Source organism: Topomyia yanbarensis, chromosome 1 (assembly GCF_030247195.1).
Source record: "Topomyia yanbarensis strain Yona2022 chromosome 1, ASM3024719v1, whole genome shotgun sequence".
Lineage (NCBI taxonomy): Eukaryota > Metazoa > Arthropoda > Insecta > Diptera > Culicidae > Topomyia > Topomyia yanbarensis.
In genome coordinates, this window is record NC_080670.1 from 9,487,565 (window position 1) to 9,735,530 (window position 247,966).

A 247,966-nucleotide genomic window follows, 5' to 3' on the forward strand; every position below is an offset into this window, starting at 1 on the left:
TACGTTTCTAGTGTTTATAGTAGAACCGAGCACGGGAGGAATCGGATTAGCTGGGCTGAGAGGTCCACCGTAACTCAGCAATCCGGTGGATGGAAGTGCTTGTGCCACATGATGTGCGTTCAGAGGCGCAGTTGGTGGATTTTGGATTATTTTGTCTGCTTGCGATGGTTCGGAGTACCAATTGGCTGCGAATTTTTTGTCTGGTTGATTGTTCTTGGGCTGATCGTTTCGAGGTTGTTTCGCGATCGGTTCCAGGATGTCCATATTTTTTACTTCCTCGTATGGGTATTCTTTCTGAAGATTTTTCGTTATGTCCAGTAGCTTTTCTTGTTCCTTTACATTTAAGCCCACAAAATATTCTTTCTGTGTAAACTTTTCATATTCTGTTTTGAGTGCCACGATCTGTTCCGGTTTAGTGAGGTTGCTAAAATTGGGGATGGTGTTCCGCGCCAGGAAAATCTCATTAATGAGCACTGATTTAACTTTTTCTGGCAGTACTTCGAACACCTGCCGTTCCAGGTTAGATTGATGATATTCCGGCCGTACGCGAGGTTTCAGTGTGGTTCTTATTTCTTCTATGGAAATAAATTCTTCTTGGGTCGTGAAATTGTTGAAGAATCGAGAATCGTAATCTAGAAATATTGTTTGCGTAGAACAGATTAAAATAATCTCAAATATTTATAATTGAACATACCTTTATAACACTGGCTGATAACGAATCTTACGGAGCTGCCCTTCTGTTGTGCATTGATAGCATCCTCCATGCTATCCCGGTCTTTGAAACACACGATGGCCGTAAAGGGAGACTGCTTGTGAACAAACTTGATCATTCCAAATCGACTGAAGGCGTAATATATTTGTTCGGCAGTAGTTTGCGGATTGAGCTGTTCAACGAAAATCGTTCGATCCTTTTCTACGTGCACGGTTTCCTTCGCCAAATGTATTAGAATCCGGCTCCCGTTTAGCAGACGTTGATTGTACGTGCATGCCAAATCAGCCGCAAGATCCGTTTCAAATTTTACATAACAAATTTTGCTGTTGTCTTCTTCGAGGATCAGCGCCTGATAGTCGGATATATTTCCACATTTGAGGAATAAATCGCGAATGTTCTCCAACGTTGTATCCAGTGAAACGTTGTTGATTTGTACTGCAAGAAAACATGAATGTTACTGGGATCGTTATATGACATCGTTCATTGATTGGGACAGAAATACTCACTTGCATTGTCATTGTAAAACATCTTAAATGGAATGTCCTGCTCACTGCTCGGCTTCGTTCTGATTTCCATATCCTCTTTAACATTTTCTTTGTATACTACATAGCTGAGATATTTTTCCTTCTGTTGTCGGTTCAAAGAATTGGAAATTTGTTTACTTTCCCGTGCCTCGTCCACTTTAGGTGGGGTCAGATCTAATCCATCTGCATCGAATGAAGATTTAATTAGAAAAAAGGCACATGTAGAGTAAAATCAGGATCATCGTTTTTTTCAATTACCTATAACTAGAATTGCCTCATCGTTGATATATTGATAAGCGAACACTTTCTCGAGTGTAGATCCCTTCCCACCAATGTGCTTTACTATGAAGTTTGCACGATCGTCGTACGCATCGAAACGCATAATGCGCATTCCTCTCAAATGTGGGCTGAGTGCGTGCTGCACTTCGTCGCAAGTCAGAACTGAAGGAAGGAAAGTTTTTATTTAAGTTTATGGTATGCGTAATTCGTTGAAAAATTTACATGGACTATGTGATTTGACAGTCACTATTTGCGTTTCGGGTCTGTACTGATATGGAGGGTATTCCATTGAATGTATTTTTAGTTTACTGCCTTCGAAGTAGTGATTGCTGCGACAGTGCACATTTTGAGCGTGTTTTGAATTCAAAAAACTGATGATTGCCGATTTGCGCAAATAGCAGCTTTTCTTCTCAATGGGGCTGTAGTCAATAACATTGCCATAGTTGCTGAAATAGTCGATAACATCTTCAGCCGACGTATCACGCGGAATGTTACCAACGAATACTGAAAATATTGGAATATTAGAACCTGCACATTTGATGTTTAGACTATCTCTGTTCAGACTGACCTTTATGGGCGTTATGTACGCCAAAGTTTTTGTCGCTGTTTTCCATCTCGGATGGGTTTTTCAGACCCTCAAGTTTTCGCATTGATTCCGCTGTCTGCGGATTAATTGAAAAATATATCATCTGCTTTGGTATACTGGTATACAATTGGTACACATCGATTTTAAAACGCGTGAAAGCTTCCCGTAGTTGATCGATGGCATTACTTGTTACAACATGCTGCTCCAGACTGACGTATGCGTAGTGATATGCTGGTCTGATTACATCTCCGACTGTATCTGGACCTAACACTTTTTCGATTTCATTCAATAAACCTTCTTCGGTGATACCTACAACAAGATAAACGCACTATTATTTATTGTTTACATGTAGCCAATGCAATGATAGTACCTGATGTCAAGTTTTTCACCATGAAGCTTTTGTCCTTAGCGAAGAAGGGGTTCGTCCTACGTCCACGCACGATCATGACACGTTTGCCTCGATAGCGGTCATGATTATGTTGAATGACCGATGCGATGTCAGACCGATTGACGAATTCTACGTAGCTTACAGCCGTGGGGTGGTACGAATCTTTGCTGCAATATACGGTCACATTCTGGAGTTTTTTGTTTTTGAATAACTCGCATATATCTTTTTCGTCTAGTCCTTTCGCGAGGTTTCCGATGTAGATATTGCTATTAGTAGAGAAATTTTTGCGTTCCGCGGTATTATCGTCTGGGAAAAAAGAAGGCATATTTCAATTCTGTAGCATAGGAAAGAAAAAAATTTAAATAATTTCTATTATAGGTTAATTTTCAAAGATCTTTCCAATGATTTTTGAAAATCATCTCGTGGAGGGTAGAGCTCGCAGTAGAAATTGTTGGGCTACTCTGGAACTCAACTGAAATCAGCTTCTGGAGGAACTGCTCTCAAGCATTATTCGTTTCGAACATACAATCTGCCATAGTCTATTGCACTACAACTCTCCAACGCTTAGATCTTCAAGCTCGCATTCGAGCGTAATAGTTCTCTCCTGCGACTATCTTTCAGAAAAGAACCAACAACGATCACCACAGCGCTGTTACCAGACTTCAACGAGTTGCTATTACATTCGATTTCCACGTGACGAGGAATACGATTGAAGCAATGTTTTTATCTATCCTTAAACAGATCTAGTCGAAATAATCACCGTTGGGACCAAGGCCTTATTGGTGTATATACCAACAAACAAACAGCGTATCAGATAACGTAGATAACGTGCGTATCAGATGACAGCATCAAGACAAACATGTGAAAAGGTCCTAAGTGCAAATGACAATCTCTCCTTGTTGACTTTCTCTTCCGTTAATAACTCTGGCACTATAACGTTTGCTCCTTAACTCTTAGCATATATAGCCTTTTAGTTTTTTCAACATCGGTGAAGTGCGAAGAACTGACTGATTACACCCAAGTTTGAATGAGTGTAGTAGCGATTACACCGGTGTAAGGCCCAGTAAAACACCGGTGTAATGCCCAGTCAAACGAAATCAGAATCTTTCGATATGTACGGAAACAACATTGGAAAGTTTTACGATGAGGCCCTAATCATCTAGAGAGTATACAAGAAGAGAGCCTCATTTGCACTTAGGACCATTTGACATGTTTGATTAGAACCATTTGAACTACATCTGGCGCGATCACTTACCATCATCGGATGCTTCTGCAGCGGAAGTATTACTAGCGTCAGCCTTAGCCCGTCCGATCGAAGTATTAATCTTTGTTACCGGTTCAGCAGGCCGTTTCAGCGTTTCTATCGGTACCGTTTTAATGACGATATTATTTGGCCTCTCTGTAATTTTGGGCTTTGTCGCTACGGATGTGTCAGCGGTTGCGCTTGCCTGCTGCTGTAGTATACTGTTGTTCCTTTTTATTTGCTGATCCATTGATTGCATCGCTTTGAGCAAAAAATCATCCGCACGGTTTGGACGTGGTGGAACTTTCGCAACCGGCTCTGCGAGAAAAAAAGCAAACTTAGTTTAGCTAAAATTCTGAGTTCAAAATTTACCTTTCTTGTCTTTAGGTTCTTCATCTGAAAGAAAAGTGTGAAAATGTTAAATATGCATAAAAATTTTCATTGTCGTAAACTTACAATCGTGCAATTTGACCAACGTTTTTCCTGGCAGAGTGTCTGAAAAAATGCTCATTTGAGAATCGTATTTTTTAATATAACCAATAATGTTTGTGTTACTATTATAAAGCATAAATACCTGGTGTAAGGTTTCGAATTACTAGTCGTTGTTTGTTAATCGAGAAGTGGAAAAAATGCGCCAATGAAACCGCAGACTGATTTTCGAAGGCTATCAACCATATGCCGTCGAAGCATTCCAAAAAATTGATTTCTCCGCATTTTTTGAACAACATACAAACGTCGTAGTCTTTGTAATCTGTAAAAAACATATTCATTCGACCAGGACTACCAGGCCTAACCATATTGAGAATTGGGACTTACAAGGAGGGATACCAGAAACCACAACCGATGACTTAGCAGACGCGAACGTTGCGGCATGATGGATAGTCATAACTGCCCTACCCGGTACCATGTAAAGTTTTAGCACTTTGTTATCTTGGATCGTATTGTTAAATTTACCAATCACCATATCTCGTTCATCGGCTTTGGCCATCGCCAATGCCAGTGTAACCGTTCCGTTCGAGGTCGGAGCGATTTTGAAATGTTGAACAAGTCCTACCGTTTCAAAGCAACTCTTGTATCGATTCAGCGGTACTTCCTGTTCGTATCGGGGAAAGTTTTCCACCATCACAAATGGTTTGCGATGCTTGATCTGCTTCATATTTTCAATCGATTTTTCATGATCCACTATAATAGGAAGTAAATTTGTTAGTTTCACCCGATTGTCTAAGTTTGAATCTCATCGGCTAACCTCGATCATCACTAAAAATTCTAGTAATGGTATAAGGATCTCCGTTGAGAATCATTTCGAGCGACAACGCATTGGTGGCCGACTGAGTGGAGTTAAATTGAATATACGCAGAAAATCCAATTTTTACAACAAACCGAATCTCTCCACATGGTGCAAAGTGCTCGTAGATATCCTCTTCTGTGCATCCTTTACAAAGAAACAAATGTGTAAATAACGTAAGGCTTCAATAAGGAAAAAAGTTTCGGTTCCGAGTCTGTAGTTTCTACCAACCTGCACAAAGATCATCGATACGAATTGCTGCTGGATAACTCAGTGGAACTTTATCCTTCACGAGCGTCACTCGCAATCGCTTCCCATTATAAAACTTTCCATTTTGTTCTGTGACTGCTTTTTGAGCAGCGGGTCCTCGCTTGTAGGTGATCCGAGCGTGATACAAGTGGTTGTGGGTGCGCCAAATGAACATGTTCGTGATGAAACCGTACATTTTGAACAAATTGAAGAACTTGCTTGCAGAAACCTTGCCGGTGTTGCCGATGTAAATTTCAGCCGGATCTTCGATTTCAGGGACATCTTTTTCGTACTCATCGTAGTCATCATCCTGCTCCGACGAGTATCCAACCGGAACATCGTCTTCAGTAATAACTGTGGATAAAATGCCTCTATTAATGTCATTTTTTCTACTAGTAGAACTTAAAGAAAGAACACAAACATTTCGACATTTGTTTTAACATTAATTGCAACTAATATTCCTTATTATCTAGAAATAAACTAGTTTGGGACGCAACGCCGACTCGTTTGCTGATAAATTTTTATGCTTATAGTTCTGTCAGATGACCATGATATGTCAATCGACTTCAGGGGTGCCAATCATTCATATTTTCACGTGTCGTCTAAACATATAGATATTTTGATTTGGTTAAAATCTCAGAGTATTTGTTCAATACGATCCGCTATTGGGTCATTAAGCTATATATCAACTCTTTTTTGTGAAAAGGGCGATACTTACAAATGTAAACATAAGGCTTTTTTCATACATGCGAATGAGGGCTTTGAAACGCAACAAATTAACCTAAAAAATTGGATTCTACGATATTGCTTTCTTAAGGCTCAAGTTACCTCAAGGCTTAGTAGTATGCGTAAGAAAAATTGTGTTCAGCTTTGCCACCAGATTATCCATTTAAACCTTTTCAAAACTCTAAAAGAAGAATATCAGTCGATTTATTAGATCATCACGATTCAATTCATGCAAAATACCTGCTGGAAAAACCATCGGCTTAGCTGGATGGTGCTTTTGAAAAAGTGACTGTGATTTTTTATCACACTACCACACCGAGCTGGGGTACGCAACACAACTGCGCAATGAAAAAACCACAGCCACTTTTTCAAAAGCACCATTTAGCTAAGCCGATGGTTTTTCCAGCAGGTATTTTGCATGAATTGAATCGTGATGATCTAATAAATCGACTGATATTCTTCTTTTAGAGTTTTAAAAAGGTTTAAATGAATAATTCGGTGACAAAGCTGAACACAAATTTTCCTACGCACACTACCAAGCGTTCAATTCTAACACATGCTTAAAAAAAGGTAACTTGAACCTTAAACTACAGCAAAAAATACAACGGGCGAAACTGTATTTTGTTTGTTTATTTAAAGTTTCGCCCTCCACGCTCCATGCAAACAAACAGGGCGATACTTTTTTTGCTAGCAGTTTAGAGGCAAAACTGTTATTTTTTAGGATTATTAAGCTGATACCAGCTGTAAATAGTAACAATGATCGCTATTAAAAAAGCAGGACGAAATCGGGGGTGTAAAACGTTAGTTATTGTAAAAAAACGTAAGGGCGATACTTCAATGCTGATAGGTGGGACCGAAAAAGTAAACAATCGCCAAAGGGGCGATACTATCATTTTGTCAATTTAAATAGCAAAAACAAATTTTAATTTAATAATTTCAAATACTTTATAAAGTTTTGGGTTTCGATCACTGAATCATGCAATCTAGGATGTAAAAAAACACAATAGCTCCTAAATAGGAAATAAAACCAAGTCTGGAAATATTCACTGTAGATTTTTTTTGAATGGTATTACTGCTAGTATCGCCCTTTTCAAGAAAAAGCGTAGATATAGTTTTCCGTTCCATTCGATAAATTTTAGGTCCAATATACATGACATTATCTCAAAAAAAAAAAATCGTTGTAATACGTAAAAATATGTATGTCAAATTCTTCTGTTTATTTTAAATTTAAATTTTATTTTCACGTTTCCTGAGTTGGAAAAAAACATTGTTGTAATAACGAAAATCAGATTTATCGATGTATGTAGCAAAAAAAAAAGATTTTTTTTTCTCATTTAATGACCCACTTTAATAAATATCAAAATAACATACAAGAGTGCTTCGTTGATTCATAAAGCAGTTTTAAAGAATAGCTAAAAACTCTATGATGTGTACACACCAATTTTCTTCGCAAGAAATTAGCAATATTTTGTCGAATTTTCATCAACTGGAAGTTTCAGCAATTCAAAATACTGATAGCTCAAAAATTTAAATTGTATCCATTAAGTTAAGTAATTTTACAATAAATTGCAGTGAAGTCCAATGTTATTCTACACTACAGAAACTAACTTCAACGTTTTACAGTAAATTTAGATATAAAAGTATACTTTGCAGTAAAAAAGAAGGGTGGTAATGTACCATAACTGAGGAGAACATGACTTCAGAATAATTGTTACATTCCGTTTAATTTTGTATGAATTCGTATTGTTTCGGTAATTTAAAAAAGTATTAAACAATTTTCTATCAAATTGAGTATTACTGAAAAATTCGAAAAAAAATTACGACTAATTCTCGACAAACATATGATTACGGCCTAAAAGCCAACTGTCAAAATCCACTTTGAATGGAAATTCCAGACAAACCGTTACTAGTTGAACACAGTTCACAACAGTTTATGAAAGAGAAAACTTTTCTCTTTAGTTTACTACCAACATCTGTGATTGGCGTGTAACGGTTTGTCCGGAATTTCCATTCAAAGTGGATTTTGACAGTTGGCTTTTAGGCCGTAATCATATGTTTGTCGAGAATTTATCCAATCTCAATGCTATTTTTCTAAAATTCCGACCAATTTGATGTAACTGGCAACTCCGCATTCCCTATTTCCGAATCTTTCAATAATACTGGCAACAAAATTTATGTTTTTGATTTGATTTGTTCCTGAAGTTATGCTAAGACAAGACGTGACAATCGGCTTCTTATTTTTCCTACGGTATCAACCAGAGTAAGCTGTGCTACAAGCGTTACATTCCGAGCCCCAGCTCGACCGGAATGACATTTGGTGCGCTCTTTGTTTACTTGGCTAATCAGCTGTTCTTTACACGGTTAAATAAAACAACCTGCAGAAAAGTTCTTTTAACTTACTTTTGAGTAAGTTTTGCGTCGCTTTCGCACTTATTAGTGTTGTCAAAAACAAAAAAGAGAGATTCGACTCAGTCGAGGTCTTCCGTGGAGGAAGGTACTTTTGAGTTGTTTGGGGTGAACTCAAAATTAGGTAAATTCAACTTAAATTTGAGTATAAAAAACCTATCAATGAGTTGTAATTTTTGCCGTGGTTAAATGGAAACTACCTTCAACACGGTTTACCTAATTTTAAGTTCCCCCACGATACCACGAGATTGAGTCAAAGGAACTCAATTTTAGGTAGTTTTTCGTTTCCGTGTAGAAAACCTGTGAAGCCAAGTAAACAAAGAGCACTCCAAATGTCATTCCGGTCGAGCAGGGCTCGGAAAGTACCGCTATGTAACGCAACGTGTACTGGTTCATTCTTTTTTTCGCACATTTTCACCCTGCCGAAATCTTCCAAACAGTGTTGCTATTTTTATTAATGAAAATGGAGTTTTGTTAATTTATTTTATGCCGACAATGTTTTTTATCTTGAATCCACTATATTGATGTAGGGCACCTTTTTTCCATGTCATGGGTGTTTAGTAAGCTTTGATGAAGCCATTTTCTGAATAATTTTAGATTATAGTGTTGTTTCTGTCTTATTTTTCTTACAGTTAATCAACTACGTATACGGTAAGTGCATGGTAAAAACTTGTTTCACTTTGCCGCACAATTTCAGTTCAATTTAGTAACTTTTACTTTTTAACGATACTAATTTTATTTGTCAAAAGTAATGAGAATCTTTTACCATAAATATAGCAACACTGCCAAACATAATTTCGATATCCCTGCAGTAACATTGCGTACGGTGCAAAAAGTCAGAATCAACCAATCAGGAGCTGGGCCATTCTGACGTAAAATTGGAACAAAAACGGCCCCTCTATTGTCACGTCTTGTCTTAGAAGTTATGCTGCTTCCAATCAAGATGAAGAGAAAGAAAGGTGCACGGATACGAAAAACTACCAAAAGTTGAGCTCCTTTGACTCAATCTCGGGGTATCGTGCAATAAGGTAAAAATTAGGTAAACCGTGTTGAAGGTAGTTTTCCTTTAACCACGGCAAAAATCACAGCTCATTGACAGGCTTTTTATACTCAACTTTAAATTGAATATGCCTAAATTTAAGTTGAACCTGGCTTATTTTGAGTATACCTCAAAAAACTCAAAAGTACCTTATTCCATGGAAGCGACCTCGACTGAGTCGAATCTCACAAAACTCAAAACTGCCAAAATATAAGTTAAAAGAACTAATTCTGTGGGTTGTTTTATTTTTCCGCATAGTAGCATTTCCATATCAACTTTTGAATAGGGCTAATTAGATTTGTAAACAAAGTTTTGTTTTGCTGATGTCTTTTAATTTGTTATAACATTCGAAAGCATTTGAAATTGATTCTACCAAGGGTAAAGATGTGGGTTCATGTGTATTTTTAATGAAATTCAACTCGGCAGCGGAATAATGGGCGAAATAAGTTTGTTTAGAAATATGTCATTAACCCTTTTGAAGAATTAATATTGATATCGATGACATTTTCGGCCCCCTATTCTTGGCTCGAATCAAACCTCCTCGAAATGTCAATTGGCAATAGGTTGATCCGGAGTGTTCATTAATTTGTGTTTACATTTTGCTAGGGTTGCCAATTTTATTGTGATTTCACGCCACTTCGCTTTGGCGCGTGCTTAAACTATAGGGATAGCCTCTATGTTTTGAGTAAAGGACGATTCAGACGATACATCAGCTTCCGTCAACGTCAACGGAACGTCACCGTTCCGTCAGGATAAGTTTAATACCTTTCTCTAGTGCCCGTTTACACGTGCCGTACGTCAAAAGGGCCCATATTATTGGCTCGAATCAAAACTCGTCGAAATGTCAATTGATGATAGGTTCATCCGGAGTGTTCATTTGTGGTTACCTCTTGCTAGCGTTGCCAATTTTATTTTAATTCCACAACCCAATGTGGCTACGCCACATCGCTTTTACTCGTGCTGTGATCTAGGGATAGCGTCAAACAGTCGCGCTTCACAGGATGCCTTACACAAGACGAAATAATTGCTGCGGAAAACTCTATTTTGCGTTTATGCCAACTAGAAAGCTATCCTGATGAATGTGCCATCCTGAAGACAACGCGAGGACAGGGTACTCTTAGTAAGAGCAGTCAGCTATACGGTCAAAATCCTATATTGGATGAACATGGTGTTATCCGGCGAAATGGGCGAATTCCAATGGAAGTGAATGTTGGGTTCGGTGTGAAATATCCCATCCTTCTTCCCAAGCAACACCGAGTCACCCAATTGTTGCTGGACGATTATCACCGAAGATATCACCACGCCAACAACGAAACAGTTGTGAACGAGGTAAGGCAAAATTTCTATATTCCTCATCTTCGAACCACTATAAGAAAAATAGCCCGACAATGTCAGAGATGCAAAATACAAAAATCCCAACCAATAACCCCAATGATGGCACCATTACCAACTGCGCGATTATCCGCATTCGTTCGGCCATTCTCCTACATTGGCTTGGACTTTTTTGGACCTATATTGGTTAAGTCAGGGAGAAGTGACGTGAAGAGGTGGGTGGCACTGTTCACTTGCCTTACAATAAGAGCAGTGCATTTAGAAGTCGCACACAGCCTGAGCGCAGAAAGCTGCATTATGTGTTTCCGAAGATTCGTCGCACGACGTGGAGCACCTTTGCAGGTGTACTCAGACAATGGAACCAACTTCGTGGGTGCTGAGCGAATATTGCAGGAGCAAATTCATCGCGGGCTGGCTGAAACATTCACCAACGAGCATACCAAATGGGTTTTCAATCCACCATCAGCTCCCCACATGGGTGGTGCATGGGAGCGAATGGTATACTCAATCAAGACGGCAATGTTCAGTATAGACAGTGGAAGAAAGTTACACGATGAGGCGTTCCTAACGCTGTTGGCAGAAGCCGAGAGTATCGTGAACTGCAGACCTTTAACATACCTCCCCTTGGAGTCAGCGGAGCAGGAGGCTTTAACTCCTAACCATTTCTTACTGGGAAGCTCAATTGGAGTTAAACAACCGGCCGCAATCCCAACGGATTCCCGATTGGCCCTTCGATCTAGCTGGAACCAGATTCGCCACCAGTCAGATCTGTTCTGGAATCGGTGGCTTCGCGAATACCTTCCAACTATATGTAGACGAACAAAATGGTTTGAGGACACGCGAGCAGTCGAAGTGGGAGATCTGGTATTCATCGCAGATGGGAAAAAACGGAATAATTGGATACGTGGAAAGGTGGTAGAACTTAGGCGAAGTACAGATGAGAGAGTTCGTAAGGCACTGATCCAGACTACGACAGGCATTCTAGTGCGTCCTGTGTGCAAGCTGGCGATCTTAGATGTTCAAGAAAATGGTAAAACTGCTTCCAATACGCAGAGTTACGGGGGCCGGGATGTTACCATCACCGATTCGCCATGAAAGTGTACAGGCCCTTTGAAAGCGCCAACCAAAGCGACGCTTTAAATAGTTGTCATCAGTACGGTTTGGCATGAGGATATCAGGTCGATCGTAGTGTCAAACAACAGGAAACAATATTGCGAGATTGCGAATTATTTACGTGTTGCTAGTGAACCGAAACCTAAAACTAGTGAACTATACTAAAACTAAACCTATACTACATTATATCTTAATTGCTAAAAGCTAAGCTAAACCTATAAGTAAATGAAAAAATGAAATCTTAGTATCTAGAAACCTTAAACTAATAGTTACCTAACTAGGTGGGCGAACCACGTTGGATTGAAGACCAAGTGTCGATTGCCAAGAAGGCCACTATACATTGTATTTGCGTGAGTTGAAAACAGACAGTAGTATCGATTATATCAAGAATGAATTTATTATAATCTGATTGATTGTAATTACAGTTAATTTCACACACTCCGAGTTGGATTGCTGATCCTTAAAATTACTTGGGAGAAGAACACTAAATTGTAAGGTACACACATTAAAATCATAACCTTAAACTAAATTTGATGATTTCAGCTTGAGCTGACAAATAAATTGCTGCTAACAGAAAGTGATACTTCTTGTTTATCTCAACACCATATGTTTGAGTAAGCCGAGCAAACGAGTGAATCACAAGTTCGCTTGCTTCCGACAGCGGCCACCTCGCCCGGCGGATCCTCAGCGGCTTTGCGCCGCTTCGGTTTCTAGGCCTCGTTTGTACGGCTAAGCCGCATCGTACTGATACGCCTTCAGCTGAGGTTTCACCAACAAACCACGCTCATTTCACCAACAAACCACGGAGTGTCGTCCCCCTCGTGAAAATAACTATTGTTTGTCATCACGTTTGTCCTGTTGCGAGTAGAGCACTCTAGTTAGAATGTGGCCATGCGGAAGAAGAAGACACATGACGTATCTAAACTAGCATGAAATTTTACGTACATAATATTGGACGTGTAAGGGTCGCTTTGTTCACATTCAAAATTTATAGCAACATTAAATCAAAGAGCCCCCAGTCATTTTTTTTTCAATTTTATTTCAGTGTACGCGTGACGTGTGACGCGTATTTTGGCAGTTGAATCATCACTCGAGCGTTACTGTTGGATTTTTCAGTGACAGAATATGCGTCGTCGTCGTATCTTTCCAAATCGCGAAGCAGGCCACACAGTTCCCGTCGTTCGTTTCGTCCGCCAGTAACAAGACAACATATTGTTCGAAAGAGCAAGTTGGGAGTGTGCATTATTTTTTCATCGCGATCATAATCGGAAGTGCGCTGCCCCGTTAATATCGTTTGCCCATTTGTGGCAATTTCATAAACATTGTGCTACTGAACTTATCAACACTAGGCAGCAAATGAAGGGAGGATTACTAGCGTGATAATTCGGTGAGCAAAATCGTGCTAAGAAGCTTAAGGTTGTGAAAAAGGTGGATTTTTTTGGTCTCTTGGTTTGGATTGCAACACATCAAAGCAAATCGTTGAACGTAGTGAGCGAGGAATATAGTGATGTTAGTGCAGTATTTTTCATTTTAGTCAGTGAACTACCTTTTGGAGTCGAGTTGAGGTGATTGCGTTGTGGCAAAAGCAGAGCAGGTTTTTATTGCTGTGGCAGAAGGCATTATTACTGTGGCGGTCAACCATTATTAACAACGACAACAGCTTCTTCGTTTTGTTCGTGGGAAACGGACAGCGTTCCGGATCCAAAGGTTGAATCGCTGATAACAAATTGTTCTTTTGTTACCCGAAGTGAAATAGATTGAACTGTCGCGAGTGGCTCGGTGGAAATATTGACCCACAAGAACACGGTTCTCTTTGTGCTGACGCGTCAACGTGAAGGCTTAGCTAGTTAGTTCATTTGTACTAGTTGTCATATTTTGATTGAAAAAGTTAGGAATCTAAATCCAGGACCAAGCATAAAGGAATCGGGTTCATACAATTTTTTGTTATGGTCGCTGTGCGCAAACTCCACTTGTCTGAATTTGATATCTTGTGATATGTTTAGTCTTCGGATAAGAGCTGGTCAGTGTCTATAGAAAACATACTGTTATTTGGTGTTTTGGTTTCCGTGCATCCTGGATTTTTTTTTGTATTCTCCCCTATTTTGTATCTTGGATTACGATCTTCAGTAGGTAACTATGAATCACATTTTAATTTCTATAATATATTCAGGAAGCTGCTAAGACATGCCTGTTGCTGCATTCAAATTTGCATTATTCTACTACTTATAAGAAACATGTTAGTTATGGATTATTAAAAAGTGGTATTCTTCCCATGATCGCAAATCAGTCTCATAAAGATAGGAAACCCCATAGAAAATGGGACAAATATGCGATCATGGGCAGTATTGGTAAGCAAAATAATTGCTCACAGCGACGGATTGGTTGAACTCAGTAGTTTCTACGCTAAGTCTGCCAGTTCTTTGAATAGCGGAAACCACAATGGAATCCGGTGAAACGCCCGGTAACTTCGTTAAAGATATTGTCCTCTTAGGCTAAACTATTATTGGAATCCCATTCCTCCAAAAAAAACTTGGGCCATTAAAAAACTCGAGTTACTCTGAACCGACAGTTGATCAGAGGATCAGTATCGTTTTGAACATTCAAAGGACTGAAATGTTTCTGGGTCTCATATAATCAATAATACATTTTATTATCAAAGATGAATTTTCGATCCGAATGGAGATTCTTACAAGATTGTGAAACACGAAGTCTGTATAACATCGGCCTATATGCAGTTGGATTTGTTGATTTGATCGAGATCGAATTTACCAGTGTACTGCCGTTATACGCATAATTGTCCCATGTATATAGAAAATTCCATAAAACATGGGACAAAAAATATACAGTAACCATTGAGCCAGGTCAAGGAACAATAAAGGATGGTATGTGATACGTGTTTTAGTTTTTACGCTTTGTAGTGGGACGTTTGTATTTTAGATGTAGAACATTTTTGTGTGATCCTGGAGAATTTCCTACAGAACTGGATCTAGCCTAACGTTCCCTATCATTCCCCGCCTCGTTTAGATGTATACATAGAAAGTATAGAAGAAGAAAGGTTAAACAATTTGCTCTTTGCTTTCGAATACGCAAGTTGCGCATGTGCAAGTATGGCGCACTGGCGCAGCTTCTAGTCGCGTTGCGTTTTCGATTGCCAGTAGGTACAACGGGCAGCAACAGGTTCAGACCCTGTTTGCTCAGCTAGTCAAGGTTGTACTCTCTCTCCACTCGGATCGGTGGTGGGCTCCCGAGTCAGATACGCGCGGTCGGAGTGGTGGTGACGTTTCTTGTACGAAAATAGTTTCTTTCACGGGCTCACCGATCGTGATTTTTCAATTCCGGGTTAGTGTGATACTTGTCAAATGCGAAAAGGTCAGCTTGTGTACTGACATTTCCGTTTCGTTGAACTGTGAACGATTGATAGAGAATGATTGCAATCTGAAACATTTTAAAAGTATGGTGGCATAAAATGTTTGCTTGTCATTTGCTCGAATGACCTGAAATGAAATAATTACTGCCCTTAACAACTAGTGTTAAAATTAAATAGAAATGAAAAGGGTTTTTCAGAATAGAATTGTATGTAAAATACTGGTAGTACATTTAATGAAGTGACTAAATTTTGCATAATTTATCAAACCGATGTAAAACGCTTCAACATCAAAAATTTTAAATCGCGCCAACACTGCATCCAAGTTGACGCAAAGTGGCCACGAAGCACATCGTGTGATGCGACCAAAATGTGAATTCCCAACACACGCGGCTGGTTGCTAAAGCTGTTGCATCGACAAACAGCCCGTGACGGGTCTTTATCGAACGAAAGTGATAAGCGGTGGTGGGATGTCTCGTACCACCAACATTTTCGGGTGCTTATCTGTTGTAACAGGGATTTATGTGTGAATTGGAAGTTTCATTGGCCGCCAGCGGGTATTAAAAGTGATTGAATGATTACGTACAGTAGCGCAGGTTAATTAGTCGTTCCCGGCAACCGGTAGCTTGTTCCGAAAAAAGACTTTCGAAGCGCTCATTAAATAGCACGACAAGGTGTAAAGGTGCTCGAAGGTAATGGTAGTATTAGTGTTTCGGTATGTGATCGTATGTATGAAACTCGATGAACGGCAATTTACTGACATTGAGAATTGCGAGAAATAGCAGTACCATGGTATTTACATTTCTAGCCGGAACTTGACCTTTTTCTTTTACATACGTTTATAGAGCACTTATACTGGTATTTTACTAATCTTTTGTGATCATGTACGAATGACTACCAGTTGGTGAAACTAACACCTTACCATGACACGATTAACTACATTCTGCTAAAATGAGTACTTCAACCTTGCGTTGCGAATCGATAAGAAACTGTAAAACGTGAGCAAAGGTCGTGTTTGTGATCGTGTTTTTGCTGTGCATGCCGTAAGCACTGTCGTCATGGCTTTGTTATAGACGCTGGCAGCATGAGTTGGCGCAAAATTCAATACAAACGGTCCGATAAATGGTGATGTATTTCAAATGCGAGAATTATTCTATGACCTTATCCGTGAAGTAAAAGAAAATTTGTCAGTGTGAATTAGTTAAACAATATCTAACAGATTTGGGAAGGACTGGATGTTTTTCTTGACGGAACAGGACGATCTTGTCCGGCTCTCTGTAGCCCGTACTTTCGGGGATATGTGAGTTTTATTCAAAATCCTAGTAATATGGTATGGTAGTCAATATTCTAGGCTTATTATCGTTACGAGATCATTTGATGAGAGTGAGCGTAAACCAACACACTATAAAAATGGAGGGCGGGCATAAGTCGATTTTCTTATACGGAGCTCATCTGGGTTCGATTGTAAACACCGCAAAAATGGCTTAGACATTTTTCTAAACGCAAAAAAGGTGGGCCCAAATATACCATCGAAGACACTAGTTTTTGACTACATCATCTCTGGAAGGATAGTTAGGTAATTTCATTAAATGACAGATATGACGGCTTTTCAGTTGAAAACGTTCCTCGTTTGCGACAGCTGAAAGAACGGTAATTCTTTTTCATTAAGCAGTCCAGCATTACAGACTGGTTTCGGACCGGGTTATTTAAGAATAAAATTTTCGGGTTCAGGTTTTTTAAATTTTACACTTTCAACTACGCAGAAGAAGTGAAACTCCTAGGTGTTATCCTAGAAAAAACTTAAAGGGTTGTGTACAGGACACGACCACGGTGACATTAAAAATGTATCTTTTTTCAAGAGCGTGCAAATGAATTTTATCTATCACACATATCGACTCACGTTCTTGTTCACTCGCCTGTTTTCATATGTTACAATTTGCTGTATACCCTCCCCATCAAAACATAATTTATTGAATGTCTTTTAACGGTAATCTATTAATTAATCAAGTATCTCACTAGGTGATTGGCATTATTTGGCTGATCCATCTAGTAAAAATAGGCTGGTCTGTCCAGAAAATATATTCAAAAGAAAAGTTCCATATTGAGAGCTGTGATGAGGAAGCCCACGCCCGCCAACGGAAATATACAGATTCTCCATGAAATATGAAATTTCATTTTCCATTTAAATTTTCAATAATATACTAATGAACTTAAGTAAACAATCTTAAGTTTAAATATTTCTTGATCGATTAGTGGTGAAAAAAATGAAATTATTTGATAAATTACATTGTTATGCAACGTTCGCACTACCAGTTAAAACGGGTTTTTATGCTATCTTGGTGACATTTTTCTTGTTGCTAATTATTAAAACGTGTTATAACTCTGTAGTGTAAACATTGTATTATTAAACCAATTCTGCAGCGTTTTATGTTATATAGGTGTTTTATATGTGTTCCATCCGTCACAGCATATACTGTTTCCCCTTTGCGCAACGATAATTGAGCGGTGTCGCACTGCACTGTTCGTGTATCAGCGTAGCTGTATTAATGTTGATGTATTATTAATGATGTGACTTATCCTTCCTCTAGCATATAAATTTGCGCTGCAAAGCAGCAACAGTTTCAGTTCAGTTTCAACCACGAAGCAGCAGCAACCTAATAAAGGAGTAAAATTAGTGTCATCGAAACAAGGTTTTTCATTTAGTTTTTATACGCCACCAGTCAGCGTCATTCGTTTGAGCATCGCCGGAACGGTCCTCAAGTGGCCATTGCGATTGCTCTCAACCATACAGTCCACCCGGAAGGAAAAAGAACCCCAGCTGAAGTCCGCGAAGAATCCAGAGAATTTCTTTGTAGTGACTCAGCCCTCCACGTTACACTAACGTTCCTCCAGTCGGAACAATATGGTTATAGGACTGACATAATTATATCTTCAGTACAGCGGTTTGTTTCATAATTTAAAACAGATTTATTTTAAAATTTAAATTAGTATACCCAACCGTTCTATTTGTTGTATACTTTAAAACGCAATTAGAACTGTGTTTTAAATACATAGGGTAGGACAGATATTCTGACTGGATAACTTGGGAAAACAATTTTAAGTCCAGTAACGCTTAAGACATGGCTTGAATTTGAATCGAAAAAGAACATCCGCTTCAACTGCTGCTGGGACGGTAAGTTCTGTTTTGAAATTATAAAACAAAAAGTTCTGCTGGGAATGTGATTGTTTCCGATGCAATTACACTCAGATTTTTCACGCAGGGGATACAGGCCGTGTAAATGAAAACCGCGTAAATTTAAAAAAAAACGCGTTAATGAAAACCGCGTAAATTTCAAAATCCGCGTAAAAAAACTTGAGTGTACTCTCCTATATGAAATACTACGCTGCTGAACAGTGCAATAACTACAGAAGCACGTTGTCAGATGCCTTACTTATAAAAAACATATAACCGAAATATGAAACATGAAATCCAATAGGCTCTTTACCCTACGCAGCTACAAAGCGTCGTAAACATGGATTAACAAGTTACAACGCACACGCATGCATAAAAATAAATATATTTTTTTCAAACGCAACACTCTTAAGCAGCACACACCGTATTGAATTAAATCCAAACCACCCCACCCACCCACTTTGCAAATCATTCTATGACACCGTGCTGGTACCCGAAAAATCCGCACACGGCCACCGCTGCCGAAAATGCATAGCGTCTACCGCTTAGTGTAGTGCCCAGACGCTGCAGCCATGATCTTACCCGTTCGACATAAGAACAAAAACTGATTCAAACGGGTACGCGTCACCTCTATTTATAAACTAACCGTATATGGTTTAGTCACTTAGGTGCGAGTGTGTGCAAATGCCAACGTTACCGAAAATCGATAGCGCTTATTGCATCGCCCGGAGACGATGTTGCTCGTATGGGATAAGAGCAACAACTGATTTAAACGGACATGCGTTGCTTCTATTTATGACTTTTCGTGTTTCATTGAGCAACTAAGCTGCCCTCTCTTGACGGCTGTGTCTGAGAAATCTGCCTCACGAATGGTAATTTTCCCGTTTTTCGTGAACTTTTTAATTTTACCAATTTTTAAAAGTCAACTTTTATTGGGGAGATATTAAATTATTACCAATATTTAAGTTTGGTGTTTCTGAATCGGTTGGTGTATGAATGATTAAAATCCATCTAGTAATATCGGAATTATAAGCGTGCAAACCTTACATTGTTTCGTTACATGGGTGATAGTTTAGATTTTAGAATGACACCTAGCCCCAGATAGTGGAGTAAGACATTTTTAATGTCAAAAACTGAATTGGAACTCGCACCTGACATACGCCGTTAATAAAGCAACAACAGCACTGTGGGCGTGCAGTAAACTCTTCGGGAAAACTTGGGGTCTCAAACCGAGATTGGCTTACTGGTCCTACACGACCCTCGCCAGACCACGATTAACTTATTCCTCCATTGTGTGGTGGCCCGTGATGTACCAAATCGGGTTTTTATAATTATGGGGAAATAACCCAAGGTTTTTTCCCGGTTAAAACGGTTTTTTCGCGTGAAGATTGGGTTTTTTGCAATTTTGTGATATATTAGTAATTGAACATTAATGTATTGTTATCCAAACACTTTTATTTTATTTATGAGCATTGTTGTCATAAAGTTTTGCATGTATATGAATTCTGAATGGTTTTCCTCAATTGAATCATTGCTATAGCGGTGATCCAACATTTCTTTCCAAATATTGTGGTTGAATAAGTGATAAAACTTTTCAACATGTTTTGGGCTAAGTCGATTGCGTTTCTTACTGTGAATTCACCTAAACGTACTAAACATTTTTTCTACTATTGCTGATGTAGTTGATGCCGAAAGAATTCGGATTACGATTTGTGAGAGTTCTGATTACGGTTCATACTAATGACGAATGTCAAGGCCACTCGCTTTCTGCATATTACTCACTTTTACTTTACACCGAACTAAATAGGTATTATCTAAATTTTGTATGAATACCTACCTCATTTCGCTAAAAGTATAGCAACCCCTAAAATGAGTAACAAGCAGAATAAAAGTAGTTTGGGCATCACATGATTATTCTAATTTTCACTAGTTTGAGTTACAATGACTATTGTTTCCAGTATTATATGAAACAACTTGAAATATGGAATGGACCGAAATTAAAGCAGCAGGAATAGAAAATACTTTGTAAAACCTGTTATAAATATATTAGAATTTGAAAATTGGATTTAAACTTCAAGTTTAAAAATTGGCCAGGAGCTTTTCGATTATGTCCCACAGAATTAAAAACGAAAAAAAGTATATCCGGTTCTTAAAAAGGACTTCTTTATACAACTTTTAATCTTGAATGTAACGTTGTACGGAATTTCCCGTGAGCGAATTATACTGGATGTTCATCCTTGCCGACTTTTTCGGGTGACAATATTCTAAGCGATTCTCATGCTCAAGGCTTTCTGTCCGATTTTTACGCTTGATGTTTATATTCGATTTTTATATGCTAAGATATCTGGAGTGGGTTTTACAAAGTATGTTTTATCCTTGCGACTTTTATTTTCGGTCTCTCAAATGTAAATGCAAGATTCTTTAACCTTCCGGAAGTCGCGCAAATGGCCCACTGAACGAGCAGTCGCTAGATTTTCAGAGCAGCGTGTACTCAGTGCACTAACGCGACTGCCGAAAGGTTAAAACATTAAATGAACATCATATATTCGATAAAGCGAAAAAACCCATATTTCGTCCGGGTTAAAATGATTTGGGAAAAAACCCGGTTAAAACCCAAAGATAAAAACCCGGGAAGATGGAATTTTTCCCATCGGTACATCACTGGTGGTGGCCCAAAGTTAAGCAAAAGACCGCCCAAGCTAAACTAACTAAAGTTCAGAGGCTAGCCTGCCTCTCTATCACAGGCGCTATGAAATCAACACCCACTACAGCTATGGAAGCCATGCTTCATCTACCTTCATTGCACAAACATGTTATGAGGCGAGATGGGCCAACCCCTGGCCTTAGCCTGTCATGGTGATGTCAATACAAAGGAAAAAAAACATGTTATGAGGGAGGCAAGACTTGGCTCTCTGAGAGTGCTAAAGGGTAAACCACCATTTGATGGGGATTTAAATGGTCTCCTGAGTATAATAAAGGAACTCAAACTAAACCCTGTCTTGACAACAGTTCAGGATGAAATGGAGGCTAAACCGAACTTCGATATCTCATATGTGGTCCACATAGTGGATCGTCAGATGTGGGATGTAGGGGGTCCTATACTGCCTCAAGGTACAATATCATTCTGTACGGATGGTTCTAAAATGGGTGAGCTGACTGGCTCGAGAGTCTACGGACCAAGAATTAAAGAAGCGATATCAATGGGATAGTGGCCTACAGTTTTCCAGGCAGAGGTATATGCAATATACACCTGCTCGGAGGTCTGTAGGAAACGAAACTACAGACATGCAAAAATCGCAATCTTCTCAGAAGCCAAGCAGCACTGTTGGCATTAAGGTTGTCGAAATGTTAGTCCAAACTGGTTTGGGAGTCCATCACATCTTTACAACAACTGGCAACTTGGAATAAAGTAGTGATATTCTGGGTACCTAGCCACCAAGGAATCGATGGTAACGAAGTGACAGACGAATTAGCCAGGCGTGGTTCATCAAACATGCTTGTTGGACCAGAACCATTTCTAGATAGGGTGATGAGCCTATTTGCGCCATGTTTCTATTATCACCCAACCCATTTGAAGCCGTTGGTTAGAGCAGTGTCTGCCATCTTTGTTCAACGCATTGAGTCAAATGGTAGCGCAACAATAGGGGCACTCGATTCGAGTTTTCATTGTGCTCAAACACGAGAATTTTACTGTTTTCAACGCATTTGTGTTATTATATTGGTTCTTAGCAACGAAGCAAAGCGGTTGATGTCAATTTTTACGCATTCTATTGATTATAAGGCAAGAAATTATCGAATTAGTGAGGCACCTTGCTTAGTATGGTGAAAATAGGCTCATCACCCTATATCTACCTGTCCCATTAAACAAGAACTTTCGGCTTGGGCAAGAGACCAACTACTAAAGTACTAAGAAATTCATGCATCCAGATATAACGAGAACCAAAAAACTAATGGATCTAAAACGTAAAGGCTTACGTATAATCACAGGTTTATTTACAGGACATTGTCCTGCTAAGTATCATCTGAAAAAAAATGGCGCCTCACGAGATATGACATACCTGTCCCAAACGGATCCTCAGCTACATTCATAATGTACTACCCGGTTGGGACGACACACGTGGACAAACAAACAACTCGCTTCCAACTACATTGGATTCGGGCAATTTGTAACATGTAGAGCAAACAGGGGCAGCCACAAAAGATAACCCGAATGGTGGTCGCAGTGGCAAAGTTTCCCAAAAAAAAAAAAAAGTTTGGAGTTTTCGGGTTTCGAACGAATATGTATAACTTAACCATTTATTGCTGGTTGACAAAGGTACGTAGGGGAGTATCTCCAGCTATTAGCCGGATTTTGCTTTTTGTCCATAAAATTCGATATTTAATGCGACCAGTATTTAGATTCTTTAATGGACAATCCCAAGTTGTTTATTGATCAATAATAGCGCAAGCCAGGGCCTGACGTAGATCGCAGCAATGTTAGTCCAAGACTTGTTACTGTTGGAGATCGTATATACGACTGCGCAATCCACAAGGGTCATTGGAGAAGGGCAATTGTTAGAAGCAGATTCGTGCGCAAAAGGGGAGGAAGGGATGGTTGAGGGATCAAGTGAAATGAATAACTTTTCAAAATTTCTTAACTTCCAGGATCAGGAAAAAAGTATATTGTAAACCGTTTTGACTTGACACATTATACATCCTTTGATTTTGGTAGTTGCTGAAGAACCCCGGCGAGGGATGTACGTCAAGTCGGTCGGTATTTCCAGATCCGTTCACTTTCCTACATGTTTTAATATTAATAACAGTTATGAGTAAACCAGTAACACAGCAAAGGTTGGTCAGCGAACCAGCTATGGCAACTAAAGGGAAAAAACGAATAACACAAAAATCGGTTTAATTATGATTTGAGGCGTAGAACTAGTGTTTTAAGATTTTAATGGTACACGGTATACCTATTTATCGCATTGTATTACCGACCGGTTTGCTGTTCCTAACCTCAGCAATTAAAACCTTGGGTTGGATGTTGAATCAATCCATTTTTTTCATTACACTATCAATAATCTCAAGTACTGTCAATAGTAATGATCGTGTATGGGTAACTATTAGATTTTCAGCCTAGAGTGTAGTTACGACGCACCGGTTATCCAGTTTCATCCCAAATTTTCTAGCGCTATTTTCAAATTTAAATTATACTATGTTGGAAAAATGTGTTCTCAGGCAAAAGAGTAAACTATGGATTTTATTTACTACTTCATCTTCTTACGCACTTTTAGGCATTTTGAGGTCGCGCAAGAAAGTTTTAATAAATGATAAGCGGGGTAAATTGTTTTGGTTTCGGCTATTTTTTTAATATTAGTGGTTATATACATAGGACAATTAACAAATGGGGCGCAAAGAGTCATAAAAAATGTTTTGCTTGCGGTTGCCATTATCGCAACCTTGACCATATGTAAGAATTGAGAAGTTCAAATCCATACAAAAATATTCTAGAGCAACTTTTATGAACGGTTAATTTTAATGAGGCTCGCGATAGAAGTGCTTGGAATGTATTTTAGAATAAATGTAATGGAATATAAATCTTAAAATAAAAAAAAATCTTGTTGCGGTTTCTTGATAAGGTCGAACAGTCTCTGCTCATATTCGCTATATTCCCGAGTGATTTTTGTTTAAATCTCGCAGAGCTGAAATTTTAGATTTTGCAACCGCAACGGTAGGTCAGTACCTACAAACAAATTCTATTTTCAGCGGTGTTGAACTTGAGTTCGCCAAAATGTCTGTATGTTCTGACGATGATAGTCTACGGTTATTCTGTTGTTTTTTCGGTGTTATGTCATTTGGCTCAGGTCCCGAAAATGTGTTCCGTTTTTAAATGTGATACGCTTAAGTGGAGGGAAGGTTGATTATATCTGATAATTTAATCCAGATAATACTGGGAACCAGACGCATTGATCCGGTCCATTTTTCCAATCCAAAACAACCAAATGTGTCTGAATTTAGTAAAAAATGCCGTTATTATAAGCTTTTCAATTGATGGGTGCACGGGTTTCTTTGTCGGCCTGTTAAGGTGTTTTTTGTTGGACTCACAACGGTTTAAAAGACCCTAAATATGGTCCGTGCCAAATTTCGCAATCATGCAAAAAACAAAAACATGTTTCAATAGACCATAAATATCCCAAAATACGTTTTGGTATGGGATCCATCGGACCAAGATTATGGCGTTTTTGTGGGTTGATCCTACTTCAAACGACGATGATAATGTAAAAACAGCGGTTTAGGCGTACAGTGCACTTTTCAAGAAAACTTGGGGTTTCAAACCCAGAAAATTCACCTTCCCTGATATAAGATACCTAAAAACAGAAAGCTCTCATATCCACCAGAGAATAACGGTCCGCGTGGCTATGCAAGAACACACGCGAATATGTGAATGGCCACAGGGTTATAAAATCGAATTTATATACGCGAAGTCACATATACACGAGCACACGCGACAAGCACGTTAACATACGTAGGCTTAAACCCTTCGCGATCATCTACGCCCGCGATCGCATAAACTTGATAACACTCCGGTAATAATAGTACTTACGAAGTTACGCACGCGATCATGAATCGGTCACGTCCGGAAATTTTTACCCTCCATTCTAGCAACTTAGGTCCATACATTCAGTTATACCAAGCAAAAAATATGGCTCATATCCACTAGACAACATATTCCATGGCGACATGACTGGCAACTCTAGTGATATGGAAGAACCAACTTTCTTCTAGAATCTGAATCGTACAAGATAAATATCAGATTCACGGTCCGCGCGTGATCATTCTAGAACACACGCGAATATGCGAAAGGTACACGGTTTTAATATAGAACTTATACACGCGTAGTTACATACACGTTTTAACGTACAAATGCTCGAGTCCTTCGCGATGATACACGAGATCGCGAAATACCTACGCCCGCACATACCTGAACCGTACAATGAATATCACATTCAGAATCCGCTCGGTCCGCTACAATTGGTCTAAAGCAGTGTTTTAGTGGGCGCCATTGCCTGTCTCGTCTGCAAATTGTAGTATGTGATTCTGATGGGGAGCCCTTCCGAGAACCTAGCTCTACAGCTCCAGTAGGACAAATCTCGAAATAAAAAAATTACTTCTAGCAATCTTCGACAAAGTTGATTATCTTTCTTATTTTCAAATACAACTAGCTAGCCAACTAGCGGTGAAAATGCGAGTTAGTGGGTTTTTCTCCGTACAAATTATCGAAAATCCCATGCAAACTTCAGCGCCGTTGGGCCGGTAGCTAGACTTGTCAGATTTGCTTTAAATTTAGAGCAAGTACTCCTGGTGGGACTAGAAATCGACTCAGGAGTGGGCCTTTTGAGTTTTCAAAAATTCGTTCTTCTCCAAGGCTGTCTAGTGTATACAAACATGCTGACATCGAAACTCCTGGATGTCTCAAAAGCTGTATGCATTCGAGGAATTTCGTGCGAAGTGCGTACAAGGAATATTGGTGGCCCAATATCGAGCGATTTAAGAGTGTGGAATACTTTCGGGCCTTAATCAGAACACCGGACAGGCTACTGGCATGTCGTTTAGAAGCACCAGGTGAAGAGTTCTGTTAGAAAATCGCATCGCGTGTGAGAATTTCCGCATTTTTTCTATTTTACCGATTGTTCTATATATAATCGTTATAAATTTTTTTCTCAGTCAGTTTGAGCGTTCAATGACGAGAATTTACGGTGCAGAACAGAATTATAAGCGTTCAAAGTACAATGAATGACACCAAATCTGTTGAAGCTGCCCAATACAATAGTTTTTACTCCGGCTTGCGTCGTATAATAACATTGTCCACTGCACCTGTGTCTGTTTTACATTGAAGGGGTAGATAGAGAACTAGATTTCCCGGTTTCGCAAGTTCTGCAATTAAACATTTTGCCCAGCAAAATTATGTCCATCGCTAGCATGAGGTGTATTTATAAATGCATCTCATTGTATAACTATCGCCTGTTGATATACGGTTGCTCGATTTACGCCTGTTGTGTGTGTGTGTAAGTAGTGGTGCAAAAATTTAACTTGAGCTTTCGACCCATCGTGTGCAAAACATACCCTGTTTTCAAGACTACTTGGCGCGTATCGGACAAGCTCTATAATCTGATATGATCCATTCGAAAAGCAGAACCATGTAAGATGAACCATATAGACGATTAGTCAGCACCCCAGAACAACTCACCCGTGAAAACAGATTGCATTAGCTCAGAGACGTTGATGCATCATTCCTGCAAAGAAGAATGTGTGAACGCATCAGATGGGCCTCTCTACCACTAAGGCTAGATATATCTGTTTGCGAATCTTTTGATCTGCGAAGTGCCAGAAACAGTTAATAATTTTTATTTATAGCTTTCCGCATCTATGAACTAAACTTTTTGTTGTTTCAGTGTGATCATCAGCCTTCGGTTGATGAAACGTGATGCCAAATGGTTCTGCTTCTAATCGACGGTTTGTGTGCTCAATATGGGGAACGACGCACGAGATTGCAATGAATGTTGTGGTGCTAGAGCTGGGTTTCAAGATGATATTTCAAGTGCTCTATTTTTGGTTAATAACACGATGAAAAGAAATGAGCAACATTCATCGAAAAAAAAAAACTAGATATTGTGACGTAACATATCAAATTTGCCTGTAATACAATTAATGGATTGATCTTCAGTTAAGGCGTCGAATTTCAGTATCAGACAGGGATAGATTGAAACACGACTTCACTGAAGGACAAACTGTTGCACGAATTGGTTCGAATCCAATAAAAATTAAAGAGTGTATTATATTGAACACATTTGTCGAATTATTTATTCCAGTAGAATAAAAAATAAATCTGAGCTTATGCTACCATCCTGCAGGATGGTTTACTAATCCCTATTGCCACTGTCGACTAGCGATCAATGCTCGGTGAATTTGTATTTCAGCTAGTATCATTTTAAATCTTCTGTTGGCTTTTATCACGTGTACCGATCCAGTTCAGCTGGCGTGTAGGCCCTCTGAAAACCTCCGGCGCGCCAGCACCAAGACCACGCACATCAACACAGTTTACACGTTTAAAATTGAATAACTAATAACCAAAACGACCTTGGTACGCCATTTTCCAACCACTGACTGCCACTGCAATCATCGAGCCACTTCACCCAGTCTCCTATGTGATCATGCGTCTCTCCAACCGGAAAAGTGAAGAAATGTTACTCATGATCATCATATGTGTAATGTTATGTTGGCCATTAAGGCAAGAAAAAAAAAATCCACCAGCGCATACCTCCAACAACCAACCATAATAAGACGTTTTCGGTTTCGTTCGAAATATTTTAACATTATTTTCCTACATCTTTTTCCTCCACCAATTTGGCAGGTTGCAAATCAACAGAAGCAAGAGCAAAGAAATACACCAAGTAATAAATATTAATAACATTAGCTACCCATACAAGGCACGGGTGTGCCCAATCATTTGGACCACAGGCATAACGCCAGACGGGGGAGGTGTGAGCGATTCGAACCGGACTGGCACGAATACGACAATATGGAGGCAAAACCGGTGCAGGTGATCGAAACACAGGCTGATCACTCATTCGTACTGAACGAGGATGCACTGAACGAGATTCTGCTGCAGGAAAATGTACGGGATCGGACGGTGGTCGTTGTGTCGGTGGCCGGTGCTTTCAGGAAGGGAAAAAGCTTTCTGTTGGATTTTTTCCTGCGGTACATGTACTCGAAGGTTAGTATTCTGATGGCGCGGTGTGATACAAGTACTTTAATTTTTTCCTTCTTCTTGTAGTACGTACATCATCAGAGCGCGTCGGAATGGCTTGGGGCTGACAACGAACCGTTGACAGGATTTTCCTGGCGGGGTGGCAGTGAACGTGACACGACCGGTATTCTGATGTGGTCGGAAATCTTTCTGCACGACAAACCTAATGGCGAAAAGGTAATTTATTTTTGTTGGGTGACCGTTACCAGAACTGAAGAAGAATTATTCCGAACACATTTGAAACTTGTGATGAATAATTTGAAAGGATGTAAATAATATTTCTAATTATTGATAAATTCTCTGAAATGAACGTTCAATATGCTGGAGACAAGCCGGCTTATTTTTTTGAACACCCGTTATTTGATTTGTTTAATAAGCCCCTAGTCAAGCGAGATGTCTCGCAAGGAGGAAAGGAGTTCATTTTTAATGTGATGAAAACTAGTGAAATCACAACATTGGCACGGCTTAGCAAAAAGTTTGGGTTCAAACTATTTTTCTCCACTATGGAGAAAATGGGCTAAAAGCGCTTTTCCGCGTGATGGGTACAAAACCTATAACTACAATAAGATGCGCTCGTGCAAACATGGCTTCAACAATGATTCACATCCCGTTCTATCGGATCAAAGATATTTTTTTTAAATCTGTTGCATATTTCTCGAGTTCTGCTGGAACGATATTCGGCTGGGACAGAAATATCGAAAATTCGTCCTGATAAGCTTCGGGTGGTGGTAAATAGCTTGAAGCGTATATGTACCAGTTAATCGGGTTGAATGTGAAGGAGTCGACACCGATTCGACTTTGGATTGCGTGGATCTGCTGACACATGGGGTTGGCTGTTTTAAAGACTCCATGCTTCAACCAGTGAAGTTAGTGAACTACAAACGTTTGCATTTAGCATCAATCGCAGTTGACAAGAAGAGGACACACGTCAACTCAGACTCTTATCGGGTGACCTTCGCCGGGTTTGCTCTACCCAAGTACCTCCTGTTTAACCAGGTTCGTCTATCCGCTCGTCATTTTGTCCTGCGGGACATAAACTGCACTAATTGCAAATAACTGGAACATACAGCCTGCCATTGTACCAATAAGGTTCGTTTTTCGAAATGCTATGGGAATCATGTGGATGATTCCTGTGGATGTTGAAAAGTATTTCTATCGTGGGGAAATCCCTTCAGGGACGCTGGAAGCAATTTTTTACAGAAATGCTAAAGGCACCGGCCACTACGAACATCTACACTAACTTGTCTACTGACGAAGGCGACTGTAATGAACCCGAAGGGGAACATCTTATACTGTACCTAGAAGCAATGGAAAAAGGAGGAACATTTCCTCTCCTAAGCTTCGGTGTAAAAGTCTGAAGGGATCTCTTCAAGGTCCTCCAGACATAACTACTCGAGGAAGTATTTGTGCCAAACCGAAACATGTAACTCCCGGTCTCAAAATCCTGAGCTCAGAAAAAAAGTTCCCAGCACTTCTTGGGACATCAAAAACCCCCAAGTGTTCCCATGTCTCTGTCGGAAAAAGAAATCAGCGCTGGATTAATAAAATTCTCTGACATTTTGGACCGCATTTTTACAGCTTTAAATATTTCTGACCCTCTCAAAAGCATCTTCGCATATAAAAACACTCTTAATGCAGTTGACTGCAAAATAGCCCCTTCCATCAGCGATGATAGCCTTCGATGGTTTGATGAAAGCCAAGAAACGGAGTTACTGGCGCTGAGTCGTTGGCGGACTAACGAGAGAAACATCAATGAGTTCTCTTGGGGACACGTTTCGGCGTATACGGAACCGAAACAGTACTAACGATAGCGTGGAATATTCAAACCGTGGGATATTCGATTTCTCTAAGAAAATTGTCTAGAACGAAACACCTTTTTCGATGGTTGAGTTCTCACTTCATCTCTTATTATGTAACAACAAAGCCGCAGGACCAGACAGAATCAAATTCAGTTTGTTGAATAATTTGCCAGACTCTGCCAAGAGACGCTTGTTGTATTCATTCAAACCAGGAAAACCAGCCTCCGACCACAACCCGTTTCGACCGATTGAAATGCTGTCCTGTACCCGAAAGTTGTTTGAGAAAATTATGCTATCCCACCTCGAAATTGGACCGAAGCAAATCGGTTACTGTCAGATACACAATTGGGCTTCCGCAAGGGCAAAGAAACGAGCGATTGCCTTGCGTTGCTCTCAACAAAAATTAAGAGCGGATGCCGTAAGTTTTCTTGGATATTAAGGGGGCTTTTGATTCAGTTTCTATCAACAATTCTTACTCAGAAGCTGCACCAGCATGGTGTTTCACTGATTTTAAAAAACTTTTTGCTAAACCTGTTGTCTAAATGGCGTATACAAACAAATATATAAACTCCTCACTTCCAGCTGGCCATCATTTTAATGGACACTCAAGGAGCCTTCGACAGTCAGAGTACCGTACGAGATTGTGCCACAGTGTTTGCCCTAAGCACGATGCTCTCTTCTGTGCAGATCTACAACCTGTCCCAGAACATTCAGGAAGACGATTTACAACATCTGCAGGTGATATACCGTCGTTGATTTAAATTGGCCTGTCACATGACTAAACTTACAAAAAAATAATCCCTACAGCTCTTCACCGAATACGGGCGCCTAGCGCTAGCGGATAGTGGCAAAAAGCCCTTTCAGCGATTGCAGTTTTTGGTGCGTGACTGGAGCTTCCCATACGAAGCAGAGTACGGTGCCTTAGGAGGGGAACTCATTTTGAAGCGAAGACTGGAGGTGCAAGACAAGCAACATCCGGAGCTGCAGTCACTTCGAAGGCACATCACTTCCTGCTTTACGGAAATCGCCTGCTTCCTGATGCCACATCCGGGTCTCACCGTTGCCACACACCAAACGTTCGATGGTCGATTGGCGGACATTACGTCCGAGTTCAAGAACAGTTTGAAGGAACTCGTGCCGATGCTGCTGGCTCCGCAGAACATCATCGCGAAGGAAATCAATGGACAGAAGGTGAAAGCGCGTGATCTGGTGCAGTACTTCAAATCGTACATGGCTATCTACAAGGGAAATGAGTTGCCCGAACCTAAAAGTATGCTGGTCGCTACAGCAGAAGCTAACAATCTGACGGCGGTGGCCGCTGCGAAGGAGATTTACTCACAGCTGATGGAAGATGTTTGTGGTGGAGCGAAACCATATCTAAGCTCGGCACATCTGGACTCGGAACACAATCGAATAAAGGAGAAAGCATTGCATCAGGTGAGGTATGAAAGCTTAATTTTCTGCAGCTAACTAATGTATCGTTCCCTATAGTTTTCCTCCAAACGTAAAATGGGTGGCGAGGAGTTTTCGGAAAAGTACCGTGAGAAGCTAGAGACGGACCTGGACGAATCGTTTGCGACCTTCAGAGCGCACAACGAGAGCAAGAACATCTTCAAGGCAGCGCGGACGCCGGCCGTCTACTTTGCGATTGCCGTGGTTATGTACATTTTTAGCGGAATCTTCGGGTTGGTCGGCCTGTACACCTTTGCCAATTTCGCTAATCTGATCATGGGAGTAGCGCTGTTGACGCTGGCTACGTGGGCGTACATTAGGTATGTGTCGACTGGCTACTTGGTAAGGGATGCGTTCACTCATTGTCCCTTTTTGTATTTTCAGGTACAGCGGAGAGCTTAGTGACTTCGGGGTGCGGTTAGACGAAATCGCAAATCTGCTGTGGGAAAATGTAAGTTGTTTTTCTTATTGTTTCTGTTTGACCGGTTTCGGGATAGTAATATATGTGCACCAGAACGAGCTCGTGTATTATCTTAAGCTGTTAAATTTACTGTAAACGTAACGAACAAAAAATAGTTTAATAATGAACCAAACCTGTTTTGGAAAACCGATACCCACAGTGTATGTGATTTCGTCCTAAGTTTGTATGTTTTATTTGGTTTTGTCGGTTTGGTTTCATTTTTTTTTACTAATTTCTCTTCACTTGTGACTCTATCTGAGACAATGAAGCCTGTGAAGAACTTTTTACTTGTTGGATGCGTATTTTTTTGTTCGCGAAGATAATCTGTGTTTGCCAGATGCTCGAAAAGGTCGTTTTGAACTACCAGTCGGTGTTCAGGGTAAGTATAGTAATGATGCATCAGGTCCATGTCTAATTTGTCTAATGTAGTAGAAAAAATTTTTGCAATCCGCTTTATTTCTTAAACATTAACTATAAGATTTCACTTTCACAGCTTTCAATATATAATCGATATGTGTAAACCAAACATTTCCACTATAGATAGGAACTATATTAGCGACATCGTTACATGTTATATCAATCTTTTGATTAACTCGTTGGATTATTTTGCAATTCACTGAAAAGATGCTTAGATACTATATCTCTCGAAGGCCAAATGTCGACTTGATGGCAGTTGTTGACCGGTAAGCATCAAATTTTTCGACTCTCAGAAATTAGTTACTAAAACTTTTTTTGTTGGGATTGGTACTACTGCGACCGTTGAGTTGATCTATTGTGGTAGTGCAGGAGTTAAATAAGCTGCTACATTAATTGGAATGAGACAAAAAATTCGTGCTACCCAATTCCAACGGAGTAGTCCAAATTAGGATGAAATGCAGAATACTCTCTACCAGTGTACGAGAAGCGCTAATAGGATCGAATGCAGAATTCCACACCCACGCCATATGCGAAGATACACCAATAAAAATAGTACTATCGGGTCTGCCCTTTCTTCACACTAACGAGGTTATAACAGAATTGTCAAATATGAACATTTATCCCCGGGAGATGAAACTGCTGTCCAAATCAAGGGATCATGCATTTCCCTAAGAATATTCTATTCTATTCTATTCTAATCCTTACACAGCCAGTATTGAAAAGCATCCTGCAAAACACCACAGTTAGTCTGCAGTGTTTTTCTTGTCAACATTAATATTTGAAGCATATTTTCATATGTCGCAAATATTAAAACGGCCAGGCCTACTGTGCAGAGTTGGGTTTGAAGATGTTTTAAAATTAGACGGCAATTATTCATTTAGTGAATAATTTAATTAACGAATTGTTTTGAATCGTAAAGGAGGAAGAAACGAGGGCAACCGTACCGACCGTTTCAGTTTAAAGGGAATATAATAAATTGTTGGGAGTGACTTGGCTAAGAAGGTTAATGTCACTCCTTTGGTCCTTTGGGATGGGACAGAGGTATTTACACCTTGCCCTGGCTAATAAGCCTAGGTTAAAGAGCCTTCACACGCTCTTAAACTTATCGTGCCGTGTCAGATAATAATATTAACAGTAACTACATAATTCCAAAGAATTAGGAAGTAAGTGGAGACATTATTATCTTTTGACTAGAGACAGACGATTTATGTACCTTAATCCATGCACCCACCCTGCCCAAATATTGAAATAAATAAACATCATGGATTAAATGCATATAACGAACCTTGCAGATAGACAGTGCAAATAAAAAGTAATGAAATACTTAGAAGGAATAAAATCACCTACCACTATCAAAAAAATGACATAACAATTTGAAAGTAGAAACAATATAATCAGAACGATCTCACCGGTAATTGCAGATACATCACACTGCGTTGTGGCCCTGTCGGCGTAGGTTGTGGAATGATGTTTTGCTTCTAATGACGATGATGAAGACATCGCAATATATTCGGACGTCGGCAGTATCAGTTTTGCTGCTGGAACTTGTTAGCCGCGATGCATATTGCAGCCACAGCTGAGGTCTATTGGTGGCGTTGATTTTGCTCTCATTGTACGACGACCAATGAAGCAAACAGCTCACCGCCATCCAGCAGTGTCTCCTGTACGATGACCGCTGATGTCACTCTCGAATACAGCCAGCAGCGGTAGGCCCGGAAAACGTTCCGCTTGCACGAGCAGCACAATACCGCCATAATCGTTTCAGGAACGCTGAATTAGCTATTCAATGTATAGCACTCCGTGTTTCACCACCGAGAATTCGTGAAAAAAACAGAACTTTGCATTTCCCTAAGAATAGCATAAAACTCAACAAACTAAGAGAAGTGATGTATATATTCACTCGCAACCTTGTCAACATTTTGGTCACGAAAGCCATATAAAGATACGATGTGCAAAGTGCGGTAAGCAACATACATCCAAGAAATGTACAATCCCGAGAAAATCTTAGAATGATGCTGAAACTGAAATCTCTTTGCACATCACATGTCCCTCTCGGTTGGACCTCGTCAAACGACAAGCAAAAAGTACTCTTTGTCCAAAATTGAAGTGTTGCTCAGTCGCTAATCCTCCTCGCAAATTTACATCCAACTTAGTGACCCACAATCGTTCAATTGCTGAAATTGTTTCGGGCCCTTTCTCCGCGGAGATGAGATCAGAAAATGTTCACAAATCAACTAGCTGCAGCAAAGAAAATCTCTCCACTCTTTTCGAGTTTCTCAACCTAGGGAGGGACATGTTCAATCGTTTCATTCGGTGCACCTCCAGGGAAGAAGAATTCATCGCTCTACAGGAGCTGATGGCGAAATATTTGTACATACGCTAACCGGTAGATAGTCAAAGTAATGAATTGGAATTTCGATCGTAACAAATCTCTAGAATTACTAAATTTGTATCCAAACACATTACATCGACATCGCAATTCTGACGGAGATCTGGTTGCAGCCAAATTCATCGTTCTTCATCCCCAACTTCTCGTGCATTCGAGTAGACCGCCCGCATCGAAGCGGCGGAATCGTGATTCTGGTGAGACGTGGAATTAAGTATTTAGTTCTGGAAAACGTGAAAACTAAGGTGATTGAAACTTCTGGTGTCCATAATTAAACAGCCAATGGTTTTATAAACATAGTAGCTGCACACTTTGCAGGCAGCCGATCTAAGGAGGATCTAACGAAATTCAAAAATGACATCAGATCACTCACTAAGCGACCCGAAGCATACATCATTGTTAGAGATTTCAACGCGAGGCATTGTTTGTGGTATTGCAACAGAGCAAACGCGGCCGGTGATGCACTGGCAGATCTTTTTTATTTATTTTTTGTTTATTTCAAATCTTCGATATACACTGTATACACACCTTGGAAATGTTAAATCAAACAATAAAGAAGTTTTGTTAAATCTGCGGCAAAATCTTTCCTGTGGATTATTTTGTCCATATGCAGTACGGTGTCTAAGGGTCCACAACAGAGTAGGGTTGCGAAGAACACGGGGAGGCGCATACAAATTAACGCCCGAGAGAAGATCTGGACTGTCGATATTACCTGACAGCAAGCCGAAAACAAAAACTCGTTGCAGGAAGATACGACGAGCCGCCAGAGTCTGCAGACCGAGTAGCATACATCTATCGGCGTAAGGAAAACTGGATCATTCCACTGAAGTTTTCTGAGAGCGAAAGGCACAAAACATCTTTGTATACGTTCTAGTCGGTCGCTCTAAACGGCATGGTATGTTGCCCACACTTGCACAGCGTCCTCCAGAACACTTCTGATCAGCGCACAGTAAAGTGCATTTAGTGCGTAGAAATCCTCGGTGTTCCGCTTTAAGAAGCCCAGCATTCCGAAAGCATTAGCAGTTGTCGCGGTGATATGGTTGGAAAAGCTCAACTTCCTATCGAAGAGCACTCCCAAGTCACGGATCGAGTCGACGCTTTCAATTGGTCTTTCTTGTAGGCTGTATTCATAACGTCCTGGAGTAAGCATGCGTCCGAAAGTAATTACTTTGCATTTATTAACGTTGACTTCCATTCCGTTAAACGTGCGCCATTCTTGAATAATACAGATACCTTCTAGAAGCACTACGGCGTCAAGTTCCAAAGCGATAGTTCGGAAGATTTTAAGATCGTCCGCGCATAGAAATTTCCTAGACTTGATCCGATTACAGATATCGTCAATAAACAAAATCAAAATAAGCGGTCCCAGATGACTGCCCTGCGGGGCACCTGGGGGTGTTTTGCAAGTGCTTGAGCGCGTGTTTTTTTATACTCACGAATGTCAATCGGAAAGATAAGACTACAACCAGTTAGTCAGCCAGGTGGGAAATCCTAAACGTCTTAATTTCGGGTGTGCAGTACTTTGTCGAAAGCTTTTGAACAATCGATATAAATTGCGTCCACCTGATGACGCTTCTCAACGGTTGGAAAAAACATAGAAGTTTAAGCTATCAGCTTAGAAGTTATTGATCGTTTTGTGACAAACCTGTGTTGATACTCCGAGATTATGTGGGATCAGTTGGAGATTGCGCATTTGCGTTGTCAAGAAAAACGTCAGTGGGAATATTACCGGATCGTTTTCTACCACTAACGAAGTTCCACAATGTTGCAGGGTGATCACGAAGGCTATTTGCACACGATTCAAATACTCACGAAAAGCGCCCGGGGAGTTTCGTATTGCAGCTCTGTCCGTCGAAGATTGACTTTGTTTTCCTCTGATTGTTGGCGAAAATCACGCTTGTGTTATTTTTTCAGGGCATCGTTCCACCATGGATATTTGAAATCCATCTTCCTGTTCACTCGTTTCAGAGGAAACTTTTGGCGAGTATATCATATATTTTGCTATAGAACAACGCGACTGCACCTTCAAGCTCATTACAACACATTAAGTCGGTCCAATCGACAGTACAGACAGTTGGAACAGTAAAGTCGAAATCCAGGTCGACAATCGAGTGAAATTAATCATGTCCAGTATTGGTACATGGTACTTACATACAGCCGCAGGACAAACTCGACTTTGAGAATAGCAGTCGGAGGTTCAAGCAGCTTTGCGATATCCGTGTTGTTTACGAATGCAAGATCGAGGATCCTCCCGCTAACATTCGTCAGTGAGCAGATCTGGTACAGACCGCCTGCAACCATAGACCCCGTCACATCTATTTCTTGTTCCGAAGAGGCATCAATAGGCAGGTAACATTTTAGATCATTTTCGAGCGACCACTGAAGGCGTGGAAGATTGTAGTCCCTAAAAACGAGAACAGTGTCTATGCTACCAGCATTGTCTAGAATTGTTTGAACGGCATTAGCGTGCGCGTTATACCAATCAGGATCACTATTTGGACTTAGATAGACACAGCTAGTATATACAGATTGATTCGGGAGGGAAATGCAAGGCGATTTGCTCCAAGCGTTTAATTCCTGACAATCTTAGCTGCGAACCTGCGAGTTTGTTCTTTACCGCTCTTAGGAGAGTTGCGGTCGCAGCGGAATATTACGTAGTTCGACTAAAGTTAAGCGTTTAATATGTCTTCGCACAACCAGGAAAGAAACGATCACACTAGAAGCTTCACTCACAGAACATCCAGGCGCAGCAATCCCATTCACGAAGATGAGATCAAGAAAACGAGAATGGTGGTTGGAGATTGTACTTACTTGATTTAGTCCGTAGTAAGTAGTAAGCGGCTGGTAGAATTAGCTGTCAAGGATGACGGGCTAGGGTAAGCGTATCCACGCCCAGAAGCTACCCACATCAATCCTGGTTGGTTGAAATCACCAAGGATTATTACGTCATTTGCATTTCCCTGAGAAGAAATGCGTTCTATATAGTATATAGTCTAGGAAGAAACAGCGATCAAAATTCCTTCGTGAAAGCTGTAGCAATCCCCGAAGAGCTACATCGATGTAATACGATCATCAAGCCTAGTTTTTGTCAGAACGTATAAACATCGTAGTCGCCTTCAGCTGCAGCCAAGTACACATCCTCGTTTTTTGTCTTTAGCCCTCTGACGTTTTGGTAGTACAACCGCAAACCGTTAACACGAGTCAGGTGTCTCGGTATATTGTTCGAACGTAATGTACTCGATGGCAAGCTACAAGCCAAAAGGTTTTCAGGAAACGAATTGTCATTTACAGGAAAATACCCGCCTGAGAAGGGAGTTCAGAAGACCCGCTAACGACCTCCTAATGCAGGGCCGAGACGATTAAACTGGTCGTTGGCTGGTAGCACGACTACTTCGGGACGCTCGAGGGCTTCCGTAGTACTATATAACGGGCGTCCCGGTGATGGCAGCGCAGCGTGAATTTGTTGGAGCAATCTTGGCGATGTAGTTGATTGAAACGATGACATGTTCTGCGAGAAAGCAGCTTGGAAGTCGGCGATGCAACGTACACAGTTATTTTCCATCAGCTACTTTGTCACAATTGGAAAATAAAAATCAATCCAACTAATACGCAGGCTGTTTTCTTCGCGCGGAATCCATCTCCACGACTGCTTCCGGACGTCGAGATCGGAGTAAACGATCATCGTGTACCTTGGGCTACTGAAGCCAAACACTTGGGACTGATCCAAGACCGCAAGCTGAAATTTGACAAACACATTAATCACTCGCTTACTGAAGGTGGCAATCTCACCCACTCGCTTTGCGCATTAGTGAAGCGGCGATCCATACTCCTGCTTCACAGTAAACTGTTATTTTACAGGGGAGTCTTCAGGGCAGCTCTCACCTATACATCGATGGACTGCACGAAAACGCATCATAATCTCCTTCAGGTGACCATAGCCCGTGGTATTCAACAGAAGATCTCTTCCATGTTAAAGCAAAGTTAAAAGTCATCGACGAAGTCATCAATCGTGCTGGAGAAACATTTCACATCAGTTGCCAACTGTCGACTAATCCTCTAACCAAAGGCATCCTCAACTACTAAAACATAAAACTGTATGTTATCATATAAGTTGAGAAATAATTTGGTTTTTTGGACTGAAAAAAGCTAAATTTTCCAAGATGTCGTAGATGATTTAATCAGTTTTTGACGCTTCTTGTACTGGCTATTGTAACAAGAGTGTAGCTGTAAAGAAATTATATGTATGTCTACCGTGAAAAAATGTTCGACCATCTATTCGATTAAAGTAATCATTTAATCGAATAGATGGTCATTCATTGATTTTTTTTTGTTAACGGTTTTGAGCACACCATAAAAATAAGTTTTAGATAAAAGTCCGGTCAGAGAATCATTGAGCCCTTGTGTGACCTCAGAAATGGAGGGAGTAGTTTTTTCAGATATATTTTTTCATGTACACTCAGGTTTTTTTTTACGCGGGGGATACGAGCCGCGTAAATGAAAACCGCGTAAATTTCAAAATCCGCGTAAATGAAAACCGCGTAAATTTCAAAATCCGCGTAAATGAAAACCGCGTAAATTTCAAAATCCGCGTAAATGAAAACCGCGTAAATTTCAAAATCCGCGTAAATGAAGACCACTTAAATTTAAGAATCCGCGATAAAGGGAACCTCATTGATGGATACCGCGTAAATTCCAAAATCCGCGTAAATGAAAACCGCGTAAATTTCAAAAACCGCGTAAATGAAAACCGCGTAAATTTCAAAATCCGCGTAAATGAAAACCGCGTAAATTTCAAAATCCGCGTAAATGAAAACCGCGTAAATTTCAAAATCCGCGTAAAAAAAACCGCGTAAAAAAATACCGCGCAAAAAAAAACCGCGTAAAAAAAAACTTGAGTGTATACCTACCTCTAGGTAAAGAAGAAGGTAAACATTTGCAGATTGGACCATTTTAATTGTTTGTCTATTGAATTGTCCATCGCATTCGTTTTTTGCCATTTTTGAGCTCCGTTGGTTTGTACTGGATCTATGAACTATAAAGTTGAGTTGACAACCAAGGAAACTTTTTTGTATTGGAGGTGTGTTACAATGCCTTTTTGTAATCAATGTTGGAAGTTGGAACTTCTGCTACGACAATTTATAAGATCTGGTCGAAACATTCGCATACATCCGTTATCTTAGTCGGCTTGTAAATCACCAAGCTCCTGTTTTGAAAATTGATGTGTTTATATTCCGTCTGCAGGTGTAGAAACCTTGCCAAATATTTGTTGTGCAAATAAATCAAACATACTTTTAATTGAGGTGAGATAAAAGAAGTCGACAAGATATCTAGATCCCGACCAAGGAAGTATTGTAATTTGTTCTGCTAGAAAGACTGATTCCACTGTTTGCTAGCTTTATATTTTTTTTCTATGCAAAAATAAGTTAACATGTCCATCACTAACCTTAAGTGCGTGTGTGTGTGTGTCCCAAAAAGTAAATTCATAGGGACGATTCCGAAATGTGTGCTTAGAGTTGCGCCCCGCATCTTTTCTATCGCCTTCCCGCTTTCTCTTTGTTATGGTTCTTTCGTTTGCTATCTCTTTCCGTCCGCAGATCATGAAACCAGTCTATCAGTCCTGCATGGAGAAAGGCATTCAGCATGTGGCAAACCATGCGACCGAGTATGCTATAGGCGGTAATGTTTCGACGTCTCGATCGCCCGGAGCGCGCCAGGTAAATGGCAAGGTAAAACACTCTTGAGAGTACGCCACGGGTGGCCCAAACGATCAACCGAGTGGGTGGTGGCCGTGGTATTTCGGCAGTAGAACGGCAGCTAAATCATCCGCCACTGGCAAATTCAGCTGGTGGTCATCGTCGTCAACATCAGCAACTACGGTCCGAAACGTAAACAGTAACCACACTCACAGTAATGGTAATAATACTAGGTTTAGTGTTCTATTCGATAGCGTTAGAGATAGTGCTAACAACAGTAGCGTTAAGCGAAATAACGACACCGACTACAATAACAGTAGAACAAGCCGGGTGATAAAAGCAAGCACAAGCACGGTCACGTGTAGCGATGGAGGTGGCAAAGGAAGTCGAAGAAGAGCTAAAAATGGTACCTAAACAGCGCTTGTGAACGACCGCCACACAAACACGCACGCTAGCTACTAAAATATCAACTTGAGTCCCATTTATGTTGCATTTTTTGTTTAAAATTTCCGTTCCGTTCCAATATCTGGTTTAATTCGTCATGTTATAGAGAATATTTTAATATTTCAGATTCTATATTGTCCCGCATGCTGTTCTCTCGCTGTGTTGAAAGGCTAATATCAAGAGAAAGTTTACCAACTTTGCGAATACAGACCAATACAGAATGTTACATTTTTACTATTATTAGGTGTTTTGGGTTGTTTCAACTGAAACTGGGAACGAGATTAGAATAGTTTAAATTACAGAGAGAGAAGATATGTGCCAAATCAATTCTGAAGCATGAAATAAACAATTCGTTTGTGGCATAACGATATATTTCTGTTTGAATGTAATAAATCATGTTGTCAAAAGATTGCTGGATCAACGCTTTTTCTTGCCAATGCGGAGCTGACTATTAAAAGTTATAGCAAAAATAAAAACATTTAACCTGAAACATTCATTAAGAATGACGCGCGTTTTTGAGTTCTTATGATTTCAAAATCGTACTGATAGCAATACGTACATAAACACATGCAAAGGGTAAATGATACTGTAAATACTATCTTAAAATGTACACGCTGCTGATTATGGAACATTGTCTAATTCATTCGATTTAAGGGAAAATTAGGCTTCAGAAGAATAAAAAAAACACAAGGTAGGAAGGAGGAATGTTTTGTAAAGATCACCAAGTGGAAGGGTGTAAATGCAATATATTTATTAACAACTTTAGTATAACTAAATAAATATTTCGAAAAAAAATGTTAGCAGTAAAGGCCTGTTGAACACTTTTGCACTCTGGCAGATTATATTTTGAACCCCTTTTCAGCAGCTGATTTTCATTGAGCCGTACTAGATCTGTCTAAAAAAACATACGAAAATGTGACGCAAGAATGGGTGTGTATTTTGCTCAATAGATGTGATTGATACCTTGCTGTTCCGTGTTTTTATTTTCATTTATGCTGCGAGCAGTTCTACATACAATTAGGTAAGGATAAATTAAGCAATGTGTAACCGCGTGTTGTTTGTTCGTGATTAACAGAATAAATAATTAACAACGTTGAAAATGACAACAAAACAGTTGGGCAAACAAACAAACAAACAAACAGATCGTAATATGTAGTTTATGTTGTACACAACGAAACAATGGCGCGCGGAAAACGAAATTAAAGTAATTGACATCTGCCTTAGCAGAGGGTGTAAAATTACGAAAAAGAGTTGACATGTGAATTATTTTTATATTAAAGTTACAAAAAAAAACAATATCTACCGCAGGTCTTTTTATTTACATCCGAAATATTTCCGAATTTTTTTACGGTCATATTTGCAGAGACAGTAGATATTTGGAGAAAAACACCAATGAATTGTACCGGGCATTTACATCTATTATAGAACATGTTCATTTACATTCACACCGTGAATAACGAGCTTAATCCCTAATAATAAATCGTACAGTTCACATGATCTTGCAAAAAATTGTTTTGGCGTAAAGTGATAAATCAATCAGTTTGCATGGGGGCGACCAAAGTGCTTAGAGTTCTAAGGTGATTCGTCATTGGCAGTAACTAGGTGAGGAGTGAGGTAAGCATACAGCAGACTGCGGGGAAGAAAAATGACAGCGAACAACTTTGTTTACCCACTGAAATCAAAGCAAACATATGGAGAGAACTAGTAAACAATGTTTTAGCTGTCGTTTCTAAAACCAACATGGCTGATCGGCGCTTTTGAGGATCGTATCACCTAAGAATAAAAACTCCTTGGGGGCGACTTTACTGTTATTTTAGTTCTTTATATCTCATGCTCAACCTTGACTTTCCAAAAGTTCTTTTCATTGTCTTTGTAGGCACTTCTACGTAAAACATCCTGTTTCAAATTTGAAATTGCGATAACGTAGTAATTAAGTGTAATGTAAAAAAGTATTTTTGGCATAAAATAACCTCCGATGATGGTGTTTTATACATTTTTAGGTCGTGAGCATACAGTACTTTGTCGTAGTTCAAATGAAGACAGATTTGTCACAAACAATATGAAGGTGAGCGGTCCCAGTACATCGCCTTGCAGGACTCCAGAAGATATTTGTCATATATACACCAACACGCATTTCAAAGCCCCATTGATGTCTTAATGCTAAACTTATTGCTAACAGTCAAATCGTTAAAAATTTTGGTAAAAATAATAATGCAGTGAAAAAAAACAACAATGAAGGAATCAGCCGAAATTAGCGGGTCCGTTGAAGGTTCTGGAAAAACGTAGCCGTAGAGTTGGGCGAGACAAATTAAAGTCGAAAGCTGATGCGATTCGGTTGAAAATCCTTTGTAGGCCAGTAAGGGACCATGCATAAATGACGTAGCATTTTGGAGGGTAGGGAGGGTATACCAAATTTGTGACGAAGTGTGACGAGGGGGAGGGTAGGGTCAGAAGTTGTGCGACGTAGCATTAAGTTTAAAGCCCATTGTTTAGTGAAAACAATTTATTGATCCTCCATTCCCAAGAGAAATGAATTTAAATTCAAACAAGTTTCTTTTGATGTGGTTATTCATGAGGTAAATTTTTCGATTCACGAAATTACAAGTTCGCAAAAATACGAAAAGATTTTGTATGCGGATTTAACTTGCTACATTAGTTAGCTAATGTTGCTAACTAGTAGACTTAGTTTCGAAGTTGAATTAAATTTTCACTTCGGATTCAACCAAACAAAATTTACTAATTTAGATCAACGTATGGTTCTTAGAATCATTGGCAGCTGCACGATTGTGAACTGAAAGAACTTGTCTTCATGCTCCCCTTAACATATAAAATTCAAAACAAAACTATCAACACTATATTTGTCATGAAATGGGCTTATTTTGCACGCAATTTACTGTTATAATGAAAATGTTGATAAAAGTCGTCAAACATTTTGAAAGGACATGTATTTAAAATAATTGAAAAACATATGTAATTTTTTTCATCACCCGGGCGCGTTGCATGGGACGAGGGGGAGGGGGTAGGTAAATGCTACGTTATTTACGAGGGGGAGGTTAGAATTTTGTGACCAAATGCTACGAGAGGGGAGGGAGGGGTCAAAAATCGCCGAAAAAAGCTACGTCATTTGTGTACGGCCCCTAATGGCGCCGTTCATGCTATAATAAGTGCGTCGAAATGGCAATCGGAGCATGAGGTTGTTACGCGTTGTTCGAGGTGCGACATGTATGTTAATTTGCTCCAAGATTGCTGGGCAATCCAGATGACCTCGCAAACTATCAGCAACGAACAAAGCCCTTGCTGTATTCCTTTGAACAAGCAGGGGCTCCAAATTAATCAGCTGGCACCGGCTTTTTTAATTTGGCAGACGGACGGGATCTCTCCACGGCAACCTACGAAGCGCAAAACGTAAAAAGCGTCGTCGCACGGACTCGATTCTCTCAACACCGTTGTTATAGTCTGGGCTCCAAACTTCGCAGCAGTACTCCAGAATTGACCGCGACAAAGAGCAGTACAGCGCTTTGAGACAATAAATGTTCGTAAAATTTTTCGCTATCCTGAAGATGCATCCCAGCATTCGAGATGCTTTGCTAACTGTATAGGAGACGTGCAGTATCCAGTAGACGGTAGTTAAAACAAACCGGTTCTTTTTTTCCGTGAGAACGATATCACCGAGCACTTCTTTGGTTTTACACACATACGGTTCGTGTTTCACAAGTCAGCGAAGTTTTCAAACTGTCGTTGGAGTACATAATCTACAATCTTCAGTAGAGCGGATGAGAAGAAACATCTTGAGATCGACTGCGAAGGACAGGCGTGGAATCTTCAGAACTAGATGAACATCGTTGAAGTAAAGCAGAAACATCAGCGGTCCCAAATGACTTCCCTGGGATAATCGTGACGTAGAAGTAAATGTGGGTGCCCGACAATCTCCTATGACAACCACTATTTCTCGACCTGAAAGGGAGGATCGAAACAACTGCAACAGACTACCGTTAATTCCAAATCTCTCCACTGTAGCGATTGTTATGTCATGGTTCACTTTGTCAAAAGCGGCAGATAGGTGTGTATATATAACATCGGTTTGAACGCGATGCTCTATACTCTCTGTAATGTAGGATGTTAGGCAAAGCAGGTTAGTCGTTGTCGAACGCCCAGACGTGAAACCATGTTGATTGTCACCTAGGTACTGCTTGCAGTGAGCCTGAAGAGGTTCCATAATCATCAGCACGAACAACTTCGAGACAGCACTCAATGAAGTAATTCCCAGGTAATTATTGACGTCTCGCTTATTACCTTCTTTATGGATTGGGTACATATTCGCGGACTACCAGCAGTATCGATGCGATCGATCGTGGCGATCAATGGTGGGTGATGTGCTACTGGTTTCACTAGAGGAGAGGGAGAGAGCCATCACTACTGATGTAGCAGAAATCTGATCGCTGATAAAACGAAGGTCAAGGTGGCGGTTCTCGTTGGTAATAGGATTAATTTGTAATAACATGACTGAGCTGTAACTGTCCAGAAGCCTCGCCGTCCCTGAGTGAAGAACGGAGTGATCGGAATCCGGGTAAAGGAATACATTGCGGCTAGATTTCCACGAAATGATAAGGAGGTTGAAAACTCCTAGTATGATGATCTCATCAACCGATTTAGCATTTTCGAGGATGGTAAAAACTGAGCTGCAGTATGCGTCAACATATTAGATGTAATGGAATCGGTCGGGTGGGACGTACAGCTCACACAAGCACAACTTACGGTCACCAAGTTCGATTCGCATCCAGACTTGTTTAAGGTAATCCCACCAAGTCTTCTCAACAACACGTGCTTCCAAGCTGTGATTAACCGCTACTAATACACAGTCTCCAGTAGATTTTCGACAATTTCTAAGGTTCCGGTCGCAACGAAAAACCTCATATCCAGTTGCGAGCACCTGACTGGAAAGCGTGTCATCGTTTAACTACGTTTCGACGAAGACGATGATATCAAAACTATAGCGGAGACTGCAAGGCGATATTCCTCAACGGTTGAATTGATATCACCAACGTTTTGGTAGTACAGTAACAGCTTGTCCCGTCATTGACCAAGGCTGGAAATCGAAGAGTTGTGAGGCAAGGAAAAGTTCACATAAGGTTTATACTTGCCTGCTGTAGGTTTACGGAAGACCCCTTGTCCCAACTCCACCATATGACAAGGACGGCTGCTGGTCACTGGTAGGAAGGGCTCGACTGTGATGGAGGGACTAAGGGCTATCTCATAATTGCTGGCAAGTGTGCGCCCTGGTTACCATGAATGCGGGAAATCGACGGTCGTACTCAATGTAGTTGCGCTAGGTATCTCTCGTGAACGGCTGCGGGTCACTGGTAGGAAAGGCGGCGTATGATACCGATAGGAACTTTGCGCAATTGACGGTGAGCTGGGATCGAAGAACATTTCGGTGCTGGAAGGTTTCGAAATAGATGGATACTTTCCGAAGTTGGAAGTTTGGAAAACCCTTTTTCCTCTCCCGCACACAGGACCGGGACGACTGGTGAACACTGGCTGCAGTAGCTGGACTGTTGGGGGGGGGGGGGGATCTAGGGCTCCCGTAGTACAAGCGGCGGCGCATCTCCGAGGACGATGTAACCTATTGACGAAATCTATTCTATCTCTGCTGGTCGAAGTTGAATTCGCAAATCAGCACTCCAGTTGGCACGGTGTCGGGCTTACATAGTGACAGAGATAGAGTGGTATGCTCTACAATTCTCGAACGCCTGGATCGGAAAGCCCGCATTCGAGAAAAACGTAATAACTCTCCTGCGACCACCTTTCAGGAGAATCAACTTTGGTCATCACAGCGCTTTCAATGGACTTCAACGGGTTTTTGAGTTCCACTTGTTATGAGGTACGATTAAGGTTCAAGTTACCTTTATTGAGCATGTGTTAGATTTGAATCCTGGGTAGTATGGGTAGGAAAAATTGTGTTCAGCTTTGCCACCGGATTATCCATTTAAACCTTTTAAACACTAAAAGAAGAATATCAGCCGATTTATTAGATCACAACGATTCAAATCATGCAAAATAGCTGCTAGAAAAACTATCGGTTTCGCTAAATGGTGCTTTTGAAAAAGTGCTGTGATTTTTTGTCACACTACCACACCGTGCTGGGGTACGCAACACAACAGGGCAATGAAAAAATCACAGCCACTTTTTCAAAAGCACCATTTAGCTAAGCCGATGGTTTTTCCAGCAGGTATTTTGTATGAATTGAATCGTGATGATCTAATAAATCGACTGATATTCTTCTTTTAGAGTTTTGAAAAGGTTTAAATGGATAATCTGGTGGCAAAGCTGAACACAATTTTTCTTACGCACACTACCAAGCCTTGAGGTAACTTGAGCCTTAAAGCAAAGTTTTTCGGCCCTATTCTGCGCGGCGTGTGACGTGAGATGACTAATCTCACCTCACTCTACGTGACTTTTCTCACCCGATTCTGAAGAGTCACTTCGGGTGACGTGAGACGCCCATTTAACCGCAATGGGGAATCTCACCTCACCCGAGTCGACTCTCAGAATCGGGTTAGAAATGTCACATGAAGTGAGGTGAGTTTAGTCGTCTCACGTCACACGCCGCGCAGAATAAGGCAGTTTGTCTATCCTTTTGTGTAAAAGCCAAACGAAGCTTCGATTTCATTATTTCTCATGAGCTTAATCAGAACTCTTCTTCTTGCGAGACATCGCGCAGGATTAGGGTTTGCTCAGAAACTCAAAAAGTGTCCGTTTTTTGTTTGGATCTTAGTGAATCCGACGCTAGCTTAGTCCTGTCACTAAGTTAGTGTAGGATTCTGATGAGACGAAGTTGAAACGCAATTTGCATAATTAAATCATCGGTTCGTACTTCTACGGAGGACCTGCGAGTAACAACACCCCAAGCAATTCTTAGGAGACCTTGAATCCTAGCAGAGACTAGTTGAGACGGCGGACTGACGATTTACCCGTGGCTCAAGAGGTACTAGCTCATGTAGTAATAGAGGGTCCCTCGAAATGTCAAACAGAAAACGCGTGGATAATCGAGGATGCTTTGCTTTTCTATTGTAGTTTTTTCTGTCTAGTTACAGGTTGTTTATTTTGTATAACCGAAAAATATTTATCTGTTGTAAAACAACTAGTGTATCAGTTCCTAGATTTTCCGGATGCCGCTTTCAACTTGGGAGATTCATCATTATCATGATCTAATGAGCCAAGTCTCACTCCTAACAACAATCAGTTTTTCTGACCCTGACCGCAAATCGCCTATAACAACAATGTACCGTTGACTTACCCAGAATCATCCTCAATTTAAGGTTTTTGGGATATTTTTGTTTTCCGAAATTTTTTGAAACATATTTTGCAAACCTTTCGTAGTTAACGAGCAACGGATGTCATGTCTTACCCATTCCCTATGCGACTATAGAAGTCAGTACCATATTCAAATCTCCCAGATCATTCCGTTCCGAACCTAGGTTATCAGGCAACACAACGGACGGAACATTAAGGCCCAAGGTGTTTGTCATAGGATCCGAAAAAGCTGTATGTTCTGTGCATCGTAATATCCCGGTTATTATTATGCATTATTATTATTAACTGCATGTTATTCTCTCCACAGGGTCTAATATCTCAAGGAATGATAAGATGCCCTATTTTCCTACGCTCTCGGTGGCGTTGCGTAAAAAAATTGCAACACACTTCTGTAGAGAGTACACGTAAACAACGTGTATAACATGGTGATCCTAGCAACGAAAAACAAACAAGTGCTACCAACTTTATAAGCTTGAAAGAAAATGACACCAAATTAGTTGGTTAAGATTGGCAGAACTGAAGGGACCGCGCTAGTCCTACTACTTCAAAAGATCTAGTACACCGCGTACCGTAGAATTTCGAGTGTTTCTTCGTGAGTTGGTAGTCTCGATTAGTCTCTGATCCTACGGTTCATTTCATCGTTATCTATATTTTCACACGACGACAAATTGGCAGTGGTCAACTTCCTGATTAGACCCACCCGTCGAGTTAGCCCATGATCTTTGAAAGCCGTTTCTCTTATGGCATATTCGTTTTTGACAGTGCACTACACCGGTGTAGTCGGTGCTACACTCATTCAAACTTGGGTGTAATAAGTCTATCTCTTTCTTTGCACTACACCGGTGTAGCACCAAGAAAAAACGAAAACGCCATTAAACTCTTAAACATAAGCTGTTTTCGTATTTTCATAAGCACAAAATTTTCAGGTTCCAGAAACAGCAAGAGCTGATCTGCATTTTCGCTGGTGATTGATTTGGTAGGGTTCCACCTACAGTCGATATGGGGTTCGCGGCTTCTCATAGCTCCAAATTAATCGCGACATATGCGACATGACTGAAAGTGAACGACCATTCAATAGGGATTTTGTTTTTGGTCAGACCGCACTCAACGAGATATTTCGGATCAGAAGCAACCATTAGAAGTATAATTTTATTGTTTATATTTTCTCTTTCTTAAGTATCTACAACTTAAACGATACAGCTGATATACATTCAATTCTGAAAAAATTTGGGTTGATCGGATTGAAAATTACCTGCGACCGACATTATGCCGAAAATTATCCAACAAAGAGAAGTAAAATGAAACGATTAAATTAAAGAAAACATAATTATAACATATAAACAAAGGCTCCATGTGAACCAAAAAAACAAACGATAATTTTGCTGCCCCAAACACAAATATCATTCCGTCTAGTGTTCAACACACTCCAACAGACCTAGCTCACCGTGTTACACCGTCTAATACCTAATTTGGTTAATTTAGTTATATCTACTACTTTCACTTACTAAGCAATGTACAACTATCGACTTCATTTTAGAACTATGTTTCTTTCGCACACAAACAATGTAATATGAACAAACATCTTAGATGTGTATGTTTTTATGCGATCTGTCCTTTTCATTATTGCTGGGCCGCTTTCTTCAGAGCTGCTGATGCTGGATTTAACACTTTTGCATGGGCTCCGCTGGATCCGTTCATATTTACATCTGGCACTTCTGAAAGACAAAAAAACATACTGATGTTAGAACAAAACGAGAACAACACGTGTACGTAAATAAAAAAAATAGTTCGCTAACAAAGTGATAGTGGTTAAAAAGCTTTATTTTTATCAAAGGTAAAACGTGCTACAAGGCTTAAAAATTGTGCTTTCGAAAATAAGGAATTGCAATTACCTTATTGCGAACCAAAAATGAAAAGAAAAAACATCACATGTACAACAGCAACCATCACTGGTCAATAGGTAGATATGGCAAAATAAAGGTAGTGGGCTGACCGTCTCGCATGCACGCGCAGTCTTGTAGCTCTGGTTTTTTTTGTATCTTTCACAGCTTTCACTGATCTGACTATGGATTGGTTCCTTTTTTGGCACTGTCGTAAAAGTAATTTGCCAACAGGAAATCCTCATCAAAGACGTTTGGATTGAGTGCGCTGGTCGAGGAACCTGGGGATTGATGGCAATTTGTGTAATTTTGAAAACGCTACTTTACTCACAATTCAATCGTTCATTTCGCGAGCTGTCTTGACAAAATGTAGGAATGGTTAAATTAAAGCCAATTTCATTACTAAAACTTTCGAGCGAATGATCGAATAGAAGAAAAAGATCGCTAGAAAATATAATCATATCGACGGACAACTATCACTGTGATATAAGTTTGCAGAAAATTTGGAGAATAAGTTGAAAGGTTTGTTCCTGTACCTAGAGAAACTAGTAACACTTCGAAATAAACAGGGAGACAGTCGTTTCTGTATGCAATAGTACTCTTTGTTTTTCTGCTAGTAAACCATGGTAAACAGTTGCTACATTATTTCTGTTTGCCCCTGAGAATTTGAAAACAAGAAGGTAAGTACTGGAACAAATCAAATAATTTCAGCTGTACCTTCTAAGACACATTGTCTAGGAACGCAAGGTTAATGAAAACTGGCATGAGACAGTAAACCCTTGCAAGATATAAAACAAAACCAAAAATTCACCTATACATGAATCAAATTTGGTCACAAAGTATTCATGCAATCATGTGACACGTACATATAACAAACTGAACTGAAAACAGTCAAAACTAGGTGGAAGGAGAAACCATTTACGTTAATTAATCGACCGTAGATTTCACTGTGGACACTGATGACAGTATGGTCCGTTGCCGCGGTGTATCGGTGGTGGCAGTGTGTTATCTGTGGAAGTGCGCCGTGAGGTTTGTAATCTCACGCATTGTTCTTCTACGATCTCGGAAGATATTGAGCGAGCTGCGGGAGTTGAACTACAGCGAAAGGTATTATCAATAAAATCGTAGGTAAGGATGCCGAAGGATACACATTCAGTACTTACTGTGATGAGATTGCTGTGGGTGCTGTGATGCAGTCGGTCTGGACTGATTTTGATGGTTGGACGTCTCTGGCTTCTTTGTTGTCGAAGTGGAGAAAGAGTGCGCCGGTTTGGGGCTTTCGGTTCTCCCAGCGGTTTTGTTCATGGAATTCATTTGAATGGCCTATGTAAAAGCAAAGAAATATAGAAATGTAGGTCTGTCATCGACTTGCCGGGTACGAACCTGTAATTCTTGCAGTTCTTTCATAATCCGAATAACATCCAAGTCGCCTGGTATGGACACCATTTTAGGTGGGATACTGGTACTGGACTTTAAATCCTGCATCAATCCAGCCATGGATGGTAGAACGAATCCTCCTACGGTGGTGGTAGCAGTAGGTGCACCGTATTTTTTCTTATCCAGGTTGTTGTTGATATTCATTGTGGATGTTCCCATTCCGGGCGAACTTCCACTACCGCTCCCTTGCCGACTGTTAGTTTTACTCGAGTTACCACTTTTCTTATACTTGTCCTTATTGAGAGCAGGCATCGCTAAGTTCAGAGGATCAACTTTCTTCTCCATGGAGGGAGTGTACTTATCTGCTACGTTATATTCTCCAATGATTTCGATGCTACTATCGCTGTCCTCATCTCGACTTTTGCGATTCGAGCTAGTAGGCGCGAGGACCGGGGTTGTGTGTGCGTTTGGTGGATCTTGGTAGGATGATTGTCGGCGGGAAGAAGAGGCGGAAGAGGCTGAGGACAGGGCCGGCGAATTTACCCTGAGATCCTTCGGAACGAAATCCATGGCTGCCGTGGAGGTATGTGGTGAGTTTTTTACTGCATTGTGACCTGTTTCAAGGTTGATCACATGAGTCTGTATAAGATCCTCGTCGAAATTGGAAGTTGGTCGAGGTGGCTGTGATTGAGGTCGTGGCGGTTGTTGCTGTTGCTGCTGCTGATGTGGCAACAAATGACTGGAATGCGAGGAACTTTTGCTTGGTGGCGAGCTAATGATGTTTATTATACTATGATCGGAAGTTCTCTTCAGACCAGCAGGAGAAGTACTAGGTGACGGTTGAGACATACTGGTACTTGCCACGGGCGAACACAGTGGAGGCCGTACAATCTTTTTCTCCTCGGATTTGCTAGGTTTGGCAGTGAATGATAATACTGTTTCCGGTTTGCTACTGGGGCCATTGACAATGACTGTTTGCGTAGGAACCGGTGTCGTTGAAGTAGGCAGACTAACAGTCTTCTTGACTTCCTTGCTGGTTGCTTTTATCTCGGTCTTTTTTCGTCGATCGAGTTCTTTTTGAAGATCCTCATACCTTATCCATCCGCTGGGCCAGAGTGAAACCACTTGTTTTGCCAGGTAGCTTTGAACATATCCCTCTTCCGTTTCTTTCCTTGGTCGCAGAATATGGAAGGATTTCTTTCTTATGGTGACTACATCGTTTAACAAACTTCGAAGATGATCATTCCATGGAAACTTTTTCTTTGGATGTTTGATCTCAGGCTTTTCTCCAGTATCGCTAGATGCCGAATGTGCGGTACGAAGGTCATGTGCTTTTTGTTTTTCTGCTTCATAGTTTGCTATTAACTTGGGCATCATTTCCGTTACGGCATCTTCCAGGATTCCGATAGCTTTTTTGACTTTATTATCTTCCTTTCGTATGCGAATCTTTTTTATCTTAACCATAAGCGTCTGCCTGCTGACGCGTAGATGGCTTTCGAGATGTTTATATACAGAATTTCGAGCGCTTCCTCCGCACATCCGAGAGCTAACATCGATTTGCAGCAGTAGATCAGCAACCGTGGCGTCAAAGAAATTCAACCTGCCCTTTGTGTTTTTTGCAATATCCTTCAAACTGTTCAAATCTTGCAACAGATGATCCGGCAGGTTATCCGGAAGCTTAATTTCATCCCGTTTTTTGGCTTCTTCCTCGCTAATCAGTTTCGCTCCCTGGTCAGTTTCGGATGTAGTGTCGCTATCAGAATCATCCGATCCACTACCGCTGGAATCGCTATCACTCGCATCACTACTTTGGTCCGTATCATCGCCATCATCCTCTCCATCGTCGCCTTCGCCAACTTCTTCCGCTTCGGAACTTGAAACCGACCCGCTACTTTTACCTTTCTTCTCCTGTTCCATTTTCCGCAAGCTGTCCCTCTTCGCCCGCAGCATATCCTTCACTGTCGTTGTTTTAACTACTTTCAAATCTGTTCCCGCTCCTGGCCCCACGGTAGTAGATTCTTTCGTGTCCTTCTTTTTCTTACCTTCCTTGTGCGTAGCCACTTTTCGGTTCGGCTTTTCACCAGCAACCTTTGCTTTTTTCGTGACATGGCCGTTCAACCGTTTGCGACCTACTTTACCACTTTTGCTTGCACTCTCGGCTCCACTCGTCCCGCTCCCCCGTTCGTCCTTCTTTTTCGTTTTCGGAGCCACTTTGACCTCTGGGCCGCTACTGTCACTGGATGACGATAGAAGTCGCTTTTTCGGTTTCGGCATTCGTATCGCATCTTCCGGCCGTTCGAAGTTCGACAGCGTTTTGAATTCTAGTTGTCCTGAGTTTATGTAGAAACCTCCGCCCACCGTTTCTACCTCCTGCGGGATCAGTTCATCGTACGCTTCGGTGTTGTCGATGAAAGAATCCTCTTCGTCGTAACCTGCTCCCCGATCGCAGTAATCCAACTTCGAGGGACGGGCAAATTTGCCGGAACTGCTGTACGCCGTACCGGATCCGTATTTTTTCTCCAACTCCCGGGCGATTCGCGCTACATCGTCGTTATCGTCCTGTTCCGACAGAAATCCGTTCGTTGTGGCCTTTTTCTCAAGCTTGCGCTGCCGTTTCTGCGAAAAGAAGAAAAATACATCCGTATGAGATTGGAATCTAGATATATAGGTAGCTATAGTGCCCATAATCGCAAGTCAGTCCCATGTTCTATGGGATCTCCCCCGGTTGGTGGGGGAATGAAAATCAGTCCAAGGCCCATGATAGGAGTGGTAATGGCGTAATGGTCAAAGCAGACCACAAAAACGCCATGGAAGAGGGCGCGGGTTGAGGCTGGTTTAAGGAATCGATGTATCCTTGACGAATAATTGCGCTGCAGAATGTGATGAAAATGTGATTTGAACAATATTACTGTTGGCTGTTCAGAAATACCAATAATATGTTTCTCCATATGGTTTGATATCAAATATTTGTATTTTGTGATTAAGTGATGTCAATTTATAAGTGCTAAAAATTTCACACTTGAATAAGGGCTCAAGCGTTTGTATGTTCACGTGATTGTTGCGTATGCCAGCACGTATGTGACTTCGCGTGTATAAATTCGATTTCATAACCGTGTGCGCGTTATTTTTGATGGGTTCTAGGACCGCTGGAAGAGACTTCAGGACGTGAGCGATAGACGACCGCGCGAATACGGGCTTTTGAGACCACGTTTGTAAATTTAAAAATGCGAGTGTAGATATGTGTGGATGATTGCTAAGGGTTGCCAAAGATCATCTGGTATATTGTCATCTTCGGGAGTCTTGGTATGGTAGTTTAGAATAGCCCCAAAACCAGAGCTCATCGTCAAGCCAGAGCACATTGTACATTTTATTAGGTTAGTAATAAAAATCTCCAAGTTAAGTACTAAGATTGATCAAAACCCAAAAATAAAGTAATCATATTCAAAATTTCTATGTGATACAATCACTGTAATACTGCTTTAGTGGTAAAGCCCCCGGTACCGTCAAGGTACAGACGAAGGGCTTTGGGATTCCCTAAACACAGTGAACCGATATTGAAAAATATGTTACATTAATAGAACGGCGATTCGAACGAGCTACAAAAAGGCGGCCACCTTCACGGTACATTAATCTTATAGAATGATTATCCATTAACACAACGAGCCACGTACATACAATGGGGTAACCGGCGATCCTGAATCCTGATGAAAGAGCCGAGTAAAAGAAAGCTGGGCATGAAGAGCTAGAATTATATTGAGAGAAAATTCAACTTGCGAAATTCTTCAGCCCCCAAACCGAACATTCATTGTATCATTGAAAGTTCTAGAGGAAGTTTATTTTTTTCTAAAGTTTTATTGGCCAATGCGTTAGCTTAACTGAGCCGTGAATCTTTTAAGTTTTAACAAAAGATAAAAATAAAAAATACTAAGAATATCTGTCTGCCAGATCTTGTTGACGCAGTTTGCTGCTGCGCGTTGAGCTACTTTTCCTTGGTGGAAAAGCATTTATTGCTATTAGTTATCCGTCGCAACTTGTGGGTCATTCAGTAATTCCTTCTCTCACGTTTTCGTTCACGTCCATGTCATCGTCGGTACTGCTTTCTTGCTGTTCACGATCGGGAGTTCTTATGTGTGTCTTGTTCTTGCCGGTCGGTGTTGTAAATTGTTGAACTGGCATGTTGCGGTCTGCCCGGAATACGTGATTAGCGCTGTTTACTTATAGGTTACGCCATCCTTCAGTGATTTGCATTCGATAGCCATGTAAGAAGGTATTGGTTTAATCACTCGCATCCTCATAATACGAATACCGTTTTCCAAGTGTCATTCGTAATAGCTTCCACTTCACCGTATTGAGACATAACTCGTTTGATGTAATCTTTCTTAGTGCGTGGTGCCAAATCATGGATACGAACGTCCACCATGTCGTTTTCCATATACACGGGGATCTTGATTCTGATGTTATTGAATTTGACCTCGTGTTGCATGTTGTTTTTTGCGATTAAGTTTTCTGCCTGGGCTAAACTTCTAAACGTAATCGTAAACGTAAACACAGTTTTTGACGTGGTGTAGCTGAATGTACATAGCTTCCGCGAGGTTAAGCTCCATTTTAACTTTAACTAGTTGTTCCGCCCTCTGAACTGTGGGTCTAACACGAGTCGATCAAAACGGTGTTATCCTGAAGCACGGGCGTTTTTGTTTCCTTTGGCAGATTCATTTTACTGCGCAGTCGGGGCAACGATGCACTGTTTGTGCACTGAATATAGAACAAAGGGCTGGCTTGCTTCACTGGCCTAGAGCGAAGCGATTTTTTTGCTTCTGCTTTGTGCGAGGCCAGAAGATAGACTGAGAGGAAATTAAGGCATCGGTGTTTCGAAATTGCCCAACGTAGGTTCGATGCTGCCGTGTCGACGCACGGCTGCTCGAATTGGTGAGGAGGGGAGGGGGTACCGTACACAATTTTCTACTTCCACTTTACAATTTTCTCAACAGTCAAGTGTAACAGATTACAAGGTTGTACTTCGCTTGCGCTATATGAAGTGCGCTATTGTTGCGGTCCGCAGCACAAACTGCTTGATCCTGTATCGTTGGTCGTATCACAAGAGATTTGACAAATGCACATAAAGCGGACTAAGTTTAAAAGAGAAGCAGAAGTTTGGCCACTGTTTATCAACAGCTCCGAGTACACGACTGCTGCCTGTGGGTTCTTAAACCTAGCGAATTTGAAGCGTTTGTAGGACTGTCAACAGGGTGACGCTTTGACTAAGCTGACATTCCGACGAGATTGAATGTAGCGGATCTGGTAACCAAAAAAAGTAAAGGTCTGGAGATACACCCCAACAGCACTAAAAACGGACTAATTCGAATGGAGGGTAAAGTTGAGAAGGTAAAGTTGCTGTCATTCGATCTACGTTTTCCAACGATACTACAACGTTAACACAGAATTACGCAGCTGATTGTTCAGCATTACTAAGAGAAGAGCGGACACGGATGTCTACAGGCGGTGAAAAATGAGCTGAAGCAGCTGTTCTTCATTCCGCAGCTTGACGTAGTGGTCCGAAAAGTGTCATCTTGTGTCAGGTGTAAGATTCATGCACAGATAACAGACGTTTAGGCTCGATTCGAAACGTGTGCTACTAAAATTCCGAAAAAAAAATCAGACTCTGAAATACATTTGGCAATTTCATTGACTAGGGACTAGTAAGGAACTGGTGGGAGTTGCCCGAGAAATAGAAGATTGTGCGGATCAGTTGACTAGTACGAGAACGAAGTGGACGCTCAATCCTTCCTTGGCTTCTCACATGGAAGCGTCTCTTTCGGTCAGTTAAGGAGTCATTCCTGGCGATTTATGGAAGGCGGTTGACGGACGAAGTTCTGCAGACGGTAGTTGTTGAGGCGGAAGCCACGATAAACTCTCGCCCGCTAACGTACGTGTCTCAACAGTCTAACGAAGCGGAGGCGCTCACTCCAAAACACTTCTTGCGAGGGCTCTCCCCGGATCAGCCTAATGTGAATCTTCCCCCACCTCATCCAGCAGAGGCGATTTGAGACACGTTCCAGCGTTTAGCAGCAGTTGGCCAGTGTTATGTGGGAACTTTGAATCAAGGAGTTCGTTCCTTTGCTGAACCAGAGTACAACGTGGTTCGGTGAATCGAGATCGTGCTGGATCGGAAGTGCTGGATCCGCTGAATGAAAGTCTGGGTACATACCAAAAGTGAAAACTCTGAACCGGATGAGAACTCCGGGACAGGGTTACGGGCCTGGGAATGTTCTGGCATCATCTGGCCGATGCATAGATGCACCCATGTCGGATTTGACGGATGCAGCAAAGCAGCTGTCATGCTGACAAGTGATTAGGTGCATTGCGAATGTAGGAAGTACGTAACAATAGAACTGTCAGAGGACAGAAACATAGTGAACCAATGTGGTATATACGAGTGGGGCTAAGATGGCACTTTGGTATTCGTAAGATGAATCTTACATGGGTGGTGTGATATCAGATTAAATCGACTTGCTCATGTTATACCATTCTTTCAGCTCCCATTGAATCGTTTGAATGCTATGACGTCGTCGTTCAGCTTCTGGATTGTTTACATATTATTGGTTTCCAACATTAGCAAACCGAGTGTTCTCCCACATCTATTTAAACCACATTGATAGTGAACAGCATAAGAAGGAAAGCAGAATAAAAAAAACATTTTGAATGTGAAGTAGATAGTAAAGTAGTTAAACTTAAAATAAAGTGGAACCAACTTTAGAACAGCTAAGATGAAAATGTGTAAACCAATTTCTAGAACAATTGCAACGACAGCGGTAGAGGTAGGCAAATAGGAAGCAACAATGTAAAGAAAACAAACAATTGTGAGTAAAATCGTTTTGATTGATCTACACAGTAAATAAAAAGGCGGATTTTCAAAAAATATTATTTTCGCCTGCCGTCCGAATAGTTGGCGTACGCGACAAGCACGTTAACATACAATCGCTTGAGCTCTTCGTGATCATCCACGCACATCTACGCCTGCAATCTCGAAAACGTGAGTTCATCAGTTAGTTTGAAAAAATCAAATATTTATTTAAAGTTTCAGTATATAGCTGATTCGCATCTCATGCCTGCAAGTTTTCATTGATTTGATTTTTTCCTTCAAAAAACTTCAAAGCCCGTTTCATGAAAACCATGTTCCTCAAAATTCCGCGCACGACTACAAAAAACTAGAAAAGATTCAAGCTATATATAGGGTGTTTTCATTAGGAACCTCTCGAGAGGTAAAAGGGCATTATATTTGGGAAAAAAATCGTTCAACATATACACCCAAATCTTAACCGTTACAGAGTTATAGAACCTGTTTTGTAAATAACTTGTTTGTTCAATACCTATAACTTAAAAAGTATACTTTGTAGTGTAAATCGTTTAGTTCCATTGGAAAGGCGAGATTTTTTTTTTAAATGTTCTCGCATGCTTCAGTTCACGAGTTGAAGTATCCTTTTAGAAGTAATTCAAAATTTAGTGCTGTTTTATCGATTTTTCGTTCATTTCTCGAAAGGCTAAATAGTTAATATCACCATTTTAATAATTCAGATTGTTCATCTGGAAAAGTTTCATTATTTGTTCTTTGACATGATGTGCTTATCTTTTTTTGTTTAAATGTGTTATTGAACATCAATATTTTTATCTTATTTTCTCTCTTCTCAAAGTAGAGCTACTACTTGAAAAATTATGTCATAGGGTGATGAGCCTATTTGCGCCATGTTTCTATTATCACCCTACCCATTTGAAGCCGTTGGTTAGAGCAGTGTCTGCCATCTTTGTTCACCGCATTGAGTCAAATGGTAGCGCAACAATTGGGGCACTCGATTCGAGTTTTCATTGTGCTCAAACACGAGAATTTTATTGTTTTCAACACATTTGTGATTATATATTGGTTCTTAACAACGAAGCAAAGCGGTTGATGTCAATTTTTACGCATTCCATTGATTGTAAGGCAAGAAATTACCGAATTAGTGAGGCACCTTGCTTAGTATGGTGAAAATAGGCTCATCACCCTATATCTTTTTTTTCATTAGAAAGCCAAGAAAATTTAACACAGAAAAATGCACTAATGCATTTCAGTTAAGTAGATTTAGTATACTTTTGGAAGTCAATTAGTTTACCGTTACTGTTATTATTATCACAGATTTATTGCACCTCGGTAAGTTCAACAAATCTTTCTTTGACCTATTATTCGGTAGAAAATTTTCCCACCTTTCCAATGAAACTGAAAGATTTTAAATACGAAGATTACTTTTTGAGTTAGTAGAATTATAAGACAAACAAATTATTTACAGAAAAATGTTTAATAGCTGGTTGAAATTTGAGGGTATGTGAAGAACAATTTTTTCCCGAAATATCTATCACTCTTCGAGATATTCTTAACCATGAACCAAGTACCCTGCATATGAAAGTAAAACACTTTTTAGAAAATTTAATTGCACCCATACTGAAAGAATTGTAATTTAAAATCTCATTTTACAATGTTATTAACGCAATTACTGCTAAAAAAGGTCGAAAAAGCAAGTACTTTGTTTAAAGAATTTCTAAAACACCAAAAATTTCCACTTGCAATCAGCATAATACAGTGAAGACCCGATTTTATCAGCATCCGATTTTGTATGCCTCTGATATTGTCCACCCTCGAATTTATCAGCTTTTTGACACGATTTTGTCAGCCTTATTTTAAAAATTGATAGTTGGTCGTTTGATGGGCTCTTGCAGACGAACCAAGTTGATTTCGAGAAAATCCTTTCTATGTTTCTTATCTTAGAGATCCGAAATATGCAAAAATATTTTTTTTTAAATTTTATTTAAATTTGGTACTGTCAGACCCCCTTAAGGGAAATTTAAAATAAATAATCAGAAAAGATTATGAGGCTATATCTATGGTCTAAATGAGAATATTTTAAGAGCTGCGGTTTATTAAAAAGAAAGGAAAATATATGTCAATGTCCCCGCCTAAAATTCACCAAGGGGCTGATAAAACGAGTCTTTACTGTAGTCTATCCTGTGAGGCAAAGCCTTCCGGATAAGAAAGTATTCAACTTTTTGATTTAGGGTGAAACTTACGGGCTAAATCTTGCACGGAGTTTGAGTTGTCCGCGGCAAGCTGCTGCGCGAGATTTTTTATACATACATCCGCCATTTTTATTTATTTTGACATTTGAAAAACTTTTTATTCTTGAGTAAATATATGTTGAACAATACGCAAAGGATATTTCTCTTGTTGTTTTCATGTTGAAGAAAAATCCCAAAACACCACCTTTTCAATGAGCCACTGATCCCCTAAGCGAAAGCTTAAGCACATATTTACTTATAAACGCGATCTTAATCGCGGGTGTAGGTGCCTTGTTTTGAATAAGTCACCTCCAGGAGTTCTTATCCCAACCTAGGTCCATGCTTTCAGTTGGATGAATCATAAAAAAGCGCATCTAGGACTAATCATAGCATCTGAACTGCACACTGAAATAAAGTTTCAGATTCACGGTCCGCGCGATAATTTAAAAACACACGCAAATATGCGAATGGCCACACGTTTATACAATCAAGTTTATACACGCTAGCAAATGCGAAATTCTCACGCTCACGCGATCGAACACGTCAACATACAAACGCTCGTGCCATTCCCGTCGATACACAAAGGCGAATACAATCGCGATCATTCACGCAAATCTGTGCCTCAGTTTTCTTATGGCGTTTTTGGTTGAACCCGAAGCTGAGTCAGGTTCTAACCCCAACCGCTGTCAGTTCAACTGACTCAGTTTCACTTCAAGCAAAAAATGGCATTAAACACAAAAACGCCCCGTTGACATGAAGAACGCTATGGCAACTATAATCTCATTAACGCGATCTCAAGCGTGAACAAATAAACACTCATCTAAACCGTACACTCGTCATCACAACCGGAATAACGGCCCGCTGCAATTGGTCTTAAGCGGTGTTTTAGTGCGTGACATTCTCCGTCTCGTCTGCAATTGCAGTGAGTGATTCTGACAGGGAACACTTTCCGAGAATCCTGTTCTACAACTTCAGTAGGGCGACGCTAAAAAAAAAAATAATAATAAATTGATTCTCGCCCACTTTCACGTATTCTCGTATCATAATGGGACTCCGCGATTTCACCATGTCACCAACTCGAATATCGATCACAAAAACGGTACTTTCGTACAGCAATTTACACCCGACGTTATTAAACTTGGCACTTTTGATGTCAATTTGATTATTAAAATGATGTTGGAACGTAGAAAATACTGTACAACATAAACTTAACAAATTGCCTTTTATCATCAACACAATCAATCAAACATTGTCTCATTAACACCGGTGTTAATAAACCGCGAACCAATGAACTCCGACTGATTAAACTATATCTATGAATTAAGTTTAGATTATGTCTCGGGATTAAGGAAGAGAATTTCAACAGTTTTGTTTTTATTTGTATAAAGTAAATTAAACCTCCGGATTCAATTTACTTAAAATACACCATAGATGAATAGAACCGATACAAGCGGATCATAACTGTATAGCATTTTTAATAAAAGTTCGCTCATTAAAAATGTTTATTGTTCTTTTTAAAATCTATATATCAGATATGTATTTATGATTAAAAATCTTTTTAAAACAGACAAACTTGTTCAAATTTTATTCCTGCTTATAAATCATACTAATGTCAGAAATAATAATACCCCTAATAAATACAACCAAAAAGATGCCGTGACATTCATTGTTGTATTACATATGTTGCACATCAATCCCTAAACTGACGCTTGCATGCAAAACCATTTAGCGAGCAATCAAAAGATAGCCAGTCAACCATTCAGTTTATCACCCACCACGGCACACGGCGAGCGAGCGCGAAAAAAGGGGTAGTGGGTGGAACAGAATGAAGCGATACGAGGAAAACGAGAACATAATCACCAACTTCATTCACCTTTTACGCACGTACCACAAATTATGCGATGTTGTGTCCATCGCACACGTCTGCTACCTACATAACAGCGATGTAACATAAAACAGAGCGAGACGAAAGAGGCAATAGAAAGGATATAGGTAAACAAAAAACTTCCATGAGAGAATCGAGAAGATATCGACGCACAACTTAGCTAGACAATCAGCATCGATAATGCATCTGCCGCGAAATCCACCCTCATATTCGAAATTGCACCTACTCTAAGACAGAACATGCATTCGCAGCGAATGTGCACCGCGAAAAACATAAAAATCGCAGAAGGCAGAAAAAAAAACAAATCCAACAAAACGTTGGAGATTGATTTCAAAAATGGCTTCAGCAAAATCAGGACCCATAACACGGAATATTTGCCTTATTCACGAGAAAATGCTCCTGCAAGATACCGCTCACTAGCGAACGCGTGGCTGAAGCCGCGCCGCGAATTTTGGAAGCATGCCTACTATAACCTCACGTCAAGCGAAATAAAGTGCCTTTGGACGAATATTGTTTGGAACCATACAAGTGGAGGCATAATACTGGCGTTCTGCCCCAGTAGGGCAGAGTGTTCCGGTGCAGCGTTGAACGATTTCTTCTGATATTTTTTGTACGTTTGAAAATTTGCAATTAAGGCGAGGGGTCTCGTCTTTGGCGAACGATATTGGAGACTAGCAATTCTTACATACAGTTATAGACGAATTTTATCCAAGTCGACCAATGAAACTTGAATACAATATTAAATATTTTCATAAGTGTTAAGACTGTTGAGGTAGTCAAATTCTCTTATTAATATATTTCTTGTATATTCTAATTCTAAAGTCGACAAATATGATTTTTTCGTAATATTTTTATGTTCTTTCACTAATTAAAAGGAACAAAACGATATACTTCATTCCATTTAGAAAATAATTTAATTATTGTATTATCAATATTAAAATATAAATGTGCCCTGACTTTTTTATGTTCGTAGAAACTTTTTTTAAATATGAACATAAGCCTCGAATTTTCTACTACGTACGTCAAAGCTTTCTTGACTATAACAGAAAGTTTTGCAAAATATTTTTTGTATATTTTTTTAATTTAAATTTGATTGACAAAACCCAAAATAAATACCCTAAATACCAGTAACGTAAAATTATTACTCATTTGTTTAGGTTGAAATAACTTAATAACTTTAGGTTCAAAAACAGTCCATTTGGTCACCCCTCGATGTCACTCCCCACCCCCTTTCCAACCAGCACTGCAGAACTCACCTGCTCTTCACGCGCGAGGTTCGAATAGTTGAACTCGGGGAAACTCTTTGCCGTTGGTTCGAACAGTTCCAGCTCAAGGCGGATCGTTTTCCGTGGCTTAGTTCCACTACCGTTTTTCGAACTAGGGCCAGCCCCGACGCCTCCTGCCAAGGCACCGGAAAAGAAATCGTCCGTGTTTTGGTCGAACCCGCTGCCGCCAAAAGGACTCTTCTTCACCACATCACCAATCGTTGTCAGTGTCACACGTTTCATTTCCGACATGTTCGTTCTTCTTGCTTTCTGCTCTGCGGCAGGGAAGCCTACTTTTTAGCAAAAGCAGTCAAAAGTACACGATTCAATCGTCATCCGAATTCTTGAAATCGAACTCTCACTTTCAACGGGTACTGGGCAATTTGGGCTCAATTACACACCTTTTACTCGATTGTAAATTTAACCCTGCGCTTGAAAAGAACACACGCGTACGGAATAGACCGGATAAAGACACAAAAGTTTGCACATTGCAAATTAAAAATAATATGCTTGCAGAATGTAAAAATGTTGCGTTTTGTGGGATGAAAATTTATACACACTCGTTTTGACGTATGCGGAGCCTCTCCTTGCTCGCACAGCATAAAATTTTGACCGCTCACTTTGACAGCTTAAAGAAATGACAGTTCGGCAGACGACACATCGAAAGGGCGCAAGAAAAGTTCGATATGCAGCGAGCAAACAAGCTCCCAGTTAAGCTCAGCCGGAAATGAACCGGAATTCCGGCTGGGTCCAGTTCGTATTCCGGCTCCAGTGACACAACCGATTCTAGTTAGAATCGGTTGTGTCACTGGAGCCGGTATACAAACTGGAACCAGCCAGAATTCCAATTCAGTTCCGGCTGAACTTTACTGGGCTTCTATAGAGTACACTCAGGTTTTTTTTTACGCGGGGGATACGAGCCGCGTAAATGAAAACCGCGTAAATGAAAACCGCGTAAATTTCAAAATCCGCGTAAATGAAAACCGCGTAAATTTCAAAATCCGCGTAAATGAAAACCGCGTAAATTTCAAAATCCGCGTAAATGAAAACCGCGTAAATTTCAAAATCCGCGTAAATGAAAACCGCGTAAATTTCAAAATCCGCGTAAATGAAGACCACTTAAATTTAAGAATCCGCGATAAAGGGAACCTCATTGATGGATACCGCGTAAATTCCAAAATCCGCGTAAATGAAAACCGCGTAAATTTCAAAAACCGCGTAAATGAAAACCGCGTAAATTTCAAAATCCGCGTAAATGAAAACCGCGTAAATTTCAAAATCCGCGTAAATGAAAACCGCGTAAATTTCAAAATCCGCGTAAAAAAATACCGCGTAAAAAAATACCGCGCAAAAAAAAACCGCGTAAAAAAAAACTTGAGTGTACTTGAAAATCTGTATCTGTATTAGTGTGTTCAACGGTTTGTTTTCCTCCACCTGTCAAAGATGGAGGAAAACAAATCAAAAATAACTTTTCGGTCGGATTATTTTCATGATGGAATATGACCAACCGGAATTGTACGTCTCCCGAATAAGTTTTACATCGGCATAGAGCATTGCAACACCATTATAAATACTTTACGAGAGCTAATTCAAATGTTTAAATTGGCTGACATTTTCATATATGACAGCTGGAGGAAAACAAACCCCCAAGTTGTGTGAGTGAAATAATTTGCATAGAACTCTATACCCATAGATACAAAAGAAATTATAACTATATAGTATACTATAGTATACTAGAGAGAGCAAAGCGCTACCCGCATAAACGAGAACAATAAATAGATTATTTATATTATTGTTTTTCCACAATTTGTCATATTGTGATTCGACAATAAACACCATACTGTATATTGTTTCTGTCATTTGGAGTATTGTTTTCAGCCGGATAACCATTTGGGGAATATGGTGTTAGCACAGACAAACAGACGTAACACGAGATGAATTTTCATCGCCCACAGAAAAAAGGTAGATTTAAATTATGAAAAATGCGCCATCTCACCGAGCGTGGCGCTAGTGAAGCGATTTTGACACATAGCCATAATGCGTCACTTCGCACCACCCGAAAATCAAGATGAAGGGAAAGAAAGGTGGGAACATTCGTCACTTTTAAGTGTATTACTTTTATACATGTAAATTTAAACATGACGTCCGCGACCCTGGAAATAAGCATAAAGAGCAGAATGGGAAAAGGTCGAGCTTCACCTCGGATATTCTGATTCGAACACTTAGGGACAGATAAAAATCTCTAATCTACCGATAAAAATAATTGTATCGTCATTTGCTTGTTTTTCTTCATATCCTTTTGTTTAATCGTTTTTTTCGAAGAAAAATGACAACTTTACTTATACATAGAAAAATTGGGTACCGCCATTTTCATCTTATGCAAACTATCGACACTGAATCCCTCTAAATAACAACTCGCCATCTCTATCGATTCCAATCGAACACGAGACCTGTCAATGGCACTCGTTCAAGAAGGATTCGAAGTGATTTTTTAGGATTTGGTGCTTCTGACAGGTCTCTTGCTCGATTGGAATGGCACTGACAGATAAACAAACGATAGAGATGGCGAGTCTTTCTCTAAAGGCGTTTAGCATCTTTAATGCAAACCAAACCCTAATAAAAAATATTATACACGAACCTTAACCCATATAGTCAAAAGATTCCATATATTGTTTGGATGATACCCTGAGCAGGTCGTTAGGCACTTGAATCATACGATGTTTATTAGGGAAACTAACAAAATAATCCGCAAACGTAAAATGTGTTCCTGACGGCATGAATTGTTAAAAATCATTGCATACCGGTCGGTGACGGTAAAAAAGCGACGAAAAAGAGTAAACAGAGACAAGAAGCAGCCAAAGAAGGACTAGAATTGATTACTTCGCACGAAAAGAAAAATAATGTTGGTGTTGCTTAATTTTCCGTAACAATAAATGTTTATGTTGAGTTTTAAAAATGCAGTCGTTACTCTACATTTTTTAAATCTGCCAATTACAATCATTATCCCATGGCGAATTGAAGTACATAACATAGCCGATTTTTCTATTTCGCTCTTCAAATTTAACAACTGCAACAATGCTTACCTTTCATTTATCATCTTGCATTTGACAAGTGGTGTGGGCATTGTTGCCAGGATTTCGGTTGAAAAAAATTTATTTGCTATGGTTGCCAGAAACCCATTTTGTGCAATGTGTTCAACAGATGTCGCTAGTATACCGTGGGCGATGATTTTTTTAGAATTTTTTTCAAGCTGTTACATCTGTTTGTCTGTGGTGTTAGGTTATGTTACAATACAAAAACGATTTTTTCGAACATTTTTTTTCGTGGACTATACATGTACAATACCACAAATAGTCGCTTAGTTCCGAGTTTCTACTCTCTCTCGTATAGTTCAAATATAGTTTTCTGGCAAAATACTATGCAAATAAACAATAAAAACGTATAAATCTACGGTGGAATTTTGACGAATAATATTGGAAATAGATATAGTGTGTTTTTATTATCAAACATTAGGAGCTGAACTATAAGACTACTTGCTGATTAAAAGCAGATTAAAGGCTATTTAAGCTGAATAATACTTTCGCTGAACTATTTAAACATTAACAGTTTATTCAGCCAATTTAATCTCCAGTATTCGCCACTTCAAACTAGGCTGAACTGTACTACTAACAAATGTTGCAGCGACAGCATTAATGCTTTTATTCAACGATCTTAATTATACTGAATTATGAGTTGAATAAATGATGCTGTTACCAATACTATTACCTTTAATCATTAAGCTGCACTACATGTCTTCAAAAGGTTGATTCTACCTATACATTTGCTCTTATACCACCTTTGACTTTTAGCTGAATTATCTCGTGACGAATGAATTTTACAATTTAAAGTCACGTAAATAAAACTAAACAAAAGCTGAATTATCTGTTTAACAAAGGTAATTGTACCTACTCCAAAATTTGACACGATTAGCGAACCATGACGAATGGTAACCGACCTGGGGTGACATTGCGCATCTCGAAACGAAAGGTTTATTGTATGCAAGCTTGTATAAAAAAGTCGATTCGAAATGGTTCCATAATGTCACCCCTGGTTTCGAGTCCCGATACACGCACATTATTTTTTTTTACTTTTAAGTGAAATACTTCTCACTTAGAACCCTTTTCTTATCCTATTTGTTGCTTCAACGGTTTGCTCTAGTAACATTTATACAGTGTTTTTTTACAATTTAAATTTCGGCCTGAAAAAATGTCTGCTAACAAAAAGAAGCTATCTAGTTGGTTCGATGCATTAGTAAACCTAAAAAAATAATTCATACCAAGGACTTGCATATACATACACACTTAGTTGACCCCTGCCATATCCCCGCACAGTCCAGTAATAAATAATGTTTTATACCGATATCTCGTAAAATTGTCGATTTTTCGAGACAAAAGATCGATTGTAAGAAACAAAAAAATCAAAAAAATCTCGATTCAATGACAATTTTGAAACAAAAATCGATTTTACCAGATCAATTTTTTTAAGTTAACAACATCGATTTTGAAAAATTCGTTTCTACATCGCCCATTTCTATTTTAAAGTAAGTGCCTATCTGTGGACTATAAAGTCCCTGGAATAACATATGATTATTACATTGGCGACAACTGTACTCGTAAATCTTTCAAGCATGAAAACAGTATATTTTCTAAGTGTTTCGGTATATTCCAATCGAGATGTTTTCATATATTATAGTTAAGAAGCAATAACAACAGCAAATTTATTTTGTTGTTTTATATCTACTGAGTTTTCAGCATGTGAAACGAACGATTTACAGTTTTTCAATGTTATAGCTTGCCAAATCATACGCGCCCTTGTTTACGTAAATTTACCTTTTAATTTAAAATGGTCTGTTTACTTATTGAACACAAGAGAAAATTTTTGTTCGAACGATGCTGTAAATTTTTGACACCCACAATTGTTTCCATGGACCATTTGCCAAATGGTATGGCATATAAATCAAGGAGATTGCCACCTTAGAATTATAAATGGCTTCAATCCATCATTCAGTTACCACCACTTTCATATGACACTCATTTTTACTTGTCTAAAAGTTTTGTGACATCCGTAAGTCCTCATCTTGGATACAAAAACGTCTACAATCATTATCTCGTATCTTAAAATACGTTTATTTAGGCCCAAATGCTGTAGCTTAACGAGGCCGATAATTCATTTTTTTTTATATTACATGTCACATGTTAGTGGGGGAAGGGAAAGCCGTATTTAGGGGCGGCTTGCTCCCCTCTTATGTAAGTAAAGGACAAAGGTAGGAAGTGGGATACATATTGTGTAATTGACATCGTCGTTTGCTGATTGATCATTGTGGCGGATATGCACACTTTGTTGTAGTGTTGTAGTTTCCAGCCTGTAATCGCAGGGGCGAGGGGAGGGTCGATATTTCGGATAATTATTGGCACTCTATATCATCTGCATGTGCGGTATGTCATGATGTTCTGGATAGACGGTTATCAAGAAGAGTGTGCACCGAAGACTCGTGAAGCAATGCCATATTGTAGATACAGGGATAGGTTGGTGAGATTCTACTGTGAATGAGAGAGGGTAAAATGTATTAAACTTGGACATCAATGGTTTTCAAAAAGATATAGATAAGAAAAATATAGGGGTGGTCACGGCTTGCCAGGACGTCCCGGACTGGCACATAGGGTGATCTACCTCGGGCCCGAAGGGAATCTATTAGTTGGGACCTGGCAACACAGTACTCTGCGCACAGCCAAACAACATGCTCGATGTCGTGATAGCCGTTCTCACAAACACAATGATTATTTTCAGCAAGCCCTATACGACGGAGATGCGCGTCAAACGAGTAATGGTTGGACATGATCCTTGACATCGTACGAATAAAGTCCCGGTTCACATCCAACCCCTTAAACCAAGCATTCGTTGATACCTTCGGGATAATGGAATGTAGCCACCGTCCCAGATGCCCATTGCTCCATGAGGTTTGCCAACTATCGAGCGTCCTCTGACGAGAGATACTGAAAAATTCGTTGAAGCAAATTGGTCTTTCGTAAGTGTCGCCTTCTAATGCGCCCACCTTGGCTAAAGAGTCCGCCTTCTCATTGCCCGCAATAGAACAATGTGACGGGACCCAAACCAAGGTAATCTGGTAAGATTTTTCAGATAAAGCACTCAGATATTCCCGTATTTTCCCCAGGAAATACGGTGAGTGCTTTCCAGGCTTCGCCGCACGGATGGCCTCAATGGAGCTGAGACTATCCGAAACGATGAAGTAATGGTCTGAGGGCAGGGTGTCAATGATCCCGAGAGTATACTGAATGGCAGCTAATTCTGCGACGTAAATTGAAGCAGGATCATTGAGTTTGAATGAGGCAGCAAGATTTTCGTTGAAGATACCGAAGCCTGTGGACCCGTCGAGAATTGATCCGTCAGTGTAGAACATTTTGGCGCAGTCGACTTGATGGTATTTGTTATAGAAAATATTTGGGACCACTTGTGGGCGAATATGATCCGGAATTCCACAAATCTCTTCCTTCATGGATGTATCGAAAAATACAGTTGGATCAGAAGTATCTAAGAGATGAGCACGGTTGACGTTATATGTAGATGAATTGATGTTCTGTGCCATGTAATCGAAGTACAAGGACATGAATCGGGTCTGAGAATTAAGCTCGACAAGCCTTTCGCAATTTGCAATCACCAATGGGTTCAGAATATCGCATCGAATGAGCAATCGATATGAGAGGTCCCAGAATCGATTTTTCAGCGGAAGAACGCCCGCCAGCACTTCGAGACTCATCGTATGGGTCGAGTGCATGCAACCCAAGGCAATACGCAAGCAACGATACTGGATTCGCTCCAGTTTGATGAAGTGTATGTTCGCAGCGGAGCGAAAGCAGAAACATCCGTACTCCAACACTGATAATATCGTTGTTTGGTACAACCTGATTAGGTCTCCTGGATGGGCACCCCACCATGTTCCAGTTATTGTACGGAAAAAGTTGATCCTTTGTTGGCACTTCTGTTTCAGATACCTAATGTGACATCCCCAGGTACCTTTAGAGTCGAACCATACCCCGAGATATTTGAATGTTGAAGCCTGAGCAATAGTTTGATCCATTAATTGAAGCTGTAGTTGCGCTGGTTCACGCTTTCTAGAAAATACGACTAGCTCAGTTTTCTCCGTGGAGAACTCGATACCCAGTTGGAGAGCCCATGCAGACAAATTGTCCAAGGTATCTTGCAGTGGTCCTTGCAAGTCGACGGCTTTAGGACCTGTAATAGAGACCACACCGTCATCTGCAAGCTGCCTTAGCGTGCAGGAATTGACAAGACATTCGTCAATGTCATTCACGTAAAAATTGTAGAGGAGAGGGCTTAGACATGAGCCCTGGGGAAGGCCCATGTAGCTAAATCGTGATGTCGATAAATCGCCATGCGAGAAATGCATTTGTTTTTCAGACAACAGGTTTAGCAAAAAGTTATTTAAAATTGGCGAAAGACCATGCTGGTGCAACTTCTCATAAAGAATGTTGATCGAAACTGAATCGAAAGCCCCCTTAATATCCAAGAATACTGATGCCATCTGCTCTTTGTTAGCATATGCCATTTGAATTTCTGTTGAGAGCAACGCAAGGCAATCGTTCGTCCCTTTGCCTTTGCGGAAGCCAAATTGTGTATCTGACAGTAAGCCATTTGTTTCGACCCAATTGTCGAGCCGAAACAGGATCATTTTCTCGAACAACTTCCGGATACAGGACAGCATTGCGATCGGACGATACGAATTGTGGTCGGAGGCTGGTTTTCCTGGTTTTTGGATGGCGATGACCCTCACCTGTCTCCAGTCATGTGGGACAATGTTACCCTCAAGAAACCTATTAAATAAATTCAACAAGCGTCTTTTGGCAGAGTCTGGCAGATTCTTCAATAAGTTGAATTTAATTCTATCTGGCCCCGGGGCTTTATTGTTACATGATAAGAGAGCAAGTGAGAACTCCACCATCGTAAACGGTGTTTCGTTCGCGGTATTGTAAGGCGACGCGGCGCGGTAGATTTTCTGTGCCGGGGCGGAATCCGGACAAACCTTCTTGGCGAAATCGAATATCCAACGGTTTGAATATTCCACGCTCTCGTTAGTACTGTTTCGGTTTCGCATACGTCGGGCCGTGTCCCAAAGAGTGCTCATCGATGTTTCTCTTGTTAACCCGTCGACAAACCGGCGCCAGTAACTGCGTTTCTTAGCTTTCATTAAATTTTTCATTCGCTTTTCTAATATCGCGTACACTCGATAACTAGCAACTAACCCGTCGTTCCGGAAAGTTTTATACGCGGCAGCTTTCTCCGCGTACACGTCTGAGCACTCTTTGTCCCACCACGGGTTGGGAGAACGTTTTTGGGTGTTCACGTCGGGTACTCGTTTCGTCTGAGTTTGAATCGCGCTATCGAGAATCGAGTTGGACAAAAACTTATATTCTTCCTCCGGGGGAAGTATCTGTGTTGAATCGATAGTTTTGGATATCTCAGCAGCGTAGCTCTTCCAATCAATGTTTCGTGTGAGGTCATAGGGAACATTGATTGGTGTCGATGGTCTTGAACCAGTGGTGATTGCAATTACAATTGGTAAGTGGTCACTACCGTGGGGATCAGATATTACCTTCCACTTGCAATCTAACCGTAGTGATGTCGAGCATAAAGATATGTCCAGTGCACTTGCTTGCGCAGGTGGTCTAGGAATTCGTGTCATTTCCCCTGTGTTCAGAATTGTCATATTGAAGTTGTCACAAAGGTCTTGAATTGTCGAAGATCGATTATCGTCGTATAGACAGCCCCACCCCGTACCGTGAGAGTTAAAGTCTCCAAGAAGCAGGCGGGGCGAGGGAAGGTGTTCAATCACGTTGGAGAATCTTCGATATCCCATCATGGCCCTAGGAGGAATGTAAATAGAAGCAATGCAAAGATCTTTGCCTTTGATTGTTGTTTGACAAGCGACAACTTCAATGCCTGGCGTCGAAGGGAGGTTGATTCGATTGAAGGAGTAGCACTTTTTGATCCCTAAAAGTACCCCCCCATATGAGTCTTCTCGATCCAAGCGGATAATGTTAAAATCGTGGAAGTTGAGGTTTATATTAGAAGTTAGCCATGTTTCACATAGGGAAAATGCATCACAATGATTGTAATTTAGCAAGTGTTTTAATGAATCAATTTTGGGGATAATACTTCTGCAGTTCCACTGTAAAACAGTGATCAGATCCCTGATTCCGTCTAATAAGTTAGCCATCGAAGGATACGATCGCTGTAAGGAGGGGCCATTGTTCAGTCAACTGTTTTAAAAATGTTCTTACTGTTGGTAGAATAGCAACCAGCAAGCTTTTCATAGGATCGGTAATGTTGAAAGCTGTGAATATCCAGTCCACAATGTCAGAAAATTTAAGGAATCCCGTTTTAGGTTGAGTTTCTGACTGTAAAATTGGAGCACTTGGGATTTTTGGTGCCCCGGGGAGTGCTGGGAACTCCTGGTTGTATCTCAATTTCCCAAAACCAGGAGGTATTATCTTCGGATTTGTACCAGCCCTTCCAGTTGATGAATTATTTTTATTTTGTACCCTTGTTTGGGACAACCTAGGACCCTTACGAGGAAGTTCAGGTGAGTTTTGATTAGGTCTTTTCCTAGAGTTTCCAAGCGGAGCCAAAGAATGCCCCTCGCAAGGGTCGTTAGAGGCGTTATCGTCAGTTGGCAAGAGAGCGAATGGGTTTTCGGAGATAAGTGGAACAGCTCTTTTAAGCATTTCTGCGTAAGAGCGTCTGGAGCGATCTTTGGCGGATCGCTTCAGTTTATCCGCGCGAAGTTTGTACGTTGGGCATGTCAAAAGTGCATGCGGATTCTCCCCACAGTAAACACACTTCTCAGCAGGGCTACTGCAAGTATCATCCGCATGGCGTTCCCCACATTTACCGCACCGTTGCTTGTTGCTACAGTAGGTGGCCGTGTGACCTAGCTGCTTGCAATTGGAACAATTCATGACCCGCGGTACAAACAGGCGTACAGGTAGACGAGCTCCTCCCACTTCAACGTAGCTCGGAAGTGCAGATCCGGCGAAGGTTACGCGAAACGAGTCTGATGGATAGTAATTACCATCTTCGATGGACTTTGAGTGCAATTGCTTGCACTCCAAAATCTGAACTGATTGAAGGTTAGGGTCCTTAAAGCGGCCAGCCCCATCATTCATCAGATCATCGACAGTTAGACCCGCATCACTTACCACACCGTCGATCTCCACATCACGAGAAGGGATGTAGACGCGATACTCCAGCGTAAAGAGGCTATTTCTAACGATATCATTGGCCTGTTTCAAGTCAGTAACGACTACGCGCAGTTTGTCTGACTGAACCTTTTTAATCTCGGTTACGGCCGAGTAACGTTTTGTCAGCTCCCGTGCAACAGTTATGCTGTTTAACGGTTTATTTTTGGGCCGAAAGTATACCACCCAAGGACCAGCGGATCCATCCTGGTAAACCTTGACTCGGGGGGGCTGTGAGACATTGGGGGAAAGTGGGGGAAGTGGATCAACCATAACATTATCTGTCTCAGTATCAGATATACGTTCTTCTTCTTCATAATATTCCTCTTCGGAGGGTGATCCTTCTGTTTGTTCCATTTTGTTGCGGGAGCAACACGCTCGACCGCACTGTTTAACTTAAATCAAAATAAAAAATCAAAAGCAATAAAAAGAAAAAAATCGATAAGAAAAGTAAAAAACGAAACACTTCACCAGTTGGTTCCTGACGAGCTGGTAGGTGAATTGATCCTTCGTTTGTTTTATCCGTCACCCGCGTGACCTTCACACAGTAGAGCTGATATAGCTCGTCTAAACAAAGCCGTCTTTCAGGCAAGAAAAATGTTTAGTAACGCACTTCACTGCACTACTTTAACTGATATCGCAGGTAACAATTATCACTCGCGTGACTGTTTATTAGTAATGCTTTACTGCAGCCTCTGCCACAGCAAGCACCTTCGTACCACCGAAAAAACTAAACCACACCGGAGAGAACAAAAAGCACTTGTTTCCCGGTACAAAGTTGGGTTACGAATGTCTACAATCATTAGTTTTTGAAATTAGTAAATTGTCTAATTCAAAATTTCCGAATGTTCTAAAAATTATCGCATAAAAAATTATCGTATATTGGGATTCGAACCCAAGCCAACTAGATTCACTCAAATCTATAAAAGGCTAGTGTAGTCTTTGTACAGACCCTATTCAGCAGCCTAGACTTTTCGGTACATCGGTGAAATCTTAAGCATTCGATGTGTGCAAGATTGGTGCAGACAGTAAGGTAAGTGCTTAGTATTCAACAGGTTGCTGGTTCGGATCCTGGTACGTGATATGACTTCCAACAAGGTAATACAATTTTTCTCTAATTGTAACGTAACACTAATAAAAGTATATGGCTTCCAAAGAGATTGATAGCGTGTTTAACTTGAAATAAATGCATTTTGAAATAATTTTTCTATGATAATTTTCTCAGCTGAATAGCGGTAACGAAAAGGTTTATTGATGAAGCTGAACTGTGGCTTTCTTCAGGCTGTATACATGCTGAAGAATTATTCTTTATTGTGTCTTAATCAGACAAGCTGAATAAATTCCCCAAATCCCGGATGTTTAAGGGTGGAATAAACCATATATGATTACACGTATACCTCCAATGTTCAGCTAGAGCTGAATAAAGCAACTGTTAAAACGTTTCAAAAACCACGAAATGTTTGTTGGAAACGATAACATTCGTGCAGTGTATCTGTAAAATTTACGAACGCTTTCGTCCACCAAGCGGCCATGAAATGAACGAAACCTACTATTTACAATACACGAAAATACTTCGATGCAGAAAACGACGAATGAACTCGTGCATTGTATGATCAATTTCATTATATTTACGAATTTAAATTATCAGTAGACAATCAGTTAGTGTCGGTTTCTGACGAGGCGAAGTCGAAACGCATGGGTCTTTATTAAACTCGAACCAAGTTTTTTATACTAGGTGGAATCAAAAACAAGTCCTAGCAAACAAGCTCTCGTAACTGTCTAAAAAGTGAGGCTTACATTTTCATGTAACGTTCTATTTTGCTTGATGGCATTCAGATGAACAATGCACAGGAGCACAACCCACACAAACGTACAGAAAAGTAACCAACACAGATACAAAACACACACAGGAACACAACGCACACAATCATACCCACAAAAACACCAACACACGCACACACTTGCGCAGACCCACACATGTAACAGGAGCACGTATGAAAGAAGGTTTTGTTAGCAATAATTGTGAAATACCTAGTTTCGTTTACTAATGCACTATAAATTATAAATAGGGGAACATGGGGAGACTTGACCAGGTTTTCAGCTAAAACTGCATAAATCTCTAAAAAAGCCTTCAATCCCCCAAAAATCATTCAGATATAATGCACAAAGTTATTGCGCGTCTTCATGATTTTTTGCAGAATTTTTAATTTAATTTTTGAAAAGTTACAAAAGTTTTTCTGTGATCGTTTTTTCTGGTCAATTCTCCCCATTGCGGGGAGACTTGACCAAGGCGTGGGGAGACTTGACCAAGAGAATTTTGAAAAATCATAACAAAAAATAATGACATAAAACATACTGTAATTATTTTTTTCCCTATTGTCGAGATCCTTAGGTAGCAGTAAAAAATATAAAAGGGTTGCATTTGATAAATTTTGATTTTTTTAAATGCATTTCTTTTTAAGGATTAACTGTACTGCTTGCATTGCATGTTCACACGTCACGAAATCAGTCCTACTATTGCTAACTGTGTTTACTAATACTAAAATATAACGACTTATGTTTTAGGTGGGATTTTTTATGGCGTGATTAACATTAACAGTAGATGCCAAAACATAATAAATATTAAGAATTTTGTATCTTTCTTCAGCTGATCGCCACTTGGTCAAGTCTAAATAAAATCGTGGTCAAGTCTCCCCAACATTACTTATTGCGTTCAATTTCATGCGAATTCTAGTAATAAATATTCCAATGTTCCAGTTTATGTAAAATCATTTCACTGCTTCACAAGGATTAAGATGGTATATTAGTCCTTTAATAGTAATTAGTAGTCGAGTAGATATGTCCATACAAAGTTTGATAACAAATTACATCATTTAATGCAAGTTTATTAATCACGTAATATTTTCTGCAAGGAAAGGATTTTTTACACCAAACTTTCAAAATTACCTTAAGGGATCGAAACAAGTACAAAAATATTTTTGAAAAAAAATTAAGAATCGAATAGAAGACGTCATAGCCAAAAATAGAATTTTGCGCTTGGTCAAGCCTCCCCATGTTCCCCTACACTGTTATTTCGTGTTAGACGATCCGTTCAAAAACCGCCGAACGCGGTTCCATTCCTCGGCCCATTCTGGTCGATTTGCGTACCTGAAATAAAATTTCAAGAAAATAACCATCATCAGTTCACACTTTTATCGATCCAGTCAAGTAAATTCTCTTTGATATACTCAGTACATTCGGACAGCTGTCCCTGCAGCACAGGCACGTAATCGTCATACTGTGCCTGAAAAAAGTTTCCAGCCCAAAGGTTCGTGAGACCATATATGCGCGCAAAATTCCGGGTGGAGAAATATCGCCTCGGATTCCGACAACGGCTCGAAAGTTTAATCTCGTTGGTGAAATTCAGTCGGCCCGGATGCTCGTACAGCAGAAACACATACCGATGAAGACCAGTTCCTTTCGAAGGTGCAGCTCCAATGTAATCCACAAGCGTTTCTGCCCGATCCATATCGTTCCCCTGGATATTGCCAACGATCCAATGAACAAACTCGCGGTGCCTAGGGTCATCTCGGCTAGGTGCGTCCGGATCGGTCATTATCAGGGTGTAAAAAGAGCGATCGTTCGTGTTGAAAGTCAAGGCCGGAATGCTCTTTGTTTGGGTGGGAGTTAATCTGTTTCCACCTTCAACTTCGCGCCCACTCTTGAATGCGATCCGTAACCAACAGTCCGGAGCCTCATCAACTAGATCCGGTACGACCTCATTCGATGCAAACGATCGGTAAATGTGTGCATCATTTAGAATATCCGAACCGTTAATTTCGAGCAGCAGCACTAGCAGCCACAGTGAGGTATGCTTTAACATTGTCACTGTCACTCGCGTGGTAATGCACTTTGGCGCGTAAAAATTAGCACAAGAAATAGGCACTGTGAAACGTTTGACCGACTACGAAGAACTAACGCAAGATCTCGGCTCGATGGCTTTCTTTTAAAGACTTTCGAGTTGAAATACCAATTGGATGCTACTTTGAGAGGAGGAATTGCAAAAAACTTGTATTAACCAAAAGGAGAATCTAATTCTGTTTGATACTTGCACGTGTAAAATTTATGGCTGGGGACAGAAAGAGGAATAGCACACCGAGTACTAGACAGTGCTGGTAGTGTACCTTCACCATACTTTAAGCTTGCAGATGAAAATGTGCATGGCTAACCGGTTAGAACTATTAACCTGTTTATGCTGCAAGTTGAATATATTACATAACCAATGTTTGGTTGGGTTTGGAAGTCAAGGCAGTGGCAAAACTGAACTAGCACCAGCTGGAAAATTAAGTAATTTAAGTAATAGAGGAAAATGGTATGAAAGTAACATTTTAGTCAACAAAATATTCCCGCATCGGATACTTTTTGACGGTCAGGAAAGCAATGGAATGAAATTACTAAAATTGATATAGGCAGGTATGCAAAACAAGTTTTGGCCAGTATACCGTCCCTTTGCGGATTATTCGCCTTCTGTTTCAACACTGGCTTAGGAGGCCAGTCGTAGCTACAAACAATGAATATTTTTTGCAACGATATTTAGGCGCACCCAGCAGCAGAGCTGATTGAACCGATATTTTGCATTGCTTTACGTTGTGGCGTGATTTTGTCGGACTAACTTCATGTTTCACTACTGATTATCTAATAAGAGTTGCTTAGTAAATGGTAAGTAGGAGTACCAAACCAACCCATATTAAAACGTCAATAGCATGAAAGGTACCGTTACCGGCCGCCTCTTCAATTTCCAACTCGATGAAAAGAGTTGGAAGTTTCCAAGTAAGCGATGCGATCTATAAGGCATAGTTTCTTATCTAGTTGTTTAGTTAGTTTTCATGTATGCAGGTACTCGAGAAAGAAAAGGTTTTGTTTAGTTTTTGAGTTTTTTAAACTCTGGGCAGCCGACTACCGAGAGTAACCTGTTTTCTAAACAAAACCAATTTGAACTCCAAAATCCGGCGTGTGGATATTGCCTAGAAAAGCCAATCCTATCTGCGTAACTGACTGTACATTACAAGGTATTGATAGCCTAATGCACAAACATATTATCCATTACGAAACATGCAATTGTATTCAAAATGAACACGCAGCGAAGCTCTAGTACCTATTGACCCACGATCATCGAAACTAATCGTATTGGAACTGAACTTCGATCACCTTTTAATTTTTACGGTAGAGTTTTCACGCCAAGATTTTACGTTTAAAGTGGGTAAAGGGTAATCATAAGTGCAATAATGAGGTGTTAGACGGGAGAATGTAGCACGCAGTCGAAAAAAGACAGGAGGGCGTGAACGCACCCCACCCGTGATGGGTTATCAGTCGCGGGATGACGGCAGCACTGGAGCTGTTAAACCAAAACCGCATGGGTCAGAAGTTTTTAGAGCCGGCTGAGCGTGGACGTGAACGGGGACAGCAGCTAAAAGAAAATGAAAACTCCGCTGCTCAACCATAAGTGAAGTGAAAAAACGTTCAGTGTAGTTGATATTGAAAATTCTCGCCACTTTCACGTTTCCATCAAACGGAGCCGTGTGCGTTAAGTGCGTGGAAGCCCGAGCGTTGCATGAACCGATTCCGTCGGTGAATAGGAAGTACAACGCTTTCCTACGAGACCTCGAAGTACGGTGGCAAAAGTGCGGTTCCATCCGTATCGGATCGCGAATCCCAAGTATCAAGGGCGTACCGCGAGTGAGTGTTCGCGTAAAATTCTACTTCGGGATTTCGACAAAGCACAGCGGGTGGCTCTATTTCTGAATCTCGGAAAAATCAGCAAGCACTTTTGGCAGACATGCGTGGAAGGGACTGGTGCAAGGAGTCCTGGATCGAACCAGCTCGCGAAGGGAACACGAGGAAAAAAGTACAAAGGAGCACCTTCGCCCGTGGCGGTGGGAAAAGAAAAAGCGAAGCATTGTCTGTAGATACTTGGAACTACCGGAAAAGTCAGGGGTGGGCGTAGCGTAGTTGGTAAATCGATTGCCTTGTACGCAGCGCACCTGGGTTCAAGTCCCGACCCCGCACATAGGGTTAGAAATTTTTCATAAGAGATTTTTCCAACCCGAAGAGGCGAATGACCTTAAGGTTAAAACCTCTATAATCGAAATAAAAAAAAATACCGGAAGAGTCCCATTCGGCCATGATGAAGCTGCAGATGTGTGTTCTGGCCAAGCACTAGAATCCGTATGCCCAGGACCGGAACGCGAGGAAGTGACGACGGTTAAGCGGTAAGTCTGCACAAATATCTGCCTTTCTTCATGCATTTTACTTCACTTTTCGTGTTTGGGTCAGCTAGCCTAAAAACTAAACTAACAATCGCGCAGGGATGCCAAATAATATTTAAAAAAATCTGTGTGCAGTCTATATAAAAATCTGGGCCATTCTGTGTTAAGGAAAACCTACAAATTTCTCGCAAAACAAGAAGTGGCGACATTTTTTAGCTTTTGCACGAGGCAAAAATTGGGCGCGAGGTCGAAAATTGAGAAATCTGGTAATCGGTGAATTATAACAAAAAACTGTGAATCTGTGATATAAAACAGAAAACTGGAAATCTGCGCAGTTTTATAAATCTGTGCAGCATATTGATAATCTGTGAAACACAGATTAATCTGTGCGCCTGTCCCAGTAATTGCGTGCCTACTTTTTTGCCACATTCAACACACGCACACTTTCTCACGAAATCGAAGGATTTACTATTCCAATCTCTCATTCTAGTTCTAACAACTAAAACCCACACCGTCGCAATCGAGATGCATTATAGTATAGGTGTTCACATTCGTCAAGTTTGAGTGTGTTGGTTTGTTGCTAGTGAAATTAATCATGGCGGCTCAGGACAGTGAAGCACATAATCAACAAACCGACCAATCGAAACGAAGCTTCGTAAGCACGTGGTAAAAATAAGTATGGCGTCCGGGATCGCAAAAGAGCAAATGTTTACATCACTAACCAATCAGAATGAAGTATGGGACCACGTGCTTCTGTTTTCTTCTTCATTTCTTCTTGTTTGCCCGAAAAAAGTGACAGCTGATGCACACATAGAAAAAATGTGTACACCTGTATACACCCCGGCTCGCAATGTACTGGATACTCAATGTGGTTGATACTAAGGTGTGGCAATGCTATTGCTCTCTCTCGCTAACAGTAAACCGGCCAGCGCAAGGTAAGCAAGACAGAAAAATAGAAACCAGCTTGCAATTTTGGACTTTCATGTCACAGCAAATCAGCAAGCACGGTGGAGCAAAGTCGGAAAACCATGTGGATACTACACGGTTAAATAAAACAACCTGCAGCATAAGTTCTTTTAACTTACTTTTGAGTTGTGCATCGCTTTCGCGCTTATTAGTGTTGTCAAAAACAAAACGAGAGATTCGACTCAGTCGAGGTCTTCCGTGGAGGAAGGTACTTTTGAGTTATTTGGGGTATAGTCAAAATTAGGTAAATTCAACTTAAATTTGAGTATAAAAAACCTATCAATGAGTTGTAATTTTTGCCGTGGTTAAATGGAAACTACCTTCAACACGGTTTACCTAATTTTAAGTTCCCCCACGATACCACGAGATTGAGTCAAAGGAACTCAATTTTACCTAGTTTTTCGTTTCCGTGTACACAAACAGTACGCCGTCAGAGCGAGCACAGAACCGGAACATGAACTAGTTAACGGTCCGGGAAGTCCAGTAGGGATCACAAGCAAACAGACTCAATCGAAAACCTTCATTGAGGAAGCGAGTATTGTCCGGATGTATCTCCGTAGGGTTTTGTTCCGGTACTAGAAAGTTTTGTTGCTCAGGCAGTTGGTAAAGAGGTGCCGTGCACGAGTTACTCCGTTGACGGACATGTTTGGCGAGCGTTCGTTCGTTACCGCATTAACCAACTAAAACGGTGATCTTCCGATCGGTTTTCCTAAACGACCTAGGAACAGACGAAGCTCTTTAATTCGAGTGGACGATTAGACGGCGTGGTGGTTGGACAGAAAGGTGGTGAAAATCTGTACTTGAGACGAAGAACTTTCGCGATCCGGCACGGCATGTACACGAACTACTCGGGGCCGTCTGCGAAGCGCGGTACAGGGGCCGTTGAGCATTGAGACGGAGGTGCAACTGCAGGAAGACTGCTGAATATATGTTCAAACTGAAGCTTCGGGGATTTTGGGTTTGATGATTTGGGAAAACCTCTTAAACATATTTAACAACGGTTTGCAAAATTATCGCTAGAAATTGAAGTTTTTTGTATAAATTTTGCTCAATTTGTGATATTATTTACATCGCCGCGGCGTGTGAGTAATTCCCCACTTGGCCATCTGCATGCGAATTGGCGATTTGCGGCAAAACCAAAATTAGTCATGCGACACCTATGATTCAGCTCATGAACTGGTAAAGTGATACAGTTTGCTTTTTTTCACCCGCAAATGAGTCGTAGCTTACAACAAAAACTTCATTTTCTTCTCGGAAAAAGCTTACCACTGCCAAAATATGAATGAAACGAATAAGAAATTTAGTTTTATTTGCAATTATTCTGAAATTACAGTCATTTGCAACTATTTGGCTCATACATTTCTTCGAAATGTATTCGGGGTATTATTGTGGTTATCAAAAATCGTTCCATAAATAAAATTCCAACTTGAAACCGAGACCCAATCAGTACCAATGTCAAACTCCTTCATATTTTGGACTACGTAGGAGATTCAGTGAAGACTATCAGAGAGAAGGATCGGCTGTGTATGATACAAAGCTGACACTTTCCTATTAACCAGATATATTCTTTCCTCGCGTGATCCGGAGAGTTGCATGAATTTACACCATCTCATGAAGGTTTAGCTTAACTTAAGAGGAACTGGAAATGATGTTGCGGCGGCTACGATGCTCAACCAATTACATTTTGGAACAGCACACATATAGCTCTGCGAATAATATTAGAAACCACTATGTTTTACAACCTTTTCGCAAGATGTTTACTCATCATCTTATAAAATGATGGTTTTCCATCATTTTCATAAACAATTATCAACAAATTGATCGGTGATTTGGTGTTTAAAAGTTATTTTTTACCAATGTTTACAGAAAATATATGCACTATGACAGAACAGAATCAAATCAGCAACACTTTGCTTCCAGCGCTATCTGTGAGCGGTTTCAACGTAGAATCGCCAATAGCGAAAAGTTTTTTCACATTGCAAATTGGCGCACAGCGAGGCGTAATCAAAAGCTCCCATCCCACCCCACCAACTGTGAGGTTGTAGATAATCTAAACGCGGGCTGTTTGTCAAGCGACTGCCGGGGAACTTCAAAACAAAGTCGCGAGAAAAATGTAAAAATTCGCGCCACAGCCGCCGATGTCGGTGGTACTAAAGCCATTCAGCGAGAAATCAGAACTGCTGCTGATGAATGGGATAAATTCTGGGTCTATCTAAGTCGCCCCAACCATACAGTGAAGATTGTTGCTATGGCTAAAAATGCCTCAGAACAAGCGACACTCCCAAAGATATTTTTTTGGTTAAGAAATATATAGTCCTCACAGACAATTACCGCCTCATATCTTGTTATTCCATCTTAAATATAATAAAAATTTATTTTATCTGGAAAATCCTTTTATGATTAATTCGCCATAAAAGCACGCTAGGATAGGCCAAGTAGTATAATACATGCACAGTTTATAAAGAACAGTTGCGCAAAGACTGAAGCAAATCTACCTATTGAACACTCAAAACGTCTACCTATCGGACACGAAGAATAACAATGCTCGAATGCGTGGGGAGTATCGTTATTATGTGATTACAATTATGAGAAAAAATTCAATGATGTAATATTAACATTATTTAAAACCAGGAATACTTCGCTTAATGACAATTATTAAAAAATATATGTTCAATGATATTCAAATTTGGCACTATTTCAAACACCGGAACAGCTCTGGGTAATGTTAATAATCTTCTACCGACAGTGAAAATATGAAGGTATTTCTCATAGTTAAAGTGCAGCTAAAATTTTGACAAATTTGTGTATGCATTCCACTTATACATATGTACTTATTCAAATTGATCTTACGCTGCAAATTCGATTGTTTTTGTCACACCCCAATCAGACGACAAGCTGCAAAAATCAATGCATTTCGTTCTTAGTTGCGGATCAGTTGAGAACCGGAAAAAGCTTAAATTCTTTATACGATGTTATTTATCGTACTGATTTTTACAAAATAAAACTAAACACTTAATTTTAAATTTTTAAATGCGCAAAGTTGTTCTAACTAAAGCGTTCGGGTGAAGTCATTTGAAATTTAACTAAAAATAAAAGGTTGCCAAAATTTAAAAAAGACCAATGATTGGTCCAATGTTGCCAATCCTCTTTACGCAACTCTACTATTAAAAACTCTGAATACATGTTTCAGAAATACGGTGGTTCACATTATCGCTATATTTTTACAGATACATTCCCCCATCAAAACAATGTTTGATATCCAGCCAGGCCCCTGCTAGGCAGCCATTTTGTCCTAGCCAACATCTGCCTTTGTTATAATCAAAACAACCCAATGCTATTGCACGGGCGACATGGGCCTAGAGCCGGCTAGGCCCACATATGTTGACTACTGTCAAAGTCTGTATATCTCCATAGTGGATGACAGGAGTGACACCCCCCTGTATCCAGCATATTGGAAATTATCAGCAGTGCAGCTAAACCAAAAAATAAACTTGAAGATATATTGTAATCAACTTCAGGTATAAGTAATTAATTATTTCAAGTTATTGAATCGATTACTAAGATTTTATTTTCATCTGCGCCTATAATTCGGTTCGTGACAATGCAATTTCAAAAAAAAAAGTTTCTTATTTGCCGTATTCCCCCCCCCCCCCCCCCTGCTTTCCCTTAAGGAATGCGAAAGGCTTGTTCAATTATGTAATAAAACGAGGTTAATGTAAAAGGTGAAGATATTTGACGTTGTAGTATACTGGAATGTGAAGATTTCGCAAATGTTAAAATTCTCAGAACTTTATTCTGAACCTGACGAAAGCTGAGCATGTAGCGTCGGAACGTACTGATCAAACTGAGCTTGATAGAAATTCCCCGCAACTAATTCACCCAGTTCGTACTTGCCAACGAAATCCTTATGCTGGAAGTTCAGGCGATTATTTCTGCTTCGATTCGATGTTTGTGGCGCATCGGATAGATCGATTTTCCCGTTCTGCTTGTAGATCAGAAACACATACCGATGGAGTCCACTTCCTTCGGGCGGTCCAGAACCGACGAATGCAATCCGATGATCTCCGTCCTCGATCTTACTGCCGGGAATATTCCCTACGAACCAGTGGCAAACTGATCGGAACTTTGGCGTTGCTCTGCTGGGAGCATCCGGGTCCACCATGAACAGTGTGTAGTAGGAGTCGGCATCGGATGACCATTCGATTTTAGGTTGATCCTTTACCTGTGTGGGAGTTAGTTCGTTTCCGACGAGTACGGATACCCCGCTGGGATATGTGATCTGCAGTCAGTACAAAATTCATTTAATTTTATACATCAAAAATGGTTTAACTACTACTTACATTAGCTATTTCTGTCGGGGCATCGTTGACGACGTCTGGAACAACTCCGAACTCGGTAAATGCTTTTTGCAAGTCAGCCATTGCAGGACAGGTCACCTCTTCAGCAGTAACACGATTTTGCAACTGTACTAGAATACACATCACCGTTGAGAGAAGCATTATTCGAGTCATTGTTAAAATTTCTTATCAAATTTACGTGCACTGATAGCGCGGCAGACAAAAACACAGATATATTCAACAAAAACCAAAACTTTAAAAATAGCAACGCAAGATGTGATGATATTTTGTGTGCTTAATACTTGATTATACCAGATCTATTATCAATGAGAACTGTTCGAAATGAAACATGAAATATTATTCGTGGCATTTAAAACTGGACTCCATGAAAGTGCGATTTTTCTTATAAAAGTGCGCTTTTACATTGAATCGTTTTCATGTATGAGGCGCACTTATTTCTCGTTGGATAATACATAAGTGCGTAATAGACACCAAGACGATTCAATGTAAAGGCGCAGTTCTATTGACGTTTCCGCACTTTCAGTCGCACTTATTATGTGCGCAATGCGCTATACTAATGCGGACATGGTGAAATTTCATTCGTCATCGTGTTTATATAGCAGCTTTTGAATAGGGTAACGTGAACGTATTTTGAACATCTTACTTCGCGTCGGTTTATTTATATACACCGTTAATTATGAAGAAGTTTGAAAAACGTTTTTTTTGTTTCAATATGTAACAGTTTTTTCATTATGCCCATCACCGGTACCTAACAAAAATGTATACTTTGTACACATTACCCTATAGCCTAAACTTTTTGATTTAGACTCACCTGTACAATAGTTGCAATCTGATAGCTGTTGTTTGACCGACAGCTTTATGTATTCGTGCTCTCAAAACCGGCGCACAAAACCCACTCGAATGTAGATTTTACAGTCATGTTTTTCTTTTTCATCACTTTTTTTTTCTTACGAGGATTTAGCAGTCAAGAAATTATCTAACGTAATATGCATTCTTTCAATTTGTTGCCTATATGGTTGAAGTAAGCATGAATGTTGATTAGCATGATATTCCATAATATTGACTTTGAGATTTTTCGTTAGAGAATTTTAATTCTACCCTAGCTGGAATGAAAACCTTGTTATAGGCAGTTTGACTGTTAATGAGGCATGGTTCTTGATTTTATGTGGCAAGGACGGCAAGTTATACATGCACTCATAGTAACTTTGTATTTTTTTTTATTCGGAAAACCACCTGTACCAGAGCGAGGGAGATCTCGAATCTGTCCAATGTACAATATCGGTACAATTAAAGTTCAGAATGATAAACCGAATGATGATTTTCGTATATGCTAATTTTTGGAAAGCTGTTATACCGGTGTCTTTGACTGTTTGCGCAGGCAAAAGACATTTTATATCCACTGGCGGCTCTTTAAGAATAAGTCTTGTTGGTTTGTAATGAAAACTGAGATTTCCTCGTTGTATATACATGATCCATGACGAGATTCGGCGTCGGAGCACAGGGAGGAAATACGCTTGAACAAGTCAGTGGTAAAGCGTGGTGATGAGTTTTGTTTGCTTATTGACCATGCTGTTAGACTCGAGTGAAATGCTCGATTCGTAGCAAACAGAAAGTAAGATATTCTTCACATTTTCTTTTGATCATGGTCGTATAAGGCTTCTAGTTTTCAGTCCTTAGTTTATAATTGTTTCGCTGTAGAATATCTATTTTTTTCTTCCGTTTCTCTTAGACATCAACTTCTCGAAAATAGCCATCAAGGTTGATAAAGAAGAACTTTACGGCATTCAAGGTTTCTGGGAACCGAAAGGCACCCATCCCCGGCCGTTTCTGAGATACTAAGCGCGGCGCACCACGATGGCGCTTGTCTATGGAAAAATCATTGTTTAAAGAATTCGCCGGTTCATTATTGACGGTTTACGTATATGTGAGCGTCTGTCAAGGGTTTCTTGTTTTTTTTGGGAGCGAGATTGTCGTACGGAAGAAAGAATACGTCGGACTTGTTGAGAAAACTGAAAAAAGATAGGTATCGGTGGGAAAGGAAAGGGAAAATTGACGGACAAATCAATCACCCAGCCAACAACATTTTATAGGCTGGCGATTCGGAGAAACTCAAATTCTGTAGAACATATGCGAAATGCAATCTGGGCTTCCCTCGAACACTGTTCGTTATTGAACGAAAATCCCCAACACTCAAAGTGTTCACCCGGCGAGGACAGTTGGTGCAAGTGGCGTCAGGCTGAAGTAAAAGGAACTTTAGAAACTTTCGCTCATGTCAGCATCTACGAAAGCCTATCATCTAATGATTTATTAGAAAGATGCTTAGAAGCTCAAATCCAAAACATCAATGAGTCTCTGAATAGCGGAATCTGTTCCTTAGCGCCAAAACACATGCACAAATTCTGGCAGGCAGGTGGTCATTGTTGTGACTTATTTGGCAGTCAGTATCTTCAACCAATGTTTTTTTAACTGTCACTCGTACGTAACAAACTTGACAAGAATTATAAAAGCGGTACCAACAAAAGAGGCATAACGTATAGGGTTGCCACGTTAAATAGTACAGGGCGTATTCAATTTCGTTCACTTGTAACACAAGGATTTCCCTCGATCTTACAAGCTATGGAGGTGATGGGAATTACCTTGCGGACTACAGCTGAAAGATGTACTACTCGACTAGACAGTGAACGTAAAACTCGTTCTGAACGCAAAGTGGGTGTCGCGGCAAAACAGGCCCGAATTCAACAGAGAGAGCAACATGTGCAAAGCCAAGAACATTTTTGTGATGAGGAAGGTGAGCTCTGCGGACCTCTATGTCATCATCGCTGTAGCTCGATTGGATATTCTTGTTTTCCTTAAGCGCTAACGAATTACGATTGTGTATCAGTTTTCTTAATTGTATGCCTTTTCGCTGGGCTGGTGGTTCTGGCTGTTGGTTAGGAGGCACTAGGTGCAGTCTTCATTAAATAAGCACAGTAAATTTAGTAAAAAAATCTTACTGTTGTCAATTCATTGGAACGAGAACCGTAACTCAATAAGCATTGCTTACTATTTGGACTGCTAACCGTGTCATTCTCTTTTGTCTAGTTGGTTTGTCATCAGTACCGTAGTGGAGCTCAGCGCTGATTTCAGTTAGCAGTGTTCCGAAAAAATAGTTCAAAATTGTTGCGGGTGTACTTGTCATAGACTGGCCAACCGCTGTAGGCATACGAAAAATCGTAAGAAAATTTAATAACTCCAATGGTCGTTGAACAAATGAAGCCAAATAAAATGATGTTTATTGGAAAAAGCTCGGAAATGAAATACGTTCTGTTATTTCGTGTGTAGAATAGAGAGTGGGCTATTGGGGTATTTTGATTTCAAAATCCGCTAGCTTGTAAAATTATTGATATAACTTTTCTCAACATCAGACGTGTTTCAGGCACTAAGATGAACACACGCGCGTGATGTGTAGCAAACATATGGGAGGTTTTGTAAATGTCAGGGGCATAACCGGAGTGAAGTTGAATACACTTTAGTCTGTTAATTTGAATGCAGCAATTTTTTTTTTCGAGAGTTGTCCTACTGGAGCTGTAGAGCTAGGTTCTCGGAAGGGCTCCCCGTCAGAATCACATACTACAATTTGCAGACGAGACAGGCAATGTCGCCCAAAAAAACACTGCATTAGGCCAATTGTAGCGGGCCGTGATTCTGAATGTGATATTCATTGTACGGTTCAGGTATGTGCGGGCGTAGGGACTCGCGATCGCGTGTATCATCGCGAAGGGCTCGAACATTTGTACGTTAACGTGCTCGATCGCGTGTGCGTTTGTATGTCGCGTGCGCGTTTGTATGTCGCGTGTGCTAACGTGTATGAACTTCGCGTGTATAAATTCTATTTTATAACCGTGTGCCTTTCGCATATTCGCGTGTGTTCTAGAATGATCGCGCGCGGACCGTGAATCTGATACTTAATTTTTGATTTTTGGTGTACGGTTCAGATTCCAGAAGAAAGTGGGTTCTTACATATCATTAGGATTCCCATTCATGTCGCCGTAGAACGCGTGGTGTAGTGGATATGAGCTTTATTTTTTTTTTTTGGTTGGTCCAACTGAATGTATGGACCTAAATTGCTAGAATAAAGGTTAAAGATTTCCGGACGTGACCGATTCATGATCGCGCGCGTTTGCGGGTTCGCGTTTGAGACCGCGTTTGTAACGTCGTAAGTACTAAAACGTTCACACAATTGCCGGAGTGTTATCAAGTTTACGCGATCTCGGGCATAGGTGTGCGTAGATGATCGCGAAGGGCTTAAGCGTTCGTATGTTGACGTGTTTGTCGCGTGTGCTCGCGTGTATGTGACTTCGCGTGTATAAATTCGATTTTGAAACCCTGCGGCGCTTCATATATTCGCGGACCGTCATTCTAATCTTTAGTTTTCGGTGTACGGATCACATTCTGACAGAGAGAGAGAGAGAGAGAGAGAGAGAGAGAGAGAGAGAGTTACCCCATATCACTAGAGTTTCCGGTCATGTCGCCATGGAACGTTTTGTCTAGTGGATATGGGAGTTATTTTTCAATTTTATTATTTTTTTTATTAATTAATAAGGACCTAGATTGTTTGTACCGAGGATAGACTTCCGGACGATCCCGATTCATGATGGCGCGAGCGCGGGAGTTTGTAGGTTGACACTTGAGATCGTGTTGGTAAGTTTATGAGTGCTGAGATTTTCACCTTATCACCGGAGTGTAATCATGTTTGCGAGTTCGTAGGTTGCTTGGAAAATCGCGAGGGGCTCTAACGTTTGTGCGCTGACGTGATTTTGTAACGTGTGTTCTTGAATGGTCTCGCGAACCGTGAGTCTGATATTAAATTTTCAGTGCGTGGTTAGAATTCTGGCAGAGAGTGGGATCGTTTATATCGATAGGGTTCCCGGTCATGTTGCCATGAGACGTGTTGTCTAATAGGTATAGGCGTATTTTCTTAATTGGTCCAGCTGAAGGCATGGACCTAGGCTTCTAGGATCAAGGATAGACTTTCGGACGTGACCGAGTCGTAATCGCGTGCACGATGGCATTTTTGTAGGTTCCCGCTGAGACCGCGTTTGAGAATGTGTGAGTGTTAAGACGTTCACTATCACCATCTTTGTTGACCCAGCTGAAGACGGGTGTAGAATGGCAGTATAGGACTCGAAAAGAAGAAATAAAAGACAATATATGAGAGACGTAATAGATTAGATAGGTACAAGATACAGCTGAGATAATGATCATCACATGAGACATACATTAGTACTTCAAACACTACTAATACTTGAATAGCCAATCACCACACATAGCACATCCTTTCTCAATTATCTATTTGTTACTGGTTGATTGTTGGTTATGAGCTGGTAAATAGAGGAAAGGTATAGAACAGATAAAAGGCTCATATCAGCCCTCCCGGCCTCCTCGACACACCACTATCGAGGCGTATTGTAATCAACATCTTGAAGCGGGCTTCTTATATGAATCAAATCCTCAGTAGTCATAATGTTTGGTGGATTATTAACATGAGAACTAATTAACCTCTAGGAGTAGAACTTTGTGCGAATAAAAACTAAAAAGAGCGAAGGTCCTTATATTTAGATAACTCTATTGAATCTATTGTGGCTTGATGATGTTTACAATACCGTCAATCCCATCAACCTGCGAGAGGGAATTTGAATGCAGCAATTTTTTATGCACAAAAATCAATTCTTAGGGTTGGTATCCATGAGCCTCAATTTTGTCTTGTTCGTAATATTACAATAGTTAATATTTGACAAGAGCCGTTTACGCTAACTTGGGAGCAACAATCCACTAAAAATGTTGGACGTTTGTCGAACGAAAATTTTCAACGCAGTGGTCTGATTAATTTCTCTTACTGGGCGAATAGCGCTAACTACTATTGTCAAAATAAGAACGCAGCATTATATTTTGATGCCGATTTTTTTCTTTTACTAGCATCAAGAAGCCCGGTTAGAGCTATCATACAAATATCTGAAAAAAAAATTTGAAACCAAAAAGTTATATGCTTTATTGCTAAAATGTTTATGGACATGCAATAAATACCAGAATAACTGATTCTAAAAGATAGTTTCAATTGCTGCATTCGAATTAACAAGCTAAATTGTATTCTACTTCACACAGGTTATGTCTCCGACATTGCTGACCCATCTTTACTTGTTGAAAAGTAGTCAGAGACAAGAATAATTTTTTTCACGATAACGCCATTAGAGAAGCCCTATTTTTGTAATTAATCGATTTTCCGTTACTCGAATAATTTTCGAGAGCTTAATAAATAGAATTATTTGCGTTAATCGAGTAAAAAATACATAACTAAATGCAATCCTGAAGTGATTATTCTCGGTTTTTTGCCAATTCGCGTTTAACAAAATCATCAAATCATCTTATATTATGCTATATTTCTTCCTAAGAAGAAATGCTTGGGTAAACACCAAAATTATTCCCAATGACAAAAATTTGAATGAAACCACTCTTTGTAAGTGAAAAGCACTAATCCTAACTTAATAAAGTCATGTAAGCGTTTCGTCTGCATCTCATCTATGACTGTATTAAGCTAGGATTTGGGCTCTTCACGTACAAAAAGCGGTTTTACAAAAAAATTCGCTATTGGGAGAAATTTTGGTGTTTACCCAATTATGCAGAAATATAGTATAGTGCTTTCGCATTGACTAAACTTTCTTTTTGCCTCACAGAGTTTAAATTAACTGGTTGAATTTGACGTTCGATTTTTGCTATTTGTGTCTCTTCTCAGGTCCAATGCATTTGTTCAATTGGATCTCTCTTTTTTCATCAATGAAACCTTGGAACTACATTCCGTTATGTAGCTTGATCTTTCGCTGACTTCGCAGATGATTCTTGATATACACAGGAGGACTAGTGACACATAACAAACCCTTCCTGGCTCGGGCTCGAACATACGACATGTGGTTTATGAGACCAGTGTTTTATCCTAGGAACCGCCAGCCCGGCAGTGAATTTACATCAGTTGTTATTTAGAAACAAAACTGTTCTACATTCTAAACGCAATTCTGGGGTTACTATTGTACAGTCTACTTCGAAACTATAATTTACATTTAAAATATGTTTTGATATTTTCAAAAGCACTGAACACAACAAATCACGTGTTGTGAACATATAGTTCGTTAACTAATTTTCTTTTTATTCTACCGATTTCACATCTCAACAGTAGCTTGTCATCATTGCCACGCAGTTGCCACTAAAGTAATTTGACAATCTTGATTTAATAACGAATCAACAACTACACAACATAGAAATTACTCCCTCCACGTTCTGCCGAAATTAAAATGCATTCTGAAATTGTCCTAGCTGGCGGTACAGTTTAGGTACGTAGTCATCAAACTGGGCTTGAAAAAAGTTGCCCGCCACTGGAACACCGAGTTGGTACTTTTCCGAAAATTTCTGTATCGAAAACTTCCCGCGACCCTGGGAGCTCCTGTAAAGAATAATTTCAAATACAAAACAGTAAAAAAAAACTCATTCCAACTCGTACCGATTGGATAGCCGCGGTTCGTTAAAGCTCAACCTGCCATCCTGTTGATAAACCAAAAATACATAACGGTGAAGTCCGGTTTTCTTCGGTGGCGCTGCTCCAATATATTCGGAGAGAATTTCGCCTCGTTCCAAGTCCGTTCCGGGAATGTTAACCACCAACCAATGGTGCCACTCGCGAAATTTCGGGGTAGTTCTGCTGGGTGCATCGGGATCCGTCATGCATAGGACGTAGTACGTATTGGGTTCTGCTGTCCACTGAACTTCTGGGATGTCTTTGACCTGTTTGGGCATCAGTATGTTTCCAAGGTTTACTGTCTGATCACCCGGGTAGTTTACTTGAAGGAGCGAACTTGGTGGAACCGGAATTACATCCGGTACGATTTTGTGACTCTTGAAGTCACGTACAAATTCCGACGTCATCGAACGTACTGGTTGGAGTGTCGAGTGTGACTAAACGATAAGACTAGACAGTTCCTGTAAACTGCAGACACGGACGCAAAGAGAAACATCTGGGTCATCATCGGCTAGTCGCATGGGTTTCCATGCAACGGGTGCGGTAACGAGCTAAGAGAACTAGATTTCCCACCCGTGGCGGCACAAGGAGAACGAAAATAAAAACGATTGCTCGATATGAATTATGTGCTGTTCTGTTTTATTTGTGTTTATTCGGTGATTTTTATTGCCAAGTAGTGTCAAAATATGGTGAATGGTAGATTTTAGAAGAATGTGAATTCGTGCCGCTAGGTAGTGAATGTTGGTGTGTCTACGGAATCAGGCCAGAGCGTGCATCGTCACTTTGTGTCCGTGAGCGTGGCATACACCTGTGGAACGTATTCATCGTACTGCGCCTCGTAGTAGTTGCCTGCGACCGGGGTACCAAGATTGTACTTTCTGGCAAATTCAGCAGCTTGGAATTTCCCACGGTTTGGATTGCTGGAACGGGAAATGTGCAAAGGGTTGAACAATTCTTTAAAATGTGCTTGAAACTGGATTGGCCAGTTTCGAACCAAACCGAAATGAGCGTGTTATACAAAATGTGCTTTGTCAAGGGGAATAAATTGGATTGAACTGATTTGGGTATAAAGAGCAAAACACCTAGCTGGATAATGTCGGATATAGCGTTTCGAATTCATCTCATCAGTGCTTAGCACTAACGTGGAGCATTACGCTAAACCTATAATGTGATTGTTTCAATTTAATATCTAACTGGTGCCAATTTGTTGATAATTACTGATGAGATGAATTTGAAACACCAATACTGAATTCCCAATGCCAATTTGTTGATAATTACTGATGAGATGAATTTGAAACACCAATACTGAATTCCCAATGCCAATTTGTTGATAATTACTGATGAGATGAATTTGAAACACCAATACTGAATTTTTCATTCCAAAATTCATTTACTGTCAATTTACTGTTAGCATAAATGTGAAGCGTTATTTATTTTTATTCGCTCCCAAAAATGGTTGGATTTGTGGGTTATCGGACAGGCTTCTTCTCGCTTGAGTCAATGAGTATTACAATGCCTTGTTGTGTGTCTTGTGTCCTAATAGCCCTTGCAGATCCTCAAGCATATTATCTCCCCATAGGGTAATTTGTGGAGAGAAGCCGCACATTTCTTAAAATCGATCCTGCACCAAAGTAAACCATTCAATATTTGATGAAATCATTTTTATGAATTGCGACAAGTTTTTAAAATACGGCAAAATTGTTCTTGTCATGAAAAAAAAATCATCAAACTTCCATGAACTTTTTTTTTAAAAAAGGTGATTGCGGGTTAGACGCCGCACCGTGGTCACAAACTGAAAAATGGTGAACAAAAGTATTTTTTAGCTATCGTTGATGTTTTTGTGATTAGGGGTCTTCAGCTGAGTTTCATAAAGTTGGATTACAGCTATAAATCGGCTAGCACCCTTATTTTTCTTAAGGGGGTAATACCATTCCTAGAAACATTTTTATTCAACATTTTAAAAATATTTTTCGTTTGGCAAACTTGTGTAACGACTAAGTTGGAGTAACTGAATTAAGGGTACTATTTATTTATAACGATATATATCTATGTGTTGGTAGGGGTTTCTTAAAAGCAGTATTTGGTTTTTGTCTCACAACAATGAATTTTTATAACTTAGGTTTTTTCTTGAAAGATTCTTATTACCGCTTATTGTACTGTTCGGAAGATATAGTCATGATGTAGCTAATTGGAAATGCATGCAACGACTGACTGAAACAGATACACAGCATATCTATTTAAAATCTTGCGGTATTTGATTGAGTCGCTAGGTGCTCCCTATTGACGGCTCTGCCCGGAGTAGACTAACTCAATGAATGAGAGTTTTCACGTTTTCTGATATCTATTCATTTTTACGTGTTTTTCGATAGTGAAATATTGGATACTTAAACTATATAACAAGCAGTTAATCAGTGTTGCAAATCGAGCGAGAAGCACATCAAGCCCGTTCGTTCGCGGGCGTGTACGAATAGTATGCCTAGCGTTCTTCATCGTTCACAATCGAGTGAAGCAAAACCGCGAGCGGGAATGCTCCCGAGAAACCCAAGCTTTCTTGCAAGCTTTCATCTAGTAGGTAGCGCATTTATAGGAAGCTTTGCTCGCGAATGCTCGTCTGCTGTGTTACCTCGCAAGCAAGAAATACATTGAAGAGTATAGGCGAGTATGAATGCTCGAAGAGCATGGACTACTAAGAGTGTTCTCGGTATTTCGGGTGAAAGAGAACGGCTTTTAACGCGCGAACGAACGAGAATAGCATCACTGCAGTTAAATCCGAATTGTTTGGTAGTGCAAAGACGGAAAATCATCCATAAATAACAGAGATATTCAAAATAGATTTTCATGGGAATGTATAACTAGTACTCTAAGAATGTACCGAATACGTGCATTGCTATTCACGAAGATTAGGTAAAGGATAGCGAAAAAACTGCTATTCAAAGACACACGCCTTTCGAAGCTGTCTCAGTTAAACCTTAAAAGAATGCGTAAATTTAAATGATTGCTTTTCCTATTTCCTACACCAGTCGTTTTCAACCCATGATGCACTTCTTTTTAAGAATTACTTACCATCCTGTCAGAAAAAAGAGATTTTCAATTGGATGAAAACCATAATAATCTTAAACACATTTTTTTCAGTAAGCATCACAATTTTTGATATACTGAAACCCTACAGGGTGCGCCATCTGAATGTATCCTATTTCAACGTTTAACAACTCCGCCATTTTCCAACCCTTTTTTTGCAGACAAATGCAATTCTGAAACGTCATTTAGTGCCATATTAGCTATGAGTCGATTTACACAAAAAACGCGCTGAAATCGTAGCGCTTTACATTGAAAACGATCGTTCAATAGTGAAAACTGTGCGTGCCTATCGTAAAAAATATGGCAGGCATTCGGCACCTACAAACAAGACAATCCGTAATTTGGTGAAGAATTTCTTTGAGTACGGGTCTGTAGGAACTCCCCAGATTCCTATTCGACAGCGCACGCAACGTTCCAATGAAGTTGTTGTAGCGGTAAAAAAGTGTTTCCGATAACCCGGCCCCGGGAGAGACCATCGACGGCTCACGCTACCGTTGTATTTTGGCGCACTTTGTATGTCCACAAATACCGAAAAATTGTCTAAAAAACAGAAATTCACACCGCAGCCGCTACAATCAAGTTCTTGCAGAGCAAATTCCCAGGACGCGTCGTCTAAAAAAATGGTGATTTGAAATGGTCTCCTCGTTCTCCGGATTTAACGATACCAGACTTTTTTTCTGTGGGGTTACTTGAAAAGTAAAGTTTATTCTAGCAAACTTAAGAACCTTGACGAACTCATAGCTACTATACGAGCTGAAATTGCTGCGATTAAGCCCGAACTGCTGTCCAATATCATGCAAAATGCCCGCAAAAGAGCTGCTTTTTGTGTATCAAATAGGGGTGGTCATTTAATCGACGTTGTATTCTAAACCTAGTTTATAATAAATGGCATTAAATATCCTAAAAAAACTTGTTTACTTGTGAAAATCGGCTGAAAAATAGCGGAGTTGTTCAATGTTGACAAAGGATACATCCAGCTGGCGCACCCTGTATAAAGACAAATATCCAACCTGAATGTTAGGATAACAAGTTAAAATTTACCCCGCATAATTCACCCCCTCAACAGTTTAATTTACCCCTGCGGGTGAATTCGTCTCTGGTTGAAAACCACTGGCCTACACGAACCGAAACGTTGGCAATAAACCAATTATTGATAAATATATCAATGGCACAAGGGCATCTGAAAAATATTGACAGCCTTGCAAAAAAATTTATTGACAACATTCCGTGTCCCTCTCGTGTCCGCTTTAAGATTTAATGCAGCTCTGATGAACCGGAACACGTGTCACTCTGCAAACAATAAGAACAAGGACTCACCGATTGCTCTGCTTGGGTTCATCGAACTGTATTTTTCCAGCGGGTTGTTTGTAAACGAGGAAAATGTACCGATGTGATCCCGAATCTTCCGGTGGGGCGGAGCTGATATACTCGGCAATGGTTTCCCCGGAGGCTACATCGGAGCCGGGAATGTTAGTGATCAGCCAGTGCTTCCATTCACGCATCTTCGGTTTAGCTCGCGAGGGTGCATCCGGGTCGGTCATGATCAGCGTGTACAGTGCATTCGGATCGGCATCCCAGCTGACGGACGGTTGATCTTTGACCTGCGTTGGAGTTAGTTCGTTGCCGAGGTTGACCTCGTGTCCGGAGGGGAATGAAACTTTGACGATTGCAGGGGGAGCTACGGCGATGACATCAGGAATTATTCCGTTTCCTACGAAGGCTGACGACGGACCTTCTTGGGCTACGGATTGACACGCGAGAACGGTTACGATCAAGGCGAAAAGAAGTCGCTTCATGGTGCTGTCAGGTGCACACCACGTATGGAACTGGTGAGATTTTGGATGAGAGAACGAAGATTCGATAGAGCAAACCGGTTTCGAGTTTTTCATTCATATACTTAGTCGTTGCTCAGTTGGCACAGAAAGTAATTTGCATGCACATTTATATGTGAGAAAGAGCTCCAGCTAAATTGCACACACAATTGAGCGATGCATCGAATGAATTGATTTAAATGAATATGACATGCTAGTGAGCAAAATAGAAATAACATGTGTTCATTCTTAAAATCTCGTTGCTAACAATTTTCGCTAACTTTCGTTCATATACCTGAGGAAAAGTGCAGCTGTTTTATATGGTCAAATGTATTGTTTCACGTACCTATACCAACACTTTTCCGTGAACTACAGTCAAACGTACTGGAATACAGTATAAGGCCTAAGAGAATTGCGCGTTTCATGAAATGTGCTAAAAGCAACAATGTAATTTGTGATAGGTCTAATTGGTATTAGAGAGGGAGTTCGTAGTTACGGAAAATCTAATTTGGTTTTGTTCTAATTCAAAATAAATAAAAAGATCAGGTGGGCTAATATCTATTATCAAAATAATTTGACTGTACAGTCCAAGCAGCCAATTATTTGCGCAAAAATATATTTATTAAGCACATAACATACGTTTTAGGTGTAAACTGTAAAATTGAACAAGTTCACACATAAATAATATGTCTGTGTCGCTATAGAAGGTGCCGAAACTATTAAATGTCAATGTCGCTAATCGCGAAAATCTATGTGTAAAATCAATAGATACTACAGTGATATTTTTATCTCTGTAGCGTCAAGATTGCGAAGCCGCCTTTCTGCGGTCCGCTCAGTGATAGGCACTGAGTGAAAAGAGAACAGGGGTCTAGAGAAAATTTAGAATAGGACGTAAGTAACAATGAGAGATTCTCTTTGGGGTCTTTCTCTTCTGTTCATTACTCGGTAATTTCTACATTTTCAAGTAAAAACCATCGGCTTTCGATATGTACTACTGGAAATTTAGTGTAAAGTGTAATAGTGACGTCGTAATAGTCGAAAGAGAAAGTAAACAAAGAGAGGCTCTCAATGTTACTTACGTCCTATTCTATGAATAAATGAAAAAAGTTGTAGGATTACTGAAGATCAATTTTCCGCAGTTTGTTGACCAACCCGCAGTAGGTACTACCGGCATATTAACTGTATACTAAACGTAAATAAACCAGAAATCAAACGACGTAGAAGGGATATACAGCAGACGTAGGAGGTGAGTCTTGATCGTTCTGTAATCATATGTTTGAATTTTTTCCCCTGTTTGAGTGTGCATTAAACGAGAACAAAGAAATGGCTCGAAGTTGAACCACCTGTGGGACTTGATTTTTTTTTCGTAAACCATGAGCAGAAGAGTAACCTCTGTGCCGGTTTCATAACATAGTTCTAACGACCTGAATTATGACAATTTGATTTGCCCTATTCCTTTGTGCATATCTATTAGAAATGTTAACCTACTTTTGATCATGAAAAAGTACAAAATTTGCTGCATCATCGTGTGATGCAGTCAAGTTCAGCTGTTGCATGTTTTGAATGCAGTTCACGATGTCCTTTGACGCTAATCGTTTTTTGATGGTTTATTGTTGTGCTATTTACAGATGTATTGTGTTCTAGCATGGATCTATCTCAATTATCAAATTGTCATATGAACTACCATCGACTTTGATAATGATGATCTATGGTAATTTCGCTACAATCAGCTGATGGGAGATTCTATTATTGCACTTTTCCATCATAGTTTGGGTACATGCTGTTGTTGACGATTTATTGCTTTAATAGTCCTCAGATAAATAGTACATTTCGGTCGTATGTATAAACAGCCTATTACTTTAAAATGAGTCATCAACATTTCAATATATCATCGACACAACATTTATCGGATTTTTGCAACTGAAGCACCAAACATTTCACATACAGTGTAAGACAAAATAATAAGACCACCCTATAAAATAAAAAAAATCGTATTATTTTTGCTTTCGGTAGATATCGAGAGATTTCTTTGTCAATTATTTTTATGGATTACTTTGTATAAGTACCCTGCAGTGGCGTAGCCAGGAGGGGGTTTTGGGGGTTAAAACCCCCCCAAACCAAAATTAATAAATAAAATTTGACGAATTTAATTTAATATTCCACAAAATATTTTTGGAAAAATATTCTCTGATCACTACATTGAGAGCTGCGTTTAAAGCGTCATGAGAACTTTTGGAAAATTGTGGGAAGGGGATCTTGTAACTTATCTCTTAGCCAAAATCCCATAGTTATCAAATTACTTCAATGTAAAATAAAATAACTGTCTGAATTATTATGAGCTCATTTTTGGAAAGATGCTTCAAAATATGGATTAGAGACAATTTTTCGAATGGGAATCTAAATTTGAATAGGTTGATTGCATATAAAACATAAGCTTGTTTACCGAAAACTTACATACATTTCAACATTTGCTGAAAATGTATTTTTTTAGATTGTGTAGAGTTTAGACAACAATTCAATATGGTTAACAACAAGAATAACATTTCAGAAACTAGTTGAAAGCTGATGTAATTTTGTCTCTAGCAGGTCAGGATCGGTTTTATGAGCATTGGATTTTTGTTGTATTATCAATTATATGAATAGCCTCTTAGCAGGATGCAATGAATGGCGTACTAAAATTTTGTGTGCTACGTACTAGTACTGCAAGTTGTGAGGTTGACTAATGAAGAAAAGTAAAATTAATGCTCGATAAATTTTTAACGGTCACGATCACATTCATTCGAAACTGCCAAATTTCGGTGTTAAGTAACATTGAAGAATTTCAAAACGTAAAACTGTTCATCTGCTGATAGAATAATGTTGACGGTTAATCCTCCTAGAAGTAATTATAGACAAGAATTACTCTTCAACCAAATTTGGGTCGAGACTTAATGTCTCCAGCAAAGTTTTCGAAAGTGCTATTTCAAACAACTTTGTCAAAGACATAAATATCCCACATATTCAGAGTATCGAAATATAGTAGTAGAAAACCTTTACAACAAGCTATTCTGAAATTACTGTATTTGATAAATCTCTTCTGCGGTAATTAAATAATAAATATTGCCAAAAACACAAAGAGTGATTCCATTTTCAGGAGCTAGCATCAATTCGGCGCTAGCTTAGTCCGCCCAGCAAGTTAGTGTCAGATTCTGATGAGATGAAGTCGAAACGCAAGTTTCAGTTCCATCCATCCATAATTTAGTTATAGGTTTTGTGTTCTCAACTCGCAATGATTGTTTCAAACAATTTTATCCGTAGCGTAGAAAAAAATAGTTTTCACCTAAATTTTTCTTCACTAAGGAGAAATATAGCAGGCCCAGTCCATTTAAATCCCTATATGTTGAATTCATGTAGCCTTCATATTTTCAACAAAATTGTTTGAAATGACATTATCAAAAACTTTGCTGAAGGCACCATGTCTCTTAATATTTTTGAAAAATTAATTCACCATAATTACCTTTATGAGAGTTAATCACTAAAATGTCTATATCAAGGCAGGCGCTGTTTTATGTTGATAACTTCCCGAAGTTGTCAAACCTTCAAAGTCAAGGATTATTATATTAGGTGATCTTGAACGTTGAACATTTTTTAGATCATTTATCCCACATCCCAAAGATCGCAATTTTTGACTTCATTGACATATTATACAAGAAAATAATCTATAGAGGTTTAAAAACTGTTCCATGTTGATCCTTCTTGTTTGTAGACTGGAATAACATCTGTTAGACTACTTATGTTTTTGTGTTTTCAATAATTTATCAAACTCATATTATTAATTTTAGCATTTTTTCAAAAAAATTGCGATTTTCATCAAAACCCCCTCCAAACCAAATTTCTGGCTACGCCAAATCCCTGTGGAATAAAAATTTGTAATTGTGTTGAATTTGTATTATAAAGTTCAACTGAAAGTTGAATACGGCTGATCAAAATTAGTAATTCTTATCTAAAAAGCCCAGAAAACCGGTTGAAGCTAATAAGATCAAACTCTCGAAACGTATACATCCATTTTACCTCAATTCTTCGCACAACTAAAGTTTGAAGTTAATCCTAGCTTTATATTTCGGTAAAAGTCTAAATGTGGCTGAACAAAGGTGGAAATTATTATGTATAGAAGTCCAGATTATCGTTTGACTATAGTTAGACTGACCACCCGAAACGTGTGTGCTCATCTTACCACAATTCCTCTCAGAACTCAAGTATAAAGTTAGACCTGGCTCTACATTTCAGAAAGAGGCTGAATGTGGCTGATCAAAAGTAGTATTTTTTATGAAAAAAATTCTGGGGAATCGATTGAAGATAGTTAGAATGACCGCACAAAACATTTGTATCCGTTTTACCTAAATTCTTCACATAATAAAAATGCGGACTAGACTTACTCGACTGATCAGAAAAAGGCTGAAAACGGCTGATCAAAAGTGATTATTTTATGTTAAACTCGCTAATACCCATCGCGCGTTACTGCGACTTTCAACGAAATAGGAGTGAAACACAATTTGTTCCGAAGCGCCATCTGGCGGACAGATAATCTCCAATCAATAGAACACAAACAAATGTCTACAATGTATAAATATTTACGGCAATCGGTTAAGCCGTTTGGGAGCCGGTAAATCATATACATACAAACATACCAAATTCCGAGGAATCGATTGGAGATAGTTGAATTGACCGCACGAAACGTGTATACTCGTTTTACCTCAATTCCTACCTGTGCTTCGCGGAAAGAGGCTGCATACGGATGATGAAAAGTTGAAATTCTTCTGTAAAATAGACTGAGGAATCGATAAAAGTTAGTAAGAATGACCGCACGCAATGTTTGTATACATTTTACCTCTATTCATCCCATAATTCAAACGTGGAGTTATATTTTACTTAACATTTCAAAAAGAGGCGGAAGGCGGCTGATCAAAAGTAGTAATTCTCATGTAAAAAAATCATGGAAGTCCATTGAAGATAGAATAACTGCACGAAACGTGTATAACCGTTTTACCCTAATTCTTCACATAATGTATGTGTGAAGTTATACCTTACTCAAGAGGCTGAGGCGGTTGCTTCACGGCGGCCTTCTCGTCGCCAGCACTGCTTTGTTGGTCCCTTCGTCACTCCTGCTGCGACTAGGAGAGTATACTCGACACATTCTGTTGTCTGCAACCAACATGCTCATCGTAGCACATTTCATCGACGATATTGTCGACTGTCACGCAGGGGATACCCCATCGAATTTCTTCGAACCTACACTGATAAAAATGTAAACGTTATGCCTATTGATTTAACACATAAATTTTTGCAATTAGCGGTGCCATATAGACACTATTTGCTAACTCATAAACCTAATGCGTGTATTTACAAGAAATATTAATCTTACATTCACATTTCATAACTATAAGGCACATAAAACCCGATTCTATAACAATACGCACATATAACTTATGTGTGCGCGTACATAGTTTATACAGTTGACACATAGAAGGTATGTGTGCGCTGTATAATATTAGCATTTCTTCTTCATGTGAATTTTAAGTGGTTCGAAGCAAATAGAATTAACGTTTGGATTTTTTTGAGTGCAGGGCATTCGAAGACCACGTGTTCTGGCGTCCCTTGCACGTTCACACTCCACGTAACGGGGTGACAAAGCATACCCAAAGCGATGCAGGTACTCTTGGAAGCATCGGTGCCCGGACAAACTGCGTTAAATGGAAGTTCAGATCGCCCTGCTTCCTATGCACCCACACCGACACATTTGGGATGTGTCGGTGGGTCCACCTTCCTTTCTCCGCGTTGTCACACTCTTGCTGTCACTTAGCCAACGAGTGCGCTCTGACCAGCCCCCTTGTATTCAATGTATTCCTCTGCTGGTAGCATTCCACGTTCTCAGTTAGAGTGATGTAGATGACAATGGCGCATATCGCTTCTGACGATATCTGTCTGTACGCGTTCACGGCATGAACAGCCATTAGGTGAAATGTGCTTGTCTACATCGTCTTTGAGTTCAGCGTAGCAGCTCAGGCCGGTACGCCATACCTCAAAGTATAGAATGAGAAGACGTTTCGTGCTGCATCTTGCTCCTCAAATGTTCGGTATGATCCCTGTCAATACGTTAGTTGTCCTCGCAGCCTTCTCGCATACATAGTCGACATGGCCGACCGATCGTCGATTATTATACTCAGATGCTTCTGCGCACCATCGATGGAATTAGGTGTCGATGCTGACTATGACGAGGTGTATTCTTTCGGTTGCTGATCGGGACTATCTCCGTCTACTGGTGAGCCAGCTGTAACTTGACATCAGTCACTAAGGTTTCCACGATGCCTATTGTCTCTGCCGTCAACAACTCCACTTCCTCAAGGGTCTCGCTGGTTGTCGTCAGGACAACGTCATCTGTAAAACCGACGATCTCGACTCTCCGGAGCAGTTGCAGTGTTAACACTCCGTTGTACATTATGTTCTCCACGCTCACGATGACTGTGGATGTGGTCCACCGTCGAGATACCTTTTCGGAATCTCAATTGCCATTGCGATAGTCCCGTCTCACTTTCTGCGTAGTTCGTCAGCCTGTTGTGGATGACCCTTTCCAGAAGTTTACCAACAATATCCAGCAGACATAATATAGGCGGCTGTATCTCCTGGTGGTTTTCCTGGCTTTGGCAGCAACACCAGCTTCTGGATCTTCCATCTATCTGGAAAGTAGTCTTCGTTCAGGCATTTCTGTAGATCTATCCTGAACATGTTCGGAAAGGTCAGGATCGTGGTCTTCAGTGTCATGTTGTTTCAGCCCTTTTGCCACCATAAGAAGCTCGTCCTCAAAGACTCCATTGTCACCAGCATTTCCATCGTTTGCATCAATGTACGGTGTAGGCGGCCATGCTATTGGGCCATGCTTCGGGAAAAGTTCCTCTAAGATAATCTTCAGAACCTTAATCTTGGCCATCACGACACGGTAAATGTGGCCCCAGGGGTTAGCGTGTACTTCTCTGCACAGCTTCTTATAACAGGTAGACTTAACAAGCATGCGTTTAAAAGCGGCCCTAGCCGCCCGGAAAGTTACCTTATACTCTTCTCTGACTGCCTCAGATCTTACTCTCTGAACACGTCTTCTGGATTTTGGCCATGCAGCACGGAGGATGGTGAGCCTTTCGTTCCATCAGTACGCCAGACACCGGTAGTTCCTCGGTTCCATTTTCCTCGGTATTGTTATTGTACACGCCCTCGCTAATGTTTCCGATAGCTCGTCGGGATTCGAAATTGGAGCGAGGCTGTCAGCATGAAGAGCGTCCACAAAAAGATCCTTGTCCACACTTTCGATCGCCAGTCCTCATTCTCCGCGTTATAATTTTATTCCTTCGACCAATGGTGTAGTGGATCGCCTGGTGATCGCTATGTGTGTACTGCTCACTAACTCACCAATTCATGTTATCCACAAGCGACGCGCTGCAGAATGTTACGACGATGATAGACTCCAGGCCATCTTTACGGAATGTGCTAGCGGAACCTTCGTTGCACTGCTTTACATCCAGCTTCGTCAGGGCTTCCAGCAGGCTTGTAAACTCTTGAGTTTACCACGGCCCAAGCGTTGAGTCCACGGCCCAAGCGTTGAAATCTCCTCATATAACAACCGGCATTGGTCCGACTAACGAGTCGTCTAGCGCGTCCAGCATCCGATTGTACTGCTCAGGTGTCCACAGTGGAGGAGCGTAGCAGCTATTTACGAATACGCCGTTGATTCTGGCGATCACGAAGCCTTCGTGTGTGCTATTCACCATCTCTTGGATAGGGAAACTTGGATTGCCGCCATCCCTGTACTATGTACCACCCATTTACCGTTATCGGGAGGAACACGATACGGCTTTGCAATAATTGCAACGTGGCGCTTCGTTGCTGTTGTTGACTGCTATAACAGTTGCCGTGCAATATCGCAATGATAGCGATTACTCCATCTTGTACCCTAGTCATAAGAAGCCTCCCGTCATGTGGTCCTTTCCGCCCTCATTTGTGCAGAGAAAGCACTTTGGTTGATTTGCGAAGTCTCTAGCAACGTGTCCCTTCTCCCCACATTTTCTGGACAGATCAGATCTGTCCGGGCCTCAACAGTCTCTTGCCTGATAGCTGAAACCCAGGCACCTGAAACACCTCTCCGTTTGTTTAGTGGCTCTAGGGATCTATCGTAACGAGCACACCGACCATCCGACATTGATCTTATCGGTCGACACAAGCTGGTTGGCAGCGATAAGCAGATCGCTACTTCCTCAACCTGATTGGCATCTGCTCTTTCTTCCGTTGTGATTCCTGAACTCGACCACTGCTTCCTGATCCAAAGCTTGTAAGTAACCCGTCAGGGTAACAATTAAGCACTGGGTGGAAATATACCCTTTTTTGTGTATACACTCCGTAGAGTTTATTTGTTTACTTAAAGTTATGCTCACCGCTGTTCGATACCGTTCACATTTAGTTTGTATTTTTTTTTGTATATTTTCGCGTTTGTGAACGGTTTTGTGCGTGCAGATAGGTGTAGAAAATTTTGTTAAACATTTGTGTATACGTAACATAGGGTTTAGTTAGGTTACCGCTCTCCTTTCGCTGAAAAAGTGGTCTGATTATGCTGTACCATAACGATGACAGCTATGCGGTGGTGCGGTTTTTTTGGTGTTAAACGTTTTGTTTTGTTCGTGAGGAAGGCGGCCATCGAGTTTTTTGAAAGAAAGTGACGAACCACGATTGAAGACAGACGTCGATTATTTCAGAAAGTTTACCACCACAATAGCTTATGAGCGAAGTGCGCGTGTGTGACGGAAGAGATTCCCGTCTAGTTTGGGCACTCATAGTATTTCTGGTGGGAGATCGCCGTCGGGGGAAGCTAATCAACACAGAGTTTTCGCTTCCCCCGCTAACCGTAAAGGATCCGGACGCACCAAACCACCCTCGCTGGGAAGAATAAGCCGAACGAGCCTTGCTCTCCTTCCCAGCTAATAGCCAAGGAGGGCGAAGCAAGGTGGACATCGGCTCCCCCTGGGAAGAACACGGCGGTGTCTTCCGGGATTCTTTGCGGGGAGCAATTTAGCACATTTTTTGAGGATCGCAGCACCGTTATTTGCTTCGACGACTAGAGCGTCTCCCCTATACCTCTCCTGGCGCAGAATTGCCCAGATTGCTCTCGCAGGAAAGAGCACTAATGCTCGACCCACAGTTAGTTATTTTACTGTCGTACAGAAATGGCCTACTTTGTGGGGATGGTCGAAGATTGGTGATGTGTCGAAGATTGGTGCTCTAACCATATTGAAGGAACTAACTACTGTGTAGTCAGACTAGCACGGGTGCTATGCATATGAAATAATACCTCCCCGAAGTAATGCCTGAAGGTGGTGCCAGTACGGATTGTGTCTGGGTGCTAAATTATGTCACATGGAACCAGGTGTATTCGACTTGCCCTCAGGAATCTTTCGTGGTGTAATCCATTGAATCTTCTTTCGTATCAAGATAGATGTCAACTGATGAATCTCGAAACTTTTGAAGCTTAAGACTCAACAAGCAACATTCGCCGTTATACTGCAAAAGTACGGTATGAGGTTGTCGGTGAGTTTATATACTAGTTATTTGTAAAAACGATGTTAGCCGCTAGGTAAAAAATCATGTTACACAGCTGCGAATTGGACATATCGTTTGCAGATAATGTTCCGTAGCCTACAGATGCTCACAAAACTTCTATACAAATCGCTGATACCCGCTGAAACTGGAAAATGGTGGTCCAAGATCGAGTAACCTGTAAATATAAAATACATTTAATGATGATCTGGTGCATCTAGATTGTTCGGCTACAATGACGATAATTAGTGAAGATATTTCCGAGACAGTTGTAAACATGGCTGAATACATTTAACCAATAAATAATGGCAATTCATCACCATGCTAATACTTAAGGTATAAAATTTAGCTCAGGAGCTAAGAAATATTGCAATTTTTATGCATCTGTTTGTTAAAAAATGAACTTTATTAAACTGTATTTATCTAAGCGCTTTCAGCATAACATTGAAATGTATGTATGCATCTATTTCGTTCGCATTTAGGGACCATTATCGCTAACAATTTTTCGTAAAATATATTTCCAACTTATTTTTATCTGTTTTGTGTTTTGTAGATTGATCCTTCATGTTCGCTACTAACCATTCTCAGTGATGTATTTATTTGCTTCTCTAAAACATTCGATTAAAAACCTTAAATAGATTGCTATCGATCTCATTCTTCCATACTTATACTTACAAAATAGTACCATCTAATAATTTCAATTAAATAAAAAATCAACTAAAACCTCTATCTCTCGTTCGAATCGGATTGCCCTACGAATATATTAGTACAGTTGTCCCGGTGCGTTGCGAAGTCCTATCTGCGGCATCGGTATTCTAGACGCGCTTCTGCCGACGATCGGTTCGTGTCCGGAACAGATTCTGACAGTTGATCAGAAAGACAAACATGGTGAGCGCGAAAAACACGATACTGGTAAGCAGCAATCCCAGTACCGTTGAGGAGTACATATCGGTCGGATCGAGTACGTGATCCCGGGCCAGCAGTTGGTGATCGACCAGCACGGCGGTTCCGTTCGGCGGTGGACAGGGTTGCTGAACGATGATCTCCTGATGCTGTACCTGTGACGATAGATAAAAGGGGAAAGTGGATTCAGAATCAGTGCCCAAAGTATAAAAGGTTTCTTGACAAATTTATGATCAGGGCTAGGCCAGGATGTTGTTGAGATTGCAACATCGGTTACAGAATAGTCTAGATGTCACGAAGAGGCAGTGAAAGAAACGGATCAGGTTTTGTGGGTAGCAACCATGACTGAAGATAATAAAGAAAGGAACGTTGTCGTTGATGGAGTACACAGTCGGGCATGCAGCAGTGGGTGTATAAGAGAAAAGAATGTAGTTCCGATTGTCACGCAGCTCACTCTTCGGATTCTATTGACGATTGTTGGACAGAATAAGGTGGTCGTCTAATCTATCTCCATGGCCAACTACAAGGAGATCTGTATCTGCAGCCACCGAAGGGATTCGTTCAGCCGGGAAAGGTGAAGTTGGAGTGTAGATTACAGCACAGTCTGTACGGTCTAAAGCATAATGTCGAAGTCCGGAACTGTACGAATAACGAATTGTTGATGACGTTAGGTGCCGAACAGTCAAGGTCAGATTTCTGTTCATACGTCACGTGATCGAAATCGTGAAGATCGAGAGTGAGTTGAAGAAGAGTGAAGTTTCCTTGGCATATGATTCACCAAAGGGATGAGTTTTGTTCATGTGAATTATTGAAAAATCCCACACAATCTTCAACCACGTTGATCTGGTAGCTAGACTTATCAGATTTTGTTAAAATTTGAAAAAGACACTACTGGTGGTACATAGAAGTTGCTCAGGATTACTCTTTTTCTGGGCACTCTAATACCCACACTACTTACTTGCTTGTTCCGGCACATCTGCTGACTGATGAGGGCGGTGAGAGTTTCCGGGCTGTACTCCTGTTCGGTGAACAATGGCAAGATCCATTTTTCAGGTGATACCACTTCACCCCACAACAGGTAGTCGGGAACGTTTCGGGAATGGATGGAATAGCCCCCAACGGCGGACAGAAACAGCAGCACCAGAGAGGTTATGATAGTTGCAGTAATTCCACACGACACCAGGTGGGCAATGAATAACACTATCGTTTGTATGGCCATAAGGTAAAGTAACATGTAACCTGGAAGAAATTGAGCTTGTGAGCAGTTTTCTACGCAGTGTTTACTCTATGAGTTCTCACCCATGTATAAGTATATTGCAGTGTCATTGTTGCTCGATGACGAGTAGAGGCCAGCCATGCTGTGGGCCGGCAACAAATATGCTAACCATATGCAAAGGCTTGGCAATACGCTGAGTGTCGTTTGGATTATGATGTAGAGAAATCTTCCGTACAAACTCAGACGAAGGTCTTTTTCCGCATGTCGTCGATCTTCCTGAATGTCGCGGATTTGTAGTATCAACAATGGCCAAAGGGCAAGCATTATTATACAGTGAAGGAAGCTAGAAAATCACGAAATACAATATTAGTTCACGTAAATCTAGTTGAATAAATAGCAGGTATGTACCCTAATCGATCGTTTAGATTTAACTGTGGATCGGACGCTGGCACATCCCAGAAGATACATCCTACAAAGAGGGACAACACGGCGGCCAGAATAAGTCTGCTTATCCAGTTCAGCAGCGATCCGGGTTGTTTGTAAGACATGTACCTGAAAATATTGTAAAATATAGCTTGTAAAGTCCATGTATGCTCCATTGAGCGTCATACCTTTTAGCAAGAGCATTAATCTGCCCGAAAAATCCAGCACTTTTAGTTGGTTCCGGCAAATTGGCAACAGGAGCAGCGAGCGGTGGCTCTGAATTAACGTGATCCCATGAGTTGGCCAGCGATTCGATGCGGGCAGACGATTCCAGCAAAGCCGCCGCAGAAAGATCGTCCAGTGTTACCAAATCCAAATAGTAGTCTGCAGGATTTTTAAACGGAGGACAAGGATACCCAAGAGTACCCATATGTCTTGGCAAATCAGCTCTACTTCCGGAGTATACTGTTCTACCACCAGACAGCAGCAGTACTCCGGAGCACATCGAGAGAATTTCAAAGGTCGGTGGCTGCAGTGTCATGACGACCATCCTGCCCGCGCTACACCACTGCCGTAAGTATTCTACCAGGAAGAACGTATCAAAGATATCCATATTCACAGTGGTCTGATCAAGTAGCAGTATAGATGTTTGCGTTAGTAGTTGGCATGCTACATTCAGTCTTTGTTTTTCCGAATGAGTCAAACGGGAGACATTAGCAGACCGTACAGCGGTCAGACCAAGGTCTTCCACGAGGATATCAATACGTTCCTTGAGGTCGCTGCGGTCGTACGGGCCACGGAGTGCAGCATGAAATGACAGAGTGCTTTGGACACTCATTCGCGGGTCGAGGGGTGCAGTTTGTAGATCGGGCACGTACCCGCACAGTTGCCTAAGTATACGTCTGTTCACCTGCTGTCCATTGACCAGGATTTCTCCGTTCATGCGTTTCCTAAAAAAAAGATCGATTTTGAACCATATCAAGGACATAACGTTGATAATCTTACCGCACACCAGCCAACGCTTCAACAAGTGCTGTTCCTTCACGCTGGGATGTGGCCATAATGGCGAACAAATCACCGGCCTTGGCTTGCAGCGAAACACCCCTAAGCCCGGGCAATACGTCCAAGCAATGCACTTGAATGTTTGGATAAACAAGCCCCGCTATCGAGTGCCTTCGACTTTGTGTGTTATAGATTTCCTCCGGATACAGTCTCGTTTCGCCGTATGCTGCCGAATCGTCGTAATCCCACTCTGCCAGAAGGTCTGCTTCGCTTTGTGATCGAAGGTTGTGATGCCGCAAGTTGGTTGCATACGGGTTATACACGTGGGTTCCAGCTATGCTGGCACGGCTGTTTGCCTGCTTCAGAGCTGCCAGGGGGATACCTTGGGCTCGAGAATTTGGTCGCGAATTCGTCGCTCCGATTGCACGAAAATCCGATTCGCTACGGTATTTCCTAAAAAATCGAATTTTATCTATCAAATTTATTCAATTACTCCAAAGTAACAAACCTTAAATTAGCTGGCACTCTACCCCGATGAGTTTCGTTATCGCTGCTGTCGTACCCGGAAGACCCAGGCCCAGGCCCGGTACTGTCTCGGTAACCTCGGTTAACCCTACCGCGGCCGTTCGCCTTGGACGAGTTTCGATTCCGACTCGGCTGTCCACCGTTCGGTGGGAATACCCGTGGCAAACCAAATTTGAGGTAGGTGTACATATTGGAGTTGAGTGGATTCGATTTGGAACCTCCGTAGCGGGGGTGATTCGAAATAGCTGGATCATCCCGGTAGCCGTTGCTACGATGCTGGGGACTGTACGGTTGGGGCGATTTATCCGATGACCCAAGGGCTGAGTCGGCAAAGTCTGAGTTAAGATTTTGTCTGTAAGTGGACGGAGGCAAACAGCTGTTTGATTAGTTGGAGGAAACTGTAGTGGATAAGAGATTCAAAAGAGAAATTAATCAAAATATCTTTTCATTAAACAAAGGTAAAAAATTGTGTACAGGACATGACCACGGCAACATTAAAAATGTAGCATTTTCCAAGAGCCTGCAATACAATTCGCCAATGAATCAGAATCTATCAAAACTATCGACTCATCCTAGTTATAGAGACAATATAGTTATCAGTAAAAACATTTAAAACGCGTTTAGAATTGTGTTTAAATAAATAGAGTAGTGCTGTTACTTAGACTGGATAAACTGATTTTCGCCATCACTTCTCGGCACAGCTCCTTGTGGCAAACTGACTTGCTAAGCCTGATCTGTCGTTTTAAAGCCCCAGCTTCCTGATACGTTGCCTTGCGCTCTTTTCTATCTGGCTCCGATATTGCTGCACCAGTAAGCCGGACACCGTCTGTTGCATGATTCCAGCTTTCGTGGCATTACGTTTGACATATTCTCAATTCATGTTCGTCGTCAATGAATGACTAACTAAGTCTAACTTCGCTAGAGGAGAACACCTCCTTTGTGTTGGTTACTATACTACCCCAGGCGTTGAAGTCACCACCAATGACTACCCGCTTTCGACCGATCAACTGCTCGGTTAATTGCTCCAGCAATAGGCTAAACTGCTCCACTGTCCACCCTGGAGAAGCGTAACAGCTGCACACGAAGACGCCTTTGATTTTGGCGAACACGAAGCCTTTGTATGAGTGTTTCACCACTTTTTGATTGGGGCACCTGCCCATAACTTGTATCACAGCCGTTCCCGTACTATCCGCCACCCAGTTACCGTTATCAGAGGGGATTTGATGCGACTCTGCAATCAAAGCGACGTCACACAGTTTCTGTCGTAGACATCCACAACAGTTGCTGTGTGGAGTCACAGTGATTTTTCTGGGTTATCTCCATTACTGTTGGCCTGAAGTCGCCCTTTTGTACGAAGGGCATATAAAGCCACCCGTCTGATGGCTGTTTCCGTCCGCTGGAGTGCAAAGCATGCACGTCGACTTCTGCGTGTAGTTTCTTGCAAGATGTCCCGTATCGCTGCGTTTTCAGCACATTTCGGATCATCCGGGCCTTTGCAAGCCCCTGCCAAATGTCCAAAATCAAAACACTTGAAGCATTTCTTCGCTTGCTTATATACTCGTGGGGCGGCTAGCAATGGGCATTTTGACCATCCAACTGTAACTTTGTCTACCTGCAGCTCCTTGTCGGCAGCAGTTACCGGTAAACGAATCATCGCTGTCTGAGATCCCCCGTATCCCTTACTTAAACGGATCGTCATGTGAATCTCGCCCGGGTTACACTGTTGCTTCAGTGCACCTCTCAGCTCGTCTTCCGTCGTGACTTCATGAAGGTCATTGCACACAATCATCATCTCCGGGCTTAAGACTTTGACTTCTGCTTTTTCACACATTGATTTGGTAGTTGTCTCCTGCAATGTCGAGCTGTTAATCATGGGATCCTTCTTCAACTCTAAGAACATCCCATCTTTTTGGGTACATCCGATTCTTACCACATTTTCCTTCGAATCCGCCAGCTCCTCCGTATGTGTGAGTTTCTTTTTTTCTTCATTTTATTGGGTGCCAACTCCGGACCACTACCTCCACTCGTTGTACGTAGTCGCCTCTTATGATCTCATGGTTATCTATGCAAGTAGAGAGGTCATGCTAGGGTTGACACTATCCTTCATGGGGAGTAGTGTTCAGAGTCGGATCCGCGTAAAATCTGGAATGGTCCATCTGAACCTAGTACCACCAACTAAATGGAGGAACGTATCCGAAGACCTGCCGAGGTTTTGGCGGGACGGAGGCAGCCGTGCTGTTAGTCCACTCGCCATTTCAAGTCGGTGTCATCCTTTCTTAATCAGCCCAAAGTCGCCGTGCAATTCGTAATCCGTGTCCTGTCCGTCGACGTTCGTATGACATAAGTAGGATGTTGATGGCGTCGATCCTGATGTGCTGGTTGGTACTCCGGTTGGGATAGGGTGCTCTTATTGTTAAGACCTTAGATTACTGAAATCTGGATTTTAACAGAAGCGGCATAGACTCGTTTCGTCGGAGGTGCTTTCGGGGTTATGGCTTTTTTGGAGGTTTAGCGGAACCCAATTTAAATCCCACCATATCCTAGCACGACTCTTCTTTGTGTATGTTTTTTTGTTTCTTTTTTAGGTTTTACGCCTACCCAGCACACGTTCAGTAGTTGGACCATATTACCGATTTCGTCCATCGTATGCCAGAGTGAGAGACTCTGAACAGAAAAAAATAACTCTGAACCCTACTCCTCTAAACTCCACCAAGAAGTCCGATATTTACCTGATCCCCCGGGTTTAATTTGAAATGACTCTTTCGGGGGGAGGCTGTGCTCATGCACTTCGCTAGATTCCAGGGGGAAGCTGAAGATCGGCTGGTCGGTATGCCCTATTAGTATACCCCAGCCGCCTTCAGTGGATAGGTGCTATCGGTGCCTCGAATCCGGCCACAAAGCATACGAATGCAAAGGCATAGATAGGAGCAAGCTATGTCGTCGCTGCAGCGAGGAGGGACATAAAGAGCGGGGGTGCACTAAGGCATATAAGTGCCTTATCTGCACCGCTAAGAAGCAAGCCCATAAACATGCTATGGGCGGACCTTCGTGTCCCTTCGGCGAGTTAAATAAGAAGAAGCCGTGAGAGTCACACAGCTAAATCTTAACCATTGTGCAGCAGCCCAACAGCTGCTGTGGCAGTCGGTCTCGGAGTCGAGGACAGATGTCGCCCTCTTATCAGACCCGTACAGCATCCCTGCCGGCAACGGCAATTGGATGTCGGACGGGTCTGGAATGGTGGCAATCTGTACAACGGGAAGGTTCCCGGGTAATACACCCCTCCGCCGAGGGTGTGGCGATTGCCAAGATCAATGGTGTGTTCTATTGCAGCTGCTACGCCCCACCAAGGTGGCCAATAGAACAGTTCTACCAGATGATCGACAGGCTCTCGTCGGACCTCGTGGGCCGGAAACCGGTAGTAATAGCGGGAGACTTTAACGCTTGGGCAGTGGAGTGGGGCAGCCGCTGTACAAATAGCAGGGGTCAAGCGCTAATGGAAGCGCTTGCGAAACTCGATACTGTGCTAGCTAATGATGGCTCCGCTAGTACATTCCGTAGAAACGGAGTGGAGGCGTGGATTGATTTGACCTTTGCCAGCCCGAGTCTGGCTCCAGGCATGGAATGGAGGGTAGACGAAGGCTACACCCATAGCGATCATTTAGCAATCCGCTTTAAGATCAACTATGGTGTGCAGCATCCGAGGGCGGGAGATCCCTGTCAGGTACGCGGGTGGAAGTCCAATCACTTCGACAGCGAAGCTTTCACCGCGGCCCTGGGACTGGAGGCCAACACCGACAGTCTAAGCGGGGATGCGCTGGTAGCTGTTCTATCACGCGCGTGCGACGCCACTATGCCGAGAAAAACACTGCCAAGAAACGGTAGATGCCCGGTATACTGGTGGAGTGCCGAGATTGCAGCTCTACGGTCAGCCTGTCTCAGAGCTAGACGTAGGATGCAAAGAGCTCGCACCGAGGATGCAAGAGAGAACCGCCGTGAAGTGTTTCGAGCTGCGAAATTAGCCCTTAACAAGGCTATTAAAAGCAGCAAGAGAGCGTGTTTCGACAACCTGTGTGAGAGTGCCAACGCGAATCCGTGGGGTGACGCCTACCGGATTGTGATGGCCAAGACCAAAGGGGGCTCCTCACCCCCAGAACGGTCTCCGGACCGGTTGGCAACGATTATCGAAGTACTCTTCCCGTCTCGAGCCACAAGCCCCTGGCCACCTGCACTACGAGACAGTGCGGGCACGGTTGAAATGGTGGCTCCAGTGACGAATGAAGAACTACTCGCAGTGGCTAAATCCCTAGCAATGAACAAAGCTCCAGGGCCGGATGGAGTTCCAAACAACGCTCTCAAGGCAGCGATCATAGCGAACCCGAACATGTTCAGGCTAGCTATGCAGAGATGCCTTGACGAGTGCAGTTTCCCCGATGGATGGAAAAGGCAGAAACTGGTGCTGTTGCCGAAGCCCGGGAAGCCGCCAGGCGACCCATCGGCGTACAGACCAATCTGTCTGATAGACACGACTGGCAAACTGCTTGAGAGGATCATCCTCAACAGGCTCACCCCGTACGCGGAAGGTACGGACGGTCTGTCAAGCAACCAGTTTGGCTTTCGGAAGGGTAAGTCCACAGTGGACGCTCTCAACTCAGTGATAAATACTGCCGAGATAGCGATCCAACGAAAAAGGCGAGGTATTCGATACTGTGCGTTAGTGACACTTGACGTGAAGAACGCATTCAACAGCGCAAGCTGGGATGCCATCGCGCTCTCGTTACACCGGCTTAGCCTACCGGTGGGTCTGTACCGGATCCTGGAAAGTTACTTCCAAAACCGCGTACTGCTATACGAGACCGATGCCGGTCAGAAAAGGGTTCCGATTACCGCCGGAGTCCCGCAGGGCTCGATCCTAGGCCCGGTGCTATGGAACCTCATGTATGACGGGGTTCTGAGACTGAAGTTCCCTCCTGGGGTCAAGATCGTCGGCTTTGCCGACGACGTAACCTTGGAGGTCTACGGGGAGTCAATTCCTGAGGTAGAACTAACCGCAGAACACGCGATTAGCACGGTGGAGGAATGGATGAGCGCGAGAGGCCTGGAGCTCGCTCATCATAAGACGGAGGTAGTTATCGTCAACAACCGCAAGTCGGCACCACATGCAGTTCTCCATGTGGAAGAAGTCGCGATCACTTCACAGCGAAGTCTGAAGTCTCTCGGAGTCATTATAGACGACAAGCTGACCTTCGGCAGCCATGTCGACTATACGTGCAAGAGAGCGTCGACTGCTGTTGCGGCACTATCGAGAATGATGTCCAACAGCTCAAAGGTGTGCGCCAGTAGACGTAGGTTACTGGCAGGCGTTGCCGTATCTATCCTCAGGTACGGCGGCCCGTCATGGTCAAGAGCACTGAGGGTAACCAGTTACCTACAGAAACTGGAGAGCACCTACCGCGTGATGTGCCTCAGAGTGATATCTGCCTACCGCACGGTATCACACGATGCATCCTGCGTGATAGCGAGCATGATGCCAGTCGGGCTGGTCATTCGGGAAGATGAGGAGTGCTTTGAGCTACGTGGAAATAGGGGAGCCCGCGAGCGCACCAGGGCGACCTCGGTCGCCAGATGGCAGCGTGAGTGGGACAACTCCTCGAAAGGTAGGTGGACTCACCGGCTGATACCTAGCATATCGAGCTGGGTGGGAAGACCCCATGGGGAAGTTCACTTCCACCTGACACAATTCCTGTCAGGCCATGGCTGTTTCCGTCAGTACCTCCACAGGTTCGGGCACGCGGAGGTCCCAGTCTGCCCGGACTGCCCAGGTGTAGATGAAACTGCCGAACACATACTGTTCGTATGTCATCGGTTCGACGTCGAAAGAAGAGCAATGCTTGACGTCTGTGGCTGGGACACAACCCCGGATACCCTTATTCAGCGGATGTGTCAAACGGTGGAGAAGTGGAACGCAGTCTCGGCTGCTACCATCCAGATTGCCAGTAGGCTACAGGTAATCTGGCGAACCGAGCAACAGACGGCGGGCACGGCTAACTAGTGATTGGTTAGCTGGAGCGAAAAAGGCCAAGCGCAAAATAAGAGAGTGAATGGTCTGTTCATGTCGAGGTAGGTTGGCGCAGCGAATGGCAACCGCGTAAGGGGTAAACCCAGCCACCCCGAAGCAAGACCGAAGAGTGAGTGTATAGGCGTATAAGTGGACTGCCTCATGCCAAGACGGGAGGGTCGTAGCGTAGTATGTTGGAACTAAGCTATCGATGCCTCATGGCGTGGCAGAGGAGTGAAAGGGTGAGCATCCAAGTCAGTCTCACACTGCATGTTAAGGGTGAGCATAAAAGTCAGCCTCACAGGTTAGTAGAGGCTAGCACAAAAGTCAGCCTAGCAAGGAATGAAAAAGGTGAGCACAAAAGTCAGCCTCGCATGGTATGTCAGAAGTGGGGCCTAAGAAAAATGTCCCACATGGGATGCCAGAGGGAGTGACAAAGGTACAATAGAGTGGCACGATTCAGAGTGAATCAGGTGATAGGGTGAGCACCCAAGTCAGCCTCACATGGATGGGTAGGGCGAGCACAAAAGTAAGCCTAGCAAGGAATGAGTAAGGTGAGCACACAAGTCAGCCTCATGTGGGAGCGTTTGAGAGTGAATCAAAGTGCGATTGAGAGAGCACCCAAGTAAGCCTCATACAGGATGTATGAACGCGTGAGTGAGAGTGAATGAGTACATTTAGTACAGCCATCCCCCCAGAAGTAATACCGAGAGGTAGTTCCTGGGAGGAATGATGGCGGAGCCCAATGGAGTTTAGTCGGTATTAATGGCTGGTCACCATTCGAGTCCGACACGCCCCCAGTGCACCCCGTGCGGTAGATTGGACCCTACCAATAGCACGTGTACTGGGCTAGGACATAAAGGTCTTCTCCATTGTAAAAAAAAAAAAAAAAAAAGATGCCAGGTCTAGCTGGTCGTGCTAGACCTCTATATCAGACCTGCTCGGTATGATATTCTATATGTGCTCCTCTCTGCGTTCACCAGTTGGATGCCGTATTCGATCCAGCGATTCCGGTTGAAGGGTTGCTTCTGGTTCACTGGTGCCCCGACAACCCTATACGGGTAGTTCATCGTGTTCGGTGCTACTCGGTGCAGTCCCCGACGGTGGAGCTTGCTTACCTCGTCGAAGAGTTCCCTTACAAAAGAATATCTTCCGCTACCGTTGCCGTTGACGGACGCGTTAGTCTTGCTTCGATGCATTCCGGCAGAATGCTAAGGTCTGTCCAGTGATTCCGGGTGGAGGATTGCTATGGACTACTCGGAATAGTTTCCGACAGTAGATCTTTCCTACTCCGACGAAGAATTGCCCGGCACCGGAAGATCCCGAAACCGATGCTACCCGGACAGATGCCGAGATCGATCCTGTGGTTCTGGGTGGAGGGTGACGTCCAGTTCACAGGCGCCCCGACGTCCATTTGCCGGTGCTACTTCACGATCTACTCGAACTAGTCTACTGCAGTGGTCCTAGCTTACTCCGACGGAGAAATTTCCCGACGTCGAAAGTTATCTCGAAACCGTTATCTCGATGCTGGTCGGTTAGGTTGATCTAGCCTACTTCGGTCGCGCCCGGTGGTCTACTTTATCTCTCTTGTGCAGGTTGACTTGTCGAGTGCCAGGATAGGACAACGCTGACATGATCTGAACGACTGTCCTGTTCACCGCCTCCCATTTTTCTTTGTCCGCGCACATCCTTTGGACAATTTTCTTTATGTTAACGTTCTCATCGACAGTGGCTCTCATTTTGTTTAACTCGTGCTCGAATCGCGAGCATTCGAAGACAACGTGTTCAGGCATTTCCTCTGCATCACTGTACGCGATGCAGAACGGCGATCTCGCGTGGACGAACCTATTCAGATACTTCTTGAAGCAGCCATTGGCCAGACAAGAACTGCGTCATGTAGAAGTTCACTTTACGGTGCGCTCTATTCACCCACGCGTGCAGTCATGGAATCAGTTGATGGGTCCATCTACCGTTTACAGCGTTATCCCACTGATGTTGCAATTTGCTTAGAGTATCAGTACGGGTTCGTTTACGGGCTACTCTCGTTCCCAGATTTCGAAATGGATCGCGTTTGATTTTCGTGCCTACTGCTATAATCGTATTGATTACCAAGAAATACCTAATTTCCCTTTCCTACTAACACAGTTCCTTTCTTGTGATGCTCGTGGAGATGCAGAGACAATCCCGGTCTCTCTCTATCAACAGCGGGTGTCGTACTAACATTTCTTCCCTTCCTCGGTAGAACAGCATTGGTTGTAGCCGGCATCGTTATTGACCATCGTATAGAAATGTTGAGTCAGTGAAACATGCACAGTCAGAATGATTTGCTCCTCCTAAGTATAAGTTCATTGTGCATTTTCACAAATTCGGTCAGTGACAGAGGGCAACTACGACCAGTCTACCTAAGTTAAGCTATAAAGAGTTTTAACTTAGGATGGCTTTTATATTGACAACGTTAAATCTCCGCGGAGTGTTACAGATACTACGAATTCTAAACGAAGGAACGCAAGTTATTCCAGATATATGCCTACAAATGCAAACTTGTTAGCCCAGTTTCATACAATTCGCTATAATCGGTAATTCATCATGCCCCTATCCCTACTAACGTATAGTTACCGTTTCTATAGCTACTCATACAAACTCTGAATTTAATCATTTCCAGCCTACTTTTTAACCATGAAGCATATCTCATTGCTCACGAAATTTTGGGAGCTCCCAGTAGCTATAGCACTGGGACGCTAAAATGCCTAACTAAGATCGGAACCCGCTATATCTCCCAAATGATTCACTCTACTCGTACGAGCACCAAATGCCGATTGTTATTATAGCCGATCATAGTATGTACATACACATTCCTACGTGCAAGCCCGAGCCAGTACCATGTGGACTGATAACTGACCCGCACATGCATCCATGCTGCTTTCTCTGTTCGTCTCTTTCTCTATCTCCCGGGTAACCCAGTTTCAGTTCAAGACATTTCCGCTGCGGGTCCAATCTCTATTACCGCGATCCCGCTTCACCACCCTCTGCCTAAATCAGCCGGTGCGGTGAGTATGGTGGAACCAGCCGCTAATTATCCGTTTTTCACCTTGATTAGCACCAAAGCCAGTAGCGGCAGGTAGACAGGAAAGAGAAAAAAGGTAAGCATACCGCGCCAATGAGTTCGCACCTGAACTGAGATGTTGTGGTGGTACCTTTTGGTTTGCTTGCTACCAGCCATGAACACTTGAGCGGCTGACGAACTCGGATGATTGATTTCGCACCGATCCGCAAACACCCGTCCGGGAGAAAACTATCGAAAATTTGCCTACCTACCTACATCCTATACCGCGTGCAGACAGGATCCAATGAACATCGGAAGAGAAATTTGTTCACTCTCGCCCGCTGATACCGGTGGTGGCGAGGTTGTTTTTTCTGGCCATGTTCAATACAAAATGATGCTGGTAAAAACTTTGATAACAATTTCCGATAATTATATTTGTGGTTGTTTTGTTTTCGCCGTATCTCGAAACTGTGTATTTAACTCTCTCTCTCTTTGTAGGTGGACACTGTTTGTGGTTACTGCGATGAGATGCCAACGTTTTGGTGTATTCATCTTTACGGAACATGGCGGAGAGAAGCGTTCCAACGCAGGTGTCTTTAATGGTTATCATGTAACCATCAAGGTTATGTCTAGATTCGTTTGATGCATTAGCACAACGTCTGGCATGATAGCACAGCTATTCCTAATTGTCACTTTAAAAAAGCACTGTTTTTGAGCGACTTACTGAAATGTTATATTAAACACTTTTTCTGAAGTCTTCCTTTTTAATTCCACTATGTTATAACATAGTGGAATTAAAAATGAAGACATTAGAAAAAAGTTTTCAATATTCATAATTGTTCTAATTGTGGAAACACGCCAATCTCAAAAAAAAAACTAGGGGCACGCACCCGGCGGCGCCAGATCCAATTTGAAGTTTTAAAACTAACGCGCCACCATGTCGCCTCGCTTGCTTCGACAGTGACGAAGCATTCTGTTTGACTATTTATACTACGTTCACCCTACGAGTTGAACCGTGTTTTAACGCTATCTTGATGACATTTTCCTTGTTGCTAATTATTATAACATTATAACAACATTGCTCAAAAAACCAGCGCTAATATTTTTCTACTACAACTTCGATAATTATCAAGTTCGCCGAACCTGGGCAAAATTACGCAAGGTCAGCAAAAACTCACCTATAGATGGACCACGCGTGCAGATCGTCTGCCACACCGGGAGGTAGCGATCCGTGCATTCCGTGCGGCATCGAGTACCGCCGGTCCTCGCGTTGCTGCTTCGGGGTGGTCATCGAACGCAATTCCATACCATTCGTGCCGATTTCTGTAAGCAAATAAGAAACAATAACAAGAAAATATTAATTTCTAGGGGTCATCGTCAGCGAATGTTTTGACAGTGTTACGACGAACTACCACCGGAAGAAAACAAGTACACATCTCTCGACGTCATACGTTTGTTTACATGATGTTTGTTTTCGGAGATAGCTTGTTGAGGGACTATATTTATGAGCCGTTGTTTGGGAAGTGAAAGTGAGAGTTGGCTTCGTCTCGGGGTGGCATACAGACCCGAGACAACAGTTCTCCGTGTATTTGCGTGTCGCTGAAGGCGCAATCGAGAGCTGTTGTGTCGAGTATATGTTTATTTCTTTCCTCTTGGCTTAACATCTATGATCGAACGCGCTGTTGGTTGGATACAAAAAGAAAGAACTGTAGCAACCATTGTTGACGCTTACGGACCGTGAGTGGCCGCCTGGTCGGGAAAAGGGGGTCCACGTCAAGAGCTATTGCATAACTGTATGTAGCGGGGAGCCTAGTCGACAATGAGAGGGAATGAGTAACTTAAATCATAGACGATTCAGGCGGACTTTGAGATGTCCACAGCCTGGCACCGTTATGCGATTACTATGATTGCTAATGTAAAATTATGCATGTCATTAGCGGCTGTCTTGACGACAGCCAACGTGTTGAACCGATTCGCCAGGATTGAAATAACTTATTAGGTGCCGAACAAGATTAAGTACGCTTGCCCACCAACTGGAGAAGGCAGAGTCATGCAATTTTACCCAAGTTAGAGATGTGGAGATTATGCGCCATGGACGTAATTAACAGTATAAGGGAGACTGGGGATAGTTGGCAGTGTTTTAGGTTCCTGCTTTTTTATTTTCTTTTATTTAGACAGATTGTTCAAAATAAAATTAGTTGCAGTACAAACCAGACGGTTGGTTACATCTCAGAGCTGTATCAAGAAAATTGATGAATAGAAGTTTAGCACTATAAATGCGTGGCGAGAAAATCTTATCAATTTATTCCAACTCTGGGGCAAGTGGTACAATGCAAAAGCAAGTTAAAAAAATAGTCGAGAACCCGAAGCAAATGTTCTCTTGTTTTGGATAGCGCGATCGAAGATGCTCTTACACGGCGGGAATTAATATCAGAATTGAAAATAATGATTGATTTTCAGAAGGATTTATCAAATGGTGTGGAAAACACCATTTTTTTCGTTTTCAGTTTTCCGATTTTCATAGTTTTCTTTCTTGCCCCTTAAGTAACCAACGAGGAGCTGCGCAATATATCTAATATAAACGAAATAAATAAGGGTTGCGACAACTAGCCCCGCTCTCCCCTAAGGCTGCTAGTGATGTGCTTACAAACTGTGAACGAAGTAAACAGATTGTTGCGGTAAGCCGATATTATGCAACGCTCTCTATTGTCTACTGGAAGAAAAGGATTTAGAATAGGTTTTAAGATGCACAACTTTGTATTGCGAAATAAGTGACCGATCCGATTGTATAGTATATTCATAGACAAATAATTATTTTATTTGCCTATGGTATATTCGCGATTTGACGTTGGGCTTAACTCAAAGCCGTCTTAAGACCACTCGGAGCCCCTATAATTGCAGCATGTGTAAACAGATGTGAAGTTATATTCGTTGAAAATCAAATCTAAGTACAAAGATGCCTTATTTCAGGACACCGTGTTTAACCCATAGTTCCTAAAATAAGCAATTTAAAGCAATTGAGAAGATAAAAGTTTATGAAAACTATGTTGGTAAAGATGATGTTTGACCAAGGAATCGGGGGAAGTTTTTGGTGCTCTAAAGAAGTAGAACTGCTACTGTCACTGGTTGTACAACGAATGAAACACATTCCGTCGATCATCTCTCTATTCGCGATCTAACGCTGTATGTCGACCACCAGACGGCACGAGAGTGCAATGATGATGTTTTTATTTTCATCTGTCACATCACATTGAAAAGTAAAGGAAAAAGAAATTGGATTCAGCAATTTGCGCATAAGGGCACAAGACTTAACTTTGAGAAGCTGGATTTTAATATTTTGTGTTCCACTCGTCAGTAACTGACATCAACTAAAATAAATCAACATCAAACAATAAAAAAATCGATTTTTTGAAAATAAAAAGGCATGTAACCCGTGCAGCTTCAAAAAATCGTTTTTTTTTGTTTTGCTTCAATCGTTTGAATTATTATTTGAGAATAAGTATTCTTGCAAAGTTTCAGGGTATAGCTAAATAACATCTCAAGCCTGTAAGTTTCCTTTAATTTGATTTTATTCTTTAGAGCCCAGTTTATAAAAACATGTTTTTCCATATTCCGTGCACAAATACACAAGAGCTATAAAAACTATGCATACAAGTAAACATTGTTTTAGACGATTTAATTCTGCACAGACTGAGCTAAGAATGTATTTAAAAATCTTATTTTACTATGTTATTAACGCATTTACTGCCGAAAAATTTAATATATTTTAAAACTCTAAGATATTTGAAATTTCAATTTTCAAACACTATAATGGTCTATACTGTGCAGAAGAGCCTTCCGAATAAGAAAATATTCCAATTTATTATTTCAGGTAAAAATTGAGGTCTGAAACTTGACCGGAATTTGAGTTGTCCGCGGTAAACTGCTGCGCAAGATTGTATCTAAATCCACCATTTTTATTTAATTTGACATACTAATTTTTTTTGTTCAATAATGTTCAAAAATACGCAAAAGATCTTTTGTTCATCACCGATAATCACCGGGCCGTTTTCATGTTTGCGAGTTCGCGGGGATGATCGCGAAGGACACGAGCGTTTGTATATTTACGTGTTTGGTCGCTTAGACGTTTGTATGTCGCGTGTGCTAGTGTGTATCTAAATCAATACGTCTGCTAGTGTGTATGTAACTTCGCGTGCATAAACTAGATTGTAAAACCATGTGGTCTTGTGCATATTCGCATGGGTTCTTGAATGGTTGCATAGACCGTGAGTCTAATGTTTAATTTTAAATGTACGGTTCAGATGCTAGAAGAAAGTGAGTTCCCCCATATCACGAGAGCTCAGCTAGGACCGAGGGTAGGGGCTTCCTGAAGCTACTGATGCATGATCACGTGGGAACGCGCGTTTGTATAAATGCATTTGATACCGAATTATCGTTCGTAGGTGTTAAAACGTTCACTTAATCACAGAAGCGTTTTTATGTTTGCGAGATCACGGACGTAGATTTGCGTGGGTGATGTCAATTGCGCGTTTGTGTTTGTGACCAGGGTTGTATTGTCGAACACTGCTCGAGCGGTTGTATATCGGCGGATTTGATCGGGAGGCGTATGTGTCACAAGCATGCATGCATCGTTTTTATAACCATGTAATCGCGTTTTCGAGCGTACCGCGATTTTATAATTCAGTGTATAGTTCCGATCTAGAAAATAGTATTCGGCGATGGCACCCTGGAGCTTCTAGTGTATATGAGTTTGCTTTTTAGTCGAAGCCTAAAAGCATGGGCCTACCCGAGCAAACAAAAAGTCCATAATAGTCCCATGGCCATGGCCCGATTTCACCCCTACGGCATGGTGTTTTGATAGTGTTTACACCCTTTCATACCAAACATTCTCATAGTGCATGTATGGTTTCATAACTATTTTTTCTTGAAAACGGTAGGATCAAGAAACACGAAAAGCCTTTTTTCATAAAGATAGGCGCTTTCCTCGCAGAGGTAGAAGCAGCTCAATTTATACATTCCAATGCTCAATACAATTCTCCTAAAACATTTACAATCGTCCAATTGCGTGGAAAACGTAGTCGAAGACAGTCTAAATTGATAAGAATTATCAGTTTTCAATAATATTACAAAATTACGAATATATATATGAATATTTCTTTTTTTGTTGTCAACGTAAACCCTGGTAGCACTGCTCTATTCGAATCAAATCAGACTAATTGCAATAACTTCGGTTCTAGAGATTATCCTTGTAGCTGTTAGTACTCAAATTAAAGGTTATAGTCTCATTTATTACTCTTATTTGTTTTTGTGAGCAAATCTTGTCTAAATCAAAAGTCTAAATAGCTACTTAAAAACGTTGTTGTTTATAAACAACATGGGCATGACTGGGTTAAATGAGACCAGCTCATGAAAAAACTCTCGCCATGGTCCGGTAGATCTCATATATTTTGGTGTATTTATGGGTTATCAAGACCATTGTATGGTGTTTTGATGGTTGGACCATATTTCTGGTCTTTTTAATGGATTGTATGGTATCTGATCGATTCATGACCGTGTGGAAACGGACATTGGTATAATCGCATTTGAATTCGTATTGCGGTTGATCGTGATTTCATGTTCGCATGCGTGACCAGATTTATATTATCTCGAAGGGCACAAGCGTTTCTATGTTACATGTTTGATTGCGTTGGCGTTCTTATGATGCGTATGCTAACGTGTGTATCTCTAACTATGGCGCCCTGAGACTCGTTGTCTGCTATATGTATATGTTCCGTATTTTAGAGTGGAAGCTCCTAGACTAGAATAATTCATGATCGCGCGAAAAGAGCTACTTGCTTAACCCTAGAACGTTGCACTTGCGTTTTCCACCCTAGAACGTTGCACTGTGGTACAAACGTACCCCACGCGTTTGATCGCAATCTTCGCAGGTAAAAATGCAAACAAAAGCAATGTATAATACATCGTTTTCTTCGTTTTGTAATTGCGAAAACAGCTGCGTGAGTGAAAGTATGGAATTTATTGAATCAATGATACATAAATTGGTTTGAAGAAAAAAAGTGAAAAAATCGCGGTTTTGACTTTTTTCACAAAAATTACTATAACTTTGTGAATTTTCAACCGATTTGATAAAATCAAATGATTCTAAAAGTTGAAAGAATGGTCTAGAAACGGTTTAAAACGGAATTTCGATATTTTAGTGATATTTAAGTGTAATTTTTTGGAAGAGTGAAAGTTTAAAAATCGTGTTTTGGAAAATACCACGAACAGTGGTGGAAATACGAAGACCAGTAATACATTGGTAACACGCAACGTTACTGTTGCAGTAGTCACTGTGTGCAAATTATACTTCCGAGCCATTGTTTTGATAAACTATAAAAAATAAGCAACAAAACAATAAAAATCAGCAAAAATGAGACCGATTTTTTTTCTACTTTAAAATTAAATTAAATTAATTGAATAAATGATTAAAAGCGAGTATATAATACTAATTGTTACTTACGTAGTAAAACAACCAGTATTTAAACTGGTATTGTTACGAGTCACATTTCCACTGACAGCATGAAACCTGACGAAACGCTAACGGCAACCGCACACTGGGGTACAAATGTACCCCACGCCAACTTTGACACCTGCTTTCACGAACAAACTGGCTATACCACCTTACTAGGAACTCTAAATTGAATTAGGGTAAGGGTCCCAGGTCGGTAAATGCTGAATTCTCGTCTTCACATGGCTCACTGGCGAGGGGTACATTTGTGATAAATGGAACTCAACAGATTGAAGAGTGTAGGCGTTTGAAGAACAGTGTTAACATGGCGGGTATTACATATTATCCAAAAGCGGATCGGTCTCAATAAAGAAAATCTTTCAGTTTAGTTCGAATTCGAAAATGTAAAGAAAACTGTTGCCGTTTCATTACCTCTAACCTCTTATATAAATGATTTCGATATTTTCATATATTCGTTCTCAGCGACATCCAAAACTCAAAAAAAAAATTTCTTATATAAATTTGTCAGTAAAATATTGTTGTCTCAAAGGCTTAACCTCAACTCATGAAAAATATATTATACCCAAAGGGCGACAAAGTTATGCGTTTGACATTTCGATAGATTCGATAACCAACTGATTACGGTTAACAGTCTTTTGAGGCAAAAACATCAAAACGCAACAATAACTGATTGAGTTACTACTTTGAGAACCACCTTCTTTTGGACAAATCTACATAGAGAATTTAATTCAGCGATCGAAGTCATATTTTTCAGCTTGCCTCTCGTTTTTTTCAGTGTAAATTTTTCGCATTGCAAAACCAGTCGTGAATCGCTGGTTGGGCCACACCCTCTGTCCGACTAACATATTTGATTCGCTAGTTGGACCGACTTACTAATGCCAAAAAGGAGACGTTAGTGGTTTAAATGCATCTGTTCACATCTCTAATTTTTGGTTCCGATTGATTGTTAAAGTAAATTTTGCATGAGATTTTGGCATTCAGATGTCTTTTAGTTGGATAATGGTCCAACTAGTAGAGGTCCAAAAAAAAAAAAATGCGGTCCTGGTAAAAAGTGATCAACCAATGAACCACGACTGTATTTGGTTTATCCTCTATTGAATGCTTAATAGAAGTATATGCTAGAAAATGTATTGAAATCAGAGCAGAATCAAAGAGACGCTGCAAACTCAGCATATTTTTGTTTCTTCCATTTCAATTACTGCATTTGCAGTACAATACATTTGAAAACAATTCAAATGTATTGTACTTAAAAGTTCCAAACTCTGTCCGAGTTTCTCTACCGTTCGACAGACGGGGGGTTCCAACTCCATTCACAAATCATACCCAAATTAGACCTCTCCAATTTGGCTTTCTTTTTGGCTGTGCTGCTAAAAGTTCGTTCCTCTTGTTGCTCAGTATTTACCATCATCATCATCATCATGATCATGATCATTATCATCGCGACTGTCAGGTGTGGTGCTGGCGTGGCTCTGCGCGATGCTGATGATGACACGCGCACGAGGGAGAAAGTGACCGTTTTCGGCTGGGATCGCGGTTCGGCGGAGAAAACTTTCTTCTGAAAAATTTATGCGACTCGCGTCTGCGACACGGCGACATTCGGGAGGAAACCTGTCGCGCGATCGGAATTCGTTATGCGTAAATGTAAAATCTTTCTACTCTACCCTACTGATTGAAGGGGAAAGGTCCGATCCGGCGGTGGTTCCGGTCGGTGCCGCAATACTTTTGAAGATTTGTGTGTTTAGAGATTCGCCGCTCGGAGCATGCAGATGCAAATTAGAGTGGGTTCCGATTGTGTAAGCCGAATATCCGTGTGACATTTCGAGTGAAAAATGGATTTAGGAGGCATTTCTTTTTGGATTAATATATGGGAAGTTTTCGAAAAAAATGTTCCGGTCTCTGATCATCGCTGCTAATCGAAGTGCGCGAACTAATATTAATAAAACGGTTTAATCGTTTTCGTAACATTTGTTTATCCATAAAAAGCAAGGTAAAATTAGCTCGAGTGGAGTAATAAAGAGTAGGCTTCTTTGCTCCGGGGCAACCAGGTGCAAAGAGCGTGCACGTCCATGGACTGAAACAAATCTAAAATCTTAATATTAATATGCTAAACTATAGACACGCATAGTAATAGACCAGCGAAGGTACTTTTATCGAGCCAAACGAACTGTCAAAATCCGTAGCCAAACGAGCATGACGTCATACAATGCAAACAAGCAGAAAAAGTATTGCGATTTTATTTAAAAAAATGTATTTTGTTATTCACTATAGGCTTCACTTTTCATGTTCGTATTAGTACTTTACAATGATATTTAGAAAGATATTTATTGTGTTCACTATAACTGCACAAAAAGCTCTTTCTTTTTTTTTGCTCTTTTTCATCAACTTTGTGTTTTTGAAGAAATTGTTTTTTTTCTTAATTTCTTGTTGCTCAGTATCAAACGTATAACTTATCTTTTGATTCATATATTGAACCACTTGAAAAATTATTTTGATAAAAATAGATGTTCGAATAAAGTCGAGCACGTTCGAGCTAGCACATTTTCGGGCGATGCCAGTTTAACACGTTTGTTTTTCTAGTTGCCAGTTTTGCGGTTTTTACATCCGCGAGTCTATTACTATGAGTGTTTACAGGCTAAACTAGTTATCCTCCAGGGAGAGATATGCGGATAGAAATGCGGACAAAATTGCAACAGTCAATTTCATTGTCAAATTCTAACAGTGTTCCCAAAAATACATAGATTGGCTCGGCTGGCTCAAGAATTTGACTATTTCGTTGGCTAAAGACGGCGTCTCCGCATAGCTCTAGCGGATAACTCGACTAGATTCTTACCAGATCGACAATCAATGCGTATATGAATTTTCGTAGATAATGCACAAAATGTTTATATTGATCTTGTATTAAAATAGTGTATTTGTAACCTTCAATAATGAAATAATTTTTTTGGGATCGCCCATAAGCGACGTTCCGATTAGTTCTCATTATTCGCTGTGCGCCGACATAATAAGTGTGTGTCCCAAGTCACACCTGTATTCATTTCGCTGTTAAATATTAATGTGCGAAAGAACGAAAGCCGATTTACTGCCTATCCTTGAATCGAATAGGGCACGTAGGGATCTGGCCAGAGTTGGAGGTCGGCGCTGTTTGATAATGAGTAATTTGCATTGAAAGTTAAGTACACCGCAACTTGCTCCTCTAGTTGTTGTGCAACATATGTTGGAAATGAAATGTACAGTTTTCTAATCAACAATGGTTAGAATTGTACAAATCAATCTTCAGCGTACACGTAAAGCTACTATGAATTTATCTCGACTTATGTAGGAAGGTAAAGCTTCCATAGCATTGGTTGAAGAATCTTACTTCCATAAAGGAAACTTATATATTGGAAAGTTACTTAGCACTACCTTCTTTGCTTACAACAAGACAAGTATGACTAATCCACGTGAAATGCCTCGTGCATGCATTATTGCAAATAAAGCTAACAACGCCTCATATCGGAGCTCACAACTCACGATATCTGTGCTATCATAGTTATACATATATACACATATACCTTAAATAAGAAACACTATCGGGCATAGAGGCTGCAGTTTACTGGTCAATGGAACAGTGCCAGGTTGATCTTGCTACCAGTCAAATAGGACTGTGGTCACAAATGGTTACATAGGTTGAAGAAATTCTTGCTATATTACACTCACATGTACTTTTCCTTACAGGACATTTTCTCTACAGACGAGTGAATGTCTGGCTTTGTGGAAAGACAACAATAAACGCAAGTGGTCTGTTTCACTGATGACTCTGCGATGGAGGGGAGTGCTGGTGCTGGTGTCTACTGTCATGAAATGAGATTGGAACAGTCTCACTCGTTAGGTGGATGTACTGTATTACAGGCAGAAACCTTCGCAATTATGTGCGGGATACGATCGGCCCTCCAAAAAAGCATGTCCGACAAAGTTATAAGCTTCTGTTCCGATAGTCAGGCTGCAATCAAGGCCTTTAATTCAAACAAATCAAGCTAGTGATCGCTTGCCGAACCCAAATCGAAGAACTAAGCCTTGTCAACACTATGTACCATGTCGGGGTGCCCGGACGTTCCCGAATAGCTGGTAATGAATGGGCTATTAAGTTGGCCATTGCAGGTGTAGCGGTTGACTTCGTTGGTCCTGACAAGTTGGATAAGAGAAAAAATCCGGTTCTAGACTTCGTCCGAGCACCACAATTATTGGAAAAATCTACAAAGGTGTCTCCAAACAAAGGCGTTTCTAGAATGTTTGGCTGACTGAAACTCATAGTCATACTAAAGTTTCTTTTGCAATGCGGTAATGAGCTTTAGCTGTTCTCGCAGGCGATTTGAACTACTTGCGAGTTCGGCTTACCTGCTGTTTGTTTTTGTGCTGTAATTTTTGCCACCCTTCCAATTCTACTTCCTCCTCCTTCTCCTTTTCTTCCGATCAGGGAAATGATGAGAAGACACTGCAAGGCACAATTCCCCTACTACACACGGGGAACGTGCCATTTGAGCGAATATATTCAGATTCCTGAAGCAGTATTGCGTTTGGTCATCTGCATTCTTACAACACCAACGCTGTTGGAAATACATGCGAAGAAATCTGTTGAAATTTAGTCTGTAATCGATTAATCATCCGTATTTCTACATGATTCATTTAAGGAACTCCGAGTAAGTGTGCGGTGAAAAATCGTGTGGACGTACCTCTATTTCATCATCATCAATTTATACGAGAATCTTGGCTTAAACCTCTTTATATTCGTTGTTGTGTTGCATGGTTTTCTTCAAAATGATACTTCTCGCCTCGGCTGGATTTCTGATTGTTATTGTACCACATTGCGCATCTGATGCGGTCACTACCGTTTCACCTTTAGCAACTGTTCTACCTAGCGCACTATTGGTCCAACACAAGTTTGTTTAAAGTCAATCGCAATGGTACTCGTACTGGATCCACTTTTTACTTTTGTAGTTCTCTCATTTCACTGCACCACCACCACTGTTTGTGCAGTGAATAAGCAACAAAGTAGTAGGAATTGTTTGCTTGCTATAACAGAGCAATTTTTTGCTCATGCTATAGGCGAAATTAAAAGATAGGCGGAAGCCTATGAAAGCTTATCAATAAAAGCATATTTTTGAACGTTTTATTTCACTCTGAAGTGTTTTTAAGTTTTTTTGCTTGGCCGAATTGTTCCAGGACCGGTACCTGTTGGTACGGCCCCGCTTCAGTACCGCAGAACCGGTAGTCGCCAAAAAGGGTCAGTACTAAGAACCCTAGCCCAACCCAACTCAATTCAATTCATATATGGTGTTTTATATTACAAAATAAAAATAAGCGTCATTTTTAAGTTCATTGTAATGTAAAGAGATCTACCATGATTTAAAAATCAACATAATCATTAGTGACTAATATGTCACAAATCGAAAAGGCAAATCGAAACAATATAAACTTCTGACATAAACCCGGATGCATGAAATAATTCTGAATTATTTTGTGCTCTTCCCATGCACCCGAAGACAACAGTACCACCACTCGAAGGTGAAGAAAATACAAAGACATGATTCATCGCCTCTTTGTCACCTTCGGTGTATTTGAATGACAGCTGGGAACCGCCCCCGGTAGCGCCACTGTAAAGTGTTTGTTTTTCCACGCTTGCTTCACCACCAGAGACTGCCCGCGCTGCCATCGACCGGGGGCTGACGGCTCGACGGGCCCCGAAGTCTACCCGACCGGAAGAAGGCACTTCACTTTGCTGGCAGGAAACAACCGCTATATGAAGCAACACACCAACGCTGCCACTGCACCAACCATCTTCGGTTGGCATAACCTTGAATTTCCACCACACCTCTATCGAAAAGGAACGGTTTCTCACGTAGGAAGGTAGGTATGCCTACATATGTATGCAAAACATTCGCTACGCCTCAACGTCTCGGTGGTACTTAGCTTAAGTATGGTTCAAAGTAATTGATTACATCTTATTATACACATATCGGTGATCCCATGCTAATGAGCTCGATCGCGCGTTTTGCCCACGAAAAGGTACTACTATTTAAGATGATCTAGTTTGGTGACCCCGATGGAATTCGGCACGGTTGGCTCTCGACGATGTGAGGGCCTCTGTTTTAGAAAGCGGTAAACGCTGGTAGAAAAATGAAAAATTATTTTTACAACGCGGTGAAGTTTATTATTTTTGAAAAATAACATGCTTAAGTCATTGTAGTTACGTCAACTGAAAAGTAATTTAACCGAACAGACTACACATGAATTCCTGTGCCCAAATTGTTATATGTACCGTTAAACAACCTCCGTTAGAGTATAGACAGACATTTTATGCTCAAGAACACGTTCTGTTTTCAAATAATTTCTTGACGCATATTTATTTCGTTCATGAAAGGCTTGTCACATTCTAAGACCTACATTATGCTGCTATGGCAAGGCGCGTCTAACTACCAGGGTAAATGAAACACTTTTCCAAACCTACAACTTAGCGCACCTGGGTACTAACTATAGCTGTCACACATAATGCGCAAGTTCTTTTTTCGACACAAGGTTGGTGCAATTTATTCAACTATTAAACCTTTAACCGGCCCACCATACAGACAGTACCAGAACTGGATTTCTGTTGAAAGATCTCACATGGCGGCTTCTACGCTGGCTCGTTCACTTCAATTACAATCGGCTCAGTTTTTTTTTGCGTTTATTTTACCTACCTACTTACTTTCTTTTCGACACAAAACAAGCTCTTTCGTGAGCCGCTGCCGATGGATTTGTACAATTATGATATGGTCAAAATATTTCACCCAGATTGCTGACCGAATTTTGCGATTCACCAAACAGCAATGGCTAAGAAACGCGCAAAAAATACGCATATCACGTATGGTATGGGAGGTCTAAGATACATAGCGCATTTGTATTTGTCCGTAGCTATTTACCTCTTGGTAGTTTATTGATGCAGTATATACTCAATTCTGATTGCACAATGTTAGGATCAAATGAGAGCTGCTATAAACTACCATCGAATTATATTCAAATCGAATTTCTGGTTCCGGAGTTACGGGTCACACATGAAATTCCTACATTAACTTGCGTCATCACTTTATCTAAAAGATGAAAAATTTAATCAAATGTGTTCGGAATTGCTATGATTCATAGCTTCATTTCACTGATACCCAATCAAGACCACTTTGCTTGAATGTGTTGGTCCGGATCATTAATGGCAAATCAATTGACTATATTGATCTCCTTAGAGTGTTTCGGAAAATCGAACACCCAAAACGTACCCGGTAAGATTCACTTACATTAATGCAATAAATACGAGCAAAAATTGCAAGCGTTCTGGTAATGTGCGAAAATTGCAAGAAGCTTCCTTGCATGCAATGCAAGAAACAGAAAAAACGAATTTTGCGTATGTATTAGCGATGTATGTGTATTGGTGACCAATATGCGTTATAAAAAAAGACTGTTGGCATTGAAACATGAACCCCGCACAAACAGATCACTAAGCAATACTTAATCCACCCAACCATACTACCAGATAGTAATAAGTGGATAAAAATCATATATAAACACTTGGATGATTTCACGATTATTGAAAAAAGTAAAACACCCACCCAGATTTGAACTCAGGCTCTTGCGCATCATAGCTCTAACTATAAGCACTGATCTGTCCTTACACGTAAGAATAGGACGTTAAAACTCGTACAATCGTCACATCCGCCATTTGATGCCGTCTCGTGTGTAATGAATAAACCACAAAACTGCGTTTGATGATGTTGGTGAGGAATGAATAAAAAGTAGACGGAAAATAAAAACTCGCCCTGCGTTGCTATACCAACCAGCATAGGCACGTGAATGTGGTGGTAATCCTTTGACAGTGTGTTGAAGAAAAGTATGTACGTATAGAGAGAGATGAAGTGGTTTTATCTGCTTGCAACAATTGCCAGCGGCTTTCACTGCAAAATTGCAAGCGATGCTAACATTATTTGCAAGTGATTGTCGCTTGCAATTATTGCAAGAGATTTTTGTTTTGGGTGAAGGAAATGGCGAAGGTCCGATGTTCGGGAGAGTAGGTTGTAATCGGACGAATTTGATAGCAGTTCTTTTAACAGTTTAACACGGTGAAATGTTTCTTATCAATCAGCTAAAGCTACAAATATAAATTTATTCACTGTTGTATTAATATTCCAGAATCATTTCATGACTTATAATTTGTCTATCCTTGGTTATAATAAGTCCTATTGCCTGTTCTTCCAAACTCAAAATGTCACCTATCGTATTGACACTCGCCTATATGATCATCCCTTAAACCGCCATCATCAGCGTAAGAAGTTGAGATAATTTCGTCGCAACATTCGAAATTAAATTAGCTGTTGTTTGTTAGATACGAATGACTTGATTCTCACAAACTTAGTCTCGAGTGAAATATATACCCGATCAGAAACACACAGCGATTTCAAAGTGGTATCTCGTGTTGTTACTTGTATAATTTTCTGTTATTTTAACTACTTATCCATACACAAAAGCAATTTTTTACATAATTTTTAAAAGATGTGCGGTTGGGGTAAGTTGGCGGTACAATGCAAAATAACCATCAAATATATCCATTCCTGGAATTTACTCCAAAGTAAGAGAAACTTTTTCATGTGTCTCTCGTCAATGCAGGGGACAATAATTTCGGCCAATTGTCTGACGAATTTCGCAAATTTGCTTTCGAATATGGAGTACGTGTCGAAGTCAAAATGACGGGGTATTGAGACAGAAATATAATGAAAAGCGTCGAAAAATAAAATCGGCGCATTTCATAAGGATCACTGATGTAATCGAATTTCCATTTGATTACTTATTTTCTGGCATTCCGCCAACTTACCCCACACATACCGCCAACTTACCCCGGGGCTGGGGTAACTTGGCGGCTTTTCCGCGTCACATTTTTGTCTCTAGAAATGAAGACAACGTATCAAACATTTTCATAAAATTCAGAGATGTTGCCAACAGTCTGCCCTTTCATGCAACGTGTTCTAGTTGACAAGATCTACCAAAATGAAAGCGGTAAAAAATGAAAACTGAAAACACCGCCAACTAGCCCCGGTCTCCCCTAAGAATGCCACGATTGAACATTATTTATTTAAAATTTCATTGCAAAATATCGCAAATTGAGCGAGTGACTCCGGAGGTGCCTTGTCGAAAAATTGTTTTGCGGTGTACGTCACAACTCAAAATGTGCTAGAAAAATTGGTTTTGAAATTTTGCAGTTGGTTTGGACAAAATTATTCAGATAATTACGGGAGCATTTATTTTTAGTTCACTTTTTAAATTTGCCGTAGTACTTTGAAACCAATTGTACGGTTTTTTGCTAAAATGTTATTTGTTACTATTTGTTGATTACCGCAAAGTTTTACTGTATCGATTTTGTTGGCTATTTTCGGCAAATTTCAGATTTAATAAAAGCTATGAAATTGATGAACGGAGACGGCATTGGTGGTAAAACCTGAGTATGAGTTATGCTCTATCACCGACCATGCGGAAGGCTGGGGAGGAACGGCCAACTCCTACCAGCAGATGTCAAAAGAATTTTCACAGAGCCCCTATTCATCTTTCAATTTCAAAACGTTCAATTTTGTTTCTTCTTTACAACATGAACTGCTTCATAAGTCATAGCAACTGCAAAGAAATATCCAATTCTAGGACGATTTGCTCTTTGCTGTACAGTGTGGACGATTGTGTAAGAAATAACTGTGCTCGAATTTCGAAACACTATTATCGCTCCTGCTAATATCAGTTATTCGATGTAAAATGTACGTATTTGCTTCCATCCGATAGCGATAGAGAGTTTCAAGCCCACCGATATAACACGAAACAATTCAACTTATGTATTCATATAACGAAAACATTTATATTCGATTAAATTGAATTCGGTCAAATAACGTTAGGTTAAATGACATTTGGTCAATTGAGATTCGGTCAAATGATACTTTCGACGTAATAGCTTTCAGTCAAACGAGCCCTCGACCAAATATCATTCGGTCCAACGACATTCAGCTATACGACCCATTCGGGCAAACGACATTCAGCCAAACTGTATTTGGTCAAATGGCTTTTGAGCAATTGGCGTGGAACCGGTTAAAATAGGTTATAAAATTCAATGATAACCTTTCTTTCAATATATTCCATTGGTACCTTAATGGACACTCATCACACCCAAAGTCTTACTCATCTTAATACTATGAGTAATGATGAGTATGTATTGCATATATAAACTTCCCCAAAATCATTGGTTACGTCATTTTAGCTCAGAGGTTACGCTTGAAAATATTATGTCCCATATTGTATGGAGTTTCGGAAAGTCCTAGAATATTTGAATTTATATAGCGGATAGTATATAACTTTGTACTCAAAATTTCTTATGAAGATGATCCATAGAAAATTATTGTTATTTTGAATGCACTTCGTTTAAAAATTTACTGAATTGAAAATGGAGGGATCAGTTACCACACTATAGTCTTGAATAAAAGGTATAACAATAAAATCAAAAATCAAAATAATCAGAAGACTACCTATATATTATTTAAATGCGCTCTACAAACTGATGAGGAACAACATTTGTTACATATGTTTAGGATGAATAATAGAAACTCCATCATGAAACATACCATTGATGAAGAAAATAGTTCTCATCGGATCCATTCACTACACCATCACTCAAAGTACCCAGAGACGGTTGATACACATTCATTTCTACTCCGATTAATGTGAACATAAACAGTTGGAAAATCGAAAAAACCTATTAAACGTTGGGTGAAAAGAAATCAAAACAAAAGACTTGTCGAGAAAAGTCTTTCAATTTTCACGCGCCGCCGCTTCATCTGTAATCAATGAGCGATTCCAACGAGAGTGAGAGTACGAAACTGCTTGAAGCGGTTCGGTTTTATTGGTGATGAGAAGAAAAGTCACATTCGTGGGAAACTGCGCGATTGCCGATTGCGTGCCGCTCGTGACCCCTTGCCATACTGCGGATGGAGGAGAGGTCATTACCATCACCATCGCTGGCGTCGTCGTAGCCGAAGATCACCATCATCATCATCATCATCCGCCGTCATATTTACCCGGTCGGGCTTTGCCGCTATGTAAACGAACGTCACCATTGTTCCAAAGTGATGGGACCATCGACGAGGCACTAGGCTGATCTTGTTTCAAAACGAAAATTAAATTCTTCGTTGCGGAGATTGAATAAACTGAGCAAGGCAGGAACGAAGCGTGTCGGTGGCTCTTCCGTCGCTTCGTAGAAGATGGTCACCAACAGGTCTGATTAATGATGGCATCCAGTAATTGACCGGGGCATTTCACCTGTAATTAGACGTTCGCACCGTTGTTGTGCGATTTTGTATGTACCATTAACCAGGTTCATAAGAGGAGGGAACGGTCGGTATAACTGTGTCTGGCTGCTTGACTCGGGACGGGTTGAACAACTTTTTCACCCCTGCAAAGCGTGAAATGGGTTCATTTGTTTCATTTTTCGGCGTTTTCGTCGTAGTTCAAAAGCAGGGAAATTATTTTTTATGCGCTTCGAGACTTTACGACGTTTTTGGGTTCAATTGAAGATTGTAGCCGTATGCAGCAGTTGTGCGCTCCTCGGGACTGACCAATCGTTTGGTGGCTTTCGAGGCCACACTCGGCGCGTATTGTGCAATCTGTCACAGCTGGTGGTCGGTGGTCAGTTGGTCACTACCAACAAAAAAAATGTTATGCGTCCGTTTGCGGTCCAGTGGACACACCTAACCTCGAAATTGACGCCTTTTTGTGACTTGTTCAATAAATGTACCACCGGACGTGGTATGATATTTAAGATTCCGAAAGGTTGTTAGACAAGGTGTTACACTAACTGATTCGTTTTATTGTTTGACGACTGGGAAGTAGGCAACGGATGATGTTTTTGCGTTTATGGACATGTTGCGAGAATGAATGATTGATGTGATGGTTTCATTTTGGCTTCTGTGAACATTCCATGGTACCAATGTTGTGCCTTCTAGAATATTCGGAATTCAGCTCCCAAATTTGGCATACACACTCCTTAAAAAAGCAGGCATCGATCAACTTTTTGCTCTAGACGCTACTGATTTATACCAAACCAAAGCCAAAGCAGTGTAACGTCATCTGCCGGAGATTGTAGTCACGAAGCAAAACAATAACAAAATATCCTCTCCTCCGCGCCGCGCTTTGGTAAGAAGAAAACCACACACAGTAGACACCGTATAATGAAAGAAATTTCTTTTCACTTGACGAGTACAGACACTACGCTGCCATTTAGTGCCATTTTGAACCTTACTGCGATTTTTCTGCCACGATCATTAATGAGGCATCCATTCAAGATTCGCATTTACGAGTACAGCATGCACGGGGTTAAATGCCTCCAACGTGAAGGAAAGTTTGCAGTATCTTTAATGAAACAGACTAAAAATGAAAGCAAGAAGATGTGGAGAAGATCTAACCACCCGCCCCTTTCCCGAGGTGGAGTCGTTCGGCCATGCGTACAGATACAATTAAGCATCGCGTTAACGCTCCGTGCTTTTTCATAGAAAGATGTGGCGGTTTCCTCATTCTTCTCACCAGCACATTTTTTAGATCACTCTGTCAAAGGCTACTTTCATAGAAGAATAAATAAAGATGTAAAATGAATTAATCTTCTGGGTTGGTTAGGTTTCGCCAAGAACTTTCAAGAAGGGTCATAACTGTACGTGTTGAAATTACCTCGCCGTAACATGGTTTCTTCGTAGGAGGTTGCCGATAGTGTTTGTTGAAATGAAGAACTAATGTCATTGATAGCTGGGAAGTCAGCGCGTGACTACGGAACGTTCTAGAGCAATAATCAAACTACACCTTGTTTGTTTTTACATGGTACTAGTTTTTGATATTGTATACATGATTTAGATGAAAACATTTTATTTCCGCGTATAGAACAAGTTGTTCCCTAGAAATTGACAGATACATTTGAAATATGTCAATTGTCCTATAACAATGTTCACTTTAGTAGTATTTTTTGGGGAAAAATGTCCATAACTTCAGTGCAAGATTGAGTATTGTTTCGTTGAAATATACGGCAATGTTCGTGGAGAGATGAAAGTTCGAATTTGTCTGCCGGATAGATATTCAATTCGACAGCAAACCTGTCGACATATTTAAAACAATTTGTTTACTCTTCGATATTAGTACGTATCAGTCGAAGATACATGATTTTTTCGAAGAGTTTAATCAATCATACAATTAACAGTGCTATCAAAAGGCAAACCCATGAAATGATTGGTATTTCACTTTGTCTATGAATTTTTCCGTATTCAAATTAGCATAACATTTTCAATTATCCAACTAATCGCTGCAACTGGGCGAGTCACAATTTCACCTGTGGTCTGTAATGGACCGAAAGAGTTTCGGTACAATGCACATATAGGTGCAGTGTTCAAAGCCACGGTGGTTGTTCGATTGAAGAAAAAAAATCATAAACCAAACCACCGCAAGCTGGGCATGGGAATGGAAATGTTTGTCATGAATGAAAATCTACTCACCCAGTGTGGAATAAAAGGTTGTACTAAAAGAAATGGGCAAGTGCAGGGAAATTGATCGGTTGATTGATTTGGAAAATGTGAATCACAATTTGTGACAAACCCTCCTTCCATTGAGCTATGCTAATGTGTATCTAACAAAGCAGCTTTGATACAATTCCTATTACTGAATTTGAAGTAATTATTAGTTGAAGAACAGCCGGATGACTTTTAATAATAACACATCGATCACATCAAGGCATGGAGGTATGCTTCGCGTGTTCGAGTTTCTCCCCTTACTATATATGTAGTCAATTTCATTCCTCGACAATCTATACCTGATCTAAGATGTCACTAAATATCCAACACAAGAACGAATATTGCAATCCATGAAGGATTGGTTGTTGCATTTCAGATTGAATCCATGCTGAAATCGTTCCGAATTCTGTATCCATTTCCGAATGTTTTCTCTTGGTCGACCTCTCGAACAGTAGGGTGCCATACTGTGGAAAACTGCCTCCTATTTTCAAATTATCATAACATCTTGATTAATCATACTTTATGATTTGGAAGTTCCACAAATTACCTACAATTTTGAATTATTAGAAATCATATCAATGAGACGGCGGTTGTTAGCTCACCCAGACATCTTCGGATCGGGCTGGTTAAATTAGCAGGAAGTACTTTTAAATTTTGTTTCATCACAAATCCGTTGTTACGCCAAACACTCTGAAATTCAGGACAGTGAAAAACAACTGTTGGCGCTCCGATTTTCACGTCGCACGTTAACCCGCCTATGCAATATCCCGGCATGTAAATTAGATTTGGTACACGCGTACCCACTCGCATACTCGCCTCACCTAAGAGGGTTGCATAAATCCTGCTACGTACGTTGTCAACCAGTTTTTGCGTCTTGTCCAAGTTTACTGAACCGTTTCGCGAAATTAGGTAGCGCTACGGACGGATGGCAAGTGCATGGCATGGCATGGTTGGCTCACATTCGGTCTGGGTTTCGCGGGGGGCTTGTCAATGATGGTATAGCCGGCAAAATATGCGTAGTCCCATCCGGCTCAGTACACACATGCTCACGAGAGCGCCTAACTGTGTCTTCACGCGATTAGAGCGACGACGACCGGTTGGTTTACTTTGATAGCTGCTTCTTCAAAACTTGTACCCAAACTAACTCACTGACTGACTGACTTACTGACATAAAAAAGGTAGCACGCCATGATGTAATTTCACCAGACCTCAGACCACAGGGTGATGTTTTTGGCAATGTACCGGTAGAAAGGCGGATTCCACCAGACTGCTAACATGGACTAGATAAAATTTATTAGTTCTCCTTGACCAAACAGATCGATTATGAATCTACTTTTACTTCCCAGCGTTGTGTTACCATACTTGTGTAGTTTTTGTTTACACTCCACGGTCCGAAAATGGGTAGTGTGCCAGGCGCAAGAAAGTAGTTTCGTTTTCCTTGCAATGATTACACCGCTCGTTAGTTCAAAACCCGTTAATCATGTCTATGTACATAGTGTTGTTTCTGAAACACGATCGTTTTCTCTTCGTGCGAAGATGGTTGATTTGTTAATTGTGGCTCAGAACAACCAAACATCGGACATTACATGCGGAAATCCTAGTGATTGCTTACTAGGCCATGAAGATCGATCACGATAGGCGCAGGTTTATAACTGGCAAGTATTGTTTAACTCTTTCTAAAACACGATAGCGGATGAAATGAAAGAAAAGAAACTACAGTAATTCATAACTAAACTCATCAACTGCCTGAACTAAAAATGAGATTTCGTTATTTTCGATTAGGATAGGTCAGGCTCGTGCGCAAGTGGGGGGGGGGGGGGGGTTGGGGGTTCAACCCCCCCCCCCCCCATGACGGTTTTGCATTACTTTTAAAAATTTATTAACTTCCTGTTCATGAAAAAAATAAACTGCATTTGAGCTCGGTCACTCTAGAAATAAGTTAATGAAGAAACCAAGGACGAAACATTGCGAGGGTGTCTGGAAAGGGATGTATGTCAAGTTGGACAGCTTCTCTGACGGATCGGTTCACGCTTCGACAAGCTTCTATATTAGCAACAGTAGGGAGTAGACAGCAGATGTCGGACAGCGGCCTAGCAACGACAGCTAAGCAGGAAAAACACGAAGTTGGAGAAAATTGGGATATCCTTGCCTAGAGAAATTTCATCGCCGATGATTATTACAATCGGTATAGGGTGAAATACCGCCGCCAAGAAGTTCTCAGCACTAGCTAGCAGATAAATAGGAACGACTAGCACCAAGAAGGATAAAAAGCCAGGTAAAGGTGGTTGCAAACAGATGTAAAACCTTATGGTCGACACCTCCGGATCAATTGATGTCTCTACAGGTGACGATATTTGCGAAGGTTGGACAGCAAATAAAGAAAAGTAGCTATGGATAAAAAACACGACTATTAACACAAAACAAAATAAGCAAGAACACAATCCCTACTAAAGCAGTACAGTAACGGTTGCCCCGGATGGATGAGGATTACAAGATACAAGAGTCGGTTGGCACAACTACTACAAACCAATCCGATTCCACCACGAGCCAGCAGGCAGCGCACAGTGGTCGGAAATCCCAAAAAACGTGAACTTAATTCACTAGAGGCCAAACCATCGAATAAATTCACAGGGTGTCTTTGGAGAATTGTTCGACTGAACATTCCTCACAATCTGATAAAAAATTAAATTGAGGCATGGCTTACTATGATTGAACTAGAAAAATTCAGTTTTTATACTGACGAGGTAGAAAGTTGGTGTTTTCGGCAAAGTTTTCGAAATGCTGACAATAAAGAATTTTGTTGAACAACTTGAACTTGTAGGATTAAGGGTTATCGATTTACAAAGTGTTATCTAAGGCAACTCCTTTAAATTTGGTTTTTTAATATAACTTTTTTCACTGTGACTTTTCGTGCAAACGATGTTCCAGACAAATGTTGTAGTATAAAAACCACATAATATTTTTGAAGACTACATGTATAAATTAAATTATCGTTGAAGACTGCATGTAAAAATATTGTTGAAGGCTGCATGTAAAAAATTTACCTGAAATCGGCGGCATGGCGCACGCCTTTTGTAAAAATACTCATTCGTTTTAGAGTTATTGAAGAATTTTATTTTTTTTTACTCCGACTTCAACTGCGTATAAGAGAGAAGTGCAAGTGCAAACCAAAGTGGACGAACAGGCACTATTTTCAATGTCCCGACTGCGCATAATAAAGGTAAGAAAGTTTGATGCGTGGTACTCTAGAACCCTATGAGTAGGGTAAGCTCAATTTCCATATCAACTTTTGAATAGGGCTAATAAGATTTGTAAACAAACTTTTGTTTTGCTGATTTCTCTTAATTTGTTATAAATTCAGCACAGAAAACATTTGAAATTGATTCTACCAAGGGTAAAGATATTGATTCATGTGTACTTTTCACGAAATTCAACTCGGCAGTGGAATAATGAGCGAAATAAGTTTGTTGACAAAAATCTCATTAGCCCTTTTGAAGAATTAACATTGATTTGTAATGTTTTAGCCTTTCTCATATAGAAAGGTTATGCAATTACTCTAAAAATCGTCAACCTAATCCCGGCCCGGAAGGCCATATGCCATTCGATTCAGTTTGTCGTGATCGGAAAATGTTTGTGTGGGTATGTATGTATGTGTGTGTATGTGGAAAAAATAGCACCTCTGTTTCTCAGCGATGGCAGGACCGATTTGCATAAACTCAGTAAACAAATTAGCAAACAAATAAAAGATACAACCTTCCCATCGGTTGCTATTGATTTTTTTATTGATTGGACTTTCGGTTCCGGAGTTACGGGTTGACGAGTGCGACCACACAGCAAAATCCCATATAAAAATTAAATGAAAAGTTCTCAAAGGGGGGAGTTGGGGAAAATTTCAAAATCGAATTTACATGTTTGATGCCAAATGACTTTAAAATGTATGAAACGTTGAGATTTGATGAAATCTCGAAAAAAAATTTTTGGCAAAAATTTACTTTTTTGGACTTTGACATATTTTTGCCTTTCTCATATAGAAAGGTTATGCAATCACTCTAAAAATCGTCTATCTAATCCCGGCCAAATTTATTTTGACCTATAAAGGCTTAGGTAGGAGTATGCAATGAGAGGTTGCTACTTTAAAATTAAAACTAGTTTAAAAATTCTTAAAAAGTTGAAAATTTTCGGCATGGTCCGGGCTCCCCGGATCTTCCTCCTGGATATGTCGCTGGTTTCAAGCGATGTTTCAGTGTCGACACATAGTATCCCAAAATCTTGGCTGTCGATATGTATGTGCAAATCGTACTGAATATGTAATAGGGTAAGGTGGGGCAAATCCGACCTAGTAAATGGTTTTGGCTGTAAAATGCTCATTTTACAACGGATCAAGTCGTTTTATATACCAAATTAAAGGTTAGACTACTGGGCAACTTTCTGTATATAGTTTTTTTTTAGATATTCGGAATATCTTGAGATACAAGCGTTTTACAAAAATGTTCATTTTTGCTGTTTTCAAAAATGGTGGGGTAAACCCGACCCCCTATGTTTTTGGTTGATGTAGTGCAGATATTACTCAAATTTTATGGTTTTTCAATGATAAATCAATGAATGTTGTGTTATTGAATTGTAACATAAAGAAAATGGAGTTCAATATCAATCTTGGAATGCTAAAATCACGAGCAGTAGCACGTAATGATATTCCCATTTTCATCGGAGCAATTGCTCGACGAATACTATAACCATCTAGTTTTTGTGTCTTTCGTTTGTAATTATGAACCATTTTGCATAAAAATAATAAATAATAACAATAAAAATATATTTCAATTTGATAAATAAAAATTTCCTTAGCAAAAAAGCGGTCGGATTTACCCCAATATTTAGAGGTCGGATTTGCCCCATTGCGTCATTTTTCATTACGATACAATTAAAAAATATATGAAAAAGGTTGAACTGAATTCATCTATGCACTTTGTAGGACTTAAATCAAAGAATTTAAATCCACTTACAATTATTATGTAATCACTTTAATAATCAGAAATATCCTGTAGTCAATGATGCACAAAAGTCAAATCAAAAGTTGTAAAAACACACTTTTTGTCGTATGAGCATCTCAATGTAGACTAATAAAATGCTGTCATACCACCATTATGATTATTTTCGATGCTCTACACGACAACATTGATATTAGTTCGCGTAGTGCTTCTGATTTTCGGTAACAAAGGGGGGTCGGGTTTACCCAACGGTCGGATTTGCCCACCTATACATTTACATCATTGTATAGAACATAACCAGCCATGGAATCGTAGTTTGGACAAATACACAATTGCACCACTAGGTGGATTAAAACAGGTTGTTTTTACTTTTTCCATGTAAAAATCAACGATTTCGATTTTTTTGGTAAAATTTTGTAATTAATGGAAAAAATGTCAAAACTTCAATAACTTTGAAACGAATGAGTATTTTTACTTACAGTCTTCAACAATATTATGTGGTTTTAATGCCTACACATTTGTTTCGAACATGATTTGCACGAAAAGTCACAGTGGAAAAAGTTATATTAAAAAAACTAAATTTAAGGATGTTGCCATATTAAACGCTTTATAAATCGATAATTTTAAGTGCTTAAAGTCAAGGTGTTCAACAAAATTCTTCATTACGAGCATTTCTAAAACTTTGCCGAAGATATCAACTTTCTACCTCGTCAGCATAAAAAGTTAATTTTTTAGTTTGATCGTAGTAAGCCATGCCTAATTTGAATTTTTATCAGGTTGTGGGGAACAATTGGTCGGTGTTAAGTCAGACCGAACTAAGTCACAAAACATCAAAAAATGAATTAATGATAGCACTGGATAAATAATTTCTTCATCTACATTCCACTTTTACCAGATTTGAAATATGAAACAGTAAACAAGAATTATGTCTAAAATTATTTTCCAATTATAATGTAAAGGATGCTGCGATTCAAACTTTAAACGCGTTTTTCTCGAAATCAATGCACTGTCACTTGGTCCGGTCTGACCTAACACCGACCAATTCGTCCAAAGATACCCTGTGAATATATTCGATAGTTTGGCCTCTAGTGAATTATTTTTGGGGTTTCCGACCACTATGCAGCGGTGTCTTTTGATGACTCCTTCTCGGTAACAAACATTTACCCAATTTGTTGAGCTGAGTCGTTTGGTTCACAAGACTAGGTCCAGGCCTCTGAAAAACTCTGCAAGGTTTGAGGGTTTCTGTACGTTTCTTTTAAAATAAACATTCAAAAAAATCAAAACGTCTAGGACTCCAACACAGTTGCAATGTGTATAGACAGACATATGTGTATACGCGAGGTGTACGATTCTCCATCTGACTTAAGGTTCAAGTTACCTTTTTTAAGCATGTGTTAGAATTGAACGCTTGGTAGTGTGCGTAGGAAAATTTGTGTTCAGCTTTGCCACCGGATTATTCATTTAAACCTTTTTAAAACTCTAAAACAAGAATATCAGTCGATTTATTAGATCATCACGATTCAATTCATGCAAAATACCTGTTGGAAAAACCATTGGCTTAGCTAAATGGTGCTTTTGAAAATGTGGCTGTGGTTTTTTCATTGCGCAGTTGTGTTGCGTACCCCAGCTCGGTGTGGTAGTGTGATAAAAAATCACAGCCACTTTTTCAAAAGCACCATCCAGCTAAGCTGATGGTTTTTCCAGCAGGTATTTTGCATGAATTGAATCGTGATGATCTAATAAATCGACTGATATTCTTCTTTTAGAGTTTTGAAAAGGTTTAAATGGATAATCTGGTGGCAAAGCTGAACACAATTTTTCTTACGCATACTACCAAGCCTTGAGGTAACTTGAGCCTTAACCTCATTTGGCAAAAAATCCACCGGATTTAACATCAATTTCGCACTAACACAACTGCATATGGATTAGTCAATAAAGCGAATAATTGGAATTTGCCTAAAATAGCCAACAAAATCGATACAGTAGAACCTTGCAGCAATTAAAACATAGCAACAAAGCGAATAAGTTTCGCGGCAGAAAGAAGATAAATGACTGCCGATTAAAAAATAGAAGACACTATGAATCGACAAACTGCAAAAGAACCTTGCAAAAAAGTGGTCGACCACTAAATGCCGCAGGTTTCTGCCTTTGGTTCAAATGCCTATAAAACTATCAAATTCTAAGCCAGCATTAAGTTAACGAGGAAACTCATTTCCTGGCTTGCAATTGGAGAATGAAGCCTCTGCTTCTTCGAGCTATATGCCATTTGCAGTACCCTTGACAGGTTCCGTTTACGTTCCGCTATAGATTGATGGCCGAATAGAGGAGTTGCATACAGCTTCAACGTCACTGCCGCCGGGCCACACCGTTGCTTTAAAGCAGCCAAACAATAGGCAATAAATTTTGCGCTTTTAATCGGTTTGCGGAAAACAGTCTGGGTATTGTTTTTGACAAAGTAGGTAACTGAAATGTTTTTTTTTCATTGGAAGTAATCTAATTGCAAGAAGGAAGTTTCAATTCGACAGCAATTGAGTGATGTTTTGATTTTTTAGTCCCGATTCGGCCAAACAATAAATTGAATACAAATTACCTTGTAGCTTAGCGAAAATTTGAAAAAAAAAACTTATTTTAAAGAGACTTGATCGGCTACTACATAAATTAAATCCAAGGCAATCGCCGACCAGAAAACGTATAAAATGTTCCAACTGAAGTTGATTGTTGTTTTGTTGACGAAAAAAGAAATCAAGTGGGCTTTGTGCAGACCTTGGAAGCAAACTAAAGCTTTGCAACATTTGCGTGTTGATACACCAAAATAAAAAAGGCATGTTTTTGAACTTGAACTTGCCGCCCGGTTGAAACGTGCCATATGAGAATGCGCGGTGCACGAAAACCGGTCGCTTCGTACACGCCAGCACTGCACTAAACGACCGCCGTTGAAAGTCGAAAGAATTGCGAAGATTCTTCAACAGCTCGGGCGAGATGCTTGATCATCATCATCATCATCATCAGCGTCGTCGTCGAAGCCTCTAATGTGTGGCTCTTATATGGGTATGGCATACGATGGTTTGGCTACAGTTGCGACTCGGGTCGGGTGGTTTATTTTGCTGCTGCCTCCACATCGAGCGAGAGTTCAGCGACTTTTTCGCGTTTTTCTTTGACCGTCGTCGTTTGTAAATTTGCTCGATCTCTTGCGAGTCCACAACATCAATGCAATAACAGCAGAAAGGGTTGGGAAGGGGGTCCTAAGGTGACGTGGCACGTCCGAGTAGTAGGAGATGCGAGGTGGAACACTGCTGTTGTGCTGAAACGATTCGAATGCACCAGGAAGACGCTGCCGCAGGCTGAATGATGCGCTTTTCAGCTGATACAAACACGATGAATACAAATGACTGCCCGACCATCCGGTGAGTGAAGGAATGAATAATTCTAGAGAAAATTTTCAATAGGACGTAAGTAACTTTGAGGTCTTTCTCTTCTGTTCATTACTCGGCCATTTCAACATTTACTACTCTACTCATTGCATAATATTGTAGTAAAAACCGTCGGCTTTCGATGTGTACTGGAAAATTAGCACAAAGTGTTGTAATGACGTCGTAATAAACGAAAGAGAAAATAAACAAAGAGAGGCTCTCAATGTTACGTCCTATTGAAAATTTTCTCTAGAATTATTCACTCTTCGCTTTTTGCGACGAAGGTTTAGCTTCTTCCATCAGGGAGTGCCCAATGGAGCGAGTTGTTATTACTGGTCAGCATACAATTTTGGACTGCAACGAGTCATAGTGAAGCTAACCAAAAGTAAATCACGACCTGAAGAATTTCTAAGGCAAGGGTTCCAAAAATGTAGACTCATTTTGTGTAAAAAATTGGTTTTGAATATCTCACTCGAATATATCTTTAAGATCACTATTATTATCATTTCAATGTTTAAGAATAAATAATAACGTTTATCAAAAGGCATACTAATACTGGGTATTTCACAATTTCAAGGATAGTTTGGATTTATTATCACCTATAATCGGTAGTGATGCAATTATTTAACTCATTATAAAAATTTGTTTGCGGTTGCGTATATTACTAATACGGCCACGGAAAGTTCTTTTCGCGCGCTATCGAAAAATCTAGTCATTTGTGAAATAGCTTTCAACTCGCCCTAAATAACAAAAATACTGAAATTTAAAAACTTCCCCTAGGTGGTAGGTAATGAGCCCATTTTCGCTCTAACCATGTGAAGCCGTTGGTTAGAGCTGCGTTAGCTATCTTCGTTCAACGCGTTGGTTCAAATGGCAAGGCGATTTTTGTGATCATAAAGGTTCATAAGAAGAAAGCAAAGATATTGGAGCAAATTCATGCGTATTGCATCAATTGTATTTGTTTTATTTGTTTTATTTGGGAGCAGGGAAAAGCCCGCTGGAGCTGAAATCCTTTCAATCTCGCTCTCCAGCAGGCATAAAACCTCCTCATCTTTTGTACCAACAGATTACAAACATCCAAATGATACATATAAACGATTCACTATAACTAATACTACGAGTACAATATTTACGCTTACAAACTAACACTGAGATTATTATCGATATGACAGGGTATTATGGAACAATCGCTTTACAACATCTCGGGACAAGTGAAAATCAAAGACATTAGAACAACGATTGAATAGACGACACATACTAGCAAATGGCTCATTATACCCGTAATTGGTCCTGGCATAAGGTATTCTTAAAAAGGGATGAAATCGAAGACTACGAGGTTGAATATTGAAATCCACATATTGTAGGAGATTAGAGCAATCAATTCGTGATTGTAGCAGATCAGCAATGAAAACAGCTTTAGAGACATCTCGTCGAACGGACAGCAGGTCGAGATTAATAAGTTGACAGCGGTCCTGGTAACTCGGGAGGTTTAGTGGATCTCTCCATGGAAGTCGACGAAGAGCGAAACGAATAAATTTGCGTTGAATAGCTTCTATGCGCTGGATATCGATTTGGTAATATGGTGCCCAAATAACAGCACCATATTCAAGCGTTGAGCGAACCAGAGCACAGTAAAGTGCCTTTAAGCAGTATATATCGTCGAAGTTCTTCGAAACACGAAAAATAAACCCCAGTAACTTAGAAGCCTTGGAAATTGTATATTCTATGTGATCCTTAAAATTCATTTTAGAGTCGAGTAGAATCCCCAAGTCTTTTACGGATGACTCTCGCTTAAGAATGGTTTGCGAAATCTTGTAGTCATATTTAATTATCGTGCGTTTGCGGGAGAAAGAGATAACGGAACATTTTGAAGGATTCAATACCATCCTATTTACGCTGCACCAATTTGAAAAAATATCCAACTGTGTCTGCAGAAAATCGGTATCTTCAGAATCTTTGATTAGATGAAATAGTTTGAAGTCGTCGGCGAATGACAACTTAAAGCATTCCAATGAAAAGTTTAAATCATTTAGATAGAGTAAAAATATGAAGGGTCCAAGATGACTTCCCTGTGGGACCCCAGAGGTCACTTCGAATGGCATGGTTGAGCAGTCTCCAATTTTCACAGTCATGTCACGACCAGTCAGATATGACTGGATCCAAGCCAGAAAGGAACCATTGAACCCAAGCCTATCGAACTTGGCCATTGCTATCTGGTGATTTATCTTATCGAAAGCAGCAGAGAAATCGGTATATATGGTGTCAACCTGAAGTCGTGCTTGTAAGGACTTGATGATGAAAGATGTATAGCAAACAAGGTTTGTTGAAGTTGACCGTTTGGGCATAAAACCATGCTGGGTATCAGATATGTATCTAGAGCAGTTGTGAGTGATGAATTGGAGCACAATAATTTCAAATAGCTTAGATACTGCACATAAGGCAGCTATCCCGCGATAGTTTGATATAAGGCATTTGTTCCCTTTTTTAAACACGGGAAAAATGTAAGAATGTTTCCATGAATCAGGGAAAATTCCCGAATGCAAAGAGGTATTGAATAGTATTGATAATGGTACGAGGAGACTGCTTATGCATTTCTTTAGCACTATAGATGGAATTCCATCGGGTCCGGCGCTTGACGATGACTTCAATTCAGAACATGCCGTGTTGACAATGGCAGTTGTGATGAGGGGGTGGGGCCCAATGGGAGAATGGGGAGGAATATTTCTGGTTGCAGCTAAAATTTGATGGCTAGTTAAAGTTTCTTTGGTAAACACACTACTGAAATGTTCACGGAATAAGCTGCATATTCCAGACAAGGTTGATGCATATGAATCGTCAAGTGACATCTGAGCGGGTAATCCGGATTCTTTCCTCTGCTCGTTAACGTGGTTCCAAAACAATTTTGGATTTGTTTTGAGACTATTCTGAATGCGATGTTGGTAAGCATAGTGAAGTGTCTTGTTCAGTCGCTTGTAACGATTGTTGAGCTGTATATAATATGATCTCAGATGAAGGGTGGGATGCTTCGACAGTTTTCTGAGTGCTGTCCGTTTGGTGCATTTATATCGTTTTAAAGTTGGGTTGGACCAAGGTGGATGCATGGGTTCACGGCGTGTCTTTTTAGGAATAAACTGATCAATTGCATAAGATACAATATGCGTCCATAGCGTGGCAGCAGAATTACAATTCCCATTGGATAGAAGAGAGTGCCAGTCCAACCCTAACAGAAACCTGTTCATTGCTTCGAAATTTCCATTTTTATAATCGTAGTAAGTAGATTCACAGACTTCATTGAAGATAACAGACGAGCAATTCTGAATAGTGATATGGAGAGGGGGGTGATGGCGACAAGTTTTAACAAGCGGTGAAGGTGCAGCGGTGATTGCACAAGTACCGGCGAACTCCTGACTGACAAAGCAGAGATCAAGCAGGCGATTGTTGCTGTTGTAACAATTATTCAATTGAATCACACCAGCGGTATTGTAGTCGTCCAAAAGCCTCCGAGAAGAAACAGTTTGTGAAGAGCAGTTTGCATCAGGGTACAAGTAACTGGACGAATTACTGGTCCATTTTATTCCTGGAAAGTTAAAATCGCCGACAATAATTATCCTGTCATTCAAAGCCATTTGTTTCGTAATCAGGGAAAGAGAGTTCAGATGCTGATCAATTATATCTAAATCATTCACTCGATCGGGCGGAATATAAATAACACAGACATAGAGCGTGTAATGTTGGAGCGAAAGAGCGACCCAGAGCTGTTCGACGTTACAGGTGACATTTGAGAGAGGCACCAGACGAGATTTGAATTTTGAGCGGCATGCTATCAAAACACCTCCTCCTCTCACCTTGGAACTATTCTGATCGTTGCGATCCTGCCTGTACACCGTGTAAGAGCTACCAAAAATTTGCTTCGATAGTGTGCTACTGTTCAACCAAGTTTCGGTGAACAAATACAGATCGTAAGTACTGTCAGAGCAAGCAAGACAGTACGCACTTACACAGCTATTTAGGCCGCCTGTGTTCTGGTAGTATATGTCTAAACTAGGGTTGTCTGGAATTGGTGTGCTTGGTGTGAAACTGACACCGGCTGATGGTACATTGGGGAGCGGGGGCATGATTGACGAATTAGCCGTGTTATAATTGCTGGAGATTGTGGTGATTGCACAAGAGTGTTTCTGTTGCGAATGGCTTTCAGACGAGGGGGTGGGGGAAGGGACGGATTCAGTCTGCGTTGCGCTGATTGCTTGGAGTTGTGCTCTAAAAAAGGAGCAATTGTCACACCGCTTGGCCAGAAATCTTGAGATGTGATTACTTCTTCGAAATCAGCAGGAACACTTAATTTGAACGATACAAAAGAGAGCGGCCAATCAAGATTCTGGCGCACGAGCTTATGGCACAAGATTGACTTTTTGTCACAGTTAATTCTAGCGTGTACATAGTTACAAATGTTATCTTCTGATTCATTAGGTAAAAATCTGGTGATGTAGAACCACTTCTCAGCTTTAGGTAATTGCTGTGCGGGGGGAGCTACCAAGAGAGAGGAATTCTGATTACTATTTTGGGCTATTGCGGGATTTTTAATAATGGTTCTTTGGGGGAGAGCAGTTTCGTTGTATGTTAATTGTTGGGGACGCGCGGGTTGGATCATGAACTGTTTGGGGCCGGTATATGGTACATTTGAAATTACTGATATAGCTTGCCTGCCATTAGTTTGCGTTGATGTTGCAAGCGAGACATGAGCTGCATAGTTGTTGTTACATGTTGATGTTGATGTAGACGGAACAGTGAATCCGACTGACGACGAATATGCTGCAAGTGACATGTGGTGCATTCGATTTGACTCGTTGGTGTGGGTATCGGTGGGGCTGATGGTCATAGCAGTGGCAATTGGCGGCAGCGAAATATGTGTGTTGGCGGGGCGGTTGGCGATGGTAATTTGGGCTGGTAGCGGGTGCAATGGAGTGATGTCGGTATTGGCATCATTGGAGGCAGTTGGAGCGAACTGAATTGCATGATGTACCACAGTAGTGGCGGGGGCGGTATTGGTATCGGTGTCGGTTGGAATCGGATCGGCGACAATTGAAATGGCTTCTATTCCGAGTAATTAATGAAATGGTGAGGCACCCTCCCTAATACGACTAAAATAGGCTCTTCACTCTAATACGCTCGAAAACTTAATATCGCTTACAACACACTGGAGAATTTAAGTGCAGAACTAGAGACAGCGCCATATGTCTAATACAAAAGAAGAAAAATAAAAGATTCCGCCAGCTAGCCCCAGACTCCCTTAAACATTATTGAATGACAAGGACATCCATATTCTAACAGCAGCATTCACCCAAAGTTTTAAAAACATACTTCTTTTCAGCTAAAATTACGTATAATGCTAGTTTCGGTACGATAAGTAATTACTAAACACTGAAAAAAATTTTTTGCTCGGGTGCCCAACAGCGCCTCTAGGCGGGCAAAGTATTTTACTCAAAGCCTAATCTTCCAAATTATTCCACTAAACCAATTCACATCTACAGTGAAATGTAGGCTACTCAAAAATATGTAGTTATTGAAATTTCCAAAAACAGTTAAAATTTGTTTAATGACACTGAAAACCATTCGATGAAGAAAATAACAAAACAAATTCTTGTTTTCCTAATTAGTTGATTTCAACAGAAAAATGAAAAACGTAACTAAATTTTCTCTTAATTTTGCGAGATTCTCAAATAATAGTTATTGAAAATAATTATTGATTTTGGTTCAAGACGCACATCAAACGAAATGACAGCAAAGTAGCCAAGATACACACCTTACTGAAATACATCAAGGTAGCGATAGCAACTATGTTGCAGGAAGGTAGTTGTCTCAGCTTGGAAAGCTTGTTTTAGCCTGGACGCAACTACAATGAACCAGCACACAAAAAAAACAGAACTTAAACTGACCTCATTTTGGTTTTACCTAGTTTTTCTTTAAAAACATTTCAGTAAAGGGATGATTTTGATTGACATTTTTTCAATACATGTATACTTGAAACTATTGCCGAAAATTGTCAAAATCATTCTGTTTCGGATTTAGTCGATTATATAGTAATATGCAATATGATAATTATTTTTCATCTCTTGAGATTCCAACTAGATGTGGAATAACTACGAAGTTTTTTTGTAGTGCTGGCTGACTAAACAGAAAAGAAATAAAAATTATACCTTTCATCTAAAATTGAAATCATCGGTTAATGACCAACAATCCTTAATTACCTTTGGCTATTTCGTCTTATTTAAGAGTGCAGTTTATAAAAAGATAACATTATGGGAAACATAACTCTATATTATATTAACGTGTGAATTACTGGCATATGGAGTATTTCAACAATTTAATTTCATATCTGCATCCGTCGGTAGGTGAAAGAAAATGTTGTAAATATCCTATGTTGTATTTTACGATGAAGCAGTTTAATTAAACAATGAGATTAGTTGAATTCCAGTCGCTTGTGTCTTGGCTGAAAAGGTAGTGTAACGGCATATGTGTCTGGACTAAAACAAGCGTTACAAGCTGAGACAAGCGTTTCAAGCTTTAGCTCAGGTAGGCTTTTTAAGTTTTGTGCTAGGCTGAAACGTTCGTGTCCAGACTGAAACTGACAGCATCAAAACAACAGCGTTGGATTATTGTTTTCAACAAAAACTTAGTTCGCCCAAATATTAACTAGACGAAACCAAAAACTCAACTAATTTTTTAGTTGAAATTGTGATGAATCGGTTTTCCGTGGAAGATTACCACTAAACACAAAATAGTTTTTTTCCAAGTTTTCCGCGAATGTTATAGATTTTTATAGAGACCGCCTAGAGGCGGGGGTAGGAACTAGAGGGTTAACTTAATCAGGAAGTATTATTGATGGGAAAAGGATCGTAGCACTAACCCCGTGAATTTTCTGTATGCTGATAATTGGGAGGTTGTCGAAACAGACGACTATTTCCGCTAATATTGTACCTTTGGATCTGAATTGATGAACAGGATTCAAAACTTTGATGTGGACGATTGAAGTCGCATTCTAGAATTGTTCACTTAGCAATGGCGTAGAACATACCTGAAGGAAAAAAGAAAAGAAAATGCATTCATATTAGTTAGAGTTACACAGCAAAAAATAAAGATTCACTAGAGTATATTTGAAATTTTCACTGAAAAATATGATCTTAATACCTCAAGTAAACATACGCTATAGCAAAAAAACCGTTCATAAATTCATATCACGATTTCGTGAACTGAACGATTTGCAAAAATCGTGACCAAGTTCCTGAAATTATGGATAATAAATCTCGTATTCATGAAACTACGCGAATGTACGTGGCGTTACATTGCAATGTTTGGTTGGGTTACTGTGGTTGTTCCCTGGACCTGTTTAGTTTTTGTTATGTTTCTTGTTCATACTTTGGGGATGCGATGGTTTTTAGTACATTAATCGAAACGATGTTCGTAATTTTATCAGCTTGGTCGCGAAAATCGTAGTTTCTCATTACGATTTCATGATTTTGTGAACTATTTCACGAGTACGAATGGTCAGTCGCTAGTAATCGTGAATCAGTTCACGTATACATGTACAATATTTTCCCATTTTGCAAACTATTACACAGGCTCGAATGGTAAATCGTGACTATTAAACTAGGAATCATAAACCTGTTCACGAATACATGAAAATTATTTCATGGTTTTGTGAACTGTTTCATGAGCATGAGTAATGACTAATTCGCTAGAAATCATGAATCAGTTCACGTATACATGAAAAATATTTTATATCTTTGTGAACTATTTCATGGGCGTGGATATTATTTCATGGGCGTGGATATTATATCGGAATATAAGAGGAATGAACTAGTTCAGAATGATTGAAAGGAATTCTGAATATTATTCTAGGTTTCGTGAAATAGTTCACGAGAAAATATGTTTTAATTTTTTATACTATGGTAAGAACGGCGACCGATTTTTCTTTGTGAAAATTGAAGCGAAATGCATTTTACCGGATGTTTCGATCTACTAATATGTTCAGTCATCCTCAGCGGCTTTATGCTACCAACGTCTAAACAATGTACAATCACATTTTGAACTGTTCATTGTGTAGACATTGTTAGCATAAAGCCACTGAGAATGACTGAACACATTAGTAGGTCGAAACGTCCCGTAAAATGCATATTGTTTCAATTTTCACCGAAATAAATCGATGGTCGTCCATACCAAATTTATTAGCGGTGATGAAAACAAAGCAACAATTTTTTGAATAAATTCACAACCACGAAAACCAGATCACGTTCAAGATGTAACAACTCATGAATCAGTTCACGTCGCATAGTCGGAATCTGAATAATGTTCCAAAAGCTATGAATAAAATCACCTTTGATTTTATGAATAATGTTCATAAAGTTGTGAACTAGTTCACGTACAGAACATCAATTTGGTAATAGCAGGGTGGAAACCGTGACTGAAGTTCACAAAACAAAAACGAATATCTCCACTAATAAAAACGTTATAAAGACGTTACTGAATGGAAAGGGAACATAAATATATACATGATTTTTGGTTATGGTCCGGTTTTTGTAACGAAGAAACATGATTGTTCCGGAATTCATTGCACTTTATTCACGATTTTGGAACATTTATTTTTCCGTGTAGATAATGACTAATTAGTGTTCTTTAGACGCACAGCGCGCAAGTGCCACTGCAGAAAGTAGTTGTATTCAGTGAGTCAGATAAGTTATTTGTAAAACTCGTTTTGAGAAGTATTCTTAACAATCGACTAGTTTTACTTTTTAAAGACATTCAATTAGCTGAGTAGGGAAAATTATGAAAATTTTAGAGTCATAGTGCTCAAGTATGTGAAATATTCAGATCGGAAAACTAGATGTGGCAGGGTCATTAGAAACAGGCTTAAAATCTCACGGACAAATCTATTGTCTTCTGCTGGCAGGAGTTGAGCTTAGGCTACGAATCGCTGAAGCCTACCAACATATCTCATGGTAACGACAGATTTTTCAGTTTGTCTTCACATCTCGCCCTGAGCAGAAGCAAAAAATCGTCCCGCGCAAGTGAAACAGTCAATTCTACCTAAAAATCAATCGGTGCCTATCACACAAGCAGTCCATAAAACAATAGCCTATACCTACTGTGCGATTTAGTGATGAGTGACGGTGCCCAGCAAAAAGCAACCCAGATACAGCCGAACTGTGTTGCTGTTGATTTTTCGAAATGCCCCGTAAGACCAGCCATTCGGGAAGTGGAACAGTTATTAAAAGTGCAGATGAAACTCAATCTGGCTGAAGTGAAAACCCTACAAATGCATCATATCAAACATTGCGTGCTGATTTCGTTCAACAACATTAACCAAGCTGAGTCATTCGCCTCGCGAAACAACATGCAGCACACCGCCGAATGCGGCAATGTTAAATATAGCATTCCCGTATACATCGAGAACGGCGCTGTAGAAGTTCGTGTCCATGATTTGGCTACGCGTACCCCTGACGGCGCGATTAAAAAATGCTTGCAAAAATACGGAGAAGTAGACTCCGTTACACATGAGACTTGGAGGAATTTTTTCCCGGGCATCCCTAACGGTGTTCGTGTGGTGAGAATGCGTGTGACCAAGCCAATTTCCTCATACATAACCGTCACAGCGTTAGGAAGTGACGATGTTCTCATTCATCAAACATCACTAGTCACGTACCCAGGGCAAATTCCTACGTGCCAGTTCTGCACGAAGAAGCTGCACCTCGGAAAACCTTCCGTAGAAACTGTTAAGGAAAACTCAAATCCAACTGAAATCAGCACACAACCATCTTACGCTAAACCACTAACAGCTGCAAAACCAACATCTATGGATCAAGCACCAACAACCAGCAACAACAACAACGAAACGAATGCCGATAACGAACATACTAAAACGACCCTTAAGAGTAAAACACAAACTGGAACATCCGACTGCGAGCAGCAGGAAAGTAGTACGGATGAGGACATGGACGTGAACGATAACGCGAAAGACAAACGAAATGAACCTCAACTTGCAGTGGACAACACTGGCAATATTTCGCCCCCTAGAAAAAGGATCTCAACACGCAGCAGAAAGCTGCGCCTGAACGAGACCAAAAATTTAACGTAGCTGTTTTTTTTTATTTATTGTAAAAAAACAAACAATCGGCCTCGTCGAGCTACCGCATTTGGGCCTAAATAAATTAATTAATTATAAAAAAAAAAATGACAGATTTGTCCCTCTTTGCCATGAGAACCGAGGTCAATGCGGAAAGGGTAATCACGATAACTTTTAAACAATCTGTAAGTATTTTGTTTGACCCTTAACATTTGTCACGTTTGCTTCACTGTAAATATTTAAAAATGGATATATATATATATATATATATATATATATATATATATATATATATATATATATATATATATATATATATATATATATATATATATATATATATATATATATATATATATATATATATATATATATATATATATATATATATATATATATATATATATATATATATATATATATATATATATATATATATATATATATATATATATATATATATATATATATATATATATATATATATATATATATATATATATATATATATATATATGTCGAAAGTCAAACAGTGGCAGTTTTGTCATCTGTTGGGTAACTGCCCTCTCAGCGCAGCTTTTTCACTTCCAATTGAAAATAAACTGGATTGCTTAATTGATTCACTACGAAACACACATTTTCGAAGATTTATCGTAGACAAAGGCATGACCCCATCTTTCATATAGGGTGATGAGCCCATTTTCGCCATGTTTCTATTATCACCCTATCCATTTAAAGCCGTTGGTTAGAGCAGTGTCTGCCATCTTTGTTCAACGCATTGAGTCAAATGGTAGCGCAACAATAGGGGCACTCGATTCGAGTTTTCGTTGCGCTCAAACACGACAATTTCACTGTTTCCAGCTCATTTGTGTTACTATATTGGTTCTTAACAATGAAGCAAAGCGGTTGATATCAATTTTTTCGCATTCCATGAATTGTAGGCCGAGAAATTAATGAATTAGTGAGGCACCCTGCTTAGTATAGTGAAAATAGGCACTTTACCCTATCTATTCTTAGAAAATTAAAGTAAATCAACGTTCAGCCGCTAGTTACTGGAACTGTGATGCGATCAGTAGCTCATTATGCAGCTTTAGCGCGAATACATACACGCTGCCAGCAGCTCACCTGAAGTATCAACCTATCGTCGTAGTATAATTAGGTCTCCGCCGTAGCTTTCGCTTCATCCAATTAGGTGATCCATATTTTTCGAGAGCTTGATTTTTCGCGGGGATAGCATCGTTTCCCCATTTCTACAAAAGGTGTATGTATTTATGTACGTATACGAACAATCATAAGGGGCTACTTTAGCGTACCATCCCGCCGCTCGTAAAATAGCCCGACATTGATTAAGTAGTTGAACGTGTGTTATGAAAAGGTTAACATACTTTTCAACGCGAGGTATTTTTTTTCTTCGTTTTCCTCGTTGAGCATGCAGTCTCTCGCCTATCCCATTTCCAGCAGTCTGGTTGACTGATAGATCATCGCGTTTCGCTCGTCTGTCGCGGGTTGTTGGGTGAACTTGACTAAAGAGTATCAATTTTATAGGTCTGCATGGAAGTAGGTGAGTTGGAGTTACGGTTGAAATGGTAAATTTTAGGACCGTTGAAGTTGTAGTTTTTGTCAGTTTGATGACTCTGACTGGTCTGAATTTATTGGCCGTTAGAAACACCTAAAAATTCAAGTGCTTTAGCATTTCCTTAAATTTAGCTCGTACAGGGCTACGAAACAATTCAGCCTTCTGATCGAAGGTAAAGCTTACATATCTTTGGTTCAGAAATTTTATTTGCAAAAAGGAAACATCAACATTTTTGCAAACCTCGTTTGCACTGATCAAAAAGAACGGTATGGTGAAACTACTATGAAATGCCTCGTGCGTGCATCCTTGCAAATTGTACTATTGGTACATGTACTGAACCAGAGTTCACAATTCGTTATTTGTTTTTGTTTTCACAGTGAATTGCTTTGTACAAAATAGATCGGTAGGAAAGACATTTGTACATTTACAGCAAAGCAAACGAACAAATTTTATCGGCGTTGTTTCGTTACTTATACACTCCAGTAACAGAAATGTCTCGTTGCCCCCTCCAGCGAGTAAGATAAGTCAATGAAAAAACAAAGTACGCCCACTTACAGAAAATATTATCGCAATCGACTTTACGTAAACTCCAGACAGACCTGCAGTGCGCTAGGTGGAACAGTTGTCAAAGATGAAAATGGAGCTTGATCTTACGGTAGTGTATCACATACAACTACATCGTAGTGGAAATGTGGCACACACAACGTTCAATATGCTATTCGAGGCAGAACGCTTAGTACATGCAAAATGACGTCTAATACGACAATATTAAAACCAAGATCCCAGTATATATAGACAATGATATTACTGAAATTCGCCTACATGATTTGAAACTGCGCATCAGCTACATTAGTACATTAAAAAATTCTTGTCGAAATACAGAGAACTGGAACCCGTTACGAAAGAATCCTAAAGAAACGTTATACCTGACTTTCTAAACGGGGTTCGTGTGATTAGAATGAAGCCGAATCAGCCCATTCCTTCTTATTTGCTCTTCGAATGCAAATTTGTTCAGAGTATTACCTACATTTAAAGAACGCTACGCACATACCCTGAGCAGATACTCACGTGTCAGTTCTACAGCCAGACGGCACTCTACGGTAAACCATACAACACACATCAAAGAACTGCCTTTGACGGGTGTACCCCATTAGGCATAAATACGTTAGGCGTACGGACGTTTGGCATACGTACGATAGGCATAATGGACGTTAGGCATAAATACGTTAGGCATAATGGACGTTAGGCATAATGGACGTTAGGCATAATATACGTTAGGCATAATGGACGATTGGCATAATGGACGTTAGGCATAAATTATCACTTCCAGAAAATAAATCTTTGGCGGTGGCGGCCTAGAATGAAAAAAGCGTAAATTTTTGTACTTTTTAGATGTGGTAGAATTACTCTGGAAGCTTATCAAACTCGATCAACATTTTATTCTACTGTATATATTCAAATAAATCTGAACTCAAATAAAGAAGCAAACCGATTGCGTGGTATGCGGGAATTCAGCTTGCGTTAATTTCTCTACGTAAAATCTATAATTTGCAAATGACTGAAATAGAAATTTTCTTTAGACTGATATGAACACTGAAGAAGACTACAAGCAATAGTTGAAATACTAGTATCTGAATGATGTTGAAAAGCGATTGATTTTCATTATTTTTAATATAGTGGAATTAAACGGAAGACATTTGTCTTAAGAAGATTAATTGTGACATTCCGCCAAGCCGCTCAAAAAGTTTTGAATTTCGTAAAAAAATTGTAATTCATCTTGTTTTTTCTATCTTTGATAGTACTCCTAACGAACTGTCTTTTGCATTTTCAAATAAAATTTGCAGAAAACCCTCTAAAAAATCACGAACTTAGCTCATTTTATCGCCACAACTTTGTATATAACCGGACGGATACGCAAAGAAACACAAGAAGCATAAGAACCAACAACCAACAGTGAAATCCAAAACTGCTCTATTTCCAACGACATGGATGTACATGAAAGGACAGACGCAGACTGAACAACCAGCAAGCAGCAAAAGTGAAAAATGGAAAAACGATTTCCCTTGAGAAAGATTACGCGCAACAGCAAGTAGTGCGCTAAGGATAGAAGACCGAGATCGAGGGCATAGGTGTGCATGAATGATCGCGAAGGACTCGAGCGTTTGTATGTTAACGGTTTTGTCGCGTGTGCTAGTGTGTATGTAACTTCGCGTGGATACATTCGGTTTTATAACCACGTAGCCATTCGCATATTCGCATGTGTTCTTGAATGATCGCGCGGACCGTGAATCTGATACTTAATTTGCAGTATACGGTTCAGTTATCATAAGAGAGTTCTTCCATATCATTAGAGCTCCCGATCATGTCGCCATGGAATGTGTTGTTTAGTGAATATGAGCGTCATTTTTCGATTGGTCTAGCTGAATGCATGAGCCTAGGCTGCTAGGACCGTAGGGTAGAGACTTCCGGACGTGATCGATTCGTGATAGCGCGAGCGGTGGGTTAATGCTTGAGACCTCGTTTGTGGTGCTAAAAGTTCAATTATTTACCGGGGTGTTTTAATATTGGCGAGATCGAGGGCGTAAGTATGTGTAGATGATTGCCATTACCCATTGGATATTCGCGTATGTGATCAGAAGTATATTATCCCACGTGCTGAACTTTGTATGTTTTCAAAGCAAAATTGTTCCGTAAAATACGCCAAATTGTTGTACGTCAAGCCAAGCTGTTGAGAATGGGATCGAATAAATTCTTCGCGTTCATCGCCTACACTCTCGGCCACCGCCACTATGTTTTCTTCACTGCGTGCTGGATGTGGTCGATTTAGTTATAGAGTTATAGTTATAAAGTATATATTACACATTCAAGTATAGATGAAAGCAAACAACTTTCTTGAAGAAAGATTTTTTTAGAACATCTATAACTGAGCTAGATCAGTTGTTACTGATCTGGATAAAACCTAAGCTTTTTAATAATGATGCTCAACTTTACCCAATATACTTTCCCAAAGACATCAAACATTCAGGATACATACTCGGACAGCTAGAGGTTTTCTTTAAAGAAAGTAGCATCCAGAGTTGCGGCCTCTCACAAGCAAACCTGTGATCCACTCGTTTGATGGGTGTACGCACGAATCTGGGCTGTCCGTGCCCCAGTTGGGTCCCAAATGGAGGTATCAGCTGGCAATTAAAGGTGTGATCTAGTAATGAATAATCACACAAACCGAGCTAGTGCTCACTATTATATATGGCACTGGTCGTGGTGATGAGTGACGATGCGGATGAAACAATCGGCTTACTCAAACTTAGGGGCGGCTATGAAGTAGCCCTATTAACCAACTCAGACATCCTCCACAAACAACGTGGCCCGAATTCCATAGGTAACTCGCCCAATTATCTTCTGCCGCACTGCTAGGAGTGCTGGAGAGGTTTCCCGCGGCACAAACCAAGACAGCAGCAGAAGATTGCAACCGCAGCAAAAACAAAATCTATCATACAAATTTAAAAATTAAATGTAACTAGTTTAACTGTAACTAGTTTTGTGGAAGCGCTATTAGTTTCATAAATACTAGTTTTATTATTCATTATTTCAGGAGTTTGGTTAAGATTTTCGTCGAGTTACTAAATCGGAATTTTTTTCATGAACGTATGAACATATTTTTGCGATTGTCATTGCATTTTTAGGGATTAATTTTCATTTAAATATTCAAAACTTAAAAATAAATTCAAAGGTGATTAATTTGAGAAATGAAATTGATAGAGTACGGAAATACTGACAAAACTGGGATACATTAGGATTCACATGTTTCCCAAAATGGCCTGGCTTAGTAGTATCGAGATAATCGTTTTTTCTGATGTGCTGTAGTTTCCTGGAATCCTGAAACTGTTTTACGTGCGAATAATCACATGCAAAGTCCATTTACATGAATGGTTAATTTATCTGTTTGGCGCAAATCGAAAGTTATCATTGTTTCAAATATCGTTTTTACTAAGAAATTTTCTTTAACTTACTTAATTAAACTAGACAACAGTTTTTTCATAGTAACCGGAACCTCTAACAAGTTTATTCAACCTTTCATATTCAATTGCCTACATTATGAGTTAACATAAATTTATGTTTTTTTAATAAAGTTACGTTATATCAAGGTTCCTCGAACACGTCGTTGGTGCGAATTAGAAATCTTTATACAAAACATTTTTTGGCTAAATTGAGAAACAAGTGCCTCCCGTGTGATCAGTGATTATACTCTTACTAGTTTAACAGTTATGTGTCCAACAAAAAAAACACTTTTAACAGGCCAACGAGGGTACCCGGGTACCCACAAATTGAAATGCTCATAACTATGGTTTCCTTCAACCAATTTGGACACTTTTAGATGTTTTGGATTCAGGAACTCGTCCATTTTTTGATTCTGTAAAATAGAACCGGATGAACGGATCTGGTTGTTGGTAATCCAGATTTTCCGGAGTAGTGTTTCAGTACTAAGGTATGAATCATAAATTTTAATAATGTCCTAGCAATATGAGTATCAAAACTCTTCAGATTGTCTCGGAAGTCTGTTATTTATTGTTACGGGACCCTATGGCAATTTTAAAAGTGGAATTGGAATGGAGTGGCCACTTACGGCCGCACGGAAACCTGCTCCGGAATGACCGTTCCGGGGTCAAATCACCAAATGGTTCCAAAACACATATTGCTAGTATTTCATTGAAATTCACAAACAGTATCCCAACACTGGAATAAGCTTCCGGAAATCCGGATTTCCGGGAACCGAATCAAGTAACCATATTAATTTTTACCACGTCTAAAAGTGGATGAGTTCCTGAATCCAAAACACTTGAAAGTATCAAAATCGGTTAAAAATTACCTTAGTTATTGGCATTTCAGTTTTGTGGGTACCCTGGTACCCACGTCGGCCTGTTACGAAGTAAAAAAATTCAGGAACCTCTCCTCACTCCCCCTCTTACTATATCAACAATATTATTAACCCAAAAGCTTAACTTAGTGAAGTTCTAAGATGTCACAAAGTTTCAATTTCCACCTGTGGATAAAACATGGGATTTTCATTAATTGAAATCTAAAAAGGTACCCGGGTACCGCGTCGGACACATAACGGTTAAAAGGATTTCCCAAGAGTCTAAATCAGGAAGTAAGCCATCTTCTTACTATCCTCAATATTAGACAAATTCTCCGGCCCTCGAACGCACTAATCAATTCATCATTTAGCATTTAAGATTCGTTACGATTCGTTACGTTTCAGTTTTCGGGGGCCTTTTAAACCACAGATAAAGAATAATAGATCGCCGACCGGTTTATTATTATTTTGTTCTCTGTCTAGAATGCGAGAGAGGTGTGCTCGTTCTCCCGTTATTCGCTTTGGTCGTTCCAGCGAGGTATGGAACTACCACGAAGCGGTGATATGTGTTCAATGATTGAAAGCATATGGCTGAATAGATATCCGCCACATCAAGAAGCTACACAAAGAAATTTAAGAATATAATTGATGATATGGGTAAGGAGCAAACCGTTTATCAGAGACTGCCAGTTCCCGAAGAGATTGGCGAAGAAGTGTATGGTATTGTGTTCTTCTCTACCACTTGCAGTTTGAGTTGGTATCAAGTAGTTTGAAATTTCAGAAAAATTAAGTTGGGTTCATCCATAACAGAAACCTTCTTGCATTAATTGCAAGTGACAACCACTTAAAGCTAATGTTAGCATTAGCAGCTATACGATTCTTTTCAACACTATCGTCAATGTGATGATGATTGATGATGCATGCGAAAGAGCACGAGTTCGAATCTGGATGAAGTCGATATTTTTCTCACCCAATGTGGAATAATCCAAGAGTTTCTAAATGGTTTTTACCCTCTCATACCAATCTGTGGGCATGGTTGGTTGGTTGGAAGGAATGATCATCTGCTACACGATTTTAATACTTTAAAGTGCAAACTCGTCGAGAAAGTTTATTGATTTTATCAGTAAAGACTTAAGAGTTAGCCTCCTCTTCTTAGGCCTATATGTTTAAATCGTGATCGTTGTGATTATTGTAATTGTTTTCATTCATACGGAGCTGCCTACGCCAGAGAACAAACATTGGTTTCCAAATAAAGGAGGACTATTTTTAAGATCCAAGGTGATCGTCCGATATGTTTAAGTTTTGATGCACTCAAATAAACAGGCAATGAACCAAAAGGATACATAACCGATCAAAAACCAAACATAGCCTAGCCTCTAATGCATCACTTGAAAGCTTTCAGACACCGTTCATCAGCGGAAGATGCAACAGAAAACAAACCGCTGTCAATACGCATCGAAAACAGAAAACAAAATATTGTCTGTAATTGTTGATGTGTTTGTTTGTTTATTTACAGTGCAACAGCCGGCGAATGAGAGGCATCACTTCTTTCCCCAATGCTTTTTGCCACCATCGTAGTCGTCCGTCACGTGGTTTCTCCGGATCGTACGGAACGAACTTTTCGGCATAATTGAATGGCCAAGGAAAAGAGAAACTCTTGCACGGAGTAATGGAGACGACACGACGCTCAGCGGAGGTGGAGTTTCCGGCGTGTTCCTCCTAAAGTTTCTCGCGCTTCGTGGCATCGATCAGTAGAATAGGGCATCCATCCACTTTGTTCGTGGTTGTATAGTAACTAAACAAGGTCGATAGGCCTTTTATTTTTGCATAGGAAATGATAGGTTTGTTTTTCAGCAGCCACTTTGCTGATTGGTTAAGAGTTGAGTTGCTTTCCAAATTCCATTTCGCCGGCAATTGACCTTGCGAAAAGATAGTTTACTTGCATTTCAGGGTTTGTATAATCTATTTGCTGACAGTATCTGGCTGTAATTCAACGTTATGCTACAAATGAGAATGGTTATTCTGACTCATTAATGCGCGCTACTGAATCATACTCGACCTTGAAATCCATTTTAAGATAGTGAATGCACTAATGTAACAGGGACTATAAACTACAAAAATTACGAAATCCGTTACGCTAAAAAATAAACCTCAATGCATATTTTCTGCAATTGGTATTTCCATATTCACATTTGTCAAGAACGTAACGCACACACCCTTTAAACAGAATAGGTAGGAGATATGGCTTAGTCGCCGTCATATTCCGGTTTTGGTCATCGACAAAGAATGCAACAAAACTCGCAAGGAGTCAAGTGCGCACATCCATAAAATTCATGACTAATGAATCTTTTTCGTGATCCGAGCCGCGCGCATTTTCCATTCACCGCATTCGGAGTTGAAAATAATTAGTATTCACGAGAGCGCTAATCGTGCTCATTTGCAATGCAGCCGCAGCAATAAATAGGAAGATAGAAAGAAGAATTAACGTCCACCAGCAGGAATTGATTACCGAGCCCGAACAAAAATGGTGCGTATAAACTGTTTCAATGCATTATTCAGTTAGATAATAGATCGTCGGTTACTTCTGTTGCCGAGTCTCAGTTCGAGAAAAAAAAGTCTTGTGGACACGGCTTTACGCATTTTCAAAGCATATGTTTGTCGATTTACTAAGCGGAAAAGTGTTAGTGGTAATAAAATATTCTTCGTTTGATTTTATTGCCGATTTGCTGGTCGGATCGGCCTCGATTCTAGTTCGGGTGATGCTATTATTGCTCCAGTGTCAGTTCCATTCGTTCGACTAGCCAAAGTAAAGACCTTGATAGTATTACACTCTAGTACATCCAAAGCTAATCTGGTAAGAAATGCTTACATTAATGTATAAATCCCTTGCAAAAACTTGAAATACTTTAGCCATGTGTGTAAAATGCTAAAAGCTTCCTTGTATGCAATGTACTTGCATGAAACGATCTTTGGAAGGAATGCAAGAAAGTAAAAGGTTGCATCAATGTAAAATTAACGCCGAACCACCGTCGGATCAATATCAGACTCCGGACGGAATTTAGTAGTAGGAAAGGAATGCGAAAGGATTCAAACACGTGAGTTAAACACAATTATAATTTAAAACAGCATAATGAGCAGTTATGCAACTGGGTTGTTTGTTCCATTATTCAATAGGTAGCAGAAAATACACAAATTTACAAGTACACATAGCAAATAATGAATGCTTTTTTATTAAAAAGTACTTACTTCGCACATAAAATCGACCATAAACACACACTAACACCTAGTAATCATTTTTAATCTCACTAATTTATTTGAACAAATCATCACCTATCCCCATCGCATTGCCTAGTTCTCCGCCTCGATACACATCCGCTATTAATCTGCTACGCTTCCGCATAACGAAGGGCCGCTACGTATATAAGTTGTGTGCCATAAAACGGACTATCTTTAATCACCGGAAGAAAGGAAATTATAGTACCACAGTAAATCTACTATCTCAAAGGTTCAATAAAAACCAATTTTTAATAATAATAATCATAATAACAACAATAGTATTCTGAAGCTAAGCCCGACCCAAATATTGGATTTTCATTGTGCTGCTCCAACGATGGCAAATGATGTTGTTGGAGACATTCATTGGTGTGTGATGGTGAATTTGATGACGAAAAGTTCGCTTCGCTTTCCACAGGTGCAACTTGCCTGCCAGATAAGGGTTTTTAATGAATGCGAATTCTAATATTTTCCTCTTTTTAAAATTATCATTCACTTCCAACTTACATATTCCGGTGTAAAATGTCCGTGGACCAAAATAGGCTCATTACAATATATAGTTACATAAAAGATTACAAACACTTTGTGAGAATTTTATCCGGATTTTTTTAGAGCGATTGCATAAGCTTTCTATATGAGAAAGGCAAAACGTCTGAAACTAAATTTGCAAAAGATTTTCCTTGAGAATAATTTGGATTGGACCAAATTTATGCATGAGTGCACTATGCGTAAGTTGAGTAAAGTAGAATTTTGCCTGAGCCTACTGAGCAGAACAAAGCAAAAGTTACTTACGCCTGCTGCTGGACACCAAAGCACGGAAATCAAATCATTCCAAACTAGGCTAGCAGCGATCGTATTCGCTCACATGTAATCGTATTGGAATGCATAGGAAATAAATCCTAACGGATAGCTATCTGATCGCGTGGAAATCTGGTTCCATTCCAGCAGTTCGGTACACCTTTGCGAGAAGCGAGCAGAGAGCCATTTCTAGTTTCAAGTTCTGGCTGTTGATCTTACAGTGGTTCGCCGTCGTTCATGTGCTCGCTTGCCCCAATTGTGCAACTCGACGCTTTCGAAGGTTGTAAAGAATTTTATTGGTTAGAGACTGTATCCCGGAAACAGTTCAATTACCATTCCTGTGAATCAACGCAACACGCGAACGACGATAGATTAACGGTCCTATACCACCACCCTCGGTCCTCTCACCCGATGAACAACGCCCACGTATAAAGGTAAGTCAGCACGCAAATCCGACGAGCATTGTTGCTTCTTGAAAGCGTCAGATTGATTGAACCGTGCCGTGCCAAGTCGCGTTTCGTTGAATAGTGGCGAAAAAATAAAAACTCGACGGTGTACCACCACACCAAGGCGAGGCGAAGAAATGCTGTCAGTGAAAGATGTGACGCATGACAAAGTGGAATTTGATGCACGATTTGGTATGCATCTCGAGACGAAGTGTGAGACTGCGTTGTTTGCATTTCAAGTGTACCTAATATTTTAACCACACAAAATGAAGAGAAAAACAGCCGAAGGCACAGCGAACATCTTTCGTATTTGCACCACTGAAGTAAGCATGAGACAAATGAGATTATACTTTCGCGCGGTTGGTAATTGTAGGGGGTCGCCAACACTGAAGAGACAAGGTTAGCACATTTCAGAGTACGCAGATATCGCTGCTCAAATCATAAACGAAGAAGTTGAAGAGGGTGTTCAAGATAAATATAATTCGGATTTTACAATCAAAAATTTAAAATAATAAATCAAGTCAAAAAAGTCAATTTTCACAAAAAAAAGAAAAAAATTCGGGATTGCATCAAATTTCGAGGTTTCATGCATTTTAAAGATGTTCAGCATCAAAATTACAAATTCGACTTTTTAATTCTCTAAGCGACTACGGTCCTGCAAATCTAAGTAATTTAGTACCCATTTTAATAAGTTTTGCATCATGCCTTTTGTGAGCTTCGTAAAAAAGTCTCGTGAGCGTCTCGCTCTTCTCGAGCTGTGCGCGAACAGCTCAATGTTTAAAGAAGATTGCTTTTGGGTGTACGTACACACATACACACAAACATACGTGTATATGCATTATTAATCTGGACCAGTCTTCCCAAATGAACACCGAACACCATGTTCGCTCTAGTTCTGTGCTCATCCTACACCATCATTTTGTCTGCACAACCGAACCTCATGTACGTACGCAGTGTTCGTACACACAGGTTCTTGATACTAATTTTCTCTTTCTCTCACCCATCATCACTAGCATTGACTCATTCTGTTTTGTGTGTGCCTTTCTTATGTACGCACACGGTGTATGTACACAGTGTTTAAACCTAAGTTTGCACATCGTTTGCTAGGGTTCGGTGTTCGAAGCGAGCCTGTACACAAAGGCAAAGCATGTTTGAGGTTGAACGCGTGCACGAAATTTTGTACACGGGTGCAAACTTGTCGATGTTCATGGGAAGACTGATCTGGACCGACAATTTCAAGCAATTTAGAATTCATTGCCAATAGTTTTGCATCATTTAAATATAATGATTTTTCCGGTTCATATGGAAATTTCGCATGTGTCTGCATATTTCAACCCGTAACACAGGAACCAGAACTCCGATTTCAATCGAATTTAGTAGCAGTGAATAGGGATACTGTAGCTTTCATTTGCATTAAATTTGCGAAAATCGAATCAAGCAATTCTGAGGAGTAGATGTGAATTAAATTCAGGAACTCAACCACTTTCTCTATGTTTCCGGTTTCGCCGATAGTCCCCCCCCCCCCCCAACCACCTAGGGAGCCTTACTAGGATATGGTGAGGTTTTGATTGGGCTCTGCTAAACCTCTAAACAAGTTATAATTCCTTAAGCAGCTCCGAAGAAGATCCTGCTATGCTAAGATCCTAAGATTTCAGTTATCAAAAATCTTAGTAACACCCTGAAATATGCATCATCGTGACACCGCGCAACAACTATTGTGACAGTGTGCGACAGAAACTATGTGTGATGTCGCTTTGATTGCAGAGCCAATTCGGGAAGTGCTCGAGAGTGCTGACAGGGCATCTAAACAGAAGCGAAGAGGAGATCGATACTGCGCTGTGGTCAGGATAGATGTGAAGAATGCATTTAACAGATCCAACTGAAAAGCCATTGCTGCAGCGCGGCACAGAATAAGGGTTTCCGACTATCGCCAGATTCTGAACAGCTGTGCTTCCAGAGCAGAGTGCTACAGTACTAAACGAACGAAGGGTAGAAGTCAATGCGAGTCACAGTAGGCATTCTTCAGGGCTCCATTCTCGGTTCAACTCTTTGGAATGGGATGTACGATGGGGTCTTAACACTGCGGCTGCCCAGGAAAGTGAAAATCGTGGGTTTCGCGTACAACATGTCACTGATGGTTATGGGTAAGACACTTGAAGAAATGAAGGTGTCGCTGACGGAGACAATAGACGCGATTGATAGCTGAATGAATGGGTTCAAGCTGCAAATAGCTCACCACAAGACGAAGGTGTGGTTGGTCAGTAACTGCAAAACAGTTCAGCGGATGTAGGTCAATGTCGGAGGGCACATGATTGCATCGAATCGTGCACTGAAGCAATTGGGAGTGATAATCGATGGCCGGTTGAGCTTCAACAATCACGTCGATTTCACCTGCGAAAAATCGGTGAAGACAACGAACGCAATGGTGAGAATCATGCCAAACGTCAACGGTCCGAGAAGCAGCATGAGACTTCTGCTATCTACTGTTTCGTCATCGATACTGCGATATGGGGTTCCTGCATGGGGTGCGGTGCTGAAAACCAAGCGGTACCGTGAAAAGCAGAACAGGACATTCCGGCTGATGACCATACGAGTCAGCCATAATCGGTCGCGACGCTGCACCCGGGATCGCCGGACCGACCACGGCACCGTACCGGTTGACCTGAGAGAAATATATCGATATTCAAGACGAATCGGATCGGGAGAACTTCTTTCGTCGGAGAACTCTGCGTCGGCGTAAGCTAGATTCACCGCCGGCGGCTAGACTGATTAGACCGCGACGAGGCACCACCAGTCTGGCCGATGAGGCACCACCAGTCTTCTGGACTCTGGAATCCGAACTCTAGACTCTGAAGTTTGGACTCTGAACTCTGCATTCAGGACTCTGGATTCTGGACCCTTGGCTCTCCCCTCGGGACTCTGGATTTTGGGTTCTGGTCTCTGCACTATGGATACTGAACTTTAGATTCTGGATTTTTCACTCTCAACGCTGGGTGATGGACTCTTGGCGCAGGCCTCGAATTTCTGTACTATGCACTCTGGACTTTGGTATCTGGAGCCTTGATCCTTCACTCTGGAATCTGAACTCTAGACTCTGGACTCTGAACTTTAGGCTCTGTACTTTGGTCTCTGGATTCTGGACTGTGGGCTCTCTTCTCGGGACTCTGGACTGAGGACACTGGGTTCAGTATTTTGGGTTTAGCCCTTTGTACTCTGAACTCTGGATTCTGGTCTCTTGGTTCTGGGCACTGAACTCTTGCCTCAGTATTTTGGGTTAAGTACTTTGGGCTCTGGATTCTGATCTCAGAGCTCTGGACTCTGGCCACAGTAATTTGGGTTGAGGACTCTGGGCTCTGGACTCCGGACCCAGGATTCTCGACTCTGTTCTCTGCGCTCTGGACTATGCATTCTTAACTTTGAATTCCGAGCTCTCGCCTCGAGATTATGTGCTATGGACTCTGGACTGTAGACTGTGATCTCTGAGCTATGAGCTCTGGGTTTTTATTCTGGACTTTGGACTCTGAACTGCGGACTCTGGACTCCAAACTCTGGACTATGCAGTCTGCACTTGGGACTCTGGATTTCGGACTCTGGGCTCTGGTTGCTGGGCTATAGAATCTAACCTCTGGATTATCGAATCTGGACTCTGGATTCTGGTCTCTGAGCTCTGGAATCTGGACTCTAAACTCTAGTGTCACTATTTTGGGTTAGGGGCTCTAGACTTTGGGATCTGGACTCTGAATTATGTGCTGAGGACTTTGGGCTCAGTATTTTGGGATAAGAACTGTAAACTAGGGCATTGCAAAAAAAATTTTTTTTTTTGAATTCTTAAAGGCCCCCCCTCTCATATTATGACAATTGTCAAAGTAAGCTCAGATGCCAAATTTCACAACATTTGGACAATTTTAGACCCCCGCCCACTTCGCTTGAAATTTTTGAAATTGGTAATATGGGAAAATATGGAGGAAAAATATATTAAATGCTATAACTTTTGAAGTAGCAATCAGAAAATTACAATTTATACCTATTTTTAAAGTAAATAACCTTTGTATTTGAAGGAAGACATTCCTGTTTCTAGACAAATAGGAGAAAGTGGGGTACTGGGTTATTTTGGCCTCAAAATTCCCTATTTTTAATAATTTTTCTGCTCTGTGATGCAAATCATACATATTTTGGAGTTTTTCTAATGTGAAAAAAACTCAGAAATCGAACGGAACCTTTTTGACTTTTGTCCGAATACGGGAAGTTGGTGTTATAGGGCCTTTTGTCATTAATATTAAATTTTATCATTTTCTCGTGCATATATCGTGCATATATCGTGCATATTATTCTTCAATCAATTCTCATAAAATGTACCTTGTTAAACGTTAAAAATCCTTAGGAACACAATAAAAATAGATTCGTTATCGGTAAAATTCAGAAACATCAAATTATCTGATATATAGTCTCGATTTCACATTTTTATCATAAAATTGCACATATTAACTCCGTTTAACAACAAAATTCTTATTAAATTTACTACTTTTAGTGTAAAATACGCTTGAGGATCGCATGAGAAAAGTTTCCATCCTGGAAAAATAGGGGAAGTTGAGGTATTAGGACATTTAACGAAAAAATGTGATTTGTAGAGTTAATGTCCAAAAATTTTATGTTTCTGAATTTTACCGCTAACGAATTCATTTTTGTTGTATTCATAAGAATTTTCCGCGTTCAACAAGCTACATTTCATGAAAATTTATTGAAGAATAATAGAGATATATGCACGAAAAAATTATAAAATTTAATATTAATGACAAAAGGTCCTATAACCCCAACTTCCCGTATTCGGACACGAGTCAAAAAGATTCCGTTCGATTTCTGAGATTTGTTTACATTAGAAAAACTCCAAAATATGTATGATTTGCATCACAAAGCAGAAAAATTATGAAAAAATAGGGGATTTTGGGGCCAAAATGACCCAGTACCCTACTTTCCCCTATTTTTCTAAATAGAAGAATATCTCCTTTCAATAACTTTGGTCATTTCCTTTAAAAAGAGGTATAAATTGTAATTTTCTGATAGCTACTTCAAAAATTATAGCATTTAGTATATTTTTCCTCTATATTTTCCCGTAGTACCAATTTCAAAAATTTCAAGCGAAGTGGGCGGGGGTCTAAAATTGTCCAAATGATCTGAAATTTGGCATCTAAGCTTACTTCGACATTTGTCACAATATGGGAGGGGGGGCCCTTGAGAATTCAAAAAAAAGTTTTTTTTTGCAATGCCCTACTGTAAACTCTGGACTCTAGGTTTTGGACTCTGCGCTCTGGAGTCTGAACTCTGAATTCAGGACTGTGAGCTCTGTGTTCGGAACACTGGGTTCTGATCGCTGCACTATGGGTTAAGGACTCGCGACTCTGTAATCTGGTCTCTCTCCTCGGGACTCTGGATTCTGGGCTATGGAATCTGGATTCTCTCTTCGGGATTTTAGGTTCTGGTCTCTGGGCTATGGACCCTGGATAAAAATATACTAAAAAAAATCAGGTTGGACAAGGAAAAGTTTTTTTTTCAACTAACTTTTTTTCCTTGAAAGTGCCCAACTTGAATTTTTTACGGTAGGTAGAGAACATAATTACCTATCTTGGAATAAAATTTCAAAAAATTTAAAATTAAATTTTTAAAATCGTTTTTTTAGTTTGGGAGTCGATGAAGGTTTTTTGATGTTCCAAAATTTCACTGATTTTGTGAAAATCCCTCCTACAACATTTTTTGTAGGATTTGCCATTTTTAGATAATAGCCATTTGAAAAAAATGGTAAAAAAGTGAGACACTTTTCAAAAGACAGTCTAGATCATTTTTGGAAAAATAAAGTATGCAAACTGGCTTTTTGTGACAAAGCTCACATGTACAGAAAGTTCATTAAAATCTTAGAAGGTGCTGCCAACTCTGAATACGATTTAGCGCGAAATTCGTCTTTGATAAATATTGTTCAAATGTTGCACAATTATATGCAAACTACGCGAATAGACAAACACTTTCTGTATCGTAAAAAAAATCGAGAACGAGCTTTTTCATCGAACAAAGCCCCTTCCCCTAAAACAAACATTTGTAAACTCGTTCAAGTTTGCGAATGCGAATCGAAAAATACAAGCGTCCACAAAAATACTCACTCATAAACCCCATTCCAATGCGTAGCCGCGCTTCCCACAAAAAAAAACTAACCGGGGAACATCCACTTGGACACTCGAAGTTTCACACTTCGGTATATATCTTCGGCTAACAGCTGATGAACTTTCGGGAAGGTACTTGAAATGCCACATCTAATCTGTTCAGTGGGAAGCAAACTGATCCAACTCTACACAACGCCGCTCATCAGCTCGTCAGATGGACAGGTACCCGACAAGAGAGAAGGAATTGTTTTCGGGTGTGGCGAGATTTAGTTTCTTTTTTTTGGTAAAATTCGCGGAGAAAGTGACCAGACCAGTTCCGGAAAATACCTGTTTCAATGAACAGGTTCGAAATGTCACGATTTCTCGCATTCATTGCAATGAAAGGGCAACCGAAATTTCGATACACCAATGATGTGGGGTGGGGTGGGTCATAGCGATAAAAAAACATCATTCTATTGTTTGGAATAGCACATCGTAGAACCTTTACTATATACAAATTTAACAATTAACCAATCATTGATGATTTACCATTGTTTTCTGATTCAATTCTTGTGTGATTATCACAACTTCTTACAGAAAGATTAAAGAAAAGTAAAAAAACTACAGTTAACCAAGGTCACGGCTCTGGAGTGACCATTAAACAGTACCAACGAAACTCCTGCCTGAACTACATTATACAATTCATGTTAATGAACATCATACTGTTTACTCAACTACCCCAGCATCATCTCATAAATATTAAAAATATCACAATTTAAAACAACCAACAAATCACTCAACCGGTCCCTGAGTGGGAGTTATTGCACCATATCAAAGCACACACCCCAGTACATGGTGAAGCCATGCCGAAACCTACCTCAGATGAGTGAATTTATAAAATCGCCATTACGGTTCGGACCTCCAGCAAGAGGAGGTGTGTGCGTTTTGATCAATTGTTTAGATCCTGGCCAGCTTGGCTGGCCTAACCGGCCCACACAATAACTCACGCGGTATGAGATGAAAAACATGAGTTATGTTTCCTCATATCGTATGGACTATAGTAGCTCCAAGCAGTTAATTTCGGTAAGACACGACCAACCACAGCTGAACATCTAGCACATAAATGTCCGAGATGGGAGCTCTTGTAGAGAAGCAACCGCTAGCCGACTCACTAAAAGCTAGAAACAAAAAGGAAAACGATTTCAAGGTCCGTATGTCACGGACGGGTGACATGGATGTGCATTAAGGCGTCACGCTTGCGTTGCACCCATCCAAGGCCTTCGCCGAGGAATATGTACTTCGTTAGTGGCCTGGGTGGAGGTAATATGAACCTGAGTGTCAAATTAATGATCTGAAAAGATGTGGTGAATGCAAGGAATGCAATTACTTACTTCAAACATATGTACATTGAGCATTGTCACATAACAGTTTTCTGGGGTTTACTTCATGAAAGTCTGCTCAGGTGGAGTATGACCTTCAGACCCGTACGATCCCGATCGTGATGTTTGCAATGAAAGCACGTGCGTGAAACGGCATTTTGGGTGTACTCCCGAATGAAAGGCTCTGTCGAAGAAAAGTTTGACTACGCAGGGCTTCATTCGTGTCAAAGGAAAAAACAAAATGGATGGAAAATCTACGAAAATTTTAACTCAACCCATTCATGCCAATGTTGTTTATCAAACAGCTGTAACTTTTGGTATAGACAAGATTAGCTCACAAACTAAGGCACCTTCCAATTAAGCACTCACACTAATAAGTATTATCCGTAAAACTGAAGTTATTGTAATTAAACTGATTGAATTTCACTGGGGCAGTGCTGCCAAGGATAGTTTCAGCTAATGGTGAAAACGCTACTGAAACAAAGAGAGGCTCACTTACAATTACGTTATTTTCAAATGATGCACATCCACGACGACCTAGGCAGCATCGATTGCACGACGATGACAGTTCGTGAATGAAATTATGTGAGTCAATTTTACGACTCGCTTGCGTTCGGACATTAGCCCCTTCAAAATGTAATGTCACGGCTTGATACTAGTTTATGGGATTTTTTGTGACATTTCCTCTTCCTGGCGCGACTTTCGCTTAGATTAAATTCAAACCGAAGATATACGCTTAACGTTCACTGGAAGAGCGTGCCAAAGTTTCGATGACTATGCCAACTTGTTGTAGTGCGAAAACAATATTAGTAGCCATTAGTTGAAAAGAAAACCAACTCAGTTGGAATAAATAAATTGCTTTTCTCTAAGCTCGCAATTTTGTAGACGGACATTAAAGTGTGAATGGACATAATGTACAAATCGAAACTTTCAAAATCGTGGTGACTATGAAAGCCACACGTTATGTTTCATGGTATGGTTCTCCTGCATGTTCAAAATTTCTATCCGAATAAAATATTGAACAACGTTTGGAGGTGAGACATGAGAAATAATCCTTTCCGATTCGACGTTCAAATGACACCCGATCGAATCCGGTTTACTCGAGAAGTTTGACCAAACTTGTTTCCAATCCAGTTAGAAACATACATCACTTCGCTTGTACCAACACGGCCTGTTGAACCGCTTGATGTGTCAGCTTGGCATCGGACAGAACGATAAATCCTCCGGCTCTCTAGCTGATGACCGGCTATCTTGAAACCACTCCAGCCGGGTCCGGTTCCCGCCATAGTTCGGATACTCTGGATTGTACGAGTCTTCGGCACAGATTTCATGCTTTTTTTCCATAAAAATAAAAACGAGATTCAAGTGCGCTCGATCGCCGTAGTGGCCAGTAATGGTGTGGAACAACAACATTCCGAACGAATGGAGTTAGCCAACAGCAGCAGCAGCAGCAGCGGTTCCATCAACACCAACTGCGGTTTCATAGCCTGATGCCTGTACAATCTAGTGGTTTGACTTGTCTAGAGACATGGCTTTTACCGCTAGTATAGAAAGAAGAACAGTGCGATCGTTTGAAAGATTCTCGAATGTGTAAAGATACCAACAATCGAGTTTAATTTAGGGAACATAAGTTTGTTCGATTTGATCCATAGAGCAATAAGTGACGTCAATCTGTATCCGACAAACATTACTTCTACAACTATTACTAAATGATGTTGCAGAGAAAGAATCTTTCGCACTATTACTGGGATGGCAATGATTTTTTTTTCTACACTTGCCGATCGGAGGGAAAATGAACCATGCCAGCGCAAAAGCGAGAAAACGAATTCAAGTGCATCATTCGAAACCGCACGAAGACGACTAGCAAACGGAACCTGCGATGTTGAATCACCAACCAGCCTCATTCGTAGCTTATTTAGGAGTCCAATAATAATTGCATTAGGTATTGCAAACCCGTCCAAATTGTGATGATTTTTTCGTTACTATAATATATACCTACGCAAAATGGTGTGGCATTCAATTATAACGTAATTCGAAAGTTTTCATATAGGTTTTCGGAAACTGTCCTTAATTTAGGGGAGCGTCCACGTTCGAGAAACAAGTTTTGATTTTCTTCTTAACTTCTCATCAAATTGTTATGCTTGAGTTTTGTGAGTTGTCCGAACGCGTCTAATAACTGAATGCTTGGCTGGGTTTTTTTTATCCTTTTGGGGTTCCAAATAACTGTGCAAAATTTTTAGTCGATTAGTTATGACCCAGCGTAGTGCATTGGGTTTGAAGTTAGGGTGACCATATCAGACGATTAAAAAACCAGGACAGTCGAAACTGCCCCCCCCCGTTACCTATCAATCGACTATGCCTTCTCCACATGTTTTCGGTAGTTGAAAAGCTCTGGGGTCTACAGGCTGAGCTTCGGCAGTAGAAAGCTCTGGAGGTCTGGGAGGAAAAGCTCTGTCAGAAAGTCTTTCGATCATCAAGCACTTTTTCGGATTTACACACACGCAGTTCTTGCTACACCACCCTAAGCGAAAGTTTTATGGTGAGATCGTCTGTGCAGAAACGGCGAGAAGTTTTCAATACTAAACACACGTCATTGACGTAAAGCAGTGACCTCAACGGTCCCAAGTAGCTTCCCGGTGCTATACCTGGCAATCTCTAATGACAACTATTATCTCTCGATCTGAAAGCTAGGATCGAAACAGCTGCAAAACCTATCGTTGTTTACAAATTTATCCATTTTAACGATTGTTATATAAAAACTGTCGAATAGGTTGATGTAAATAATATCAGTTTGAGCGCGACATTCCATACTCCCTGTTATGTAGGATGCTTAACTCACCAGGTTAATCGCTGTTCAGCGTGAAGTCATGTTAATCGTCTATCAGGTACGTTTTGATTTGAATTATTTGCCACGGTTCAATGCATTTCCTTACCTGAGCCGTGGATCTTTACATATTAACAATGTGTAAATAAAAATAAATCGAATTTTATTGTATATCCACCGGATCTTGTGTGCGCGATTTGTAACTTGACAAGAAGATCTTATTTATTGTTGGAAATCCATTTATTGCATTGCCTGTTGTTGCTTGGGGATTACTTAGTCTGTTTTCTCTTGATTTATCGTTTTCGTTCATGCTAATGTTGTATGGGTTTTCAGGATTGTGGGACTTACGGGTCAAGATCGTATATCCGTGTTCTTTGTCATTTACTTGTGGCATTGGCATTTGATTGGGAACTGGTAGGCGCATCACAATGATCGGGCACGCTGTGCGTAGGTTCGTTAGTGCCTGAGCTGCAACTCCAGTTGTTTGTGATTTAGTTGATGTTGATGAGGGCTGTGTGTTGGGTTTGCTTGAAGTTGATATTGTTTCATTAGAGGGTTGTGTACATAGTTTCTCGCAGTGTGTCTTTTTGTTACAAAACTGGCACGTAAGGGTCTGTCCTTCATATGTTCACAGCGTGATTTAAGATTTGGTTACGGTTATTTTGTATTGAAAGTTCAGGTATGAATAAGCTGACCAACTCTGACGAAAAAATCCGTACACTATGAAAACCGTTTGCCTGAGCGTGATGAACGATTTCGCTTCGTTGCGGTATGGTGTATGGATTTTTTAGTCAGAGTTGGTCAGCTTAGGTATGAAGGAATAGGTTCCGTCCGCATTCTCAAGACACGAACACCGTTGGAAATACCTATGAATTTTTTTTCTATGTTTCAAACTTATAGGATCCCACCATTACGTATTCCGACATGACGGTTGTAATGAATTTATTGGTAGAACCCGAGTATAGATCGTGCAGACGCATATCAATCTTATCATTATCAATATAAACGGGATCTTGATTCTAACGTTGCCATGCTCAACGACGTTGCTTTTCGCACTGGCACGTTACATGTAGACACAGACTGTAGGTAGAAAGTTCGTTTGATTCACTGCACTGTTAACAAGAAGAGCGACTAGGTACTGGTATTGACCTTGAAGTGATTCCAGCTCGAGTGAGCGCTCAATAAATTAATAAATTAATAAATAAATTATTCCACGATAGTTGTTGATGTTTCGCTATTTGGCTTTTTATGGAATACATTTTCAGAAAAACGAAAAATGCCACTAGCAAGAGAACTTAGGAAGAAGCAGAATCACCAAAATGTTTATGTGTCTTCTTGGAGATACCAAAGAAAATTCTTCGGGATTGAAAGACGATTTAAACCGAGAAGAAGCGCTGGAAATCATCGTTTCATCGATATAGATAGCGAGCAGAGCTTAATCCACAACTGGAATCGGTTTGATTTCTTTGAATGTCAGATTTACTTGACAAAGGACTTTAGCTCATTTATATGCTACGTACATACGAATGCCTCTTTCTGTTTTCAATTTCCATGTAAGAAAAGGAACTTCAAAAGAGAAATAATGAGGCACTCTTGAGAGATTAAAAAAAAACCTCGGAAGGTACAACTGGAAGATTCAAGTGTATTAAGTTTTGTTTGTCATACTCCGAGTGAGTGAGTGAGTGAGGAGCCGGGCATAGCGTAGTTGATAAATTGATTGCCTTGTACGCAGCTCACGTGGGTTCGATTCCACACCCCGCACATAGGGTTTGAGATTTTTCCAAAAGCGAATGACCCTAAGATTGAAACCTCTTTAATCAAAATTAAAAAAAAAAAAAGTACACCGAGTGAGGACGAGGATACATCGCAGTTATGGTTGTGGTAACTGTAATCTGGAGCAGAGTGAATAAAGCGAAGACTCAATAAATAGAATCATATTAGGCTTACAGAAGAAAAACCAGGAACAATTCAAGCGTTTTCCACGGCTTCCCAGGACACCAGGATAGTTAATGAAAAACCAGGACATGTCCTGGGAAACCAGGACGTATGGTCACCCTATTTGAAGTCCATATGGGAATTTGCATGGGAAAATCTCCTTTTTTGCATTTTCAACCCTCGAGACCACATTTGAATCTACAAAAGAGAGCCTCTTTTTGTTTACTTTCTCTTCTGCGAATTACTCCGTCACCTTTCTGATTTCCCTTCAACTGTTTGCGTAATAAGCTAGTAAAAAACTTGGTCTTTCGAAACATACTGATAAATGTTTGAAAAGTGTTTTGAAAGAGAAAGCGAAAAAAGAGGGCTCTCATTGCAGATTGCACCTAATGAAAAAAGTCTTCATTTCTTCCTGCAGCATGCAACTAATTATACAGAAATATAGTTAAGGATTTGCTCAACAACTTTGCCAAACGGTGCATGGTTCTATAATATCTCGGAACAAAGTTATAGCTGTTCAAAGTTAGATGGTTCAAATTAAATGGTAAAAATCATTAATTTAAACATCGTATCCGTTTTACCATTGGTAGTCAAACTTCAGACGGAAATAACTTTGTAGAACGTATCAATTCAGCATGTAAAACAAAAAACTACGAAGTTATTTCAGCTTGAAATCTGACTTCGAATGGTACACTGGCAGAGTTGTTAATATCAATGACTAATTTCCATTTAATTCAAAAGCATTAACCCATAGACGTTGTGAGATGATGAATGGGGTGCAGAGAGAGTGGGCGGGGCTATTACACTTATAAGGAGAAGTAGAGCTTCGAACTGAAAAAACCAGAAATATTTTCGTGTTGGTATGTTCAGGTGAATTACTCAAATAGCTGCATAATGTATCTCATCTGCTCTCACTAAGATCAATGGCAGTAAAGTCAATAATGATGTCGGTGTCCCTTTTTTGATGTGGCTAAAACTAATCTACGATTTCAACAAGAAATACACAAGAAACCTTACACGAAACCCAATCTAACTATTTGTTTCGATTTTTCGAACAAAAAGATCATCCATTCAAATCATAATAGAAAACGTTTTTGAATAATTCACCTGAACATACCGACCAGGTAATATCTCATACGAAACACTACTTTTGTTAATGTGTATGAACCAACCCCCTCCCCCCCCCCCCCCTTCATCATCCTCCGACTCTTTCGTCATCTAACTACATCTATGAAATTGGGTAAATGCTTTAAATAACAAAAAAACGATGTTTTTTCACTATTAAATCTACCTGCCATTGGTACTGGCGGTCTGTCAAAAACCGATTTTGCATTCTCATTCGAACCATCGAACTTTAAAAATCTGTAACATTTTTCAGGAACATTTTAGCACAATACTTCCCTCGGCAAAGTTTTTTAGGCATATCCTGAACTATGTACTATGCAAAAGGAGCTATTTTGTATGGTTTATGAGCGTTTATGAGTGGCAAAACTTATAAAGATAAAAATAAAATTAATTTAAATAGGTGGCAATCTAGTTGCCACCACCCGTTAAAAACGTCAGTTTTCCTAATGTATGATGTACTTCAAAAGGGTTAGGTGCGAATATGATCTGGTCGTCACAATGTTGAAGTTCAAACTCCAAAAATAGGGGATTCGTAGTTTGAATAAATCATCATTGTTTTAGGATTTGAATGAAAAATATGTGGATTACTTATTTTAAATACAGTCCTTATCAGGCCCGTAGCGTACGGCTGGCCGGGTTGGTCCCCGCCAACCTTAGAGGAGCGCTGAAATCTTGATCTGCTCTATAAAATAAGTGAAGATAAGTCAAAAAAGAAGACATAAAAGTGTGCCGTTTCCATGTTGCACACTAAATTTTAGTTCGAATGTAACGAATGTAAGCTGAAAATGAATGTAACAACAAGGGGGACGCAATACTAAAACAAAGACGCCAAAAGAGCAATTACAGCCTTTCAGTCCCATTTAAATTAATTAGCAAAACTGGCATTACACTAAAATTTAAAGTGGGTAAATAAAGAGATAAATAAAGAACTTGTTTGAGTTTCATGACACAAAAATTTCAACTTCAGACTTCAAATTTAAAATAAATATTGCTAACTTTATAGCTCTTTTTCATAGTTTCATAGCAAATGAAATGTGATCATTGGCAGTAGAGCAGGCCACCTTTTTAAAGTAGATCGATAAGACAAACACCCCCCTCCCCCAGCCCGTAACGCGAGAATTGAAATCTCCTCGGTCTCGGTAAGAGTTCCGAAATACCACAAAGTAACCGGTACCTAACCTAGGTCCAACCAGCCTGCACTAAGTTGTATCACTTGTTGGAATTTTCAGCCACTTGTTACGTTTGGTGATCCTGGATGCGCTGAAATCTTCTGGTTTGATCTCATATTTCTGTTTGCTTCGGCTTTGTGCCAACACTTCCTCAAGCTGTTATCTTTGGCGGCCCCTCAAAAGACAAAAAAAAATCTTTCAAGGAATCTCATACGCCAATAGTTTTCAGCAGCAGTAACAGATGTCCCCCACATGGGGATCGTCAGAGGCACTTTTCCTGAGCTAAAAGAGCATAATGATTTGTCGTGGTGAGTAGCAAAGCTCTCTTTAGTATTTCTGTAAAAGAGTGATTAGAGCGTCTTTTGAGGGATTTCATCCTCATGATTCTCACACTTACCACACCGGACCTTATTGCTACAATAGCCCATTGATTTGTGTTTAGTGCAAAGTCTGAAGCGCGGTGAAGTTGGACTTTGTCGAAGAACACGTAATTAGGCAAGGTAGTCGCGCCATAGGTCACATGATGCGAGTTTGAAGGGACATATAATTTTGTCCCGTTTATCATCACTCACTGGCGAAAAGGGTCCTTGAAACAGCCAACCCGTTCGCTTCACGCATGGCCAACTCGAACCGGTGGCTACACCGTAGATTTCAACTATATGAACGGACATATAGACGCGGTAGTCTTTCATAAAACTTGTGGTCAATAATGTCATTTGCATGTTTTAGACAGGCATTACAATTTTAAGCTTATCCGGTCGATCTTTTGAGATAACAGTCTTTCACGCCTGAATAAATCAGTTGTCAGTTGTAAGTCAGGATAAGTGTGCCATTTAAAAGTACACACTAAATTATTGTTCAAAAGTTAAACTAAAAAAAGCCGAAGTGGACTCTTAAAAGTTGCAAAAGTGAGGCTCTGCCAAGCACGCCAGAAGCTCATCCTACGGTCTTGGTCCTTATATAATTTATAACGAAGTGATGTCTGAGTTTGTTTTTTTTGTGCATTATAACTTAGAATATAGGGAAATAATTTGCTACTTCCTAAATAAAGTAGAATAGATGGGGGGAACCCGAGGCTATTAAGACCGTGGAGGTAATTTAGACCCCACGATTTCTCAGAAAATTGTAAAGACTTTCTGACTGTCGTACATATTCATGGAAGCGTCATTCTGAAACATTAATTTTGAATCTAATTCTGCAGTTTTTTTAGAAAGGAAATACAGCGTGTTTCATTTTTTCGCATTCCCAAAACAAAAATCATTATGATGGTAAAACCGTGATTAAAGCAACAAATAAAAGTGAAACAAAACAACAGGAAAGTGTTTTGGAAAGCTTGAGGTTCCTATTTTATTGAATGATTTTTGTTTGGGTGAAAACACAGATATTTTCAAGGCGCTCACCAGTTTTGTGCGGAATGAGCGTACGGGGCTGTTCGGACCCCCTAATCCATCAACCACCTTTCAGCGGCCTGCTGCAGCGCATACGATTGCACACACCACAACAAAGAAAATACAGGATACGCCAATCAACAGCTATGACTACCTAGATTTATTTTTTAACCCATTTTTTTTGCTTCTTAAGGAGTTTCTCCAATAAATATTTCATAGGTAAACATAATTCCATTGTAAAAAAAGAAAATAAAAAAATTGACGGTCTGAATTACCCCTACATTGTAATAGGATGGAAAAACGTAGTGTTGCAAATCGACACCTAGTGCTGCCATGGAGTGGTGCAAAAGAAATTTTTACGGCTTCAAAATGTAGCTGAGGCTTCAAACTAACAATTAGGACCTTTGACCAATAAATTCTTTCATATCTATACACCTTAAAGGAACGATTTGTTTAGGTAGGTTGGAATAGCCTCGGGTTTGCAAATATTTAACTTTTTGAATCGATACAAAAAAAAACTTAAAATTCATGATGTAGCTTGGAAGAGAAACTTTATTATGCAGGAAGCCGAGAAAAAAGATATAAATTTAGATTGTAATGAGTCATCTTGGGCCAAAATGACACATACGTGCCATTTCATCGGAAAGAACACGATTTATCACCCCTCCTGTGATAAAAACTACCAAGCGAATCCGGAAGCAACATCGGCATGCGTCATTGTTTTTCTAACTAGACTTTTGCAGTTTATAATTTTTTTCTGACCAGTCTGAGTTTGTTGGCAAATACAGCTATTGTAATGTGATATTAAATATATCTTCATTGTAAGCAGTCTGCAAGTTTTCCAACAATAAATAAGCCATTTCTATGTGTGAATTAAAGTGAATAAAATGCCGCTTTGCGGCAAAATAATGGACACAATAAGTTTGTTTATAGTTTCACCTACGTCTCATCAGTATCCTGCAGACTGACTTAGTTACTAAATATAGGCTAAATCCAAAAGAATTCACAAATACACAACTGGTCGTGGATGATGTTCATCAAACACAGTTGATACTTGTGAATATAAATAGTGTTACGTTTTGCATTTCGCCTGCCAGATACTGGTGAGACAAGATTGATACACAAATGCTTGACATTCATCAGTGTTACAGATATGATGCCATTTATACATTTATACATATACAGATTTATTCAATTTTTCTATATTTTATTTGGAAAGTGTCATAGGCACTATGTCATATTTCTCCTTAGTGGAGAACAATTTAGATAAAAACTATTTTTTCTCCATTAAGGAGAAAATTGTTTAAAACCATCTTTGCGCGTGAGAGCATAAAACCATAACTAAATTAGTTATGGAATTCGCGTTTCGACTTCGTCACATCAGAATCCGACACTAACTTAGTGACATGACTTAGCTAGCGGCAGTTTGAAGCGTCAATCCGCGCTGTCTTAGTCCTATCACTAAGCTAGTGTCGGATTCTGGTGAAACGAAGTCGAAACACAAAATCCATAACTAATTTAAGTGTCATAGGGTTTTTAAAGAATGAATTTTAAATGGATATTTTTAGCCTGAGCAGTTTGAATTTCGCTTTGGACATTCATGCCACCAGCTTGTTCGAGAGACTAACATGATAAAGGCAAATATTTCTAAAGGCTATTCCACTGAAGTTGCTCTTCTAGTCATAGCAATTACCTTCGACCATGTTTGACACAAAGAATTAATTACCATAATGTGGGATTTCAATTTTCCAATTTACACAAAGAACATTATTCAAAATTAATAAATATAATTGATAAAACTACTCTACTAACCTTCCAGTAAATTATTTTTCTGCTATCCCGACGAGGGCTGCTCGCTAATCAACTTTAATCCTGGCTGTATTTTCCAGCAGGAAAATTCATCAGATCAGTTACGTTACCACTGCACTTTGCGACACTGGCCGAACAAAACGGCGTCCAATTTCCTCTCCAGTTGGTGCAGTTCCAATTAGAATTTAGTCACCCGCGATTTCTTCGTAGTTGTTCTCCTTTTCTCCTACCGTTGCGATTAGGTCAGCACCCTCACTTCACTCAGTCAATTCCAACGGTTGGCCGGATCGCACTGCACTATTGCAAGGTTACCAAAATGCGTTTTTCCCAACGAAGCATACCGCGACAAAACGGGGTCAATACATTTCATCTCCTCTGAGTCAGCCAAGTCATTCAACACGTACAAATCGTTGCCTACTTTTCATTCCATCAGGCCCGAAAAGAATTTGTCTTCCAAGTGTGTAGCGACGAACCCGATTTTTTTGTTCACCAACACAAAAGCAGACGTCGCGAAAAGAAGAAAAAAATGACGGTCAGATCCGAGTGGAATTTCTTCGCCTTCCCGCGGGTAACACAAAATCGATTTTCTTCTACGTTGCTCTTTTTTTGTTGTTGTTCACATCCACTGACTGAGCAGCTCGTCGCGATCAGCTTCAAGAGATGACCGCAATTCTACACTTTTGGTTCATGGTACGGGTTTACATAATTTGTTTGTCACTGTTTTATAGCCAAGCGGATATGTTTCGATCGGCACTTCAAACTGCATATAAACTACTGGCGAAACAATAGGTTTAACCTTCAAATTTAATCCATTCAGCTGTTGTCGGTTCCACCATTGAAAAAAAATGAAACGTGAAATGTACGCGTATTATTCTCTTCTCGCCCACCGCGGTAGACCCACCAAGAACGCACTCCACTTAGTGCGGTCACCTCGCGCAATCAAAGCCCGTAGACGAGGAAAAGTCAGGCGACCGATGACCTTCTTATCGCGATTTAAAGATGTCGAATACGACAGGAAAATGGGCTCCGATTAGTTCCACTACACGGGCCCTCCTGCGGCGAAACTAGCAAAGTAGAAAAGCTATTCACCTTTTTTCTCTGGTATAACTGGAAACGGGTAGGAGCACCACGGCACGGCAGACGTCAGCGAAAAGAAACCTTGCCTGGCTGGCAGCGAAGTGAAACCTCTACTGAGCAGCCGATCGCCGAGTAGCCATATTGACAGTGCGGCGGAGGTCTCTCGCGTAATCGCGATCAATGTTGTGCGCGTCCGTGCAGTTGTGGTGGTGATATTTTTGGTCGGTAACTTCGAAAACAACTCTTCGCCGTGGACTTGAAAATAAACAACAAAAGTTCAGAGAAACTTTAATTTCTCGGCGAGTTTTCTCAGTCAATTCGCGCTATAAAATCTGCAAATACTTGCCAAAAACATATTTTTTAAATTGTTTAACATGAATCTCTCGGAACCATTTTTCAAGATTTCCGATTTTGACATTTCTTAATCGCTACCTCGGAAACATCCATACATGTCCCACCTCGGATAGCTTTCATCAAATAACAGTGCCACCCTTCCACATCAACAATCTGATCGTGTTCATGTTCTGGCACATGTATGCATTTTCGAACATGAATTCGAAAACGCGAGAGCACCGAAGAGCCCGCCGATCACCATCGTCGGTAGCCACTTTAGTCGCGAACGGACCGCGTAGTGTGCCAGTTGTGTTTCCAGAGGGTCGGTTTTCGCGTGTTCTTGCGTTTATTATTCTCTCTGTCTCTTTTGTACAGAAACAGTTCATTATTGCGTAGCGGTTTTGGTTGTGAGAGAAGAAAATTTCCAACGTGGTGAGAATAGGAGCGGCGACTCGAAGAGGAATCCAACATGATCGGCAGCGACTACGTGCTGGAGGCACACAATATTTACCACACTACCGAGGTTAGTTTGGGGTTTGGGTTTACAGCGACGTGAGCTCTTTTGGCGATTGTTAATCGGACTGTAATGTTGAGGGACTGCGACGGCTTCGAAGAACGGGATGCATCATTCATTGCAGCCAGGCACCTTATAGTGAACGTGACCTATGTGGGTTTTTTTGTTTTCCGACGCGTACAAGTCACTCGTTGTATGCGGAAAATGTCGAATCGAAACCATCCTATACAGGACAGGACGCCAAGGAATGTTTACGAACGGAACTGAGTTTTGGTATATAGTTGAAATTTGGGGAAAACATTTTGTGCAAAATTACCAACATATTTTGTTTTGTTTATGTGTAACGGATTGAACGAAATTTGCTGCAATGTCAAAGTGTGTGGTGTTACGGGAATAGTAGTAAACAAAACATGTTTGCCTTTCTCCTATAGAAAGGCTATGCAATCACTCTGAAAATCGACTTTCCAATCGAGGCCCGGAGAACTGAGTCTTATATCCCCTTGGACTCAGTTCGACAAATGTCTGTGTGTATGCGTATGTGTGTGTATGCGTATGTGTGTGTATGTATGTATGTGACCAAAAATATGCACATCGGTTACTCGAAGATGGCTGAACCGATTTTCTGAAACTTAGTTTCAAATGAAAGGTACGGCGTTCCCATAGGCTGCCGGTTCCTGAGTTACGGGTTGAAGAGTGCGACCACGCTTGAAATTCCCATATGAATTGGTATCAGTATGTTATGTAAAAGATGCAAAATCTCATAAAATGTGTTCTAAATTGCTTGTATTTATAGTTTCAACCAATTGGCTCTCAATCAAACCCACATTGACTACTTTGGACACCTTGGACGGAACCGGAAGCTTCGGAAAAGTGGCCAAGTTCCTGAAGTGAATTCACATCTGCTCCTTAGAACTGAACTTAGAACTTTTCTCAAATTTGGTCTCAAATGAAAGCTACGGCATCCCTATTGACTGTTATTAAATTTCAAATAATTTAATAAATTCCCGTGTTACGGGTTGAAATAGGCGGTCACATGCGAAATTCCCATACAAACCTGTATAATCATTATATCTAGATGATGCAGATCTAATTGAAATGAGTTAAATTGCTTGAAATTGTTGGTCCAGATCACTAATTGCTAATCAAAGTCTCTTTGACCACATTGAGAACTGTTGAGGATCCCAGAAATGACCAAGTTCCAAAATTAAATTCACACCTATTTCTCATATACATATTGTTGACTCGATTCTCACAAACGTACACGCAAAAATAAAACAACCCAAATAATAAGTTCTTTTAACTTACTTTTGAGTTGTGAGTCGCTTTCGCACTTATTAGTGTTGTCAAAAACAAAACGAGAGATTCGACTCAGTCGAGGTCTTCCGTGCAGTACGGTACTTTTGAGTTGTTTGGGGTATACTCAAAATTAGGTAAATTCAACTTAAATTTAACCTTCTTTCGGTGTTGGGGTCAATATGACCCAAAATGAACAATCAAAATGCGATAACTTTTTAATGGGATTTTCGATTTGGATTTTCTAGCAGAAGTATCAATGGAACATACCCAGTTTTCTGCACTTCTGCTAGAAAGTGCAAAAACGGTGCAGTTTCAAAGCACTCCACTACACCGGTGTCAATCAATCGAAAACCCCATAAGTTTTGCACCTAGAAGTTTAGAATTTCTTGATTTTTTTTCTTTCACGAAGATTTTCAATAGAGTTCAAAATTTTCGGACATTCCTGAAGGGCAGTACAAAAAAAGTTACGAATATGGTGTTAGCGGGTCATATTGACCCCGATTTCGAACTCAGTTTTAATGCACATTTTAGTCAAATCTATATGAACTTGTACCCAAATTGTTTGTTTCAATTTTCAGTTTCTGATAAATATTACCGTTTTTGGCCAGGTTGGCCAGTGGAAATCGATGCCGAATGGGGGCATGTTTGTCATGCATAGATGTATGCATGATGAATGCTTATTTCTTTTTGCCGCACAATTTCCGTTCTATTTAGTCATTTTTACTCTTTTAACGGTAATAACTTTTTTTGACAAAAGTAATAACAATCTTTGATGATGATGAAGTATTTGTGTAATGTGACGTATACGTACATAAGGGGCCATGCATAAATGACGTAGCATTTTGGGGGGTAGGATGGATATACCAAATTTGTGACGAAGTGTGACGTGGGGGAGGGTAGGGTCAGAAGTTGTGCGACGTAGCATTAAGTTTAAAAATCATTGTTTAGAGAAAATTTAATGATCCTCCATTCCCAAGAGAAATAAATATAAATTCAAACAAGTTACTTTTGATGCGGTTTTCATGAGGTAAATTTTACGATTCGTGGAATTACAAGTTCATAAAAATACGAAAAGATTTTGTGTGCGGATCCAACTTGCTACATTAGTTAGCTAATGTTGCTAACTAGTAGACTTAATTTGGAAGCTGAATTAAATTTTCACTTCGGATTCAACCAAACTAAATTTAGTAATTTAGATGAACGTATGCTTCTTAGAATCATTGGCAGCTGCAGGATTGTGAACTGAGAGAACTTCTCTTCATGCTCCCCTTGACATATAAAATTCCAAACAAAACTTTCAACACTATATTTGTCATCAAATGAGCTTATTTTGCACGCAATTTGCTGTTATAATGAAAATGTTGATCAAAGTCTTCAAACATTTTGAAAGGACATGTATTTAAAATAATTGAAAAACATATGTAATCTTATTTATCCACTGGCCGCTTTGCATGGGACGAGGGGGGGGGGGGGGGTAGGTAAATACTACGTTATTTACGAGGGGGAGGTTCGAATTTTGTGACCAAATGCTACGAGGAGGGAGGGAGGGGTCAAAAATCGCCGAAAAAAAGCTACGTCATTTGTGTACGGCCCCTAAGCCGTAAAATTGACTAATCCATGTTAAGTCGGGTGGAATTTTTACCAAATGAGGTTAAATCAGATGGCGAATTGTAAATATAGCGTTATATGTATCTTGTCTATACACATTGCAACTGTGTTGGTGCCCTAGACGTCAAATAAGTCAATTAAGATTTCTGACAGCTCATTTCCAACCACAGATGCAAATTCAAACCAAAGGAATTCCCAACCTCAACCGGCTTTTGCAGTTCGATTTTTTTGTTTTCCTCACGAAATAATTCGGCACCGTTTCTTTTTTAACGGGAATAGAAAGGTCAATTGAGGGGCAAATTGCTGGCAATTAGAGGGCTATTTCAGTTGCAACATTTGGGCGATTTGCCGCCATTTTTTGCCACTCTACCCGCCCTTAAATCGCCTCCAAATCGCCCAGGGAACGCACCATTTAATCGCCCTTAATTGCCTAATATGAAAATTACAAAAAATACTGATTTTCGGATTCATTATCTACTCACATAAACTTACCAGTATACTAGGTAATCACCACAAAATTAAGGAAGAATCAATGGTGAAATAAGGATTTTTAATTTGGAAAAATTGCCTCAGTTTTTCATATGTATTGATAGCAGGTGTCCTTACGAGTACACTCATATCATTCTCAAACCTTAATTATTCTTTTCTGATTTTTAAATTGAAAAAAAAAAACAAATTAAATTCAACCAACAAACTGACAGTTGTCCTACTAAATGACGTATCTGCAAATATCTCGTTCGCCTCATTGTGAACCGGGACATCACCCCACACAGCATGATCTGGTACTTTTGCAATCCGCTGGCAGCCTGCCATCCCAAGTTTCATCTGCAAACTATGGTAGAACTGATAAGGCAACCTATAGAGTCGTGCAAGTCGCATGGGTTTGGATGTGTTATTGTCCTAAAAGAAAACAAACTAAAAAATGTTTTTTTCGATAGTTTCGGGCCTAAAAATTGAAAAAGGACTGAGATATTAACTCACGGTACTATTCTGCATCAGAATATGCCTTAACCAGCACATCCCTAAAGATCCCTATTGGTATTGCACATCAAAACTTCCCACGATCTGACTTTCATTAAAACTTTAGGTCAGAGATCTTGTTCCTCTATACTTACACACGATTCCACAATTTCCCACATTCGTTGGCTAAATGAAGTGCACTAGACAAACAAAATACAAGCGAGATTGCGCCAATTGTTTAAAAAACAATTTTCAGCTTAAGCCAAACATGAACCGCCATGTTGGAAAAACTCGAAAAATAACCAAGTCCATTTCAGCCGCCAGAAAATTTGTCTAAGTATTGAAATCGCCTTTAAATCACATTCGCAAATTGCAAATTGTTCCTAGGGGCAATTAGCACTGGCGAGTTGAGTCAAACGTGAAACTGTTTAAATCGCCTGACCACGTTCGTCCGCATTTTTTTTTTTGACCGGGACGAGATTGAGTCAAAAGTACTCAATTTTAGGTAGTTTTTCAGTGGCGTGTAGGTTTTATAGTGTGATTTTTATCAGTGTAACTCAGCGTGCTTACCAGGGTAGCCAGACCTACCGATTTATCGGTAGTCCTACCGATTTTGGTCTTCCCTACCGATTCACAGATGACAAAGGCAAAACTACCGATTTTTATTGATTTTGGACACATCCTACTCAACATTCATTTTTTTACCGATAACTACCGATAAACTTTTAGTGACACTATCGACATCAAGGAATTCTATCTGGCCACCCTGGTGCTTACTATTCATTCTATTCTGGTTCTTGTTCCAGATACCCAGAGTGTATGTAAGGAGAGTGAAGACAACTGTCATGATTATCCGTCAGTGATATTCCAAACGAACAAACGACCTGTCAAAATACATGAATTTGACTCGTTTGGAATGACACTGACAAATAATAATTGTTCCAATTTTGACAGTGTCGTCACTCTCCTTATATGCACTCAGCAGATACCAGAGTGTTCCTGGCGCTGGCAGAAAAATTAGAAAAAGTTTTGTTTGTATCTTGTTTTTACCGTTGTGGAAATTGTGAGATGATCGATGAAAGTAGCGATTTCGAGGATTCAGCAGATTGCAGTGAATCTTCGGAATCTTCCGAAGAATCGTGCGGAAACCAAGAGATGGTTGCGAGTCGAACTAAGCAAGTGCTTTGCGAATTGCACGAACAAGAACTGAAGCTATTCTGTTTGAGCTGCGCGAAATTGATTTGCGCTGACTGCTTCCTAGTTGATGGAGCTCATATGCGCCATATGATTGATTACGTGCCAAAGGTGTATGATGAGAAACAAATGAAATTACAGGAAAAATTTGTAATATTGGAGGATCATGTCCAACGCCTGCAGCAGGATGTCGCTAAAAGCGAACAAAATTTGAAGTTTATTCACGACGCAGAACAAACGGTTATCCAAGAAATTGAAGCGCTTTGTTTGAAGGCCAAGCTGAGCGTGTCGCGGTTAACTGCTAAGCGCAAACAAACACTTCAAATGTACGCCGAAGTTGCAACAAATATGCAAACATTAAATAAAATAATTCAAGAAAAGGCGAAGCATTTACGAATGGAAGAGTTTATCGAACAGGAGCGATCAGTTCACCAACAATGCGATGAATTTATCGCCGGTTGTGTAGAACATCGCTTTTCACCAGCACAGTTTGAGGATATTGGATGGTGAGGTTTTTGAAAAATTGTGTATTTGTTTACTTAATTGCATAGTTGATAAATCATTATTAAGTTATATTACTCGTTTTCGTATATCGTTATTTCTTTTTTCTAACAGCGACTTATTGCCTCCGTACGAAATGAGAACTTACACGTTACGCAATTTCGATAAGACTACTGATTGGCATTTTAGAATGAGATTATCCTGTGATATTCTATGGAACGTCTCCCTAAGTAAAACTAATGACTTTTCAGTATTAGGGATTCCGAGTGACAATGAGATGAATAATTTTTCATTCAAGCTGCTGGTAGTGATCGTGCACGACGACATGCGAAAGACAATCCAGAAGAGTTTTCTTTTGGATGGCGATCTAAAAGAGGAAAAAATCGCAACTGTTTCATTACTTACGTCAGAAGGATTTGTTAACAAGGATAACGAACTGGTTGTGAAGATTGGTTTAAGACCTCAGAACGTGTTGGTAGAGAATCAAATCTTGAAAAGTTTAAATGCTGTACAAAGCAAGTTCTGTGTAACGTACTTTAACCTCGAACTCTCTGCAGCAACAAACAAGAAGTCTGATTCGACATTGTTAGTGGACCGCGCCAATCGTAATTGGTGTCTGCGGGTGCTCCCCTTTAAGCTTTCCGCTCCCAATTCAAAACTTGGGCTATTTATTATTTTGCTAACGCAAACTGCTGCCAAATGTCTTTTCTTCATCGAATTGATGCATGACGATCCTAAAAAAAATGTGCGCAGGTGTGGAGTATCAACTTTTGAGCAAATCGACTCCGCCTTCGGATATAAAGATTTTCTTGACCGTACCATTCTTATCAACGAACCAGGGTTTTACACAAACGGGGTGATGCGGCTCCGGTTTGGAGTTCAACCATTGGATAACTGGAATTACAGAATCGATTCGAAAATTGACTGTTGTGATAATGAGATAGGCGAAGCAGAGTCCTAAATTTTATCCTGGAAGCAGCGTTTTTACAGCATATATTCGAGTAGCTGTAATAGATGGCGTATGCCGACTAAATGCAGGATAAGGAATGGCTAATTTATTTCAGTTGTTAGCGTGTGAGGTGGATTATACTTATTCTTGTGTATATACATCAACGAATAAATATTTTAGTGAAACTTCTCTTGGTAGCCAACCAAACTGCGTTCAGATAATGAAATCCCTAGAACATGTTTCATAGTTGACACCACAGAGCCGCTATTTTCATCTGGGCTATTGTTCATCTCATCGAATTTGATGTACTATTTTTTACTGTTAATGCAAATAAAGCAATTTTTATGTAGCCCATGAAAATTCGTATTTTTGATATTTATGCCAAACACCAAACATTTTAATAAAGTTTACAATAATTAGACATTCTTAAGGTTCTTGTATGTGTGTGTGTGTGTGTGTGTGTGTGTGTGTGTGTGTTAACCATCCCAATTTCCCTGGCTGTCAGCGGTTTTGAGAGAAAAATGATTGGTTCAAAAAGCTGGGTAGGTGTTGGCTCAATTGAATTATGATGACCCATTTCATATACAGGCCAAACCGTGTTTCAAAGATATCGTTATGCCGAGCAACTCCGCCTTAATGTAGTGTTTGCATCCTCACGGAATAAAGAAATCGACCTATATTTATATTATTTGATTTTTGTTATACATGTAAATATTTCGTACATCAGTGCTAAATAACATCTGACAGACGATTGCTTTAAGATGGTTATTGCATTACCCCTCGATAGTGGTGCATCTAGGAGACCGAGAGGGCTTATGGGCCTTTTGCATGCTGGCGTGGCCGACTGGCGAGCCGACGTGGATTGAATGTTGCTATGGGCCGTGTTTGCAGACATTGTACCACAGCTTAAAGGTGGTGTTATTGGATACGGCTCACAATGGAGGTCATTTTGTGTCGGCTTATTCGTCAGCGTACATAGGCTAATTAAAAAATTTTAATGTATAAGCTTATTAGTGTTAATGCAGCAATAACTGTTGTTTTTAGTACTAGTCAGGGATGTTATGCACCTCAGAGCAAATAAAGAGAAGAATAACAAACGCTCTTTGCACTTTTCATGCGAACCACCGCTCTTCTCTTTCACAATAAGCCTCTTCACTCCGATGCGTGTCCCACGCGCACGTAAGTAGAGAAGGCAACCAAAAAACACTTTTAAAACGTTCTTCCGATCAAACTTTATCGGAATTGTAGTTTGATTCGCCTTCCTACCTGCTTTCCAGTGAGGGGAGACACAAAAAAGTGGCTCTTCAAGGTGACTCTGTGAACGAAATTGTGCAGCTCTTGGTGCACAAATCTTACTCTTTTTCGTTTTCAAGTTTCTCTTTGTGCGGTCGTTCTGCACATCGCAGTGTTTTTGTGCTGCTCTATTTTTAATCGGTGTATTTCGCTCTTTGTGGCTCATTGTGTGAGCAAATAACAAGGTGAGCGAAGGGCTCGAGCGTTTGCATATTTGCGTGTGTTTATGGATGATAGCGCGCGGACCGTGAATCTGATACTTAATTTTCGGTGCACTGTTCAGATGCTAGAAGAGAGTGAATTCTTCCGTATCACTAGAGTTCCCAGTCATTTCACCATGGACGATGGTGACATCAATGGTACGTCCATCCACGACACACCGAAACAGCTGCCGATGCACTTAGTATAGCTGGCACAAAGAGTATGCAACAACTTTGAGTGCAAAATAATGGTCTTTATTACCCAGGCATAAAATAAGTGCAAAAAATCGCGAATCAATTTCAAAACGGATTTCAGAAAAAAGAAAAGGATATTGAATATGCAGAAAATCCAACTAATGTTATTTTAAATTTCCTTCTCCCCAGGTTGACACCGGCGGTTGCTTCAACGGTGGCGGCCAATCGGCACTCGTCCTCAAGGGGGTCCACTTGACCGTGCACAGCGGTGAAGTAATGGCAATCCTCGGCTCGAAGGGCAGCGGTAAGCGGGCCTTGTTGGACGTGATTGCACGCCGCTCGGAAGGATCCTCCCGTGGTCAGGTACTGTTGAACGGATCCCCACTGACTAAATCGCTGTTCCAGCAGCGTTGTGGTTACGTAACACAAGCTTGTGCGTTCGTTCCCGGCCTGACCGTGTCGCAAACGCTCAACTATACACCGACTATTCTGGGTGGATACCTGAAAAGTTCAAAGGTACGTCAGGTGCTAGCCGATTTGGCACTGTCACAGGTGTCGCACAAAAAGGTGGAAAATTTGAACATTAGCGAGAAACGCCGGCTGGCTATTGGTGTGCAGTTGGTACGTGATCCCGTCATGCTGCTACTGGATGAACCCACACAGGGATTGGACCCGTTGAGTGCTTATCTGTTGATAAGTATTCTTTCCAATTCAGCCAAGAAAACTGGCTGTGGTATTCTTTTGTCGATGGAGAAACCGAGGTCCGATGTGTTTCCGTTTTTGGATAGGTAACGTGATGTGAGAATTGAAAAATTTGAATCTAGTCTACATTATGCTACTTTCAGGGCACTTTTCCTTTGTTTGGGAGGAGTTGTTTATTCCGGCGGAACCAGAGCGATGCTGGAGTACTTCCATGGGATAGGGTTTCCTTGCCCACAGTTGGAGAACCCTTTGATGTACTATCTATGTTTGTCTACTGTTGATCGCAGGTGAGTAGTGTGATTACATACAAAATTAGCGGTTAAAATTATAATGGTTACTTGGGAATAGATTCACCATGATGCGTTTTTTTACGCAGTGGTCATTGATTTCAAAATCGTTTGATTTCGCCCGCCCATGCGGAAAGGGCAGCGTTTGTTGAATGAGGCAATGTGTACTGTCGATTACAAACTTCGCCTTATCCAGTTCCCACATGTACGGAATATGGTACTGGTACAAGTCTACAATCAAGTCCAATCCGGAGACAAATTGACAGCTCAAAAGCAAATTTTGTGGTATTTTGGTAGCATCATGGCGATTGAAATGAAGCAACTTTTGAAAAAAAAAAACTGGCAAGCTAGATATCTGTCCCTATTTATAATTTTCCAAAGCTTTCCTAAAGTAAAAAAATTCAATCACATTTATCTTCAAATTTCTTTCTGCTGCCCATTTCAATCACTTAACCCTCCGGAAGTCGTGCAAATGGCTCACTGAACGAGCACCCGCTGGTGCCCTAAGACTATTTCGCTAGATTTTCAGAGCAGCGTGCACTCAGTACACTAGCGGAAGGTTAAACAGAAAAGATAGATTCAATTTTGAATCAAAAAACTTGAGCTTCCTGACCGTAGGGTAGAATGTTCCGAATCCGACCACAACAGCAAAAGAAGTTTCAATAGTGTTTAAAATTATTTATTTTGTTTATCCCATTTTGATTGAGGTAAGATTTGCTCACAAAAACAAGGCTAATCAAAATTAGGTTGATCATTTTCAGAGTGATTGCATATACTTTCTATATAATAAAGTGAAAGAGCAATAACCCCAAATTTGGACTGGTCGCTTTTCGAAGCTGAATGTCTTCGTTCTTCTTTGTTTCTGTAATTGCTTCCCTTTCACTAGCCTTTTCTTGCCTTCTTTTTCAGTTTACAGTTCTTAAGCTTTTTCTATTTTTTCGGCTTCTTGTAATTTTAATTTTTTGCCTTCTTTCGCTGCGATTCTTTCTTCTTTCGATTTTTCGTTTCCGTCAACTTTTTCCAACTTAGTACCTGACGTCAAAATTGGTATTCGAACCAGTTGTCCACCTCTCTGCTTCAGGCTGTGCAGTGGAATCTTTGGACCCTAACGCCATGACAACTGCTTGCCGGGGTATTATGGGATTTCTTTTCACGCTTTTCGCTTGAATGATCGTTCTATTTCTGCAAAAAATGTGTGACAATTCCGTCGAAAGTCTACAAAACAAAAAAAAAAACGGAGACACAATCTGAAAAGGGCGAAATCGCGGAGGTTGGTTTTGACCATCCTGTTTCGGATGGGTGCGCGACGTGAGGCGTAAACACGTTTGGCATATGTACGTTAGGCATAATGGACGTTTGGCATAATAGACGATTGGCATAATATACGGTAGGCGTAAAGGATGATTGGTATAATGTACGTTAGGTATAATGGACGATAAGCATAATTAACAAAAACTATAAAAGTAATCGTAAGATTTTTTTTAATGTAGAGATTTCAACTTTATGCTTGTTTTTTTTGGGTTACTTGCTGTTTATAATTACATACATTCGTATTACTTTAACAAGTGACTACAAAATGAAAAACACCAAACGAGATATGTACTCCTTACAAGATTTTTTTCTATTTGTTGTGTGGATGAGCAGAATGCTTTCTTCATTTAAGTGAACAGTTTTGATTCAAGCACATTTCAAGCCTATTGGATGTATTACAATTGCATCAAAATATTGCAAAATCTATACACACAGGGTGCGCGGTATTTTTTACGCGGTTTTCAATTATGCGATTGATCGAGTTTGATCAGCTTCCAGAGTAGTACCATGACATCAAAAAAATTCCAACATTCATGCTCTTACCACCCAAGGCCATCGATACCAAAAAATAAGTTCCGTTTTAATTGATACTTCAATATGATGATTTATGGCTATCGTCCATTATGCCAATCTTGCTTAACGTGCATTATGCCATTATGCCTACCATCTTTAGGCCCAACGTCTATTATGCCTAACTTACGTATGTCAAACGTCAGTATGCCTACCGTACTTATGCCTAATGGGGTACACCCGTTTCGGATTACCGCGTCTTTCCTTGAAAAAATGACTTATCGTTTACACAGAAGGATGAATGAGGATTTTGAAAGTTTTTGTACTTTGGAAGCATCATGGCAGTACAAATATAGCAACATTTCAAAAAGGCGAGTAAAAATTTCTCAATCGGCCACCCCAATTAGATGAAATTAAAATTTCGACGCAAGATTTGGTAGTATTTGATATTATAAAATCAAGTCTAGGTGAATTCGCGAACATTTTTTTGAAGTTGAATATTTCTAATGTTTTAATATAGGGGTTTCACAATATTCGGCAGCATTTTCACCCGATTTTTTTAAGTGAATATCTGCCGTTGAACAGAACAAAAATATAGATGTTCACGCTATCTGATTGGAAATGTGCACAACTTTGTAACTAATTTCGTAGAATGTACAATTTCTAAAGATAACGGAAATAATGTTTTTTTTGTGAAAGCAGTATTTATCTGCGCCATGATTCGTCAGTCTAATCAAACGAAGCAACGAGCGTTGTTAGGACTGCCCCTTTGTCATCCAATGAACTGCAACACATATATGAAAATGAAACCTAAGAAAAAATTGTAAGTTTGCTTTTTGACTTCGTAGTAGTTGCTACGTTTTATGATTGCCGCCAGACATCATTCCATCTAATGATGCACAGGCGTGCCAGTTTCATGCATACAACCACAGAAAACGTGAATAGGCCGACGAAAAATAACTGGAACATGGCGAAAGAAGCAGAATGCTCTCGCAGAAGCTGGATAACCGGATTTCAAGTGTGCGCTTGCGATTGGGTGGTTGGGAGAGATCTTTAAATTGTGTATAGCGTGCTCAGATAACTTCACCACGACATGCGCATCCATAGTGCACTGCGGTGGGCATACATTGGAGTGTTCTATCTGGTTAGTTTTCTTCTGGTAATGTGCGGGTGCGACTGACGATTTGATTGGCACTGGTTGTTGTGTTGTATGAGGGAGTCATCAAACGTATTTCAGCGGCACTCAAGAACGTCTGAGCCGAAACGTGAACTTTCAACGCGATCCAGCCAAAATCGGTTTTATACAGTAAAGACCCGTTTTTATCAGCCCCTTGGCGAATTTTAAGCTGATAAAACAGGGACATTGATAAAATCGGGACATATATTTTTCTGTCTTTTTAATAAACCGAAGTTCCTAAAATATTCTTCTTCGTTCCTTAGATATAACATTGTATCCTTTTCTGATTATTTACTTTAAGTTCCCCTGACAGTGCAAAATTTAAAAAAAAAAAATATTTTTATTTTTGTATTTTTCGGATCTCTAAGATAGGAAATATATGCCCAAGAAAGGATTTACTCGAATTCAACTTGGTTCGTCTGCTAGAGCCCATCAAACTACCAACTATCAATTTTCATATAAACTCGGGTCAAAAAGCTGATAAAATCGGGGGTAGATAAAATCGGGGGCTGATAAAATCGGGTCTCCACAGTATTTAGTCCACCGATAAATGAGCTGTAACTAAACACTTCTAGATGGCGAAAAGATAGATTACTTTTTCTTAAAACCTCGAACAACGAACGAGAAATCGCGAGTTTCCATAAGACACAAGGTGGGGCTACCCCCTTTGGGACGCCAGCTTGTATTGCAGTTATCTTAACACTTTGATTACAAATAGTAAAAAATCTAAAAATAAATTTCAAATATTTCAAATGACAGTACACGTGGATTACTTAGAACTTTTAAAAATTGCAAAAAAGTCAATTTCAAAAAAAAATTGAGTTAGTCCCTTTTGGATGCCAGCCATTAATATAATATACCTAAACATTTTTCGAACTATTCGGTAAATTCTAAAGAAATTCCGTACATACCTACACTATTTGCGACTGAACACCCCATGCGTCATATCTCTTCCAAGTACCACACTCCCTATGTTTGGACAGATCGCTGCGAACAACATTAAATGAGTGTTTTTTCAAAAAGACATCTACAATGAGTGACTCTTTGTTTACTTTCTCTTTCGTTTTTATGGTGTCACTATAGCGCTTTTCGCTTATTTTACAGTACACGGTTAAATAAAACCTGCAGAATAAGTTCTTTTAACTTACTTTTGAGTTGTGCGTCGCTTTCGCTCTTATTAGTGTTGTCAAAAACAAAAAGAGAGATTCGACTCAGTCGAGGTCTTCCGTGGAGGAAGGTACTTTTGAGTTGTTTGGGTCGAACTCAAAATTAGGTAAATTCAACTTAAATTTGAGTATAAAAAACCTATCAATGAGTTGTAATTTTTGCCGTGGTTAAATGGAAACTACCTTCAACACGGTTTACCTAATTTTAAGTTCCCCCATGATACCACGAGATTGAGTCAATGGAACTCAATTTTAGGTAGTTTTTCGTTTCCGTGTACCGATCGAAAGACGATGGTTTTGACTAGCATATTACGCAAAGAGTTGACGGATAAAATTTAATGTTAAAGCGACCGAGTTATTAATAGAAGAGAAAGTAAACAGAGTCACTCATTGTAGATATGTCGTTTTGAATAAAAGGTCTAGATTTCGTGACAGCCATTGGAAAAGCTGCTGATGATTGTTTTTTTTTCTCCAAGAACCTTGCAAATTCCACCAACCTACCTACGTATCTTGCTGACTAGCAGCACTCACTCTCAAGTTTTCCCCATTCGGACGGAATCTCTCTTTGTACAGTCTCTTATGCTCTTTGAACTCTACACCCCCCTTCGTTGGCACTCATGCTCTTCGTTTGCCCGCACAGAATTTCACCGTCGCCAGCAGCGCGGTTTGAATTTCCGATCAAGCCGTCAGCATTTCCCACTCACCTTTTTCGGTGTATGCTTCTACCTTTAGCTTCCCGCTAGTGAGCCACCACAACGCACCGAGAACATGCGAAAGATGAATGATCTTTTCGTTTCAAGGACAGGACTTGACAGATCAGTGACTTCTACGCCGTGGTCGTAAGTGATCGAATAATCACGACTATGGTACGCCGAACAGTTTGTTGACTTATTCAAAATTGAATTCGTGCACAAACACTCACGATCCCGTGCCACGTTGACAGTATCTATACCATACGTTATGACTAAGCGTGAGCTCAAAGCACCCACGAACACGATTGCATGATGGGCTTATGTGCGTGACTTGATTGGTATCGCTTCGTTTCGTTTCGCTTTTTTTTTGTTTTCCGACAAAAGTCTGGTACAAAAAATAAGAAACATGAGAATGCTGCACGTTCACACTCCACTCCACCCTCGTCGGATCGGCACACATTTTGTCACGCTTCTGCGGCGAATTGTTGGCGATAGCATGGAGTGTACAGTGGATTGAGCGCACCGTTGCTAGTAGAAAGAGCGGAAGCAAAAAGTAAGTGCTGCTAGTTTTTTTTTGTTGCGATTTTTTTTTCTTACACAGATATCTGTAGGATGTATAAAAACTGCCGTCACACTACAGGATATTTTCCCGACGCCTTCGGTTAGAGCACGTGTACGGAAGAATGTATGCAGTTATTAATAGTAATTTGTGCTTTGTCATGTTGTTGTGAACAAATCCGTGACAATACTAATAATATGATCGCGATAAATAATAAAGAACTATTACACCTACATTACATAAACTGTGAGTATGGATTTTACGCGGTCGCGGTGTCGTTTGTTTTCAGCTCAATGTTAACTTCATATTATGTGGGATCCTCAACTTTAATGAAATCGAATTTAAAGTAAGCGCAGCAGATTTAGAGGTGTGCGCCGATGCATTTTTAATCGGCGGCGGCGTAAGCGACATTTTTGGCCGGCGGCGGCGGCGTTGGCGGCGTCACGCCGTTGGACCCTATCGGCGGCGGCGCGCCGGCGTGTGTCGGCGTGACGAATATTGACGCCTAGGTAACTAAAAAAAATTCTTAACAGTACAATTCCTTTCCCAAATTTTCGGTTGCTATTGTAACAGACTTCACAACACATACAAACAAACGTTACAGTTTGAAGAAAATCTAAAAAATCATCGCCCACGATGTACTAGCGACATCTGTTGAACACATTGCACAAAATGTAATTCTCGCAACCATATCAATTTTTTTTTCAACTGATGCTCCAATAGTGACCACCCTGCTTGCCAAATGCAAGATAATAAATGAAAGGTGGAACTATTTTTACAGTTGTAAAATTTGAAGAACGAAATAGAAAAATTGGCGATGTCGCATACTACGACCTCGCATGAAATAATGATTGCAATGGACAAATTTGAAGAATGCAGAGTAACGACTGTATTTCAATAACCCATAATAATTATTTATTGTTCTATATTTGGGAAATTAAGCAACGGTAAAACATTTTTTGTTTTGTTTGAGGAAATTAATTGTTGTTGTCGTTTCATTGTTTTTTGTTTCTATTTAGTCATCTTTACCGTAAGCCCGGGGACAATTGACAGCTCCCATATATTGAATTCATAAGCAAATTTTGGGGTGATTTGGTGATGTCATGGCGGCTCGAATGGAGCGAAATTTGAAAAAGGCGCATCCCATTTATTATTTTCCATATCTGTGGAAAATAATCAATTAAAGCATTTATACCATTTCTACCATTTCTTTTTGCTGCTAGAATTCTAATAAAACACAAATTCTATTCAAAACGAATGGTTGTGATGTACTTTCATTGGCCAAAATGTTTTTCATTTACATTTCTCGAGATAAAAAGCACCAATGATTTAACGGTTTCAAACTTCACACAACAAGAAAACCAAAACATGTTTAGGAGGGAAGAGAGCCGGTTGTTAAAAACAACGACTTCCAGCTAAATATATAATAAGATTTATGTAACTTTGCTGACGGTTTTCAGTTAGGGATAAATTTATTCTCTAATAATAGTTTTCTTTATTAACATTTTGGAATAAGCTTTTTCTAAATGTTGTTCTAGCCGCATTGACGGCGTTCATAACATACGTAACGAAACACGCTTTTCTCTTGAAACTTTTTCGTTTCGTTGTTCGTGGTACTCATACAGAGAAGGCATCCTAGCGCCACCACCAAATCGGTGGTGCATATATGAAACAAGAATTATCTGTCAAGTTGTCCCTGGGTTGTTTACCGTCGCTCTTTTAGAATCCCGCAGATATCAGGAACCCTAACACGAGGCGTTATTATTGGCATTACTGCGCAGAAATGTCACTTTTAATGATCGTGTAAGGACACCTTTCAAGGTAGACACATTACTTCATTTTCCAGGCTGGTGTTTACTTTTACATCTTGTAAGTACAAAATCGCCAATGATAAGGAATACGATTCTCTGGCACTACATTTTCTTACAACGTACGGTCTGCTTCTATCTTGAGTGCAAAGTATGCTCGATTTGCTGGAATAATACAGATCTACACCCTGACGAAACCTAAATATACAGTTACTATCAATCATAATCATTCCACGACTTGACGTGCTAGCTCCTGTTAGGTTGAAATTGATCACTAAACAAGTCTGATTGAAAATGGTCTGAGCGTTCTCTAGTTTTTCTAGCACCTGCACCCCGCCAATTTCTCCAGCAGTTCCGGGGACCAACGAATTCTAATCCATTGCATACATTCGATACACCGAATCAATTAAATTACTAACGTCCTGTTATGTGCTTACTCACCGATCGGCATCGTGTTGTAACTTAAGAAATGGTTGTGAACAACTCCCATCTTGGACACTTCGACAAGAATGAATTTTTCATTTCCTGCCCATATTGTTTGTTTTGGTTTGCATGAGATTAAAAAGACCGTAACGTTTTCGGGTGAGTGCGGAAACTAAGTAACGCAATTAGCTCTGTGTCAAAATCTCACTAACGCCACCGATTTGTAATTGAAATCGACCGTTTTTTCTACGAGTGATGAAAATTCATCTCTTGTTACGTCTTATTTGTCTGTGATACCGGGCCGGTGCAACTGACACTGAAAATCTTTCTTGAGTGGGGCTAGATCACACGATGAATAATTTATGAGACTAGACATCTTACCCTCTGCATCGCCACATCTGTGCACCAGCGTCGCGAAAAGTCAAGATCACTTTGCTCAACTATTCTTCGGGAAAAAAAAATTTAAAATAGGTGACGATTCAATCAATTATAAATAAACCTCGTATTGAAAATAAATGTTGTGTTTTCACAAAACTAGTTCACGTAAAAAAAAACATTATACTGAAATGTTTAGTAGGTGGTTGTGTCTGAATATGTTTAATATTTTTATGATTCTAATTCATAACTCGATGAAATATTGATTTGTATTAACTTTATTGACTAAAACAGTCAAGAATTAAACGACGTGCAACGATTTTCGTAAATTCTCGTCGTGTTATCGTGATATTTTAGTCTTGAGCTTACCGTTGGATTTTTTACACAGAGTCACGTGTCTTATAGTTTTCTACATTGTTTCACGGACATGAATTGTGGCTAGGTAATGTATTTTGTTCAGTTTCATTTAATTCCGAACATTTCTCTGAATTTTAACAAAGGAATAATAGGGTTACAGGTCCTAGTAATGTCTTTGTATCTAATGCTCGTGCCTCTGAGACTGGTTGCTAGCAGTTGTACACAATAGCTCACATAGAAATTTCAAAACCAAAAAGCAGAGCGAATAATCCATGAGTTCCTTGTAATTGTTTACGTAAGTATAATAAGATTATGTGGAAAATTAATTACTTCATGAATTACATCATGAACAGTTTCACGAACTCGACTGGTGAATCGTGTGTAGCATATTAGGAATTAAGAATCGGTTAAAAAATCAATGAATAATACACTGCGTTCCAGTGAAATTGATTACGTGCAAAGATTAGGATCAGGCACATAATCGTAAATTTCAGGCACATATATCTTGAAAGTGGAAGTTTTTTTTAATTTGTGGACCATTTCACGCACACGAATGGTGAATTGAAACTTATATGCTCACAATCATAACCAGTTGACGAAGCAAGAATGGATCTTTGAATTATATAACGAGTGTCGTGTAATGGTTTTCGAGAAAATATCAAGATTATTTTAATTTTGTAATCCAATTGACGACCAGTAATACCAAATAATGATCAAGATGTGATAAATCATCAATCAGTTAACGTCGTATATTCGACCCAAGGACAATGTTCTTAGATTTGTGGATAAAATTATGAGTCAACAATTTTAGAGTTCGCGAATTGTCGGCGCGGGAAAAATGCATCGGCGGCGCGCCGCCGATCTACCGTTCGGCGTCGGCGTACGTTAAAAATTACCGGCGGCGGCGGCGTGGCGCGGCGGCGCACAGGTCTACAGCAGAATGGTTATACAATATGAGAAAGGGGGTGGGCGTTGCGTAGTTGGTAAATCGATTGCCTTGCACGCAGCGCACCTGGGTTCGAGTCCCGACCCCGCATATAGGGTTAAAAAAATTTCATAAGAGACCCGAAGAGGCGAATGATCTAAAGGTTAAAACCTTTATAAAATTAAAAAAAAAAACAATAAAAAAAACAATTTGAGAATGTACATTTTGAACAGCAAAAAAATAAAATAAAAGAATTAAACATATTTTAAATGTAAAAAACCGGAGTCTGAAGAATGTCAAAATCCCGTCAAACTGCAGTTTTCTACTTAACCCTTTTATGACCGCGTTGTTCATGAAAAACAACATTACGAAGCTACTACACTGAAAACACTAATCAATTACGCTCACTTCCATCAGTTCGGTGAAACAATCAGCGTTTTTAATAAATAAAACTCTTGTGAAGTTATATTTTTTCAGGAATGAATATGAAACTACGAGTAACAAGTTAACAAACAATTAACGATCACATATTCCAATTCAGTTAAATACTTTTGAATAATAAAATGTTCCATATAGAGTGAAGACCCGATTTTATCTATTCCCGATTTTATCAGATTTATATGAGAATTAATAGTTGGTAGTTTGATGGGCTCTAGCAGACGAACCAAGTTAAATTCGAGTAAATCATTTCTTGACAATATTTTTCTTATCGTAGACATCCGAAATGCGCAAAAAAATTGTTTTATTTTTTTAATTTGGCACTGTCAGACCCCCTGTCAGGCTGATAAGGGGAATTTAAGCTAAGTAATCAGGAAAGGTGTCTTAAAAAGAAAGAAAAATATATGTCCTGATTTTATCAATGTCCATCAATGTGTTTATTAGCCTAAAATTCACCAAGGGGCTGATAATAACGTGTTTTCACTGTATACACTATGTAACTAGTTCATAAACATATATACAATTTCACGACCTATTTGTTTTTTAAAGAAGCAGATCGAAAATTTGATCAAATGATGGTTTTTACGAAGAAATGTGAAGCGAAAAACTGTTTTTATCTCACTGCCTGGAGTTCAGGGGCGGATCCAGAAAATAATTTCGGGAGGGGTTCGAAATTTTGATTTTAATATGAACATTGTACAATACGTAATACGTAAAAACCACATTTAATGAAAATCAGTATTGGTTGTCAAATTTGGTTTGAAAAGATTTTGAGTTTGAAATTAATATAAAATTCAAACTAATTTAAAATTTCTCAACAAGTTCAAAATTTTCGGGAGGGGTAGGACCCTCAGGACTCTCCCCCCTAGGGCTCGTTTGGCAGCTTCCGTTCTAATGAATGCAGACGGCATTTGGCCATCGGATAGTTATTCGGAAAGTTCAGGTTGTCAGTTTTCTACAAGAGTCCAGTCTCAAATCCGGATGCAGTTCGCCGTATAGTTTCTTTTAACTGTCGCCTGGCACGGTGATCCTCCTCCGATTCTAGGATTTTACCAGAACAAAGTAATCCCATGTTTTCCAAAGTGAAATAGTTTCGCAGTTGGTCGTTGAGCAAAAATCTGCAGCTTCGGCGGTATGAAAGTTGACAAACGCATTTATTTTGCTTGGTACACATCGATATATACCCCATCCGGGTCTACACTTTGCTGCAATGGGTTCTTCAGGCTGACCTTGTCGCAGTTTAAGCGGAACACCCAAACGTAGGTTATCTAAACCGATGAGAAGTTTTGGTTGGACAAGTTCATAATCTTTCACCGGCAGTCCCCGAAGGTGAGGAAACATCTGCGATAGTTCATTACACTTCAATGTTTGGGAAGGTAGAACGAAATTATTGACGGTGCGAGCATTAAGCAACTTGTATTTAGTGGCGCAGGAATCACCTGAAATGTTTAACTGAACTTTTTGCGATAGCGATTTTTCACGTGTAACATTGCCTTTCCACCGCAGCGTCAGTGGCTCTGGTGTTCCGACTAAACCTAGTTCTTCTACTTTCTCCAACAGTGTCAACGACGATCCTTCATCTATGAAGGCAAAGATCGGTCTGGATCGTTGTCCTCCGTACAGGACTACGAATATTATGCGAAAACATATATTTCATAGAAGTAAGGAAGGAGGCGGAAACGTTAACCGAATGAGCAGTAGAGCACATTTGGTGGAGAAGAGAGTTATGCTTAAGACGACATCCCTCTATATCGCAACCCTGCCATGATTAGCAAGGCCATTTTCCGTGACTGCTTAACAACCACAATATGGTCCACGAGATTTTGAACGGCTTACCCAAACTCCATTATAGCTTCCAAACGATCGTGTCTCGGGGCTGGAACATTTTTTATTTTCCCTATTAGCGATCGAATGAGCAGTTCTGCTGTAGAGTGTTCGAAGCGTCTGGATCACATGTGTAACTCCTGAGGGCAGCAATAAACGACTTCTTACTGATTCGAGAGCGCGACCCTTTAGGCTCCGTTGTAGACGTATTCGGTTTTCTGTATCGGAAAAGCCGCAGGTAACGGTCGATTGTTCGAAGCTGCTAATGAATATGGGCCAGTCTTCAGGGTTACCACTGAAGGGAGGGAGTTCCTTCCCCAAAACATGTCGAGCAGCTGTTTGTTGCGTATCCAACATCGCAGGATATCTTCCAGGTCTCACAATGACCTGCGGCAATAATTGTGCTTGAGGGAATATCACCTGTTGAGCCCTATCAAGGGAAACGTCGTCGTAGTTTGAAGTCGGATAAGGAGGAATCGGATGATCTCTGACATGATCCTGTCCAGTTGCCCCATCCTTTATGCTTTCTGATGGGTCAATGGGAATCTCGTATGATTTCGAGCCGATTTTACTGTCTTCTGATTCATTCCCAGTTGATCGTCCACCTTGTCTTCCTAGCCACGCGAGTTGTCTCCTTCGACCCGATTAGTGATCCGGCTGTTGATCCGCCCTTGCCACTAGCTTCTGCTGCAATTTGCTGGAAGAGATTCCCTTCTTGTTTTAGCGACTCCTGACGAAAAAGTTGCTGCTTCGCATGAAAAGTGTTGCCCTCCTTTAGTTTCAATTCTCGTAGCTGACGTTCCTCTTCCATTAGTATTTTCTTATCAGCAAGATTGTCACTTTGAAACGATCCTCTTCATCGTTACGGTGTTTTCACCAAAATTCTTGAAGAATGCTAGGTTAGGTTTCTGCAAGTCTCGATAGTAAGAATACGGGGATTTGTGTTTTGATGTCTGTACAAGTAGCATCTAGGATTGTATCTAGAGTTTAGTTCACATTCCTTTGGACTGCGACTTCTAGGTTTAATTCAATTCACCTATCTTTTAGGATTAGGCTGGTTCTAGCACTGTAGAAATTGATCAATTATCTAGTACTATTAAGTAATTAATTACGTAGCCGATAATTTCACTGGTTTTTTTTTTTTAACTGAAACAAAGATTCCAATGCATTGCTGCATTGTATTATTCTGGAAGGTCATATTTCGCCGAAATTGAGAAACAAGGAATAATAAAATCATTCACATGCCATTTGCTGCAATTGAGCATAAGTAACATTCCCGAAATTCCATTTTTTATAAACAATATGTAATTAGTATTACAAAGGATGAATCTATCATAAATTCTCGACAACCGGCTGCCCAGAAAAATAAACACATGATAACGCTTCTGCGAGATGCATAGATCGTATCAATTACACGGTACTAAAATTCTAAAAAAAAATGAATGTGCTTTCCAAGTGATCTAGGAACGACAGTAGGTCTGGTTCAACACAAAATCACATTTGATCAGTTTAATATATCCTCAAAATCATGATTTATAGCAAAAAAACAATTTCTCGGAACTTGCGGCACTAAGAGTTTAGTTACGCGGTCATTTCTCAATTTTCGAGCGTTCTTTAAAGAAAAACAAATGGCTTTTGTCCATTTGTTAAAAATCTTTTGTGGTTTTGGAGCAAAAATATGAAAATAGCCATTATTTTGCGACATTTTTTTTTCTAAAAATTGTTCAACATTTTTTTGTAAACAATTCCATATCTAACATTTACATTCCACATCTAACGACCTAAATCGGTTGAAAAATAAAACTCTGCCGTTATTTTTTTTTCTATATTAGAAGTTTGCTCACAAGAACTTTTAAGGAGACAATCTCAAAAACTTTTCAAAAAACTACTAAATTCAAAAGCATATGTGTAAACTACATAACTACAATTTGATGATAAACAGGTCGTTTGATACAGAACTAAATTTTCAACAAAACAAATACGCTTCCTTATAAGAATGGTGAGCGATTTTCCCAAAATCGCATATTACTTTTTACAAATAAACGTAACATACTAAGCGGAAAAAAATTCTCTCCAGAATACTCAACAAATTGAAAATCGGTCGAAAAATTAACGCGCAGCTAATTTTTTATTGTCGAATGACCCGAAAAATAGTTCTTTTTGCTATAAATCAAGATTTTGAGGGTATACACCGTTTTTCATACATTATTTTGTGTTACATTTGATGAGATCTACAACATCTAGTATAGATAACTTGAAAAGTACAAAATCACTATAGTACCGTGTTATCAAGGTGACTCAACATCAACCGGAACTAATTGAAAAAGTTTGAATAAATCATGTGAAGTAGAGCTAGAGATAGAAAGAGATTTTTGCGACGCGACAGTGCAATACTTATTCTATTACAACTTCAGTTCCACAAATTTTCTTTGAAAAGTAAAATGGAATCTCTTTGGAAAGATCTTTTTGAGCACAATTATGATCTGATAAAATTATAATGTTATTAGAAAAATTATAAAAAAATATATGTTACGTGACGTGACAACGAAAAATCAAGAAAAACTTCCATCAGTTCCAAATCAGCTAGTGATCCACTATTTGAGAAAATCTACTTTAATCTCTTATTTTAGCTTCAATTTTTATGAACTTACTTCAAACAGATGAAAATTTCAACGAGCCCCACTTTTTTTCTTCGTGGTTATAAAGTTAAAGGTCTCTACAAGTCACATTCCAGCTGTCGCTTCGTGGGTTATTAGAAAGTTTGTTGAACCTTTTTTTTTAATATTTTTGATAAAAACAACCTTTAAATGTCGTGATATTACTTATCACTCTATGAAGCATTTTCATTATCGTATATTTTCAAAGATTTAGGAATAAAACATTGATTTCTAAATATATTTTTCATAAAAAAATGTTAAAATTCATTTTCTCGAGTATTTTTTTAAATATCATGTAGCGCCATCTACATAGGTTATAAAGTATAGATGTCTTCAGTACATGTGTTAAAATATCAAAACAAACAACTTTACCGAAAAAAGTTTTTTGGTAGAACACCTCTATCGAAAGATAGAACTGATCTAGATCAGTTTATACTTATCTAGATCAAAACCAAAGTTGTCAAAATAATGATCATTTCCATCTAAAATACTTTGCTAAAGAGGTTTTGAGAGTCAAAAGTAGCATTTTTTCCCACTGTACGACGTCTGAATTTGATAAAATCATGAATAAAATTGCATTTGCTTATTTTTTCTTTCATCTCATTCCATTTCACATACGATTAAAAATTCTTGAAACATTTTTGAAGTCGCTAATTGAAAATCCAAACTTTAAAAATAGGGTTTCATTTTTGGCATGGTTCCGGTTTTGCCTACTGAAAAAACTAAAATTGTTGCCAAAAACGGAATCCTACTGTACTGAATTTTTCGAAAAGGATACCCGAATAGAAATGTACAGTAACAAAACCATGATTTTCACTGTGACAGTACAGTAATTTTACAATAATTAACAGTAAGTTTTAGTGTTATGCTACAATACAAAAACATTAAACTTTAACGTTTTTACAGTAAATTAGAAAAAATTAAAAAAATGTAAAATAGAATTTTACAGTGAAAAAGGGGGGTGGTTATGTATCTTAACATTAAAAAAATCAATTTTTCTCCATACATTTTTTTCTCGAAAACAGTAAAATTTAATGTGAATGCACTGTATCAGTTTTTTGCTGAACAGTGAAATTTATTGTTACATGAAATTTTATTGTAAAACTACTGTGAGAACTTGGCATCGAACAATGTTGAAACAGTAATAACTATAATATTTATTGTTTTATGATTGTTTGTAGGGTAAATGCTATTGTAAAATTCTATCCGGGTATGATTATAAACACTCATAGTAATAGACTCGCGGATGTAAAAACCGCAAAACTGGCAACTAGAAAAACAAGCATGTTAAACTGGCATCACCCAAAAATGTGCAAGCTCGAACGTGCTCGACTGTATTCGATCATCTGTTTTTATCAAAATAATTTTTCAAGTGGTTCAATATATGAATCAAACGAGAAGTTATATGTTTGATACCGAGCAACAAGAAATTGAGAAAAGAAAGAAAAAAAATCCAATTTCTTCAGAAACACAAAGTTGATGAAAAAGAGCATAAGTAAAATGATTTTGTGTAGTTATATTGAACACAATAAATATCTTTCTAAATAACTTTGTGAAATACTAATACGAACACGAAAAGTGAAGCCTACGGTGAATAACAAAATATTTTTTTTTAAATAAAATCGCAATACTTGTTCTGCTTGTTTGCATTGAATGACGTCATGCTCGTTTGGCTCCGGATTTTGACAGTTCGTTTGGCTCGATAAAAGTACCTTCGCTGGTCTATTACTATGAGTGTCTATAGGTATGATCACAAATGCATTCTCATTTCCACCAACGAAAAAACTGGCGATCTGGCAACCTATACGATGCTCAGAAATAATTTCACATTAGTTCGTGCTTCTTCGTTGCTTCTTTCCACGCCATACCGCAACAGACCTTCGTCTATCCAATGCACGTATATACCGTCACACTCTTCGCTCATTTACCTGGGTGGTACAGCGCGCGATAGCGAACAATGCTGCCCGTACTGTACTCAAAACAGTCATCATGCTGCCTTCCCACCCAGCTACCTACCTTACAACATAGAAATACGAATAGGTACCGGTCTTTTGTGAATCCATGTTCGTTGTTCGTGTATTTCGTGTTCACCTGGTGCGCGCGGGGAAATGCGGTTACATGCGGGCAGCAGTCATGGAAAACGTGACTCTCAGACCAGAGCTGCGACGCGAGTTCTACCGCAGCGTCGAACCGCTCTCGCGAATCAGTCGGTCGTTGGGAGTGCGTTGGATCGGTTGTGTTTTGATTTTAGTGCAATTCGTACGAACATAATATACAGGTGGTTATTGCTCTCAGCAGGTCAGTGTGCGTGCGTGACTGCACAAGGAAAAGGAAGGAAAAAAAAGAAGCTATATAGACGAAGACAAGCTACAAGCAGACAGGACATGCAACTCTCGTTGCACCAGTTCATGAGGAACTGCAAATTGCAAGCACCAAACTTGTTCTCTGTGCAATTGCTAAAATTTGTCGAAAGATTCGTGACCTGTGAGGATGTTACGGCGTGATCAAACAACACCATGCTCATCGACGTCATCTCCAGTGGACAGTACGGTGACGGTGCGTGACTTACGGAGTAAAAGTATAGACGAGCTGAGAGTTGACAGGAAGGAAGCGATGTACATGCCGGTCGGGATCAATCAGATCAAAGAAGAAGCGTCAGATCCCGATATTCAGGTACGTAATTACGAGTGGTACGTGAATCGTGACGTGGTCGGCAGCCACCCCAAAATGGCGGACCTTGTTCACGAGCTGTGAAAGTGACTGGCTGAGCCAACATACATTATCCAGCGTTGCTCGGTGTTGGAGAACGAAATGGAACACAAACAAGTGGCAAAACCAACTTGACGAGCTTGTCGGTGGTTGTTTGCGTTTGAACTAGGAAACAGAGAAGACACAGATGAGAGTGAGTGGTTTGTTTTGTACCGTTATGGTAAATGCGAGAGTGAGTGTCAGACTTCAGTTTTGCCACTCACTCTCCGTTCGCTGGTTGTACTTCAAAATTGGTCGTGACGTGATATCGTGATCAACAAAGTGAAAATGGATTACAACCTACAACAGTGGCAGGTCCGCAGTTTGAATCGCTCATTGTTTATAGATTTGTGTTACAATGATGTACACTGTACACGGTTTTTTTCACTTGAGATTCCATTTTCATTGTCTGATACTAATATGCCGAAGAAAATTTAATGTTAAGTTTGCGTGTTTAGCTGCACGAGAATAGTGATTGCTTTTGAAATGCAATTTTTTTCACAATATAGGACAGAAGTAAATCAAACTTTTGACCTGCAATCACAACCTGTCAAGTTATTCAACCAGTCACATCACAGCATCGCATTCACGTATGGTAAAATTGTTTAACGAGTTAACCAAATATTCCCACTCTTTTCAGGCTGACTCAGAAGTATCGCTCGATGCCAACAGCACACTCGCTCAGGTGCTGGAGGATTTTTCCAACGACGAGGCACCCCACGAGCCGGAAATCGAAATCAAGACACACTCGCGCTCACTGGACGAAACGTTCCGAAAGCAACAGCATTCAGTGTCGCAGAAAGCCATCCAGTTTCAACTAGGAAACATTTCTTATCACCTGGCAGATCAGATGTTCAAAGCTACGCCAATCAATCTTCTCACTAAGGACATGCTGGAGCAAAAGATCACGGAGAAGGATCCGGATCTGGTTTACCGGAAGCATCACAATAATAACAGCACGTGGTCCAGGTACATGCCGATGTACTACAAAGGAGTCAAACAGAACTACGTTCGTTGTTTGGAGTGTGGTTGGTTGGTACTGCACAAGGCTAGCACTGGTACAGGATCTTTGTTGAGGCATAAATGTAAGATCAAACTCCCGTCAGGTGTAGAGGTGAAAATCGAACAGCAGCCTGCCTCCAATCGAAATCTTCCTGCCAAAGCATCGGCTGCGGTAGGACCAACACCATCTCACACGGTCAAGTTTCAGACAACTCAAATGCCTCAGAACGTAGTTGATGACCTTGTCCGACAGCAGGCCTGTTTCCTGTACAAAGATCTCAGCAGTGTGGATATGTTTGACAGTCTCAGTTTTCGAACGTTTGCTCAGATGTTGGTTAATATTGGAGTTTTTTACGGTCAACAAGATGTTGGATTTCTTGCCGACAAGTCAAGCCTACTGGAACGAGTTATTCCTTCTATTTACCAGCAAGCAAGAACCCAACTAAATCAAGCTTTGCAGGATTGTGATCTTAGTTATAGTTTTAACATGTTCCGGAATGAGGCGGAGCAGAGGACGTATGTCACTATTAATTCCTACACCATTGCCGAAGATTACTATTTTCGTAAAATCAATGTCAAGACTGTGCCTGTCGATGACGTGCCGTCGTTCATTGATGGGTTCCCAACAATCATCGCCGAGATGTTGGAAAGGGAACAGACTGAACCCCTCAAGTTGGTGTATGGATCAGAGCTGGAAGTGCCGCGTGCTGGTGAATTTGAGATAATTCCTTGCGTTGTCACAGCTCTCTGGCAAACCATGAAAAAAATTATGGATTCGTTTCAATATGATAGTGAGCAGTATGTTGAGAAAATTTTTACACTAGATGATAATGACGACGAAGAGGATACAATGAAAAAGATTTTGGCTCCGTTTAAGGAACCAATCAAAAGTCTGACTTCGGAAGGCAACGTAACAATCAGTGAAGTAGTTCTCTGGAAAAAGAAGCTAGAGAGGTACTTCCGTGTGGAGGAAGATGACGCCGAAAACCTGAAGACTATTAAAGAATCATTCCAGTTGCAGATTAAGCAAAGCTTCAAGCTGCACGATTATCATAAAATAGCGGTTTTTCTTGATCCGAAGTTCAAAGGGCTTCGATTCCTCACCGAGGAGGAACGCAACGAAACGCTCGCCATCGTGAAGCAACAACTTCAGCGCGATCAGGATGGCATCGAGCAGCTGAAGAAGATCTACTCATGTGGCAAAAAGGATAACATCGAAATACGAAAGGAGACCAAGTTTTATGAATTCATGGATGCATCCCTGGAGGTTGAAACGGCCGATGTGGTCGACGACGAGATCCGCCAGTACGTGGATATTAAGCTGGAGACGCCGATAGACATCCTGAGCTACTGGCGCAACGAAAATGCATTTCCCCTGCTGAAGAAACTCTGCCAGCGGGTACTGAACATTCCGGCAGCCTGTGATGATATGAAGCTGCGATTCGGCCGAGCCGAGCAGCGGGATTTTTTCAAGAAGCGAACCGTGCTGCGGAACGAGGAAATCGATATGATGCTCTATCTGAACCAGAACGGTCCGTGAATAAAAAAGACTTGAAGTGTTTTATTTATACAGATAAATTGCGGCGTTTTTATGGCAATGATGTCGTATGTATGGGGTGCTGGTTCGATTTTTTCAGGAAGGCGCAGAACTACATATTTTTGGACGCTAATTAAATTGCATCTCAAAAAATACCGCACAAGCAATTGAGGAAAATTTGATTAATAGAAGAAAACCATGACGATTACTTACCACTATGAAAGTTTATATGGTTCTTTTCCATAAAGGATAGTGCGCTACTGTGGTGGTATTAATAGGTGGCACCATGGATTTAATGGCATAGGTACAGTCGGTGCTACACTCATTCAAACTTGGGTGTAATCTGTCTCTTTTGACATAACACCTGTGTAAATCCTACAATAGCATATTTGTACCTAAGAGAAGAGAAGACAACAGCGAACTAATTTGATCCAGTCTTAACATCAAGGTTGAACTAGCTCCTGACCGGTCGTTTTGTCAATCAAGAGCGTTAAATTTGTTAAGAGAAACATCAATTAAAATAAAATGTTACTTTTGAATACAGCTGAATGTGTGAATTCTTGGTTCAGAAGCGGGGTATAATAAATTATTTTCAACAATTGTGGGAAGCATGCAAATTGATTCTGGTAACGATGGTCGCTTGTTTGCTTTAGATTTTCGGTAAGACCTAGTAGAGAAAAATTAAAAAGATCAAGAAACCTGTTGTCTTCTCTTATCTTACACTATTATTCTTGTTTACGACGAATGCGATATTCGTTCGAAAGTGATTCAGAACGAATAGTAAGCCTATTTGATTTTAATGTCGTAAACGGGAATACAAACCACTTTCGAACGAATCTCGCATTCGTCGTAAACAAGAATAAGGGTGAAAAGCAGTGTAGCATCGAGTAAAAACCGTGTCTTGGTGGTGTAATAGTCGCGTGACTGTTACGACTGGGAACACTGGCGGTTTTTCATCGCTGCCTACCAAGAGGACCGCAGGAGTTGTCGGGAAAGTGACGTCATCGAAGTAGTAGTAGCTGTTTCCGGTTATCACTCAGCGAGTCAGTCAGATTTTAATCTCGAACGAGTAAAACGTGTTTCTATATATTGTAACATTTCCGTTGTTTTATTACGGCTTCAGTGCCCTCTTCCACGGCTACAAAAGTGGTGGCGATTCGCGTGGAAGTTTTGCGAACGAAATTGCATTTAAGTCAGGAGTACGCGGTGATTAAAATTTACGCGGAGTACGCGGTGACGAAAATTTCACCACCCGCGCGTAAAAAAAAGGAAGAGGAGCATCACCATGGATAACGACGACCAGCAGCAACAGTCGTCGTTTCTCGGCCAGTAATCACCGTTTCCCGGCCAACAAATGTCGGTGAATGGTCATCATCTTGATGGCACGGTAGTTCCCGGCCAACAAGTGCCGTTTAACTTACCTCCAGCAGGAGTCGCGGACATGCTAGCCAACAGCTTCCTTCAACCGACACTTTGTTACTCCAGTGTGTGCAGATGATAACGCAGGTCCTCAGCCGGCAGCAGCGCACTGAAGAATAGCAGCAAGATTTTTTTACAGGCGGCAATCAACCGACAGGTACCGCCCAATTCGGAAATGATTCTGGACAGTTTGGCCTCCAACATAAAAGAGTTTCGTTACGAAGCCGACACACGAGTCACGTTCGGAGCCTGGTACGAAAGATAAGATGACCTTTTCGAAAAGGATTCAGCACGTTTTGAAGACCCAGCTTAGGTTAGGTTGCTGCTCAGGAAATTGGGTATTGCGGAGCACGACCGCTATATCAGCTACATATTACCGCAGGAGCCTAAGTATCTAAATTTTGCTGAGACGGTCAGTAAACTGAGAAGCCTCTCCAGCATCAAGTAGTCCATCGTGAGTAGACGGTACAAGTGTCTGCAGTTGGCCAAAACTCCGAGAGAGTATCACGTGGCATATGCTTGTAGAGTGAATAAACTATGTGTGGGATTTGACCTCGGTAAGCTGACGAAGGATCAATTCAAATGTCTTGTATATGTATATGGCTTGAAATCAGAGTGTGGTGTGGAAATTCGCAATCCAGAATTGAGGAGCGCGAGGACCTTATGCTGGAGCAGCTTTCGAAGGAAAATCAGCGACTGCCTAACGTCAAACACGATAGCGCCATGATAGAAGCAACAGCAACCTCCTTTCAGCAGATGCACGTGGTCAAACAAAAGCAGCTTCAGCGTCGCGATCAAATGCCACATAAACCTACCGCAAGCAACACGAATAGGCCAAAAACACCGTGTTGGTTCTGTGGTGCTTTTCATTTCATCAGGGACTGTTTATTTAAGAGCCACAAATGTTCCAACTGCAGCCGAATCGGGCATCGTGAAGGATACTGTGGTAGCGCCAAATAGTCTCGAAATTCACAGAAACGAAGACAGCAAAAAGTTAACAGTATTAGCGCATTTGCGGCCTTTCCCGATCGAATGGAACGGCCGCACTTTGTGAAACATCGCGCTTAGCCAATCTGTCATAATGTCGCAAATTTGCATAACAAAGGGCTAAATGAGAACACAAGTTGTGCCAATAATCAACCCTGCGTTATGCAACGTTTTTTGCAGGTCGAGTATGCCAAGTGGTGTCAGATTCACCACGATCAGTTAGATTCAAATATTCTTTTCAGATCACAGAATTGATAAAATTGGTATAAAAAGCTATACTTATCAATCAAATTCTGTTTTAAAAATTGTCCTTGCTTTTAAACCAAAATTGGATGCTTATTACTACCGCAAATAGCAAATACAAGTACTAGTTACACCAAAAACTTTCTGGCACCTTAGAGCGGCCTTTAGTAACCAGTTAGTTCGGTGTGTATGTTTCGGTGAATGTCTCATTAACGTTGTGGTGATCAACGAGTACCGACAGGTCGGTTCCGACAGCATGAAGTAACAAGTTACTTTACGCTTGTTCGGACATGCCGTAGACTCAGGTGATTCGCATTTCTAATGCCAAAAGATCTTGACTCTTGCGGTAGCAGACACAAAGTTAAGTCGCCGGTAAGCTCTAAGCTTGCATATATGATCCTTCCACGCTTTTCTAAACTTTCTCCCTTCAACTCCTTGCTCTCCCTTGAGTGTTTTGGCTCTTAATATTGAAAAATATACTTCACCTTCCAGTCCCTTGCTACCCGAGCAACACCAGTTGTTGACTAGCAGTTTCAGCAACATAATTCGTTACATAAAGGTATATGGCAACCATTATTGCGCTGGTTTAGCAACCCAAAAAGCGCACGTGTAAAAGCCTTTGCTTATGCAACTAATCGCTGTCGTTGCTTGTTACAAGTGCTGCTTGGGTAATTAAATGCCGTAACAACTGTTGACAAATTGACTCAATAAGTCGTTAACAAAAAATGATTAACAAAAAATGGTAAAAAAAGAAAAAAAAGGTAAAGAGAACCCAAGTAATAGGTAAAACTGCTAATTACTTGGCGAATGTAAACAACAGTGAGCCTAGCTAGTCGTTGTGTGTAAACTAGGCAGGATGACGGATCCAACTTCCAAATTAACACTAGTACATACACATTAGAGCAAAAGAGTGACAGTCCTCAGAGTCAAGGGTGGATCACTCCACGGAGACCACTGAAAATAAAGTAAGCACAGCAGCGAAAAAATCTTAGATTGGAAGGAACATTCTAGGGAGAAAGGTAGACAGAGGAATAAATTAACTTTCTGAAAAACATTTTTATTAACAACTACAATAAAATGAGTATTTGATCGAAGGGAAACCCCTCCAAAGCGAAGTGCCACTATCATCTTCGGCACCACTGGAGTCATCCGAAAAACCAAAAAATCCTTTTCGTAGTCCACTGAGGCCCCATCTTCATGTCATTCACCATGCTATCCAAAAAGTTCTTGAAGCGAATACGGTTCCCCGCTATCTTTGTAGGTACTCTTCCAATAACCCCAGACATTTAAAATCCCGGGCCACACAGTCATTCTAGGTGAAGCACGAACGACCAAACTTGAATGGAGCCGGAATTTGGTAATCCGTTGCCAATTGATGCATTGCATCGTTATCCGTCCGAAGAAGATCGGAGGAAGCTATCTTGAAACGTGTACCTTACGCATAATCGCATGATTTTCAAGACGTCTTCGTCTAACCTTAAAGAGCACTGGAACCATCCGGCACTGGCACAGCTAGCTACTCAGCTGATGAAGAAGGAACATACGAATCGCTATATAATTCGGAAATAATTATGAGTGCCATATCCCGAAACCAATGCCGATTGGCCTTCAAGAGAGTGGAAACCCGCAATCCATATAAAATCACGGGTGCAATCACAGTATCGTAAAGGGTGTCCCACATCAAATTGCACAATCACGAAACCTATTCCAGGATCACAAGCGTGTAGTGAAAGCGTGCAAGCGGAATGCCAATTCTTCGGCTAGGGATGTGGCTAAAAAGTTGAATCTGTCCAAGTCTTTCGTTCAGAGAGCCAAGGACCGGAAGGGACTGCACACGTACAAAGTGTAGAAGGTTCCTAATCATGATGAACGGGATAGTCACGGGCCCGGAAACTGTACACCCAGATGCTGATGAAGCCTCATTGTCTCATCGTGGATGATGAGACTTACGTCAAGGCAGACTTCCGGCAGCTTCCGGGCCTACGGTTTTTCACCGCCCAGCTCAAGTTTGATGTCCCGGAGGAAGTAAGGAAGCATAGTCTTTTAAAGTTTGTCAATAAATACATGATTTGGCAAGCGATTTGCTCATATGGAAAACGGAGTGCGCCTTTCGTAACTACCGGGACTGTGAACGGGGAGATCTACCTCAAAGAGTGTACAGAAACGTCTGCTTCTTCTGTTGCAGCAACACGAGGGCACTACGATCTTCTGGCCGTATCTAGTTTCGTGAAACTATTCAAATGTCCTGGAGTGGTAAAAAAGAAAACGGGGTCACTCTCGTATCCAAGGACATGAACCCCCCAACGCACCGTAACTAAGGCCCATCAAATCATCCCAAGGAGGTAAAATCTGAGGAAGACATGAAGACAGTGGGTTTCCGTACAAAGAAAGCTGCAGCCAGATGTTGGACAGAACCTAATGAATGGAGTTAAGCGTAAGGTGCGAGCGTACGGTTATAATATTGAAGTTGAATGAAATAAATATGCCAAAAACTTACTAATGGGTTTTATTGTCTGAAAGTATGATTAGAATCGGTCCACTAGGTAATTTTCTACAGCTTTTCTCTGTGATGTAATTTGATGTGGGACATTCTTTACATTCTCAAGAAGGTCAACCACACTAAACGGTACTTTTTGACGAATGATAAATCAGATTGATAAAGCCGAAGCGTTTTTTTTCACTCGATCAGATACCGTATCACTTCTACTTAAAGATTTCGTCACGCACGCACCTCAATAGCGTCTCTTTTAAGCTAACCGAAGACAATATGGCCCGAAAATGGCCTCCGAGTCTCTGTAATACAAAAGGTATGTGCTGCAGGTAAAGACGATCAAAAGCTTGACGAATATCAAGGAAGACAATGCAAATACAGTGACCCTTCTGCAAACGCTTCTCTAACGCGCAATAACAATCGGATCCTCAGCTGATCGGTTTCGATGAAAAGCAAACTTCTAGTTGGGTAAGGCAGCAACGAAGGAATCTGGAATATAAAATATTTAGGCAATATCAGATTTGGTCTTCCGCATGTGTGCAATCTTTTAATCTACTAGTTTTGAGAAATTCTTCCATCTAATTCTCTGCTATATTCGTTATTTCAGATCCCGTGACCGCTTCCTCGAATCTAGCCAGCAAATCGAAGCGCTGGTTGAACGATTCGCCCGAGAATCACCCATGCCGGAAGCGCCGATCAATCCCATTGGAAGTGGTAAGATTCCGTTGGCATATGGAAAACCCGGTGAGCTGAAAGTCTGGGGCATACTTTATCTGCGCCTTCTGGCGGCAACGTTTTCCTGTGGTTACGCTGGAATGAAGGCACTGTTTCTGAGACTGTTGGCGCTCCCGGCTGCCATGGGTCTAATTTGGCTATTCTACAGTCAAGTAGGAGACGACTCGCACGGCTTTTTCAGTAAGAGCGGAATGATTTTGACCGTTCTAGGCCTAAGCTATGGAGTCGGTATTTGGACAACGATTTGCCTATGTAAGCATAACTTTCATTAATTAATGTTTCGTTCGGTAGTTAACAAACTTCTCATTTTCCATCCAGTTCCGGCATGGAGAAAACGTTTCTGCCAAGAATACTCGGAAGGTCTTTACACTGGAGCCACGTTGCTAATAGCGTACAATGCCGTATCAATGCCATTCTCGTTCATTTCGGCCGCAATGGCTTCATGTGTCTTCTACCCACTCATCTTGAACCCGGCCAACCCTGATGGACTAACTTTCATGTACATCCTGGTCGCCCTGTGGACTAGCTTCGTGCTTGCCGAACAACTAAGCATCGCTTTTTTGCTGGTCATCAAATCCCAGATCAATGCAGCAATTGCTGTTTCATACATCCTGGTCATTTGTCTGTCTCTAGCCAGCGGAACTGTACGGTAAGTAGAAACGCCCGACTGCTATGCAACCGTTACTAACCGTTTCATTTTTCTTTTGCGCTCTAAATCTAGCTCCTACAAGGGACTTTCGCCGTGGTTGCAAGATAACGCTAAAGGCGTTCACACCAAGTACGCCAGTTCGCTGCTGCACACTACTATTTTCCATGCTCCCCGAATGCACTGTAATCCGGGAAATGGTGTGATTTGCCCCGTTCCAGCGGACTTCCTACTGGAGCGAATCGGCAAAGCCCATCCTCAGGAGACGACTGACATTGCCGCTTGTATCGCGTTTGCCCTTGGTCTCTGTGCATTCAATATGATTCTTTATCTGCTTCCGATGCCACGGTGTGTACGGAGAAAGTTCCGGGACTGATGTGTAATCGGAAATCCATAAATTAAGTTCAATCTTTCGATAGGGTTAGAGTATTTTTAAACGATAAATAAAATATTTAATAATAATCTATTATATCTTTTTTTTAAAAAGAATTTTGATATGATTCGAATGCAGGCCAGAAAAGGATCCTTTGTTGAATAATACCCTATTAACCCGGATATTAATAAGTAAACCAGTGCGGTCTATTTTTAACTTTCATGTTATGTTATTTTTGAGAACATTCATTTCTGTCAATGATATAAGATTTTAACAGAATGAGCATAAACATAGGATAATAACTGCAAAATACATTCCATTGTTATGGTTCAAATCTAGGACGGGACGTGCAAAGTGAAATAAAAATAAAATCCCAGGTTCAAATTACAGACACCGTTTTACCCGCAAACACTAAAGCGAAACTGTACCCGTTGGGATGACATTTTTTCGTCTACTACCCGGTTTTCCAGCTTTCCATTTTTTATATGAAACATTTTGTTTTAAAATTTTTTTGAGTTTTTTTTTATGGAACATCTTAAGGGGGTCTTCTGGTTGTGAGCCCGAAATTTTAACGTTATTCCAGGATGGATTGCAAAAAAAAATTACTTCTAATATTTTTGTTACGTTTTCTAATTCCATTTAACATCATCGATATATGCGGGAGCAAACTAAATAATATTTGGCCGCGTACGAAGAAGTATCTTGTCTACGTACCCGCCCAGGAAATAGAGATCGATGGTGTAGTCTCCGACAGGGGTCTTAATTTCGAAATATTGGGTTGGCTCCTTCAAGAACCTCTTGCTTCGGACAGTAAAAATTCTGGTTTGCTACCAATTGCGTTCAACAAACGTCAAGGAATATAAAAAACAACTTATTTTTTTATCAGCCTCATTTCGAACCTTTCGCCGGATCTGCTCTTCCAAACTATGTTCTTTTGAACAGGCTCATCTACCTGTTCGCATTTTTGTGTCGCGGGGCATTAACTGCCGTCGTTGCAATTAATTGGGCCTCCCGCTACCTAGGCACCTAGAAACATGGCACGGTGTGGAAAATGCTGAGAGAATCATGAGAAGTCTTCCTACTGTGGAGAGATTCCGCATGATCTCTCGACATACCGCATTACGTCAAGAGTGGTCTTTGATTCCGATGAAACCTTTTACGTTTCATCTATAAGAGAGACTAAGTATTTTGCAATATTAAACAAACAATTTTTATCCAAGAGTAATATTTAAAAAGGGCGTATGAGATCTTGAATGCACTACTTCGCCAACCGAAAATCGCCATTTGTGCAGCAAAACTATAGGGAAGCGAGTTCTAGGGAATTAATTCTTCTATGTGAATATTTTTTGGTGAAATTTTTCAAAAAAAAAAACTGTTAAAAACTACTACAAAAATAGAAATACATTGTTAAAAAAACAGAAAAATAAAAATACAATTACAGAAAAACAATGATTTTTTTTTTGGTAACGAATGCCTAAAAATTTAAGAAACTGTAATTGCACTATTAGGAAGTTACTAGTAAGAAAGCACTTTTAACTTCAAGTATTCTTATACATTTCTTAGTATTTGCCTGACATAAATATAATTTTCTTAGACAATATTGATACTTTATATCATTTCGAAGCAAAATGTTCAAAATTTACCGAAATATTTTGATTTTTTTTTTCAACAAAAATATGTAGTAGTGAAAATATGTCCTTTTAATAAATTAATCACATATACCAAACGCAAAAAAACATAACACGTTTAAAATTTAATTGCAAAGTTTAAAATCTAATTGCATCGTAAAGAAAATAACAATAAAACGTTTTAACATCTTTCAAAAATTCTTCTAATATTTATTTAATTTTTTTTTCTTTATATAATTTAGTTTTTGAATGTATTTCAAAATAGTTTTTCAATTCAAAATGGTCGTGAAAAATTGTCCTTCAAAATGCAGATGTTTTCAAGTTGTTTTGAATTTTCTTTCGACAATATGTTAGTTACTTCGTGAAATTACGACCTTTTCAAAAGTTATTCACGTTTGTTCATCAAAACCAATATGTTTTTCAAAATAAACATGAAATTTCCCGTTAATACTCAGTTCTTAGATCAAGGATGATTTGTGTACAACTGTCTTGAAATCCTTGCTTCAATAAGAATGCAGAACTGTAACGTGACAGATCATTGAGAATACTCCATAAAATCGAAAACAAAGTTTTTCTTCAGGAAAACTATATTTCAAACTCTTCCTTATTTTCCAAGCTTCAACATAAAACTGTGCTCATTCAAATTTGGGGGCCAACGGAACAGACTTTTTCAATTTAGTCGGGCAACCTCCAAACTAACTGCAAAAATTGTGTAACGTGACAGACGTATCAAAATGACAATAAAGTGAAAACGGTTCATGATAGAAAAAAAACTTTCTGTGGAAAAAGCGTGCGGTTTAGTGACCTTAATAATGTGCAGTTGTGATAGAATCTGGTTTTATCGTTTTTGCTGACTTATCTTATGAAATATGCGTAAAAATGTAAAAAATGTGACAGACAGAAGCCTTGACCATATACTAGAAGAAATTCTGTTATATTTTTGTTATTTTACCAACTAACGAGACCAGAGGTATAACACAACTTGTTGTCATAACAAAGTAACACAGTCTGTAATAATTTTGTTATTTCTTTTTATTCGGGTTGGGTACCCATTTTAAAACGTAACCACCACCAAAAAGCTGAATTATTGTATTGTCTATCTCGAGATAATCTAGCATTTCGTCGAGTTCTTGCTATATGGGATACACACGAGTGCGATCGAAACAAAACCAAACGTCAAAATGTTTTCTCACTCGCACTGATGCAAACTAGACGGGCGCGTAACTCAACGCACGGCCCGGTGGCGCATGGCTGAAAAGTCGCAATGTGGATTTTAGAAAAGATTCGCAATAAATATAAACAATAATTCCAAATCAAATTGTAAAGCAAAGAAATTTGCATCTGAATTAAAAAAAAAAAATTAAATTGCTGTTCATCGAGAATTTTAGATGCGCGAGACACATACGTGGTCAATCTCAAGTGTTGATTTGTTCCAAACTTTCGAGTGGCTAATTTCCCCTTTGGTTGATTTCGAATGGGTAATGCTACCCATACTACCCACGTAACCTGCCGGCCCTGTTTGGGCACTCCGGAAGTAAAATCGGAAGCAAAATTGAGGAAAAAATGGACTTCCACGCAAAAACAAGTTGTACTAAACGTTGCAGAAGACCTTATGAGTAGTGTTAAGAGGAATAGTACATTTGGATATGGCTATGAAATTGAATAAAATGAACATTGAAAAGGTTAATAATAAGTTTTATTTTATTCCCTGAAAGTTTGAAAACGATCCATGGAATGGGTGAACCTTTTCTCGTGATGCAATTTGATTCCGTACCTCCTTAATGACAAAAAATGCTTTGTAATGAAACGTTGTATGACGCATTTGCATGCATCATACTGGTCGTCTTTTGGCTGTTGAAATTTTAGTTCAGGGCACGAAACTCATTTGGAATCAGGTAAATGTATAGCACCAAAACGACCGTTGACCTATGTAATAGGAAAAAGTAACAGGCAAACAAAATAAATATTTTTCTCATTAGTAGATTACGAAATATTTTGGTTATGCATTCCAACCCTATGCGAAATATTTAGGTCGTATCGAAGTTACCGCACGATTGATTAGTTTCTGCAAATAGCAATTAGGTATGCATATAAATGCAACAAGGCGCATGTGAAATAGCAGTTGCATGTTCGTAAGACTGTCCATCTGTATACGCAGTACAAAGTACCTACTCATGAACTGTCTTCTATTTCTGCAGATAAATTGCGTTCCATGCTAAGATCGATGCGCTGGAATTACATTATCAATTTGTAACTGGCATCGCTTGCAGCTTCACCGTTTGAATTACGCAAATCTTTGTAAGCTAATGTGTGAGAATTAATCGACGTCTTCGGAGTTCGGACCTATCTTTTTCAGACGAAGTCGTCTGCTTTGCTCACTAACCTGGAGCGACTTGCGATATGTACATACGCTTGGTTCGTAACATCGTGATAGTTTGTACCTAGCTAATCATCTCTTGAAAGCCTCAGCAAAAGAAAAATATTTTCTCGGAAAAACGAAACAAAGGAGCTCAAGTTGTAACAGTTTTAGGCGAACGTGTAAAATACACACGGATGAAGCTTGTGACCGTGGCCCCGAAGATGAGTGTACCCATCTCGGAAACTGCGGTTGTTCGTGGCAAACAGACAAAACATGATCTTCATATGCGATAGTGTTTATTTATGCCTTAATCCACTTGGATGATGGTGTAATAATAAACTCCAAAACCTTCCGCTTCCACATTGCCATCGCATACAGAATCGATGTCAAATGCTATTCTTCGAAAATTGTCTAGTGAGTGAAGTGCCATTAAAGTGATGTCATGTTACAATGCAAATCAACGGATGGTGATGATAGACAACATCTCAGGCGGTGATTTGACCTCCTCACTCCTCTTTTTGCATTGATTCCAGTGGAGAGATCAATTTCCTTAATATACCAAGATAACATGATAGCATTTTACTATTTCGTAAATGTAAATATTTGCTAAAATGAATAATTTTATTCGTCGAAAAAAAGTGCTCATGTGAGAACCAGTTCACTTTTGGTCTTAGCGCAAAGGTCTGAAATCTGAATTAGTCACATTTTTTTTTTCTTTCCCTTTCAGCTATAAAAAGTCTGCACAAAGCAAAACCTTGCAACGAAAGTGAAACTCAAAACTATTATTATTCCACGTATCACTTAAAAACGACCTCAACCCTCCTCAAGCGTTCAACTATTCAATCATGTTATGTTTTCCGAAACCATTAGGTGTCATCTTTTTCCCTGTTCAACTGCTAATTACCAAGCACCAGCGCGGTTAGATCATGTAGGAAAAATCTCCGATTACCCCAAAAAGGTCACTCTTCAGAGAGCGGAGTGTTATACTGGCGAAATCGATACGAACTGCAACCTGACGGGGGCTGGGATCAAGATTAATTAAAAGCGATTTAGTGCGGTTTGATTGGACGGAATGAGTCTTTAATAATAGCGAGCCACTTGGTGCTGAAAAAAGAAGAAACATCAGACATGCTGGAAAACACACACACACACATCTAATCCGACAGACTGAATTAGAATCAATCCGACTGGTCGAACCGAGGGTGATGTAAAACTGCGCAAACAAACCGATCCGAACGAAGCCTGGACTGAACTGAACTGAACGCATCTTGCGTGATACATTCCCACAACCTTTGGATGACTGGCCAGTTCGATGCCATGTCGCGGCGTTCAAAAGATCATCAGTGAGCCGTCATAAATCAGGGTAATGCAAATATGCTACGGGGCAAATACGAACCGATCCGCAGTGCGCCGATGATGTTGTACGATTGGCTGAGTGAAGATGCTACTCTCACTTCACTTTTCGGATAGCAATTGTGTCATCCGCTATATTGCATTCAGCGGTTGCATGTGACGATTAGGCGTGGGAAGCACAACAAAGTCAGGATCGGTTAGGTTAGCTCTGAAGAGTCTTTGATAATCTCAAACACGTATTTAATTGGTTCTTATTTATTATAGGATAATTTGTCGTTGGCATGCTCTTTTGAACTAACACACCTTTTTCTGGATGACAATGATTTGTTGGTTGCGCCTAACTAAAACATTTACTCGTACCCAGTGCCACAATGTACAAGGTTTGAACTATGTAGTACACGACCGACTACTTATTACATGATGAGACGTTCCATTTTTAGTTGTTACTTTCATCGTTTTAACCCTCAAAAAGGCAACCGGGTCTCAGAGGCCCGGCACGTTACAATTTTTTAGTTACAAAAAAATGTGTATGCAGTATAAGCTCGGGCATGGAAATTTTGATAAGTAGCTTTGAAATCTATAACAAAAATAAAGAATTGTGAAATTTTCATCTATGGAGTGATGCGCAGCTATGTTTGAATTTTTTACATGCACAAAAAGGCAAGCCGGGCCTGGCAGGCCCGGTGTGCATGCAATATTTACTAGGAATACCACTGGATTTATACATTAATATTTATCTAAAAAAAAACATTTTGATGAGTTCATCTTCATATTAGCAGGAATTTTTTTCATGATTTGATTGATTTTATCTTTTACCTTTTCTTATAAGAAAAAAATCTTGAAAGTTTGAGCGAATTCTATGCATTTCTTTTATAAGAAATGTAAAAATAGCATACGATAATGACGTGTGGCATATTTTTTGGGTTAATGCTTTTATTTCACCAATGTGGTCTACTTGACAATTATTTGGATATAACATAACCTAACTCTGTCGTTATTGTCTATTTTTGTTGTCTATTCTTTGTGTTATAGTTGTCGTAATTATTCAAATTGTAGGATCTAAAAGCAACAAAAAATTTAAATGGCTATAAGACGATATGCCCATGTTTTCAATCGTCTCAAAGAATCTGAAGTAATGGAAGAAATTCGAGCAAATTCAACAGCAGACGATTTCGAAACTGATTTGCAAAGCGAGGAAGAAGATGTGAATGATATTGCTTCCGACGATGAATCTGATGCAGGAAAATATGAATATGTACTCCGGTTATGCATCAGAAGAAATTAATAGCAACCCAGAAACATTTATTGGTCGTGTTCAAACGAAATGGAGCTCAGAACCAATCGACAGTCGACGTGATCTTCCGAGTACTCACCTTTTGGAAAAAAAATTTGACCTTTTTACATCCATCGCCTTATACGCTGAAATCGGGATTTGCTGCGTGTTCGTACTCATCATCTTGCAATTCCGGAACCGGCAGTCAGATCAATTAGAAATTCAACAGCAGCCAATGAAAATGCTGTACCTTTCATTTGAAACCAAGTTTGTAAAAATCGATAAAGAATTCGCTGAGAAATAGGTATGACATTATCTTAGGAACTTGGTAAGTTCCCTCGGGGCATCAAGAACCTCCATAGCCTGCCAATGTGCCTTCGGTGGGACAATAATGATCTAGACATGCAAAGCCAAGTAATGTTGCACATATTTTAATATATATATATATATATATTGCATCATTTGGACATCATGGTGGTATCAGCTTCTATGGAAATTTGCTGTGTTATTGTACTCTTCAACACGTAACTCCAGAACCGAAAAACGGATCAATAAAAAAATCAATAGCGACCGATGGGAAGGCTGCACCTTTCATTTGAGACTAAATTTGTACAAATCGGTCCAGCCACCTCAGAGAAAAATCGGTGAGATTGTTTGCCACATACATACATCCATCCATACATACATAAACACACATACAGACATTTTACGATCTCGACGAACTGAGTCGAATGGTATAAGAGATTTGGCCCTGCGGGTCTCGGTTAAAAAGTCGAAATTTCGACCGATTGCATAACCTTTCTATATGAGAACGGCAAAAAGGAGCTTGAATTTAGACGGGCCTAAGAGGCCCGGCTTGCCCTTTAACGTTAGGATTTTAGCTTGCCTTCACAAGGGTTAATGTTCAGTAGTTGTTATTTAAACACACAGTTCTCCTTTATTTATCGATTGCGTAAAATGACATATTCTACATGGCAGAGAGCGATTAGTATGCGAAATGTCATTTGTGAAACCGCCTACCCACTGCTGAGCAAAGACTCAGTGGTAATCATTCGTCACTTTGAACTTTGAACATCACCACTACCGCACTAGAACTAATCGAAGCCATCTTCAATAATCGTTTATCAAAGGCTTTTAAGATCGTTCGAAAAACTTTGAGGCGTGAGCACGATGATCTTTATCCATAGGTGAACTGCGTGAATTATCCGAACACTGAGCTCGTGTCCACTGCGGTAGAGTATCAATAATGCAGAACTCGGAATACCTATGCGTTGAGTTCCGGTGGATATTGTTTAATTCACAATCAACTGGAAGAAAGTTAGAGAACATCGTTTGTTTCGGTTTCAACGTTGCACAGTGCTCACAGAGCTTCAATTTCCCGACGGTGTTCAGCTTCCCGGGATTCTGGAAATAAATAAGAAAAGAAATACGCCGCCATGATTTCTATGCCAACATCTAAAACGGCGCGTTAGGGTCGATCCACAATAAACAGAATCAATTTCATTCAAGACAACTTTGTGATAGTCGAGTTTGTTTAATTTGTTGGTTCACCATGGTTTTTGTTATTCACCGACATGCCCAAAAACAACACATTCCTTTAATTAGCTATCCTATATTTTTGATTTTCAACAAATGTCTAAAAGTCGAGTCATGCCGTACGGTATCTAACCAGTGAAAATCGAGCTTCGAGCAAAACAAGCAGAACAATTTGAACTGTCAGTGGGGCCCATAATTTGTGTACCCGCTGAGATGTTGACTTATGTCAGTTCAATACAAATGGGATAGGGGTGCCATATACGTGGTATTGAACCTCTAGAATAGTCTCCCGCAAACTCGGTGGCCACGCTGAACTTTTTTTGTTTTAAACAGTCATGCATTCCTCGCGCGTATTTGCTATAACACACCCAGATTTCAATCTATAGTCAACAATTTTCGAAAAACTGACAGCGATAAAAATACAGTGTAAACAATACACTCTAAACTTACCGAAATTTTCAAGCGAAAATACCTAATGGGCTATTTTCTACAACGTTTTTTCCGTGATGCAATTTGATGTGGGACACCCTGTTATAGCGTTTTTCTTGAAACCGCGTTTTTCAAATTAGCGAACACGATAACTCAAAAACTAATCAACGAATTAACTTAGTTTTTTTTATAGGAATGCACAATATGTTCAAGATGAAAAAGACGAGATCTTTCAGTTTTGGGATGATTATTTAATGACTGTTATCATATATTGTTGCGCCTAAAATATTTAATTCTTGAAACTAAAGTTGTGGTGGATTGAGTGTTGTACTGAAATGTTCTTGATTGAGAAAATTTTGCGAAACTGAAGTAATACTATTATTAAAGAAGATTTTTTTTTTGTACTGAAGAGCTATTCTAAATTTACGTTTTGTGTTAATAGATTTTTTAAAATAATAAATTTGGTCTAAGTTCTCATGTTGTCAACCCAAAATTCGCCAAGGAATGATAAAAACGGGGTTTCATTGTATTAACTAAAAGTTGATTCGCACACGCAGCCGAATTTTAAGATATGTTTTACTATTTACCTGAAGCGACAGCTAACAAGTTTATCTGCTTAAACGATGTATTCCTCAGTATATTTTTTTACAAACAAAGCAAAAGTACTAGCACTATCACAATCTCTGCTTTTAAACACTTAACCCACTTCCATTTCTTCAATATATAAACGCTTCCTGCCCTGCTGGATATTTTTCACCAGCACTTACAGCTGGCAGCAGCAATCGCAAGCGCCGCAAACATCCGCACAGACCAACAAAAATAGTCACTAATCGGCGCCCACTTCGATTAAAACGATTAATCGATCACTCACCAAATGAACCCCCTTTTCGCTCTTTTTTTCATCGCTAGCCGATCACGATTGGACATGTTGCGCGTCCAAAATGGCTTTCGCGATATTCGCACTTATTTTATAGCGGGCATTTTGCCCGATCTCAAAACACAACACTTTTGCTCTGGCATAACACTAACAACTTTTTTTGGCCTGAAAAAGGGCACATTTTTCCACCTCAAGGTAGGGGAATACTTTATTTGCACTGCACTAATATAGGGCGCCACAAAGCACGGATCGAGCTAAAGCTTTCGGACGTTGAAAGAAAAACGCGATCGACCCCGCGGTGAATAAAAGCACTGAAAATCGATTCCAACTACCGATTCGTGATATATTTATTACGGAGCGAAGGATTTTATTTTAGATCCAGCCGCGGACGCGGAAAGGGAACGCGATTTCGAGAAAACTAACCGTACCGGAACGCGATCGCCGATGAACTGAAAGAAGAGAAGTCGAAGTGTTTCCTTTGTGCGCTCGCGCACTCATGCCAATGAAAGAGAGCGAAACGCGATCGGTTTTATCGCGGCGCGAAGGTATGGCTGTGGAGCATTTAGGGTGACCAGTATGTGCTTGGTTAATAGTTTGATATTGAAATCAATTGAATTGTGTTTATTTTAGTTTTAGTAATAATGTGGGCTTTAATTTACGTTATTACATTCGCTTTTCAATGAAAGCCAAACAGTCGCATAGGTGTGGACACCAAATGTTAGGAACATTTTGTGTTGAACAAAAATCAAGTATGATCGACAAGCGGTTGATCATATTGTACTAGACAAAGTTAAAGAATGAGCGTTTTTAGAAACCCTAATGAGAAGGTGTTAAGAAAGGGTATTTAAGAAACTTATGTTTAGAAGTGATCCGCTGGCTAGAAAGGACGGAGGTGCTTTTCTTTGTATTCGAAGTAGTCTGAAGCGATGGAAAATCATTTAAAATATACATGTAGGTTTTTAAATGATACAAGCTGAAAGAAATTATTGATAGGTCTTCAGAATAAGAAACTGGCGACAATATAGTTACAATGAGACACAGTATAAAGGCCAGTAAGGTAAAACTAATTAAAAACTGGGTTTCTCGTTTACAGTCGTGATTTGCTGATTGGAAACAAGAATGTAAATGTAAGAGAAGTCAAACGTCAAACTGTTTAAATCACCTGACCATGCTCGTCCGCATTTTTTTGATCGCGAGCGGTGGGCGGCAAGTCTACATGGTCCAGTCAAAAAAATGCGGGCGAACATGGTCAGGCGATTTAAACAGTTTGACGTTTGACTCAACTCGCCCCTAGGATCAAATGCAATTTGCGAATGTGATTTAAAGGCAATTTCAACACTTAGATAAATTTTCTGGCGGCTGAAATGGACTTGGTTGTTTTTTGCGTTTTTCAAACATGGCGGTTCGTGTTTGGCATAAGCGTATTTTTTTTTAAACAAATGGCGTGTTCTCGGTTGTATTTCGTTTGTCTAGTGCACTTCATTTAGCCATCGAATGTGGGAAATTGTGGAATCGTGTGTAAGTATAGTGGAACACGATCTCTGACCTAAAGTCTTAATGAAAGTCAGATTGTGGTAAGTTTTGGTGTGCAATTTCAATTTCACCATTGATTCTTTCTATAGTTTGGTGGTGATTACCTAATGTACTGGTAAGTTTATGTGAGTAGATAATGAATCCGAAAATAAGTATTATTTGTAATTTTCATATTAGGCAACTAAAGGCGATTAAATGGCGCTTTCCGTGGGCGATTTGGGGGCGATTTAAAGGCGGGTAGGTCGGCAGAAAAATGACGGCGGCGAATCGCCCAAATGTTGCACTTGAAATAGCCCCCTAATTGCCAGCAATTTGCTGGCAAATTGAAGGGCAATTAGAGCATCCGAGTTAGCTAATAGCCCTCCGTTAGGCAGCAACTTGCTCTTTTGACTGGGAAGATACAGCTACTCAAACAGGGTTGCCATGATTAATAATAAAATCCACTTGTTTTGAAGTCGTTCTGCTTCTTTAGTTAATAACTTTTCTCAACGAATTTTCACAAACTTGCAAAGTTCCACGAATTCGTTCACTAGAGGAATACCTTTAGAAATATATAGTGTTCTCATTAATTGATTTATGAGATGAGTTTTTGAGAATGTAATCGATTGTCCATACTAATTTTCTTACTAATAAACTTTGAAGTTTTTGGGGAGTCCGTAGACACAACCGATCGGTACCAAAAAATTTGCAATAACGACCAAAACGAAATTTGCACAATTACTAACGACCATAAAAAGAATTCCTTGTTTTGAATACAAATTCCGAATCCGAAAATCATCTAAGCCTAATAGTAAAAGCACTACTTACTTTTAAAATATGTTGCAAAAAATCAATTAATTAAAAAAAATCGATCGTTCCACCAAGCCCGGAGAAATTTTTGTAAAACCCAGCGATAGACCCCAAAAATCGGAGTCTCCGGGTTAAACCCGGCGAGGTGGCAACCCTAGTTAACAGATGGTTACAAAGAAAAATCTTCTCTTTCATTCACTGTGTTCAGTATGATTCAACTAGAGCATTCACGACTGTAAACGAGAAACCCAGTTTTTAATTAGTTTTACCTTACTGGCCTTTATACTGTGTCTCATTGTGACTATATTGTCGTCAGTTTCTTATTCTTGGTCAATAATTTCTTTCAGTTTGTATCATTTAAAAACCTACATGTATATTTTAAATGATTTTCCATCGCTTCAGACTTCTTCGAATACAAAGAAAAGCACCTCCGTCCTTTCTAGCCAGTGGATCACTTCTAAACATAAGTTTCTTAAATATCCTTTCTTAATACCTTCCTCTTCTTATTAGGGTTTCTAAAAACGCTCATTATTTAACTTTGTCTAGTACAATATAATCAACCGCTTGTCGATCATTCTTGATTTTTGTTCAACGCAAAATGTTCCTAACATTTGGTGTCCACACCTATGCAACTGTTTGGCTTTCATTGAAAAGCGAAACAATAATGTAAATTAAAGCCCACATTATTACTAAAACTAAAATAAACACAATTCAATTGATTTCAATATCAAACTATTAACCAAGCACATACTGGTCACCCTAAATGCTCCACAGCCATACCTTCGCGCCGCGATAAAACCGATCGCGTTTCGCTCTTTTTCATCGGCATGAGTGCGCGAGCGCACAAAGGAAACACTTCGACTTCTCTTCTTTCAGTTCATCGGCGATCGCGTTCCGGTACGGTTAAATTTCTCGAAATCGCGTTCCCTTTCCGCGTCCGCGGCTGGATCTAAAATAAAATCCTTCACTCCGTAATAACTATATCACGAATCGGTAGTTGGAATCGATTTTCAGTGCTTTTATTCACCGCGGGGTCGATCGCGTTTTTCTTTCAACGTCCGAAAGCTTTAGCTCGATCCGTGCTTTGTGGCGCCCTATATTAGTGCAGTGCAAATAAAGTATTCCCCTACCTTGAGGTGGAAAAATGTACCCTTTTTCAGGCCAAAAAAAGTTGTTAGTGTTATGCCAGAGCAAAAGTGTTGTGTTTTGAGATCGGGTAAAATGCTCGCAAGAAAATAAGTGCGAATATCGCGAAAGCCATTTTGGACGCACAACATGTCCAATCGTGATCGGCTAGCGATGAAAAAAGAGCGAAAAGGGGGTTCATTTGGTGAGTGATCGATTAATCGTTTTAATCGAAGTGGGCGCCGATTAGTGGTTATTTTTGTTGGTCTGTGCGGATGTTTGCGGCGCTTGCGATTGCTGCTGCCAGCTGTAAGTGCTGGTGAAAAATATCCAGCAGGGCAGGAAGCGTTTATATATTGAAGAAATGGAAGTGGGTTAAGTGTTTAAAAGCAGAGATTGTGATAGTACTAGTGCTTTTGTTTTGTTTGTAAAAAATATACTGAGGAATACATCGTTTAAGCAGATCAACTTGTTAGCTGTCGCTTCAGGTAAATAGTAAAACTTATCTTAAAAGTCGACTGCGTATGCGAATCAACTTTTAGTTAATACAATACAATAATCCGTGGTCACAAACTGAAAAATGGTGAAAAAAAAGTATTTTTTTTAGCTCTCGTTGATGTTTTTGTGATTAGGTGTCTTCAGCTGAGTTTCATGAAGTTTGATTACACCTATTAATGGCTAGCACCTTCACTTTTCTTAAGGCAACATTTCATTTTTTAGGCAACATTTCAAAAATATTTTTGGTTTCTATGTTTTAATTGCCGCAAGGTTCTACTGTATCGATTTTGTTGGCTATTTTCGGCAAATTTAAGACTAAGAGAAACGAAAGCAAATGAATTGAAAAACGGATAGGTTTTCTAGAGTGAATCAGTTATAAACTTAGAACGGAAAACTAGGACTAGGCAGACTCATACATGATGATGAGTTATGTTCTATCAATGACCATGCGGTAGACTTGGGTGCAACGCAAAGGATTCTCCACATTTCCTTTCGATCATGTCCGTATGAGCCTGCCTAGTCCTAGTTTTCCGTTCTATGTTTATAACTGATTCACTCTAGAATACCTATCCGTCTTTCCATTTCAATTGCTATCGTTTCTCTTAGCATTGAAATTTGCCGAAAATAGCCAACAAAATCGATACAGTAGAAATATTTTTTGCTTTCGCTAACTTGTGTAAAGGTTAAGTTGTAGAAACTTTAATGATGGTACTATTTATCTATATGTTTGTACGAGCGATATATATATCTATGTTTAGTAGCGGTTTCTTAAAAGCAGTGTTTTGCTGTTTCTCCCAATAATGAATTTTCGTTTTTATCCCAATATTGACATCACCAGGCTTGCTGGAGCATCACTCATGATGCTAAAATGAGGTGAGGTATCAACATTCTGAGGAGGACTTCACACACCTCTCCAATAGCTGAAAAAAAACTCTTCTCCCACTCAACAAGCAAACTCATCATCAGAGGTGATGACTTGTTTAATGATTAGAGGATGTTATGTGCATCACACAGGAAAGGCGAGAGCGCATAACTGATTGAAGATGGGTTGGAATCCCTCTTCCAGAATGCTGAGAGTGTGAAGCGCGAGAGTGATTGTTTCCCTCTCTTATTTTAATTTGTCTGCTGCGTAGGATGGGGATTAGAGTGGGACATGGTTATATGAAAAAAATAAAATTTCGCTCCGAGTAACTTTTTGGGTCCCATTTAGCTCCCAGAACAACTCTGCAAATTTTAAGCTCGATCGGTGAAACTATATTTTTGCGCCCACGGTTTAAAGTTAACATGGGATTTTATATGGGAAAATTGTCTTTTGCAAATTAATTCTTCCAAGAGTCGCCCGTTATCTCCTAAAAATAAACAGATGTCTGATTTTTATAGAAAATTTGTCAAGGAAACAACGTTTAGAAGACTGCAAAACGATCTGATGCTAGTGGAAAAAGTTATTAGGGATGATCCATAAATGACGTAGCATTTTTTGAGTGATTTTTAACACCCCCTTCCCTATCGTAGCATTTCGTCACAAACCTCTAAATACCCCCCTGGTAATTACGTAGCTTGACGGTAACTCTGCCCCCCCTTTTCCCCGTAATTTTTTTAAAAATTCTATTCTATTCCCCTTTAAAAAGGCTACGTAGCATGACATGACCCCCTACCCCCCTGTCGTCACACATCATCACAAAATACAAAACTCCCCCCCCCATATAATGCTACGTCATTTATGGATGATCCCTTAAGCAAAAACCAATTGATGCCCTGAAGATTGATGAAAATTTCACTTTTCATAGCATCACTGCTTCTGTCGGTTTTATTATATACAAAATTTTTAACTTTCTCTTATTATGTACAAAAGAGGCCTCAATTTATCCCTCAAAACCTTGCGAAGTGGCCAAATAGTATAGATAAACGATTTTGATACGTTAAGAGAGGATTAAAATAAAATTGCGTGTAATTGGACAACCAACAGCAGTGGTGCTAGAAAAAATGAATATTTTATCAAACGTCACAGCATCAATCGGTTTCAGCTTAATAACTTTTTTCTCAAGCATCAGATCGTTTCGTGGTTTTCGAGACTTTTTTTCTTTGGTAAATTTCCTATACAAACCACATAACGATTTATTTTTAGGAAGTAATGGGCGACTCCTAGAGGAATTATTTTGTAAAAGTTAACTTTCCCATACAAAATCCCATGTAAACTTTAAACAGTGGGCGCAAAAATATAGTTTCACCGATCGAGCTAAGAATTTGCACAGTTGTTCTAGGACCCAAATGGTACCTAGAAAGTTGCTCGGAGATGGAATCTATTTTTTGTCCCACCCTAATGGGGATATAAGTATAATTTTTGTGGTGTAGATCAGTGCTTTGTGGAATACGGATATCATCATGTGGTGGGAATGCAAGACGCTGGAGGACCCAGACTTGACTCTACTGTGGCAAACGACCTTGAGCACTTCTTGTACACAGGTTTCAATTGAGCGAGGATTTAGTGGCCTTGGGAAACTACTAACTAACGATCAGACAAGACTAAGCTCGGAAAATTTAAAATCAATCCTATTCGTCAAACTCAATAACACCATAATAGAAGATAAATATTTTGATTTTGAAATCTAATACGACATGAAATCGCTTCCAAGTAAAATGGGTGCATAATATTCGATTCTATTGTAGCGTTCTTTCTCAATAAAATTTAAAAAAAATGTTTTTATCAAATAGTTTTATTTTTATCTCTATTATAGATTGTTTTGGCTGGTTAGTTTCCAAGATATGGATAATGAAGTTTTAAAAAAATAGTTGTTTGTGTTTATTTGTTACTAAATGTCAAAGTAGAAAGTTTATGCGGATAAATTTCCAATGGGCAATACATTTTTAAAATGAGATAATTATCGACAGCAATATTGAAAATTATACATAGTCGAAAATTTTATACTATCCTGATTATCTACTTTCAACGCTAGGGTAATGAGCCTATTTTCGTCCTGTTTCTATTATCACCCTACTAATTTGTAGCTGCTGGTTAGAGCAGCTTTTCCCATCTTTGTTCAACGCATTCGTTTAAAAGGTAAGGCAATAATTGGAACACTCGATTCGAGTTTTCGTTGCGCTTAAATACGAACATTTTACAGCTTTCTTACCAATTCAATCAGATGCACAAATTTTGTTTTCGAACTCGAAACGCATCTCCATAAATAGTCTAGTTATAGGTTTTGTGCCCTTTACGCGCAAAAATAGTTTCAAACCATTTTCTCGTTAGTGAAGGAAAATAGTTTTTAATTAAAATTTTTCTCCACTACGGATGATAATAGCATAATACCAATTGTGTTATTATATTGGTTCTTAAGAGCAAAGTAAAGCTACTGATGCCAATTTATACGCATTGCATCAATTCTGGGCCTAGAAATTAGTGATACACCCACCATAATAGAGTTTATGTAAGAGGTTTACCCTATATTCGGAGTAGAAGACGAAGCTTTTTATTTTGATACCGATTTCACTAAAATAATAAATTATTTAACAAATATAATGAAATGATGAGTTCATGAAATATGTAGGATATACGTTAGCCTTCGCCTATTCAATCAATTCCATTACAAGAATCCAACATTTGAACAATACTTTCCTACATTGCAAAGTATTAAAAATTGGGTGAGTGACATTGAATTTTCAGAAGGAAACTCGAAAAAATGCGGTGTACACACTAACTTAAAACCTCCTATACTAATCGTTTAGAAATTTAGCAGAGTTCTTTCTCACATCATTGCCCAGGTACCTACGGGAGTGCTTTACAACATCGTTATTATTTTGAAAATAACATGTTAACCGATTTTTAAACGAATGTATTGCCTTCAAAGTGCTATGAAAAATTCGAAAAAATAAAGGCTGCTCTCATTACTCCTTATCATCTTCACTTATAGCAAAAACATTTTCTGGCACCTTTGGCACCAAAACATTAGTTACGTTGTCCAGTGTTAGCCGATTTCTAGAAAGTTCTAGAGAGAATAACTACACCTTTCCAAAGGTATGCTGTATTATTCTGTTATGAAAGAAATATTGTGCTAAATTGCGACAATAAAAAGAAAATTGCCATGTTTTGCATTTTTTCATGACAACTATGAAAATGGTTCAACATTCTTTCAAAGGCACGTCATGGTTCTAATAATAATTCGGAAGAGTATTTAATTCTGTTATAAATCAATTTGGGGGCATGCAACATTTTTCAAAACTTTTTGTGTTGCACTATAACCTATGCTAGTTCACTTGAAATGTTAAAAAATCACTATAGCACCGTGAAATGAGTTATGATGAAGTTTTGGTAACAAATTCTTAATCCACCTGGACAGTGCGTAACGAAGAAACGGTTTGCTTCAATGGAAACATGTGTGTCCCGTTTTAGCTTAGCTATGGGTGCCATACGTCAAAAAACGTAGCAATTTTTGATACCTAACTACTTCTTCCTAAACGAGTATTATATTTTAATAATAGATCGCTTGGCAAATTTTGGTCCCTTAAGGAGGGTACTGCACTATTTTATCACTTACGAGGCCTACAATCGATGAAATTTCTATAAATTGGCACCAACACGTTTGCTTCGTTCCTAAGAACCACTAGTAAAATAATAAATGGCCCGAGAATGGTGGAATACTTCTGTTTGAGTGCAACGAAAACTCTAATCGGGTGCCCAAAATATCGCGCTACCATTTAAGTCAAAAGATAGTACAAATATATGGCAGACACTACTCTAACCAATGGTTTCAAATGGGTTAAGAGCTAATTGTAATAGGGCGAAAAGAGGTTCATGACCCTATACATATTTGAAAACTATGTATATATTTAAACAGTTGAATTGCTTCATGCAACGCTTAACTATACATTCATTTCAAAAACAAAAATATACATCAGAAATAAGCTTTGCACACGCATCAAACCCATATAACAAAACCTCATAGCAACTAATTCATTACCTCCTCACAAGGCGTGTGAGGACATCACAAACTCCTCTTGAATCATCATGAGGTGTAGCCCACTCTCCTCCACGGAGCAAATATCCCATGCGTAATAAAATATGTATCTACATCATTTCGTTGAGCAAGAGAGGAACTCTCTCATTTTTCGGGTCCTCACACACAACGGTAGAGATGCTCCCGTTGCATCATTATTTTCTACCTCATCCTGAGGGAGGGATATTAGCCCTCATTGTGTGTTGAAGTGTTTATAACAAGTCTGGACATCACTACAAATCAATGCGTTCACGAAAATTAGTGCCTGAAACTTTAACGAATAAAACGAAACAACTAATACTTAGGTACATATCGCCCATTTAAATATATAGATTAATAGACTCATAATCCTATATGTCACTGTGTTAGGTCCGTTAGTTTGTGGATATACCTTATTATGAAATTTTGATGCGGCGTCTCTTCCAATTGTAGGGGAGAGATGCCGCATGACGGCATTTTCCTCTGGAATTATGGATGACCGTGCTCATGATCAGAATGCCTTCTAAAAGGTCCCAGCTATTAAACCGATACATAATTTATTAAAAAATCGAACAATTAACAATCAAAAAACAAATTTTAATGTGTAGCTGAAAATTTTTCTGCACTCCGTAATGTAACTGAACGCACGTAATCATTAATAAAATTTTCGTGAGTTAATAATAAGGATCATTTTACATCTCCAGTGTTGTAAGTCTTCGAAAGGCAAACTAACAATATCATATTACCGTATAAAAGTAACCCTATACACAAGCTATAGATCGTGCGGCATCTCTCCCGATGCGGCATCCCTCCCGAAGTTACCCTATGTCAGTGATTTACTCAACATAGAATGGATAAAGGCTATGATGCAAAAACTTAAGGTCCGTCCAGGTTAAAGCCGAATTTACACCTATCCGATCCGTTTCAGTGCCGGTTCAGTTCCGTGCACGGACGCCAATATTATTTCATACAAATCGAATGCAAGCGTTCACACTTGTGCGGCACGGCACCGTCCCGGACGAGTGTGAAAGCTTGCATTTGAAGTGTATGAAAGAATATTGGCGTCCGTGCACGGAACTGAACCGGCACTGAAACGGATCGGAAAGATGTAAATTCGGCTTAAGTCTTCGACACGGATCAATACCTTGACCTAGGAACTCCTAGCATGTTGTTAGTCGACATGGAAGCAGGTTCCAAGAGGATTCTTGGCTGAAATAGTGCAAAAAAAATTTAGCCTGCTGGACACCACACGGCTGATCATATTAATATACCATCAAACATCAAACTCTGGGTTGATCATATAACACCCAATGCGAGGGGTAAATACCTCGATTTTGGAAAAATTGTACAGACTAATTACATTGACAATTTTGAAATCTTTTTTACCAACTGTCAAATCAGCCAAATCACCTACTAAACGAAATGGCGATAGTAGCGCACCTACTAGAAATATCCCAATTTCCTTCGAACAGGCTGTTAATTTTTACGCAGAATTAACGCTCGAGATAGACGTCTGCTCTCTGTTATATAACAGCCATATCTGAAATATTGAGCGTAAATGGCTTTTGGTGTTTAGAATAGCAACTATGCTGAGCGATGAGCATGAGTGATTTTTTTAAAAATTAGCTGTATCTTTGGTAATTTTTAGCAAGAAATATTATTGAAGTGAATTAGCACTATAGGAAGCACATATCAGAGACAGGAAACAAATGGTAGGCAACGATGAAAGGGAGGAAAAACATTAAACTTGTAGCTTTATGGTAGACGGAAGATCAACGACACTAATGACAACCTCGAACTACCAAAACATCAGGCACACTGACATTTAATCATCAAAATTAGTAAATCTGATAAACGGCTAGTTTGATATACGTATATCGATTCATTTTATAATAGGATAATTTTATGCCCGTTTGTGAAAGGATTAAAATTTTATTTCACATTTTGGACTCGAGGCCGAGCAGTTAAAAATTGATTCGCCGTCCAGAACAAGCTAACCTTGTTCAAGTTTCCACACGATGTAGAATTCACTATCGAAGATCCACTTTGGCGATCGTTTAGAATGGTTTGCACAAGTACAAAACATACCGCCACAGAGGAAAAGGGATCACGCAAACATGAGGGCACTCGTTTTATTGAACTGCAACGTGCATCATCTTCTCTCACGAGATGCAACAACCCAAGGCGGAACATGACATTCCTCTTAACGGAGCGATGCTACTGGAGAAGCGAACGATATAGAATAAAAAATCGAACCCGTCACTAACGCTTGCGATCGTTGTGCTATACGATTATAACTCTTGCAGCCGTAAACAAACGACCCAGGCTTAATTCAATTAGCCTTTTTTGTCGACGACCATCACCTGATGGATGCTCGATAGGTGTTGGGCTCAGGCAAGTTGTTTTTCCTGCCCGATCTGTGGCACAGTGCACACTGACTGTGTTTGAGACAGCAGGTGATTTAGAATGGTTCCAAAGGGGTTCGCTGGCACTCAGGATGTTGTCTGACAGATGAAGGTTTCGAGATTTTCGTTGAATCAGCTCATGCTGTATAGGGTCGATGTTGACGTGCTTGAGCAATTCAAAGTATTCGCATTCTAGTTACTCGCGTTGTCTGCCATCCGGCTAGCTTGCCTGCTTTGGCCTAATAAAACGTTCATCCGTGATGCCACCACCGCCACCGCAACTTCCACAAGTGTTAGTAGGTGAACGGATCGCACTCGGTAGAGCAAATAATTATAGCACCTTCTACTCTCGGCGGGCGCATCTTGGGCGAGATTGATGGATGTAGCATCTTGCTTTTGTGCTGTTTATTATTGTTCGCTACTGGTACCGACTAATCATGATGCGTTGCTGCTGCTGTGGTAGGGTGGTGTAATTTCCTGTCCATTCTTGGCCGGCAGCGGAGCAATTTTGGACACATATATAACAGCATAGTATGATGTAGGAGGTGGATTCCCGCACTTCAAAGCAATTTGTTTTATGATGGGCATTCTGAAACATTGTTGCAGGCCTAATGGCCAAAGCACACATACCCTTAAAAACCCGATGATCGCTTTGCTGGAAACTGGCATGTCCAAACACGCCACGGCACCGCGTGCTGCATTTTACCACCGCAACCGAGTGTATTGAAATGAGCACCCCAAGCCAGTGCTCGATGCGAAGCAACGATGCACGATAAACGAAGCACCTGTGTCGGTGGCGGTGTAATATTTTCGACCCGGTGCTTGGGTGCTTCGGAAAACACTCGGGCCGGGTGCTTTAAAATTTCTGAAGCACCGGAGCCGAGCGCTTTCAACTTCGGATAACACCTCGGAAACTCTTTGACTTTGCACCCGTATCAAAGCGAGAATGTTTAAGCCCGCTAGCATATGCACAAAAAGAAAGAAAAAAAGATTTTTCGGTGCGACGGAATAAAAGAGAACAGCAAATATACTTCTATAATCACGGTAGTTTGATTTTTAGTTAGATATGTAATTATAAAATATCTAAAGTCGATGCAAGTATAGATCGCGGATAGTGGATTTTTTTATTTTTGCGTCTTGGAAATACTAGTCAACGAAAATTCTATTTCTTTATCTTCTTGCAAATGTATATCTAATTGAAAGCAAAAGGTATGAACTTTGCCATCGATAAACATCTTTTTATTTTTTTATGATCCCAATCTATACGGATAACGCACATATGGTGCTTAGCTCAATTTGAATCTATTCCTATTGCCGCCATTTAGTTGGTATTTCTATGCAACTCAATCTTATTATGGCGTTAGAATTGGGCACACGTTTCAAATTTTCGATCAATCAATCACAAGTATTTCACAGTATTTGGATAATTTTTATTATACGAAGCTTTGGTACCAATTGTTAGACATTCTATCTATTGCTGGTCGTAATAATAAAGTATTGAGTCATTTTATGTCGCAAACTCTATTACAATATTTAGCTAAAATAGTGATGAACTGCCTCATAGTGCTTTTTAGGCTGACAAAATGGAGACACTGAAAAAATCAGTTTATCCGGTGATGCTATTACCTG

At 40.0% G+C, this 247,966-nt stretch overlaps 11 protein-coding genes across 25 annotated transcripts in view; 4 read left to right on the top strand and 7 right to left on the bottom strand.

The window, feature by feature from the left end:
- LOC131693485 (uncharacterized) overlaps window positions 1-5,808 on the bottom strand; it is a 7,563-nt gene extending 1,755 nt beyond the window's left edge. Inside the window, exons 1-15 of the mRNA XM_058981346.1 lie at window positions 5,688-5,808; window positions 5,249-5,620; window positions 4,979-5,164; window positions 4,549-4,914; window positions 4,307-4,483; window positions 4,189-4,227; window positions 4,105-4,128; window positions 3,745-4,050; window positions 2,472-2,795; window positions 2,084-2,410; window positions 1,738-2,019; window positions 1,495-1,677; window positions 1,219-1,419; window positions 695-1,147; window positions 4-632 (exon numbers count right to left, since the gene is read on the bottom strand). Coding sequence (XP_058837329.1) covers window positions 4-632; window positions 695-1,147; window positions 1,219-1,419; window positions 1,495-1,677; window positions 1,738-2,019; window positions 2,084-2,410; window positions 2,472-2,795; window positions 3,745-4,050; window positions 4,105-4,128; window positions 4,189-4,227; window positions 4,307-4,483; window positions 4,549-4,914; window positions 4,979-5,164; window positions 5,249-5,620; window positions 5,688-5,709 — 3,891 coding nt within the window. The 5' untranslated portion in view covers window positions 5,710-5,808. The remainder of the gene's footprint in view (window positions 1-3; window positions 633-694; window positions 1,148-1,218; window positions 1,420-1,494; window positions 1,678-1,737; window positions 2,020-2,083; window positions 2,411-2,471; window positions 2,796-3,744; window positions 4,051-4,104; window positions 4,129-4,188; window positions 4,228-4,306; window positions 4,484-4,548; window positions 4,915-4,978; window positions 5,165-5,248; window positions 5,621-5,687) is intronic.
- A 7,214-nt stretch (window positions 5,809-13,022) lies between these two features.
- On the top strand, window positions 13,023-42,149 carry LOC131676824 (atlastin). 7 transcript variants are annotated; one of them, XR_009303250.1, is made up of 9 exons: window positions 13,023-13,269; window positions 27,807-28,169; window positions 28,230-28,379; window positions 30,584-30,739; window positions 30,809-31,438; window positions 31,493-31,773; window positions 31,838-31,904; window positions 40,311-40,629; window positions 40,980-42,149. XR_009303250.1 is itself a non-coding variant. In XM_058956165.1 (8 exons), exons 2-8 carry the CDS (start codon window positions 27,975-27,977, stop codon window positions 40,455-40,457), a joined length of 1,626 nt encoding a protein of 541 aa, XP_058812148.1. In that variant the 5' UTR covers window positions 13,023-13,269; window positions 27,807-27,974; the 3' UTR covers window positions 40,458-42,149. The 7 variants fall into 7 exon arrangements, 6 of the variants coding, with proteins under 6 accessions (XP_058812148.1, XP_058812150.1, XP_058812151.1 ...); XM_058956165.1 differs by having other exon boundaries at window positions 40,311-42,149; XM_058956167.1 differs by lacking the exon at window positions 13,023-13,269 and adding an exon at window positions 13,455-13,589 and having other exon boundaries at window positions 40,311-42,149.
- Window positions 42,150-49,331: 7,182 nt separating this feature from the next.
- LOC131676825 (yemanuclein) lies at window positions 49,332-64,272 on the bottom strand. Of its 3 annotated transcripts, none has more exons than XR_009303251.1 (5): window positions 63,647-64,272; window positions 51,431-54,040; window positions 51,211-51,370; window positions 50,060-50,328; window positions 49,332-49,882 (listed from the first exon to the last, which is right to left on the bottom strand). XR_009303251.1 is itself a non-coding variant. In XM_058956171.1 (4 exons), the coding sequence occupies exons 1-4, from the start codon at window positions 63,905-63,907 to the stop codon at window positions 49,788-49,790; spliced, it is 3,126 nt and encodes a 1,041-aa protein (XP_058812154.1). In that variant the 5' UTR covers window positions 63,908-64,272; the 3' UTR covers window positions 49,333-49,787. The 3 variants fall into 3 exon arrangements, 1 of the variants encoding a protein (XP_058812154.1); XR_009303252.1 differs by lacking the exon at window positions 50,060-50,328 and adding an exon at window positions 50,970-51,142; XM_058956171.1 differs by lacking the exon at window positions 50,060-50,328 and having other exon boundaries at window positions 49,333-49,882.
- A 12,384-nt stretch (window positions 64,273-76,656) lies between these two features.
- LOC131693495 (protein D3-like) lies at window positions 76,657-77,830 on the bottom strand. The gene is made up of 2 exons (XM_058981357.1): window positions 77,203-77,830; window positions 76,657-77,115 (listed from the first exon to the last, which is right to left on the bottom strand). Exons 1-2 carry the CDS (start codon window positions 77,828-77,830, stop codon window positions 77,060-77,062), a joined length of 684 nt encoding a protein of 227 aa, XP_058837340.1. The 3' UTR covers window positions 76,657-77,059.
- A 7,065-nt stretch (window positions 77,831-84,895) lies between these two features.
- Window positions 84,896-85,919, bottom strand: LOC131676829 (protein D3-like). Of its 4 annotated transcripts, none has more exons than XM_058956177.1 (3): window positions 85,829-85,919; window positions 85,520-85,647; window positions 84,896-85,458 (listed from the first exon to the last, which is right to left on the bottom strand). In XM_058956177.1, the coding sequence occupies exons 1-3, from the start codon at window positions 85,884-85,886 to the stop codon at window positions 84,970-84,972; spliced, it is 675 nt and encodes a 224-aa protein (XP_058812160.1). In that variant the 5' UTR covers window positions 85,887-85,919; the 3' UTR covers window positions 84,896-84,969. The 4 variants fall into 4 exon arrangements, with proteins under 4 accessions (XP_058812160.1, XP_058812163.1, XP_058812162.1 ...); XM_058956180.1 differs by having other exon boundaries at window positions 85,520-85,642; window positions 85,716-85,887; XM_058956179.1 differs by having other exon boundaries at window positions 85,716-85,887.
- Window positions 85,920-92,715: 6,796 nt separating this feature from the next.
- Window positions 92,716-93,588, bottom strand: LOC131676831 (protein D2-like). The gene is made up of 2 exons (XM_058956181.1): window positions 93,066-93,588; window positions 92,716-93,008 (listed from the first exon to the last, which is right to left on the bottom strand). The coding sequence occupies exons 1-2, from the start codon at window positions 93,485-93,487 to the stop codon at window positions 92,855-92,857; spliced, it is 576 nt and encodes a 191-aa protein (XP_058812164.1). The 5' UTR covers window positions 93,488-93,588; the 3' UTR covers window positions 92,716-92,854.
- A 110-nt stretch (window positions 93,589-93,698) lies between these two features.
- On the bottom strand, window positions 93,699-98,004 carry LOC131676828 (protein D3-like). The gene is made up of 2 exons (XM_058956176.1): window positions 97,476-98,004; window positions 93,699-94,000 (listed from the first exon to the last, which is right to left on the bottom strand). The coding sequence occupies exons 1-2, from the start codon at window positions 97,952-97,954 to the stop codon at window positions 93,859-93,861; spliced, it is 621 nt and encodes a 206-aa protein (XP_058812159.1). The 5' UTR covers window positions 97,955-98,004; the 3' UTR covers window positions 93,699-93,858.
- A 9,960-nt stretch (window positions 98,005-107,964) lies between these two features.
- LOC131676827 (ATP-binding cassette sub-family G member 8) lies at window positions 107,965-189,222 on the bottom strand. Of its 3 annotated transcripts, none has more exons than XM_058956174.1 (9): window positions 188,051-189,222; window positions 121,927-122,071; window positions 111,634-112,002; window positions 111,129-111,578; window positions 110,312-111,073; window positions 110,109-110,252; window positions 109,784-110,043; window positions 109,443-109,723; window positions 107,965-108,639 (listed from the first exon to the last, which is right to left on the bottom strand). In XM_058956174.1, the coding sequence occupies exons 2-9, from the start codon at window positions 122,052-122,054 to the stop codon at window positions 108,397-108,399; spliced, it is 2,637 nt and encodes an 878-aa protein (XP_058812157.1). In that variant the 5' UTR covers window positions 122,055-122,071; window positions 188,051-189,222; the 3' UTR covers window positions 107,965-108,396. The 3 variants fall into 3 exon arrangements, with proteins under 3 accessions (XP_058812157.1, XP_058812155.1, XP_058812156.1); XM_058956172.1 differs by having other exon boundaries at window positions 111,634-112,026; XM_058956173.1 differs by lacking the exon at window positions 188,051-189,222 and adding an exon at window positions 156,130-156,148 and having other exon boundaries at window positions 111,634-112,026.
- A 528-nt stretch (window positions 189,223-189,750) lies between these two features.
- LOC131676834 (ATP-binding cassette sub-family G member 5) lies at window positions 189,751-225,648 on the top strand. Its single transcript, XM_058956184.1, has 6 exons — window positions 189,751-189,980; window positions 198,357-198,955; window positions 199,013-199,156; window positions 224,413-224,792; window positions 224,859-225,189; window positions 225,262-225,648. Exons 1-6 carry the CDS (start codon window positions 189,927-189,929, stop codon window positions 225,560-225,562), a joined length of 1,809 nt encoding a protein of 602 aa, XP_058812167.1. The 5' UTR covers window positions 189,751-189,926; the 3' UTR covers window positions 225,563-225,648.
- Window positions 194,658-196,921, top strand: LOC131676835 (E3 ubiquitin-protein ligase TRIM37-like). The gene is made up of 2 exons (XM_058956185.1): window positions 194,658-195,535; window positions 195,645-196,921. Exons 1-2 carry the CDS (start codon window positions 194,808-194,810, stop codon window positions 196,489-196,491), a joined length of 1,575 nt encoding a protein of 524 aa, XP_058812168.1. The 5' UTR covers window positions 194,658-194,807; the 3' UTR covers window positions 196,492-196,921.
- LOC131676832 (uncharacterized) lies at window positions 215,561-218,706 on the top strand. 2 transcript variants are annotated; one of them, XM_058956182.1, is made up of 2 exons: window positions 215,561-216,051; window positions 216,767-218,706. In XM_058956182.1, exons 1-2 carry the CDS (start codon window positions 215,869-215,871, stop codon window positions 218,666-218,668), a joined length of 2,085 nt encoding a protein of 694 aa, XP_058812165.1. In that variant the 5' UTR covers window positions 215,561-215,868; the 3' UTR covers window positions 218,669-218,706. The 2 variants fall into 2 exon arrangements, with proteins under 2 accessions (XP_058812165.1, XP_058812166.1); XM_058956183.1 differs by lacking the exon at window positions 215,561-216,051 and adding an exon at window positions 216,348-216,441.
- Window positions 225,649-247,966: the final 22,318 nt, after the last annotated feature.

What these genes read in the sequence shown, in the direction of transcription:
- LOC131676824 (XM_058956165.1), top strand. Translation starts at nt 27,975, where the DNA reads ATGGAGGCAAAACCGGTGCAGGTGATCGAAACACAGGCTGATCACTCA. An exon ending in ACGATTTACAACATCTGCAG is followed by an intron (nt 30,740 to 30,808) that starts GTGATATACCGT and finishes TAATCCCTACAG; the next exon opens with CTCTTCACCGAATACGGGCG. An exon ending in AGGAGAAAGCATTGCATCAG is followed by an intron (nt 31,439 to 31,492) that starts GTGAGGTATGAA and finishes CGTTCCCTATAG; the next exon opens with TTTTCCTCCAAACGTAAAAT.
- LOC131676825 (XM_058956171.1), bottom strand. Translation starts at nt 63,907, where the DNA reads ATGTCGGAAATGAAACGTGTGACACTGACAACGATTGGTGATGTGGTG. An exon ending in AAGAACTGCAAGAATTACAG is followed by an intron (nt 51,371 to 51,430) that starts GTTCGTACCCGG and finishes GCTTTTACATAG; the next exon opens with GCCATTCAAATGAATTCCAT. An exon ending in CCCACAGCAATCTCATCACA is followed by an intron (nt 49,883 to 51,210) that starts GTAAGTACTGAA and finishes TTTGTCTTTCAG; the next exon opens with AAGTGCCAGATGTAAATATG.
- LOC131693495 (XM_058981357.1), bottom strand. Translation starts at nt 77,830, where the DNA reads ATGTTAAAGCATACCTCACTGTGGCTGCTAGTGCTGCTGCTCGAAATT. An exon ending in GCAGGGACAGCTGTCCGAAT is followed by an intron (nt 77,116 to 77,202) that starts GTACTGAGTATA and finishes ATTTTATTTCAG; the next exon opens with GTACGCAAATCGACCAGAAT.
- LOC131676829 (XM_058956177.1), bottom strand. Translation starts at nt 85,886, where the DNA reads ATGCCACGAATAATATTTCATGTTTCATTTCGAACAGTTCTCATTGAT. An exon ending in TCTCATTGATAATAGATCTG is followed by an intron (nt 85,648 to 85,828) that starts GTATAATCAAGT and finishes TGTGTATTCTAG; the next exon opens with TACAGTTGCAAAATCGTGTT. An exon ending in CCCCGACAGAAATAGCTAAT is followed by an intron (nt 85,459 to 85,519) that starts GTAAGTAGTAGT and finishes TACTGACTGCAG; the next exon opens with ATCACATATCCCAGCGGGGT.
- LOC131676831 (XM_058956181.1), bottom strand. Translation starts at nt 93,487, where the DNA reads ATGACGTCGGAATTTGTACGTGACTTCAAGAGTCACAAAATCGTACCG. An exon ending in GAACCGCGGCTATCCAATCG is followed by an intron (nt 93,009 to 93,065) that starts GTACGAGTTGGA and finishes TATTCTTTACAG; the next exon opens with GAGCTCCCAGGGTCGCGGGA.
- LOC131676828 (XM_058956176.1), bottom strand. Translation starts at nt 97,954, where the DNA reads ATGAAGCGACTTCTTTTCGCCTTGATCGTAACCGTTCTCGCGTGTCAA. An exon ending in GAACCCAAGCAGAGCAATCG is followed by an intron (nt 94,001 to 97,475) that starts GTGAGTCCTTGT and finishes TTCCCGTTCCAG; the next exon opens with CAATCCAAACCGTGGGAAAT.
- LOC131676827 (XM_058956172.1), bottom strand. Translation starts at nt 122,054, where the DNA reads ATGGAATTGCGTTCGATGACCACCCCGAAGCAGCAACGCGAGGACCGG. An exon ending in ATTAATGCTCTTGCTAAAAG is followed by an intron (nt 110,253 to 110,311) that starts GTATGACGCTCA and finishes CAATATTTTCAG; the next exon opens with GTACATGTCTTACAAACAAC. An exon ending in AATCTAAACGATCGATTAGG is followed by an intron (nt 110,044 to 110,108) that starts GTACATACCTGC and finishes GTGATTTTCTAG; the next exon opens with CTTCCTTCACTGTATAATAA.
- LOC131676834 (XM_058956184.1), top strand. Translation starts at nt 189,927, where the DNA reads ATGATCGGCAGCGACTACGTGCTGGAGGCACACAATATTTACCACACT. An exon ending in ATATTTACCACACTACCGAG is followed by an intron (nt 189,981 to 198,356) that starts GTTAGTTTGGGG and finishes CCTTCTCCCCAG; the next exon opens with GTTGACACCGGCGGTTGCTT. An exon ending in TTGGACAACGATTTGCCTAT is followed by an intron (nt 224,793 to 224,858) that starts GTAAGCATAACT and finishes TTTTCCATCCAG; the next exon opens with TTCCGGCATGGAGAAAACGT.
- LOC131676835 (XM_058956185.1), top strand. Translation starts at nt 194,808, where the DNA reads ATGCACTCAGCAGATACCAGAGTGTTCCTGGCGCTGGCAGAAAAATTA. An exon ending in CAGTTTGAGGATATTGGATG is followed by an intron (nt 195,536 to 195,644) that starts GTGAGGTTTTTG and finishes TTTTTCTAACAG; the next exon opens with CGACTTATTGCCTCCGTACG.
- LOC131676832 (XM_058956182.1), top strand. Translation starts at nt 215,869, where the DNA reads ATGTTACGGCGTGATCAAACAACACCATGCTCATCGACGTCATCTCCA. An exon ending in CGTCAGATCCCGATATTCAG is followed by an intron (nt 216,052 to 216,766) that starts GTACGTAATTAC and finishes CACTCTTTTCAG; the next exon opens with GCTGACTCAGAAGTATCGCT.